This window comes from Sminthopsis crassicaudata, chromosome 3, assembly GCF_048593235.1.
Source record: "Sminthopsis crassicaudata isolate SCR6 chromosome 3, ASM4859323v1, whole genome shotgun sequence".
NCBI classification, from domain to species: domain Eukaryota; kingdom Metazoa; phylum Chordata; class Mammalia; order Dasyuromorphia; family Dasyuridae; genus Sminthopsis; species Sminthopsis crassicaudata.
The window spans coordinates 36518182-36762896 of NC_133619.1; the positions used below are offsets into that span (position 1 = coordinate 36518182).

A 244715-nucleotide genomic window follows, 5' to 3' on the forward strand; every position below is an offset into this window, starting at 1 on the left:
TTCGTAAAAGCTTATTAAGTGGTTAAAAAAAGGAACTGAGGAGCTAGCTATTGGCCCTTAACAATTAGATGAACATAGCTGGTGAGGGCTCAAGATGATGGCAATGGAGAAGAGATACCTCAAACCCTTCAGGTTTGAGCCCTGAAAGACAAATGAAGTTTATTTGGTTCTGCAAAAGTGAACCAGTATTCTCACTACACATGAATATCCAACAATAGTAAGAATCACGCTATAATTATACAGTGCAACAAAAAGTCAGGAACACCTGAATTCAAATCTGACCTCAGACATTAGCTGTGTGACCTTGGACAAGTCACGTAACCCTGTTTGCCTCAGTTTCCTCATCTGTAAAGTGAACTGGAAAAGGAAATGGCAAACCACTTCGGTACCTTAGCCAAAAAATACCCTAAATAGGGTCATGAAGAGTCAGACATAACTGAAAGGATGGAACCACAATTCATAGAATCCTAGGTAAGTCATCTCTGGGCTAAACTCTGGGGGTATGACAAAACAAAAATAGTCCTTGCTCCCAGAAAACTTATATTCTACTGGAGTGAGGAGGGAGATTAATGGAAAGAAGAATACATCATATACACATACAAGTAAATACAAAGTCATTTCAAGAAGGAGAGACTAAAAACCAGGGGCATTAATCAAATAAATCACTTTTGCCTGATGTGTGTTATTGTTGAATGAAAACTTACATTGGTTTATGGAAATTTCAAAAGCATATTTACTTTTAAATCATCATTTCTTTGGTGCAGTTTGTCCCCATACTATTTGGATTCTAATCTTTCTTTTTTTCTTTTTTTTTTTTTCCTTGAAGCTGGGGTTAAGTGACTTGCCCAGGGTCACGCAGCTAGGAAGTGTTAGATTCTAATCTCTTTCCCAGTTTTATCCCTTGCAAAATCACAGTGTAGATTATAAATTAATTTATTTTAAATGAAATTAAAAATAAAACATACAGTGTTAAAACTCTAGGAAGGAGGGCAACCCTCTGCTCCTAATGTTAAATAAAAACATGAGGCCTTCACCATGTCTTCCATGCCTGATGTCTCAGACCATATTGGGAGAGCGGGTGACCCCTAATATTTTCAAACTCAAAAGTCAAAGAAAATTGAAATTCTTGGACTGCCACATAAAACCTCCCACTGTCTCAAGTTATTTCTACACTCACTTATAATTACTAATTTTTGTCAAGTATTATCATGATCTAGTCACTTGCCTCTCTAAGATTTGATTCCTTCATCTGTAAGATCCTAGGATCATAGATCCGGAACCTCAGAGGCCATGTACTCCAACCCCTTCATTTTACAGATGAGGAAACTGAGACAGAGTTTTGTTAAAGAGAGTTGTTAAGTAACTTGCTAAAGTCACATAGGGAATGAGCATCGATGCAGATTTGAACCCAGATCCTCTAACTTTAGCATGGGGGCACTTTCCATGGTGGTACCCCACTTCCTCCTGACACTGAAGGGCCTTTAACAGTGAATGATATGGCCAGTCTCAGCAATACAATAATCCAAGACAGTTCCACAGAATTTATGATGAAAAATGCTATCCACCTCCAGAGAAACAGCTGGCAGTCTGAATGAAGATTGAAGCAAACTATTTTCACTTTCTTTTTCTTGCTTTTTTTTTTCTTTTCCTTTCTTTCTTTCCATTTTTTTTTCAGCATGACTAATATGGAACTGTTTTGCATGACTGAGCATGTGTAATCTCTACCAAATTATTTGTTTACTCAGGGAAGGATGAAATGAGTGAGGGAATTTAGAACTCAAAAATTTATTTCAAAAATGAATTTTAATGAGATTATTCAGGCCAGTTCCAATGATTTGGTGGTGGTGGTGAAGAGAGCCATCTATACCCAGAAAGAGGACTGTGGGAACTGAGTGTGGCTCACAACATAGCATTTTCACTTTTTTGGTTGTTTGCTTGCATTTTGTTTTCTTTCTCTTTTTTTTTTCCCCTTTCCATGTGATTTTTTTGTGTGTATACATGATAATTGTATAAATGTGTATACATATGTCAGATTTAATTATATTTTACCACATTTAACATTTACTGAATTACTTGCCGTCTAGGGGAGGGAGGAAGGGAAGGAAAATTTTGGAACATAAGGTTTTGCAAGGATCAATGTTGAAAAATTATCCATGCATATGTTTTGAAAATAAAAAACTGTAATAAAAAAGAATGTTAAAATTATTTTTATAGGTATTTGAGAAATTAAAGCATTCTTTTTTGTTGTTTTTGAGGCAATTGGAGTTAAGTGACTTGCCCAAGGTCACACAGCTAGGACGTGTTAAATGTCTGAGGCCAGATTTGAACTCAGGTCTTCCTGATTTCAGGGCTGGTGCTCAAAACTCTGTGCTATCTAGCTGCCTCCAATTAAAACATTCTTTAAAAAAACAACAACAACAATGGTATGAATTTCTTAAGTCTCCTGGCCAACTGGGTAAGGAAAGAGGAAGTAAATCACAGGGGAGGAAAAAATCCTCAAAGGATCTGGGGAGGAAGAAATCCCTGTTACAGGGGATTTTTGACAATCAATAAACACTTATTAAGCACCTACTATGTCCCAGGCACTATGCTAAGAGCTGGAGAAAAAAAAAAAAAGGTGAAAGACAGAACTGGATCTCTAGGAGTTCATAATATTTGGAGGAGAATCAATTGAGTGAACCTAAAGACTTAGTGGCTAGAGGGGCATCTTGATAATGCAGTGGAGAGCACCTGCCCTGCAGTCAGGCAATCCTGAGTTCCAATTCCATCTCAGATACTTAGCTCTTGCTAGCTGTGGGACCCTGCTCAAGTCACAGCATTTCTTTCTACCTCAGTTTCTTCAATTATTATATGGGGATGTTGACAGCACTTAGTTTAAAGAGCTACTGTAAGACTCAAATGAGATGTGGGTAAATGCTTAGCATGTGCCTGGCACATAGGAAGAGCTTAGTGAATGTTATTTCCCTTCTCCCTTCCCCTTACGTGACTCATTGCAAGATTAGTACTCTTTTTCTGAAATTACTTTGTATATACACCCTCCTTACTCAGATGCCCATTGTATTCCCCACCCATCCTAAGCTGTAAGCTTTATGCCTCTGTATACTTACACTTACCTATTAAGGGAGTTGGGTGTTGCCATAGTGCATGAGGGAAGCTGCTAAAGTCAAGAAGACTTATCTTCATGAGTTCAAATCTGGCCTCAGACACCTCCTAGCCATGTGACCTTGTTTACCTCAGTTTCCTCATTTGTAAAATGAGCTGGAGAAGGAAATGACAAACCACTACAGGATCTTTGCCAAGAAAACCCCAAATGGGGTCACAAAGAGTCGGACGTGATGGAAATTACTGAACAACAAACAGTCCCAATACCGAATGATTAGGGGAAGAGGGATTTCACTGGTATAAGGAACTTTCTGAAGAGGAAATTCTCTTTAAAAAGTCAAAGGATCACATAGTGTAAGAGTAACACTAAGAAGTTAAGATACTTGTCTAGGGGAACACAGCCAATTGCTGGAACTCTGTCTTCCCAGAAATCAGCCGGAGTCAGGCTAATCAAAAGTCTTTATTCTTGGTCTTTAGAGGTCCCAGTCAGGGGATTAGATCTAGTAATCTCCACACCACCTTCCTCTCTCTCCACCGCCAGGAGAATGCCTCAATTTCCTCCTCCTACTCCACCCACACACGTCACTTCCCCTTCTTTGTCCCACCAATCGAGCCAGCACAGAATAGTTGGGGAAGGTCATCCTTCAAACATGTATAATAGAGAACCGTCCAATTAGCAATTAGTTTTACGTGCTCTATTATCCAAGTGCGTTTGCTCAGTTCTAGCCCTTTACAGCCAGTATCTGTCCAGAAGCCTAATCCGTAGTAGAAGCAAAATCTGTGTTTTAAGTAACTCCTTAGGAGAAAACTCCATCCACTCATGCAGATTGGTACTTACTCTGTAATTCATAGTGTTAGAATTTCTGGGGCACTGAGCAATTAAAATGCCTTGCCCAACGTTACATGGCAGTATATATCAGAATCATCCTGATTCCAAGGCCAGTTCTCTATCTCAATACCATGTTGCCTCTGCTAATTTATCTCTTAATCTCATCTTTTCTCCCCTTTTTTAAAATTAAAGCTTTTTATTTTCAAAGCATATGCATGGATAATTTTTCAATATTGACTCTTGCAAAACCAAATTTTCCCCTCCTTCCCCCCATCTCCTCCCCTAGAGGGCAAGTAATCCAAAATGTTTTAAAGATGTTACAAATATATATTAAATCCAATAAATATATACATATTTATACAATTATCTTGCTGCACAAAAAAGTCACATCAAAACAGGAAAAAAAATAATTAAAAAAGCAAGCAAACAACAAAAAGAGTGAGAATGCTGTGTTGTGATCCACACTCAGTTCCCACAGTCCTCTCTCATGCAGATGGCTCTCTCCAATGACCATAAGGTCATTGGAACTGGCCTGAATCATCTCACGTCCATCAGAATTGATCATTGCATAATCTTGTTGCTATTTAACCCCCATCTTTACCCCAATTTTCACATGTGCGAAATTAGGTGAGTGCAATTTAAGTTTTGGGGATATGGACAAGGTTAATCAGTGCCTAATTGTGCTCTGAGATCTCTCTACAAAAAGTGTTTTGGTTACAAAGCATTATGATCAGATGTTCTGTTCTCCCAAATTTCCAGGACTCAGCAAGCATGTTCATCTGTGTCTGCAGGTGGTTCTTCCCAAAGGAAGTAAAAGCCCTCTCCCTCCATCTCTCTGGGATCAAAGACCACATGCTCCTCCTTCTTCTTTCAATCCCAACTGCTTGTGACGTACAAGTGTGCAAGAATGAACCGGTTGTGAAATCCCTTAGTGTTCCTGAGTGCCAGCTCTTCTCAGAGTGGCTTTCCAGACTGACAGCTGAGTAATTTCAAAGCACTTACTTTAAAAGGCTGAAAATTCCTGGAGAGAGGGAGGGGGCGTTGGTTGTGCAGTAGAGTAAGAGAAGAGCTAACTGCTCAATCATCCTAGCACATACTCTAAATTGGGCCCATCTGCTTTTACTTCAGCAAACAACAATTGAAGCTGTCACACAGTGTATCCTGATCATGATACAGGTAAAAGATGAACAAGCAACAAAGGAATATATTCTCTGTGCCACAAACCTACGGATTCCTCAAATCACGTTCTTCTCGTTTTTTCTTCACTGGGGGAAATGGAAGAAAAGGAAACAAGCATTTGTGAAGTATTTGCTACTTCGTGTTGGGCTCTGTGCTAAGTGCTCTACAAAATATGTCATTTGTTTTTTTTTGTTTGTTTGTTTTTTGCTGAGGCAATTGGGCTTAAGTGACTTGCCTAGGGTCACACAGCTAAGTGTTAAATGTCTGAGACTAGATTTGAACCCAGGTCCTCCTGACTTCAAGGCTGGTGATCTATCCACTGCGCCACCTAGCTGCCCCAAATATGTCATTTGATAAGAACAACCACCTTGGGAGATAAATAGAATATGATCCCCATTTTACAGTCAAGTAAACTGAGGCAGAGATTAAGTGACTTGTCCAGGGTCACATAACTAGTAAGTAACTGAGGCTAGATTTCAACTCAAGTGTTGCTGAATTCAAACTCAGCACTCTCACCTGCCATCTAGCGTCTGTTATTCTAACTTACATGCCTAGAAATCTGGCTTTCTGATGAAGTTCCCTGATGCCTAAGCTAATAGGATCATTGTGGAGTTCAGAGTTTTTCCTTCTTTCAAGATGAAATAAAGGTACTGTTTTTGCACAACTGCTGGAGAGTTGAGGTAGGAAGTCTACTTTGGGACCAATCTCAATGCCCTATCATCTATACACCATGAAAAAGATGGAAATCATTACTTTAGTCAATAATTTAAATCTAATTAAAATTTTAAAATAAATTTCAATAATAATCAATAAATCAATGGTCCATAGACCCTCAAGAGAGGGGCATTAGAGTAGCCATTTAGAGCCTGAAAGAAAGAGGGGATAAAAAACTGGCCACAATTAAAACTGGTCAAAAGAAGTCTCTTAGCTACCTTGGGAAGTAATGAATTCCCCATTACGGAGTGTCTTAAAGCTGAAATTGGATGACCAGCTAGAAATGTTGTAGAGGAAAATCTCCTTCAGTTTGAGGTGGGCTAAGTGGCTTTTGAGATACCACTCACATTCAATAATTTTGCATGAATTTCTCCTCTCCCTGCTGGATTGATTATAAACTCCAGAAGAGCTGAGGGCATATCCCCACTAAACATTTGGTTTCTCTTAAAGAATAATAATGAGATCATAAGGAAAAGGTGGTTAATGACCAGGGAATCAAAGAGTACTTCCTGGAGGATTCGGTATTTGAGCTGGGTTACAAACTTCACAGGTTATAAAGCAATTTACTCACAATATTCTCCCTCACTTCAATCCAATTCACTTGCAAGTCATGGTCTCACCTCCCAGTTATTGTGATCATCCCCAAGAACAAATGACAAACAACAACAAATCACCATACCAAATCAAGGAGGCAGTTATTGGGGGGTCTTATTACCTTTTTTTTTCAGATGAAATAATGGAGATTGAGAAGAGAAAATGAATTGCTCAAAGTCAATCAAAAGGTAAAAGGCAAAGCTGAGAAGAGATAAGAAAATGGACCTCCCTTCTTCAGAAGTGGTGAAAGAGTGTGCATATGGAACATGGCATCAAATTTTGATTTAGTTTTGCTGAAGTGACTTTTCCCCCTATTCTTAAAAATATATATATATATATATATATATATATATATATTTGTTACTATGGGTTGATTCAGGCCAGTTCCAAATAAGCTTGTGATGGAGAGAGCCATCTGCATCCAGAAAGAGACTGTAGGAGCTGAATGTGGATCATAACATAACATTTTTAACCTTTTTTTTGTTGTTATTTTCATGCTTTTTATTTTCTTTCTCTTTTTTCCTTTTGATCTGATTTTTTTTTTTTTTTTGTGCAATATGATAATTGTGGAAACACGTACACAAGAATTGCACATATTTAACATATATTAGATATAGGGGAGGGAGTTTGGGGAAGGGAAGGAGAAAAAAAATTGGAACACAAGGTTTTGTAAGGGTGAATGCTGAAAATTATCTTTGCATATGTTTTGAAAATAAAAAGCTAGGGCCAGCTAGGTGGTAATGGAGAGCACCAGTCTGAAATCAGAAGGACCTGAGTTCAAATGTGATCTCACACACTTAACACTTCCTAGCTGTGTGACTCTGGGCAAGTCACAATTAACATTGGCTCAAAAAAGAAAATAAGAATCTTATTATTTAAAAAGAAATCTTTGTTACTTAGGAGGGAAGTACTTTATTACTTAGGAGGGAATACTTTCTAATACTTTAATAGGCATTCAAATTCGGATCTCTCCAGACTTTGGGCCTAGAGCTATTTTCACTACGATATGGAAATTAGGAAGCTGCTATCTTTCCAAAGAGTAAAAAACTCTGATAAATCTTTTTAATACCTAATGCATTCAGGTCAAAATAAAACTGGAGGAAACCCTGGACTTGATAAGTTGATAAGAGAGTATGGACTAAAGAACAAGAAGCATAGATGTGAGCTATCATCCTATATTATTTCAGAAGGGCAAGATGGTATAATGGAAAGAACACTGAATTCACATAGAAAAGTATTGAGTTTGTCTCTGTTTTGCCTCTTAGCAAGTTGTATTATTTAATTGTCTTGGGAAAATAATTTTACTTCTTTGAGAATTTGACTTCTTTGAGATTTCATCTCCTCTTTCCTAAAAAGGTAAATAAATAATTCTAGCTAAAGAAGCTGTTGGGAGAACCAGATAAGATAAAATATGGGAAATCACATTGTCAACATGAAGCATTGCACAGATGTGGGCCATTGTTGTCATTAATAATCCCCAAAATGTATTTGTACTTAGATAGGGATGTTTTGTTGGTTTCTTTTTAATTAAAATTTTTTTCCCAATGCTCCTCATGTATTCCTAGGAGATCCTAGAGTGTAAACATTATTTGTTAGAAGCAATTTAATCTCGGGAAGCTCCTAATATGGAAGAGTTGTGCATAAAACTTTTCAAGAAAACTGAATAATTCAGATTTATGCTTGGAATTTTCTGTTTGTCACCCAAAAGAAACACTCTGACTCTTGAACCAATGGGAGATTCAAGAAAGATTCAATGGGATCACTAAACCTTCATCATGGACCTCAGTTTAACCTGTACAGGGATAACAATCCCCTAGGGAATAAATTACCATATGTAAAGAGTTGTGTACTTCCATTTAAATACTTCATTATCATTATTACGCATTTGATAATTAGTTGCTTAGTCTCAGCTTAAAGACCTCCAGAGAAGGAGAACCCATCACCTGCTGAGGCAACCCCTTCTCCTTTGGGATAACTCTAGTTGTCAGGAAGCATTTTTTTCTGACAAAAAGCCTCAATTTACCTTTTTTGCAGCTTTTGCCCAATTCTGCTAGTTTTGGTCTCTGGGACCACACAGTCTAATTCTCTCACATGATGACTTTCCAGACACCTAAAACAGATTTAACACTCAATCTCTCCTTCATGTTATAAATATCCCCAAGGCCTTCAACTAATTGTGATATGGTCAAGGATCAAAGACCTTCAACATCTTAGGGATGTTGCCTTCTTTCCAAATTACCAACAATCTTCCTAGGAATGGATGTCTAGAAGTGAGCACAATACCCCAAATGTGATCTGACTAGGGCTGATTAACTAATCAAGAAAAATCAGTGCTGACCCATTTCAGAAAATCACAGAATCTGAGCTTGAAGAGGTCCTAAAAGTCATTTAGCTCAACTCATACTTGAATAGGAATACTGTCCACGTCAAGGTATCAAGAACTATTTCCACTGTTTGTGCTATGATTTCTCTTTGAATTTTTCTTCATTTTTCTTCTGTGTTCATGAGTCTTTCAGTTACTTTGTATACCTTTTATTATCTACTATACTATATGTATATATTATACATGCTATATATTATATAATTTTATATACTTTTCTATTGGAAGACTTTTTCTTGGATTGGTTTGATTTTTTGACTTTCAATGTATTTTCTTGTGTAGTGAGGGATTAGCCAATAAGTCATCTTTATGAACCCAAGGAGTACATTGGTGTGCCAGACTGATAAAGTTGCTCAGATGAAACCGTTTAGGAGCTTGCTTCCAGGAGAATTATAATGACCTGAAGTAGGAATGCCATGGAGAGAGTGTGGTACATGTACAGACATTCTGTGACTGGATCTGATCCATTAACCATGTGATGGACCTTTTCCATTGGTTATAGTTCTAAAACAAGAACATGCCTTCAAACAGGCCGTTCATCAGCCCTAGTCTCTCTCTGTACTTGGTTGGACCTTTGCTCTTATTTCACTCCTTCCCTCAAAAGCAATGCTACAATAGAGACTCCATCCCTCTGAAGCAATACGTGGCTCCACGAATATGAGCTCAGTTTTTTGTCTACCTCAATGTTTATTCTTTCATTTAAGTGAATAAGATTAATCTGGAAGCCTCTATCCTGGGATTTCAAGAAAGGAACCCTATAGAGGAATGGAAAATCCAAAAGGCAAATGCATGATGGGTGTTGAAACCAGCTCAGCCATGACACTTTGAGGAATGAGGAGCTATCTCCTAGACTAGCCCGGTAACAGCTGAGAATAGAATTCTTTCAGCATTGATGCTGCATTTGTGTGTAAAATCCAATGCTATGGAGAAATTGCGCTAAGTCTGAGCCCACTCTACCTAGAAGAAAGAACTGGTCCCAGCCAGGTTTACTTTCCTTAAGTCGTTAAAGTTTTAGACTTTCCACTGGAGGATTCTATACCATCCCGTCTTTCAATATTACTTCTCTTCACCTGTTTCCAGGACCAGATAAAATCAATGAAAATCAAAAGTCTATCTCCAGAAGGCTGAAGGGAATACTCAAACTGAATCGCTACTGCCCGAATAGTGGACAAAGATCTCCCCTCCATAGATGGCCTTGGAAGTTCAAGACCAAAGGATCATTTTCATTGGCCATATCCAAAGCCTAAGCTGGGGTAGGGCTTGGAGCACTGAAGAGAAACTCAGAACATCAACTGTGGTTTAGTAAGACTTTTATTTTTTGCAATGTTGCTGGGTTTTGGATTTGGCTGTCTTCACAAATCGTGCATATTTCCTCTTTTTTCAGATTCTTGGTTGAAGTGTTTTGCAGAACACAACTATTTTGCCCTCTTACTGATCATATGACCCCTATTTTCATTTCCCAGAGAACCATAACTTATCCATAGTCACGTGGTTAGAAACTGTCAGAGTTAAGATTTATATTCTGATCCCCTAGACCCAAGTCCAACTGTTTTTTCCATTATATCACACTGCCTCTTATAACTGTACTTCCTCAAGATGAGTCAGAAGCCTTTCTCTAGTTAGAAACTTATTATTAGTGATTCAGCTTTCCTAAGAGTCAAGTAGTGACCTCAGCTGTGGTTAGAGAAAAACTAAGAGTTGCTAAGCAACAGGGGAGCTGACAACAGTAAAATCTGATTTATTATATATAGATGTGTATCCGCATCCATATCTATATATAATCTCCCAAAAGAGAATAAAAGGTTTCTTCTGGAAAATGTGAATTCATGAATGAAAGGATGACTAAGAAAATGAGATAAAAAGTGAGTTTGGATACACACACCTCCCATCGTGGCAAATGAATAACTGTGATAAATATGAATTTTCTAAAAACTCTGGTTATTACGTATAATGTCCACACTCCCCCACATTGTCTATATTGTGCCTGAGCAAGTCTTGTCTTTAACAATAGCCTTTAAAAAGTTATATTTGATAATGGCTTTGAAGCTAAATAGATATAGTATTTAAAAGATTTCTTTATAAGCTCAGGGATCTTTACAAAAATGGATTGATTGTATTTTCTGGCTATAGAAAGATGGTTGACCTTAGGTATAGAATGTTATATTATCTGATATCTGATCCAGGGTCTGACATTTTGTTTGGCTTTTTCTTTTTTTATGTCATCTTATAGGATGGCAGATGGTATTGGGAAGTGATAGTTTTAAATATATATATGTGTGTGTATGCATGTATAATTGTGTTGCATTTTTACCTATTATATATATAAATATAAATATAATATATATTTATAAATATATATATATTGAAATAGACTTCAAATGCTTTGAAGCGATTCCTGCTTTGAATACAGATTGAACTAGATAACCTTGAAGTCTTGTAGATATGATGGTTGATGAGCAAATTTCATCTCATCTCAAGAATCAAATCAAATAATTTCATCTGGCAAACCTTTCCATTTTAGGATTTACCTGTTGGAAGAATTATAGTCATTTTTTTTTGCTATATTTTATGTCTGAATGTTTCCTGTGGTGCTATTACAGATAATCCTCAGTGTTAGTAAGGTTTCTCATCATCTACAAGATTTCTAACATAAGAACTCAAAGTTCTTCAGAACTGACACCAGTGTAACTCCCTAATAGGGAAAGAAGGACCCAGGCACTGTTCTCTAGGACTTCAGTTCCTGGCCTTGTAACAGGCAGAGATTATCAGTCAGTTTTATTTGAATTTGATTAACATTTCATCAACTCCCTATGGTGTCCAGAATACTGTGCAAAGGACTATGGGTAGATTAAATAAACTGTGGTGCATCAATATACTGGAATATGACTGAATCATAAGGAATGACAAAGAATTCAGAGAAACATGGGAGGGCTTATATGAACAGATGAGTTATGAAGAAAGCACAACCAATAGAACAATGATAATAACAATGTAAATCTAATATTGAGGATCCAGTGGTGGACTCATGGGGACTAGGATATGTTTCCACTCCATTTTATCTTTGCTGGTGGGTCCACCTGCCTCAGTTTCTCTCCCCACTCCAATCCATGCTCTATCAATCATTAAAGTGATTTTCCAAAAGATCTGGTCATGTCTTACTCAATAAACTCCAGAAGCTTCCTCTCATCTTCAGAATCAAAAAAAAAAATTTAAAGCTCTTCAATTTGCTGCTTTCCTTCACCTGAAATGTTCCAAGACTGCCCATTTTTTCCTCCTTTAAATCTATTCAAAGTCAATACTAAGGATTTTTTCAGCAATAGATCAATTAGGCTTAGAGAACTGACCCCACTGAAGCAATAGACAAGTGGAGTTTGCTTCTATAGTGGTGTTGTAAATAATTATATTTAAATATATTCCTCTCTCCCCTTCCCCCTAAGTTATTTGACAGTGTAGATGATTTTCACTGTTGTCTTTCTATCTCCAGTGCCTAGCCCAATACCTGCACATAGTAGGTGTTTTATTAAATACTCGTTGACTGGGTGATTGAGATTTATTTACTAGAAATTAGGAAGCACGTGAATTTGAGGAGAGAATTTTTGGTTCAATAGTGTACTATATATATATATATTTTTCATAAACTGAGATTATTCTTATCAGTAATCCTAAAAATCATATGATCAAACAGGTAAAGTTGGAGATCTTGGAGGTTGGGGGAGAAAGAAAAAGAAATGTAGAAAAGTTTTATCTACATCCTACTCTGCCGGCCAGAAAATCATTGCCACCATCTGCTGCTCCTCCATCCAGGAAGGATCTGGAGAAGACACATTGAGTGTGAGAAGAGAGATCTCTCGGAAGAACTGTGTATCTTTAAGCCCACCCACAACTTCTAGTCTAGTTAATGCTTTTTTAGTGAAGTCTCCATGTCTGTTCCTGAACTCCACGGGGGTTAGTAACATCTTCCAAATTCTCTGGGCCAGTGAAGTGATTACAGCTTTTCAAGGAACAAGTCAGTTCTTAATCAAGTAGGTCCTTCCCCATTAACCATAGAAAGGTACCATCTTAATCTAGTCGCATGACTCATTGGAGTCTGCTTTCCTAAGATCTATTGCTCCACTGGGATTTGAGTGGGTGAATTGTTATGTCTTCCCCACTTTAAAAAGAAGGGGAAGGAGAGGAGACAGAGGGGGGGAAAGAGGAAAGAAAAAGGGGAGGGAGAGAAGAGGGGGAGGGGGAGAATGGAGAGAAAGGGAGGAGGGGAGGAAAAAGGAGAAGGGGAGGGAAAGGGAAAAGGAGAAAGTAGTGAGAGAAGGGAAGGATGGGGGAAGAAAGGGGAGGGAGGAAGAGAAAGAGAGAGAAAGGGAGGAAAGGAGGGAGAGAAGGGGAGAGGGAAGGAGAGGGAAGGAGAGAGAGAAAAGAGAGAGGGTAGGGAGGGAAGGATGAAAGGAAGGAAAAAGAGAAAAAGAGAGAGAGAAAGAGAAAAATAGCAGTAAATAATTATATCCACAGATGAGTAAGGAAGCTCATTTCCAGTAATAAGAGTAAGAAGTACCAATTCCAAATGGCAATTTGTGGGATTTGTGATATAAAAAGAATCCTAATTCTCCAATTTTCTTTATTGAAAAGCATCAGTGGAAAAAATGGAGAGATGAATAAATCTTTTCCTTTTGTTTTTCTCAGAACTCTTGAAGGGTTTCTGTCACTTTCTTGGCCAACGAGTATCTTAAGATCATAGAGCAATATCTGGAAGGGACCTCAGAAATGGCCCCTATCATTTTACAGATAAGGAAACTGAGGCCCCGATATGAAATGACTTGTCCAATGCTTCACATCAGGTAAGTAGGAGAGCCAGGATTTAAATGTAGGTTCTCAAAGCCCTAATCGGTGCCCTTTTCATTGCACCATGCTGGCCCCTCTGCCTCTCAATGATCAGAAAGGAGATGGAATGAGATGTGGGGATGATCAGTTAGAGATGGGAAGAAAAGGTGGTCTGAAAACTTTATTATCCACATTTGTAGGCAAGTCTACCCACAAGTATGGTTGTACCAGAGTTAGGCAGTTAACCCCTAATTAACCCAGAAACCACTAAGTGGGATGGATATAGATGTATAGATATGTTGCTATAATAACTATTTTAGTTTCTCCTTTGATTCTGAAGAGGACTATGACATCATAGGACTATGTTTTGACTCATGCTTGATTTGGATTTAAGTAAGGCAGAGTTGTGCAAAGTCATCAGCTTCATTCTTTTTTCCAGCGTCATCCACATCCAGGGGCAAGAAGAGTCAGAATTCCCATAGACTTAGGATGGAAAAAGCCAGCTGCATCCAGAGTGAGACCTTTGGAGACTGAATGGGGATCAAAGCATAGTTTTCCACCTTTTTGTTTGTTTGCTTTTTCTTTCTCATGTATTTTTCCCCTTTTCTGGTCGGATTTTTCTCACACAACAAGACAAATATGGAATATGTTTAAAGGGATTGCACATCTTTGACCTGTATCAGATTCCTGCTGTCTCGGGGAGGGGGAAGAGATGAAAGAGGAAGGGAGAAAAATTTGGAACACAAAATCTCACAAAAATGAATGTTGGAAATTATCTTTATATATTTGAACAAATAAAATACTGTAGAGAGGGGAAAAAGATAATTCAGAATGACTGGTGATGGCTGGAAAGCAGTGGTATCACTGGGTAAATCTGGGTATCACTGATGGCTGACCAAACTCCAAGGCCTTACATAGAACTGCTTCAGCTGCCTCTGTGGTTATCAGAACAAATTGTTTTCATCCACCCATTCTGCTGAGGGAAGTCTTCACATGCTTAGGGTAGACTCGTCCCTAACTCACCAACAAGGGTTTGAGACCCATCAATTACCCTCAGCCCTCTAAGTATTCTCTCACCCTATTAGAATGTAAGCTTCTTAAGAGCTGGGACTATATTTTCTATTTGTACTCTATGTTTAGCACAGTGCTTTGTACACAGTAAACATTTAACAAATCCTTTTAAATTCATCATATTTGCTGTATGGTGGTGTTCAATCATGTCCCCCTCTTTATGACCCCATTTGGGGTTTCTTGACAAACATACAGGAATAAGTGTATACACACATATGTGCATGTATATGTATAAATATGTTCCTGTGTGTGTGCATATACATATTTATAAATATAGCTTTATAAATACGTGTGTATATGTTAGAACTTGAACTAAACAATTTCTGAAATCCTTTGTATCTCTGGTTCTAAGATCCTAAAAGACTCATTGGCCAAGACTGTGACAGTCTGTCATTTAACCTCTGCCTACCTCAGTTTTCTTATCTGTGAAATGGGGATAAGAGTAGTACCCCCCTCCAGGAATTGTTGTTGAAATGAGACCACTTTTGGAAAGCTTTTGCATTTGTATATAACACTTTAAGATTTGTTTGCAAAACACTTTACATGGAGAGATATCTTAGAACTTACTTGGATGAAATTCCATCTCTAGTTAATGGAGATGGACTAAAATGAATATAACCTGAGCTGTGCAGTCTCTTCCAATCAGGTAATAGGACCCTGAAGGTCAGGCTTGAGGAGTCATTTTCACCATTTCAGCCACAACCAAAGGCAGGACTCACAATGCCAGATAAATGTTGACCAAGATCATCTTGCAGATGGCCCCAGATCCTTCTTAAGAGATCTGGAAAGAACTAGCAAAGTCTGAGTCAGATGAATACATGAATGATTTTAAAACTGGAAAGGATTATGGATGACAGCTTTGGAGGTGGAAGAGGTCTTCAACGTTATGTGGTCCAAGGGATTTTTTCATAATATATTTTAAAGCATCCTTCATTTTACAAATGTGGAAACTGAGAGTTTTCCCGTTTTGGCCAAGGTAACTCAATAGAGAATTGATTAAATTCAGATCCCTGACTTCACATCCAAGATTCTTTTCACCATATTCACAGTCCTTTGTTCTGATGAAGTTCATCTCAGTTTGTTTGTTTTTTTAATGGCTTTTTATTTACCAGATATGTGCATGGGTAATTTTATAGCATTGACAATTGCTAAACCTTTTGTTCCAATTTTTCCCCTCCTTCCCCCACCCCCTCCCCCAGATGGCAGGTCGACCAATACATGTTAAATATGTTAGAGTATAAGTTAAACACAATATATGTATACATGTCCAAACAGTCGTTTTGCAGTCCAAAAAGAATCGGACTTTGAAATAGTGTACCATTAGCCTGTGAAGGAAATAAAAAATGCAGGCAGACAAAAATAGAGGGATTGGGAATTCTATGTAGTGGTTCATAGCCATCTCCCAGAGTTCTTTCGCTGGGTGTAGCTGGTTCAGTTCATTACTGCTCTCTTGGAACTGATTTGGTTCATCTCATTGTTGAAGAGGGCCACATCCATCAGAATTGATCATCACACAGTATTGTTGTTGAAATATATCATCTCAGTTCTTAAAGAGCTATCAAATCTCCTTGAGCTCCTGAAAGAAGATCCCCACAGTGACTTCTGCCATCTGTGAGATTAGGAGTAGCCCAATGGGCAGTTTTACTTCCACAGGTGGGACGTGACAACAGCCACTTAGCTGCATCCAAACAAGAATGGGAAATAATTTATGCTGATTCAGGAATCCAGGGAGGTGGGCAGGAGTTTTAGGCAGACCATATCCCATTAGTAATCTGGGAAGCAATACCAACTGCTTTCTGGAGTTTCAAATTTACCAGTCAACACAGCGCTTAAAGCCAACATCCAGAAAACATTGTTCTGGAGTCTCTGGAGCCCCTTCCTGGGGATCTTGCAGCAAAACAGATGGCTTGGCTAGTTGGCCACCTGAAGAGTGTTTGGCCAAGGATGCCAGTGAAGAAGTTCTTAGGGTGCTGGGAGCAAGAAGTTAGGATTTAACTTGGGACCCAGGGAATATAGAGATAAGGTCTGGGCAAGTTAGGAATCTGAGATCCATTGGAGCAAAGAAACCCAAGGGGTCAGGCAGGATGCAGCTGCAATCAGGCAGCCCCTTTATGGAGCATCTGCAGGAGAATCCAATAGGATCCTACTTCTTCCTCCTTCCATATAGTTAGATTGTGAACTATTTGAGGTCTGGGATGGCCTTCTTTTTATATTTGTACCCCCAGTCTTAATCCAATGATTGGCACATGGTAAATGCTTAATGAATGTTTTTCATTCATCCAGTAGCCTCCTAATTGTTCTTCCTATTTTAACATCTCCTCCCTCCAATCCAGCCTCCACACAGCTACCAAATTGATACACAGAAAGTAAGGGTCTGACCACATTGCTTCCCAAGAAGTTTCCATAATTTTCTGTTGTTCTTTCTAGGATAAAATCTGAACTGCTCTGTGTGGCATTGAATGCCCTGAACACCTAGGATCCAATTAATCTTTCCAAATTCACACTGTTGCCCTCGCACATTATCTATTCCCATCAAACTCACCTGCTTGTAATATTTTATCCCTTCCATTTCCAACACCTTTGCTCAGGAGACCAATTAAACTTCGAAGACCTTCTCTTCCTAAACTCTACCCCTGGACTCCCTAGCTCTCTTCAAGGCTCAGTCCAAGGGCTACCTCCTACTAAATGAAACTCATCCTTACAAATGGAATTTTTCTTGAAGTGATAAGCAGTATCTATCTAAAACCATCAGCAAACATTATATGTAATGGGGATAAGCTTCAAACCTTCCCAATAAGATCAGGGGTGAAGTAACGATTCCTATTATCATTAATATTCAATATAGTACTAGAAATGTAAGCCTTAGTAATAAGAGCAGAAAAAGAAATTGAAGAAATTAGAATAGGCAATAAGGAAACAAAACTATCACTCTTTGCAGATGCTATAATGGTATACTTAGAGAATCCTAGAGAATTAACTAAAAATCCATTTGAAATAATTAACAGCTTTAGCACAACTCATTAGTATTTCTACAGCAAAGCCCAGTGGCAAGAGATAGAAAGAGAAATTCCACTAAATATAACTGTAGATAATATAAAATATTTAGCAGTTTGTCTGCCAAGACAAGTTCAAGAACTATATGAATGCAATTTAAAAACTTTTTGCACAAATAAAGTCAGATCTAAATAATTGGGATGATATCAATTACTCATGGATAGGCTGGGTTAATATAATAAAAAAATGACAATTCTTCCTAAATTAATTTACTTATTCAATGCCATAACAATCAAACTACCAAAAAATTGTTTTAGAAAGCTAGAAAAAATAATAGCAAAATTCACCTGGAAGAACAAAAGGTCAAGAATATCAAAGGAAGTAATAAAAAATGCAAAGGAAGGTGGCCTAGTCATACCAGATCAAAAATTATTTTATAAAGTGGCAATCATCAAAATCATTTGGTACTGCCTAAGAAACAGTGGTGGATCAGGGGGATAAGCTAAGTACACAAGATGCAGTAGTCAATGACTATAGTAATCTACTGTTTGATAAACTCAAAGACTGTAGGTTTTGGGATAAGAACTCACTTTTTGACCAAAAAATAGCATGGCAGAAATTAGGCATAGAACAGCATCTCAAAGCCTACACCAACATAAAGTCAAAGGAACATGATTTTATAAATATCACTTTTTAAATAAATTTTTTATAAATAAAGGGTGATACCATAAGCAAATTAGGAGTGCAAATCTATGAAATAGGAAAGAATTTATGACAAAACAGGAGATAGAGAACAATATGAAATGAAAAATGGATAATTTTATTACATTAAATTTTAAAAGGTTATATACAAACAAAGCCAATGCAACCAAAGTTAAAAAGAAAGCAAAAAAGCTGGGAAACAATTTTTATAGACAGTGTTTCTGATAAAGGCTTCTTTTCTCAATTACATAGAGAATATAGAGAGTTAATTACAAGAATATAAGTCATTTTTATTGACATATGGTCAAAGGATATGAAGAGGGAGTTCTCATAGTAAGAAATTAAAACTATAGTCATTTTAAAGTACACTAACTCACCAATGATTAGAGAAATGCAAATTAAAACAACTCTAAAGTGCCACCTCACATCTATCAGATTGACTGATATAATAGAAAAGGAAAATGATAAATGTTCAGAGGATGTGGGAAAATTATTAGTGGAGTTGTAAAAATGATCCAATTATACTGGAGAACAACTAGCAATTATGCCCAAAGGGCTATAAAACTGTGCATAACCTTTGATCCAGCAATACCATTATGAGGTCTGTATTCCAAAGAGATCATAAAAAAGGAAAAGGACAAAATTGTTTATAGTAGCTCTTTTTATGGTGGCAAGAATTGGAAATTGAGGGGATGCTCATCACTTGGGGAATGACTGGACAAAATGTGGTATATGAATGAATACTATTGTTCTTTAAGAAAAGATGACCAGGCAGATTCCAGAAAAACCTGGAAAAATACTTGTATGAACTGATGCAGTGTGAAAGGAACAGAACCAGGAAAACATTGTACACATTAACAACAACATTGTACAATAATCACTAGACTTAGCTCTTCCCAGCAATACATTTTTCTGAATTCCCAAAGACTCATCATGGAATATGCTATCCACATCCAAAGAAAGAACTATGGAGTATGAATGCAGATAAAAGTATACTGTTTTTACTTTTTGTTGTTGTTGTTGTTCTGATTCTTCTTTCACAATATGAGTAATGTCTAAATATGCTTAATATGATCAAACATGTATAACCTATATCAGATTGTTTGCCATCTTGAGGAGGGGGGAGAGCAAGTAGGGAAAGGAGAAAAAAATTGGAAATCAAAATCTAATAAAAGTGAATGTTGATGTATAAGACTGCCTGCCATCTAGGGAGAGGGTGGAAGGAGAGAAGGGGAAAGTTAGAACAGAAGTGAGTGCAAGGACAATGTTGTAAAAATTACCCATGCATATGTTCTGTCAATAAAAAGCTATAATTTTTTTAAAAGTGAATGTTGAAAACTCTTTTTACACATACTTGAAAAAAATACTATTAAGTGGAATAAAATAAAATAAAAACAAAGTTTAAAAAACCACCTGTATCCTTTAACTATCCATAAATAATATCTAAAGGTATGCTGCATTGAATTTAACAGCAAGATTCTAAGATTTCATGAGAGTAAGATTAGAAAAGAGAGCAGTGTGGGCAGAGAAAAGGATAACTCAGGATTTTGCTTCAGTCACTTGTTCCTATGTCACATGGGCAAAAAGAAGGGAACTTTTGAGAAGGCATCTTCATCACAATCACGGAAGCTGGGGCTGGAAGAGATTTTAAATTCCATCTAGCCCAATTCCCTCACTTTACAGATGAGGAAACTAAAGCCCAAGGAGAGAAAGTGATTTGCTTAAAATCACACAACCAGTCAATATTTGAAGGGAGATCCCTGGTTCCTGTGCCTTTCCCATTATACCACACAGTTCTCCTTTCAAGCATTGAAGACTCCACCCTAGAAAATGTGTCACAGTGAAAAAGAACAGTGCTCATAAGCTCCTATCACAACAACCCCAATGACTCAGGAAAGAATCCAAAATCAAATTTGCCCCTGGGTCAATTATCAATCATCATTTCAGACCCCCTTCCAATTCATGGGATGTTTGATCATCTCCCCTCCATTAACAGTCACTTCCTGAACACAGGAAAACAATCCTCCCTTTGCACCTATCATGTGTCCTGTTTATTTATGGAGTGCACATCACTGGCCCCCAAAGGATCCGCAGAAAGTCAGCAGGCCCCATAGAGCTGGCAGCCTCATTAGCTACCCATCTGACTCATCAGAGCCAAAAGGGCTAGCTAAGACATATCACCTTACCAGGTTAAAGAAGGGGAGCCCAAAACAAGCTCCCCGAAGTCTCCAGAGAGCCCCGTCTCTAGGTGCCAGAGGCAAAGATCCATTACTCAGCCCTAGGAGAAAAAAAAAAAAAAAAAAAACATGCTGGGTTTCCTAATCCTGCCAACCCTCTTCAAAATCAGAGTCCCAGGCTCTGACTGAATGTCTTTAAAGCTCTTTGGGGGAATTGGCAGTAGGATAACTCCTCTCCCTCAAAAAAAATTTGAATTTTTCCTTTCTATATCTTTTTAACTTCTGGAAACTGTGCTCCACTGACACATGACTTCAAGTACAAAAAAAGTAACTGATTTAAGAGTATGACCTTCCACCCTTCTTTTCTAAATTATGGGACTTAGCCAATGGGAGGGCCAGCCTCAGAGCCTCCATGAGCTCTTCCTGCTGACAGTCCATGGGAAAGCAGCTGAGGAGCTTACTTCCAGAAAGCTGTGATGATATATGCTAGAAAATGAAGAAATTGAGGAGATTAGGACAGCAAGTGGGTACATGTGGGAATTGAGTGAACCACACTGATTCCATCCTGTTGACTCAATTCTGGAGTAGCTTAATTTCTATTCAATTATGGGTTTAGCTCAAATTCTGTCCTGTGAGAAAACTTATTTAATTGTGGGAACTGAGAGAAAACCTTATAGTACTGTTTGAATCTACCCCTCTGTGTCTGGGAAGCCGAACCCCCTCTCTCTGCTGCTTAGAGACACTTAACTGAGGACTGAGGCTATGCTGACCAGACCAAAGGTTGATGCAAGGAGTTTTCTCACCATCATATATCTCAAGCAACCCATATGTGCTGTCTGAAAACTGGCCCCATACTGATCAGTCAGTTATTGTTCCCATGTTCCTTTGTTCACAGACACTTGCAGGGAAAGAATTATTTTCTTAATTCAGGTTATTGCACCTGCTCACTCTTCTATTCTCCACACTTCCTCCTGGAAATTCCCTTATTTTTCTTCTAATTAGAAATCAAATTATCTAATGTATTGTTTCCCTTTAATTAATTGACTTTATTTGATTGATTGTTTTTAATATATAAAAATGTCTCCTTTTGTAACCCTAAACTGAGGAAGGGGCCTAATCCTGATTTCTTAGGCAACTGGCATGTACTGCTTAATAAATTGATGGATTTGTAAGATCAACCTTTGATTCCACAGTTTCTCCCACCACAAAAGGCTCTTCTACGAGATTTGGAGTGAGTACAAGTATCCTGATTGTTTCCAGGCCTCTTTTACCACATGAAAAAAAAAGCAGTCTTTGGGTTGCTGGTCCATCCAAAAGGTGTAAACAAGCCGTATATTTTCTCTTTCCTGGCTGCCTACATTCAAGCCTTAAAATGGGGACAGTGGTTACTACCACATGGCCCACAAATGTGCAACTTTGATGTTACTTCTCACTCTATTGTGTCACTCCTTCTTGTTCATGGGAGTAGGGGAATGGAGGCGACTCCAATCTTGGTGAACTTGGAACGTCCAAGAAGAAAAAATGCCAGAAATCTGGTAGTTGGAGTCTTGCCCAAATCTGCCAAAAGTTTAGCACAGTTGAGAAAACAGCAGAGGCCCTGAAAAGTGATTCTTCTTGGCTTTCTTCGATCCACTAGTGGCTGAAGCTCCGTATGTACCTAATAGCTATTTGGAAGTGAACTTGATTGCTTTGTAAAAACTGTTTTAAGTTTGAGCCCATTCTCCCTATTGCCTGAGATAATATAAAGGAGAGCATTGTTTCTACTTTCATATTTGTTGTATCTTCTCAGTAGTTCTCATTTTGTACAAACTAATTGATATTAATTGGTTAAATTATATAGGAGCACTAATAACTGTAGAATTTTGATGATTCAAGGGAGAATAGTATCACTGGCAATCAGTGTTGAGTAGACATACTGAAATGGGGGCTTGGCAAGACAGCTTTAGAGAATTGTGCCCAATCCCCTCACAGGTACCCCTCAAAGCCTGAGACTTGGCTCATCAGTGTACGTGAAAAAGACTATATTTTCATGCTTTAATAGGTTCGTGATGCCATTGATAAAAGTCAATTCCAACAGAATTGATTCCAGTCTGTGTTTTTATAGCTCTTGTCTACATCTTCCCATAAATCTCCCATAAGGGGAGCACCCAGTATTCTAGGGGCTTTCTTTATATTTCTTGATATCATACAGACTAACTGTTGTTTGTTCCTAGCCCTTTCCCAGGACTCTCCATCTTTATTTTCTGATCAGACTTTTTCTGACAACCTCCTTTATTTACGCCGATTGTCTTCTCCAATTGCTCATGTGTAATGTGTTTGCCATCTGCTCACACCCACCATGTCCCTCTGTGCTGCCCTTTGGCCGGTCCTCTGTCTCATGGTGTCATAGACAATCGTGTTCCATGACTCAGAACTACACTGAATCATTAGAAAAAATATGGAAATGGAAAAATGAGTGTTTTGGAGAGAAGCCTAGGGTCATTAAAAGAATTGAATCAATTCCTAATGGCAAGAAATAGAAAATATGGACTCTTCCTTTAATGTCCTGTGCTGGATTTCCACCAGAACAAGACCTCATGTCACTGAATTAGAGACCCAAGCACCTAGAACAGATTGTTGTCTCACCATCATCTGCCCCAGATCAGCTGTGTGACCAAGGGCAAGTCCCCTAACACCTCTGATTTTTCTTTTCCTCATTTGTAAAATGAGAGGGATGGATGGACTCAATGTCCTTTAAAGTCCCTTCTCGTTCTAGATCTACAATTCTATGAGCCTGAGTGATTCATTCCTCATCTGTGGGTCTCAGTTTCCTTATCCTTAAAATGAAGAAGTTGGTCTTTAAGATCTCTTAAAGCTCTGAATCTATTGTAAAAGATTGCCATCCCAGGACTCCTGATTTATCTCCAGGGAATAATATCTATCCTGTTACAGTGGAATGAGCGCTGGTTCTAGTTTAGAGGACCTGGGTTCAAATCTTGCCTCTGACACTAAGAAGAAAGCAAGATTGTCACCTTGGACAAGATACTTAAATTCTCCAACCTCAGTTTCCTCCTCTATAAAATGAGGAGAGTGGGAAAGATGGCATGTGTGGGGACTTCTAATCCCGTGGTAGGTTTGTGATGCTATGATCTGTCAAAAAGGCTCTTCCTAGCAGCTGTGGAAGCAGCAGGCTGAGGGTTATTTTAAACTGAGAAACCTTATTTCCTTAGCAACATGGGCCCCATTTGTAGCCGCATCTACAAGGTTGAAAATAAAGCTGGCAGGTGCACTGAAGGGCTCTCCAGCCTCTGAGGCTTCAATTAAATGGGCCAGAACTGAAGAGTCAGCACTCTGTTCCTGGCTGGCTCTAGCAGCAGGCAGCCCACAAACTGCCTATTTCAGCCTCTGTGAATCCTCCCATATGCCTCTATTGGTCAGGCTTGTCTGAGCTTGTTTCTCATGAAAGCCTGACTTTCTGGCCAAGAAGAGTTGGTTTACACTGCTCAAAATCAGAAATCTATTCCAATGGAAGCATCCTTTTTAGTCAACTTTAAGCCTGGAGGTAAGAAGATCTGTATTTAAATGTAACTTTAAGGTTTTGCAAGGGTCAGTGTTGAAAAACTACCCATGCCTCTGTTTTGTAAATAAAAAAGCTCTAATAATAATAATAAATAAATGTAACTTTAGTCACTGGTTAGCTGTGTGACCCTGAACAAGCACCTAACCTCTGTCTGCCTTAGTTTCTGCAACTGTAAAATGGGGATCACAATAGCAACTACCTCTCAGGACTGCTATGAAGATCGAATGAGATGGATGCATAAAGTGCCTCTTAGTACAGTGCCTAGCACTTAGTAGACATTTAAATATTTCTTCCCAGGGGGGCAGTGGATAGAGCATCATCTCTGAAGTCAGGACAGCCTAAGTTCAAATCCAGCTTCAGACACTTAACATGTACTAGCTGTGTGACTCTGGCAAATCAACCCCAACTGCCTCACACAGAAAAACAAAAAAACAAATAAATAGATAGATGTTTGTTCCCTTCATTTCAATATCAAGTTTATAGAACAGGGATAACTGGCAGAGAGAGGAATCACAAGTCTTGGGGATAATGGTCCTGATTCACATGACTGAAAGAAATGATGAAACCCAAATTTCCCTTTTTTAAACCCACTGGTCACAAGTTCAGAATTCCTGGCTATTATGGATCTCATTCCTTTATCTCAAGAAGACTGCTTAGAAAAAAGCTGATACAAAATCAAAAGAAACTTCTTGGAGAATATTGTACATAGCAACAAGGTTACGTGATGATCCACTGTGATGGACTTGGCTCTTTTCAATTCCAATAGACTTGGAATGGAAAGTGCCATATACATCCAGAGAGAGAACTATGGATACTGAATGTGGATAGAAGTGAAGTTTTTTCTTTTTGTTTGTTTATTTTGTTTTGTTTTGTTTTTTGCTGAGCTATTAGAGTTAAATGACTTGCCCAGAGTCACACGGCTAGTGTCTTGAGGTCAAATTTGAACTCAGGCCCTCCTGACTTCAGAGCTGGTGCTCTATGCACTGCGCTTTCTAACTGTCCCTGAAGCAAAGTATTTTTACCTTGTTTGTTTATTTGCTTGCTTGCTTTTTCTTTCTCATGATTTTTCTTCCCTTTTGGCCTGATTTTTCCTGTATAAAATTGCGAATATGGAAATATGTTTAAAAGGATTATACCTACATCAGACTCTTGCTGCCTTGGGGAGGGAGAGGTAAGGGAGAAAGGAAGAAAAATTTGGAACATAAAGTCTTACAAAAACGAATGTTGAAAACTATCCTTACATATATTTGGAAAACTAAAATACTATTGGGGGTGGGGGGAGAAGTTTCCCAGGACCAGTGTCTTCTAAAGTGCTTGCCAGTCAGGCAATTGTCCAGCAGATGCCACTGTTGACCTCAGAGGCCTTCTCAGCAAAGAATGATCAGAAGATGAAGGGATTACAAATTTAGAGCGTCTGGGGACTTCAGATGCCATCTAGTGATGAAGAATAGATGAGGAAGCAGTGGCCTGGAATGATTAAACAACTCGCCCAAAAGTTATACTGTTGACAGAGAATCGGAAGGAGATATAGAGAAAAAAATGCAACAGATATTTTTAAAGCATTTAATAACCAGATATTGATAAAAAAGCAAGATAGTACCTACCCTCAAGGAACTTACAGGCTAATGGGGAAAGATAATACTTATTAGGGTTCAGAAAAATAGAAGAGGCACAGAGAGAAGAGGTATTTGCTATTACTGCACCAGATATATTTGCAAAACATATCTCAGGCCCTTTATAAAAGGTTCAGGGAAAGAATTTACCCATGAAAAGAAGAAGGTCCAGGACAGAGGATTCCCAGCATGTCAATTCAACTGGAGAAAGGATGGAAGTGGAATCCCAGGAGAATCCAATTAAAAGAGACAAGATTTAAACCCCTATCTTCTGATCCCCAATTAGCATCCTTCCCACATGCTATACTGACTCCCTTGTTCCTGATACTGAATCATTTGCGAATTTAGAAGATTTCATTATTTCACAATATCTATTTTTTGATTTAGGATGCTGAAAATGTTCCTAATGAAAATGTTTCTAATATTAAAATGTCAGTTGCAAAAAGGGAATTGGGGCTTATATTAACTTGTGCCTGAGACTTGTCCCTGTTGCTCCAGTTATGGAGGCTAAGTCCCAAAATACTGCAAAGGAACTGGTGGGATACACCAAGCATTCTTGCTTTATCTACACTAGCCTGCTGGAATTCTGGAATAAGCTACAGTACCCCTGAGCTGAGAAAATAACAAGAATTAGAGGTTACTCAGAGATTTTCCTTTCTGATTTGTTTTATTATGATTTAGCTCAACTGTGGAAACAAAGGTGGAACTGTAGTACTAAAAGCCATAAAAGGGTAAATTTAACATTCTGACAGAGGTGTAAATAAGGTGTGGTGACTGGATCATTTTCCCAGAACACAATGATAACACTTGCTATTTTTCAGTAGCATAGAAACACCAACAAAGCCATAAAAAGGTAAATCTGATATTCTGACAGAGGTATAAATAAAGCCTGGTGATTGAATCTTTTTCTCAGGACCCAATGATAACACTTGTTATTTTTCAGCAGCATAGAAACAACCAAGCTTGCCCCTTTAGCTAGCATGAATGATTACTTAAATTAGGAAGCTACTAGATGGCAGATCTAGATGAACACCTTTGAAAGCTGTTCTTCAACTCATGTTCAACAGTTTTGCGTCAATGACCCAGGATCTTTTTCTTGCCTTTGTGTAGAGGGTTTCACATCTCTTACTCCTGGATTCCCCAACCCCGCTCATCACAACCTCCTCCACCCACTCCAACCCCAACCCCTCCATATGCATACCCTTCACTATCACGTAACTGAAGATACATTTCAAGATGTTAGCCTTAAGCATCATTTGTGATACTTGCCCCACCCACATAAATACATGTATTCCAGAGAAGCAGGGAGGTATATGAATTAATTGATTGATAAATTAATTGTTGAATTAGTCACTTGGTTGGCATTTATTAAGTACTCAGTGCTAGGTTGATTGCTCTTGGTTCTCAAAGAGAATCAAAATGACATTACTATGTTAGAGTCAAGTTAGTGTATCTGACTGTAGCTGATCAGACCAATAGAAACTCAGAATGCCGTCCCAGATCAGACACAAAAGTCCCCATGAACATTTGGGGTAAATTCTTTAATTTTGCACATTTCATGTTTCTTCTTCTTCAATTCTGCTTTGCTGGTAGAGCACAGGAGCTTCTCTGATGAGGGCATGCTATGCTGGACAGTCTTGTACCAGGTACTTAACCTCCATCTACCTCAGTTTCTGCGACTGTAAAATGAGGATCATAATAACAATTAGCTCTCAGGGCTTCTGTAAAGTTTGAATGAGACAGAATTTATAAAGTGTCTCTCAGGACTATGCTGAAGATAACAAGACAAAATTGAGACAATCCCTGCCCTCAAAGAGCTTGTAGTCTAAGAAGCCTCAAGGTGGCACTCCAGAAGTAGGCAAAATGCCACCTTGCAGAAAATTTCAAAGAAATGAGAGGCAAAGAAGTGAAAGCATCAAGATCTTTTCAGAGTTTAGCTAAGAAAAGAGAGTTCTTGGATGATTGCTAGCTGTGGTTGTAGAATGCAGGGAGGGCTGTATGGTTTTGTTTGTTTATTTAGGTTGGTAAAATACTCAAGTATGTGTACAAACAATTGTAGATAGGGAGAGTTTCAGGATTAACAAGAAAGTGGAGATCATGAAGGAAGTACCTCATTGTTCAACTGAACTTCTCTCTCCAAAGTTATCAAAGATCTCAAAATGCCAATGGTTTGGTTTTCCACCCACATGATGAGTCTGCAACACTGGATACTGCTAACCTTCCTGCACATTCTCTTCTCTCCCGGCTTTCAGGATCCTCCAATCTCTTAGTTACCCTTTTACCTCTCGGTTTCCTTTTCTAGATCTGTATCCAGGTTGTACCTATTAATTATCAGTGTCTGCCAGAGTTCTTTACCGGGACTTCATCCTTTTTCTCTCTATACTCTCTCACTTGGCTATCTAGTCAGATCCCATAAACTCAATCTGATGTTGATTATACTCCAAATCTATATCTTAGACCCTCTGGCCCATGGGCCAGATGCGACCTGCTGAGGATGTTTATGCGGCCTGTGGATTTATGGCAAATGGGCTGAGGGGAGGAGACAGAGTGTAAGCTTTTGTTTTTATTCTAGTCCGGCCCTCCCACAGTCAGAAGGACAGTGAAATGGCCCCCTCTCTTAGACTCTTAGACCTTAATTTCTCTCTTGTCCTCCAGATATCACTAACTGCCTTTTTTAATATTTTACCTAGATATGTCATAGTTGCCTCAAATGCTGAAGTTCTTTGGCAATGGACAAGTGACAAAGCAACAGATGTGGAGACATTGAGAGCTATCGTCATAACAGATATATATGGTCCAGGCCATAGGGTTTTTTCTCACTACAATGAAGCAGCAGTGGGATTTGGCATTCCTGGATGTCTAAGAAGCTTTTTTGAAGGACCATACTGCTCATCTCCTGGCAGGAAGGAGCCAGAAAAGGTGCCCTAAAAATTGTCTTCTTCACCTAACCTTTGCCTGCTTAGCGTGGCAGGCAGGGATACCACTCTTAAGTCAAAACATACCAAAAAAAAACTTTTGTGAAGATGATTGCAGTCACCATTGGAACATGCACACACTTATGGGCAACATGAAATTCAGTAGTTCTGAAAGATGAACAACTCTTGTTGTAAGAGAACTCAGCAATTATCACATCCAAATAGCAGACCTGAGTAAAACAAGGCTGGCAAATGAAAACCAGCTCACCAAAATCAGAAATGTATACACATTCTTCTAAGAGTGGCCTCTGGGATGAGGAGCATTATGAAACTGGCATGGGTTTTGCAATCAAATTCAATTTAGTCAAAAAGTTCATATGCATCCTAAAAGGTGTGAAAGATAGGCTCATGACAATGGCACTTGGAGGAAAATATCATACCATCAACATCAGTGCATATGCTCCTACTATGATATACCCTGATAAGGTAAAAGAAAAAGTTTTTGAAGGCCTGGAGACCCTCATCATCAATGTACCAAAAGAGGACAAACTTGTAATTCTGTGTGACTTTTACACCAAAATAGGAACAGACCTGTCAGGAGTCCTTGGGAGAAATGGAGTTGGAAACAGTATTAGTAGTGGTCATTTACTATGGAAGACTTGTGTGTCTCGAGACTTTCTCATCATCACCACTGTTATCCATTTCAATAAATGCAATAAAAACTCCATGAATGCATTCTCACAGCAAACATTGACATTTAATAGACTAAGAGACAAGAAAGATGTGAGAGTGACCAAGGCAACATGTGGCACAAAGTACTGGACCGATTATAGACTTATCCTCTCCAAGCTAAACATAAAGCAGCAGCTCCAAGGCAAGACAACTATTAGAAGAATCAACATCAACAGATAAGAGCACTTCTCCATGCATGAACAATTTGTTGATAACTTGGAGGGAAACATACAATTAGCAACAGTGGAGCAGGAAGGAGTTGGCAGCTTTCGGAGATTTGGTATATGGCACTGTATTTTCACTCATCTGGGCCAGAATATTTACAAACATCAGGACTGGTTTGATACAAGTGATAGGAAAATTCAGAAGCTACTAAGTGGAAAAACAAGAACTCCACAGTTTACCAGCAGGATAGATCATCCATCTCTGAGAAGGTAGAGTTTAACTCCATCAAAAGTAAAGTGGAAGCAAAGCTTAAAGAGGTGCAGGATTATTGGCTCAGTAAGAAGGCGGGTGAGATTCAGTTTTACACTCATAGTAACAATCCAAAGTGCTTCTACAATGCTATAAAGGCTATTTATAATTTAAAATCTTTGGTGTATCTCAGCTGCTCGATGCTAATAGAGCCCCACTGATCAGTGATAAGAGCATGATCCTGGAGAAATGAAATACTTCCTTAGTGTTCTTTATATACCATTATCAATCAATACTGAAGCCTCAGGTAGAAGACAATCCCTCTCTAACCAAACTTCCAATTAAAAAAGAAGTTTTAAATGTCATTAGATTCCTCTTACATAGCAAAGCATTTGGTTTTGATTTCATTCAAGCATAAATCTAGAAGACAAAATGTCCATTGTTTATATAAAAACTAGCTGAAATATTCTGGGTTATATGGAAAGACAAGGTTATCTCTGATAAAGCAGGCTTCCATTGATCATTTGTACAAAGAAAAAAGAAATAAGTTGTCCTGTGTCAAATACAGGGAATACTCTCTTAGTTTTTGCCAGCAAGATTTTTGCCACAATTCTCCTTAATTAGCTGATCCTTCACCTGAAAGATGGTCATCTACCTAAGAGTCAGTATAGTTTCAGAAAGTCCTGAAGAATAGTCGACATGTGCTACTGGGTTTGTATCCCAAAGAGATCTTAAAGAAGGGAAAGGGACCAGTATGTGCATGAATGTTTGTGGCAGCCCTCTTTGTGGTGGCCAGAAACTGGAAACTACTGGATGCCCATCAATTGGAGAATGGCTGAACAAGTATTGGTATATGAATGTTATGGAATATTATTGTTCTGTAAGAAATGACCAACATTGACCTGCCATCTGGGGCAGGGGGGAAGGAGAGGAAAAATTGGAACAAATGGTTTGGCAGTTGTCAATGTTGTAAAATTACCCATGCAAATATCTGGTAAATAAAAACTATTAAATAAAAAAAAAAAAAAAAAGGAAAGGAAAGACCAACAGGATGATTTCAGAAAGGCCTGGAGAGACTTACATGAATTGATGCTGAATGAAATGAGCAGGACCAGGAAATCCTTGCATACTTCAACAACAATACTATATGAGGATCAATTCTGATGGATGTGGCCATTTTCAACAACGAGATGAACCAAATCAGTTCCAATAGAGCAGTAATGAACTGAACCAGCTACTCCCAGTGAAAGAACTCTGGGAGATGATTATGAATCACTACATAGAATTCCTAATCCCTCTAATTTTGTCCACTTGCATTTCTGATTTCCTTCACAGGCTAATTGTACACTATTTCAAAGTCCGATTCTTTTTGTACAGCAAAACAACTGTTTGGACATGTATACATATATTGTATTTAATTTATACTCTTAACATTTAACATGTATTGATCAACCTGCCATCTGGGGGCGGGGGGGGGGGAGTGTAACATGCCCTCTTGGCAGTTACAGTTACCAGTCTGTCCTAGGCCCAACAGAGTACCTTTGACCACTGACCTTTGCAGTATCAACTCTACCAGGCTCACCTCCTCTGAGGCCTTCAAAGGTCTCTGGCCACAATCTCTTGAATCTATAATTTAATAACCGGTAACGCACTCAAGAACAGCCACGTGTAATCTTAAAAATCTTTATTATACCTACTCACATAATGCCCTGACTTGATGCCCTGACTTGTTAGTTCCCTAGTGAACACCTGGTCAGAAGACCCACGTATTCACTACCAAACTCCTTACCTCTTTCAGCTATCCATCTGCTTGGCTTGGCTCAGCTACCCCAGGTTAGGGAGCCAGGTTAAAGAGCACCAGGTTAAAGAGAGTGACTGCTGTCTGTCGTGGGCTTATAAAGGGCCTGTGAGGTCACACACACAGTCAATCAGCGAAAGAGTCGTCACCCTTTATGAAGCTATCTCAATATGGTCAGGATCCCACCCACAGGGCAGTCCTAATATCCACAGAGATTACTTCTGGGCCACTCAGTCTCCTATTGCTCTGTGGTACTGCCCATTTAAAGGGCCCTTACAATTCTCTTCTCTTGTTTTGCGGGAACTGCATCCTTACAAGGGAGGAAAGGAGGGGGAAAATTAGAACAAAAGGTTTGGCAATTGTCAATGTTGTAAAATTACCCATGCATATATCTGGTAAATAAAAACTATTAAAATTTTAAAAAATTAAAAAAAAAAAAAAAAAGAATAGTCAACATGGAGTTTGTTGCCCAATAACTCCAGGAGATATGTACAGAACAGAACAAAGGTCTGTTCCCAATGTTCATCAATCTGACCAAGACCAAGTCACGGGTGTTTGTGAAAGATCATAGTGAAATTTGGTTGCCTGAAGAAGACCACAGTATTCTCCATCAGTTTCATGATGCCATGCTTACATGGGTTCTGGATAATGAATGATGCTCTTAAGCTTTCCCAATCACCAATCAAATCAAGCAGAGCTTTGTTCTTGCTCCTGTGTTTTTTGACGTTTTTCAATGATGTTGTCTAACACCTTCAACAAGGATGAAAACAAGGTCAACTCCCACAAAATGGTAAATTATTTAATTTTAAAAGGCTATAAGCATCCAGAAAGAGGTGTGTGGGGACTGAATGTAAATCACAACACAGCATTTTCACCTTTTTTCATTGTTTACTTGCATTTCATTTTCTTTCTCATTTTTTTCTTTTTTGATCTGATAATTGTGGAAATATGTATAAAAGAATTATAAAATTTTAACATATATTGGATTACTTGCTATCCAGAGGAAAGGGTGGAGAGAAAGGAGAGAAAAAATTTGGAACACAAGGTTTTGCAAGAGTCAATGTTGAAAACTATGCATATATTTTGAAAAGAAAAAGCTAAAAGCTAAATTAAAAAAAGAACAGACACATAAAAAAGGCTATAAAATAACACTAAAGTAGGAGGAGAGATGATGTGTGACTTTTTGTTCATAGTTGATTGTTCACTGAGTCTGAGATGCAAGAATGGATCAATTCTCTGCCACTAATTTTAGTGTGCTAATTTTAGCCTGCCAATTAACACCAAGAAAACACCACCAGACAGCACCATTTATATGTGGAACCAGTGGTTACAACAAATGGAGAAATATTAAACACTATACATAAGTTCACTTACCTTGCAATATACTTTTCAGGGATGTACACATAGATTATAAGGTTGATATATGCACTGTCAGAGCTAGTTCAGTGCTTGGGAGGCTTCAAAGAAAAGTATAGGAGAGGACAAGTATTAGACTAACTATCAAACTGAAAGTTTCAGGGATATTATCATTCTTATTTTATAGTTAAAGAAACTGAGGCAAACAGAAAGCTAAGGGACTTATCCAGGGTCATACAGCTAGGATGGCCATTTGTCAGGTAGATGGTAGTGGGAGCTCATTTTCAGGTATGGATTAGGTTAGATAGTCACTGACTTCCTCACTTCATTGAAATTCTGTAATCCTAACTCATATATGGATTTGATTAGATAAGTTCTAAGAATCCTTCTAGCTCAGAGATTCTGTGACCGGCAGAAAGGAGAGAGAAGAAGTGAATATGGGTATAGTTTTTACAGAATCTATATGCTTCATTTATTTTGAAATTTCTTTCCATGGACAGTATAACAGAAAAATTTCTGGATTTTTTGTCAGGAACTTTGCACATTCCTTCTCTTCTCATGGAGTCCCTCAACCCCATTAAGTCACTATTGTTAACCCACTTTTGTTAGGTAGGAAATTAAGCTGCTAAAAAGTCAGGGCTCGGTTCAAGATCATATCCCAAATCCAAAACAAACTTCAGCTGGAGAAGACTCAAGATCTTTGTCAGTTGCCTGGATCTCTTAGTCACAGTGCCAGTCTTGATTAACCTACATGTTCCAAGCAAGAGATGAGATCTGAATTTCAACTAGAGTACCAATGTTAACAGACTGATCAGCACCACTTGACTAGAATAAATCTAACATTTTATTTCATTGAATGCCAAAGGAAAATGAATGCTTTCCAAGGCAAGGCAATGCTTCTGTTAAGACTGACGTGACCCACTAATAATCCCAAGGTGACCCAACCAACCAGACAGTCACTGCAAAGGCAAGTTTTAACTTACTTTCCAGGAAGAACTCAACAGGACAGTGGGGTATTGGACAACACCAAAATCAATTGGATCTCATCTATAGAGACAAAGACAGAGTTATCCATCAATTTTGCCTGGTTCTAGTCATTGAATCCTAAGTGAATTTAAAACAGATCCACAATGATCCCAGCTCTCTGCTATTCCTCAGAGAATTGATGGGATGGATCTAAGGGGAAAGGTTAAATGTAAGTATTCTGGAATACCTAGAAACTGTCCCCCTCAGAGGATTATGAGATCCCAGAGCAACAGTTTAGCCTCAGTTTCCTTTTCCATAAAATGAGGATAATAATAGCACTTATCTCAAGGAATTATTGTGAAACACAATACTGTTTATGTAGCAGGGGCCATTTTTCTGCCTCTATCCTCCCATAGAACATGCTCAGAATTGCTCTTACTAGTTCTTTGTACTATGTGAATATCAATCTTAAATCCACAGGAGAATGTAATTCAAAAAGGACAGGAACTGATTAGAGATGTTCTGCAAAAAGTGGTAAACTTGGAAGAAAGTAGAGGAGGAGGAGTGAAGCAGAAGATCTGAGTTCAAATCCGAGTTCTGTGACTTACTCCCTATGTGATCTGTGGAACTCAGTTTCCTCATCTAAAAAAGGAAGGAATTAGACTAATAGCCTCTAAATGAGTAAAGAAAGCCTGATTCTCAGGTACACTATCTGATACATATTGACAAGTGCTTAACAAATGCTTAATCAATTCAATCAATAAAAAAGAAAATCATAGCATGCCAGAGATTAGAAAGGCTACTTATACAGGGTACAGAGTACAAAGATCATTGATTTGGAGGTGAAGGCCCCAAGTTCAAATTTTGATTTTGTGAGATCTTGAGCAGATCTTGTCTCATCCGGGCTGAAGTTTCCTCATCTATAAAATTAGAAAATTGGGAGATCAGCCAAAATAGTGCAATAGTCATGGGAACTCAAGCCAGCTTGCTCTGTCCCAAAGACCAAAATTCCTTAATCCATTCTGAGATCATTTCTCCAAATCTTTCCCGACATTGTCCTTCAAGTATTTTTCCAGCTCTTCCCTGACTTTGTCCTTATCTCCAACTCCTCCTTGATCTTATTCTTCAAGCAGTCTTTTCTACTCCTCCCTAATCTTATCCTTCAAGCACATCTCCCCAACTGTTTTTCAAAACATCCCTTATTTCCTCAACTTCCTGGTTTTTCCCTTTCCTTCTATTTATAAAAATCACCCCTTCCCAAAGTATGGCATAATCATATGTGGATTTTGTCCAAAACCTTTATTCATTAATAATAATTCATTGTGATTCTTCACAATCTTTGTGCCTCATCTTTTCTCTCCCAAATCTTGTTACATGGCCACATCAATAGGAAAAAACAGCACAGCTCAATTCCCTTGACAATGACATTGCTAAGTATAACAAAAGTCAGATGATTATATCAATTGGTATTTATTTTAATAATATAATATATGCTTGATCTAATGTTGGTTCTGAAGGAAACTGTCAGGCAATATCCTGCCTACTAGCTCTGACACTAATACCAAAGAAGATCTCAAGTGAAATCCAGATGAGTAGTAACCAGAAATCCAAAGATGAACCACAAAGGGTCAAATTTTCAGCCCAAGATCATAAATTCAAGCCACATTTGGACAGGAATTAGGATGGTCCAGACTTGAGGATTTGGGCCCCAGGAGAAGAAAAGAACAGTGGTTCCAGTGTTCTAAATCAAAAGAGGGGATGTTCCAGAAAGGAGCAACAGAGGAAGGCTGTATTTTTGCTCTGACCCAATAGCAGGACTCCAGATAAGACAGGTCAGGATCATATAATGCCACAGAAATCTCACCAAAAATGCACAGAAACTAGTCCTAACTCAATGTTTCAATCTGGGAAGAAAGGTTGAAATCCAGAAAGAGTAAACCACAACAAAATAGCAGTAACAAAAAAAGACAAAGAGCAGTTATGGTGCCAGGGATGACCAAAACAGAATCTCAGAAGAAGAGAAAGACTCCAAAGTATCTACAAGCAAAGAAAGGAAAGAGGGAGGAATAGAATATGGGGAAAGGAGAGTCTTCATCCAAAGTGGTCAAAGGAGGATTAAAATACACTTAATGATATATATATATATGTTAATTGATGCTGAAAAAGTCTTTTGCAAAAATAAAACACTTATTTCTCTTTCTAGAAAACAAGAATAATTGGAGGCAGCTAGGTGGCGCAGTGGATAGAGCACCAGCCTTGAATTCAGGAGGACCCGAGTTCAAATTTGATCTCAGACACTTAACACTTCCTAGCTGTGTGAGCCTGGGCAAATCACTTAACCCCAGCCTCAGGAAAAAAAAAAAAAGAAAGAAAGAAAGAAAAAAAAAAAGAATAATTGGACCTTTCTTTAACATGGTGTAACTGAGCTTTGCATATGCTCAGATCACCTAAGATAGAGGTACCCATGTGGGAGATGGCAGGGACTTGCTTCTTGGGGGTGGAGGGAAGAGGAACATTTTGCATTCCCTTACCACCTGGGTAGGAATAGCTTCTTGATCCCAGGCTAGATGTAGTAGTTAGCCCAGCAGGGAAGACTTAGAAATTAGGGTGCCAGAACAAAAGCCAGGGAATTTTGGCCTGGAACTTAAGGGACTATGCTATATAGAAACAAAATTAAATTGTGAACCTATTCTCCTTCTCTTTTCAAACATTGAATACCTTTCTCCTGTGGTATTGTGGGTAATATTTGTAAATTCCTGTTATATTTTGAAGAAAATATTTCTTTGTAAAACTTGATCTGATTATTCACTGGATTGCAGGGTAATCCTAAAGCTGAAAGAACATCATCAGTGGAATCTTAATCCAAAGTCAAAAACTAGATGTCTTTAAACCCCTTAAAGGAACTGGAGAACCTTGGATAGAGTTAAAAAGTAACAAATCTGACTCTCAGGCAGTGAGCATCAGGGTAACTGGTTTTAACAGTGGTAAGTAATATATGACTAAACCAAGAGCTTGCTTTATAAATAGTGATAAATTAGAGACCTTTCCGATAGCATCAGGGGAAAAAAACAGGATGTCCATTATCATCACTATTATTTGAGGTAATGCTATCTATATTAGCTTTAGAAAGAAAACAAGAAAAAGAAATTGAAAGAACAAGCATAGACAAAGAAGAAAGGAAATCATCTATCTCCTTTTTTCCCCAGATGATATTGTAATGTAGAGATCCCCAGAGAGCCAACTAAAAAATAATTGAAACAATAACTTCGGCAACATTGTAAGACACTAAAAAAAAATGCACACAAATCATCAGCTTTTCTGAATATTACCAATAAAACTCAGCAGGAGTAAATTGAAAGAGAAATTCCAAATAAAATAACTACAGAATATATAACATATTTAGGAATTGATCTGCCAAGAAACTATGTGAATACATTACAAAATACCATTTACATAAATAAAAACAAACTCAAAATAATTGGAGAAATATTAAATGCTCCTGAATAAGATGAGCCAATATAATTAAAATTACAATATTACCTAAATTAACTAACTTATTTAGTGTCATGCCAATCAAACTACCAAAGGATTACTTTATAGAATTAGAAGTATATATATATATATATATGTATGTATATATACCTAAAGGAAGAAAAAGTCAAGGGAAACAATGGACTTAAAAAGTATGAAAGCAGGAGGTCTGGTAATACCAAATTTCAAATGATATTATGAAGCAGTAATCATTAAACAATTTGTGACTGGTTCAGAAATGAAAAGGTTTATCAGTGGAACAGATTCAGCACATAACATATTTAAGCAAATAAACCTGGGGTTAAAACTCACTATTTGACAAAACTGCTGATTAAACTGGACAACAGTCTGGCAGAAATTAGATTTAAACCAATACCTCACACCATCGGTGTGATGTTTCATTTTTTTAATTAAAGCTTTTTATTTTCAAAACACATGCATGAAAATACTCAACATTCATCCCTACACAACCTGTGCTCCAAATTTCTTTCCTCCCCTCCTCTAGTTGGCAAATAATTCTATATATGTTAATCATGTACAATTCCTCCATACAAATTTCCACATTTATCATATTGCACAAGAAAAATCAGATCAAAGAAAGAAAATGAGAAAATGAGAAAAAAAACAAAATGCAAAAAAAAAAAAAAAAAAAAAAAAAGTGAAAATACTATGTTGTGGTCCACACTCATTTCCCACAATCCTCTCTCTGGGTGCAAATGGTTCTCTTCATAATAACATCATTGGAACTGGCCTGCGTCATCTCCCTGTTGAGAAGAGCCACGTCCATCAGAATTGATCATCGCATAATCTTATTGCCATGTACAATGATCTCCTGGCTCTGCTCATTTCATTTAGCATCAGTTCATGTGAGTCTCTCCAGTCCTCTCTGAAATCATCCTGCTGGTCATTTCTTACAGAATAATAGTATTCCAAAGCATTCATATACCATAGCTTATTCAGCCATTCTCCAACGATGGGTATCCATTCAATTTCCAGTTTCTTGCCACTGCAAAACTGGCTGCCATAAACATTTTTGAACATGTGGGTCTTTTCCCTCCTTTAAGATCTTTTTAGGATACAAGCCCAGTAGAAACACTGCTAGATCAAAGGGTATGCACAGTTTGATAGCCTCTTGGGCATAACTCTAAATAACTCACCAAAATGATTGGGTCTGTTCATAGCTCCACCAACAATGTACCAGTGTCCCAGTTTTCCCATATCTCCTCCAACATTCATCATTATCTTAGCCAATCCAAGAGGTATGTAGTGGTACCTCAAAATTGTCTTAATTTGCATTTCTTTGATCAATAGTGATTTATAGCACATTAGATAAATTTCAAATGAACACATGATCTAAATATAAGTAAAAGGAAAAATTAATGGGTCCTATATAAATAGAAAGTGCCCAGATGGAGAGAGAGGCCCCATGTGTGGCAAGGGTTCTTACTGTTTGACTTGGAGGGAGGCAGAACAGATATTTCTGGCCTCTTCTTCCTCCTACCCTTTTCCTAAGGAGACATTCATTTCTGTCAGGAAAGGAAGCAGGAGGTTGGGGCCAGAGGCCACTCTGCTCTTCTCAGAGAAAGAGAGTACTGAGTTAGCATCATATTGACCTTCTCTCTTAAGTGGTTTGTCTAAAGGAAATGAATGAATTTGGGTTCATTTCTGATCATTCTGTTATTTTTAGAGGTAGCAAGGACCTTAGGCTCTATATCCAAAATTTGACCCCTCTTTACTAAATATCAATTCCATAAATACTTAGATTAGTAAAGAAACTGGTTTCTCCAAATGAGGAGCAAGACAGAAATCAGAAAAGTTATACACAAGAGAATATATAGCAGAAAATACAGAGTGAAAGAGCTCCCCCTTTGGGAGCAAGGCAATTCAGCTCAACCAAGACAAAGTTTCCTGAATTTCACTCAGGAGTAGCTCCCTAAAGTCTCTTATATAGCAAGCTAGAAATAGGAATATGATGGTATCTGCTGGTTCATCTCATGTTTCCTGAGAGTCTTTTCCTTCAGCAACATGAAGTAGGGCTGACCTTTCTATCTTCTCTCTTGAAGTTGAAAGCCATAAGTACCTGAAGTAACTCAAGACTTGAAAAGTCGACAAGGAAACTCAGAACTTGATATGTTCCAAAAGAGAGACTGACAAAGCTGGAGCTCTCTCATCTCTTACCAGCAATGGTCTGCCCCTCCTGCAGAGCAGGGCTTTCATCTCCACCAAGAAGACAATCCCATCCCAATGGGTTTTGACGCAGGGATTACAAAAGAGATCAGATCGCAAGCAAAACAGATGAGCAAGGCAGAAATTATCTTTCAGATCTATGCATAAGTAAGGAGCTCAGAGCCAAATTGGGAAAAGAGAGGACCCTAGAAGATAAATTAGACAAATGTGATTGAATACCAAAAGAGGAAAAGAAGAAAAATATATCCAATATAGCTAAGATTAGCAAGAAAAGTGGAGATGGGGTGAGGGGAGTGGATTTTGCAGCCAAGATTATCTGATAAAGACTTTTGTTCCAAGATACATAAGGAAGCAATTCGATTTTATAATAAGAGCCATTCCCTAACCGATAAATAATAAAAGTATGAACAGATAGTTCTGAAGGGAAGAAATTCAAGCTCTTTATAATCATATAAAAATACTTCATATCATTAATAATTAGAGAAATACAAAAAAATAATAATAATAATTAGAGAAATACAAACTAAAGAAAATTTAAGGTTCTGCCTCTGTAGGTCAGTAAAGCTGATGAAAATAGAAAATGACAAACGCCAGAGGAACTATGAGAAAATAAGTATACTGATTCACTGTTAGTGGACTTTGAATTAGTATAGCCATTCCCTTTTCTTTCAGGCAAGCAGGGTTAAGGGACTTGCCTAAGGTCACACAGTATCTGAGGCTAAATTTGCATTCAGGTCTTCCTGACTCCAGGGTCAGTGTTCTAACTTCTCTATCCATTTCAACACCTAGCCACCCCAAAATAACTATTCTTTTTAAAATAAAATAAATTACATGTTTGTATTTTGTTTTTCTCAGTTACATGTAAAGGCAATTTTTAGTATTTATTTTTGGAACTTTGACTTCCAAATTCTCTCCTTCCTTCTCCCCTACCAACCCAATTCAATATAGGAGTATAGCCATTCTTTTTTTTTTTTTTTTTTTTAATAAATATCTTTTTTTTTTTTTCTCAATAGTCCTTTATTTTTCCAAATACAAATATAGCCATTCTTAAAAACAATTTTGGAACTTTTCTCTGACCCTATGAAACCCCAACTAAGCTACATACCAATGTATACACCAATAGGCCTGTGTATAGAATAGAACCCTATGGAGAGAGAAATGATACATAGAATTTGAATTATCAGCAACTGTAATAAAGTAAACCCGCCTACACTTTCAAAGAAACTTTTGAGACAAGTAGAAAAGCTATTTACATTGTTACATTGTTTTATCATAGTTGCCATTAAAATTCTGTATTTAGTCTCCCCTTCTTATCTTTATTTTATTGGATAGGAACATAGACTCCCATCATCCAAGGGATTATTTTTGAGAATCTCTTTCCCATTTGCCTTCTTGCTGGCTAATTATTGGTTTTCAAACAAGCTAATGTGTGTAATGGGAATTCAAGTTCATTAAAGTACTGACTTAAAGAATATTCACCAGCTTATGGAGCTGATAATGTCATACTAAACTTTCTGTTTCTAGGCCGTAACTAACTACTCAGAAACTGTGCCTTATAAGGAAACACAAGACTTTGGCATTTCTTGAGAGTCTCTCGAAAATGATCAAATGCTCTTAATTTTTTTGTAACTTCCTATCATCTATCTGGCTCTTTGTTAAACAAGGCTTACCCAGAGCCACCTGCAGAACCATGTGGAGATTTGTATGAACTGATGCAAAAGTTAAAAACAGAACCAAAACAACTGACTACAATAGCCCACCACTGAGGAGTATAAGAGTGTGCAATTTGGAGTCAGTGATCTTAGACTCCACTAAGAAGGATCAGTGTGACTTTGCACAAGTAACGTTAATGTCTGTTTTATAACCATTTTATGTTTCCTCATCTATAAAATGAAGCAGTTGCACTAGACAGCCTCCAAGTTCCCTTACAATTCTGAATCTGTGATCCTATTTCCTAAAATAAATTTTGAAATAACACAAAAACCCTGCCAAACATTGATTAATTTCAATGATTAATCTTGGCCCCAGAAAACAGGAAGATTTTGAACAGAAAAGTGGTAGATTATGGGCATGGAATACTGTGTACAACTTTCAGACAATGAATAAGCATTACTAAGCACCTAATATGTGCCCGGCACCATGCTAGGTCCTATCCCATATAGTCACTGTGTCTGTTAGTTTTAACTGGTTTTCTTTGTTACAGATTTTAGTTCAATTTGCAGGTGAAGTGATGGCCACAGAAATAATTGTGGAGTAAAAACAAAAGACATCAGCAAATCATTTGGGGGGGGGGGGGAGAATTGCTAGTTACTTGCCTCAGATTTATAGCAGAGCTCTTGGGTACACCTACGCAGAGGGTTTAGGACATGAATGATGATCTGGCAAAGGAGACAGCAGGAGTGATAAGGCAAGTCACAAGAGATCCAGGAGAAAGCAATGTCATGAAAACCCAGGGAAGAGATTAATCATCTGGAAATGCTCGTTTTATTTGTTGAGGACGCATGTGGTATTTTTTTCTAAAGAGTTAAGGTTAGCTGGTTAAAAAGCCTAGTAAATTCACACTTCTTAATGTGCATTACATTCATTTCCCCTTCAGAGGAAAGAAAAGTCCCAGAGCTCTAGTCTCCAGGCTGTCCATCACTACTTTTCATTATCTTTGAAGACAGGTCACATAAAAACAAAATACCACCACTGTGTCGGTGATGTGGTCAGGGTAAAAATACTGAATCAAATGATTCAGACCAGTTCCAATGGTCTTGTGATGAAAAGAGCCAGAGAGAGGACTATGGGAACTAAGTGTGGGTCACAACTCAATATTTTCACTCTTTTTGTTATTGTTTGCTTGTATTTTGTTTTCTTTCTCTCTCTTTTTTTTTTTTCTTTTTGGTCTGATTTTTCTAGCACAGCACTGTAATTATAGAAATATATATAGAATTGAACATGTTTAACATATATTAGATTACTTACCATCTAAAGGAGGGAGTGGAGGGAAGGAAAGGAGAAAAGAAATTGGAACACAAGATTTTATCAGGGTGAATGTTGAAAAATAGCCATATATATGTTATGAAAATAAAAAAATAATAAAAAATAAAGTAACTTTCTTTTTAAAATTCAAAAAGAAAATACTTAGCTCAAAATAAACATGTGACAAATTCACAATGGTCATTTTCTTGGGCAAAAAGTAGATTGTATCTAGAAGAAGAAGTTACAGACAAAATGAAGGTGTCTATTGTATATATGGTAAATATGAAATAGAGTTAGCCAGAGTAAAGAGAAAGACACTTATAGAGGGGCAGCAAGGTGGCACAATGGGTAGAGCACCAGCCCTGAAGTCAGGAGGACCCCAGTTCAAATATGACCTCAGACACTTAATATTTCCTAGCTGTGTGACCCTAGGCAAGTCACTTAAGCCCAATTGCCTCAGAAAAAAGACACCATTAGAGGAAGGCATTATGCTTAGTCCTGAAAAGAACTTAGCAAAGATCTTCAACATATGCAGATCCTTTATAGGGGAAATATAGACTTGGGGATTCCTTAGGTGCAAAGGCCCAACCTCAAAAGGGAGGGTCAGAGAATTAAGTGAAATGCCCCTAGCAGATCAGGTCCCTGACTTGTCTAAAGACATGCCAGTCAAGATATTCTGGGAAAGCTAACTTCCTCTTTGTATGCAATTATGGTTGATAGAATTTATATTATGACTGTCTTACCTTATGGTGATAAGACAGTCTGGGAAAGCTAAGTTCTATCTAGGTTATCTCAAAGATGGTAGTGAATGTCTTTAAAGCTGCCAACTAGATTGGAGACAGGATAAATGAATTAATAATAGAGTCTGACTTCACATTATTTTGTATGAACTGGATTGGGGTTTCTTGACAGAAGATAGTTCATATCAAAAGGTTCTCATTTTGAGCCTCTCAGACCCTTACAATCTGCTTCCAGACTCATCATTCATCTGAAACTGCTCCTTCCAAGGTTACCATTGGTTTCTTAATTGCCAAAGCTGATGACTTTTTCAAAGCCCGAATCTTCTTGACCTCTCTGCTGACTGCCCTGCTTGGCCATTCTCTCATCTCAGACCTTCCTTCTTCATTGGGCTTTCATGGCTTCCATCTCTCTTTCCTTTGCCATCATCCTTGATTCCTCATTCTCACAAACCCTACGTAGACAACCAGCTGCCAGGTTTGGGTGCTTTTAACTTTACGATTTGTCTTGGATTCATTCCCTCTCTCCTCCCACATAACTTCTACTATAATTTAGGTTTCTTTTATACCTGGCTTTTACTAGTGGAAGAGACACCTAATTGCTCTTCCTGCCTCGAGCTTTTCCTGTTTCCAAACCATCCTCTGAAAAACTCCCAAATTGAAATCTCTAAAACATAGTATGACCATGTCACTCTTCTGCTCAGATCCGATTGTTTCTCATCACCCACCAAATTACCTTGTATTTTCTTATAGAAATATCTCTGAGCAATGACTCCCCCAAACCACACAGGCACCCCTGACTCTCACAGATTGGGTCCCTCTAGAGAATGACTACATCAGATTCAAGGCATTCTCCCTAAAATATAAACCCTCAATAACAGATTCACCTTCAAGAGTGAATCTGAATCAGCTGTGATTGAGTTGACTTGACTCTTCAACAATGAGGTGAACCAAGATTTGTGATAGAAAGTGTCAAACGCATCCAGAGAAAAATTATGGAGACTGAATATGGATCAAAGCAGCGCATTTTTACCTTGGTTATTTGTTGTTTGTTTTTTCTTTTTCATGTTTTTTTCCCTTTTGATCTGATTTTTCTTGTTCAGCATGATGAACATGGAAATATGTTTAGAAGAATTGGAAAGCTTTACCCTATATTGCATGGCTTTCTGTATTAGGGAAGTGGAGAAGAAGAAAAAATTGGAGCACAAGGTTTTGAAAGATGAATGTTGAAAATTATTTTTACATCTATTTGGAAAAACAAAATACTAATAAAAAAAAAAGAGTGGATCTGATGACAAAACTCAAAACTAAAATACTTAACTAAAATGGCATAATAAGAACAGGAGTTACAAAACATTTCCCCTATAAACCTGGGCCATTTTCTCCCATAAATACACAACCATACCTTGGAGTTTACTAGCAAGATTTTTTTCTTTAAGGACCATATCTTAAACAAAAACCAGTCTAACTAATAGATCTTAGGCCAAGTACCATTTGGTCATTGTTTGGGTCCTGATAGACTCAGATTGAATGTAATATGAATCATTTCTGCTTCAGTCAGAAACCCTGAGGGTCTTCCCCTCCCACATTCATTTATATATTTATTTAGATTTAGGTGGGGGGACGAGGTGAAAGAGGAGATTCTTTGCCTTAGTTACTATCTAGCCTTAACCATTGATAATGGGTGCTACTTCAGTCAAACTGAGACCTGTTGAAGACCTTAGCTTAAAAAGCCAAGGTCCCCCATTGCATCCAGGACCATCTCCAATAATCTTGATTTTTATCTTTCTACTAAACCCAGATGGCTCTGGAGGGGAAAGTCTGGCAGATGATTTTGCACAGCCCTCTCTCACTTAAATCCAATTCACTTGCATGTCCTAGCATCACCTTCCTGATGTCAAGATCCTTTGCAAGAACAAAGGACAAACGTAGAAATTCATGCTTTTATGTTGAATCTTCTCGGCTCTCTCTGTCTCTCTGTCTCTCTGTCTCTCTGTCTCTCTCTCTCTCTCTCTCTCTCTCACTGTCGCGGCGAGAGCGAGAGAGCGCGTCTCCTCTCGCTCTAATCTCTCGAGGAGCGGGGCTTTCTCTCTTTTCCCCTTTCTGAGGCAATTGGGGTTAAGTGACTTGCCTAGGATCACACAGCTAGTAGTATTAAGTGTCCGAGGTCAAATTTGAACTCAGGTCCTCCTGACTTCAAGGGCTGGTGCTCTATCCACTGAATCTTCTCTTTATGTTATGCTGGATGCATGAAAATTTTCCTATTTTTGTATTTAAGTTAAAAATGAATAAAAATTTTTAAAATAAAAAAACCAACAACAACAGTGTACACTAGTGGAGAAGTACTTATGGTGGGAATATTTAGGGCTCAGGCTATTCACATCTCAGGTACTATAGGACCCCAAGATTTTTTTTCACTGTTCCTTCATCATGCTCTCCACTAAGATGGCCTATCTGCTGAGAAAGTTGCTTCACTAAGTACTGTGTATCTACATCTCCTCAGAGCTTAACTCTGAATAAATTGCTATGATGCAAAAAATAAAAGCCAGGCTCTACTTCCATTGCTGCCTTTCTTAACTGCCAGTGGTGATGTTCTTCCCAGAGTTAGCCCATGCTTTCAAAAGCCCCCAAAGGTTTATACTTCAGACAGCCAATGACTGGGTATTTCCTAATTTCATCAAATTGATTAATAGTATGAACACTTTCTTTCCAACTATTTGAAATCTTCAAAATGTTCATTGAATTTGAAATTCTTTCAAATATGAGTTGGTTTAGACCCTTAGGAAATTTGTCCTCATGGCAAGACTAATAATAGTAGTAATAAAGAAATAGTAATAATAGTTAGTAAAATAAATAGTAAGGGGGGGCAGCTAGATAGCACAGTAGATGGAGCACCAGCCCTGGAGTTAGGATGACCTGAGTTCAAATCTAGCTTCAAACACTTAACACTTAGCTGTGTGGCCCTGGGCAAGTCACTTAACCCCAATTACCTCTAAAAATAAATAAATAATAGTAATAGCTAGCATTCGTGGACTACCTAATGGTTTTCAAAGCACTCTATATGAGTTATATCTTTTGATCCTCACAAAAATGCAATTTTCCCCATTTTACAGATAAAGAAACTGAATCACAGAACATTTGTGACTTGACTAGCCAGACATTGTGTGAGGCAGGATTTGCATTCAGATCTTCTTGATTCCCAGTCTTACTCTTTTTCTACTACATCACCTGGCTATTTAAATTTGAGGCTTGACTTCTCTCAATTCCTGTTCCTTGTTAAGACCTCTGTCGCCAAGGAGAAGATGGCTAATTCATGTTCCACATGACTCAACTTCTTCCATTATTCCTTCTCTCACACCATGCTGGCTCTGCCTTGCTTTTCTCCTTGAGGGTCTTCAGCACTAGAATTGTGAACACTTGCTCCTGTATGGCCAGGATGTGATTAAAAGTTCAGATATGTCTGGCCCCTCTTTTTTAGGCTCTAACATTCTAGAGAAGAGCATTCAAATGGAGCAAGTGTACAATTAATCCAGTGGCCTCCTTGAAGAATCAGTTTTCATTCTTTTCAATGTCACAGGCCACTTTGGAAACTCCTCCTGCTCCCAGCATGCTGTCTGCTTGCTTTCTTTGACTTGAACTCCCCATAAATAACATCAAAGGAGGTTCCTGGACTGAGTCATCAGCCCCCTGATAAAGCTGGCTTCTGGTAAAATCTTGCTTCTCAGTTCTTGCTAACATAGTACTTAAACATCCCCACCATCACTCTATCTCTGTGCTGCCAGATTCTGCTCTATGCCCGTTTGATGACAAGTATTCTCTGCCCCTCTATCTGTCACAGCTTTCAGTCTTTACTAGGATAGTACAGCTAGATACCATGAGAGCTTAGAAATAGAGCTGGAAAAGACTTCAGGAATCTTCTTTATTTTCCTTTATTTTACAAATGAGGAAATTGAGTCCCCTTAAATCATGAAGATAGAAGAACCAGAATTTGACCTTATAACATTTGACTCCAAATCTAGTCTTCTTTCCACTATACCATGTTGCCTTCTGTTGTGAATATATGTTAGGGTAAGGAAAGGAGGGGAAGAAGTAGAAAATTTTGTAATGATTTTTTTCTTTTCTAATTTATTTTTTAATTAAAGCTTTTTATTTTCAAAATATATACATAGATAATTTTCAACATTCATCCTCACAAAATGTTATGTTCTAATTTTTTCCTTCCCTTCCCCCATCCCCTCCCTAGTGATCCAATATTTATTAAATATGTGCAATTCTTCTATATATATTTCCACAAATATCAAGCTGCACAAGAAAAATCAGGTCAAAAAGGAAAAGACAAAGAAAACAAAAAAGCAAGCAAATAACAAAAAGAGTGAAAATACTATGTTGTGATCCACACTCAGTCCCCACAGTGCTTCTCTGGTTGCAGATGGCTCTCTCCATCACAAGATCATTAGAAGTAGCCTGAATCATCTCAAGGTTGACAAGAGCCATGTCCATCAGAATTGATCATCATATAATCTTGCTGTTGCTATGTATAAGGATCTCCTAGTTCTGCTCATGTAATTTGTTTTAAATGCAAAAATTTTGGATTGTTCCTGGAATGATGAATAACATACTCAAGAAAAGGCTACATGTATTTCTCCTCATTCTTGATGCCTCATCTTCACTCCCAAAACAATTTACAAAAATTCTATAATCAGAAGCTTTAGAGTGATTGTGGTTTGAAAGGAAACTGGATTTGGGATTAAGGACCTGATTTTGAATCACAACTCTTCTATTTCATATCTTCATAATTGTGGATAAGTCTGTTTGATGAGCCTGAGGTTTAGACACCAAATGTTGGGGTTCAATCATATGAAGAATTCACAATGGTCTTTCTCTTTGGCAAAAGATGGGTTTATTTATGAGAAGTAACAGACAAAATGAAGAGGTAAAATAGACACCAGGAATAGTAAATATGAAATAGATTTGCATATAGTTAGCAAGGAAAGGGGTTTTAACAATTAATAATAGAAAGGCAAATTCCCTAGTAGAAATCACAATTAACATGGAGAAAGACAATATTCTATGAGGTGAGAGTACATCATTAACTGCAGGCTAACTTCACAGAGAAATTTAGCACCCTCAAAGAGTTAGGTAACTATAGAAGAAGAAAGAAACCATCAGGTATGGCAGAGAGGAGTGGGGTAAGGAGAAAGACACCATGAGGCATGGGGAAAGTGGAGGGAAAGAAAGATATTACCAGGCAGGTGGGCTAACCCAAAAGAGATTCAGCAAAGATAGCATGGACCATGGACAGATTTATAGGGAAAATTTAGTTTCGGGGGTTTGATATAATTTGGCTTTATGACTGATAAATTAAGATGGGGTTACCTAAGACCTCCATGACTCTATCAGTGCCCTTTCCTTCTTGCCTTTGGATGTAATCTTATCAGTACTTCAGGCTTTCTCTGCCACCCCCACCTAGTGACCCAGGATCCTTACCTTCTGGGACCTTAGTTTTCTTCTCTCCAAGGTTCTAAGTCTATGGTGCTATAATTTTTGTGCAAAAACTATATGTGTATATGTCTATATATGTGCATATGTGCATATATGTGTGTGTTTAACCTTATATACTGAGAATAAAATATCTAGATAAAATGGAAGTGAAGAAATATGATGGGCAACAAGGTAGTAGAGAGATCACACATCTCCAAATCCCAACTCTATTCCCACTTAAGTCCTTTCCAAATCTAGAGTCTAAGCTTATCCAGGATAAACAATTTATAAGTAACAAAACTCAGATTCTGTTAGAAGCAGACTCTGTCTTGGGTCTTCAACTATTTTCTCTCTATATTTCCTCCATGGATTTAATTATCATCTCTATGAAGATGACTCCCACATCTAAATATCCAGACCCAGTCTCTCCCTGAGATCTGGAAATTCATCTCTATATTCCAAGTTGACATTTCAAGCTGCATGTCTCATAGACATCTCAAACTCAGATGTCCCAAATTGAATTAATTATTTTTCACTTGAAACCCACATTTCCTCACTTCAGAAGCTCCCTATTTTTGCTGAGGAAATCACTTTGCTTCTAGTTGATTGATTATTCATTCAGCAAACATTCATTTAGCAGCGCTTCTTAAATTTTTTCCACTTGTGACCTCTTTTTGCCCAAGAAATTTTTATCCAACTCAGGATATATAGGTATATAAAATAGGTATACAAATCAAACATTTACTGGTAATAAATCACAAAGAAATTTCTTTTAAAACAATTTTTTGGTATAAATATAAATTTACCATTTATTAAAGATTGAAAGCAAATTTGCATACTAATTTGATGGATATGTTTATTTATTTTTACATAAAGAATTAAATCTTGGCAGAACAATTGATAACTTTTACTCTTGCCAAATTTTTAGCAACTCCCACATTTAGTCACTCAATATCCATATTGAGCCCCATACAGTTTAAGAAGCTTTGTATTAAGCTGTGCCCCAGGCACTGCACTAGGCCCAGAGGCCACAAAAATCAACAAATAGTCCTTGCTTTTGAGGAGTTTATATTCTACCATCGAGACAAATACATACGGAAATATATAAATATGTATATATATCATACAGGTATATGTGTATGTATAATTGGGGAGTTACATAGGAATATAACCATATATGAAAAAGATCTACAAGGTTGTTTTTGAGGAGAACTGGATTAGAGTTGGGGAAAGAGATGAGAAAAGGCCTCAAACAGAAGTTGGCACTTTAGTCTTAAAGGAAATTAACAATTCCAAGAAATGGAGGTGAAGACCCAATACATTCCAAGCATCCAATACAAAGCCATGAAGATGAGAGATAGATAGATTGTTTTACACTAAAAAAACACTAAGGAAGTCAATAAAATTGATCCATAGAGTTCACAAGGAGAAGTCGTATGTAATAAAGCTGGAAAGGTAAATGGAATTTCTATTTGATCCTAGAGGTAATAAGGAGAGTGCCAGTGAGGGGGGAGATAAATAGGGCACCAAGTCTGGAGTGAGGAAGACCTGAGTTCAAATGTGACCTGAGACACTTATTAGTTGTGTAAAGCTAGACAAGTCACTTAACTCTTTGCTTTAGTTTTCATCTGTAAAATGGGTTGGAGAAGGAATTTTCTGAGCAGGATAATGATGTGGTCAGTTCTATACTGTAGGAAAAACCATTTTGGCAAGATGTGAAAGATGGATTAGTTTGGGAAGACGAGATAGACTATAAAATCTCTATTTAAGGAGGGAGCTTGTAGAGGGCTGGAACTTTGGAGAAGTATACTTGAAATAAGGATATTTACAACTCTCGATGAGATGATGGTTCTTTAGTGTATATATATACATATATATACTTAGTACTTAGCATGGTGATGTAATGGTTCTCTAGTATCTAGTAATCAGTATGCTGTAATAATGTAATTGTAATAGGGTATTTAAGGGCTGAGGACTGGAAATGAGACATTCCATTTTTTCACCATCCTGCTCTCCAGCCTCCTGCACTCCTCCCTAACCCAAACATTACAGGAGCCCAACACAGTCTTTTCCCCAATTCACACTACTCTGCTTTTGGACTTCTTCAGACTTTTCTGATGTGGTACAGCCACTGGCAGTAATGATGTGAATTCTAAAGGAGTATATCCTGTTCTCATTGATAATCTTATCACAGATACAGAGGAGTTCATTGGACTTTAATCTTGTCATCATAATCAAGGCTGGCTCAACTTGAAGGATCCTGCAAATAAAGGCCCTTCCTCCCCTGAGCACTAGAGACATTCTTGTCCTACAAATAACCTGTGTAGGATGGTAGTGACCATAAAAACAGAGACTCTTGAGGTAAGAAAAAGCAAAAAAGGGTTTGTTATTCCCAAGAAAGGGCAATTCCCAACAGACAAGGTACCAGTATAGGAATGCAAGGCACAAACTTCAAAACAAAGATTTTATTCACCAGAAGGCCCCCCACCTTTGACCATATTTTTTTAATTTTATAAAAATTTCTTTTTAATTAAAGCTTTTTATTTTCAAAACATAGTCCTTCCTTCCTTCCTTCCTTTCTCTCTCTCTCTCCCTCTTTCTTTCTTTCTTTCTTTCTTTCTTTCTTTCTTTCTTTCTTTCTTTCTTTCTTTCTTTCTTTCTTTCTTTCTTTCTTTCTTTCTTTCTTTCTTTCTTTCTTTCTTTCTTTCTTTCTTTCTTTCTTTCTTTCTTCCTTCCTTCCTCCCTCCCTCCCTCCCTCCCTCCCTCCCTCCCTTTCTCTCTCTCTCTGTCTCTCTCTTTCTCTCTCTCTTTCCTTCTTTCTTTTTTCTGAGGCAATTGGGGTTAAGTGACTTGGCAGGGTTACACAGCTATGAAGTGTTAAGTGTCTGAGGCCAGATTTGAACTCAGGTCCTTCTGACTTCAGGGCTGGGGCTCTATCCACTGCACCACCTAGCTACCCCTGATCAGTTCTTATAGAACAATAATATTCCATAATATTCTGATGTAAACTGTGTCCCCTTGATCTTTGGGGGGAGTAGACCTGGATTAGAGAAACCCAAAAATCTCAACCCTTCCTGACTTTTGGGAGGGGTCCCACCCTCCTGTCATAGGGGAAACTCCCAGATGGTAATCTCTACTTACAGTTCAATTGGAGATCTTGGCCTGGGGCATAATCACCACCTTTTATTGAATTGAAAATTAGTCCCTCAAACTCATCTGGAGATGGTTCCCTAGCTTCGGGCTTACAAAAACCCAATGTAATCAAAGACTGAACTCCAAAACATTGCTAAAAATCCTAACAGTATTTGGCCTACTGAGAAATGGGCCATCTTTGGCTAATTCCTCATCAGGGAGGCTCACTGAGGGAGTTATTTCCTCAGTGTAATAAACCCATTTTTGCCACAAACCTTACCTACATTTGGAATTGTGAATTCTTTCGCAAAAAATCCATGGCACCAACCAGGAGATCTCTCAACCCTCATTTCTCACATCTCAACAATTCATATATCATAACTTATTCAGCCATTATCCAACTGATGGGCATCCACCCAGTTTCCAGTTTCTTCTGGATTGCACTCTTTTCCCCCCCTTTATCAAAACATTTTATTTTTCAAAACATATGCATGGACAGTTATTCCATATTAGTCCTTGCAAAACACTGTGTTCCAATTTTTCCTCCCCTTCCCTCACTGCCTCCCCTAGATAACAAGTAGTCCAATAAATGTTAAACATGGTAGAAAAAAATATGTTAAATCCAATATATGCATACATATTTACAATTATCTTGCTACACAAAAAATAAGTCAAATCAAACCAGAAGAAAAAAAGATGAGAAACAAAATAAAATGCAAGCAAACAACAACAAAAAGAATGAAAATGCTATGTTGTGAACCAAACTCAGTTCCCACAATCCCCTGTCTGGGTATAGATGGCTTTCTTCATCACTAAACAATTGGAACTGGTCTGAATCATCTCATTATTGAAGACAGCAATGTCCATCAGAACTGATGTTTTTATGATTTTGTTCTGGCTTACATTCTAAACAGGAAATCTATCCCAATAACAAAAGAATAAATTGCTTTTAAAAGAAGTATTTAAATGCAAATTAAGAGAGATGGGAGACATTCAAACATCTGCAACATTTTAGCTATAGCTCAACTTGTTATTTCGAAATCTCAAGTCACAATTAGGGCAGAAGTTGAAGCCACATCCTTATGAGAGATCTTCACTCAGTTTAATCCCATACTTTGTGGCCAAAACACTTTCATCCAGTATTAGCACAGCCCACTTCCTGATATCCCATCATGCCTGTAGATACAATGCACACAGTAGTTTTTTAATAGGATCCTTCTAATTCCTCTCTAACTCTTTAGACCCTCCCTTACTCTTTATCTCTGATCTTTCAATGGCCCCCTTCACTCACTGTGTATTGTTTAATCACTTTGATAAGCCCATGGGTGTATCTTTCTATGACCATAAAGAGCTACATAATTTTGTGAATTTTTCACATCCTGAATGCTCTTTCAGAACCTGATGCTTCATCATTTTCTATCATGCCTTCATGTCTCAGGAAACTCACCATTTCTTTTTCTGAAAGATTAAAACAACCTTAGAATTCACATCTATCTTTCTGATTGAATTCTTTGATTAGAGGACAACCATGTGTCCTCAAATCTCCACTTTAAGAGGAATCCCAGCACAGTCTTCTTCCCATTTATGACCACCTGCATTGCTTTTAGATATATTAGTCTCCATTATGTTCCCTCAGTGGATACCTTCTTCCTCTCTTTCCCTCTCCCTCTCACTTTTCAGCTACTTTTTGTATGTCTTTTCCTATTAGCTCCTTGGGCACAGGGACTATCTTTCTTTTAATTATATTTGTATTCCTAGTGCTTAGTATAGACCTGGCACACAGGTACTGAATATTTATTAACTAACTATTTAGGATATCATTACAATATTCCAAATGAGGCCCTTAACTAAGGGAGGCAAGGAACTGTAATATGTGTAGAGAGAAGGAGATTGAGACAAGGAGCCTTGTGGAGGTAGAAAGAGCAAGATCTGGGAAATTGATGCGGGTCTAGTAGTAGAGAATTACAGTGTGAGAATCTCCTCTGGTCGGTGCAGGTACAATGTGAAATAATTCACAAACCCAAAATCTGAATGTGGCAAGAAAAGGTATTTTTATTGGCACTGAGAAGCCAGCTTTGCTAGAAAGACATGACTCCTCAGTGGCAAGGTCCTGTCAGAGAAATAACAGAAGGTTATTACTGAGAAGAGGGTATCTTCATAGCAGGCAGGAGCCCTAGCAGGCAACTGTGCCAGGAAAGGAGGTCCCTTGACAAAGCATAATCCTGTTTCGGACTTCTGCAGAGATTTGGAGTACAGAATTGTCTTTTATTAACAGTCTGAGGCTAGAACTTCCATTCAAAATTGAATGAGAATCCCCCAATATTGACAATGTCCCAAGCCTAGATTTCTAGTTGAAAAGAGAGTACTTGTCTTGGAGTTTCAAGCCACTCATTGGGAATATCAGGTAGAGATCTCCAATTGAATGAGTCCACTTAAGTTTCAGAGTGGTCCTGGGCTAATTTTCAACTCAATAGAGTGTTCCACTACTCAATAGAGAGTGCAGCTAGTCCCCTGCCAAGATTTCCAACAGAATGAAACCACTTAACTGCCCTTGAAGGGTGAGTTTCTGTCAGAGGAGAGTTTCAGAGTACACTCCTATTGCTTCCCCAAGGGGAACAGTTTCAGGGTTTACCCCCGTCAAAATGATCAGCTTTGTGAAGTGAATAAGATGAGCAGACAAGACTATTACCAAGATTTTGCACTGGATGATTGAGAGGGCAATGGTACCCTCAAAAGTAATAAAGAAGCTCCAGCTTCAAGGTCCTTCATAACCTAGTCCCCTCCTACCTTCCCAGTCTTATACTTCACTCCCAACACATGTGTCTGTTATGGACCAGAATTTGAAACAAGGTTCTAAGTAAGTGGAATTGAGGAGACAGTGATTAAATCTAGTTTAGCATGGATTTAACCCTACAACAAATACTGGTTTCCTAGTGATATAATGATTGGTTATACTCAGTGTGGGGCATATAAGGAGGAGCTGTCAGGCCAGAAAGGAGAAGCCCACTAGAAGCTCTCAGAGCCTAAGCCAGGTTTCAATCGAAGAGATTCAGAAGCTAGGGAAGGCAGCTTAAGCTCTCAGAACCAGGACTACAATAGTCCTCTAAGAAAGCTAACCCGGCCCCAGGAAGGAGACAACACTTTGAAGGAGACAATAAAGGATTTCGACTTTAGCCCCTGGCTGCATTTGTGGTGATTACACTGAAGTGAAATGAAGGCTGAAACCTTCCCCCAGAAACCTGCTCCCAGAGAACATTATATTTTAGAGAAGAATATTACATGTGTCTATTTGATCCCATCTACTGATTGTTCCACAAATAAGACACACCATCTCAAGATTGTTCCACATCCTCAAGGCTGGAATGCTCTCCCTCCTCCATTTTGACTACTCATCTTCCCTGGCTTCTTATAAGTCCCAACTAAAACTCCAATTTCTACAAGAAGCATTCTCTAACCCTTTGTAATTCCAGTGATCTCCTTCTCTTACTTATTTCCCATTTATCCTATATAGAACTTACTTTGTATATATTTGTCTATTACCTAACCCTCTCCCCATTAGATTGTAAGCTTCCTGAGGACAGAGACTGTCCTCTTTTTTGCTTGGTCCCTTGGTACATAGTAGGTATTTAATACATGTTTATTGACTAGGGATTCTAAACTCTTTCCACTACATTCTGAATCAAAAATACAAGTTCAAGAAATATTTTTGCCAGGAGTAGGAAAGTAAAAGATTAGGGTATGCGGAAAGGGACGTTGCCATTTTCCTCAGAAAGAAGGCTTCATCTTCTGCTTTACTTGTTGGGGGGTTTTGCCTTTTATTCTAGAGGCAGAGGGATATATTCTGATCCTTTTGACTATGTGTAGGGCAGAACTTAGCAATGGATGGAAGCTGCAGAAAGATTTCAGTTGAATGAAAGGGCAATGACCAGTAAGCTCGAATGGCCTCCTTCCTTCCCTTTTTTTGTTTTGGATGAAACAAAGGAAGTAGCACAAAGGAGAAGGCCTGAACTAGGGAACAGAAAGAGACAGTTATTAAATACTATATTCCAGGCATTATGCACTTTACAAATATAATCTCATGGATTGAATTGACTGTTGGAACATCATTTGTCCCTTAAAACCCACCTATATGCCATACTTTCCTATCACTGTATGTTCAAGGGCAGGCAGTTAGATGGCAAAATGGATGGAGTATTATGTCTGGACGAAGAAAATTTCATCTTTCTGAGTTCAAATCTGATCTCAGACATACACTGTGGGCTTCTTGGAAACTCATTTAACCCTGTTTGCTTCAGTTACCTCATCTCTAGAATCAGAAAAGAAATAGCAAATTAATCCTGTATCTTTGTCAAGAAATCTCCACATGAGATCACAAAGAATCAGACATGAACGAATAATAATTTCTTCTAATTCTCTTTTCTTCCCCATGAGATTTTAAGGTCTTTAAAAGGAGGAGTTTTTCTTTTATTTTTTTGTATCCCCGGCACTGTAGAACAGTGCCTAACATCTAGTAGATGCCTAATAAATGTTTGTTGACTGAATGAATGAATGAGTGAATGAATGAAGAACTTCTCTGCTCTCTAAGGCACTAGCACCACCTCCACCTGTTGGATCAATCTCCTGCAAAATGTTCGAGGTTTGACTAGAAATCCAAGTTTCAAAACTGTTGTAATAGAAAGCTTGTTGTTGTTGCTGTTGTTTTAAAGAAAAAGTGTCATGTTCTTTCTGGATCCTAGCAGTACCTTTGCATACAGTGTATTATTTATTTGTTCCTTGAATTATCAAGTAATAAACATGTATTTGAGAGAGCATGGGGTAGCATAAAAATCAAAGATGAAGGGATTAGTGTGGCAGAGGGGCCCAAGGTAGAGGATTGAGGTGGATATGTTTTTTACTGTACCATGAGTTATATAGAATCTGTAGATTCCAAAGAGAAGATGGCAGGATTCTGTGGCAACAGTGAGATCTCTCCTCTTGGGGGAATCCTGGGAGACTGACGTAAAGCAATATTTAAATTTGGAATACTGTATAAGTATGGTGAAGGCCCACTGGAGAGAACAGACGAAGAAGAGTTGTCTTGACACTTTATAAACTCAGAAGCAAGTTCTTTGTGATTTTTCCTGGTATAAGATAGTGCTATACTCCCAAGGCATATTTGTACTGGGTGTGATATCTTGTTACCCTGGATGCTTACAAGGGAACTTAGAGCTTTTTACTTTTATAGAGGAGACTGGAAATGTTGATGTTCTAGGGGAAAAAAATACACAAGTAATTATTATATCTTATTAGAAAAAATTTAAGATTTATTCCCAGCCCCAGTCTCAGCCCCATTCATATAAGCCTACAGCTGTGATTCTGGGTCTGCTTTTTCTAAAGTTACAACATTGGAATTTAAGGGGGAAAAAAAGAGAGAAAGAAAGAAAAGAAAAGAAAAGAAAAAAACTAGCACCAGTTTACATAACATTGAGTAGTTTCTAATTTAGGGATATTATATGGGGCAGTTAAACTTTTGTGATTTTTCCTTTTTATTGAAAAGGATCTTTCATTTAGCAGAATGATGTTTAAATAAATTTCTACACATTATAAAATAGTTTAAAATGCATCTCTATCCAACAGAGTATACAGAAAGCTTCATTTAAATATTTATCCAGAAGCAAAAACATGATGCAGCAGTCCCATTCCACCCCCTTGTGGTCGCTAGGTTGGAAGTGAACACTTTTTTTTTTTTCCCTCTAGAAGAGATCCTTTACTTGCTTTAGTACTTTGGGAGCTATGAAATAGAAATCCAAAGCCAGACTTGATGGAGAATGTTCCAAAGTCAAACTATCTTCTGACATTAATCAATCAGGTAAGTTTGTCTGGATCAGTTTACTGAATGTTCCTTCTTCAACATAAATAGGGAGAATAACTTCAGAGAGCTGTTGAGGAACTCAAACAAGATGATAAATACCAGAGTTTTGACACCATTAAAACCCCACAAAAATGTCTGTCCTTTTTGTCAGTTTTAGAAGATGTTGATTAATAATCCGATTAATAATTATTAATAATAATTGATTAATATCTGAAGACCTCATTGACATTGAATTGTTCCTATGTGTAAAAAACAAAGCCACAGCATCGTTAATATTAGAAGGGGCCTTTGACATCATCAAATCCAAATTTATCTATTCACAGATAAGGAAATAGGGTCGAAGGCAACACACAAATTGATTTTCCTAAAGTCATATAGGATCTCCTGGACTACCCAATAGTTTTCAGTAGTCTAGAACAGTCATGAATTTTATTATTTTTTATTTTAATTACATGTAAAGATGGTTTTCAACATTTATTTTTGTAATTTTTGAGCTCCAATTGTCTTTTTTCCGCCCTTCATTACCTCCCCTCTCCCCAAGCTGACTAGCAAGCTGACATGGGTTATATGTGTACATTCATTTTCAACATATTTCCTTATGAATCACATTGGAAAAGAAAAATCAAAACAAAAGGGGAAAAAAACTGAAAAAGAAAATAAAGGTGAAAATTGTATGCTTCAATTTGCATTTGATCTCCATAATTCTTTCTTTGAATGCAAATAATGTTTCCCATCCAATGTTTATTGGAATTTCCTTGGATTGCTGTGTTGCTGAGAAGAGCTAAGTAACAGTCTTTTGAGAGCTACAAAGGAGATGATTTGATCTGAGATCCAGAGCTATAAAGAACCTCTGAAATCATTTAGTCTAGCCTGTCATTATACAATAAGAACCTGAAACCTAAAGAATTTTAGTGATTTGTTCATGTTTCTTTTAAATCCAAAGGTGATCCTTTTTCAAGCTGCTTAAATCAGATCTGTTCATGGTTATGGAGTATCTTATATCCCAATCTTTATGCATGTCATTGATATGCTGAGCAGTAGGAGTGCTTTTTGACTCCTCTGGAGGCAGCCCGGGATTATGGAAGCAGGGCTAACATTAATGAAACATATGACACTCAAGTCATCTTGCTCATTTGCCCTGGCCTGCTAAAGCCCTTAGAGATTTCACAAGCTCAAAGTAAAGAGGCTGGGCCAAATCTGGACAAGAATATTCTTGCCTTACTTTGATATGAACTAGTCCTCTCCAAGGTGCTTTCTTCAATATATATTTGAATAAAAACTATTGCTCTTCCCCCCACCCCCAATCTTTATTTCTGAGGAATAAAAATGTGAAGAGTGTGACAGGAAATAAGAGGGGAAAGTTTTTAGTGGAAAGGGTACTGAAATTGGTCAGAATTCCAAGGATTTGCATCCCAAATTGTGATTTATTGCCCATCCTTAAGCAATAGTTTCTCCCTCTTAATCTCATTTCTGTAAAGTGAGGTGAATTCTGAAATTACTTCCAATTTTTTAATCTCATAATCCTGTGCAGAAGAAAAAGCTAATGAGATATGATATTTCATAAAAGATCTACTTTCCAGAAAGGGACACTGTCTGATAGACCACATTCAAATGTTGTTTATTAGGGTTCACATTTTTTTTTTTTAGAATTTTTTTTCCACAGTATATATGCATGAGTAATTTTTTAAAATAATATTATCCCTTGTATTCATTTTTTCCAAATTATCCCCCCTCCCTCTACTCCCTCCCCTTGATGACAGGCAATCCCATATATTTTACATGTGTTACAATATAACCTAGATATAATATATGTGTGTAAATACCATTTTCTTGTTGCACATTAAGTATTAGATTCCAAAGGTGTAAGTAAGTAAGTAGATAGACAGTAGTGCTAACAATTTACATTCACTTCCCAGTGTTCCTTCTCTGGGTGTAGTTATTTCTGTCCATCATTGATCAACTGTAAGTGATTCGGATCTTCTTTATGTTGAAGATATCCACTTCCATCAGAATACATCCTCATACAACATTGAAGTGTACAGCGATCTTCTGGTTCTGCTCATTTCACTCAGCAACAGTTGATGTAAGTCTCTCCAAGCCTCTCTGTATTCCTCCTGCTGGTCATTTCTTACAGAGCAATAATATTCCATAACCTTCATACACCATAATTTACTCAACCATTCTCCAATTGATGGACATCCATTCATCTTCCAGTTTCTAGCTACTACAAAAAGAGTTGCCACAAACATTTTGGCACATACAGGTCCCTTTCCGCTCTTTAGTATTTCTTTGGGATATAAGCCCAATAGCAGCAATGCTGGGTCAAAGGGTATGCACAGTTTGATAACTTTTTGGGCAAGGGGTCACATTTGTAAAGGACATTGACAACTTTTTAGGCACCAGAATAATGATTAGAGGCCAGACTTACAAGTCAGAAAAACCTGATTTGAAGTCTTTCCTTTAATGAATGAAGGTTGTGTTATCTTGGGTAAGTCACTTAACTTTGTAATACTCTAACCAACTGCAAAACTATAAATTAGAGAGCAAATGATTTCCTTTGGTTGAGGGCATGTTGCTAAACCACAGTAGACTCTTCCTATACCAATGAGATTATAGGTTCTCCAATTTAAAAAAAAAAAAAAAAAAAAAGGAAGAAAAGAAAGAAAGGCTGGCAGCTTGCATTTGTCCAGAGGAGAGCAGCTAGAATGTGAAGTAGATTAGAAATCATGTCATAGGAGGAGGATAATAGAAGGAAGAAATTAGATGATTAGTCTGGAGAAGGATAGATTGCATCAGGAGATCAGCTTTCAAATATTTGAAAGGGGCTCATGTAGAACTACAATAGAAATTATAGGTTCTACTCTAGAAGAAATCTTTAAAAATGTATTTAGTTTAGAAATCAAAATATAAAGTTACTTCAAACTCATAAATATATGTTTATATAAAAATGCATATATATGTAGTATACAGTTATTTACATTCTCTTATCAGAATGTAAGTTCCTTGAGGGATGTTTTGGTCTTTCCTTATTTCCCCTACTCTAGCACAATGAGTGGCAAATAATAGGCACTTAATAAATTCTTGTTGATTCATTGATTAAAGTTCTAGAGGCTGTAATGTTCTCTTCTTTAAATTATAATTGTTCTCTGGGAGCAGGTTTCTTGGGGAGCTTCTGGAGGCAGCCTTAGTTTCAATTCAGTTCAATAATCCCAAATGCAGCCAGGAGTTAAAGTCCTTTACTGTCTCTTTCCAAATCTCTCCTTCACTTGGGGCTCGGCTAGTTTTCTGGAGGCCTTCCGGATCTTGGTTTCAGTGTTCTCCACAGGACAGCAGGCCACCACTTCTCTGTTTTCCTTCATTCTGCCCAATTTATGAATCTCCTCGATTGAATCCTGACTCTCAATCTCCGGAAGTCCCCCTGAAGTCCCCTTTGGCCCTGACAGCTCCTCCTTATATGCCCCACACTGAGTATAACCAATCATTATATCACTAGGAAACCATTATTTGTGGTAGGATTAAATCAATGCTAAACTAGATTTAACCGTTGTCTCCTCAATTCCACTCAGTACCTTGTTTCAATTCTGGCCCATAACATCTCCTTGTAGGGTCAGATCAATCACACCGAACCACCGTGCTAAATTAGATAATTCTTGTCTCTATCCATTCCACTGACTTAGCACCTGGTAAGAATTCCAACAAGAGGCAAATTCAGCTTGAATCCAGAAAAAATCCTTAAAGATTAACACTGAAAATAATAAACATAAATAAATAGATTAACACAGCCCAAATGCCATTTACAGGGGAGAGGGTGAGTTCCCCTTTACTGCACAGCTTCAAGAAAAAGCTGGATGGCCAGTTCTCCAGGAAGTCATAGGAGATCCTCCTTCAAGCATGAACTGGGCTAGAGGAGGCAGCTGTGTAATGCAGTGGCTAATGAATCAGCGAGTCAATCTCAGAAGTAGATAGTACTAATATTAAGTACTAAGATAGTATTGATATTAAGTATTAAGCTCATGTTTCTGTAGCGTTTTCACTGCAAAGCACTCTATTCAGGAGGCAGCCTCCATTAGGAGTCAGAAAGATTTGTTTCTCCGTAGCTAGTTGTTATGTGCCGAGCACTTTACAAATTACTTATTTGATACATACAGTAAACCAGAGATACTATTGTAATCTCCATATTACAAATTGGCAAACAGGCAGAGACTGAGTGACTTGCTCAAGGCCACAATGTCTCGCCCGACTTGCAGTCTTCAAGCCCCTCTTCTTACGCATTGGGCCACAGTAGCTACTGGGAAATTCTGTTACTTTCCACGCCTAGGAGAAGTCACTTATAATGATAATAGCAAGTATTCAGAATTACAAAAAGCTTTTCATGGATGATCCTCACTGTTACCTAGAAAAGTGGGTAACTCCTTTTGCAGAGGAGGAAACCGAGACCCAGCGGAGTTAAGTGACTTGCCTAAAGTCCCAGTGCTAGGAAGAAGCTGGGTGCTTAGTACTCAGCTTTCCTGACTCCGAGCCCCGCATTCTATTCCCTGCATCACACAGCCCTCCTCCAACCCAATCCCTACTTGACCGAGGATCTCCTATAACATCCATCTTTTTTGAGGATCCGTCCCTCCGTCTGCCCACCAGGACCAGTTTGTCCAAATTCCGAGGGTCTTAGACTCCGCCTCCAAAGGCAGGTAGTGGGTTCAAACCGTGGGGGCGGGGCTCGGCCTCTGGGCGCGGGCGCCCGCAAGCGGGTGGAGGGGGAGGTGTCCGGCCGGGTGCGGTCCCACGTGGCTGGGGGCCGGCGCGCGGGAGGGCTGCTGGGCCCCTCCCCCGTCGGAGGCGGAGCGCGGGCGGTGCGGCTGCGCGGCGGGACCGGTAGGGGGCGCGCGGCGGCCGCCGCCTGCGCCGGGGCTGGAGGCTGGTGGTCGCTCCCTGGCCGGGTGTGCGTGCGACCGCCGCGCGCCCCCCTCGCGCCCCGCCGCCCCTCCCCCGCTCCGTCTCCGGAGGCGCACGGCGCAGGCGCGGAGCCAGGCGGTGAGTGCGGGCCGCGGCGGGGTCGGGCGGGGGAGGACGGGGGAGGACGGGGGAGGACGCGGGGGCCGGGGCGGGCCGGGGCCTGTGCGGGCAGCGCCCGGGCGAGGGCCGGGGCGGGCCGGGGCCTGCGGGGCGGGCGGACGGCGTGGCGTGACGCCCTCCCCGCGGCCGGCGGGCGGGCTCGGCGCGTGGCCTCCTCCCGGCGTGTCCGGGAGAGGGCGGGCAGAGCCTTTCTGCGCCACGCCACTCCACGCGAGCCCTCCCTGTGGGGCCTCAATGGCCCCATCCGCGGAGTGGGCGTGCAGAACCCCCGCGCCCATTGTACAGATGGGCAAACCTAGCCCCTTGGAGGCGGCAGTGAGTGGCTGAGAGCGTCGGGCCTGAATCCAAGTCCAGCTCAGCTTTTCAGTAGCCCCCAATCAGGCTCCGAATCGCCCTGTGCCTGGCTTCCCTCGCCAGTAAAATGGGGGGGGGGGACACTTAACACTTGCCTCCGACACTCTAGCAGTGTGATCTTGGGCAAGTCAGTCACGCGCCCCCAGCTTCAGTTTCCTTAACTGTAGCACGGGCACGATAATGCCCACACCTCTTCCCCTGGATGGTCGTGGCGCCGAGGTTAAGGTCCCTGCAAAGCGCTGCAAGCTGCGGGCTGTGCATTCCCGGGGTAACAGATCGGAGGATCCCCCCGCCCACCAGGCTTTCGAGGCGCCTCTGCTTCCCTAGAGCGCTGGCACACCTGGAGACCTCGTGTTAATGTGGCCTGACGTCCGTTCTTAATGCCATCACCATCCTCATCCGCGGCCTCCCCATCATTCCCTCCAGGTGGGAATTACTCGGGCTGAGCCCCAGGCCTGGCTCTGGCTCTGCCCCTCTCCGGTGGGAGGGGGGAAGCGTGGGACTAGCAGATTGTTTGGAAGCCGTTCCGACGGAGCTTGGCTCCATTGCCTAGGAGCCCAGGGTCGGAGATGCCGAGAAGCCCAGGCCTTGCCTTAAGGAACCTGAGCCTCAATGGGGCCATGGTTCGCTACTAAGTTACATAGAATAAGTAACTTACATAGAGATACAGTGTAACCGCAAAACGATCGTGAGGGAAGCGGTGCCGGGAGAGCAGGCGCCAAAGGCCTCTGCTCTGAGCTGCCTGGCAGCTGTCTGAGGGAGGCTCGAGGAGGTGAAGGAAAAGGAGGGCGATCCTGGCATGAGGAGCTGCTGCTGCAAAGGCGTGGTGGCAGGAGATGTTCCTAGGCCAGGCTCTCTGGATCTCAGAATGTGGCCAGGGTCACTTAGGATTTTAAATGCCAAACAGAAGAAAGTTCATATTTTTTCCTGGAAGTACTAGGGAGCCATCAGAGGTTAACAGTTTGATTTTATGGAATGTACCTTAGGAAGATCACTTTGACAGCTAAATGGAAGATGGATTAGAGTGAGGAGAGGTAAGACCAGGAGGCTCTTCAGAAGGCCATTGTAAGTAGCTCCCCATCCTGGGCCTCCCAAGGATACAATACCACTTACTAATATGTGGAACTTTGGGCAGAGTCCCTTTCCTTCAGACACCAACTGTCTGCCTCAGTTTCCTCAACTGTAAAATAAGAGTTAACATTAATAGCATATACCTGTCAGGGTAACCACCCTGAGGATCAAATAAGAAATGGCCTGGCACATAGGAGGTATGTAATAAATGCATGTTTCCTTCCCCTTCTTGGGCATATCACCAAGAAGAGAAGGTTAGCAAAAATCCTGGGAAATTTGGGGTTCCTAAAAGCAAACTCTTGAGCTAGAAGAGAGGATATGATGATAACTCTGTGAGACCTGACATCGCTTAGGCTATAGGGTGGGAGAGTTGGAGTAGTCAAGGTTGTCATCCTGGGTGCTGTGAGAGTGTTATTCCCTTCAACAGAAATAGCGAAGTTTTGAGAAAGGTAATGATTTTTGAGGAAGGTAATGATTCTTGTCTGGAAGATTTTCACTTTAAGAAACTTATAGGATATTGTAAATGCCCAGCACACAGTTATCGATGCCAATTTGGGGTTAAGTAACTAGAAAGGGCAAGCTACTTATACTTAGCCTTTCTGAGCCTTCGTGTACTCATTTGCAATAAGAGCTGTTTGTCCTAAATGATCTTCATGAAGCCTTCTGCATGTAGGATTTAGGATCTTGGTTGATCGGAGCTTCTGTCCTACTTCCTCCTGTTTGCCTTGGCTTCTGGTTGCTTCATTGATTTGTCCTCTAGTACAAAGGGACAGATCTAGAAAGAAAACTTGCCTCTGACCTAATTCTTGGTGATCGGGTTGCCTCTTAATCCAGTCCTTTCTCCTTTCTCCTTCCTCCTTGTTCCACTCTGTATGGGATCCATTCAGATACTGTCACACTGACTTAAGTGGGCATTGTTTTACATTGCTTATTCTGACAGGCCATCACTCCCTCAGCCAGCGGAAATAAAAATACCTGTCAGGAAAATGTTACCTTCAGTCTCTGCCAGGAAAGACCCTTCTTTTTTGAGGTGTATTGGAGGCAGATATACTCCCCACCAACTGGGCTAGAGCAGGACGTTTCTTAGGCTGAGAGGCTGGCCTCTACTCTTGGATGCTCCTTACCATAGTGGTACAACAAGAGTTAATATTTATGAATATCGATCATATTGTTGGAAATATGTAATAAATGACCAAGGAGAAGGAATCAATGAATGAAAAAGTATCAAGCACTTGCATTATGGATACAAATAGGAAAAAAAGAAAGAGCTCTGCTAAGAAGACAACAGCACCTGGAGGAACATTCAGAGAGCAAGTCTAGTGGTCTCCTTGGTAGAGAATGGAGCTTGGCTGGAAGGGTTACAGCCAGCAATTACAGGTTTTGAGATCAGCTCTTTATTGACAGTTAATTGGGATGCCATCAGGCGTCCTCCTGGCACGAAACACCGAGTTTCACTTTTTAAAAAATAATCTTGGGAAAGAGTAAATATACAATATATTTTTTTTTAATCCACATCTATAATACTTTAAGGTTTAGGGGGCTGTTTCTTTGCAATACCTTATGGGTACAAATGCCATTATCCACATCTTAAAGAGAAAGTCTTAGTACTCGCAGGTTGTAACTTGCCCCCATTATATAATGTTATTACTGAGATTTATTCCCAGCTTCCCTGAATCCGAATCTCTTCTGTGACTTTGGCATTTTGCCCTCCTACATGAAGCCAGAAAGGGCCTCCCTGTCCTTGGAGATCAAGGAAATTGTGTCCTCCTAAGGTGTTATTTGCCTGAGGTAATGACTAACTCAGGGCTTGGACTCCAAATTGAAGCACAAAGCACCTTTGTGCCAAGCACTGTATTTAAGTAAAAAAAGGTAAATAACAGTGAGTGTTATATACTGTTATCCCTTCATGTGAAGACTGATATATCATGGGTTGACATAAGAAATTAAATGGGAATTTTTAAGGGACTTGATGGAAGCTGCAGATGACACACAAAAAGTTTAGAAACTCAGAAGTGCATAAAATATGTTCATAGTATTACTATATTTTATCTTTTTAATACCATAATAGTTCAGATTTCTTTTCTCATATGGAGAGAAGGCCAAAATTTTTCATGGAAGATTTTCTAGATCGGGAGAGGGGTGTTTGTCATTCCTCTAACTGCTTTGATGTGGAAGGAATAACTGTAAATGATGTTGTTATACCAAGACAAAAACAAGTTTGACCACTAGAAGCCTAAATTCATTCAATTGATGAGCCAACATTGATGTACATATAAAATGTACGCAAAGAAAATCTGAGGTAATGTGGGAACACTAGTAAAGCATGTAGCCTGAGCAGTCAGGGTGGAGAGAAACTAGGAATTATAAGGGTGAGGAAAAAATGTATTGTAGGGATAGAGAGAAGTCTGGGCAAAAGCTTAGAGATGGTTCCTGTGCAACAAGAAAATGTTTAATTTGGCTGAACCAAAGAATATTCAAAGACAGATTGTTAGGTTCTTACTAGATGCTAAGTCCGAACTTAACAATTCTCTATCTTAGGGTTCACACCTTTAAAAGGAATTTACACCTTTATTTTTAATTTTTTTAATTTTTTCTGAGGCCGGGGTTAAGTGACTTGCCCAGGGTCACACAGCTAAGAGTCTACACCTTTAAAAGGAGCTAGTTCATTGGTTGTAGGAGTTCCCACAAGTCCATTCTCTGGGAAGATAAAAGGAGGCAACATTGAGTCTGGAGAGCAGTCAGGATTGGATTAAGGACTAGGCTTCCCAGAACTTCAGGGAAGCTGGAGGAGATTCAGAGCCAGGATTCAGGAAGAAGGGGATTTGAGATTCTACCTTAATGCTAACTAGAGGCTTTGGATTCAGAGGGAGCTAGAGACTGAAGCTGGCTGGAGAGATTCTGACAGGAAAAGATTCAAGACTTTGAAAGACAATATAGAACTAAAGCCAAGGCTACCTCCCCAGAAGCTCCCTAAGAGACTCCTCCCAGAGAATGATCACAAATCTAGAGACAACAGAACATTACAACAGATAATAAGTAATAATGCTAGAAAGGTTAAAGGAGGGGTTGTAAAAAAAGCTTAAAATGCCAAAAAGTTTAGATTTAGTCTTAGAAGCAATAGAGAGTTGTTAGAGCTTATTGAGCTGGAGAAATGCCATGGATGGAGTGGTATGATAGTGATATGTTACTTTGACAGCTTCATGAAGCTTGTGCCTGAAATGTGCGGGCCCCTTATAGAAGAGTATCTTTGTAGCAAGTGCTCATACTTTAGTTGGAAGAAGCAGACAAGTTAAATAGCTATAAAATATCCAAATAGTTTGACAGTAGGAGTCCTGGGGCTTTCACATAGTATAATAAATATTGCTTGTCTTAGAATTAAGTTAGATGAGTCAGAGGTCACATAATGTGGGTAAGAGTTTGATCTGGAAAGCCCTAATCATGGATGGTAAGATTATGCTATATTAAAGGAACAGTTAGGTGGCACAATGTATGGAGAGTGCCCTGAGGTTAGAGTCAGAAAGACCTGAGTTCAAATCCAGCCTTAGACATTTCCTAGCTGTGGGTCATTGGACAACTCACTTAACTCTCAGTTTCCTCTTCTGTCAAATGAGCCAGAGAAAGAAATGGCAAAGCACTCCATTATTTCTGCCAGGAAAATCCCAATGGGGTCAGCAGGAGTCAGATGTGAATGACAACTAAACAAAAAGAGTAAGTGGGATCTTGGTTCAAGTTTTTGGTCACTAGGAATGAATACACTAGTAAGCATTGTGATAAGAGTCTGTGTGTCTTTCTCACTTTTGCTCTTTTGCCCCATTTTTCTCTATCTCCTTACCCCTCTTCTCTTTCCCTCTCCCTATTTCTTTTCCTCATCAATTCCACTTCTAACGTGTCTTATGAGCAGCCTGTGGATTTGTCATACCCCCACTTCCATTCTTTTAAAATCTGTCATTCATACATAATTCTCCTAAGAATCTACATTGGTTCTTTGTTGATTTTCCAAACTAATTATTTCAAATTCATTCCTATAAGTCCTTTCTGCTTTTCTCCCCAAACTCAATATTCCCTTCCCTCCTTTGCCTTTTTACAGGCTCTCCTTGAACACTTAGAATGCCATCTTCCCTCACTTCTGCCTTTTAGAATACATTCATTCCTTAGAATCCTTAGTTTCCTTCATGGTTCTAGGGTTTGATTCAGATGTTATCTTCCTAGTGAAATCTTCCCTGATTGCCTTCCTCAAATCACGTTTGTTTGCTTTTTCAGTTTAAATGTTTTAGTCTTTCTCATTCAGTAAAATGTAAACTCTTTGAGGGAGGGACTATTTTAAATCTTTGTTTTTATATCCCCAATTCCTCATATATTGTAGGGGTTTGACAAAGGTTTTTTTGATTCGGTTTAAATATTTGTATTACTATGCACATGTATTTCAGTCCTAAATAGAAAACCTTTTTTATAAGAATGGTCACATGGTCTATTCACTCAGTTGAATAAACATATATTATGTGCTTGCAGGCACTTAAGGGCTGCTGAGTGAATCAGGAGATTCAAAAGTGATGTGAAAAATCATCCCTAACTTCAAAATCATATGAGGAAATATGTAGTTTAAGTTATAGGTAATGTAATTGATCATTTTAAACCACAAAAGAAAATGCCTGCTTGTCTTGTGCAGTACAACAGGAATAAAATATGGATTTAGTCCAGTCCAAAAATGAGAAGCCTGGTTTCTTGCTCTGAGAGATTGTGAGTGATAATCCATTTCACCAAAATTTAAGGTTATTTCCTAGATGTAGTCAAATTCTGTCTCTGATTCAGAGGTCACTCCAGTGATGGTTAGATAAACAATCTCTAGTGGAATGAGCTTTGATTTCAGAAGGATGGTGATCCCTCTGCCTTTTGTTTCTTCTTCTGATGTTTCTTACGTATATATGGCCTAAACTCTATCCCTTTACAGAGTCTCAAGAGGTTTGGTATTGAAAGAGAGTTGAGGAGTTCATTGGAAAGCAACAAAAGGTAAATGAGAGCAAATAGAAGTCTGATTCTGATCACACTGGAAGGGACCTTGGAGGTCATTTAGTTTGATAACTCCCTCCCTTTACAGATGAGGAACTTGAGACCTGGAGAAGTCATGTGACTTGCCTAGCTTGGCTCACACCTGTAGTAAAGGTCTGAAGCATGGCTCAAAGCCAGGTGTCCCTGACTCCTAGGGTCAGCACACTCTACATCACACACTATGCTGCTCACAAGTCTAGACAGTATCTACTAAATTTTCAAGTAAAAATTTGACTGATTTGACTTTCCTTTCAGTCCTTTTGGTGTTTTAGGGTGCTTATTTTGGAATTGTGGAGGTATTCTTACGCCTTAGAAACTTCTCTTTGTTTTTGCTACAAATTATCTGGCCATCTTTGGGAGTCTTTTGATTGCCTGACCTTTTTGTTGTTGTGTTTTATTTACAGGTATTTTCCCTACTTGTGGAAGTATTGTAATATAGCATTCCTTTGTTGTTCTTCCAGATTCCATTATTAAGAATTACACCAAGTAAGTTAGTTGGAAAGGGATTTTTCATCATATTTACAGCGGTTTTGGGGAATGTGACGCTTTCATGTTGGTAGTCCCAGCTTTGAGTGGTTTTCACTTGGACTGCCTGGATCACCAGTAGAATGTTGAATATGACTTCATAGTTGAGCAAAGGAATTTTCTCTAGAACAACTTTGTATTCCCTGGGAACCAGGAATGATTGCAGATTGGCTCTAGTCATTTTGAGAGAAATGTTTGGAGTCTGTAGTAAAAATTCCAGATTGTAGAACTGTATCTGTGGAATTCTCTGTATAGTAACTAATGTCACATCATAGACTTCGTTGGTTTTTTTTAGTGTTTATAAGTTTTGAATACAAGGGTTTTAATGAATTAAAAGCAGTCTTTATAATAGAAAAACAGCTTGATATAATAATTTGTAGTTGTCAGAAGTAGTTTTAACGTATTATATATAGAGAGAGGAAGGGAGGCTGAGGGTTTCCAACCAAAACTAAGAAATAAAACTGCAACCGATACCTTAATTTAATACTTAAAAAATAAATACAAAATATAAGTAGAAACAATTTAATGTACTTCTTTTATGAAGTAGGTTATCAGTTGGCCCACATTTTCTAATTTTCTTGTTTCCTTTTTTTTTTTTTTTTTTTTTTTTTTTATTGCATGATAGCAAAGATTCTTGGTTTCAATATTAGCTTTTTTCCACAAAATTCCCTGTTTTAAATAAATTATTTTCATTTATTTTTAGATTGAAAAGATATGAATGAACATCCTAAAAAAAGGAAAAGGAAGACTCTTCACCCTTCTCGTTATTCAGGTCAATATGTAATTTCTTTATTTTAAATTTATGGATTAATACAGTTTTTCTGTGTAATCCTGGTCTCTGTCAAAAAGAACATCAGATAAAGGTTGAAATGCAAAGGTGATGACATTATTTCTTCTGAATGTTTATAGTCTAATATCAACAATATATTGTTCACCTATTTCATGTATGTACCTGTATATGTTATAATGTGTGTATATTTTTTGCAGATAGATCAGTGTTTCTTTTCCCCATCAGTAGAAGATATTTTACAAGCCAAATACTTTTATTGCATTCTAAGTGTTAACACACTCCTTTGTCAGTTATTTTAAAAAGCTAAACTCTTTGTTGATTGTGTAATTTTGGCCTGTGGTTTAATTTGGTCCTGTACTGCATAAGCAAAGAGTGATATAATGACCAGGGTGACTTGGTCTCATTGGTATGGAGGTGTCATACCTCCATTCTTCACATTTGGTATTTGTGATAGGCTCAGACTTATTGGTTGGACCATAAACCCCTGGATTCTTTATTCCTGGAACAATGCCTGTCCTCCTGTTGTTTCCACACCATCTAAGTACTAAGGCCAGAATTGAGAGACCTCAAAGAGCCTTCCATCCCCAGGGGCTGATCCTTAGTCTGACCTTTACCCGTGTAAGTGGAAGACTTAAGGAAGCTCTGAAGGACTTGGGTCTTCTTTGTGGTGAATTCATATTAATTTTTTAAATTCTAACCCTGTGGGCAGAACTTTGATTGAAAATGTGGTGAGCTGAACAAATATCTAAGGAAAACTAATGCCTTTTAAAGTACAAATTACTTGGCATGAATGTAACATGGATATATCATCTTTGTTTGTATTCAGATTCTACTGGAATAACCAAAATTGCAGATGGATTCAATGGAATTTTCTCTGATCATTGTTACAGTGTCTGTTCTATAAGACAGCCAGATTTAAAATATTTTGAGAACAGAGGTAAATATTTGAAGTGTATTTTAATTGAAATATATTTATTTTAAAGTCCATGTTTTCCTCTCTTACTCTTCTTGAAAATGTGAATGAGATTATTGATTGAAATCATTCAAATGAATTGAAATTTTTTAAATTGTTTTTAAATATGTACATAAAAATCTCACCTGGTCCCTTGATCGACTGTCGCCCCATGACTGAGTGGCAAAGGCACAGAGAGTAACCGTGGGTCTTGGTGAATTACTCACCCTCCTCTTATTCTCATTCACCCACCCCTCTCATTTCTTGCTTCTCATATAGTTAGTTTGAAGGAGCAATAAGAATAAAAAGCACAGAGCCCTCTCAGAGTCACAGAGTATTGGTGGTCTTAAGTTGTACCTTTTGACTTGTTCCTACATCTGAGAACTTTAGATGAGGAAGGAAATTTAGAGATCTAGTCCATCCCACTCCTATTTTACACATGAGGAAATTGAAGGTCACTGAGATTGAGGGATTTGATTCTGTCACAGAACCCAGAGAGGAAATTCACTCCACTTATACAAGTTTGCCACTTTATTGTGGTGTGGAATTGTGGAGAGCTTGCTGGGAGCTCTGAAAGGTTCATCAATTTGCTTGAAGCCACACAACCAGAGAGTGTTGAAGCAGGTTTTCCTCACCCTGCCTGCTTCACATTCATTATGTCCTGCTGCCCTAATCTGGATAGCTCTAACTTATTCCAGCCTCAAAATGTGGGGGGCTAGAGAGCAAATATATGCCCCAAACTCCTGGATTGGATGCAGCATTCCTGTACACTGTATATTTTAAATAGTGAGGATCAAAGCCTATTCTTTGAAGGGAGTAGGGGAGAGAGGAATAAAGAAGGAGAAAATAGGAATCTCCATTCATGTCCATAGGTGTTCATAATGTGTCTGCTTTAATCCTGTAAATCCTTTGTAAGAAAATTAATCCTTGAACATTATAATGATATAAATTCCATTTCCTCTGTCCAGATGAAGATTCTGATCCAGAGACATCAAATGACTTGCCTCAATTCACCGAAGGTATTAAAGCAAGGAACAGAAATCCAACCCACCTGGTTCCCAGTCCTGTGCTCAGGATTCTAGATCATGCTGCCTTTTCTGCAGGTTGGGAAAAGTCAGCGTTTTTTGTATTTTCCAGGTAGTTCGATATGTTTTTCTCACTGTTTTGTCTTTTTCTTTTAGAGAAATCTGCTGATATTGAAATTTGTGAGGAATGTGACTCCCCAGAGTCGATTCGCCAGCAGCCTCATGAGGAGAGCCCCATCGAGGTGCGCACTGCTGAAGACGTGCCCATTGCTGCCGAGGTGCATGCCATCTCCGAGGATTATGATGTTGAGACCGAAAACCTGTCTTCCGAGAGCCTCCAGGACCAAGTTGAAGAGGAGCCCCCCGCTAAGCTGTGTAAAATGCTGGATAAGAGCCAGGCTTTGAATGTCACTGCTCAGCAGAAGTGGCCCTTACTGAGAGCAAACAGCAGCGGCCTCTACAAGTGTGAGCTGTGCGAGTTCAACAGCAAGTACTTCTCTGACTTAAAGCAGCACGTGGTCCTCAAGCACAAGCGCGCTGACGCCGCCAATGTCTGCAGAGTCTGCAAAGAATCCTTCTCGACCAACATGCTCCTGCTCGAGCACTCCAAACTGCATGAGGAGGACCCCTACCTGTGCAAATACTGTGATTACAGAACAGTGCTCCTGGAGAGCCTGAGCCAGCACATTGCTGATGCCCACTTCAGCGACCACCTGTACTGGTGCGAGCAGTGTGACCTGCAGTTCTCCTCCAGCAGCGAGCTCTATCTGCACTTCCAGGAGCACAGCTGTGACGAGCAGTACCTATGCCAGTTCTGCGAGCATGAGACCAATGATCCCGAGGATCTGCACAGCCATGTCGTCAATGAGCACGCCTGCCGACTGATGGAGCTGAGCGACAAGGAGAGTGGCGCTGGTGAGCACGGCCACTACAGCCTGCTCGGCAGGATCACCTTTGACAAGTGCAAGAACTTCTTCGTCTGTCAGGTGTGTGGTTTTCGAAGTAGACTGCACACAAATGTAAACAGGCACGTGGCCATTGAGCACACAAAAATTTTCCCCCATGTTTGTGATGACTGTGGGAAGGGCTTCTCGAGCATGTTAGAATACTGCAAACATTTAAATTCACATTTGTCTGAGGGGATTTATTTATGCCAGTACTGTGAATATTCCACAGGACAGATTGAAGATCTTAAAACTCACCTAGATTTCAGGCATGCAGCTGACTTACCTCATAAATGTAATGACTGCTTAATGAGGTTTAGGAATGAGAGGGAACTTCTAAGTCACCTTACAATCCATGAGACAGCTTGATTGTTTTTACCTTAATCTACAGAGTGTGGTGTAAAATAATAAATTCATCTTTTATTAGAGATTATAAAATTGATGGTTTTAATAATGATACTGCTGAGGGTTATAGCAGATTTATTTATTTATTTATTTATTTTGGTGGAGGGTTTTTTCGGTTAGTGTGGAGATTTTTCAGCATGAGGACATCTTAAATGTGCTGCTGTTGGTTTTGTCCTACTAGATTTTGGGCAGCCTGCCAGTTGGCCTGTGCTCTTAGGTATCAAGATGAGAGAGGCAGAAGCTTGGAGGCTTGGGGTGGAAAGATTATAAATAGACTATTATCTTTTAGTAACTTTAACTGCCTCACCCTTTTTGAAGATACAAAAGTAAAAATAATTCTTCACTTATCTGGCATTTCTATTGGAAGAAGTCATCCAAGTACTTAAGTACAGCAGGGATAGGGCAGGTTAGAGGCAGAGAGAGAGTGAGTGTGTGTGTGTGTGTGTGTGTGTGTGTGTGTGTGTGTGTGTGTGTGTACAAACCTGTATATATAATTAAACTATTTCTAAGATGAGGACCCAGATCTTCTACTTATTCTCCCTTCCAGTCTTCATTCCCAAGGCATTAAGATAGCCCTTCCATCTCAATCTACAATTATATAAATGCTCTTAGTTGTGGTGATAAATTATTCTCTTGGTAGTTTCTCTTAAAAAATAAAAACTACCCTTCTGTCCCATTCCCCCCTTGCTAAATTCATTTACTCCTCCATTAAGAGGAGTGTAAGATTAAGATTTGGTTTGGTTTGGGTTTTTTTTGGTTGTTGGTTTGTTGTTTGTTAGTGTGGAAAACTCTCCACAGTACAAATTCACAACTTGTTTGTGACTCTTTAGGCAATACCAAGAGCTACACTAAAACCCTACCATTGTGTTAAGTGTAACAATACCCGATGATGAAATGAAGAATGTTTCCTAAAAGAGATTGCAAAAGTACTTAATTGAAGCTCTTAAATCTTTGAGTGAGCAATGGTAAACCAAACAAATTACTTCATAGTCTTTTAGTTCAACATTGTTGCCACTCCCACAGCCCCTAGTTTTGCCAAACCACAGTTGGCTTTTGGATGTCAGTCTTTCACAAACCAATTCCATTTCTTGTGTATTGGTGTCACTGTATATGGTGCATCTACTTATCCACCTTCAGTTGCAAAATCTCAGCATCCAGTGGTGTCTTAGAATCAGGGACTTGGCATTTCAGTGTTACAATTAAATCCCAACTTTAGTAAAGTCATTTACCCAAAGTCACAAGGCAACTAAATGGCAAAATCTGACCCAGATTTCTTGCTGTGCTTTCTCATGCCCATCCCACCTAACTTTTCATCACTTTTGGTACCCTGGCTTCATCCATGCCCATGCTTGTCCAATAGTGAAACTGACTTGTAGGGAACAGCATGTTAAAAGTGGTCACGTTAGTACTTCATATTTTTGTGAACTGCTTTTTGGTCACAAATTATGACTTTCTTGGTGATCAGGTACTTGACACTGAATAAGTGAGGTTTAAGTAGAAGAGCCCATTGGAAAAGGCTTTAAAAGTATAATTATGTTACAGTTTATAACATGATGAGCCTAGAACTGAGGTCCTCACCGTCAGTGTCAGAAGGGGCACTCTTTGGGTACTTTTGACATTGTCCTAATTTTCAGTCAAACAGTCAAATTTTATTTGACAATAAGCTGCTGACAGCCTAAGATGCACCAGTTGCTTTCAGGTCCGTAGTTTTCACTTAGTGGAATTATTTGGAAAACCATGCTTTTATTTTTCCTCTGAATGCAGACCTAATTTTTACTGTGCTTACTTTCTTCTTGGCCACATTTCTATTCCAGGGACACATGGGTAATCATGCTTTATAGAAGTCAATACAAAAGAATTCTAACTGGAATCTTGGCAGCAGAGGCGAGCAGTGTGATGTGCTTACCTAAAAAGATCTTGGCTTAGCATGTTCTGTTTCTCTCTGTGTCTCTCTCTCCACGATGAAAGTTTTTGTTTTTCAAAGAGACATTAGTTTTTAAATTAAAGGAACTTCTGCACTCTGTGAGTTTAGGAAAAGCTCTTCTCACAATTTTTAAGTTGGCCAGTTAAGTTAGGTCTCAATTTTGGCTTTAGTTGATGTTTGATTCACTAAATCCTGGTGAGTTTCTTCACCACATGCTTCAATAATCTAGGTAGTAGATTATAGCTATATCAAAATACTTTTGTTTTTAAGCATCATACAAAAATATAGTAGGAAAAACTATAAAACCTTACATTCATCATCTCAGCATTCTATCAGTCAAATAATAAAATATGATAAAGGACGTGATCTGTCAGTTTTTAAATCAGCCTTTTTATAAGATTCTCTTTTGGTTACTGAAGAGTTTGAAAGGAATGTTTCCCATTTGGCTACCACAGTAGCTTCTGACTACTTTTCAACCTAAACTGCTGCAATTAACAAGAAGTTAAAAGCACTGGTGATATGTAAATTATATATAGCTTTTATAAAAAAGCAATCAAAATCAAAGAACTTAAGAAATCAAAATGAGATTCTAGACAAAGGAAAGGTTGATCATGGTCTTATTTTTTGATTTTTGCCAAGGTTAAATGATCTGAGAGTATTTGCTGTGTCATTGTTTACCTCTTGGTTATACATTCCCTCTCCCACCATTAAATGTCCATGTCCATCCCCAATAATTGTCTGAATTGTAGAAATGAAACTAGACTTAAAAGGATTTAAATTTTCTCACCTTTAATTCTTAATTTCAGTTCCAGTGAATGAATCTTGAGAATTTACACGTGTGAAACTTTAATATTTTTAAAATTCTGCCTCATCTTTACTTACATTTCATGTAAAATTTTTATGCTGCCATAGTTTTCTCTTTGAACAACTCTTAACCCAAAAATAAGAGAACTAGAGAAAGAGCATCATGGTAATTAAAGAGGGGAAATGGCAGCTTTTCTATATGTGTTGAATGTATTTATTAAACAACAAGAAATTTTTATATAAATCCATATTTAAAGTATTTATGCTGTGATATTGTCTTGTTAATATAAAGTTACAAAATGAACATATGCTCATAATACTTAATGTTTTTTAAAAGTTGATTTTAATCTTTTATTTGTTGAGTTTGAGGGTATGATTTTCTCTATATCAAAACCATTGTGTATTAAAGAGAATTTTTTGAACAGTGAATTCTAACGTGGAAGTACCATGAACTATTTTTGGTGATGCATCTTCTTAGAGGTATTCTTACAAGTACTTTTCATATACAACTACTGGAAGTTTGAGAATGGAAACAACAATACTTGTGTTTTTTTTAATTTACAGTATAAAAATAGGAATTATAAAAAACAAATATGAAAATGCTAGTTGTAGATTTTACATTGCAGCTTTAATTGTTGATTAGAAACTTTGCTAGTTTGTCTCAGCATACTAAGATTGTATAATTTTCAAATAAAATAGCCTTGCATCCAAATACATCACAATCCAAAGCAACCATGGGCAATTAGGAACATAAATCTTTTGAACTATGATTGTTAAGTAAATGTATCATAATATAATCATTTCATTTCTATAATTTGAAAATTAAGCACCAATGATTTCTAAAGGGAATTTTCAACATAATAAGCTGTTACAACGTAATTTAAAGAAGCAAATAATTTCAAGCTATCATCGTATGAGCAGAGCAATTAATTTGGAGCCAAAGGACTTGAGATCCTGGCTATTATTTGCTCCAGTGTGATTTAAAGGAGCCTCAGGTTTACGAGATTGGATGATCTGTAAGGCTCCTGCAGCTTTCCTCTTCCTATGACCTAATAGTGACTCAGAATTTCAGAAGAAACAAGACTAACCTCATATCATGAGGAAGTATAATATCAAGATTTATTGTCTATTTGGGTCAGTCAGGATCTAGAGACTCCTAATCTTCATCACTCTAGCCAGTAGGCGTCAACCCGTCAAAACAATTTCTGTAAAATATTTGATTCATTTGTTCATATTATTGGATTTAGAACATTGATGAATAGAGTAGTTGGAATTACTAACCAACTTTGACTTTGTGACTGGTCATTTTAGCCCACAGACTTTACAAAGCCCTTCCGTCTAGCAATTGTTCCAGGCCTGCTTAGACTTCTTGTCTAAGACTCTTTCCATCACTGCCCCATGTCCTTTGTTCAGTTGTATTTAGTTGCTACACTTTTCTTTCCCTCTCCTTGTTTTACCAGATTAGAACCTACTTAAATCTTCCTGATTTCAACCTTAAATTCTTCCCAGCCATCTTTTAAAAATTTCAGAAATTCTCCAGAAACCTATTTCCTAATGATTAGTTATCCTTTTTGTTCTGAAATTTTTAAAAGCTCTTCCCTCGCTCCATTTTCTAAACCTCATTCGCTTTGTACCCTATACCATGCCAAAGACACTCGACTTGTATATTATTATGTAAATGCATACAGTATTACAAACGTGTTTATATAAATATATGTCTGTACAGTTTTGCCCTGCCATGTTTGGATATGTCAAATGTGTTTCATTTTAGTTTGTGAGTAGTGAGTTAATTTGTTAAGTATACAAAAGAATACGATACAAGTCTTAATAAATACTTTTAAATGGTAAAATGCAGTGATTAAATTACTTCTGATTAAAAATCAAAGCTTTTTTGACATACAATTGGTATCTTTATGCATATAATTCCCAGAGCTTTATATTTCTTAGTTTTCATGACTGACTCTTCTTTCACATTCTCTGTTGCTGGATCTTCAACTAGGTTAAGCTGTTAACTAAAGCATCCCTCCAAGACTCTCTTCTTCTTCTATACTATTTTACTTGGCAACGTCACTAGCACTGGGATTGAATTATCGTCTTTATGCAGATAATTTTCAGTTGTGTGTACCCCATCCTAATTTCTCTAGCTTTTTAGTATCTTCAATTTTCTTTTGGTGATAAAAATTTATAAGAGAGGAGCCATTCCCCTATGGAAACAAACTCTAAGGATATGAATGGCATTTCTCAAGAGAAGAAATCCAGATCTACCTATAGCCACATAGAAATGCAAATTAAAACAATTCTGAGATTGCACCTAACCCCATCCGATTGACAAAGATGAACCAAAAAAAAGGAAAATGGCAAATTTTGTAGAGTGTGTGAAAAAAACAAGCATATTGATGCACAGGTAGGCCTATAAATAGATATAACTATTCCGGCAAACAATTTAGAATTAGTCAATAGCATTTATTAGAAACTGTTTATTAAGCACCTATTATAAATTAGGCCCTATTGTGAAAAACTAGGGATACAAAGAAAGGCAAAAGACTGCCCTTGAGTTCACAATTTAATTAGAAAGACAACATGCAAAAAAATATGTACAAGACAAATAGGAAATAGTCAATAGAGGAAAGGCAATAGAATAAAGAGGAATTGGGAAAGGAATTATATAGTTACTAAACAGTGATGGTCCTTCACCCAGCTCTACCACTGCTAGGCATATATCCAAAGAGAAAAAGGTCCTATGTGTACAACAATATTTATAAATGTTCTTTTTGTGTGGCAATCCTCCCCCCTCTTCTGCCCCCCCAAAAAATACCAACCTGGAAACAGGAATTGCCTATTGGTTAGAAAATGACTGAACAAATTATATATGAATGTGGAAGAATATGATTGTGCTCTAAAAAAAGAGGACATGATTTCAAAGAGATATGAAAATACATCTGTGAATTGATTCTGAGTGTAGTGAGCAGAACTAGAAGAACAATTAGGCAAAAATAACACCACCATAAACTTTGAAAAATATCAGAACTCTGATCAATGGTATGACCATCCACATTTCCAGAGGTCTAATGATAAAACATACTCTCTACCCTCAGACAAAAAAGTGATGTATTCAGAGTCCAGAGGGAAGTTTTGTTTTTGTTTTTGGAATATGACCAATGAAGGTAATTTATTTTGTTTGAGCATGCATAAAATTGATATAGGGAATTTGTTGTTTTCCTTTTTTTTTTTCCAATGGAGTGGGCTGTGGAAGGAAAGAAAATAGATTTCTAGCAATTAAAAATGTATAACTAATTTTAAAAATGTGCTGTGGGCATCTCAAATTCATTATGTGCAAAAACAAAACAAAAATAAATTAGTAGATTTCTCCCCAAACCTTTTCATATTTCTAAATGCCCTACTCATATTAAGGGTACCATCATCCTTCCAGTCTCTCACACTTGCAACCTTTGGTATCAGCCCCAACTCTTCAGGTTTACATACCCCACATATCCTGGGTATTACCAAATTTTGTTTCTTCTTTCATAATATCTTTCATATATGTCTTATTTTCTCTATTCACACTATCACTATACCTGTTTGGTGTTTCATTATTTTGGACTATTCAAATTTCCTTGGAGTTGGTCTTCCTAACTCCAGTCTATCCCCTAATGTTCTCAAAACTCAGGTTTCGCCATATCCCATATTACTTTCTACTCCCAACACATACTATCAACTCCGGTGGCTCCCTACTATATCTAGGATTCAATATAAAATCCTCGATATTCCATTTAAGGCCCTTTTCAGACACCTTATTTCCCTTCATGTTCTTCTATGAACCAACAACACTGGTTATCTACTGTTCCCATATGCCTTTTCACTGGAAATACTCTCTTTCTCACCGCCTTCCTTCACGGTTCAACTCAAATTCCACCTTTCAAAGGAGACGATTCTGAGGTCTTCCTTTTGGCTAGTTCCTTCCTCTGACAACCTTCCATTTAATCTGTATATAGCTCATATTCCCTCCTTATTTACATGTTATCTCTGCCATTAGAATGGAAATACTTTGAGAGAAGAAACTTTGTTTTTGCCTTTGTGTCCCCAGAAATTAGTACAATGCCTGGCATGTAGTAAGTGCTTAATAAATGTTTGGTGACTGACCTTAACATGCAAGAACAATGGACAATATATCACTTTATGTAATAATAAAAGAAGTTAATTCCCCAAAATGGGAGCTTACTGGAAAATCAACTGTGAAAAATGTATTTTATAATAAAGAAGGTTGGTTACTGTGAGAGGCAGAATGATATAAAAGAAGGGATGTTCAATTGGGAGAATTTGAATTTTCGTTCCACCACTCTTTGGTCTTGTGACCATAAGGTACTCCCTTGACCTCTATTAGTCTACTCCTTCCATCTGTGAGCTATGGAGACATAATTTTGGGGTAATTTATCATTTTGTTAATTATGGCAAATGGGTAATTAATAAAAGGATGGTCATTTATCCATCTTTCATAAATCAAAGGTGACACATAATAGGCCTCTCAATGCTTGCCTATATATCTTTGGAAGAGTAGGTGTTCTGCACAGGCTTCAGTCAACTCTGATTGGTAAACAATGAGAGAATAAATATAATGAGAGGTGCACTGATTCAATTGAGAGACTGGAGGACTTAAGTCTGATCACTCTGTCTTGGACAAAGAGATATATCTCTTCCCAGACTACCCCAGTCTAGAATCCACTTCTACTCAGACCTGTCTGACTAAAACACAATGAGCCAGAATTCACTTGGACTAGAATATCTTTACTTTTTGATCAGATCTAAGTTCTCTGAGTTTTGCCCAAGATTTTATCTTATCATCAGCCCTGTACTTTTTTTTCATTTAAATAATGTTTTTTTTTTCCCTTAGGTTGGGGTTAAGTGACTTGCCCAGGGTCACACAACCAGGAAGTGTTAAGTGTCTGAAACCAGATTTGAACTTGGGTACTTCTGAATTCAAGGCTGGTGCTCTATCCACTGCGCCACCTAGCCCTGTACTTTAAAGGCTGACTGAATAACCAATGCGTAGATTTCTGAATGAAAAAAATAGAAAGGGGGAAAACTTTAATCCTAATTCAATAATTTGTAATTAATGTAAGAGAAAAATAATAATTTTTCTCATCACAGATAGAAATAACCAAAATAGAGATGTTACTTGCCCTTTTCTCATAGAACTGATCTAGGGAAGAAGAGGCAATAGGCCTAGAAGCAAAAAAGCTGGGTTCTTTGTCTGACTACAGTAGGCAATTTAATCTCTTTCCTTCAGTTTCTCACTTGAAAAATGGAGGGGCAGCTAGATGGCACAGTGGATAGGGCACTCAAGAGAACCTGAGTTCAAATCAAGACTCAGACACTTAACACTTCCTAGCTGTGTGACCCTGGGCAAGTCACTTAACCCCAATTTCCTCACCAAACAGAAAGAAAGAAAAACAGAGATGATAACAATAGTACTTCCTACTTCATATGGAAACACTTTGAACTAGAATTATCTAAAACTTAGTGCTCTCTTCTTTTTAAGCTGTACTCTTAATGGACTGACCTTTTAGATACTTCTGATTTTCATGAGAGGAGGACTTGAGCAGAATGAGACTGACTAAAAATGGAAGAGGAAAAGAATCTGGCAAGACTAGAAGTACAAAGTGAAGAACCCGAGGAGGAGGACTTTAGTCCCACAAGGAAGAAATAAAATAAGAGATGGATGCTGCAAAGAAGCAAATTTAGTTTTGAGTCAAGAAAGAGAAGAAATTTCCTAGTAATTGGAGCTATCCAAAAATGGAATGGGTTGCCATGGGAGGTCATGTATTATTTCAGTGAAAGTTTTCAAGTAAAAGAGAGTTGATCCCTTTAGGAACAGTTTGTAATAGGGACTCTTTTTCATATATGGTTTGGATTAGAAGGATTAGAAGGAGTGAAGGAAGGAAAGAAGAAAGAGGACACATTTAAAGTGAACTTCAAAGTTTGCAAAACACTTTACAAATATCATTTCCTTTGATACGCACAACAACCTTGAAGATAGGTGCTATTATTATCACCATTTTACAAATGGGGAAACTGAGGAACAAGACGGTTAAGTTTATTTATTCGAGGTCACATCTGTAGTATGTGAGACAGGGTGCTAGGCCCCCCCAACCCTTACCCATTTTAGGAGTAAGGCATGAAGATACCTGAAGAGGTACCGAGAGAAAACATTTATTCAGTCCTTATGATATAAACTGAGATCTTTTGGGGGGAAGGGTTGGAAAGGCCCTGATGTAAACTATTTCCCCTTTGAGAGTCAGGAGCACCCTTCCCCTTAAAGGGGACACAGTTTACATTAGGGCCTTTTCAACCCTTCCCCAAAAAACATCAGTTTATATCACAAGAAGTCCAAGCACACCAATTGGACAAAGTTCAGGATGGTATATGGCACATGGGGGAAAACAGGGAGTGAATTATATAGCAAAAAAGGGACTTTGGGTGCAGCTTGGTGGTGCAATGGATAGAGCACCAGCCCTGAAGTCAGGAGGACCTGAGGTTCAAGGCTGTATGATAGCCTCAGACACTTAACACTTCTAGCAGTGTGACCCTTTGCATGTCACTTAACCCCAATTGCCTCAGCAAAAAAAAAGGGGTGGGGGAAGGACTTGGATTCTACCCCCACTTTCTGTTAATTTTTAAATTCATTGGATGGACTGAAAAGGAAGTAACTATTGATCAATAGTCAGCAATGCTGTCTACTTGCTGGGACAACATGACTTTCTCAAGCTTAGACTTAGGGTCTTACCTTTTCTACTCTACAGCCCTCTGAAAATAGGGATCACCTGACTTCCTGAAACTTAGGCCTAAGGTCCTATAACCTGAGAAATCTTCTCCTGGTCCCATTCATTAAGAAATGTCAAGCTGGATAGGTATTCCTGACTATAGGTTCTTTGAAGTGATGTGACTTAAGCTAAAGAAAAGTGGAATATAGATATAATAATAGGACAAAGAGAAGGAAAAAGAAGTTAGCTAGCCTGCCTGTCAAGATGTTAAAAGAAGTGAGGAGAATGAAAGCTCCAGCTTGGAAGACCAGCACAAGCAGTTTGCCATAGCAATGCTCTAGAACCTGGCTACCTAATTTGTGGGTGGTAACCCTATATGGGATCTTGTAACTGAATATGGAGATCATGAAACTATGATTTATCATTAGTAAATGTCTGATTTGTATGCTTATTTTATATACCTCTATACCTGGGGTCATGCAAAAATTTCTCTAGCAAAAAAGGATTTGCAAGTGAAAAAAAAAATTTTAAAGCCCTGCTCTAGCAGGTATACAGGTCAGAACCATCAACTCTGTGAGTATATCATTAGTCAAGAAAGTAGGACATGCAGGGAGAATATTCCAATGGTTTATAGAATGAATGAATGAAAAGCATTTATTAAGTGGGTGCAGGCCTAGGGGGTTCAAAGACAAAAATGAGACAGTTTTGTTCTTCTAGGACCTTACTTTAATTGGAGATATAAAATATAGGGGGAGTATTGGTCAGGGAAGGCAGTGGTAGTAAAGAAAGAGAGTGGTAGGCTATGGAACAATAGTGTAGTTAATTGACAAACCCTTTCCAGGGGCTAGATAATACTGATTGGCTGTCATTGCAAGAGAAGGAAAGGAAGATGACGGAAAACTGGTTGGAAATTAGGAGCGATGGTCCCAGGAACAGCAGACTTCCAGTGGCTTATGGTCTATGACAGTTTGATTTGCATAATGTGAAATGCTTGACCTTCTGCCAAGGAAGACCAATCAACCACTTCAAAGTACTAGCTGGTCTCCTTCCTAGAATAAAAGATAAATGGAGAGAAAAGTCAATAAACTTTCTAAATTTGGGGTTAAGAAAATGAAATATTCCCATAAAAATAAGATAGGAGGATGTCAACATGATCTGATTAAAAGATCAGATCAGAAGAGGCAGAGGGAAATTCTGGATTGTGACAGGAGGTTGAAGGGTAGAAGGACATAATAGAAAACTTCCCATCCTTGTCAAAGCAGATTACCACTCAATTTCTGGTTATTTATATAGGTACAAATTATACTCTTCAAAGAAATCATTGTCAAAAATTATAAAATCGGGGTAGCTAGGTGGCATAGTGGATAGAGCACCAGCCCAGAAATCGGGATCACCTGAGTTCAAATCTGGTCTCAGACACTTACTACTTCCTAGCTGTGTGACTCTGGGCAAGTCACTTAACCCCAATTACTTCAAGGAAAAAAAATTTTTTTAAATTGTAAAATCTTGGGTAAGAAGTTGAAGACTTAAAAAACACAAGATAGCATTTTTAGCATTGCTGCCTACAAAAGTAAAGCATTCAGGTGAGTCAAGCTAATTTGGAGAATAATTGTCTGATTTACCAGATAACCACCTAATAACAATAAAAGGATTGTTGTCACCTTGAGGCATAAAACTAAGATGTGGTGGAGAACCTCTTGGGAATTAAGAGACTAAATAACCACTATCCACTTTAGGTGACTCATATGGGCATAACTGATACTAACAATTAATGCAAAGTCTTGGGGAAAGAAAGTCAGTCCATAAACAAACATTAAGTGCTTAATACTACATCCTGTGCCAAATGCTAGGGGTATAAAGGCAAAAAGTTCTATTCCTCAAGGAATTTATTTCTCGGTGAGGGAGATAACATGTAAATAACTATGTACACATTATTTATGCATGCAGAAAGAATGAAAGTCTAAAAGGGCTAGGAACTAGAGATCTGGGAAAGGTCTTTTGGGTAGGAATTGGAATATTTTGAAGATGGCCAGGATAACTAAAAAAAAGGTTTTTTGGTTTTTTTTAGTAAAGACTTTGGGGACACCAGAATTTTTTACATTTCTGCTGTCCATCAAAGGCAAGGGATTCAGAAGAGAGCCAGAAGTGAGATATGAACAATTAAGATGATCTTTCAGAAAGGGATTAGGGGGCCACACCTAAGGAAGGCTTGACTCCTTCCCAAGAATGGAGCACATCTAAGGAGGATTGTTGAGATTATATTTGGTTGGATCTAACTAATCCCATTTTTCAGTCTTAATCATAGGATCTTGGGCCTAGAGCTGAACATAGTGAAGGTGGAGGCAGTAGTTGCTGTGCAAAGAGTTTGAATTCCAGTAAGGGAGGAAACCTATACACAAATAAAACAATACAATCAAAACCAACAAACCTTATCTCTAGTCCTTGTCAACTCCCTTTGTATGTTGTCTTCCTAATCAAATATAATCTCCCTGAGGTCAGGACAACATTTCTAGATGTGTGGGCAAGTGACAAATATATTTGCCTCAGTGTTCTCATCTATAAAATGAGCTGAAGAAAATGGCAAACCATTGTAGTATTTTCTGCTAGAAAAACCCCAAATAGGATCACAAAGAGCATGACACAAGGGGTAAACCACCACCACAACAAGGCCTTGGAGGAGACAAAGGGGAGAGAGAGCATTTCAGGCATGAGAGATAGTTTGTGTGAGAGCTGGAAATCAGGGGCTAATATGTCTTATTTGGAGAATTCAAGCAGACCCTCTCAAATGGAAGGCAGAGTTTGTATTAAAGGAATAATATACAATAATAACTCCACTGGTAACTACAGCCAAATTATGAATAGTTTAAAATGCTAGAGTTTAAATTTTAACTTGGAGGAAATAGGAAACCACTCAAGTGAGTTAGAAAGATGAACTTGAAATTCTAATGCAAGGAGGCAAGCTTTCCCCTTAAAAACTATTGAGACTTGAAGGAATTGTTAAGATTAAGGGACTATCCCCATATAGGGACACCAAAATCTTGAAGTTACAAATGTAATCTTCCCATAGCATATCAAGAGAATTACAGGATAAGGCTGATCCCTCCCAAAAAATATTAGGGTTATTGGCTGATTCACAAATTGTCCCAAAATAATTTATAGGCATAGATCTCCAAATCAAAGGGTAAAGATTTTATTACACTGCTAATAACAGATTTTTAACAATTAACAAGGAGAGAGTCAAGCTCCTTATTGGAACTCATAATTAGCCAGGAAGAATATGCCATTAAAGGAAAGATACATGGAGGTGGGAAGTATGCCATTGTTTGGTGGGCTAAATTCATAGAGAAGAAATCAAAGATCTACAGTATGAGCAGATTTTTTTATAGGGGAAATATAATCTGGTATTTGACCAGATAACTTGGCTTTCTGATTGGATAAATAAAGGCGGGGTTTCTAGAGACTCCACCTGAGTAAACCAGAGCACAGGCCAGAAGAGTAATAAACATCTCCCCCTGGAAGAAATGAAAGCCAATAAACTCCAATAACCTGCTCTGAAAACAGCTGTACAAAATTCCTGAAATTTGGAAGGTGCTCTCTTCACCCTGGGAAAACTCAAATTTAATATAAACTTTAAAATCAAGAAATAGACTGGGAAATATGAGCAAATGATAAAGATCTTGACCATAGAAAGTTACTAGGTTCAGATAGATTTATATATTTTAAAAAATTTTTAGCATACCTTTTTATTGGCAAAATACACGCATGGGTAATTTTTAACATTGACCCTTGCAAAAACTTTTGTTCCAACTTTTCCCCTCCTTCCTTCCACCCCCTCCTCTAGATGATAAGTAGTATGTTAAAATATATGTTAAATACAATATATGTACACATATTTATATAGTTGTCTTGCTACACAAGAAAAATTGGATTTAGAAAGAAGGTAAAAAATAACCTAGGAAGAAAAATAAAAATGCAAGGAAAAAATAACAAAAAGAGTGGAAATGCTATGTTGTGGTCCACACTCATTTTCCAGTGTTCTTTCACTAGGTGTAGCTGATTCTGTTCATTACTGATCAATTGGAACTGATTTGGATCCTCTTATTGTTAGAGAACCACATCCACCAGAATTGATCCTCATATAGTATTGTTGTTGAAGTGTTCTGCTCATTTCACTCAGCATCAGTTCATGTAAGTCTCTCCACGCCTCTCTGTATTCATCCTGCTTACAGAATACTGTTCTTACAGTATATTACAGAATATTGTTCTTACAGAACAATAAAATTCCATAACATTCATATACCACAATTTACTCAGCCATTCTCCAATTAATGGACATCCATTCAATTTCCATTTTCTAGCCATTACAAAAGGGCTGCCAGAAACATTTTTGCCCATGTGGGTCCCTTTCCCTTCTTTAATCTCTCTTTGGGATAGAAGCCCAGTAGTAACACTGCCGGATCAAAGGGTATGTACACTTTGACAACTTTTTGAGTATAGTTCCAAATTGCTCTACAAAATGGTTGGATCTGTTCACAACTCCACCAACAATGCATAAGTGTCCCAGTTTCCCCACATCCCCTTCAACATTCATCATTATCTTTTCCTGTCATTTTAGCCAATCTGAGAGATGTGTAGTGTTTACCAAACATTTAAAGAACAATTCCAATACTATGCAAACTATTTGAAAAAATAAGGAAAAGAGTCCTATCAAATTCCTTTTATGACACAGATATGGTGCTGATACCTAAACCAGGAAAACAGAGAAAGAAAATTATAGACCAATTTCCCTAATGAATATTGATACTAAAAATCTTAACTAAAATATTAGCAAAGAGAGGACAGAAAGTCATCCCCAGGATAATATACCCTGACCAAGTAGGATTTATACCAGGAATGCAGGGCTGCTTCAATATTAGGAAATCTATTAGCCTAATTGACTATATGAATAACCAAACTAACAAAAATAATATGATTATCTCAATAGATGCATTTGATAAAATCCAACATCCATTCTTATTAAAAACTTTTTAGAGCATCAGAATAAATGGAGTTTTCCTTATAATGATCAGTAGCATCTATTTAAAACCATCAACAAGCATCATATATAAGGTGGACAAACTAGAACCCTTCTTAATAAGATCAGAGGTGAAACAAGGTTGTCCCCTATCACCATTTCTATTCAATATTGTAATAGAAATGTTACTTTTGGCAAAAGAGAATAGATAATGAGGAAACCAAATTATCACTCTTGGCAGATTTGATGCTATACTTAGAGAACCCTAAAGAATCAACTAAAATCAACTAAAAAACTAAAAAAAAAAAAAAAAGAAAAAGAAAAAAGAAACAATTCACAACGTCAGCATAATTGCAGGATACAAAATAAATCCACATAAATCAGCATTTTTATTTATTACCAACCAACTCCAGCAGCAAGAGACACAAAAAGAAATTCCATTTAAAATAATTGTCAATAATATGAAATATTTGGGAGTCTATCTGCCAAGGAAAAGTCATGAAGTATATGAACACAACTACAAAATACTTTTCACACAAATAAAGTCAAATCTAATCAACTGGAAAAATATCGAGTGCTCATGGGTAGGCTGAACTAATATAAGAAAAATGAAATTATTATCTAAATTAATCTACTTGTTTAGTGCCATATAAAACTCCCAATAAAATATTTTACAAATCTAGAAAAAATAATAAAGTTCATCTGGACAATTTTCAGATGAAGAAATTGAAACCATTTCTAGTCATGTGAAAAAGTGCTCTAAATATAATATAAATGTAGATAAATGCAAATTAAGACAATTCTGAGATACTACTATATCCTTCTCAGATTGGCTAGATTGGAGTTGTGAACAAATCTAACCAGTCTGGAGAGCAACTAGGAATTATGCTCAAAGGGTTATCAAAGTATGCATACCTTGTGATCCAGCAATGTTTCTACTGGGTTTATATCCCAAAAAGATCTTAAAGAAGGGAAAGGAGCCCACATGTGCAAAAATGTTTGTGGCAACCCTTTTGTAATGCGCAACTAGAAACTGAGTGGATGCCCATCAGTTAGAGAATGACTGAATAAATTATAGTATATGAATGTTATGGAATATTATAAGAAAAGATCAGCAGGATGATTTCAGAGAGACCTGGAGAGACTTACATGGACTGATGCATGAAATGAGCCCTTCATGGTATACTGTTTTAGGGTGTTTCTTTTCCCCTCCTCCATTACCTCATGGTGTTGTTCTCCCATTATAGCTAATTCTTTTAGAGTGCTAAATCCCTTTTTAAGGTTAGCCCACCAGCAAAAGATATAACCTCATTCCTCTACTAATCCCTTTTAGAGGTTAGTCTGCTATATTCCTATGGATTTAGCCTGTCAATCAATTGTATAGTCCCACCTCATGGTGTATTCCCTTTAGTGGTGTCTGGTTAATTTCTGTAAAGGGCTGAAACTCTGAGTTGATGTACTGAGGTTGGACAACTGAGCAATTAAGGCTAATTACTGATTGGACAATACTCTATTAGCATATGCTTGGAAAATTGCCCTTCCCACTATTCCTTGCTGGTTCAATCTTTTGGTGTATACAGATAATTGTGGGAAGGATTAGGGGGTGGAATAAGACAAGCTAGACTCACTTTGGTGGTAGAGGAGGAAAAGGAAGGTCACAGAGATCCTGTGTCCATTCCCTTTACTTCTACCCCTAAAGACCAAGAATAAAGACCAAGGACTTTTGCTTATCCTGACTCTGGCTGATTCTACCGTGTTTCCCAGAGAATAAGACCCATCCTGAAAATAAGCCCTCCCCTTACTATGTAAGATTCCTCTAAAATAAGCCCTCCCCCAAAAATAAGCCCTGTTGAGATTGCTACTGCAGTGAAGGTGATCCCCTGCACTACATGCTACATTACAGTACCCTCTGCATGCACCGTCCCCCACCCTCACTCCCAAGCCCACGCCTCGCTCCAAGCTGCAGCAGTGATATTGCTGGACATGACAGATTGGGTCCACTTCTTCTGAAGGAAATGGAGGCACAAGACATCCAGGACAGAATTCAGGGTATGGACACTTATGACAATGTTAAAGAAGATGACATGATCATTATTGAATAAAGGTACATTTTTTTTGTTCACATTTACCTGTTTATTAAAATTGCTGTCAATGTTCATTAAAATAAGCCCTCCCCTGAAAATAAGCCCTCTGGTGTTTTTCTGTCCAAAATAAATAAATAAATAAATAAATAAGACAGTGTCTTATTATTGGGGAAACACGGTAAGGTATCCAGGGGCTAACTTCACAAATTCGAGTTCCATTAGAGAATTTGTATTTCCCCTTGTTGATAAAACCTGTTTCTTCAATAACTCCTGCGTGTTAATTCACCTAATAAAGAGCATTCTTTTATAAGCTGTGATAGATATTTCATCATGGTTGCTCCATGTCATGAACTGAATCTCTATGATGCTATTTTTATAAAATCTTTTTACCATCAATTTTCTCCTGCATGTTGGACGAGATGAGGTGAGATTTTTCAAGACAGTTGTGAAAATCAAATAAGGCTTTATCTACTTCAGAGTTTGAGTAGGCCTGAAGGTCTTTGAGCATTGACTCAAGGGCATACTTAAATCCCCTTCCTTTCTCCCCATTTCTATCAAGTATGGGCAACTATGTATTCATTGGTCAATTTCTTGGGTAGTGCCCTCATTTAGAATTTAAGACCCTCAGCCAATGGGGATGATGGTCAGTGGTGGGAGGGGTATTTGTGTAAGGGACTATTTAAAGTGTAAAACCTGTCCCAAAAGTCCTCTCTTCCATTGCATGCTTGTTGGGAGGGACTCCCGATTCTCGCAAGAATGTACAATAAACTTTTGCTTTGCTCCTAGAGATCTCTCCAGTTTTTTCTTACATGGTGACTCCTCACCATTCTGAGCCACACAATATATTACGTCTATTTATTACTCCTGGTGCCTATTTTATCCCATCAACATCATTCTATACAAGGACCTGAATTTGCTTGGCCTGAAGATAGCTTAAGAAGGACAAAATAATTAGTTTTTACATCACTAAAGGGTTTTTAGGTGGAAGACTTGTTCTGCTTGGCCCCAGAGATTAGAAGTAGAAGCCATGAGTGGAAACTTCAAAGAAATAAATTTTGGTTTTGTGTCAGGTTAAACTTGGTAAAGATTAAAATTCTCCCAAAGTAGACAAGTGTATTTTAGGAGCCAGAGGGTTTCTTCATCATGCGAACTCTTCAAGGAAAAGCAGGAAGACCATTTGTTGGGTACCTATTGAGGTACCTTTGAAGACCTAAGTATCCGATCTCCTTTTCAACTCTGGAGATTCTCGATTGTTAAAAATGAAAATTATTTCCACTCTGATGATGGGTCTCGATATCCATGAAGTTTGATAAAGCAGGGCTACCCTTTAACTAATAAGGGTGGATTGCAGCCTCCCAAACAGGTTTTGCTAATTCCTGCCTTGATAATTTTCAAAATTGTCATTTTTTTCTCCCATCTCAACCCCATGGTTGAAATTCACCAATCCAAATTCTACACCTTTTTATAACTCATGTCTTTACTTCCCCCATAATCTTTTTCATTGTTGTGAGAAATGGATGCGTATTTGGGGTTTTCATAGTTATGAAAATTAAATTGGAGAAATGAAACAAATTCGAAAGCTGAAACTTGGACATCAAGGAATAATCAAGGGTGGAATTTATCTTCTCCCAAAAGAATGTAAACTCCTTGGGGGCTGGGACTGACTTTTGTAATCAGAAGTAGTGGCCAGAGATTTGAAAAGAATCTTTTGTTCTTTGTCCCTAATCCGGCACTGCTAACTTCACCTTTCTACAAGGTAATCTTATCCTTAAAGGCAGCCACTGGCTATGTGAGGAGAGGTCCAGATTCACGCTGAATAACTTTTGATCATAATCAATTAATGGGGAATCCGAGGAGGGACTTGTGATTCCGAATAGGGCATAATAAAATGCTGCCTTTGGAGTTTCAAAGACGTTGATGAGAGTTAGGGAAGGGGAACCCCCTTTTCGGTCGCCGCAAAGACAGTCGCGTGACGGCACTGAGTCCCCTGTAAATGCCAAGGCAATGCTACTCACCAAGCATCCGTTCTTTCGAGAATGTAAAATAAATCTTTCCTGAATTCATCAGTCATGTGGTTCTTAAGATATTTTGTTTCTTACAATAGCAATATTTAAAATCTGAGGATTTCTAAAAGTATTTGTCTCACAATCTAGAACTTAAGTTTCTTTTCAATTAGATTGTCAGCTCCTTGGGGCAAGAATATCTACATTTTTATGCCACACAGCACCCACTTTCTTCGTGGCTTAAAGATGGGATATTATTAATGTGATTACAATTCTCTTTACAATGAACTTTGGAATGGTCAATTTCTTCGTTTGAATAAAAGGAATTATGTAATGATTTATCCATTTCTAGCACGCTGGAGACTGAACATGAAAGTCTCTCAGGCGCTAGATGGTTGAAAGGGAAAGTTAAAAAGTGCTTTGAATTCTTTAAGGGAAAAGGGGACGATTCACCTTTTTCTTCCCAGTTTGCTTGGTACGTAAATTTAAAATTTGCATTTAAGATTTTGAGTGAGATTTTTCAAAGGTTAAGATATTTAAGGTGGAAAAGAGTTTAAAATATGAACTCAAGACTGTCAAAAGTTCAAGTGCTTTCCTGACGAGTAGTAGTCCTGATTGATGGGGAAAAAAACTTGCTACACTCATTTCCTGTTTTCCTCTTCTCTCCCGGGTCACCAGAACGGACTTGGTTCGGAGCCATTCCTAAGATATTTAAAAATGAAGAAATTCTATTGTTTTCGGCGGAACGAACTTTCCCGATGTTATTCAGCTTCAGAAGGTCCTTTTTAAAAGACTGGCTTTTCTAAGTGAGAAACTAACAGAATGGACCAAGAGAATCGGGCAGTTCTTTCATTCACTGGTAAATGGAATTTTCCTCATAACATTTTTGGATGAAATCCTAAATGCAAAATGTATTTCTGGAAAGGGGAGTGGCGTGCGACACTCCTCACGCCTTACCCAGTCATTTGGACGTCCGTCTGGGAACGATATAAAACTGCCAGTCAAAGTGGGATAGACCAGCCTTAGTTTAGTTGGGAATCCCGGGACCTCCCTGCAGGGCTCCGCTCAGAGCTCCCCTTCCAATCCCGACTTTCCGTACCCCCTCCCCCTCTCCTAGGAGATTTGGGGCGGCCCAGAGCATTTTTCCCTCCCTCCCCCAGGAGAAGTTTCTGAAGGGCTGGGATGGTTTCCAAAATCACAGGTTTAGGGCTGGAACGGACCCAAGAGGTCCAGCCCCTTCCTGTTACAGAGAAGGAAACTGCGAGCTTCAGCGAGCAGCTCAAGGTTAGCCTCCCGGCGGGGGGGCCTCAAGGTCGAGCCCCCGTCCGGGGCCTAGCTTTATTGGAAGGGCGGTCACAAGCCGGAGGCGTTAGGCTTGATCAGGGAGATTCGGGGAAACTGCAGTCACCCCAAACTTCACAATAAATAGAAGAGCGGGTGCTTCTGTAAATTCCTCAACTCTGGAGGCTTCCAGCCGGGTGGGATAAAGACGTTGGGTTTGGTTGGGTCGGGAAGCTCTGGGAGTGACCACCGAGTTTCCCCCAAACTCCGCCCCCGAGTCTTCCTGTGACTTAGTCCTTGCGCTCGCTCGGTCATTAGTCTAGAGCGAGCGTGACGTCAGAGACGCCCATGCTTAGAAACACCTGGCAGTGAATTCCCGGTCAATTGCCAGAGCGGCGACGCTGCCCTTTCTCCGCCCTTAACAAACATGGCGCCCCAAAGGCCGCGCACTTCCGCCGCTCGGGCCACCTATAACCCAGACCGGGGCGGTGGGGCCCGGAAGCTGCCCTGCCCCTTCCGGTCTTCGCCACGCCCTTCCCCGACCGAGGACTCCTCCCCAGCCCCGCCCCCTGGTCCGGCCTCGACTTCTCCCGGCACGGGACGATGAGACTCATCGGGGCCCTGGGAGCAACTCCGCGGCTGGTATCGGCTTACGACTAGGACGGGAGAGTCGTCGCAGGTCAGGCCCCACTCCCGTCCCCGACTCCCCGTCCCGAGCGCCGGCGCTCGGCGACAAGGCCCCTGGGCGGGCGGTCCCCCGCTGCGGTCTTTGGAGGGGGGAGGCGGAGTGGGAGGGAAGAGGTGGACTTCTCGAGCGCCGCCTTTAGGGGCTGGCCCCAGAAAGGGGAGGGCAGGGGGCCCAGGCCGGCAGTTGAGGCCTGGGCCGGCTTCCCGGGCCCGGCCGCGCCGCCTCGGCCGGGGTTTGATCCTCTCGATGAACCCCTGCCGGGGGCATAGGGCAAAGCTGTGGGATCCTCGAGGCAGAGGCCTTGGTGCTCCTGGGAGGCTTTGTGAAGGCACACAGTAGGTGCTCCATAAATGCTCCTTCCCGGCTACCGCCTCAGAATGGGGGGGGGGTCTTCAGAAAGGTTTAATGCTGATTCTGGGTGGGGTCTCTTTCCGAAAGACTACGGAGTACTTCGGGTGGCCCAGAGGGTCCCGGGTCCGAGGCTAGATTTGAACTCAGGTTCTCTAAACCCGGAGCCACGTTCTGCCGAGCCGCCTCCCGACTGGAGGCACTTGTCATGCTTTCTCGTAAATACCTTTACGGGTTGTCTCCCACCCTGGAAAACCCCCTGGGAGCCGCTGCTATTATTACCCTCCCGTTACAGGGAAAGACCAGAACCTCGTTTAGACTTCTGACTTAGTTTTTTCCACTTAAGTGTTTGTTGGTTGATTGAAATGGTTGCTCTAAAGCTTAACCCTAAGGGGCTCATTGTAGGTTCAGCTCTTGAGCTCCCTCCCTGGGAAGCCTTTCCCTGCCCCCGGGGGTTAGTGATACTCTGTCCTTAAATAAACTGGGATACACTCGTCTGTTTACATGGTTTCCTCTTCCTCCATTCCCCGGAAAAAGCGAAGTTTCTAGACTGCTGTTCCCTTTGAGCTCCTTGCTTCTCCAGGGGCCTAACGAAAAACGCTTGTTCATTGGGCTTTCTCAGTGCCAGCTTCAGTCACAGGGAATGGGAAGGACTGGCCCGCTCCAACTTTGTCTGTCTCTGTGGCTGGTGCTTTCACACCCGGGCTCAGCTGCCCAAAATTAGACTGAGTGGTAGCGATTTGCCCTTGGTGATTTTTAATGGGAAGAAGCCAAGAGTCTTTTTCCGTTCCCCGAAGCAGTTAATGGCCTGGCTCTAACCTCAGTCCACTTTTTGCCCCGACTGTCCTTGGTGGTTTGTAGCAAAAATGATTGCCGTTTGCCTGGTGCTGTTTCCAGGCCTTAGGAGGTGGTCCAGACTTTCAGGCAGGCCCGGCCTCTTCTCAGAAACTTGGCGATTTAGGTTATTGTCCACTAACTTGTTTTTCCCTTGTCCAGTGACCTGGATGAGTTATCTTGTGTAGTGACAACATAATTAAAATGGATTATCGCCTTTAAAGGGCTAGAGTAGAAAGCTTAATGTAAGAATTAGAGCCAGCTGGACTTAAAGAACCCCCAGCTTTCTCAAACTTCTCATTTAAAAACAAATTGTTCTCTTTTAACAAAGACGTGGACAACTCCCCCCCCCCCCCATTAGTTTTACTAGGAGAGAAATCAATAGCATTGGGAGATGATTATTAGATTCTGTTAACAAAAAACGAGAGGACTTTTTGTCTGTTGTAATGTCAGTTAAATTCTTGTAAATCTTGACTCCCAATTTCCTGATATCCTGAAAAAAATGTTCTCTTGAAATCTCTGTAATTCAAGAAAGGAATAGAATTGTAGCGCCAGAAAGAGACTAACTGTTGTCTGATCTAGTTGGCACCTGCCTAAAGTTACTACTTGTTAAACCTGTAAACCAGACTCCTTTTTCCTTGTCTGATGGCGGCTTTCCTTTTCTTTTCTTTTCCTATACAAAAGTTTCTTAAGAACCCCCTGAGTTGGAAATTTCCGTTGTTTTACTAGTTTACAGTCTAGTTTGATCCCGTCGGAGCCAAAGATGGTAAGAGGGAGAAATGGCAGGTGACTCGCCCAGCGTGGCAAGCTTGAGCAAAGCCAGCCTGGGAGACCAGCTCCGCTTCCTCCTACACACTTCACCATGGTGTTTTCATTGAAATGAAACTGGGCCTTTTTGGTTCAGTTCTCTTCTAGGACCTGATTTTGTAGGGCTCAAAGAACTTTATAGTCAGAATACCTGGGTTCAAATTACTTCTGTATGATCATGGACATGTCATTTAACTTGCTTGTAGCCAGTTTTCCCATTTTTAAAAGGAGAGGGGTTGAACTAGCAGGTCTTCAAGGTTTTAACTACTCCCAAATATAGACCCCTGCCCAGCCATACTGTAGCATGACTTCTGTGTTCTCAGAGGTTAACCCAGCAGATTGGAAGCTGCTACACTTCTATTGTCCAAGGTGGAAAGGTTACAGATGGATTGCAGGTTGAGCCAAGTTGGCAGAGGCTTGTCACTGCAAGGCCTTTATAATCTAGACTGCCCACCCACTCACCCTGATGAAATCCCAGGCCTGTGGAAGGCCAGAACCTGCAGGCACTGGAGCATCAGAGTATACAAGGGCTCTTGGCGACCAGCCCCAGATGGAGTCTATGGACATGTTCTTTCATAGTTGTTAAGACTTTAGCTTAAAAAGGCCAGGGTCTTCCATTGCATCTAGGGCCATCTCCACTCATCCTGATCGCTGTCTTGCCACTGGACCCAGATGGCTTTGGAGGCTGGTAACCTTGCACAATCCTCCTTTATTTAAATCCAATTCACTTGCATGTTATTCCTCCCAGATGTCATGGTCCTCTTCAGAATAAAGGACAAACAACAAGAGCGTGTACCTGAAATGAAACCTTCAATACTTTAGACAAATCTGTTCTTTTACAGTTCACTTTTTTACTAAAATTAATTGGAAATTCAGTAAATTCCAGTGATTCCCTAATCCCTAGGATCGGGCAAGCAAACAGAAAGCATTTATTAATCACTTACCATGTGCAAAAAATTGTATTAAGCCCTTGAGAATCAAATATAAGTAAAAGACAGCCCCTTCCAATCTAGTGGGGAAAGGGATGAAAAGGAATGGCAGAAAGGCACGGAGACAGGGGCATGCTCGCTAAAGCTAGAGTTGAAAACGCAACCAGAAGGGTCCGAAAAGCAACTGGCTGGGGCTCTTCCAAATGAGGCCAGAGAAGCAACTTGCCAGTGGGAGAAAGAAGCTGACTTGGGGAGGGATGTCCCAGGGTTAGAAGGCATCTTGGTCATGGTGGCAAAGACCATAGTTAGAAGCCCGGGAAGGGAGGAGGTCAAACACCAAGTCCCTCTTGATATTTAAGGCTTTTCCTAGCCTGACCCCATCTAGCCTGCAGCTCCCATCTTGTACCATTTGTACCCATCTGTATCCCATGCCCAGAATGCTCTCCAATCTCTTGGATTTCTTCCTTAACGCCCTTCAGTCTGACTTTTGACTCCATTCAGTAAACATTCTTTAAGCATCTGCTATGAGCCAAGTACCATGTTAAATGATGGAGATAGAAATAAAGTTAACAGTTCCCTGCTCAAGGAACTTACAGTCCAATGGGGGGAACAACATGCAAATTAGCTGTGTGCAAACAAGCTGTATTCAGGATGTATTGGAAATAACCAAGAAAAGGCACTAGCAGCAATGCAGAATATCTGCTGGTAAGAATATTGGAAAAGCACTAAAGATTGTGAAGCACTTTGAATGTCAAAGAGAATTTTATATTTGGTCCTGAAGATGATAAGGGTTTGGGTTTATTGAGTTGCAGGGGAGGGGAGTGATGTACTCAGATTTGCATTTTAGGCTCCTCTGACAGCTGAATGCAGAATGGATTGCAGTGGGAAGAGACTTGTGGTTGTTGAAGGCTTGGTTTGGCTTGGCTTGATGAGGTCTTGTACCAGGCTGGTGGTAGTGTCAGAAAAGGGAAGGGGATAGATGTGAGATATGTTATCAAGATAAAATTGACAGCCCTTGGATATGGGGAGGAGAGAGAAAGGGTGATTCATCAGTTTGAGCTTGTGTATCTTGGACATTTAGAGTTTTGGACATGTTTAAGATGTCTCTGAGATAGCTATAAAGTTCAATATGTCTAATAGGCAGTTGGAAATGAGACTGTTGGTCAGGAATGAGTTTGGGGTTGGATAGATAGACTTGAGAATCAGTATAGATGGTAAATGAATCTATGGCAGTTTGTGAGGTGGGCACAGGAAACAGTATAAAGGGTGAAGGCCCAGGACAGAAAGGTTCTTCATTCCTTCTCAATGGTTTTCCTCCATTCCTCTTGTTTCTCCCTCCTACTTCTGTCCCCAAGCTATCTTACCTCTTTCAGGTCAAAGCTAAACTCTTCCTAGGAAGCTTTTCTGATTTGTCCTTCCCTCTGAGTTTTATATTTTTCATATATATCTTGTTTGCATATTTAGTTATTTGCTGTGAGCTACTTTAGAACAGGAATTCTTTGTCTTTGTATCCCTAACTGTTAATACATGGTTTGATTGGCTAATGGCCATGCTTTGGAATCAAAACTCAAATTACGTTTTATAAAAGAAGCCTTTCCTGCCTCAACCTGCCTCCCTTGGTGCCTTCTTCCTCAAGATTATCCCTCTAAAGATATCTTGGTGATTTAGGGTAGGACCCTGCCCTTAAACCATTCTGGTTCTCATTGATTGACCAGCAATAGGTCCCAAGCTCCACTTGATCCTTGTTTGATCTCTTTTTGGCAGAGTGTTAAAGTAAATAGCAATTATTTCTGTTTTAATTAGAAACTTGAGGGTCAAAAATTTAAAGAAATAAATTAAAGGATGACAATTAGGGCAGTTAGGTGGTGAAGTGGGTAGAGCACCAGTCCTGAAATCAGGAGAACCTGAGTTCAAATCTGTTCTCAGATACTTAACACTTCCTAGCTGTGTGACCCTGGGCAAGTCACTTAACCCCAATTGTCCCAGCCAAAAAAATTAAATAACTAAAGAAACTCTGAGGGTTTCAAGATGATGTATATATTTTGGATTTTTTTTTTTCCCTTTGGGTGTGAGGTAATCAGGGTTAAGTAAATAAGTGTTCAGTATCTGAGACTGAGTTTGAACTTAGGTCTTCCCAAGATTCCAAGACCAGTGTTCTATCCACAGTGCCATCTAGCTGCCCATAATATATATATTTTGGCTAGGTAAAAGAGACCATTCTTTGCTTGTTTTCTTATCTAGCTTTGCTCAACTGATTGGGTGTTGCCTCAGTCAAACTGACACCTGTTAAAATGACATTATTTTAAAAAGACCAGGTACCCCATTGCATTCGGGGCCTTCTCCAATCCTCCTGATCTATATCTTACCACTGAACCCGAATGGCTCTGGAGGGGAGTGAGGCTGACCTTCCCCAGCTCTCCCTCATTTAAATCCAGTTCACTGGCATGCCATGGCATCACCTAACTGAAATCACAGTCTTTTTCAAGAACTAAAGACCAATGACAATCACCACCTTTTTATCTGTTTGATATGCAACTATAGATGTTTCCTTGATTAGAATGGGACCAGTTTGTTTTTGTTTGTTTTTGACTTTGTATCCATAGTGGCTAGCAGTATGGCTGGTACATAGTAGGTACTTATTTCCACACCAGTTAAAATAAAGGATTTTGTGTGAATTAGCTTCATTAAGCACACTGAAATCTTTGTGCTTGCATTTCCCTTAGCCAAGTTGATGTTTGTCATTTTCACAGTTAAAAATGGCAGAAACAACCACTTCTCCACTGAAGCATTTTGTGTTGGCTAAAAAGACGATTACTGCCATCTTTGACCAGTTATTGGAGTACGTGACTGAAGGCACAAGTTTTGTTGAAGGTTAGTGGTTATAAAGTTGATCATGTAGCAGTGTTTCAGAAGCTTTTATATGAAGACCTTCATGTATGTGAATTAAGTTTCCAAACTTCCAGAAAATTTTGTTATTACATTATAAATCTAAATACAAAACATACTTTTGTTTTCCAAGTTTGTCATTTTAAGGTATATTTGAGGGAGTGAATGTGTTTTGCTAAAAAAGTTAGAGGATTTTATTTTTGAAGCAAAAAAAAACTTGGACTCATTGAACCATTCTGGGCTTCAGTTTCATTATCTGAAATGGAGGATAATGTGGCCTTTAAAGGTCTCCTCTAACTTTAATCTTTTAATTTAGATCTCACTAAGGTTGTGACTCACATGATCCAGTTCTGCAGATGGTGAAATTTAGGCTCTGAGAAGCCAAAGAACTTTTCTAAGGTTATACAAATATTCATTGTTGAACTCAAAATTCAGAAGTAAGTTTCTGAATTCCCAAGAAAAGTGTTTTGGATGAGAGCAGAGGGAACCATTCAAAAGGGCCCCATTCCTTCAAGGTTTGATTATGAAATTGATGTGAAAGTGAAATGTACTGTGTGACCCTGGGCAAGTCACTTAACCCCAATTGCCTCAGCCCAAAAAAAAAAAATGAAATGAACAACAGGTTCACTATAGTTGGTCTTCTGCCTCACCTCAGAATTAACAATATGTTCATATGCATATAGATATAGAATAATTTGCATATCATTCTAAATACTACAGTGAAAAGAAATCAGAACTAACACTTTTCTTCAATAAATCATGTATTTTTGGCTTAATGGTTTAAAAGGCAAAATGAGCTTGGTTTCTATTTGGATAAATATTTCTAGCTCACTAATTACTTTTTAAATGAAATTTGAAGGGGATGGGGGAGTTAAGAGTTTTTTGTTTAATTGTTGTATTAAAAATTAAGGAAGTCAAGGTTGCAAAATAAAATGGCAAAAATATGACACCCAGTTGTACATCTTTGATTCCTAAAAAATGAAGAGTCTTACCAAGACAGTTAATTCTTTTAACAGTGGTGGGATTCTTCAAAAACATCAAGTAGATTTTTTTTTGGATAGCAGAGACATCTTAATTGCATCTTACCCAGGGCGGGGGACAGGACCTTTTAGCCTATTGATGGTATCAGGAATCCCTACAGTGATAAAGGATTTCTAGTGGTGTTGGCGTTAGAAATCAATTATTTACAGTTTGGAAAAAATTTTGACTGCTAGCACCTATTTTTTTCTTGTTAAAGAGGTAAGTGTGAGGATAACGAGAAAATGGAGCAAAAAAAAATTGTGAATTTGGTAATGTTAAAAGAATGGTAAATGGTAAAATTTATGGTAATGGTAAATGGTCTAATGGTAATTGTAATGGTAAAAAGAAATATGGAAATAAGTGGAAAGAATCATCCACAATAAACCCAGCTGGTTTTTTACCTTGAAATTATTGCATAACTTAGTAGAACATGGTAAGCTCTCCCCATATCTGGAATTAAATAAACACCCAATTGTCTAGTATATATCATGGGAAAAGTAAGAACCTATCTTGTCTTTCAATCCACTTGGATTAAAAGGGTAATAGTAATGCTGACATTAATTTATTAGATAGCAAATTGCCTTCGACTTAAGGCAAAGATTTACAAACCAGACTTTTTTCCAATAGTATTTTATTTTTTCAGATACATGTAAAAGTAGTTTTCAATATTCATTTTTGTAAAAAATTGTGTTCTAAATTTTTCATCCTCTTTTATCTTCCCCTTCTCCAAGACAGCAAGCAATCTAATGTAGATTAAATATGTGTAGTCTTATTAAACATTTCCATATTATGTTGTATAAGAAAAATCAGACTAAAAGGAGGAAGGAGGGAAAGCAGGGGAAAGAAAAAACAAACAAAAGGTGAAAATACTATGCTTCCATCCACATTCAATCTTCACAGTTCTCTCTGGATGCGGATTCGAAGTCTGTTGGAATTGCCTTGAATCACCTCATCATTGAGAAGAGCCACGTCTATCACAGTTGATCATCACACAATCATGAACAAACTAAATTATTTTGATGCCTTTATCAATTTGCTAGGAACACTTTGAAGTATACTTGAACATGATCCATTTGACTATTAACAAATACATTCCATTCCCTAGATGGTCAGATTTCCATATATTAAGAGCTTAGCATATTCTAAATACTAAATAAGTATAGGGCAGATAGTTGGTGCCATAATCACTTAACTCTATTTGTTCAGTTTCCTCATCTGTAAAATGAGCAAGAGAAAGAAATGGCAAACCATTTCAGTATCTTTGCCAAGAAAACCCTAAATGGGTTCATGAAGACTTGCTCATAGCTAAAAATTCAACAATGAAAAATGTACAATCACATTTTTAGGAATCTAAAATAAGTTTTTGTTGATGTATTTTTTTTTTAATATCATAGTTTCCCTTGATATTTGTCCTCCCCTCCTCAGAGAGCCATCCCATATAACACATGGTATTTTTTTATAAAGGAAAAGAACAAGAGGAGGAAATGTCAGCATAATTAATACATAAAGAGTGTGACAAGATGTCAAGGTAAAACCGCCCTCCACCCGGCTATCAGTGGCCCACCGAGGCTCCTTGACACTGTGGTATCGTCACGCTTAGGGGGGATTCTGACTTAGAAGCATTCAGTCATAATCCCACAGATGGTAGCTTCGCCCCATTGGTTCCTCAGCCAAGCACATACACCAAATGTTTGAACCTGCAGTTCCTCTCGTACTGAGCAGGATTACTATGGCAACAACCCCTCATCAGTACGGTAAAACTAACCTGTCTTACGACCATCTCTGCAGAAGAGAGGGATAGTGCTGTGTCTCATAGCTCCTCTGTGAAACTTATGTACTGTAGAATTTTGCCACATTCATTTTTGATTTTGTGTGTGTGTTTTATGTCATTGTGTATATTGTTTTGTAAGCTTATTTCATGTTGATTTTTTTCAAATTGGTCAGTATTGATTGCATTCATCATTTTGTACAGTACAATAATGTTCCATTGCATTCATGTGCCATGGGTTATTTTTGTTTTTATTTTTAGCTATTTGCCAATTCATGGGCATCAGCTTTTTTCCAGGTCTGTCCTATAATGAAAGGCTCTGCTATAAACATTTTTAGGTATAAATTGGACCTTTATTTTTTTAATCAAAGACCTCTTTACGATATAAACTTTGGATCAAAGAGTAGGGACATTTTAGTTATTTTATTTGCCTAATTCCAAATTGCTTTTCAGAATGGTTGTATTGATTCATAGTTCCAACAGCAATACACTAGTCTGCCTCTCCAACATTGACTCTTAATCTTTTGTCAGTTTGCCAGAGTATGAGGTACAGGGTGTGAAGTGAGATACCAGAGCTATAATTGCTATGTACCCCCATTGTATCACGTCTTATTCTTTGTACTAATTAATACCTTCTTAATTTCATAGCAACATATAAGAATCCAGAACTTGAACAGATAGCTACCGAGGATGATCTGGAAGAAATACAGGGCTATAAGAATAAACTATCAGTCATTGGTGAGGTGCTGGCCCGGAGGCACATGAAAGTGGCATTTTTTGGCAGGTAATTATTTTTTTCTATTTAAGTGTCATGTACTAGTTAAAATAAACAAGAATCCATTTCCTTTATTGAAATTTTCATCTTTGGAAAGTCAAACTTTGTTCAGTTTTTTTTTCTGAAAAAAATGAATTCTTTTCAGAACACAAGCATATAACAGATAATTTGGATTATAATATTATGTCTTTTTAAAATTACATCTACTGTTTTGTTTAATTAGTTTTATTTTTAAAAATTTACTTTAATATTTTTCCTCAGTGACATTTAAAATAATTTTTTTTTGGTTCTCTTTATCCCTACCTCTAGTCCTCATTAAGAAACCACATTCGAAATTATGCAAATCATTTCCATAAAAGTCATGTTGTGAAAGAAAGCTAAAAAACCCTTCAAGAAAGATAAAGGTTAAAAAAAAGAGAGAGAGAATGAGTCAAACTGTATTCAGACAATCGCTTTCTTCTCTAGGTATGGATAATCCTTCAGAGTAGTTATGGATCATTGTACTGCTGAGAATAGCAAAGTCATTTACAGTTGATCATTGGGATATCTTTCTATGAAAATGTAAACAATTATATTTCTCATGGCTAAGTTTTGTATAAGCAAAACTTGTTTGGCTAGAATAAGTGAGTGTATTTAGACTTAATTCTTCAATATGAAATCTATAGCAGATAATATACAAATATATGTGAAGTAGGATTATTATGTATTAAAGATATTATGGTAAAAATTGTTCTTAGCTTTGAAATGAAAAGAATATAAGAGTCATACTGTGAGTTTTTTTTCTTTTGAATTCATTAGGAAGTATTTGGCATAGTTTGATGCCAATATTTTATGGTATATTATCAGAGTGGAAAGTATGGGGGTGAGAGACTCAAAAGGCATCATGGCTTAGAGAAGGATGTTGATTAACTTAGGTGTATTCCATAACAAGGAGCACAGTATTCTTGCCTGAGATATGCCTACTGGAATGCCATATCCAGAATGTCAATGCTTCTCATTCATAAAGTGAATTCATATATTTTAGCATTTGACTCTTAGAACTGAGTTGGGCAGAACAGGAGTTTTCCTAGACCTGTTTTACTGATGAGAAAAATGTGCCTTAAGAAGATGATGGCTTATTTTGAGTCACGTAGCTGGGAAATGATAGAGGAAATCAGAGCTTTCATATTTTGATTTCTAGTGCACCACACTGTACTTCATAATGCCATGTTGAATACTTGGTGTGTTATGGGACCTAATGGGTCTGGTCTGTTTCACTCTCCCAGATCTTTTCCCTGCTCAAGCTTTCAGTCATGTCTGCATCTTCTTTTCAAGTTACTGAAGACTTTAATGTTCCCCCTACTTTGCAGAGTTCATTATTATCATACTTTCTCTTTTTTTTTTTCCAATGAGGAAGGGGTACTATTACTCCTTCTTAAAGCTAATCCCTCTTAATCCCATCATCTCTTATTTCTCCCCTGATCTCCTTATCTTCTTTCTACCTAAATGTATCCTCAGGCCTTTTTAAGTTTGTTTTTTTAGAAATGGAACCAAAGTAGTGGAGTTAAAACTGGAACTTGCCAGACCTCTCCCCCAAACTGCTCCAGTTCCTTTAAATAATGATTCTAAACAAATTTTAGTACATCAGAATAATCCCCAAAATGGAGTAGAACATTTTCTAGCTGAAGAGAACTTAGCAGGAAAGGTCTGTGGCATCAGAGTGGGAGTTCAGGATGCAGTCCTGGTGCAGGCTATGGCAGTGCAGTTCCCACCACACACCAGCAAAACAGGACCTCCAAATCTGGCAGCTTCGGGATCTCTTCAGCCCAGAGACACCAAAGATGATTTGGAAGGTCAGCAGGAAAGGTTTGTCAGTTGGGTGGGAGGGCCTTGGGAAACCAGGAGTGGGCGGTGATGGTGGTGGCAGCTTCTAGAAGCCTCTGCTCACAGCTATCTTTATTGTGGCTTTAGCACACTTGATCTTACAGCTATAGAGGGGCAGGGACACTGCTAAAAGTTCCAGGACAGAAAAGAATGCTTGTGGTCAGGTCCCTAGGAGCATCTCTGAAAAGAGTTGCACAAAAGCCCTGAAGCTTGGGACTTCCCCCCACCCTGGAAAAAGAGCTCTACTTTTACAAAGTGTTAAAAGTCAAGATATAGGCTAGGAAAATAAGTAGACAACAGAAAAAATTCTGACCATAGAAAACTACTATGGTGACAAGGAAGGGCAAAATACATTCTCAGAAAATGATAACAAAGTCAAAGCTCCTACACCTAAAGCCTCCAAGAAAAATAAGAATTTCTGTCAGGTCATGGAAGACCTCAAAAGGGATTTTGACAATGGAGAAAGAGAGAGAGGAAAAATAAGCAAGAGAATCGAGAATGGGGCAAAAGGAAATACAAAAACCGAATGAAGAGAAAGAATATCTTAAAAAGCAAAATTGGCCAAATGGGAAAAGAGGTACAAAAGCTCACTGAGGAAAATAATTCCTGAAAAATTTAAGTTGAACAAATGGAAGCTAATGACTTCAGAAGACATCAAGATACAATGAAGCAAAACAAAACAAAAACTGAAATCTCGTTAGAAAAAGAACTGACCTAGAAAATAGATCCAGCAGAGATAATTGAAAAAGTATTGGTTTACCTAAAAGTCATGATCAAAAAAAGAGCTTGGGCATCATCTTTCAAGAATTTATCAAAGAAAACTGTCGTGATATTCCAGAACTAAAGGGTAAAATAGAAATTTAGAGAATCCACTGATCACCTGGAAGAGATCATAAAACGAATATTCCCAGGAATATTATAGCCAAACTCCCAGGTCAAAGAGAAAATACTACAAGCATCCAGAAAAAAAAAACAAAACAAAACAATTCAAGCATAGTGGAGCCATAGTCAGGATTATACAAGATTTAGCAAATTTTACATTAAAGGACCAGAGAGCTTGAAGTATATTCCAGAGAGCATTGAAGCTAGGATTGCAACCAAGAATCACCTTCCCAGCAAAACTGAATATAATCCTTCCGGGGAAAAAGTGGAAATTCAGTGAAAAAAGAGGCAAGATTTTCAAGCATTTGTGATGAAAAGACCAGAGCTGAGTAGAAAATGTGTTTTTCACATACATGATTCAGGAGAAGCAAAAGAAAGTAATCAGGAAAATGATAATGGTAAGAGATTTAATAAGGTTTATATTGCTATGTGGGAGAATAAACTAGTTACTCATTAGAACTTTTTCATTATGGCAATTTGAAAGAGTATATAGACAGGGCACAGGGGTAAATTGAATATGAAGGGATAGTGGTTTTTTTTTTTTTTTTTTTTTTTTTTTTTTTTTGTGAGGCTACTGGGGTTAAGTGATTTGCTCAGGGTCACAGAGCTAGGAAGTGTTAAGTGTCTTGAGGTTCAATTTGAACTCAGGTGCTTCTGATTTCAAGGCCAATGTAGGGATAATATCTTTTTAAAAATGAAATTAAGGGGTGAGAGAAGAATATAATGAGAGAAAGGGAAAGGGAAAAGTGGAATAGTGCAAATTATTTGCCATAAAAGAGTCAAGAAAAAGTTTTTACAGTGGAGAGGAAAGGGGCAAGAAGAAGAAGACAAATCTGAAAAGTCCTCCATGAACTCAAGCAAAGTAAAATATACCGTGGGCAAAGTAAAAGCAATTTTCTGGGATGATCTGTGAATGATTTTGCTAAATCTCAGCAGTGCAATGATCCATGACTACTATGAAGGACTTCTGATGAAAAATTCTATCCATACCCAGAGAAAGAACTAATTTGTGTCTGAATACAGATTAAAATATTCTCTCTTTTTCTTTAATTTTTTTAAATAGCTTTTTTATTTTCAAAATACATGCAGAGATAGTTTTCAACATTCACTCTTGCAAAAATCTTGTGTTCTAAATTTTTCTTCCTCCCTTCCCCCCCTCTTCCTTCCCCTAAACAACAAGTAATCCAATATGGGTTAAACATGTGCAGTTCTTCTATATATATTTCCACATTTATCATGTTGCACAAGAAAATTCAGATTAAAAAAAGATAAAAATGAGGAAAAAAAGCAATTCTTGAGTTTTTTTTTTTTTTTAACTAGGGTAGGAAATCTATGTTTTTTTCACAATGAATTTTAAGCTAAATATAAGAATCCCTTCAGAGGAAAGGAGGAAAGGTAATTGGGAAAAGAAAAGAATTTCCAGTCAGGGAGCATTGGAGACTTGAGGAATGAAAAAGTGTAGAAGGACTGCTAAGGAATGTGGATAAGTGAATTTCTGTATCAGAGGACAGCCATGTTCTAACAGAACATGGGACAGATTTATGATTTGGTACTGCCAGCACAATTTCTTATTTTTTCCCCAGTTCCAATCATCAGGCAACTTCATGAAAGAAAAGTTCTCTGCCCCTTGTCTCCCAAACTTCCAAACTAAATATTTATAAATTTAAAGGGATAAGGATGAAATAAGGGGGGAAGAGAAGGGAAAAACTCTGATCATGGGCATGGCCATATGGTTTGACATTTTGAGTCCAAAAATCTCACAGGCCCCAGATAGTTTTGAAGAGGAAGAGTTTTTATTCTCAAAGAATTTGTCTCATTCTCATTTTCTTGTGTTCTCTTGCTTCAGGACAAGTAGTGGCAAGAGCTCTGTCATCAATGCAATGTTATGGGACAAAGTCCTTCCCAGTGGCATTGGTCACACGACAAACTGCTTCCTGAGTGTAGAAGGAACAGATGGGGATAAAGCCTATCTGATGACTGAAGGATCAGATGAGAAGAAAAGTGTCAAGGTGGGCTTTGTTAGTGAAGAACTTGGCTGGAAGTATTAACCTTTTCAAGACTTTGCTCTTTGGTTCTGTCTACTTTCTGCATAATTGACAAGGACTAAGATGTTTTCTATGGAAATGTAAATATCTTTGTAACCATGATTTTATTTTGAATTTTTCTCTCAAGTTAGTATTAGGAAACTTTGCTGAAATGCAACAACATATTTTAAGATAAACATCTATTTATACCTGTTTAAAATCCTTTTTTGGGGGGGGTAGAGAGGAGCTTTTTTTCTTTTGGTCTTAACTTTTATTTAGGAAAGGGTACAGACTTTGTTCTTAGTCTAAGAGTTTGGTGCCTGGGGCCTTGAGAAATGGTAAGGGTTGCTGATGCTTTCATAACTATCAGGTGACAGAAAGTGGAATTGAACTCCTGCTCTCTGATGCCAAGGATGGCCCACATACAGCTTAAAGTCATAATACTCAACACTTAATCTCAGGGAGGAAACTTAGAGGCAATCTTATCAATACAAAATATTTTTTCAGATATTGAAAATTTTATTGAATTCTCAAGGATGTATGCTGGTAGTAGGAAGATTACAGGTCACCTGATGCCAAAATAACTTGCATAGTCAGTAACTGTGATTCCCCCCCCCCCCCCCCACAATATCTAGTATTTTACATCTGGTTTAAATATTTTTCAGTCCTCACAATAGTAAAATTCAGTTATACACAAACTGTATTCTAGACATAGAAATAACCCTGGAAAATGAATAAAAAATAAATATGATAAAAGAACTTTTTTTTTTGAACTCAAAACTTCTTTACCTTTGTGGAAAATGTGTGTCCTACTTAGGCAGCATAGCACTGACTTTTTTGAGATGTTGCAGAAGGAATAGCTCACAAAAAATTTATATAACCTTTGAAGATCTGAAGAAGCTGTCTTATTTTCTTTTTTTTTAGACTGTAAACCAGCTCGCTCATGCTCTTCATATGGACAAAGACCTGAAAGCTGGTTGTCTTGTACATGTATTTTGGCCCAAGGCAAAGTGTGCATTATTGAGAGACGATTTGGTTTTAGTAGACAGGTAAGGCTGAGTTAAAATGTGTTGTTTTGTTGATATTATTGAAGAGTACCACTCAGTTTATCTTGGAGAAAAAGTTCATATGATTAGAAAGTGGAAAGGACAAAGTTGGGATTTTTGTTTTCTATTTATTTCAGGAGCTATGGTCCAACCCTTTCTCCCCCCCTTTTTTCCTTCCAATTACAGTATGTAGAGAAAATTTTTAACATTCGTTTAAAAAAATAATTCCACATTTTTTTCCTCCCTTGAGTCCATTCCTCAGTGAGTTGCAAATTGTTTCACTCTTTGGATTTTGTTGAAAATATTATATGGCTGCAATTGAATCTGATTCATCTTTCAACCAAAGAGATTAGCTAGAGTGGAGTTGCTCTTTGACCCAGTTTTCTCTGAATACCTGTAGCTGAAAAATTAATTATATGGTTTATCTTGATGTCTATTAATTGCTCCCTTTCATATTTCTCTCCCATGTTATTCTCCATCTGTATTGTTCAGTGTGTTTAAACTGGCCCAAATCAAATGGCTTTACCTTATACACTAGTGTAAATGATCTTAGCCATAAAAAAAATTAAGAACTATTCTGGGACGCACCAAAACTTATTGTTTCACATACAACTGTCTATGAACTATGGATATATTGCTTGGTTTCTCTATGTTAATAGGAATAATTTCAAGAAGTAATTTACAGAACTAACTTGGTTAGGACATCGCACCTAAAAGGCCCAGATTAGTCTTAGCTTTATTTTTTTTCATGTCCATAGTAATAGAAATGCTGTTATACTTCTATTAAATTTTCCCTTCAATTTCAAATGACCATGATGTTTTGGAAACCCCATGTTGAGCTGTCAGCAGTGGAGCCTGATGATAAGTAGAATAGACACTGCAGATTGCAAGCTTTCAGCTTCCTGTAATCTAGGAAATAAATTTCACTTTTATAGGTAAGACCTGATTTATTAGAAATCAGGTCTTTGTGGAAATTGTTTTGGATGACTTACTGTGTTGAGAGTACAGACTAACTATTTTACTTCGTATTTATGTCTTTCACTTGTAGTATAAGGGTTTTGAAAGATTAATTCTTTGAATTTCACTCAGATGTATTGTATAACCACATTTTTATCTTACTCTAATAGTCCAGGCACAGATGTCACTACAGAGTTGGATAGCTGGATCGATAAATTTTGTTTAGACGCTGATGTCTTCGTTTTGGTAGCAAATTCAGAATCAACATTAATGAACACGGTAGGACTTAAGCAGTTACTGTCTTTTAATATTGGGAAACATTTTGATTGTTAATTTTGAAAAATAGCAAAAATTGGGGGGAAAGACCACCCCAATGTTTTATTTTAGGGAGCTCTGTAGAAGTGAGTAGATCTCTGTACCACAGGGACTTGTCTGGGAGAATTTCCAAGGCTTTCGTTGACCTCCTCTGATTAGGGTGTACTGAGAGTGATAGAAGTCAAGTTTGGTCTTTGGCAAGCAGAGGTGATGAAGTGACTAGGACAATAAGGTCTTTAGTGAAGGTCCTCTGACCTTGGAGCAGTTCTGTACATTTTGGGCATGGTTGCTTTGCCATGTGAGATTTCCATTCCTTTGCCAAGTTCTTCAGTAGGCTAACACTGGATCCTCCTTCATTGAGACACAAATGTTATATTGAGTTAGGTTGGGGTGGGATTGAGAGATATTTACCATACCAAGTCTGATTAGGGATGAATAAAAATCCTAGGACTCTATCATCTTAGGTCTGTGTACCAAGTTAGAAAGGAGTTGAAGAGCAAGCTAAGGCAAGCTGGGAAGTCTGACGCTGAATTGTCCACAAATCCAATAGTCCTAGGACTGGTGGGATTTAGCATAAAGGCATTTAGAGTTGTTTCTCAAGTCTATCACTCATACAGGTGTAACTCTTCTGAAGGTCAGTTCTTAATTTCCCATTTATGAATTGATTTTATTTGAATATACATGTGAAATCATTTTTAGATTCTTTATAGTAGGTGATTTTTCAGAGATCCAAAATGTTTGTCATAGTAACTAAAATTTAGCTTTGAAATGTAATTTGAAAAAGTGAGGGTTTGTACTTTATTCATTCATTCATTTATTCATTTATGTATTTGTCTCTTTTAGGAAAAACACTTTTTTCATAAGGTCAATGAGCGACTTTCCAAGCCTAATATCTTTATCCTGAATAACCGTTGGGATGCCTCTGCCTCAGAACCAGAATATATGGAAGATGTGAGTTATGTTTCCTTAATTTCTGAAGTAATCACAGGAGCATTGAGTTGCCAGCTCAGAAAATCTATTTGCATTGTATAGTTAAATATTTTAAAATCTGGGTGTGCCTTTGGAATGTGAACACTGATTTAGAATAAAATAAAATGGATCTGAATATGAACCTTTTAAATTTACTACAGATTAGAATTTATTTTACCTTATGTGCCATACTTAAAACTACTTTCATCATAAAGGTTGAACTTATTTCCTATTTGTAGACCTGCCATGGAAGGAAAATTTCATAAATGAGTTTCCACTACTCACTGTCCAGTAGAATGTAGATTGTTGCATGTGGGACTCTGATGTGGGAGAACTGCCAAAATATGAATTCCCCTGATTGGCTGGCCTTGTGAAGGTCAGACATCATAGGGCTCTGAAGGCCATGATGGAAGTTGTATGTTTAAGCCTAAACATTCTTAACTTTTTTAGAGGAATGTTCATAGAACCGGCAGGGGAATGTTAGAATTCATGGAGCCAACACCAGCATCCTCCTTTTGCAATGACTATTGTTCTTTCTGCAAGGGCACGGCTTTTCAAAGCTCTCTCTCTGCAGGTACGGAGGCAGCACATGGAGCGATGCCTGAATTTCTTGGTGGAGGAGCTCAAAGTTGTGGATCCCTCTGAAGCACAGAATCGCATCTTCTTTGTTTCAGCAAAGGAAGTTCTCAGTGCTCGAAAGCAAAAGGCACAAGGAATGCCTGAGGGAGGTAGGTGACACTGACCAAAAAGAGTTTGATGGCATTGCCATTAATCATTGGGTGTTAGAGATAGCATGAACTTGACTTTAAGAAAAAAAATCTCATATTAGAATCTTTACCTAAATATTATAGGTGGGGCACTTGCTGAAGGATTTCAAACAAGATTCCAGGAATTTCAGAACTTTGAACAGATCTTTGAGGTAGGATTTATTTGGATTTCCAACTTCCTAGGTAGGTGGTAAAATAATACAAAACCCTTGCTGTTGTTTCCATCAATTCTAACAACACAGTTAGTCAGTCCTTGTGGATCACAAGAATGTCAGGAAGAAGCTGGGACCCAGTTAACTTTGCAAGCTTTGATTGGAGAGTACAAGGACAGTTTGTTTCTGTGTATTTTAGAGGGAATTTGTATTAGGTTTTATTCCTGATCTGTGGGGAAGAAAAAAACATGCATTGTACTCTGTTTTAAGGTCAGGTCTGCCCAATAGTCTTGTTAACATTATTCTGATGTCCAGGCATTTCTAGTTTCAAGAAGATAATGTCTAAACCAGCATTCTTCTGTGCTCTTGAACATATCTGTCTCCCCTAAAATGATTTGAGGTAACATCCCATTGATTAGAAACTTGAACAAAGAAAATGTCAAAATGTTAAAAATCCAGTTTGAGGTTGACACTGTTTTTCCATATAGAACAGTAATTACTTAATGATTATTCTTTTCACTGCCATATCTCCTTCCTCCTAGGAAGGAGAAGGCACTTCCTTTTGAATTGGAAAGGTCATAGGTCAGTTTTTTTATGCTGAGAAGAAGCAGTGATTATTATCAAGACTAAAGATATTCCTATTTGTAGACCTGCCATGGAAGGAAAATTTCATGAACGAGTTTCCACTACTCACTGTCCAGTATGTAGATTGTTGCATGTGGGACTCTGATGTGGGAGAACTATTCTAGTTTTGTTCTAGTTTTGCTCTTCATCTATCACCCTGAGAAAGGTTTTTATATATTTTTAAAAATATGGAAGGGTTATTTAGGCTAGAAAAAGGATTATTTTTGCAAATTGTAAGAAGCTGAAAAAGATTTTTTAATATTCTTCCTACATGTGCTAGCAGACTACTTTAAATATTCCATTCACCTTTTTTTTTTTTTTCTTCTAAGAACATGTAAATCTCGGCTCTGCCCAGTAGTTTTTAGTAGGTTAGACTACAAAGGCAGGGGAAGGTCAAATGAGAGAATCACCCTTATATCCTTTTTTATAATTAGAACTAGTAGAGGGATAGAGTGAGCACAAGAAGATATATAGTAAAGCAAGGTAAAATTTCCTATACTTTATTGGAACATGACATTTTGGCCTATAGAAATGTATTTTAAAGAAGATTTTAAAATTCCAGAATTGAAAGCCCTCTCCAGTATCTTTATGTACCTCTCCTCTTTGTACTCTGGCTGCTTAGGGATTATAATATAGGAGAAAGCCTAGCCTGGTCACTTCTTACATAACAGTAATATTCCATAACATTCATATGCCATAATTTATTCAGCCATTCTCCAATTGATGGGCATCCATTAATTTTCTAGTTTCTAGCCACTACAAAAAGGGCTTCCCAAAAATTTTTGCACATGTGGGTCCCTTTCCCTCCTTTAAGATCTCTTTGGGATATAAGCCCAGTAGTAACAAAGCTGGGTTAAAGGGTATGCACAGTTTGATAACATTTTGAGCATAGTTCCAGAATGGATGGATTCATTTAATTTTTTTTCCATTATTTCCTCTTGAAATTTTAGAACATTGCCCAGAATAGTATTATAATATGTGCTCTTTGGGGACTAGTTAAGAATTTTGATGGTCTCTGTCTCAAGCATACCTGAAGAGCTGGTTGATTAAACTTTTCCTCTAATTGGCCTCTTGGCCAGAGGTTTCGTCTTTGCTTCATTTCTCCCTCAGACACAGGGATGTGATGGAGTAGGGACAAGACTGTAATCATGGAATTTGACTTCTCTCCATCTTATGTTGAGCATCTAAAACCCCGAGCTTTTGCTGTGTATGAAAGAGTTTTTCTCTCCATCTTTCAGTCACTGCATTTAGAAATAGGTAGTTTAGTATAGTGGATAAAAGAGCTGTCTTCAGTCAGAAAAAGTTGGAGTTCCAATATTATCTGAGGACCTTGGCAAGAAAACTAAGTTTCTTGGCTTCCCACATTTATGTTACAGAGAAGAGATTGATGACATCCATTGGGTTGTGGAAATCAAAAAGAAAATCATTTGTAAGCAAGGGAGACGTACAGGATGTATAGTGTATGATGCCAGATAAATTTTATTTTAATTTAATTTAAATTAGTTTATTAAGACTTCTTTTATACAGAAAAGCTATAAAATCAAATCCTCAGTTAGTACTGGCCACACTAATAAAATACAGGCATACATGAAGACAAAAACCATTGAAGAAACAGCCTTTAGAAGGTATAAAATAATATATAGTAAAGATTATTAACTGTAGCTAATGAGACCTTTTTATGAACAGGATATATGTGATATAAACAATTAACTGTGTCAAAAAATGTCTATTGGAAAAGGAATAAAAGGTACAAAATATTTCCTATTAAAAAGAATCAAATAGGGCCAACTGATTGAAACAACACAACAAACAAGAAGTAATCTGATTTCTAATTGGAGGAAAGATTAGGGACTTTCCTAGTAGAGAGGGCGGAGAGTGAACAAGTGCAATGCCCTGAATTCAGAAAGGTATTTTCCATTCCTCAAACATGGAACGTAATGTAGAAACAATAACTGACCAGGTTCAGGCCAGTTCAATCAAGACAACTGGGAGACAATTCCTTTTATCAATCTTATGGATGTGACTGGGTCAATGGTCATTATAACATAAGTCCTTTGTTAAGAGTCTCTAAGCATAAAAGAAAGATGGTCAGTCCAGTTTCCCAGCCACATAGGGCTGGATTCAAATAAGGCAATAAGAATAAGGTTTTCTCAAATTCTCACAACTGGGTTTTCTCAAAAGACAGAAAATGAATTAGACCCATCATTGAATAGAAAGGGAACTGAGCTGGCTCCAGAATTGAGTCACAAGATAAAGTCATTGTGGTTCACCCAATTTCCACAATTGCTATTCTAATCCCTTCTATTCCTAAAGCACATGTACCTAAGTACACTGCAGTACACTTATGATTATTCCCAAGTTACTTGGGGTTCATAATGAAGCTTCATTTCATTTGGTAGTAGGTTTTTCCTTATCAGAGAATTCCTCAAGCTAATGAAATCACAGCTCTAGGATCCATCCTCATTCAATATTTATGTCTTCCCAAGGACATTGCCCATAGGACAGTTAGGTAAATGGAAATAGACGATGGATAGATCAGTAGTTAGGCTATTTAAAATAACCTATTTTGGGAGCTTTTTGGTACTTTCATTTTGATTTTTTTAATCTTTAGGTAACCAATTTTCAAGAAAATTGTATGGCCTGAAAGCAATTTCAGCATTTAATTACACCCTTAACAATAACTCTTTTTATACTTTAGAGATGTTTGAAATTATTGCCAATAAAATATACTGCTCAAATAAATATACGCACCCACACACATACAAACACACACAGAGTGTGTGTATTAGTGTTATTTTGTTGTCTTTGCCATGGATTTATGTAAGAAGTACTGAAGATCTCTAATGGTCCATGAACATCTTTAAAAATAGCTAATCTAGAAAGAAATGAATTTTTAAAAATAGGATGATTGGTTTTTCTTAAGAATTAGGTTGGTCCTAAATGGAGTTGAGTTGAAGATTAGGAGGGGAAGAAATCCTTGCTATTACTCCATTCTGTTACCTTTCGAACTCAGTTCTGATTGGGGACTATTAATTATGTTTTTATTGGCAATTTCATAGTTATTTATAGTAGACATTTAGGGCAGATATTCATGATTTTAAATGCAGGTTTGAAATATGAATATTGTTCCTTTAGTTGCTTAAAACCAACTACATTGTGATTTATACTAACTCTTTTATTCAAGACTGTTTGGTGAACTGCTTTTCTCCCCAGTTACTTTTTTGGCTCTTTTTAGTCAAGTGAGCCTTAATTTAGTTTTTTCAACTTACATATCTTGTCTTACATAGAAATGATGTAATATTTGATCTTTGCCAATATGCCTTGGGAACTATGGAATTCCTAAAATAGGGTATTAATTTCTATGCTCTGGAAGCTGCACAGTGACTTGCCCATGTTGAGGCATCTAGAGGTGGATTTAGGTAGGTAGCTAAGTAAGCTTTGGACTTCACATAATTGGTCTACTTGTTCTTTTCTGAGACTCTTTCAAGTCCTAAGATTGCCTAAAGAGGATATATTTTAGGCCAAGAAGACAAATGTACCAATTCTGTGGATAATTTGCCATGTTGTTATTTTGGATTTTGTTTTCATGAATACATAAAGGGTGAATGCAAGGATTGTGTAGAAAAGCACACATATCAAACTCATTACTGAATAGCTCCCAAATGCAATTTTTGACAAATTTAGTAAAAGATTTTGTGTTTGAAGTGTGATAAATTTGTTTTTAAGTTCCCTTTTTTAAAAAATGACATCTTTATTATAGAGAAATGTGTCTTTTCCTATTGTTGGTGGTCCTTTATTTTTTTTGACTTAATCTGTCTATTTGTGTCACTAACTTTTGGAGCTCTTCTTTCCTACCCAGTCTAGCTCTTAAATTGCGCTGTTCTTTATAAAACTGAATCTTCATGGCTGAAACCTAGATCTACTTCATCGAGGAGCACTGCCTGCCTTTTAATCATTCTTTTTGTTTTTATTCTTTTCTCTTCTAAAATTTATCTTTTCTGCTTGCATCATATAATTTTTCGGTAATATAATTTGGGAGGTGTATCCATAATTGTCTCCAGGAGGTAGTTTATAACCCTTTAAAATAAGCTGTTTTCATTTTTAATGTTTAAATAAACTAATACTTGCTGCCAGTTTTTTAAAAAGGAAAAACATTCGGCTATTTGGGACAGAGGAATTAAACACATGGACATGGCCCACAAACTCCCCAGTGCAGCTTGATCTAGATTAAAATTAACTGAAAAATATTCAACAAAATTAGTAAAAATACAATAAAACATAGCTAATGTTAACATATTGTTTTTCTAAGTTACTATGTGGCTCTCAGGGAACCATAACAATGTTTAGTGGGCCATTTCAGTTTGATACCCCTGATATAGCATGCCTTGCTTGTATTAAAAATATGAATGCTTCTCTCCCATACTATACCACACCACCAAACTTCCAAGATACTGTGAGATTTTGATAACAAAGTAGAAATTGGAATTTCAGCTTTGTTTGAAGTGGATCGGGTATTTTATGGGGAAAATAACTAAACTCAGAGCTCATCAGAATTCAGGATCTAGTCACTAATCATCCTAGTTTGAAATTTTTAATTCAAAGAATCTTTCGATACCATATCTTCATGTGTTCCAGTTGAGTACTTCTTTCTGTATATCTCAGACAAGACAGATGGATATATGGAGAGAGAGCAAACTAAAGGGATTTAAGAATTATTCAATCTAAGAATCGTCAAAGTTTTAAAAATAATGAAGAATGACTAGGGATAAACTAAATACTAAATAAACTAAAAAACTTGCATAGTTTTTACCAGATTGACACCAAATCTAATCGGGTATAGTGTAAAACCATTTAGGGCACCATTTTTATCCAGCCAAAGATAGTATGTCGATGAATAGAGAGAGACCTGACCTCAAAACCCACAAGACCTTCATTTAGAGGTCCTGCCTCTGCCACATATTGGCTGTGACTGATCTTGGTCACTGAACTCTGTGTCCTAGACAGCTTTCTGAGCTGAGAGTTAAGACTTGGCTTTTTTTTTTTTTTTTTTTAAGTTGGACAAAAGGTGCTAGCCTTCATTGGTAGGCAGAGAGTCTTCAAGCCCTTTTCAAAAGGTCTTCATTTTCCCAGGAGTAAACTCATTTTAGCCTCTTGGGAAATGGTACAAGCTGAAAATCAGTATTGAAGAAGTTAATGTTAAGGAAAACGAAGGCTCTTTGGTATCTTCCCACCTTTTCCAAGCCAGTCTCAACAGAGGGCAAAACATATCTATATGTCAGACTGTTTGGTCCAGTGCATTGTTTCTTGAATTGCTTTGAACAATACAATTTTAGGTGTTAGATTAAAGTCATTAATATTAACCCCTACATTGATGAAACAATTGATTTTTGACCTTAGGCTCAGGAGAGGAAATCAGTGGAATCATATGACACTATACTTGTCTAAAAGCAGATAGATCTATTTTCATAGTTTTGAAAATTACGGGAATTTTGTGCAAGTTTTCAAAATCTGAGTTTGTTTTAAATCTGTGATTTTAGCCATTTTCACAAATAGCATATTTCAGTTTAAGTTTTTAAGGAATAGAATTGTTAACAAAATTTAAGGAAAACCCCCTAGGGAAAGATTTTACACTTCCTGTAGTCCTGCTAAAATTGGACTACATTAGGTTGAGATTAAGTAGGTTCATAGTAATAAGCAAATTACATAGCAGAAATTATGCTTCTTTATGTTGGAATTTTTAGCTCATTATGTCTTAGCCATTTTCTTTTTATAATCTTTATGTTATGCTATTTATTGATAATACACATTACTGTGAAAAGATAACACAAAGATATATATAGGCTTGCTGTTAAATATTTAAAAGTTTTGAGTTTACAAATTCTTGGTACTTCTATTTATTTAGGTTTTTGTTTTTGTTGTTTATTGCTTATTTTTTTGGAGGGGAGGAGTTTAATTTGATAACAGCAAGTTTTTGTGTTTTAAATTCCTGAACATGTTGGGATGGAATTACAGTAATGTGTTGTGGCTTGGGCCCTCGCAGGAGTGTATCTCGCAGTCAGCAGTGAAAACAAAGTTTGAACAGCACACTATCAGAGCTAAACAGATAATAGATACTGTGAAAAACATAATGGATGCAATAAACGTGGCAGCTGCAGAAAAAAGGTATGGATTCATTTTATTCCAATGAAAGAATGTTAATTTTTGGTAATTACACAAATTTCCATGATCAGAAATCTAGCTTGTTCAAAAGTATAATATCCCAAAACTGTTTTTGATTTATTAAGTATCTCCTTGTGCCCTTTTATGGACGATAATGTTGCAATATATTACAAAGGAGTCATGACTCAAATGTAAGTTTTGGGCACACAAAATCAATTGTCATTGAGAATCCTAATTTTTTTTTTTATTAAGGCAGAAAATATAACCAGAGTACAACCCACTTTAGCAAGATATTAGAGAAAGCCATGAAGGGAATCAGGCCTGGTAATAAGATGATCAAAATTTTCTTAGGAGTGGATCCCTTCCATAGAGAAAGATTTTATTAAACCAAAGAAATTTGAGCTCTGTTGTAACAATTTAAGAATAAGAATTATCATTTGGTCATCAATCAATAAATTAGTTTGCTTTACCCTTTGTGGATTTCCCAAACACTTCTTTGAAAACAAGATATGATTTATGCCAGAAATCTTGCTAATTTTCCCACATTGGAGTACCTCCGTGGCTCCTAGCATTGCAGAAGATCAGAAAGGAGAGTGATCCCAGCATCCATGGAGCTTATCTTTTTAGTAGTAGTAATGACTGAGTTAATTTTATTTTAGTCCTTCATATTTTTAACTAATTTATTCCTAACATAAATTGTTACTTGTTAGGGTTTTTTTTTTTTTTTTAATGCCTTAAATCATTAGATAGATTTTTTTGTGAGCAGATTTAGGCTAGCTTAGTTGCCTAAATTCTTTGTGTACATCCCTTAAATGTGTGTTGTTGTCTCTTAATGCTACTTTAGGATTTATTCCTTGGAGGAGAGGGAGGACCAGACTGACAGATTGGATTTTATTAGAAATCAGATGAACCTTTTAACACAAGATGTTAAGAAAAAAATCAAAGAGGTGACTGCAGAGGTAGAGAACAAGGTATTTAAGAATATTTTTGCAGGTCTTGTCTTGGGAATATGGTGTTTATGAATGTTCCCAAGTTGAACGACTCATTCTGTTGCTTTCAGGTTTCATGTGCTATGACAGATGAAATTTGTCGTCTTTCTCTTTTGGTCGATGAGTTTTGCTCTGACTTCCATCCTTCTCCAAGTGTGCTTAAAGTGTATAAAACTGTAAGTTAAATGGCTCCAGTTCTTTGGAGTGATGTTTCTTTGTTATTTTGTACAATTTGGATATATTCTTTGCTGTAAGGAGTCATAGGAAAGGCCAGTTGTCACATTTTAGCCTCCACATAACCTTTATTGATTGACTTTGTCTTTTTTTTTTTTTGGAAAAGCAAACATTTTATCAAAAAAGAATGGGGGATAAACCATTACAGGTTTTTATTTAAATTATTAATTTACTAAATTATTTAATAATTTTCCCCAGTTACATTCAAAACAATTTTTTGTTTTACATTGTTAAGATTTTCAAGTTGTAGGTTTTCTTCCTTATCCTTACCCACAATTAAGAAACCACATGTGAAGTTATACAAAATCTTTCCATGAAAGTCAAGTTGTGAAAGAAAATATAGATCTCCCATCCAAATGAATGTTAAGTTAAGAAGAAAGTGAGAAAAATAGAGAATACATCTATCTATATTCAGACTCAAATCAGTTCCTTCTCTGGGTATGGATAGAATTTTTCATCATGTATTTCAGAGTAGTTGTGGCTGATGGTAATACTGAGAATAGCAAAATCATTTATAGCTGGTCATCCCGGAATATTGCTATTACTTTGTATACTGCATATTTTACTTTTTTCTTGGAGGACTTTTCACTTTTTTCTTTTTAGCTTGAGAGAGTCCTGCTCATCATTTTCCAGAGGACAATAATATTTCCTCACAAAACACATCTGATAGTTTATTGAGCCATTCCCCAATTGACGGGCATCTCCTCAGTTCTTTTTTTCTTTTTTTGCCTTGAGAAAAGGACTGCTGGTTTGTTTGTTTGTTTTTTTAATAGAGATCCCTTTTTTTGTTTTTTTCCAAATCTCTTTTGGGATTCATGTTTATTAGAAGTGGTGTCAGGTCAAAGGATACTCACAGATTTATAGCCCTCTGGACAGTCTTTATTTCTATATATCAAGTATATGAGCTATTTATACTTATGTATGAGCTACTTATGTCTTGTAGAAAAGACATTAAAAAAATCCCTCCACCAGACTTACAATTGTACTTGTCATTGTCCTGATCAGTAGAATAGAGTTCATTAAGCCTACCTTACCATATGGTATCTAACTTGGCCTAAATATTATTCTGGATTTTTTGATATATTTGCAACTTTAGGATTGTCAGCATATCCAGTTGAACTCAATGTTCTACACATGGGTGCAGAATGTTTGCCTAATTTAATTGAAGTTAAGGTAGAAGTTAAATTAATTGAAGTTAAAGTAGAAGCTTTGCCCCTTAAAAAACATGGTAGTGAAATGATAGAGCTTGGTAGCAGGTGATTAAAAGTAGCAGAATTGTGTGAGAGAGAGAGAGTGTGTGTGTGTGTGTGTGTGTGTGTGTGTAAGGAAAATAAGGTTGGGCTATGAAATTATAGAGAAACTTAAATTTAAATAAAACATTTTGTTAGTTTTTCTTTTACAGTCTTGGGGGATTTACATTATGAAAAAGTTTAACATCTAGGATTTAACTGGTTATGAAAAATAATAATATTTAAATTTCAAAACAGGAATTAAATAAGCACATAGAAGATGGTATGGGAAGAAATTTGGCTGATCGCTGTTCCACTGAAGTCAATGCCTCAATGCACCAATCGCAACAGGAAATGATTGGTAATACCTTGGGTGTCCCTGAGATGTAGATTTTTTTTTTAAATTTGTAAGGTTTATTTTTTCATTTATTAAAAAGTTTGTGTTTGCCCTTGAGTATTATGTTAAATTTGGACCAACTATGAACTTTCTAGTTTGTAAGAGTTTATACATTTTAATAGTTTTTTTTTTTTTTTTTTTTTTTTTTTTTTTTTGCTTTCTCACATAATATTAAGAAGTTTTTTTTTAATATTTAAGAGATAAAACAAATATACTCTTACGGTATTTTAGACATTTCTTTTTAAATACACACAAAACCTGCTCATACTTGAAAGAAGTGATTTGTTTGGGGTTTTTTGTTTTTTTTTTTTTGCTTTCTAGAAAATTTGAAGCCATTGCTTCCTGCTGGCATACAAAATAAGCTCCATGTATTAATCCCTTGTAAGAAATTTGATCTCAGCTATGATCTGAATTGTCACAAGTTGTGTTCTGACTTTCAAGAAGATATTGTATTTCGTTTTTCCTTGGGTTGGTCATCTCTGGTTAGCCGGTTCCTGGGGCCTACGAATGCCCAGAGGGTACTCTTAGGATTATCAGAGCCCATCTTTCAGGTAAGATAAAACTTGTTAAAATTCTGCTAGAAACTAAAACTCTGATTTGTCATATCTTTAGCATACAGATCTGTTGCTTTCAATCTGGCTACTTGATTTGATTATCAGTGTATACTTGTCAACCATCTTTAAGAGAAAATAGGCCCCAGACCTTCTTTCTAGCACAATTAAAAGTTGGAGTCCTCAATCCTCTCAATCTCTGGCATGCATTTTAAGAGGAGGATGGGGCTAAGACTTGCAGAATGGGATAGTTGTGACTGGGCACTGACCTCTTCAATGGCCCTTGGGGTTTATTTGCCTGAATTCTTGAGGATCTTGTACCTTTGTAGCCATGGATGTATAAGATGCTGAAGGTATGGCCCTGTTTGGACACATACTCTCACAGAGAGACAACATATAGCAATGCCACAGAATGAAAGGTAGCCATTGATATCTTACCACCACTATGCCAGCAGTGTCTCCTGGGACCTGGTCCCTTCCTACTCCTGATTACTCACAGCTGCCAGTCATTCTTTCCATGCAGTAAGGCGACCTTTCCATATCTGTTTATCTGCGGGGATTGTAACTAATCTCCCCATTTAGAAGGAGGAGCCCTGGAGGGAGGCTGCCCTTCCGACTCTCCACTCATACACTTTAATGAAGTTGAAATGCAGGATGATTCCTTTCCAAATTATTCATTGTTGACACGGTAACAATTTAGTCTGTAGTCTGCTGCTTGTTCCACCAGGCTCAGCTCACTTCTCAAGTTTGGTGTGGAGGAGTGGGACTTGGGGAGAGGGAGGGACCTTTTCTTCCTGCACTGTTGTTAGTGCTTCCTTTTCCATTTTCCCCAGAAGAACTTCTTAATCTACTCAGAAAGGGGGACCATTTTTTTTTTCCTTCTAAAATAGAACAGATAAAGATGGTTTCTCTTCATCTCCAACTGGGCTGTCTTGAGAGAAGTAGAAGAGTGGCATTTTGTAAATGCCATAACCATTTTGTTCTGTTTGCTCTTCCATGTTTGCCAGGTGCCTCGATCTATCGCTTCTACTCCCACCGCTCCTCCTAATGCTGCAACCCCAGATCTGGCGTCTCAGGAAGAAGTGATGGTTACCTTAATAACAGGCTTAGCTTCTTTAACGTCAAGGACTTCTATGGGAATCATTGTCGTTGGAGGAGTGGCAAGTAACAGTATTCTGTCTTAACTACAGTTGATATTGTGATAGGACTGTTTTATAGGGTCAGGAAAAGGCAATTCTAGGCCTACCAATAATAATTTATAGGTTAAAAAATATGCAATTGTGATTAACATTCTATATAAGTCTTATCACAGATGAAAATGTTATGAAAAATGAATCAGACTGTATCAGATAGTCTTCAGTATCAAAAAACTTGTTTTAAAATTACATGGTTAGTAATATGAAAAGTATGAATATGAAATGAAACTTTAAAAATTTTTGCTTCAATGATCTTTTAAAATAAAATAATTCAGATAATTTTGTTTTTGTAGCTCTAGATTCCCCAATGATAGCCCCCAAAGAGTTGTAGTTCTTGGACACCTATCAGATTTTGAGATAAAGAAAATGAATTTACTTTTGGATTTAATTTTGTTTGAGAGATAGTGAAATTTGGAAGTTTGTGATTATCTCTAGCATCTAAGAAAATTTAATGCATCTCAACATAGTTGTGAAGAGTTCTTCTTTTCATAGAATCACAAAATTTCAAAGTTAGGAAGGACTTCAGTGGCCAAAATTCCATCGTGAAAGGAAAGGAATCTTCAACTCTGACTTATCTAACAAATATTTCTCCAGCCTTGGCTTGGAGGAAGACCTCCATGAAGAAGGGATTCCACTGGGAGGCAGCCCTTTCCTCTTGGGAAGGCTCATCTTTAGGAAACTTTTCTTTACTTCTGCCCACTAGGACCAAGCAGAACAGGCCTCATCCCTTCTCTGTGTGATGGCTCTTCAACCTTTCTAAATATCTCTTTTACCTCTCCTTCCCTTTTCCCCCACAATCTTCCATTCTTCCCAAGAATTAAGATTTTAATTTCTTTTAATTGATTGTTTTTATAGCATGGAATCTAGTCTTTTTACCACATTCTTCAGCTCATTGACTGACTTTTCATAAGTTCCTTAAAACTTAAACTGAACCCAGTACTTGAGATGTTCTGAAAATGGCAGAGTTCCCTGGAGCCGCCAGTTCCTTATTCCTTCCCTTACAGCTTCATCTTCTATATTATGTAATTGCCATATTATACTACTGACTTGTTGAACTTGGAACCTGTTAGCCCTCTTTTCCTCCTCATCTCCAATCGTTTTCTGAACAAAATGCTGCCCAACCATGCCTTCTTGCTCATCTTAAATTGGTAAAAATTCATTTATTTCTATATCCAAGTATTTTATCTCTACTGATTTCCATCTTCTTAGATTCAGCTCCCTAGTCTATCAAGATAGTTTTGGAATATGATATTGCCATAAGAGTGTTAACTTTCCCTGTGGGCTTCATGACATGCAGATTTGATGAGCATGCCTTCTATGTTTTTGTCAAATTCATTATTAAATATCCCAGGGCTAAGCTTGGATCCCTGGGGTACTCCACTGGAGACCTAACTGAACAGTTAACAGATGTTCTTTGAGACTAGTTGTCTAGTTAATTCTCAATCCGTATCTCTCCGTGTACTCTCTAAGAATTGTCTAATTGTACATATCAGTAGTGATCTACAACCGTTTACAGGAGCTTATAACCAACCATGCTATTTGCCTCCAAAAAGAAACCTGATGGGGCAGCTTGATGGTGCAGTGGATAGAGTATCAGCCCTCAAGTCAGAAGGACCTGAGTTCAAATGTGGGCTCAGACACTTCTTGGCTGTGTGACCCTGAGCAAGTCACTGAACTCCAATTGTCTCAGCCAAAAAAAAAAAAGAGAGAGAGAGAGAAAACTTGATGGACTCCAGTGTAGAATGAAGAGTATGTTTTCTACTTTGTTTTTCTTGCCACATGGCTAGAAATATGGAAATTTGTTTTACCATGGGTTTTTTTTTTTTTTTTAAATTTATAATATTTTCCCTTGTATTCATTTTTCCAAATTATCCCCCCCCCTCCACTCCCTCCCCCCGATGACAGGCAATCCCATACATTTTACATGTGTTACAATATAACCTAGATACAATATATGTGTGTAAATACCATTTTCTTGTTGCACATTAAGTATTAGATTCTGAAGGTATAAGTATCCTGGGTAGATAAACAGTAGTGCTAACAATTTACATTCACTTCCCAGTGTTCCTTCTCTGGGTGTAGTTATTTCTGTCCATCATTGATCAACTGGAAGTGAGTTGGATCTTCTTTATGTTGAAGATATCCACTTCCATCAGAATACATCCTCATACAGTATTGTTGTTGAAGTGTACAGCGATCTTCTGGTTCTATTCATTTCACTCAGCATCAGTTGATGTAAGTCTCTCCAGGCCTCTCTGTATTCATCCTGCTGGTCATTTCTTACAGAGCAATAATATTCCATAACCTTCATATACCATAATTTGCCCAACCATTCTCCAATTGATGGACATCCATTCATTTTCCAGTTTCTAGCTACAACAAAAAGAGCTGCCACAAACATTTTGGCACATACAGATCCCTTTCCGCTCTTTAGTATTTCCTTGGGATATAATCCCAATAGCAGCAATGCTTGGTCAAAGGGTATGCACAGTTTGATAACTTTTTGGGCATAATTCCAGATTGCTTTCCAGAATGGCTGGATTCTTTCACAACTCCACCAACAATGTATCAGTGTGCCAGTTTTCCCACATCCCCTCCAACATTCATCATTATTTGTTCCTGTCATCTTAGCCAATCTGACAGGTGTGTAGTGGTATCTCAGAGTGGTCTTAATTTGCATTTCTCTGATCAGTAGTGATTTGGAACACTCTTTCATATGAGTGGAAATAGTTTCAATTTCATCATCTGAGAATTGTCTGTTCATATCCTTTGACCATTTATCAATTGGAGAATGGTTTGATTTCTTATAAATTAGGGTCAGTTCTCTATATATTTTGGAAATGAGACCTTTGTCAGAACCTTTACTTTTAAAAATATTTTCCCAATTTGTTACTTCCCTTCTAATCTTGTTTGCATTAGTTTTGTTTGTACAGAAACTTTTTAGTTTGATGTAATCAAAATCCTCTATTTTGTGATCAATAATGATCTCTAGTTCTCCTCTGGTCATAAATTCCTTCCTCCTCCACAGGCCTGAGAGGTAGACTATTTCTGTTTCTCTAATCTATTTATTATCTCATTCTTTATGCCTAAATCATGGACCCATTTTGATCTTATCTTGGTATATGGTGTTAAGTGTGGATCCATATCTCATTTCTGCCATATTAATTTCCAGTTTTCCCAACAGTTTTTTCCAAATAATGAATTTTTGTCCCTAATGTTGGTATCTTTGGGTTTGTCAAAGATTAGATTGCTATAGATGTACTCTTTTTTTGTCCTTTGTATCTAATCTGTTCCACTGATCTACCGGTCTATTTCTTAGCCAATACCAAATGGTTTTGGTGACTGCTGCTATATATAGCTTTAAATCAGGTACACTTAGACCACCTTCCTCTGACTTTTTTTTATTAGTTCCCTTGCAATTCTCGACCTTTTATTCTTCCATATGAATTTTGTTAGTTATTTTTTCTAGGTCATTAAAATAGTTTCTTGGGAGTCTGATTGGTATAGCACTAAATAAATAGATTAGTTTGGGGAGTATTGTCATCTTTATTATATTCGCTCGGCCTATCCAAGAGCACTGAATGTTTTTCCAATTATTTAAATCTGACTTTATTTTTGTGGCAAGTGTTTCGTAATTTTTCTCATATAATTCCTTACTATTCTTTGGTAGATGGATTCCCAAATACTTTATACTCTCAACATTTGTTTGGAATGGAATTTCTCTTTGTATCTCTTGCTGTTGCATTTTGTTGGTGATATATAAAAATGCTGAGGATTTATGTGGATTTATTTTGTATCCTGCTACTTTGCTAAAATTCTGAATTATTTCTAATAGCTTTTTAGCAGAGTCTTTGGGGTTCTGTAAGTATACCATCATGTCATCTTACCATGAGTTTTTATGGAGAATGAGTATCATATTTCTTGTTTTCTCAGTGAGTGGGAAAGGGGGCTAGAGGGAGAGTGAATAAGGAACTAGAAATTTTAAAATATTGTGGGGGGCGGGAGATGATGCAGAACTGAGAGAAAGATTTTGTTTTTTATCCTGCCACATTACTTGTGGGGCTGAGGAAATCATTTAACCTTTTGGCCTCAGTACTGTCCTGTTAAAATGGTATAATAATTGTGACTGCTCATACTTATGTGGATCAGAGATAAGGCAGATAATTTATTTTAAAAATTGAGTTACCAAAAGCTTTGCTAAAATCTAGTAAAAGCTTATATGCTCAGCATTCTTATCTACTCTTCAAAAAAGGAATGAGGTTAATCGGACATGATTGGATCTTTAAGTCATGCTGCCTTTTATAGTTTGTTTCCCCTTTTAGATATTTGCCGATCATCTCATTATTGATTCTCAGGAAGCTGGAAGCCCAGTGGTGTGGTCCTGGACATAGTGTCAGAAAGACCTGGCGTAGTCACTTAGGAGCTGTATGTCCATGGACAAGTCACTTAATCTCAGTTTCCTCATTTGTCAAAAAAGGATATTACATTCAAGAGTTTCTAAAGCCATATTCTGTCTATAAGTGGGCCATTTGTACTTCTCTAGTGTTGTGTTACTTCTCTAAAATGATCTTAAAAACAAGTCTATTCTCTACATCCTGCATCTATCCCCTCTCTGTCCTTAAAGAGGTCATTCCCTTCCTCCTCATTAGTCCTCTAAAGTCATGATTGATTATTGTACTGGGCAAGAGTTTGTATACATTCATTAGATACTTGTTTCTTAATGTGTTACTATTTCTGTATCATTCTCTTGGTTCTGCTCATTTTACTTCATCAGTTCATCCAGATCTTTCCATGTTCCTTGAAACTGTCCCAATCATTATTTTCTATGTCACAATATCCCATTACATGCATATACCATCATCTACTCAGCCATTCCCTGGGTGATGGGTTCCCTCTTAGTTTTCATTCTTTGCTAGTACAAAAAGATCTGCTGTAAACATGCTGTCCACATAGGTTCTTTCTCTCTTAATCTCTTTGGTGTATGGGTGGTGAGATTGCGGGTTCCATATTGCTTACTTCATAGCTTCACTAGTCCCTTAATGTTCCTATTTTTTTGAAGGTGACTTGAATTTATCAAGCACAGCTAAGTGCTTTTAGTGCTCTTGATCTCATCTACCTATTAAAATCATTTTAGTTCTGTTCTGACGGTGTGACACTGGGCATCTTTTTGCCTCTTTAGCTTCCTCATATGTAAAATGAGAATCTTAATAGCACCACTTCCTCTAAATGTTAGTTATTACAACAGTGGTTTTCCTTAGTAGCCATAGGACCATCTCTTCTCCCTGTTAATGTTTACTATTATTCAGATTAAGGTTCTCTTCGTTATCTTTAGCTTTCCATTCCAGCCTTGGCTTTAGTATTCTTTATAGAGGTACTCTGTTGCCTGGTCTCCTTCCTACCTCCTTTACTTGTTTTGCAAATTTTATTTATTTGAGTTTCCTGTGTATCCACATTGATTTCTTTACACAAATGCCATTTTTCTTGGAATTGCTTTCTTTTGCCTCTTCAGAATTTCATTCTTTAGTATCTCTTGTGCTCCTGGGATACATGGATGGCATCAAAGTGATTGAATGTTATCTTAGTTGTTTCCTGAGATAATCAATGTTATAGTAATATCACAGTTGGATTTGGAGCTTGAAAGGATTTATCTAGCTGTATGTTTTACAGATGAACCCAATGCTCAAAAAAACAGCAGCAGGTGACATCCAGGAAGATTTTCTCTCCTTTAATTTAGTAATCATATATTCTCAATAAGGAAAAAGTCTATTTCTCTAGCTGCTATACAAGTTCCCAGTGATTCCAGAATTAGGAATGGGTAACCTGAGGAGGAGGAAGGGTACCAGTGAAATCTTTGTAGCCCTCTGATTTAGCAGTTAACTGACAGGTTAGAGATGAGAAGTTAGTTCTTTATGCACTGAGGAAAGTGACTTGGATAATCTAGTTTGTTTAATTTTTTGGAAGAAACCTTGGAATTTGAAACAAATAGAATCCATATAGTACCTCCATTTCTATTTGTTTGACAATAATAATTGTTTTCTTTGCAGATCTGGAAAACAGTGGGCTGGAAACTTATAACAATTTCCCTGAGTATGTATGGAGCATTGTATCTTTACGAACGGCTGACTTGGACCACTCGAGCAAAGGAGAAAGCCTTCAAGCAGCAGTTTGTAAACTATGCAACTGAAAAACTGCAGATGATTGTTAGCTTCACAAGTGCTAATTGCAGCCATCAAGTACAGCAGTAAGTCACAAAATATCTGTTCTAGGATCTGGACCCCATAGAAACCTGTTCCAGTTCTGTCTCCGAATTTCTCAAATGAGCAAACTGCTCAAGTTGAGTGTTATGTCCGAGGTCACTGAGGACAGAAAGAACCAGAATTTAAATCCAGGGCCTGAACTCTGAAACAGCATGCTCTGCTCTTCTCAGGATTAGATCTGAACCGAAATAGCTCCTACATGAAAACTCTTACTCTCTTCAGATTTTCCTAAATCATGTTGTCACTATCTCATCTTTGGCCTGTTTATAGCATCTGTGAGCAAGAAATTTAGGAAGCATCTGATCAGTGGAAACCAATGAAAGATCGTCCAATTGAAATTTTCTGGTGTGCACTTTGATTACAGAAACAGGTTTCTGCAGCATTGTTCACTGGTAGAGAAGGAGTATTTGTTAACCTTGGGTCGTATCTCCTGGCTTCACATTTTAATGTTGATGGATGAGTATTACTTGTCTATACTATAAAAATTGGGTTTAGACAACCAGTCTCTGCATTGGATTGTAAGCTGCTTGAGGACAGGGACTGTCTTTTTGTATTTCCAGCACTTAGCAGGATTCCCGCCTGCACAGTCAACCCAGTCAACATGTAAAGGTCTTGTATTCCAAGATAAATCAGCCTTTTTAAGAACAGGCAAGAAAATGAAGTGCTTATAATCCAGAAAGCTCAGGAAAAATGTAGAGCTATCAAAAAGGGAAGACTGATGAGAAACTCAATTTGACTATCATTAACCTTTTCCCCAAGAGATGAGGATGGAAAATGTTCTTTAATTTAATGGATTAATTGCATGTAGCAGTGGATTCAGGAAGCCTCTCCTGGCCCAAGGCCCCTAGGTGTGGGAGTAAGGAGGGTAATTAGGTATGAGAGATATATTCAGGCAGTCTACCTGGTGTGTAACCAGAGTTGCCAGAACTTTGCTGAGTCGGAGCATTGACTGCTCATACTTCAATGTTGCAGTGAGAAGAGAGTTGGCTCACAGCTTCCTTTCTTTCTCTGGGGAAATATAAAATAATAAATAAATGTCACTTAGCAAATTAATGAATAAATTTCATGAAACAAAACTAGAGGGCATCAGTGTGAGAGTGGCTCTTTTCTCTGAAAGGAGGTAAAGTCATCAGCAGACAGTGCTGGTGGGGAAACAGGAGTCAGCTTCAGATCTGCAAGCCAAGAATGTGAGCTGCTTATTTCTGGGCATCAGAATTTAACTGAGCAGTTTCTCAGGACCAGGGCTGGTGAGCAGGCCAAGTTGCCTCCCAGCCACAATTTGCTAGGTCAAAAATCTGATCTTAACAACAATGGCTTTTGAATGGCAATGGGGGAGAAGTAACTCAAATTATAGCAATATTTTAAGGTCCCCCAAACCCTTCAGATAGTGCACATGTATCATCACCTCCATTTTATGTGTAAGTCCGCTAACATTCCGATGTATTTCCTTTCCCAAATAGCTAGCAAGCATCTGAACAGAGGCATAGGAAGGATCCCACTTGATTCAGGGTCAGTGAGTGCTCTTTGCTCTTGGCGGTTCTAGGATTCTATTCTTCATATTTGTGGTGAACAAAATTGTTCTGCAAAGTTGCATCTAGGTTTTGTATATTAAAAACTATTTTAAAAAATTTTAGTATTTCCCAGTTTCATGTAAAAAACAACTTTGACATTGATTTTAGAAACTTTTGAGTTCCTTTCAATAAAAGCTGTAACATGTGTAGTCATGCAAAATATTTCCACATTAAACATTATTTAAAAAAAAAAAACTAAACAACATAGATCTTTCTCCTTCCAACCAGAAAAATGCTCAAGAGAAAAAAATTTTTTAAAGTATGTTTTAATTGGTATTCTGTTCTTTCTCTGGGAATGGATAGCATTTTTCATCATAAGTCTTTCAGAGTTATTTTGGATCATTGTTTTTCCAAGAATAGCTAAATCATTCACATAGTTGATCACCTTATAATATTGCTTTTATTTTGTGCACAGTACATTTCACTTTGCATCAGCTCTTTCTGAGAGCATCTTACTCATCATTTAATAGTATTTCATCATAATCACATATCACATTTTGTTCAGCCATTCCCCAGTTGATGAGCTTTATCTCAATTTCCAATTCTTTGCTCCTAGAAAAGAGCAAGTTGGATTTGGTTTCAAACTTTGTCTCCTTTGATAGAGGACTGCTGCTCCATCTTGTGGCATTTAAGAATATTAGTTAAAAACCAGTGTTGTTTCAATGGCCTTGGTATCTGCAAGCAAAGTGAAAATAAACCAAGAGCGATGTGTTTGATTGGGGGACTCAAGGTTTGATTCATCTTATTTAGCTGTGTGGTTTTTATCTCATAATTTTCCCATGATTGGCTGTCTTTAATATAAATAACTTTATTTTTTTACTTTATATCTTTAAACTTTAAATCCCATCTTGGTGCTTTACTGTAAGTAAAAAGAAGGCTGATCTAAATTCATTTTCTCTAATCTTTCTTCCTTGAAAAGGGAAATGGCTACGACTTTTGCTCGTCTGTGTCAGCAAGTTGATGTTACCCAGAAACAGTTGGAAGATGAAATTTCTAGACTGTCCAAAGAAATAGACCAGTTGGAAAAAATACAAAACAATTCAAAACTTTTAAGGTATGAGTCATAGGAAAAAGTATTTCATAACAATTTTTTATTCCAATTGCTTTTAATGGAAAAAGTTCTTAGTAGTTTTAGTAAAAGGGTTGTGCTGACATTTACTAGCTAATTGGTGCAGTACTTTGTTTTCTGTGCTATCTGAGTTGGGGTGAGATAAACTATTTTGATAATAGGAAAGTGTTAGTGATATTTTCAATATCTAGAGTAAAGTTTTGTTATTAACTCAATATTTTGCATTAGGCAATTAAAAGCAATTTAAACGAGGTTTTTTTTTTTTTTTTTTTTTTTTTTTTTCATTCAAAATGGCAAGTTCACTTCTGTGGGCTTCTTTAGCCCAGGCTGATAAAGATGATCTTTTCTTAGGTTTGTGGCAAGCTTTAAACATCACATTGAAATCTAATGACGAGGGGGGGCAGCTAGGTGGCACAGAGGATAGAGCCCCAGCCTTGAATTCAGGAGGACCCGAGTTCAAATCTGGTCTCAAGACACTTAACACTTCCTAGCTGTGTGACCCTGGGCAAGTCACTTAACCCACTTAACCCCAGCCTCAGGGGGAAAAAAAAATCTAATGATGAACAAAGCCCACCCTCACTTTGTAATTCAGCTGTTTTTGTGTACCTGATATACCCGTGATACACCCATGTGTACATTTAGCAGCATATGGTTTATAAGGACAAATTGTTATGGTTGTGTGCACTGTTTTCTAATGGAGATTGTACTGACACTACATCTTTTTTTTTCTTTTTTTTTTTTTTTTTTAATTTTTTATTAGTTTTTATTTACCAGATATTTGCATGGGTAATTTTACAACATTGACAATTGCCAAACTATTTGTTCCAATTTTTCCCCTCCTTCCCCTCCTTCCTTCCCTCCCCCCCAAATGGCTGGTTGACCAATTTATCTTAAATATGTTAGAATATAAATTAAATACAATATATGTATACATGACAGTTGTTTTGCTGTACAAAAAGAATCGGACTTTGAAATAGCATACAGTTAGCCTGTGAAGGAAATCCAAAATGCAGGCGGACAAAATCAGAGGGATTGGGAATTCTGTGTAGTGGTTCACACTCTTCTCCCAGAGTTCTTTCGCTGGGTGTACCTGGTTCAGTTCATTACTGCTCTATTGGAACTGATTTGGTTCATCTCATTGTTGGAGAGGGCCACGTCCATCAGAATTGATCATCTTACAGTATTGTTGTTTAAGTATATAATGATCTCCTGGACAGACACTACATCTTGATACTTTTACTTACACAAATGATTTTTCTAGATAGGCAGAAACAAAATGGCATTTTGTATGATAGTGAAGGGTAAAGCAGTTAATTGAATGCCAAGTCATATTTATCTCTTTGAATCCATTGGAGAAATTCCACAATTAGAATTGTTATTGGTTGCACACTGAATTAGGCTGTCCTTTGAATAGCTTTGTATGCAACTTGCCATACTTCATTCCGATGGCGGTGATTAAGTAGCCAGAAATGTATTTTGCTAATTATCGCCCAAGTCGATGAGGACTTTGTATTTTAGCTACCTGCAGAGCAGCATTTACATATATGATAGTGGTAGACTGGAACACTCTGAAAGGGTTTACTAATAACTTTTTTTTAAAATAACTTTTCATTTACAAGATATGCATGGGTAATTAATTTTTCAGCATTGACAATTGCAAAACCTTTTGTTCCAATTTTTCCCCTCCTTTCCTCTACCCCCTTCCCCAGATTGCAGGTAGACCGATACATGCTAAATATGTTAAAGTATATGTTAAATACAATATACGTATACATGTCCATACAGTTATTTTTGCTAATAACTCTTGATTCTCAAGTACTCTCGTAGGAGCATTTGTTTTTTTCCTAAATTATTGGATGAATCCATGTACTAATTTTTGGTAATCTTTTGTTTAAAAACAGAAATAAAGCAATTCGACTTGAAAATGACCTGGAGAATTTTACGAAGCAATTTCTCCATCCAAGCAAATAGAAGAATCTTAGCACATGGTTCTGGTGGCACCGGAAGAAAAATTACTCTAAATATGAATTATATTGACTGTGCTTGTTGAAAATTGCAAATCTGGGTTTAGATTCTGGAAGTGAACTATCTCAAGGTGTTTGCGTTTCTTAACAATGGTTCCGTGGTATGTTCATATGCTTAGTTGTAATGGGGGTGAGGGTGGGTGGGCAAAGAACCAAATCTTTTGCTGATTTGAAATAATGAATTTGTGAAAGGAAGCACAACTAACTGAGAGGCTGGGGAATGGGCTTTTGAGCTCCTCAATAGGGTTTTGTTTGGTTCTGAAAAACCCCGCTTCCTGGCATCCAGGAATTAGAAAGGCCACTTTAGTCCCATTCTTTCCCCTCTTCCTCCCCCCCCCCCCCAATAATTTTCAGTGCCCTCTTTTATTGAGAGTAACCAGTCTTTTATTTTTTAAATACCCATTTATTAACCAAGAAGAGGAGGATTTCTTAAAGTGTTATTTATGCAGATAACAAAGTTTTTTTTCACATCAATAACTTTTTCACTGTTGCCTGTTACAGCTGCCTAATCCCAAGTCTTGTCTTCAAGTTGTCATTCACTTGTGGGTTTTTTGGGTATTTTGCCTCTGCTTGGTAAAGGAACACCATCAACAAAACTCCTGAAATGAAGTTAAAAGTGTCAGGGCCATAGAGAGCAGTTAGAATCCAGTGTTCAGGGAGCTATACCAGGAGACTTGGATGTAAAAAAATGAGGAGTGCTTGCCTGTGTAGACTTGGATTTCATGTGGAGCGGTGTTTAAGTAGGATTGTCCGATACCCTTTAATTTGGCCCCAAGTGAATTTGCTAGTTTGGACAGAAGTTGAAGTGGTTTGAATTCATCTTACCAAGGTTTTCATGTGCTTAGTAGATGGTGACTCGTCCAGTTTGCTTTAATATGCACAATGGAGTTGACAGTTAAATATAGGAATGAAGAAAAATTCTGTTGCTCTCTGGGGGTTACTGTACTGACTAGGTTTGACATTTTATTGGGGCAAGAAGAGAATTTCCCACTCCCTTATTTTAGGTACCAGAGCTGAGCTCTTTCCCTGGGCTGCCTGAGCAGTTTTCTGTTGAAAACATTTTACTGTAAATAGGGATATTTTGGGGGGGATTATTCATTCTCTGCTTCCCTTTTTGTGCCTTTAAGGCTCTGAATGCTATTTATTATTCGACCTCCAGGCAGGTGTGCCTGTATTTTTAAAGAATAAATAGCATTGTTTTTTGGCCATTTAAAAGTCTTTCAAATTATTTATATATTTTTATGCAAATTGAATGTTTAACAGAATAAAATATTCAGGTCCAGAATTGAATGAAAAGTTATTAAATTGTACAGATTGCTGATAACTCTTAACAGGGCCCAACTGAAGAATGGGAAAAGTGGCAACAAGTCTTGGATTAGCGTTCACACTCACCTTGGGCCACAGGTTGGCCCCAAGTATGAGCCGGCTCTCCTGTATGCATGTGGACAGTGTAGTGGCTTGGTTGCCACTTGGTTGATTAGTATAGCGGTCATTCGTTTCCTTCAGTACTTTGAAATAAAGAATTGCCACCTGATTGTTTGGACATCTGTTGTATGCATGTTGGAAATAGGAAAAGTTGGCTTAAGAAACCAAAACTAACCTTTCCCCCCCAATCCTAAAGCCTATAACTTGCACAGAAATTATGTGATTTTAGTACTAATGTGGTTCAGACTTTTGCCAGATACTTGATGTTTATTTTTTATGTATGTTTGCAAGATCATTTATAAACTTTGTATAATCCTAAACTTTTTACAGTTATTTTATAGCTGTTCAGACTTCCAAGGGAAAAATAAAAGCTATACCCATTGTTTGCCTGAATCTAGAAAACATTTGTAATGGCACCAAATTTGTAAGAGGTACAAGCTTCTTGGGAATAGCTTCTATCTTGAAGAGACTGCGTTCACCTTGTTCTCTTGCATGGTTTTGCTTTCCCCATGGTGATCTTGGCAAGGACTCTGGCATATGGCAGAGCTAACTCACCTCTCTGGCAGTTGAGCCTGATTGATAAATAATCAGACTTGCTGAGTAGTAATTTAACTGAACATATGTTACATGTGAGCCTTCAGGGAAAGAGCTACCCTGCATTCTGACTGGAGCATTTGCTAATTTAGGGGATGGTGGTAGAATATTCTTACAACAAATACATTCTCATAACTACTTCACCATGAATGAAAGGGCCTCCTGAAAACGTTCACTGCCTGGAAAGAATATGGGTGTCCCATCTCTTGGAAAGTTTAAATGTCTCCTTATTCACTGACAGTCGTGAGGTATTGACTTCTCTAAAATCATATAAACTAGCTTGGAATTCTGGTGGAAGGAAAAAACTTCTTATTACAAAGAATCTGGTTAAAAGCACTTGTTTATTGGTTACAATATCAACTCATGGCAACATGTTTCACTGAGCCACTGTACAAATACAAAGATCAAATCCATTGGAAAAAGCTATAAACAGAAGTTCATAGCAAGTGACTATTTTCACAGGGAAGTCATTGATGCAAAAGCACTATTGGAGAATGCACGGCACAAATCCCTGGTTTTTATTAATTGGCTTAAATTAAAGCTGTTAAGACTTTATCTGGATACGGACACACTCCAAAGGCAGTGTGGAATCAATTCGTCTTTTGTTATATTTACTGACTTATCTGGTCCAAGTCAGCACAGAGTGTGTAAAACAAATGTTCTAAGATGAGAAGAAATATATTAGAAATTTGACCATTATACAGTGACTGCAAAACAAAAGTTTTTAAAAACCAATTACATTTGGACTCCTTTGGATGTAATATATGTATTACAAGTGTTCGAATGCCTCTTTGAAAGGAGAAAAAACACGGAATAGAGCACCATTGTGTAAGTAAAAACAAAGGCTGGAAATATCTAAAGACTATTCCACTGAAGTCCATATTAGTCAAAAACCTAACATACTGTGTGTGGCACAAGATTTTGTCAGGCACATTTAAATCTGTTATCAGTTATAGCAATTAATTAGTAACACTTGACACATTTTTACCATTACAACACTGCATTAACATTCTGCATGGATTTTATATAACCAGCAACTGGATATAAAGGCCTGTGGTGTCTCCAAAGAGTAGGAAGAAATTGTACCAGCATGCATGCCAGATTACTGAATACAAGGTGCACCACCAGCCCATGCTTGCTTAATTTATACATGAAATGCGAATCTTAAAACCAGTCACTCTGCTTTAGAACACAGCAGAGAAAGCATTTGTTTTCACTAATTCATACCTATTCTAACCAGTATTTTAAAGTAGAGCACTAAAATCTAGTGGCATTGACTGTCCTTTGACAGGGAGAAAAATAATGGAATGTTTTTCATGCTCTCATAAACATAAAATGTGATGTCACAATGGGACAAGTGGTACATTTATTGAACTTCAAAGGTTATAATGTACTGTAGGATCTGTTCATTCAGCATCACTAATCCAAACTGACAGAAGGCTCTTAATGGGATGTTGTAAATAATCAAGTTTGAACACATCACTCTTGTACCATTCATGCTTATTTTCGGTCTTTTGAAACATCTGTTGGGAAAATTCTAGAAAGAAACCCTTCATAGTCACTAGAACTAGGCTTCCACCATCACTTGTTTTAGTCCCATTTGGGGGATGACTCCATCCATTCCTTTTCGATTCATATAAAAATGAATTCCGAGTGCACAGAATGTTTTAAACTTCAACCAAAGTTGAAGTTTCTCCTTTAAACCATGAGGCCAAAGCAGAAAGGGTCCCCTTCATCAAAGAAACAAAGATTACGTTACTATGGCCCCATGTTCCGTGACTACCGATAATGAGAGAGACACCATCTTAAGTTCCTCCTGTCATGGTGGATGGAGCAGACTCTGGAGGCAGCAGGTGTTGCAGGCTGCTCGTCATAACCCAACAGTTCTGAATCTGCAGACAAATTTATCTTCACGTGACAAACTAGGCCCTTGGCTAACCAGCTCCAGTGAAATCTCGGAGATGAATAAGCAAAGGCAACTAATATAAAAAGATTTGTAGGAACCCCATTATGCCAGAAGTATTATAAAGTGCATTAGGCTCAAATGTCAATCATTGATAGGGTATAAGAAGAAACAGTTGATTAAACTTTAGGATTAGGGAAACAGGCATGAGAAAATTGCTAATATTTTTGATACCAAATGTAAATGGGGTTTGAATGGCATTATTTTGATTCTGACAGATTTTCCATGTGTGTACCTTCCGGCTGATTTTAGGAATACTAACAATAACAAAAGAAGTGGTGTGGACTCCCAATCTGCGGATAAATTCAGCAACTGGCAAGTTATGCCATTAATTTTTAAAAACAAGGGAACTGTCAGGATGGCGATTTTAGATTTACCAAAACACAGCCTCAGACACAACTGGCAGTCATTCGACACAGCACTAAGGACTTTTTGACAGATTATATGTATAAATTTATCAAATATTTGTTAATCACTCAAGTCATCAGAGTAATTTTAAACTGGTCTATTCAATATTTAAACAGGAAAAAAAAATCTGTTAAAATGACTTTATAACACTTATGGCTTAGCCAAGTGCCAAAGACAATTATGGCTACTGGCATGCAGCTTTGAAACTGCTGGAGAGCACTTCTCATTTATTTGTAAGGATGTTTTCCCTTGTTAGAAGAAATGCTTTTTAGTGGTTTTTTCATGATGTTGAACCAAATGACATTATTCTGCCTAACCTCAAAGAGCTTTTATAAAGATACATAAACATTACATAATTAGTACAGCACACCAATCATAAGTCATCACACAGAAAAATGAAAATGTAGGAATTTTATATAGCATAGAATAATTTTGGTCCTATACTTCCTTAATTGACCCTAATTTTTTTCTCTTTGTAGCATATGATTGAGAACTGATACTGCATTCATTGTGGTTGGCACGCTTTAACTATCTGTAAACAAAGACTTACAGGCACAGTTTGGAAATGCTGACGTTAGGAGTGACAAGTGATCAGAATTTTATACTGGTCTCAGCAATAATCTGTGGTTTCTAATACGTTTATAGAATCTTGGGCCCATTTCACAAAAATGACTCCAGGGGATTTCCCCACACTCAATGTAACATCACCAATTAAATGACTTTAAGGGAATCCAAGGTGGATAGCACATTTTTCTGAAAGATCACTGTCCTTATAGTCTAGTTTTTGTGGCACATCCAATGCTAGTAATATAAATTTACTGGTAAGGAAATTTAGCAACTGTATGAGCATACTCTGCTTAGATTGGTTCCCCTGTCTTAACGTATGCTATTTTACTAGCAAAATAGCTTAAGAAATGTACACTTGGCACTAGAGGGAATATTTAGACAAAATAAGTAATGTTTCAATTTAATTGACCACTGGTATCTACTAAAATGTGAAGGCACAGGCCATTTTCACCAAGCTAAATTTTAAATTAAGAGGTCATAAAATTTGTAAAAACATGGTTTACACTTAAGGTTTTAAAAATAAGGTTCCTGACCTACAGACATGGATAATGTTCTTCATTCAAAATGTAGTGCTATCTTACTACATTATACATAAAACAGGCATATGTACTCAGGTGAAATACTGGGAAATATCCTCAGGTTTACAGGAAAAACATCTCATTCTTAATCTCTGAGGCAAAGAACAACAAAAAATTCCAAAATGCAATTTTCCAAATATCCTAAAACTCAGGTATAATGAAATTCAATTGGTTAAGTTCACAGTGGGACATGTCACTCATAGTGTCATTGTATTATAATTAGCCTTGAAGAACGAATGTGCAAAGAATGTTGGCCATTTATCTACTACATACTCTTTGAAAATGGTCAATTCTAAAATTCCCTGTATAGTCTTAGAAAAGAAAATTGTTATTTGGCAAGTGTAGAGAGCACTTCTAGGATTCTACACAGTTCATCTGTCCCAAATGAATGTGGGCACTTAAATCTGGGGAGTAATGTCCATGGTGTTAAAGGATGCACCAGAAACCACAAGGTGAAATATATCCTCAATTTTCAAGAGGAAGGTGCTAAAGAAGTAAGGCTCTAGGTAACAGAATGGAATCACTGGGGCCCATTTTACAAGATAAAAAAAGAAGGTCATCCTTCTGTGGTGTCCACACATGGGAACAATCACATATCAAAGACATGGCATCACTTCCCACCTGGAGCAATTTCACAAAGACCCTAGCTTCTTCAAAAAGAGCATTTGATTCATCCTCCAAAAACTCAGAAAAATGACAATTCAGAAAGATGCAAAGCTATAAATGTAGTTAAAAAAAAAACAACAACAACATATTTTACAGACACATGTTACAGGAGAGGCTGCAATAGTGTGTGCATTCTGTTCCATACCAGGAAATAGAGAATTAGCAGACTTTGAGCACAAGCAGAAATTCCTCAGATCAAGCTAACCAAATTTTCCAAAACAAAACAGTCTGTATTTACTTTCCTGTCACTATGATTTTATACACTGGTCCCCTCCCCCCATTCACTTTATTTTCTTCTAGTTTACAGAAAGCCTGTGTGTGAGAGAGAAACAGATTTTGTGTGTGTGTATGTGTGTGTGTGTGTGTGTGTGTGTGTGTGTGTGTGTGTGTGTGCATGTATATGTGTAATAGTGAATAGGAAAAAAAAAACTTCACCTGCAAATACAAGGTAGAAATGTTATTTCACAGCTACAGGCTGCAGCATTGATCTCTCCAGATCTCAATGGAGAATTTTGTAAATCATAGTACAACCCAGTTAATTCCAGATTCTAAGAAAACTGTCCCAAGATCCTGTTGCTACAGCCATGCCATCATCAGTAACACCTAAACAGCTGACACGGTTATCATGGCCAGCAAGAACACCTAAAAGAATAAGGAAGGAAAAGAAAAAGAGTTAGAACTTATACCCATTTGAAACATTTCAAAATATTGACATCATACATACAAACATATACATACATTAAAAATAAGGTAAGAGCCCTTTGAATTCATAGAATAATATTTACCACCTTGTGAATAAAAACAAAATTCTAAGTAGAAAAAGTCCTTCACTTCTGCTATGAATGATCCAACACTGATGAGAGCATCCTGGACCCCAGACACCAAAGGTGCTAGGGACTTCCTTCCCTCTTTCATGTCTTTCTTAGATGCTGTGGCTACTGAGCCTCCTCCTATATCCTGGCAAACACCATGTAACACCTCCATCCCAGGATACTAATTAGAACCCCTGAACAACATAATTCATTACGTTTGGCATTTATCTTGGTTCTGTTTCAGCTCCTGCTTTATGTAATGTTTTTCTCCCAGTAAAATGAAAAGTCTGCTTTTGCTTGTATTTTTATCCCCAGCAATTAGCAGTGTCTGAATCTACAGTAAGAACTTAATGAATAAATTCTGTTCCTCCATCCTCCCACCCTTAACAGATTCCTATATTGTTTCTCTCAAACTGGGAATCTCCCCCCGGCAGAAGCTCCCATCCTGATCCTTTTGCCAACATGGTCATCTTTTGGGGCTCTCCCATCTTGGCCCGCCCTTTCTCATGTCCCCTTCTGTGTCCTGAAAGTCATTTCCTCTTGTACTTGTGGTTTGAAAGAGGTCGAGTAAGGGGCTCTGGATGGCTTCCCACAGGCACTGAAGGACAGCACCCTCCCCTCCCTGGAAGTCCATGCCTGTGCTCTGACACCCAGTAGACCCCGCCTTGGCCCAGGGAAACCTTATGGAGGCAGGATAAGCTGAGACCTCAAGGGAATCAGGAGAGAAAGGTCTTGGAGGGAGTCAGGAGATGGAGCACCATGGCCAAGAAACGAAGCAGAGCAGCAGAGCGGGGCTGTGGAGTATGGGAAGGGAAGGCAAGTGTGGAAGGAGCCGGGCAGGAGAGTTCTCTGAATGGCAAAGGAGGAGCCAGGCTTAGGAAAACTGGCACAAGACAAGATGGGGTAGTAGGAGAAAGCTGAGGCAAGGTTAGTATAGGAGAGCCTGGATTAGAACGGTGTCTCTGACAACACAGGGACACGGGGAGTGAGCATGAGGCTGGTACCAAGGGGGAAGAAGGGGTATCCCCAAATATAATTGCAAAGTTGGGGAAGAGGGAAGGATTGGAGGTAAGGTATGAAATCAGTTCTGGGCATGTTGAATTTAAGATATCTACAGGAAGAGCTGTTTAAAATATCTACCAGGCAAGTGGGGACATGGGATTTCCAACTCAGAAGATCAGGGCTGGGTACAGAGATGGTAGAAGCCCCTGCCCAGAGATAATTGAGCCCAGGAAGGCTGATACAATCACACAGGGAAGAAGGAGTGCTGGCAGTGGGACACCCATGGGCATGACCCAAATGACAATCTAGCAGGGGAGACCCAGAAGTCCAACAAGCATGGAAAAAGCATTTATTGAGCACCTACTCCGTGCCAGGCACAGTGCCAAGTTCACAAATATTTATTCCTCCTAACAATTCAGTGAGAAGTGTTATTGTTAGCCCCATTTTACACAAGAGGAAACTGAGGCAGACTTGACTAGGGTCACATGGTGTGTGTCTAAGGTCACACTTAACTCAGGTCTGAAAGAAATGGAGCACTGACAACTCTGGCGAGAGCAGCATCCCCCGCAAAAGTCAGGAGCCAGTCCAGGGAGCAAAACAAGTGCAGACAAGTGCAGCAAGCTGCTAGGCAGTGATTGGTCAGGTGAGGAGGGAAGAGACATGCAACCTCCCAGAAGGTCCAGAAAGACTGAAGCCAAGAGTGGGGAGGAAGGGAATGCAGACTGGGGGAAGTGATGGGGCCGGCCTCAAGGGGACGTCGCAGCCGCCAGCAAGGTCTCCCTCCCTCCCCAGGTCAGGGCCACATGCGCTCGGTCCGCTTTGCCACTCCCCGAGGGCACTGCGGCTGGACAAAGTGTGGAGGACAAAAAGATCTCCGGATATTCCCTTAAAGTTGAAGGAATGTGAGTGGTCCATGGACCTCATCCAACCCACTTGTCCCCAGAGAAGGAAAATCCTGTTCTGAAATTATTTACCAACCTGCTCGTTCTCCTTTCAAAGTGTCCCATACATTGCAGTTAAAGTCGTCATAACCAGCCAGCAAGAGGCGCCCGCTCTTGGAGAAGGCGACAGAAGTGATTCCACAGATGATGTTATCATGGGAGTACATCATCAACTCTTGGTCTGCCCGGAGGTCAAAGAGGCGGCAAGTGGCGTCATCCGAGCCCGTGGCAAAGGCGTGTCCGTTAGGGAAGAACTGAAGAAGATTCAGAAATGATTATTAGCCATAAGGAGAAATCTTCCATTAAATTCAGAGACCTAAATAAAGGCCCAAGGGAGGGATCAAAAAAAGTCAGAAAAGTTCTAACCAAAACAAGAGCAAAATGCTGCCCTTAGGGCAGATGACAAAGGTGTCCACATTAACAGCTGCTCCCTAAGGGAGAATATTGGTCCCAGATTCAAAAATATTCAATAGTATTTCTTTTACTTCCAGGTGAAAATCTACAACTCTTCTATTACTATACATTAGTAATAATAATAAAAAGCTTGAAGTGTTTGTCAGATTTAGCATTTAGATAAAAATTTAGACATTAAAACAACTCTCACATCTGATGCCTGCCTATAATAGATTATTTATAAGCAGCAGACTAAATTTATTCACCTGTGAATGTAATTCCAACAAACAGAAAGCAAAAAATAAAGGTGGGGCTTTCTAACTGAACTGGAAAGGAAGATACCTTGGGTTTTCTCCTCAGGACAAAGTTTTTTATGAGCCTATAATGATTAGTATATTAGGTTACTTACTTCTAAGAGTCATAAGCAGACCTGGATATGAAAGCAGAGCTTAGTTTAAGAATATATTTGAGAATTTGCTGTTTCATATTAAGAATACACATAGTCTAATAAAAGTTGCCTACCTGCTAGGGATAATGCTAAAAACAAGTTCAAGATTAAATTTTTTGAAACAGAAATGAATGTTTGGTTTAAAGCAAAATACTTTAGATGCTTTTTAGGTGCCAAGAAGACAGGTTAGCTACTATTTTTTAGAAAAACATTTTTTTAATTAAAACATTATCTTTAATTTAAAAAAAAAAAAAAAGGTAATTCTCTTTCTCTCCATCCTCTACTCCTAAAGGAAACAAAGTAGGAGATAAAAATAATATGCAGAGGCAAGCAAAAGAACTTTCTACATAGCACATGGCCAAAAATAACAATTTCTGCACCATGAGTCCATCACCTCATTTGGAAACGGACTGATTTTTGTGGAATTTCAGTTAGTAACTACAATGATCAGGATTCTTAAAGAGCTTTCAAAGAAGTCTGCTGCTACAATATTGTGGTTATTGTGTAAATTATCCTGGTTTTGCTCACTTCATTCTACATCAATTCTTCTCAAGGATTCTCTGAAAATGTCCCTTTAATCATTTCTTTTGACTAGATAGAACTTCCTCCACATTTATAAAAATATGAATTTTCTTGATAGTAAAAACAGTCTTAAAAGATAGCATGCCTTCTCTTATCGTCACCCTATTATTGTTGCAAGATCGACAATATTATCTCAACTACTGGATGGTTTATTGACTTTAACAAACACTTTTTAAAGATTTTCTTTTCATTGCATATTTCCATTGGGCTGGAACCAGTTACTATATTTTACACACACAACTCTGAATAGTGTGTCTTCAGATACATATGAGCACTTCATAGGATTCATGATTGAGACTAATCAGGACCTAGCTGTAGCTGTGATCAGGCAGGAACTGTTGATCAGAAAACAGTAAAAGACATGTCTGTTACTTCTCAAAGACCTAAAAGAGAATCTTCCATTTGTCAAAATAGATGATTATCATCCACTTCTGGTCATTCATATTGGTACCAATGACAAGTATTTAAAGGAGAGAAAGGAGTGCATTCTAGGCACAGAGTGGCAGGTTGGTCCATCTGTCTAGACTATAGAGTGCAGGAAGTGAAATGATGTATAATGAAGATAGGTAAATTGTGTAGAGTTATAAAAGCCACATAGAGGAGTTAATAGGAAGTTATTAGTGTATATTAACTGAGGACACAAGAGTCAGATCTAAATCTACTTTGTCTTCTATGTGGAGAATGACTTGGGGTGGATAGAAACTGAAGGCAGGGAAACCAATTTGGAGGGCATTGTCATACTCCAAGCAAGAGATGATGACAGTGGGACTAAGGTGGCAGCTGTAGTAGTAAGGAAGGCTCAGAGGTGAAGGTGCTTCTAGTGAAGAAATAGGAAGATATGGCAAATGACCAATACCTGGGACAAAGGAAAAAATAACTGATTAGAGAGAATACTAGCAAAATTTGGAAGTGGGCTGAGATTTTGAGGAAAAGACAATGAATTCTGTTTTGTACATGCAGAGTTTGAAATATCTACTAGGAAATGAGTGATGCAGGATGATGGCTCAAGATAATGTAAAATCTATCCTAGATCTGATTTGTGTCAAGGACAAATGGATTGATGTGTTAGAACTGACAGAAACTAAAGGCAAGTAAATACTCTCTACTCTAGTTTGTATATTATTATTATTTGCATCTTGTCTCTTCCATTAGAATGTGAATTTCTTGAAAGCAGATGCTTTGTTTTTGCTTTTTTTTTTTAATATCCCTAATACTTAGTACAGTAATTAGCAAACAATAAATGCTAAATATCTGCTGACTTACTACTGTAGTCTATGAAAACCTATTTCCATATTACAAAAAAAAAAAAAAAAAAATTAAATAAAAATAAATAAAAAAAACCTCCCCACCAAAACACAACACAAAACCCAGCAATAACAATAAAGAGCAAGATACAAAGTTGTGGTTTTGTTTTTTTATAAGTATGCTTCAATCTGTACTCAGGGTTCATCAGTTCTCTGTCTGGGGTCGAACAGCCTTTTTCATCATGGATCCTTGAGAAACTGTCTTGGATCCCTGTTTTGATCAGAGTAGCTAAGTCTTTCACAGATCATCAACATTGCTGTTATTGTGGACAATGTTCTCCTGGATTTGATCACTTAATTCTGCAATAATTTGTATAAGTTTTCCAAGGTTTTAATGAAACCATCCTACCCATCTTTTCTTAAAGCACAATAGTATTCTATCACAACCATATACTACAAATTGTAAAGAGGAGAAGGAAAGAAGAGATGAGAAGAGAAGGAAAGCTAGATGCAAATGGGCATAAACTCAAGATCTGGTTATGAACAGATTTCAAATGGTTCAGAGAACAGAGAAGTAGACTTCCAAAGAGTACAGTTTTATAAGGGAAGTCTACTCAAGGAAGAGAGCTAGATCTCAAGATGAAATAAATCTTGAAAGTATAAAAGAAATAACAGATGATTAAAAAAAAAAAAAAAAAAAAAAAAAAAAAAGCTATGGCGTATCTGAAGAAACTGATTGTGAACGTATAGCACCCTTACCCATCAACTTAGATTCAAAATATAAAAAGGATGGGAATAAGGACAATGGACACATATAAGAATGTGGAATAAGCAGCAGAGCTAAAGTTTATAATGAGCTAGTGTTGGGAGGAAAGCTAAGGGCAATTTTTTCAGGAGTCCTTATAGAACAAAGAACCCTTCTTCTCTACAATTCACACACTCTTGGGTTTACTGAATATAGCACTTCCTGCATTCGATTATTTTCTCTTAGTTTTTTTTTTTTTTTTCCTATACTCTTCAATTGATCTGCTCTTTTTTTAAAGCTAAAACCAGAGTTTGAGGTCTAAAAGTGATGTGCTTTCCTTCATTCCTACTTCTGGTCATTATTTCTCTTGAGATTCCTTTCCTCTCCTTTTTATTCCTCCAGAGGAACGGTGTTATTATTTTGTTCACATCTGTAAAATAATCACTCATTGGTCTGATTGCAAGGAATCATATCCACTGATTAATTTAATCTTAGTTATAAAGATAATTCTGTTTCCTCTTTATAAAGATAATTCTGTTTCCTCTTTACTCATGTTCATATCTTTTAATTTGTTTTATTGATGTCAGAATTTCTAAAACTATATAAATAATAGTGGGGAAGATGGACATTCTTGTTTCTATATTTACTGAGAAAATTTCTAATATTTTCCACTAAAAATCACGCTAGTGGAATAATAGGCAAAGAAAGAATCATACCAAACTTCTTTTACAAAATGAATATGGTGGCGCAGTGGTTAGAGCACCAGCCCAGAAGTCAGGAGGACCTGACTTCAAATTTGACCTCAGACACTTAACACTTCCTAGCTGTGTGACCCTGGGCAAGTCACTTAACCTCAATTGCTCAACAAAATTGCTCATTCCTAAACTAGGAAAAGTGTTTTAAAACAGAAAAATAAAACTATAGATCAATTTCACTAATGAATATGAATGCAAAAATTCTAAATAAAATATTATGGAAGACTACAGAAATTATATATGAGAACCTAAAAGTAAAAATGGTTTAACATGAGAAAAACTATTAATGCATTTGTTGATTATATCAATAAAAGTAATAAAAATTATGATTAGATCAATAGATACAGAAAAAGCTTTTGACAAAATATAACACTCAGTCTTATTAAAAATATTTGAAAGCATAGATTTAAATTAATTTTTCCTCAAAATGATAAGAAGCACCTACCTAATGCCATTGGCAGGCATTATTTGTGATAGGAATAAGTTGAAGCCTTCCTAATAAATTCAAACATGAAAAAAAGGATGCCCATTATCAAAAAATATTTTTCAATACCGCATTAGAAATGCTAGTAATAACAGTAACAGAAGAAAAATAAATCGAAGTAATCAGAATGAACAATGAGATAATAAAACTGTCTTTGCAGATGAGTTGGAATGTAAAATAGACAATTTCAATTACATCAAGCTAAAAAGGTTTTGTAAATAAAACCAATACAGCCAAGATTAGAAGGAAGTAGAAAAATGGGGAAAACTTTTTACAGTTTCTCAGATATATAGAGAATTGTGTCAATTATAAATGATTGAGTTAGGCCTAGTAGTACCAGATTTAAAAACATATTATAAAGTGTCAGTCATAAAAAACATTGATACTGGCTAAGAAATTGGATCAGTGGAATAGGTTAGGTACACAAAACATAGTAATTAAGGACTATAGTGATCTACTGTTTGATAAACCCAATGACCCCAGCTTCTGGAATAAGAACTTACTATCTGGCAAAACTTGTTGGGAAAACAATATGGAAGAAACTAAAAGTCAAAATGGGTTCATGATTTAGACATAAAGAGTGATACCAAAAACAAATTAGGAGAGCAAGGTTTAATTTATCTGTCAGATATGTGGAGAAGGAAGGAATTTGGGGCAAAAGAAGAACTAAAGAATATTATGAAGTACAATATAGATAATTTTGATTACATTAAATTAAGTTTTTACATAAACAAAACCAATGTAGTCAAAATAAAAAGGGAAGCAGAAAGCTGGGAAATAATTTTTTTATAATCCATCTTTCTGATAAAGGCCTCATTAGTAAGATTTATAGAGAACTAAGTCAAGTTTATAAGAATACAAGTCATTCCCAATTGATAAATGGTTAAAGGATATGAACAGACAATTTTTAGATGAAGAAATTAAAGCCATCTATAGTTAGGAAAAAATGCTCTAAATCATTATTGGTTGAAGAAATACAAATTAAAATAACTCTGAGGTACCACCTCACACCTATCAGACTGACTAAGATGACAGAAAAAGATAATGGAGAATATTGGAGATGTGGAAGAACTGGAACATTAATGCATTGTTAGTGGAGTTATGAACTGACTAGCAATTCTGGAAGAACAATGTGGAACTATTCCTAAAAGCTATAAAACTGTGCATACCCTTTGATCCAGCAGTGATACTGCTGGATCTGTATCCCAAAGAATTCATAAAAGAGGGGAAAGGCCTTAAATGTGCAAAAATATTTGTAGCAGCTCTTTTTGTGGTGGAATTCAAAGCTAATGGATGCCCTTTAATTAGAGAAAGGCTGAATAAGTTATGGTATATGACTGTTATGGAATATTACTATTCCATTGGAAATGATAAACAATCTGACTTCAGAAAAGCCTAAAAATCTTTCTTACATGAGCTGATGGTAAGTGAAGTGAGCAGAATATTGTACACAGTAACAGCAAGATCATGTGATGCTCAATTAAGATAGACTCGGTTTTTCTTTGCAATACATTGATCCAAAACAATTCAAATAGACTTGGGATGGATAATGGTATCTGCCTTCAGAGAGAGAACTACAGAGAGTGAATGCAGATCAAAACATACTATTTTCTCTTCTTTTCTTTTTTTTTTTTTTTTGTTGAGGCAATTGGGCTTTGCTCAGGGTCACACAGCTAGGAAGTGTTAAGTGTCTGAGACCAGATTTGAACTCAGGTCCTCCCAATTTCAGGGCTAGTGCTCTATCCACTGTACCACTGCCTCCAAAATATACTATTTTCACCTTTTTTGGTTTGTTTCTTCTTTCTTGTGATTTTTCCCTTTTGTTGTGATTTTTCTTCCATAAAATAAGTAATAAGGAAATATGTTTAAAACAATATGAGCAAAATAACTGTATGGACATGTATATATACATTGTATTTAACTTATACTTTAACATATTTAACATGTATTAGTCTACCTGCCATCAGGGGAGAGGGGTGGATGGGAAGGAGGGGAAAAAATAGAACAAAAGGTTTTGTAATTGTCAATGCTGGAAAATTACCCATGCACATATCTTGTAAATAAAAAGCTATAATAAAAAAATTTTAAAAATAAAATGATGGTACATGTATAATCTTTATCAGATTGCTTGCTTTCTTGGGGAAGGAAGGAAAGAGAAAGATAGAAAAACAATTGGAATTAAAAATCTTACAAAAATGAATGTTGAATACTATCTTTACATGTAATTAGAAAAATAAGATATTATTGAATTAAAAAGATAAAAGATAGTAAAAAAAAAAAAAATCATTCCCCAGTTGAAAATGTTCAAAAGATATGAATAGGCAGTTTTTTTGATGAAGAAATCAAAACTACATATGGTTATATAAAAATACTCTAAATCATTATTAATTAGAGAAATGCAAATTAAAATAACTGAGATATTATCTCATACCTATCAGATTGGATAAAATAATAGAAGGGGGAAATGATAAATGTTGGAGGGGATGTGGAAAAACTGGGCCACTAATAAACTGTTGATGGAATTGCGAACTAATCCAAATTTTTAAGGAAGTAAATTTTCAATGTGAAAAAACACTATCAAACAAAAACTTTCTAACAGTTGATAGACTACCTTTTTAGCTTGATTAAATGGCCATCCAGGTAATTTCTAACTGTAAAATTTTGTGATTCCTTGAAAATGTTCCATTTAAATAGTCAAATTAATTGAATGATTCTGAGTCCTAGTCAAAGAAATAACAGATGTCTAGGCAATCCTGGTAGATTAAGATAATTAGGGATTTTTCTCTTGATCCAGCTAATGTTTTTCCTATGTGAATTTTGGTTGGCCTGTTTATTTCTCAAACTTCAAAAACAGTATTGATTCTTCTCATATAATAATGATGTGCAATGGATAGAGTACCAACTCTGGAGTCAGGAGGATTTGAGTTCAAATTTAGTCCAAGACACTTAACGATTATTAGATGTGTGTTCCTGGGCAAGTCATTTAATCCCAAATTGCCTCAAAAATAAACAAATAAATAATGTAGATGAAAGAACAACTCAAAGGACTATTTGTTTTTCTAAACTGATATGTTCCTGTAGATTGCTTAAGATAAAAAAACATATGGTTTATCTGCATAAAAGTCTGTATCTATGGTAATGAAATATGGTTCAACCATGAGGACTTTGACCTTAATAACACTTTATAAATGTGTGTATATATGTAAATAACATTTTATAAATATAATTTAAAGCAGGTGACTTTGAAAATTAGAATGCAAGACTATTTACGTACAGTATGGTAAATTCTCTGTAGTGATACCATTCACTTACACAGACAGCATTAATATCTGACACATGCCCAATGAAAGACTGCCTACACATTCCGTCTCGAATATCCCAGAGTTTAGAAGAGGCATCACAAGCACCAGAAACGAAAGTTTTCATGTCAGGACTTAAAGAGAGACTCATCACATCTCCAGTATGTCCAGTGAATGTGGTGGTCTGTTGGCCAGTTTCAATGTCCCATAAAGCACTGTGGAAAAATAAATGAAAAAAAAAAAAAAAAAAAAGTAGTAACACTTTCCCATTTTTAAGGATACATTTTTTTCTTCTCTAATGAGTTTTCTTCTCACATAGACTTACCAGGTTGTATCTCCTGAACTTGTAACAATTTGGTTGTCATCTAAGAAACGGCAGCAGGACAAGTAGCCTGCAATATACAAAGTAGAAAATGTTAGCATTCATTCAGAAACTGCATACACATACAGTGGTAACAAATACAAAAGAGTTTTAGCTTGTTAAAATGGTAAACTAATTCTTTTAATATCTAAGTATCTGGAAAATCTATACTGTTTGCATCTGAATGAAGATGGCTAAAAATATCTAGTAAATAAACTGCTAACAAAAAATTATTTATAGCCCTTACGTTACAGTATTCATATTGAAATTCAGAATTAAGGAAATAAGGATTTATCTCATTACAAAGAATTCTTAATTTGAATAGCCACTTTGAATTTTGGATTTAATAACTATACAAGTTTCTAATAGCCTGAAAGTGCCATATGACAGCTGAATGTTCAGAAATAAAATTTGACCAAAGATCCTATTTTTGCAATTATCAGAAAGTTAAAGGTTCCCATAGTTCAAAATTTTTGTTCTCTCATCTAGTTAGTACTAGTGCTGCAGCCAGCGAAGCCCAAATTTTGCTTTTATCTGTGTTCACTATAGCAGAGATCACTATAGGCCATTGCTGCTGTCATTTAGTCATTTTTAGTTGTATACAAATCTTTATGACACCATTTGGGGTTTTCTTGGCAAAGAGATTGGAGCGGCTTGACATTTCCTTTTCCAACTGCTTCTACAGATGAGGAACTGAGGCAAACAGCTAGTTAAATGTCTGTTGAACTCAAAAAGAGTTCTAATTTCAGACTCAATATTCTATCTACTGGGTCAATTAACTGCTAACTATAGGTCAGCTCACAATAAGCAATAAAAGAATAGGCCCAGAACAGGGAAAAGGGTCAGAGTAGATAAACATAGGTATAATGAATGCAGCTCACCTGTATGGCCTGGTAACTCCCGGCTTACTCTCACATTGCCTTCCCTTGTTTTTAGGTTGTAGATGGAACAAATGTTGTCCAAACCACCACAAGCAACGTAATTACCAGAAGGAGCATAAGCACAGGTCATCACCCAGGAAGATCTCAAAGGAATGGCATGCATCTTAAGAACAAATAAAATATATCAAGAAACTGATAAACCTTCATTAAAAAAAAAAAAAAAAAAAAAAAAAAAGCAATCATTGTTTTCAGATCTGCCTGACTTAAGCAAAAATTAAATATAACTCATAAGACAGAAACTGCTAAAGTGAAAATATTCTGGGGAAAGAATGAACAAAAAAGGAGAGAAAAGAAGCCAAAATAAATTATTTTCTCATGATCAGAACTTTTCTGAAACAAGGCTCCCTCAAAATTATTTTTTTGCTCTATTCAGAGGACCTACACCTTCCAAAGACTGCAAAGTGTGCTAAAACAAAATAAAAACAGATTACTAATGTCACTTAAAAATGCAATAAAATACAGCTTTTTCCCTAGGAAAATCATGATGTGTGTGTAGATATTGCAGTATTCCAGTGGTGGTATTTTAGAAATAGCAAGTTAAATTTTGATTTGTTCTTTAAGAATTAGAAGTTAAAACAAAACTAGATCATTTAAAGAATAAAGCATGTATAGGGCCTTAAATGGAAGAAATGTTTTATTACTGAGATTATTCCCTCAGCTAGAATATTAGGCAATAGAAAAAGTAAATATTCAATAAATATTAGTTTTAAATAATTTAAATAATAAACCTTTAATATAAAAAAAAAAAAATGATGCTACTTCTCCCTAGCCATGGTGACAGATTTCTGTTAGTCCATCCACATGACTATTTGATCTCCTTGTGCCCAAACATGAAGTAACATGCAAAACAGCAGACTGGCATTGAAACAATGTGAACCTAACTGAGCCACAAGGGGTTCAAGTCCATGAATCTTATGTTATGCTCTTATATAAGCTACAATTACTTGTAGCTTAATTACTATTACATAATTATCACAATATCTATATTGTGACGCTGAGAATCAGTTTGCAAATTACCACACAAATGCAAGTCACTTCCTTGTGAAGTGGGAGTGAAACCACGGAGGGGTCATTTGCCTCTCCAGGGATATCCAGAATTAAACTCATTTTCTAGAATTTCAGGCCTGTGTATTTCCCAAAGTCAATCTACAAAGACATCTACAAAGAGCTCTGGCATAACATGGTATCTTGAGAGCTATTTTCAAAGACTACAAGTTCATATTTTTAAGAAATCAGTGTCTTCCACATCAATTTTAAATTCTCAAACTTAGAGATCTCAAAATATACCTACAAATTTATTTGTAAAATAAAATCCAAATAAAACAAAATCAAGAAAACTGGATTGTCAGACTATTGGAAGGACCTTTTAAATTTTAGATTTTATATTAAATAGTCTATTCCTAAGTTTAAATTTGAAATTTGAACATCACTACAAAAGTACTCATGTTGAAATAGATTTCCATGATTACAGAAGAGAAGGTAAAACATTTATAAATTTAAGCCAAGTTTTAAGGAGATAATTAACATTCTAAATTGCTCTTAGAAACAAACAGCAAATTAAAACCATGTTTAAAGCAGCAAAAAACCAACGGACAAAACAAAAGGACCTGAATAAGCAACTCTACCTTGTTTGTTGTATAGCTATCCCAAATAATTAGTTTTCCATCTTGGGAAGCACTGACTAGTAACCTAAAGGAAAACAATACATACAATTCAAACATTTAGGGAAAAGTTTCACATTAATCACATGGCATATGTTAATATAAAGAACTACTCAGAAAACAGGCTATTCTTTTTTTTTTTCCTAGTGAAAAATAAATTTGATCCAAATTGTACCATAAGTAGGTGAAATGGCAAGCCAGAAAATCTTACATATACAACACAAAATTAAAAACGATATCTAATTAATATCTTGTTTTATTCTCATTTAACTTTATAGTAATGATAGCTATGACCTTTTGAAAACAAAAAAACCCCAGCCAGTGCACAGATATAATTAAAATAATATAATTTGTTGAGAATTAAGTTTACTAAATTAACTAATGCTTTTCAAAACATCAAATAAGATTTGCAGGGAAGAGGAAATTAATTTGTACACTATATGTATTCTCTTCCATAACAACACTAATATATTTAAACTTTTTATTATTAAAAAGAAATGAGAATAAAGGTTCTTAACTTCATTCTGTAGGTATATTGAAAATTTCAGGTGACCAACCTTGAATCATATCCCCAGTGCATGGCATAAATCTTAGCTAAGTGACCCCGAAGTGTACGTCTTGTTCGCATCTGAATTCTTCCTACAGAATCCAGGCTTGTTGTCATCTTTAGAAAGAAAAAAAAAAGATAATTATTATTTATTTTAAAACTAATTATAAGTGCTAACAAACTTTTCCAAATATATTCCTCTTTTCTTCCTACCCAGCAAGCTGTTCCTTATAACAAAGATTTTAAAAGGATAGCTCAAATTCAAACTAAACCAGGAATATTTAAACACTGCTATCTTGCAACTGTGTGGATAGACTATATGAGAAATTATTCCTCAGATAGTATCCAAAGAAAGATCACCAAACTTTTTTAAAGCTGAAATTGACTCTGAGATCATCTGGTCCAGATGATTCATTTTACAAATGAAGCAGAATCACTTAACTAAAGTCACAGAGCAAATTATTGGCAGAATTAATAATGACAAATACAATGTTTAGTCCATTATACTACACTGCTTCTACTCAGAAATTTGATAAACTCATTGATTCAAATTATTTTGTAAAATGTTAGCCTAAATTAATACTCACAAATCTTAATTTTGAATCATTTAACAAAAATTTAGTAGTGGTTGATCAGAAGATAAAAACCAGGTTTCATTTGGAATCATAGTCCACAATATAATGTTAGTGCTATAAATCTTTATAAACAGTCAATTATTTTTTTCCCCATTAAACTGAGTGGCAGAAAATGGTTGTGGTTTTTTTTTTTTTGTTTTGTTTTGTTTGTTTGTTTGTTTGTTTTTCCTTCAAGACCAGTGGTTTGCCCAGGGTCACACAAGTTAATAAATGTTAAGTGAATGAGGCTGAATTTTAACTCAGATCCTCCTGACTCCAGGGCCAGAGCTCTATCAACTTGTACTATTTACCTGCCTCTGACAGAAAATGTCTTCAAAGATATTTTGTTGTCTTCTCAAGAAAATATTTTAATATTAACAAAATAATAGAGCCTTGGATGAGAAAGATCCTTAAACGTTTATCATTTTATCTCTCCTCATCATTTTACAGATGAGCATCTGTTAAAGCTTTAATAGTTTATGTACATGTAACCAAAGATCTTACACACCAGATCTCTAAAATGAATGCAGAACTACTTGACGAGAGATCTACAGAATCATATCCTACACTAACATTACTATATAAAATTTAATTTCACAATGCCACCATTAATAAATCATCATCAAACCTTACTGTAATAACTTAGGCCCTGCTCTGAAGCCATCAGCCTGATCAAAAAGATGTAAACTGAATGACAGGACTCGATCGTATTGTTGGAGCTTTAAGAAACCTAAAAGAAAGCTCATCTAGGGGTTAACTGCTTTTGTGTCATAGATTTTTCTAGCAAACTAGCTTTTGGTGCTCTCCACAAAACTGTCTTTTGTTTATCTGAATTCATAAATTGAAAGATACTGGATTTCAGTTAGAGGTTAGTGAAAAGTTGTAACCTCAGCCCTGCAGCCAAATTCATGACTCCCTTGAAATTTACTCACAGATTCCTTAGGGGTGTGATTAACAAGTCAATTCTAGTCTAATCTAACTACCTCATTTTATGTAGTGCCTTTAAGAAGGCCCAGAGAAATGAAGTTACTTCCGAGCAGCTCTGTTAGAAGAGACAACTTGAGCACTCAGGCCTTCTGACTTCACTACACTATCCTGCCTTGCCCTTCAGAGACTCATTTCATGCTCAGCAGAAGCATCAATCACCCCTTATAATATAATTCCTTTTACATCTTATTTTAGGAATAAATAAGTATGTTAGGCAGAGTATACTTTTACTTAGCATCTATTAGTCCTTTAACAAGGATGCAATTTGACTTTTTATGTACTGTTTCAACTGAGGATGATTTTTTCTCTCAATGCAAAGTTGTCACACAGAATGAAATATTAAAAAATAATATTTTACCTGACTGAGTGTTGTGTCACCACATGCTTTCCTAGCATCCTAAAGGAAAGAGAAAAACACATATTTAAAATAAATTTAGATAATGTTTTGAATTGTTTTGAAAAAGGTCAATTTTACCAAAAAGCATTAAGATTTATGATACCAGAGAAGTACATAGTATTCTAAATGTAAACTTCAATGTAAATTTACTATATTGAGATCTCATCTATTTGTTTCATTCTAGAAGCAGCTAAGATTGTGAGCAATTTAAACATCAAACAAAAAGGTTCTCATAAATTTCCTTTTATAAAAATCAAGGTAATTTTATAAGTCAGGAAAAAAACTTCATGCTTCCATACTCTGTAAAATCCTCAATTCCATACCGTTATGTCACAAAGCCTCAGAGTGGTCAGGAACCTTCAACATGGGGGTCTTGGAAGGAGAAATTACATGCTACTACGGCACTTGGACAAAGAGTCCCTAGGCCCAGTGGCTCCAAGATTCAGACAGAGCCCCAAAGATTTAGTTCGCTGAACTTCAAAGATCCAAAGGCACCTAAACCTAGTAAATAGAAGTCAGCACAGGATTCTGGGGCAGAAACGCTCATAGCCCAAAGTGCAGCAGTATACAAAAACTGCCCTAACACAAATTCTCAATTCAGCACAAAAGCTGAAGAGATGAATAAGTAAAGAAAATGCCAAATGAGATTAAAAAAAAAAAAAAAAAAAAAAAAAAAAAAAGACTGTACTCTAATTCCATATTAGGGAAGGCTCTTATTTCTTATACATTTAAGTCAGTTTCTTATATATCTTGAAATTTATGCCTTTACGAGAAAAACTTGCTAAAAGTCCCCCTCACCTCACCCCAGTTAAGTGTTTTCTTTCTAATGTTATACTGGATTTGTTTGTGCAAAACAAAAACTGTTGTTGTTGTTGTTTTTTAATTATAGCTTTTTATTTACAAGATATATGCATGGGTAATTTTTCAGCACTGAAAATTGCAAAATCTTTTGTTCCAAGTTTTCCTCTCTTTCCCCCCATACTTTCCCCAGATAGCAGGTAGACCAATATATGTTAAATATGTTAAAGTATAAATTAAATACAATATATGTATACTTGTCCATATAGTTATTTTGCTGTACAAAAACAATCAGTCTTTGAAATAGTGTACAACTAGCCTGTGAAGGAAATCAGAAATGAAGGCAGGCAAAAATAGAGGGATTGGGAATTCTACGTAGTGGTTCATATTCATCTCCCAGAGTTCTTTTGCTGGGTGTAGCTGGCTCAGTTCATTACTGCTCTATTGGAACTAATTTGGTTCATCTCATTGTTGAAAAGGGCCTTGTCCATCAGAATTGATCATCATATAGTATTGTTGTTGAAGTATTTAATGATCTCCTGGTCCTGCTCATTTCACTCAGCATTTTATGTTAAGTCTCTCCAGGCCTTTCTGAAATCATCCTGCTGAAAAACTGTTTTGTTTTCCCTAGCCTCTGGTCATCAACTATTTCTCCATGGACAGCACACAAGGGTAATTCCTTTCTTCTTCTACCAAAACTTTTTTATCTAGGACATGTGTCCATTTTGAGCTGGTCTTAGTATAATCCTAATTCTGCCAGACTGTGGCCAGTATGTCCTGCAGGTTTTGTCCCCTACAGTAAAAGCTTGCCTTGGTAGTGGGTCTTCATGTATAGGCCACCACTTGGCTTATGTCCTTCAGCATGTCTATTCTGCTCCACTGATTAACCTCTATACTTTAAACAGAAATTGATGTTGTACTTTGCCAAAATCCTTTTCTGTGTTTACTGAAATAATCATATGAATACTGTTGTTTTTGGTATTAATGTCCATGTTTAAAGATTTTCTAATTTTATACAACTAGGTAGTAAGAGTTAGATACAACTGAGCAACATTTTACACCAACTCTGGTATAAATCCTTTTCCCTCTACTTAATAGTATTTTATTTTTTCCAAATACATGTAAAGATAGCTTTCAGCATTCATTTTTGTAAGATTTTGAGTTCCAAATTTTTTTCTCCCTTTCTTTCCTTCCTTCTTTCCTCCCTCTTCAAGATAGCAATCGATCTGATATTAGGTTATACACGTACAATGATTTAAAACATTTTTCCATATTACTTACTCATGCTGTGAAAGAAAAATCTGACAAAAGGTAAAAACCACAAGGGGCAGCTAGGTGGCGCAGTAGATAGAGCACCAGCCTTGAATTCAGGAGGACCTGAGTTCAAACCTGAACTCAGACACTTAACACTTCCTAGCTGTGTGACCCTGGGCAAGTCACTTAATCCCAGTCTCAGGGAAAAAAAAAAAAAAAAAACACAAGAAAAAAAATAAACAAAAAAGGGAAAACAAACAGTATGGTTCTGCATTCAGTCTCCATATTCTTTCTCTGGATGCAGATAGCATTTTTTATTTTTGGTTTAAATCCCATCTGACCATAGTTTAAATGTTGTGATATATTGCTGTAGTTACCTTGATAATATTTTATTTAAATTTTTTGTATCAATGTTTATTGAAGAAATTGGTCTATAGTTTTCTTTCTCTGATTTGCTACTCTTTCTTTTAGATATCAAAATCCTATTTGCAAACCATTTGTGAAATACTAGAATTAATTTTTCTTTGAACATTTAAAGAACTCATCTGTAATTGCAAGTGGACGTACAGATTTTTCCTTTGGCAGTTTATTTAAAATTTTTCCGACAATGTGGCTATTTAAATTCCTTATTTCTTGTTCAGTGAACCAGGCTATTTTATATTTTTGTAAACATTCATTCTTTTCCTTTAAGTGTCAATTTTTTCAGTATATAAAGTAAAATAGCTTCTAATATACTTTATTTCTTTATTTGTTATAAAATACCTTTTCCCATACTTGTTTTTAAAAATCAAGTAATGGTTTATCTATTTTGTTGGTTATTTAAAAAAAAACAAAAACTTCCAAATATCTGACGATAACTTATATTCTCCATATTAATCACCACTCATTTCTTCAATTATTCCTCATTATATACTTCTAAGTCATACTTTTTTTATCATGCTTAGCATCCAATATCAAAAACATGAATTTGCTAATTTTTTTTTTTTTTTGTGAGGCAATCGGGGTTAAGTGACTTGCCTAGAGTCACACAGTTAGTAAGTGTTAAGTATCTGAGTCCAGATTTGAAGTCAGGTCTTCCTGACTCCAAGGCCAGTATTCTATCCACTGCATCACATAACTGTCCCTAATGTTCTTAAAATGCAGGACCCAAAGTGTCAAACATTACTAAGTATCTACTGTGTTCAAAGTGAGGAGCCAAGTATGGCACAGTGGACAGCCATCCAGCCTCAGTCAGGAAGACCTGAGTTCAAGTCCCCTCTCTGACCCATCCTGGTCTCTGGACCATGGCAGTCACATAACAGTTTAGTGCTCCAGGTAGCTCTCAAAGACAATGAGTGACAGAGTGGCTGCATTGGAAACTCCCTAAGTCAATGAAATCACATTATTCCCCACTAAAATGTGAGCCATTGGTGATACAAAAATAAAATAAAAACAGTCTGACCCAAGGAGCTAAACTCAACCAGGAGAAAAAACATATCAATAAAATAAACATAAAACAATTTGGGGGGAGAAATACTAATGGCTGAAGAGATTCAGAAAGGCCTCCTGCAGCTAAATTTTGAAGGCAACTAGGGACTGCAAGAGGCAAAGATAAGGAAATGTATGTCAAGCATGGGACTGCCTAAAGGCACAGAAATAGGAGACAAAAAATCCTGTGTTGTAGTAGGGGAAGGCCAAACTGCCTGGAATACAGAGTGCATGAAGTAAAATACTGAAAACAGCCTGCAGCCAGTTTGTGAAGGGCTTTAAAAGTTATACAGTGGTCTCAGAATTGAAGAAGAATAGTGTGATCAGTATTCAAGACATAATGTTACTAAGTAAAAGATGATACTGCTTCTCTGGAAGTCAAAGCAAAATGTTGACTATGGAAAATTTATAAGCAACTAAAATGCCAAAGTCTCTTTCATTACTCTACAGTACTCAATACTAAATTAGCAGAAAAGCCAGTCAAGAGCTTTCTGAACTTGACTTCTGATAGATACCTGACTTTGTGTAAAGAAGCACTATCCAAAGTCGTTAAAGAAGGCACTTTAAATGAATGTTTTTCCCCCATGGCATCTTTTTCCCTCAATTGAAATGAACAATGTCAGGCATACCATTTCAAAAAGGAATAGAACAGTATGTCAGAAGCATTTTTGATGGCCAAGGGAATTCTGCCAGCTTCTAGTGAGCGCCGTAGCCAGGATTTCACTATGTATATTTTGAATTAATGTAATGAACCTCTCCATCTAACACAGTCATGGAATGGTAGTCCAAGCTCCCAGCAGTAAGCAGAGAAGAAGACTCTCTGTTCTTCTAGTACAGGAAGGTGTGCAGCATTTTACAGGATGGAAGGAGAATGGCATTCAGTGTTCTTTTGTATACATCTAAGACTTCCAAAGGTGTTATAGCAATCTCAATTAATAGGAGTATATTTCTTTCTCAGGTGAAAGCTGATAAAATAACTTTGGATGATGACCAGTTTTCTCCAAGATCATTCCTTAACTCTTAACAATCACTTGCATGTTTACTTGAAAGTGTCCTTTGAGCCTTGGCCACTGGCAGGGAGCAATATCTGGATGTCTCAGACATTTGATGAGGATTATAGTAAGCCAATGAATGTGAAAAAGTTTCTTACAGAATCAAAATTACACTTTAACAGGTTTGTTTTGGGTTTTTTTATTGGGCCTCAAGCCCACAGTAATTATCCAGTCAACAAGCCTTTATTAAAATTATGATGTATTTAAATGGAATATGTATTGTTCTAAATGATAGGCTGATTTTAGAAAATCCTGTTAAGATGTATATGAATTGATGCTGAATGAAGCAAACAAAAAATCAAGAAAATCATTATACATAGCAACAACGCAATTGTGTGATGAACAACTATGTCGACAGACTTGGCTGTTCTCAGCAATTCAGTGATGCAAGACAATTCCAATAAACTTTGGGTGGAAAATACCATCTACATCCAAAGAAACAACTATGGAAATTAAATGCAGATTGAAGGATACTATTTTCATTTCTCTCCTCCTTCCCCAATTTTTTTCTTTTCTTTCTCTCATGGTTTTCTTTTTGTTCAGATTTTTCTCTCCTCACATGATTCATATGGATATATAAAAAAAGAATGTATATGTATAACCTTAAAAAATATTTTAAAAAATACTTATTAAGCCACTACGTACACCAAGAACTGTGCTAAGTGTTACTGATTCAAATAAAGGCAAAAAAAAATTCCTGCCTTCAAGCAGTTTATATCCTAATGGGAGAGCGATGATGGAAATATCAATGTATCTATATAACAGGGCTACCATGACACTCATTTTATAAATGAGAAAATCAGGGCAGATAGGTTAAATGACTTGCTTTTAGTCACACAGCTTGAAAGTCTTTGAGGTAGATTTTGACTCTGTTATATCTGCTATCCTGTGGCACTACCTAGAAAGCTGCCTACTCTGCTCTGAGAACTGTTCTAAATGAATTTAATTGGTTCAATTGCTGTAGAATGATTTGCACTATGCTCTTTTTTTTAACAAAAAAGTGTTAAGCAGAGCTAAAGCATCAAGTCTTACCTTGATCTGACCCCGAAGCTGCTCCGCTTCCTGTCGTAATTGCTCCAGCTCACTCATCTTTTCACGCCTGTATTCGTCTCACGCTCAGTGACAAACAATATTGCTGAAGACAACTGTCAAAAAAAGAGGTTTATTTTCCCATATAAATATTAGTCTCTTTAAATGTGCATATGCAATTCTTTGCATTCATTAGAAAATTTAACTAAGCTAGCTACTACTGCAACACAACTATCTATTTAAAAAAGGTATGCTATCAAAATGAAAAGTGAGGAGAAAAAAAACTCAGCCTAAGTATTCAGCACTGATGACAGGAATAGTGCTGCTAGAAGGGAGTCAGAAATAAATTAAATCACCTTGAAGTCAAGAAGAGGATTAGTGACTTGATTTTAGGAGCAAAAAGAGTAAGAATAATTTAAAAAACAGCTAATTTTAATAATAATGAAAATCTTAATTGTAAATCATTTATGAAATAAATATGAAAAACATAAAGGAAAAGCCAGAATTTAACTCTAAAGTTTAAACTGACAAATATCTCCAATATCAAGTTATAATTGACAAGTTAATTAACAAGCAATTATTTTGTGTTCTCCTAAATACTGGAAATCACTGGGAACAAAAATTGGCTAGCCATTCAGATGCTTCTATTAAAGAAGTATCCCCTGGTGCCACAGAGCACCTCATAGTCAATTAGTTAACCAAGCTTTTGTTAAGTCCCTCCTACATGCTAAGCACTGTACACAGTGCTAGGAATAAAAAGAAAGACAAAAAATAGTATCTGGCTTTCAGTCCAGTTGGGGATTCAACATTCAAATAACTATGAACAAACAAGTTATATACAGGATAAACTGCATAAATTGGAAATAATCAAAAGAGGAATGTTATTCCCATTAAAAGGGATGAGAACAGACTTATTACAGAAAGCAGGACTTTAGATTGAAGGAAACCAGGGAAACCAGAAGGCAGAGATGAGAAGGCAGAACTCCAGACCCATATGATAGATAGCTAGAAACAGTTAATCCCAGAGTTCATGAGGGTAGTGTAAGATTCAAAATGCATTTTTAGGAAGGGAGGGGTGATGATCTGCAGGGCTTTAAAAGCTAAACAAAGGATGTGATGTTTGATCATAGATGCAACACAGAGCCAATACAGTTCACTGAGCAGAGAATAAGTGTGTTTTGGGAAGATCAATTTGACAGCTGGGTGAAATATGGACTCGAGTGGAAGAAGATGAAGAAGGAAGATTGACCCACCAACTACTGTACTAGTCTAGGTCTGAAGCGATGTAAGTGCACACCAGAATGGTAGCAGTGTCAGAGGGGTGAAATGGATGTGTCTAAGAACTGCACAAACTAAAGGGCTTGAGAATTGATTATCAATAGGCAATGGAGGAAGAGAGGAGTTGACATGAAGCCTGGAAGCTGGAAACCAAGGGGACTGAGGGCACTCTCTACAGCAATGGTCCTCAAACTTTTTAAATAGGGGGCTAGTTCCCTCAGACTATTGGAGGGCCCGACTATAGTAAAAACAAAAACTCACACTTTCTCTCCACCCCTCAGCCCATTTGTCATAACCTGGTGGGCCGCATAAACGTCCTCAGAGGGCTGCATCTGGCCTGCGGACTCTAGTTTGAGAATCCCTGATCTACGGTAATAGAGTCATTAGGAAAAAAAAAAAAAAAGACTTAAAATCAGTGAGAGGGGAAATCTGCTGGAGAGGATGAGATCACACTATTCATGTAGAAAAGTTTGCCTTGTCAAAGAGAAGTCATCACTTCATTATCAGAGAAAAGGATGAAAGAAAAAATAGTGAAAAGCACATGGAGTAACATGAGATGATACCTTGACCCCCTCGGCTAAGGGAATGGGATGGAGAGCCATTGGAAATGGCAATGGGGATCAATAAGTATTCTAAATCTCCCACCAACCAGTGAGTGTCATGGGGATAAAGTCCGGCCAGAGCTGAAGATATCAGGAGGGAACCAGGTTTTAGTGAGTACAAGGTGAAAGGAGTTGAAAAGAAAAAAGATTAGTACAATGAAAACTTATATGTTAACAATAAAGCACAAGCTTTAAAAAGAGGGTCTTGAAGGAAGAGTTGGGTTGAGGGGGACAGGAAAAGGAAGTTGTCAGTTGGGAACCAAAAACAAGGTTTGAACAATAGCAGCAAAGAGATCACAATTACTAGGAGGAAACGAAACTTTTGTGTCTGTCACCAGTCCACTCTAGTACCTAAAAACACTGCTCAACTAGGTGAATTCATTAAATTTTCATTCATCATAAATGGAACATTTGAAAAGTCATTCTCAGTTTTCTTTTGAACATGGAGCATCCCAATATAGTAATACTCTTCTGAACTGGATCTGAGAAGATTTTGGTATCAATAACATCTGGAGAAACAGCAGCCACCAACACTGCTTTGGAAATAAAATTAAGGGAAACAGTATCTGTATCAATCCTTCCTATACATTTTGTTCACTGCTAATCTCCTCTCAGACTGAGTTTCTCTAGAATAGACTGTTTGCATGCTGCATAATTTAATGTTTTAAAGTTCACAAAGCATTTCCTTTACAACAAATCTATATGGCAGACAGTACAAATACTAAAGTTCTCATTTTAAGCTTGAGTAAGCGATTTATGGTCACAATCAGTCAATAGCATTTAAGTGCCTACTATGTATCAATCAAGGAAAATAGATTGATCAGCAGAGGAGTGCTGGGCTTAAGGTCAGCCAGACCTGAGCTCAAATCTAGCCTCGGACACTAGCTCTATAACTCTGGATAAGTCATTTAACTTCTTTTTGCCTTCATCTACTAAAGAAGAAATTGGCAAAAACTCCTCTAGTATCTTTGCCAAGAAAACCTCATGGGCAGTGTCAGCATGATCTGGTCCTTGGAGTCACAAAGAGTTGGAAGCAACTGAGTAACTCAGCAACAACCTCAGGTAACTGTAGTAAGCCCTGTGCATACAAAGAAAGGCAAAAATAAAAATAAAAATAAAATCCCCTGCTCTCAAAAAGCTCACAATCTAATGATGGAGACAACATGCAAACAGCCATGTACAAACAAAATTGTAGGTCTGCTGTCTCCAAGTCCATAATCAAGTCTCCCTGCCTCCTATCTACTAGGGTACCATTTTATCAAGGAAGAAAACACATAAGCTTATGTAAAATAGACAAAAACCTATCTACATCTGTTATACATATATCTATTTTTAATTTAAAAGACTACTTTGACAGGTCATAGAGCGTGTGGAGGGGAGTAATGTAAAATAAGCTTGGATAGGTAGGTTGGAATTAGATGGAAAGATTTTAGTACTAAAGAGGAGTTTTTGTGTGATTCTTGAGAAAATAGGGAGTCAGTAGAGTTTATTAAACAGGGGAGGGATATGTTTAGATCAATACTTCAAGAATTTCACTTTGGAAGTTGTTAAAACAGTCTGAGAGGTGATGAGTACTGAAAAAGTGGTAGGCATGTGAATGCAAAGAAGAGGGTGGCTGCAGGAGATATGGATAGGGAAAGACTTAGTAACTGAATGAGCATAGAAAGGTGAGACAAGATAAGCAGTGAACCCAGGTGACTAGGATGATAGTGTTTGCAAAATAAGTTCACTGGAGAGGTCACTAAGCTAATGAGGTCACTGAGAGAAATGTAGAATAAGAAAGGATAAGGACAGATTAGGTATATAGGTACCATAGGCACAGCAATAATTAGAGAGCCTGCAGGTTTCCTGCTCCCTGCAAACTGCTAGTAACTTTCCTTCCATGGTTAACTTGTGTTTTGCATATAAATATATGTATATACCTATATACATGTGTTTGTATATACATACATGTCATCTCTATTAAAATATATTCAGGGATAGTTTCACTTTTGCCTTGTTTCCCAGCATCAGGAACACAGCAAACACTCAATAAATGCTTGCTGATTCATACAAATTATGATCACTTCAATCAGTCAACAAAGGTTATAAAGTTCTTACTATTTGTGAGGCACTATGCTGGGCATAAAATGTATTAATACAATGAGTGAAACTACCACAATTTTCAGGAAATATGTAATTTTCTAATTGCTTGACTTTTAAAATTTTGCATTTTAAATATGCATAATTTTAAATTAATTAATATAGACGTAAATGCAATTTATCCTCTTCATGAGTTCTTTGGCTTTATTCAACCAGGATGACCATAGCAATGCTATCATAACAGATGTCTCAGAGTTGAGTTTAAAATTTCTGAAATTATTTGCTTTGACTTTGGTGCCACATGTCAAGCAATGATAGTTCTAATGGACAATTCTAATTATTACCAGCTAAAAAACAATCATTACAATGTTTAATGGGATCAGATTGAAAATTAGAGTCTAAAAACTGTCTTTTAAAAAATCTAACAAGTGCTTTTAAAAATAAAATCACAATAAAATCAATCTCTCATGTTTGGTTAGGTCCTTGACAATATGGAGAGAGGTTGATTTAATTTTCAAAACAAGCCATTTTCTGCTTCTGGGATTTAATATAAAAAAAAGGCAAATGTTAGGTAATAGCACTATTACTGTTATTATTCATTGCTAATAACAATAATTAATAACTATAAGCATATATATATATATTTGTTATGGGAGAAACACAATAAACACCATAATTTCTTGCCTGGATCAGGGAAAATGGCATGTGAAAAAGCATTGCTTGAAGGTTTGGACCATCATAGCAACCTGGATATCCAAATTTTATGTTACTATTGACTAGGGGATTTTTTAGGGGAGAAGCTATGTGAAAGGAGAGAGACTATATTGAGGAGGAAGGAGAAAAAATTATTTTGGATGAATATGTAAATATCAGGATTAATTTTATTTCAAGTAGAATGCATGCACATTTATTTGGCAGTCATTTAATTTACATAGAGAATGTTTTTTTTTTGCCTATTTTCTTCAATGTCACTATCCTTTTGTCACTTTATTTTTACTTATCTCTGGGATATTTGTTCACTTCAAAAGAAACAACTTGCTTTCTCCCCTCCCCATCCAAAATAACCATCATTAACTGACAGCATAATATGTAAATTTAGTGCAATTACTATATTGCTTAGAAATCTGATCATATATTCATACCCTTTGAAGCTCAAAGGGATGGGAGAGAGCCTACACTGGGTAGTCTCATCCTTAGAACACAAAGAATTGTCCTAAAAATCTGCAAGTACAATCAACTGGTCTTTTTTAAAAAAGAGAGCAGTTCAATTCTAAATATGTGATTCAACACATTAAAGTTACTTTATTAATATTATAAAACATCAAGCAATAGTAAACACTAATGAACAGAAGTTAGAGTCAAAAGCTTGAGATTTCTCTTTCCATTCTAACAAAAGAAACTATCAACACTTCTTTTGTACAAAGAATTTCTGAAAATCAGCAGAATTGGCCATAAGAGTTACAGGTTAGAACAAAGTTCACTTCCCATACAGGTCCTTTCATTTGTGAAGTCATTCTTTGATTTGTGGCCTTAAGAAAAAGAGAAGGTACCACAGAAATGAAGAACAAATGTCATTCCAACTCCCCTCTGCAAGAAAAAAACAAAAAACAAAAAACATAACAGCAAAGAATTGGGAAGAAAGCAATTTACAAAAGTGGGTCCAAATTAATTTACTTCTTGGCAAAATTCTAGCATTCTTAAAAGAATAATTTGGTAAACATCTACAAAAAGAAGCCACAATCTCAAAGACTCTGGATAGTGTCAGAAAACTTCTGAGTTGCCTCAAGGCATGGTGGGCTCCTTTCTGTTCCACTTTTGGACAATTCTAACAGGAAGTTTTATTGATATCAGGCCTAAATTTGTTGTTTTGCCATTTCCACATAATCTAACCCCTCTTCCATATGACAGCCCTTCATATAATTGAAAAACAGCTATCATATTCCCATTAAATCTTTTCTTTTTTCTTTTCTCCAATTATTACTCCAAAGATATGGACTTAGGGCTCTTCATTCTAGGTGTCTCCCTGGGAACCTCTCTAGCTTATCCATATCATTCTTAAACTGAGCTACAGTACTGAGTTATCAGTACTGTAAATATACATAAAAAATTTCCTTATCCAAGATAGTTCCTAAAAATACTAAATTTAAAATACTTGAATAATTTTATAAGTCAGTATAATATTTAATTACATTAAAATTATAGAATCCATTAAATAAATTCACTAACACTCATACATTCAAAGAGTATGCCAGGATTATAGGATTTTATAATTAGAAGACAAAATTCACAATTGTAAAAAACAATAATAATAACAGTAGCAAATAACAGGTTTCCTAAAAGAAAGATGATGAAAATTATGGCAAATGTTTTCAACCCAACAGCAAACAGAGTTCACTGCATTCATCAACTGTTAAAATTCAAAAATTTAAATACAAATTCTTAAAGACACTAAGTACTAATTTCCTCTTGACTAATAAAGTTTAAGTTTTTCTTTTACATAGAAAAATTTCCAATAAGTATTGTATTTTATGCACTTTAAATAACATCATGTAGTTAGACCATTACAAAGTTGGGAAGAAAGCAGTAAATCCAGACATTTTATAAAAACAGCTGAGCCGTACCAGTTACGATAATTTGAATGATACCAATGAACCATTGTATCCAAGCCAATTTGTTAAATGAATTTTAAAAACACATACACACACGCACAGATGTGTAATTCAGATGGTTTTCCTTTGCGCTCTCTCTTAAAATTCTCACAAAACTAGTAGTAAATGAAACATTTTATGGCATGTACAATTAAGCAATTGTATCAGTCAGTATATATAGCTAGCTATAATGGTTACCAAAGCTAAAGCAAGTAATTCTCCAAATCCCTATTTTAAGTTGTCTAGACATCTGAAGCATACACATGTCTTTTTGCTTCTTAAAAGGTGAAATCTATAAGACAGAAGTAAAAGGTTTACTGAAAGGAGAATTATTTCAAATTTGTGATTATCAGAAAAATTTTTAAAGTTCACATATATTCTACTAGTCCATTTGATTTTTACTTTAGCGCAGACCGTACTTTCACTGATAGGGTGAGGAAATCTCTTTACCAATAGGGCTAAACTAAGATGATACTTGTATAACTAGACAGAAGGGTTCTGGTGCAGCTAGGTGGCACAGTGGATACAGCATCAACCCTGAATCAGGAGGACCTAAGTTCAAATCTGGTCTCAAATATTTAACACCTCCTAGCAGTATGACCTGGGCAAGTCTCTTAACCCCAATTGCCTCACTCCCCCCCAAAAAAAAAAGAAAAGAAAAAAAGAAAGAAGGGTTCTAATGTGAGACATGGAGGAGGTTAAGAGTGCTAACTGACTGGATAATGAAGTGAAGGAGAGAAAATAAGTCCAGGATAATGTTAAAATTACAAACCCTAGACACTGGACTAATGGTGGGGCACATGATAAAAACTGGAACATCTAGAAGAACAGAGCATTTAGGGGAAAAACTGATGAATTCATTTTTATATATGTTGAATTTTTAGATGTCTCTAGGATATCTACTGGATATAAAATGGCCAATAGGCAATTGGTGAAACTCAAGTCAAAGACAAAAAGAAAGTCTCCATATATACCAAAATATTCATAGCATTATATGTGATAATAACAAAGAACAGGAAAAAAATGTCCATCAATTAAGAAATGACTAAACAAATCATGGTTTACTCATGAACCTAGTGGAATGTTACCATACTTAAAGAAATGATGAATATGAATTAAGAAATATGAGAAATATATGAACTTATACCAAATGGGCACTGCCAAAATATTACAAGAACATCTTTGGATTAGAAAAATAATCTGTGAAACTTTAATGGAAAAAGAAAGGACACACAGTTTGATAAAGTGCCGGGATGATTTTGTTCCACCAAAGCATCCTTCCTGAATTTTATTCTGGTCTATTTGGCTCAAACATACAATGAGGTGTTACTTTCAGGGAAATCTGAGATTCCTAGTGTGCTTCTTGGTACTCTACAATTGATACTTCAGAAACTACATATTGAATACAGTTTAGTTTATTTTCCTGACATGACACTTACCTGTCATTTTTATGGCACTAATATGGAATAAGAGTCAGTTTGGCATGTTATGATTTGGGAAAACATAAAAACAACTGTATATTTCTTTCCCTTTCCCCCCCTATTATATGCTATTGAAACTACCAGGAAACTTTTTTTTTTTTTAATTAATTTTTATAATTATATCTTTTTTGACAGCATATATGCATGAGTAATTTGTTTTACATAACATTATCCCTTGTATTCATTTTTCCAGATTTCCCCCTTCCTCCCTCTACTCCCTCCCCTAGATGACAGGCAATCCCATATATTTTACATGTGTTACAATATAACCTAGATATAATATATGTGTGTAAATCCAATTTTCTTGTTGCACGTTAAGTATTGGATTCCGAAGGTATAAGTAACCTGGGTAGATAGACAGTAGTGCTAACAGTTTACATTCACTTCCCAGTGTTCCTTCTCTGGGTGTAGTTGTTTCTGTCCATCATTGATCAACTGGGAGTGAGTTGGATCTTCTTTATGTTGAAGATATCTACTTCCATCAGAATATGTCTCATACAGTATTGTTGTTGAAGTGTATAGTGATCTTCTGGTTCTGCTCATTTCACTCAGCAACAGTTGATGTAAGTCTCTCCAGGCCTCTCTGTATTCCTCCTGCTGGTCATTTCTTACAGAGCAGTAATATTCCATAACCTTCATATACCATAATTTACCCAACCATTCTCCAATGGATGGACATCCATTCATCTTCCAGTTTCTAGCCACTATGAAAAGAGCTGCCACAAACATTTTGGCACATACAGGTCCCTTTCCCCTCCTCAGTATTTCTTTGGGATATAAGCCCAATAGCAGCACTGCTGGATCAAAGTGTATGCACAGTTTGATAACTTTTTGGGCATAATTCCAGATTGTTCTCCAGAATGGCCGGATTCTTTCACAGCTCCATCAACAATGTATTAGTGTCCCAGTTTTCCCACATCCCCTCCAACATTCATCATTATTTGTTCCTGTCATCTTAGCCAATCTGACAGGTGTGTAGTGGTATCTCAGAGTTGTCTTAATTTGCATTTCTCTGATCAGTAGTGATTTGGAACACTCTTTCATATGAGTGGAAATAATTTCAATTTCATCATCTGAGAATTGTCTGTTCATATCCTTTGACCATTTATCAATTGGAGAATGGAAACCTTCTTACTAAGATTTGTCCATCTATTTATTCATCTCTATTCTCTTTAATTCATCTATAAACTACCGATAACTTCTTTTTTTAAAAGAAACGGAAAAGGATCTTGGAGGTCATGAAGTCCAAAACCCTTGATTTTACAGATAAGGAAACTGAAGGTAGTGAGAATAGACTCGCTTAAAATCATACAATTAGTTCCAGAAATAGAGTATTTCTGACTACATCCACCATCCTATCCATTATGCCACCAAGGCCTGGCTTTTTCCCATGACTTTCACATGCTTTGAGAAATGATCTTTTTCCTAGTCTTGCTGTTGCACAGAATGAAGTTAATAAATTCTATGAAATACTCAATTAATTTATTCCAAATTAAATCAACATAGACTTTGATACTTGAGACTTCTATGAAAAGGAGAAACTAGATAAGGCAAAAAAAAAAAAAAAAAAAAAAAGTTGAAAAACATGGTGGTATTATATTAAAGGATGAAACGTCAAAGGAGGCTCCTGAAGCAATGTGACTATGCATTATAAATACCTTCTTCAAGAAAAGAATTGGTTTGGGGCAGCTAGGTGGCGCAGTAGATAGAGTACCAGCCCTGAAGTCAGGAGTACCTGAGTTCAAATGTGGTTTCAGACACATAATACTTCCTAGCTGTGTGACCCTGGGCAAGTCACTTAACCGCAATTGCCTCAGCAAAAGAAAAGAATTGGCTTGCATTGGGTATGAGAAGCAACAAGAACAAAAAATGAAATTGATATTCTACCAGATAGGAAATCACTTGTAATTGATATGTCTGAATACAGATCAGCAACTTGTTGGAATTAAGATCAAGATCTGTACAAAATTAAAGAACAAAATGGAGGGAGGAAGGGAGCATGATATTCCAACTTGAATTATTTAAACAAGTTACTGATGCAAAAAAAAAAGGGGGGGGGGAGAAGAAAATAAATGGTGGTAAGACATTCACCAATTACAGCAATTTCATATAGAACTTTAGCCAATGAAATGGAACCAAGAGCAAAAAAAAAAAAATCTTGATTAACACACACTTGGATCTCCTTGCCAAATAAAGAGACACAGAAGCCAAGGGCCACACAAGTACAGAAAGAATATCCTCATTCATATTCAGAGTAAAATGATGTCAGAAGACGATGAGCAGGATAGCTTCATAAAATGGCAAAAAACATAAGGAAAAAAGTTTCAAGAAATAATAAGGGAGAGACTGAACCAAACAAAAGATATTAAGAATAAAACCGTAAGGAAGACAAGAGACCAAAGACAGAAAATATATGCAAGGATAGGAGATACTTTTCAGCCTCAAGGACTAAGGAGGCATTGCATTTGGGTGTGCTTCCACAAGAGAATAGTAAAATTTCATTGAATACAGGGAATATTCATTTGTATCTTTAAAATTTTTAGTACCCAGCTGTAACCTGTATGCCTGGCACACAGGAAGCATTTAGTAAATGTTTCCTGAATTAAACTAAACTGAAGTGAAAATGGCACTAAAAAGAGAACAACGATGGGAAAAAGTAGTTTGATTACACTAATGGCAGCCAGATGAGATCAAGAGTACACAAAAGAGATCCATGTGCTGGCAGCAAGACTAGTAAAAAGACCATTTCTCAAAGTATGTGAAAGTCATGGGAAAAAGCCAGGCCTTATTATTACCTATAAAAGGCAACTGAGAGACTGTCAATAACTAGAAACCCATATGTCTGTTTTCCCAGCTATAAAAAATGTTTTCAAAGAATAATGCATGCACACATAAGGCAACATCGATGAAGGTATCCTGAAGGGAACTGGCAAGGCTTTCTTCAAATGATATTTTACAGCAGATCACATCTTTATCATCACAACTGCCTGGAAGATGTGGAGAATTGAAGCTCCCACTGTGCTAATTCTTTGCTGAATATAAAAAAGTATTTAATTCAGCTAATCAAAACTTTTAAAAAAATTTTAATACTATTTTATTTTTTCAAATACATGAAAAGATAAGTTTTCAATATTCACTTTTGCAATTTTTTTTGGGGGGGAGACTGGGGTTAAGTGACTTGCCCAGGGTCACACAGCTAGGAAGTGTTAAGTGTCTGAGACCAGATTTGAACTTGGGTCCTCCTGAATTCAAGGCTGGTGCTCTATCTACTGCGCCACCTAGCTGCCGCCCCCCCCACGCAAAATCTTGTGTTCCAAATTTTTTCTCCTTCCCCCTCCCCAAGACAGCAAGCAATACAATATAGGTTTAAAATGTGCAATTTTTGTAAACATAATTCCATATTTATTATGCTGCACACACACAAAAATCAGAACAAAAGGGGAAAAAACGAGAAAAAAATACAAACCAAAAAAACAACAAAAGATGAAAATATTATGCTTTGATCCACATTCAGTCTCCATAGTTCTCTCTCTGGATGTGAATGGCACTTTCTATCATAAGTCTATTTAAGAACTGCTTTGAATCACCTCATTATTGAAAAGAACCAAGTCTATCACAGTTGATCCTCACATATTCTTTTTGTTGTTGTGTACAATATTCTCTTGGTTCTGCTCACTTCACTTAGCATCTGTTCATGTAATTCTTTTCAGGCCTTTCTGAAATCACCCTGCTCATCATTTCTTATAGAATAATAATATTCCTTACATTCAGATACCACAACTTATTCAGCCATTCCCCAACTGATGGCCATCCATTCAGTTTCTAATTCCTTGCCATTACAAAAAGGACTGCTACAAACATTTTTGCATGTGGAACCTTTTCCCTCTTTAATGATCTCTTTGGCTTACAGACCCAGTAGTGAGAGTGCTGGATTATACAAAGAGCAAAATACTATTTTTAAAACACTCTCCAACAACAAGGTGTAGTTCACGCCAATGTCAAAATGATACCAGGCTCTTTGAAAGATGTAACAGAAATAATTTTGTTTGATCATTCTCTGGTCACCACTTATGTATGGTGGTGAGTATTCCATATGCTCTTCTGTTTATGGATGATCCTGTGCTGAGTATATCAAGCTCAGGAACATCCTACAGTCTCCTGAATATTTCCAATGGTTGCTCAAAAAACTTAACCAAATGCATAGAGAAAAAATGAAGTGGATGAGGATTCATCAACAGATATTTATGAAATACTATGTGCCACGAGTATATGTAAACATTTGGATGGACAATCTAGAAAGTTAATCTATCATCTTCTTAGTTATCATTTAGATAGTGTCTACTATGTATCAGACACAGTGGCAAGATTGTCTCATTTGATTCTCATAACAACCCTGGGTGGGAGGCATTATTACTCTCTACTTTACAGATGAGGAAACTGAGGCAAGCAGAAGTGAAATGACTTGCGCAGAGCTCCTAGGCACTACATTTCTGAGTCCTGGCTCTAAGACAGTCACCTAAGAGGCACTGGTGAAGCAAAAGAACTCTGGGAAATGAGTGTAAACCACTACATAGCATTTCCAATCCCTCTGTTTTTGTCCGCTTGCATTTTTGATTTCCTTCTCAGGTTAATTTTACATTATTTCAAAGTCCAATTCTTCTTGTGCAGCAAAATAACTGTTTGCATATGTATACATATATTGTATTTAAAATGTATTGGTCTACCTGCCATCTGGGGGAAGGGGTGGGGAGGAGGGAAAAAATTGGAACAGAAGGTTTTGCAAGGGTCAATGGTGAAAAATTACCCATGCATATATCTTGTAAATAAAAAGCTATTAAAAAAAAAAAGAGGCAGTGGTGAGGTGCAGTATGGGTATTAGCAGGATGACAAACAAGGAATTAGGAAGAAGTGGGGAAAGGATGTTATTATAGAAGTATAAGAATGGAGGTGGTGAATACGGGGGATGATAACCAATGATAGTCTCTGTGTTCACTGGTTTTGGTGACAGTCAGAGATAATGAATGAGGCCACTAAGACCAACCAGCAGGAGGACACATCCAAGATTCAGCTAGGTGGTATAGTGGACAGAGCATCAAGCTGGGAGTCAGGAAAACCGGAGCTCTGATCTTGCTTCAGTTTCCTTTTCTCTAAAATGGGGATAAATAAGAGCACCTACCACTGTCAGGTTGTGAGAAAAAGGTGAGATACTTTATACAAAGATGTAGCAATGATAGCTGTGATTTATTCCCACAGGAGGGGCAAGCATCTGTGATGGTGGGGGAATACCCCTATAAATGAAGGCACGGACCTGAGTATCTCCATTTTCTACCACAAGCTCTGCTTGGCTTCAATTCCCCCAAACAGTGTACCCCTTGGTCCCTGCCCCACTTTTCAGGGTCACTGCCCCAACTTTTCAGTTTCCCTTTGTATGCTGTCTTCACCCATTTCTTCACCTATGTCTTTTTCTTATATCCCCAGAACTTAGCACAGTGCCTAGCACATAGTAGGTTTTAACTAAATATTACTGAATTGAGTGGAATTGAGTAGTATCATATTACATTTTCATCTAAGAATTCTAGAACATCTTACAAGATTTCTAAAATTTTTTTTGCCTACCACAAGTGAACATGCCACAAACACATGAAAACATATGCATTTTTAGGGAATTACAAAATTAAAGAATTGGAGGAATTTTTAGTACTGAAATTGTATTAACTAATTATATAAGTGACCTCACCTATACAGATCTTGGTTAAACTTTCTCATTGAAATTAAAGGGTTTGGACCACAATTGTTTTCAGCTCTAAAAAGAATTTAAAAACTCATGATTGTCAAATCATTTCCCACATTACAGAAATTAAAGAGTCCCTCATGAAGTCCTAATATTTAATCTATCAGTCTACTTGATACTTTTTGAAAAAAAGTATCCCCATTAAAATCAAATTATCAAAGAAAAGTTCAGTGACACATGGGTGTCTGCAGCTAAAAATCAGAAAAGACACTAAACACTAATGTAGTAGGGAAGCACAGTCTTTGAGACTGAATGGTCACAGTACTTGACTATAATAAATTTATTAAAACTTGCCAGCTTTTAAAAACTAATCACTAAAACGATCAAAATATTGCTTACTGTGGTACTATCCCAAAATGAAGCAAAGTGTCTGAAGCATCTGGAGAAGTCTGCGCTAAATTTCCATCAACAAATCAAATTCATCAATGAACTTTTATTAAGCACCTAGTTTGTGTCAGGTGATGTACTCAATGTGCTAAGTACCGGGGATACAAAAGGAGACAAAAGGTAGTCCAGTTCCTTAAGGAGCTTGGAATTTAATGAGGGAAACAACATGCAAGCCAATATATAAAGAGGAAATAACAGAGGGAAGGCACTAGCATTGAGAGGTTGGGAAAGAATTCCTGAAAAATATGGGATTTTAGTTGGGACTTAAAGGAAGCCAGAAAAGTCGGCAAGTAGAATTGAGGAGGGAGAGCATTCTAGCCATTGGAGACAGCCCCACAAAATGCCCAGAATTAGAGATGACATGTCTTATAGGAACAGCCTAATTACAATCAGTGTCACTGGACTGAAGAGTACAAGAAAGAGAATAAGGTAGAAGACTAGAAAGATAAGAGAAGGCTAGGTTATAAAGGACTTTGAAGGCCAAACACAGGATTTTTGTATTTGATCCTGAGGCAAAAGAGAGCCATTGGAATTTATTAACGAGGGTTCAGACCTATACTTTTAAGAAAATCAGGAGCAGCTAGATAGCATAGTAAATAGAGTAGCAGCCCTAGAATCATTAGGACCTGAGCTCAAACTGGGTCTCAGACACTTAATATCTGTTAGCTGTGTGACTAAGTCACTTAACCCTAATTATCTTAGGGGAATAAAAAGAAAATCACTTTGATGTCCAAATGAAGAACAGACTGGGATGGGGAGAGACTCGAGGCAGGTGATTTACCAGCAGGCTACTGTAATAGTCTGAACTGAAGGAATGTGAATGTCACAGAAGAGGAGGGAGCTTATTGGGGACCTTGCAAAGATGAAATAAGCAGGCCCTGACTAAAGCTAGGATACAAGGTAAAACAGTGAGGAATCCAGGATGACTCCCAGTGAAAGACTACAGGGACAGTGCTGCTTTGTCCAGTAGGAAAGAAGATTGAAGCCAGGGGGAGGATGGGGGGAGAAAAAATTAGGAAGTGGGTAAAATATTGTTTTGGACACATTTGATTTAAATGTTTCCTGAACATCTGGAGGTGAGCAGCAGAGCTAGGGAAAGATAGATTTGAGAATCAGCACAGAGATGGTATGAAATGGGAGAGAAGAGGGCACAGGACAGAACCCTGAGGGGCTTCTATGGTTATAGAGGGCCCCATCTGGGTGAGGATCCAGCAAAGGAGTCCAAGAGCAGCGGGAAAGGAAGAACAGGAAAGAAGGAGCTTCCCCCCAAAAAAGGGCAAGGGAAAGGGCAAGCAACAGTGTTAAAGGCCACAGACAGATTAAACAGAATGAGGATAGGGAATGAGTGCTTTGAAAGAGATCTGACAACTACAAAAGAGAATCTTTACAAGCAGTGACCCTAACTGTAGAATTATAGAGCCAGAAAGAACCCAAAGATTCAATAAAAACAAATTTCTAAGATATATAATGACCACATTCAAATAAAATATGGGAAAGGAAGAAATACAAGAATATACTTCAAATTCTTTATTAAAATAACTTAATATTTCCTATTTCAAAATAGATGTAACCCTCTCTTAATTTTAGGTATCTTGAAAGAAAATTACTTTTACAGAAGTAAACTAGAAGTACTGGTATGGAGAAAAATCTAATTTATTGGTTAGTCTATGTGATGTTAGGCTCTTATAATATGTAATTGTGTTCCAGAAGACAGGTTTTGTCATGTGAAAAACTAACCATGCTAATAATAAGGTGTTACTGTATTCTACAATATTATTTGGAATATTATTTGTTCTCAAAGGAGACTCTTGACTGAATGATAAAACACCCCATATTAAAGGCAGATTTAAATGGCAATTACTACATTAAGTTAGAATACTTTGTGAGGCTAAATTTACTTTTTTTTTTTTTTTTTTTTTTTTAAATAATGGAGGCCTATATTCCAAATCTTCCTTTTTCCTTTCTTCTTTACACTATGATTAATTTTGAAGTGTTGTCTGAAACAGTGAATTAGTCAATTCTTGGACCACATCATGTGTTCAGTACCCTATCTTGCTTCTTATTTTTATTCCATTTTTCTCTTTTCCCCAATTTAATTATTGTGTTGCTTGTTATTATCTCCACTAGAGGGCAGGCAAATGGAATAAGAAGCTAGAAAACTTAAAGTTAACTTCCTGAGAAGTTTTAACAGTATTCCCCTCATATTCTGCATTAAATGGTGGGTTAGACAGAATCCTCTGGAACCATTCTACTGGAACTATAGCAAATGTACAATAATACAGCCATATCAGCCTTATGAATGGGCATAATATTAAGTCAATCACCTAGGAAACGTAACTGGAGAGGACTAAAATATTCTCCCAAAATATTTCCTCATTTATTTACCATGATGCCAGATTCCCAGAATGACTGTCCCTTGCTTTAGGATTTTTGGTCACTAAACTACTTTAAACCCTATTATCATTTCGGAGATGGAGCACTATTAATCCATTATGCTCTATTAATATCTTCTTAAATTTTTAATTAATATTTGTAAATGAATTAGCTTTCTCTGATAAACTAAAGTCATCACCAACTAAGATCCTAACACCAAAGAAACACAGGTACATTTTGATGAGGGGAAGAAGAAAAGAAATTTCAGGATATATATCTTGGAAGGAGCTCTGAGATATGAAGATTTAACAAGTGAATATTTGTGCCTTTGTAAATATATCGTACAGAGAAAATGGAACTCTTGTTAAAGACAAACTTCGCCATTTTGCTTAGGCCTAACTGAATACAGCTGCTCAGAAATGGACAACTAGCTACTGTAAACATAGTAAAATAGGGTCAGACAAAAGAGAAACAACTTCAGAGAATTTTATGAATACCCGTAAACATCAGCAGACAACAAGACTGTAATAAAAAATAGATTAAATGTTTACATTCATTAAGCAGTAAGACAAAGAGGGGAATCCTCAAACAACAAGGAATAAAGCATCAATGGAGCAGTTTTCATCATACATACACTACAGGAGGGACTGTTGGCCTTTTCAGTGACCAGTGCAGATAATACTAAGCAGAAGCAGTATTACTGTTAGCAATTTTTGGATGACTAATAATGGCAGTGAGATTTTTATACTATTCGTGCTTTCCCCCCCCCCCCAACATAGCTTCCTTCCCTTTGAAACGGTAGAAGTAATAGAGTCTTATATACAAGGTGAGGCAACATAAAGGACAGAACTGGAAGCTCCAGGTCCAACAACTGGGTTCTGGTGCCAACTTTCTGAACCTCACTGGACCTCAGTGTTTCCATCTATAAATGAAAGAACTGGATTAGATAGCCTCTAAGTATCTTTTTGGCTCTAAACTTTGATGAGAGTCCAATATCATTAAGAAATCAAACAGTTCATGAACCTAAACAACATTTTGTCTATGATGGCTGTTCTTAGATTAGTTACCATCCACTGCTCCTGACCAGAGAGAGTTAGATTCTACATATAATTTGGCCTCTTGGTCCGAGCAAGAGCTTTTCTTTTAAGTAGCTCTATCAAGCTATATGCAGTATTTATGATGTTCGGTGTAATGATGTTAATTGTATTATTTTTTTCAAACAAACTTGACCATGGAACACTTTGAGATTTGAATGAAGGTTCTATATGCTGACTGAGGGGAGAAAGGAACAGGGTTCTAGGAATATGTAATACTCTCCAAAATAATAAAGGATAAAAGAGTTGGGAAATTCTGACATAAGAAAAGGCAAACTAGGGGCAGCTAGGTGGTGCAGTGGATAGAGCACCAGCCCTGAATTCAGGAAGTCCAGAGTTCAAATCTGGTCTCAGACACTTAACACATCCTAGCTGTGTGACCCTGGGCAAGTCACTTAACCCTAGCCTCAGGGAAAAAAAAAAAAAAAGAAAGAAAGAAAAGGCAAACTAAATCCTTTCCTAACAATAAGAAATTGACCCAAGACATTTAACACTTCCTAGCTGTGTGACCCTAGACAAGTCACTTAACCCCAATTGTCTCAGAAAAAGGCACTGCACACAGAAAATTCCAAAATTAGTCTTCGCAAAGATTCTCCACTGTCATTTATGTTATCCCCCAAAACAGAATACCACAAAATATCTTTACTGTGCTGGGACACCATGTAAATAACTTGTTTGCTTTCATAATAAATTCATGTGTTTCCTCAGTCTTCTTTGCCCACTTGATCAGGATGAATGTGATGGGACCCATTAAGGCAAGGGGAGGGAGCCTACTAATTAATTAACCAATAAGTATGAAGAAACAGAATGCAAATCAGGTGCCCACCTTATTTGCAAGTAAAGGTTCCCTTATAAGGGTGCTTGCTTCTTACTCTGATGAAATCACAAGTTCCAATCAAAAAAAGCAATGAGAGAAGAAGGCACTGTGCTAGCTACTGTGGATACAAAGATGAAAACATAAGAGTCCTTGTCCTCAAGAAACTTACATTCTATACAGGTACATAATACATACCCAAAGAAAAAATATTCATTTACTACAAGTCTCCAGTATCAACGCAACTGATGAACAAAGCTATGGTAAAGTAATACAATAAGAAAATTCATTCTAGGATCAACAGCAAAAGATTCTTACAGAAACATTTCATTATCACAATTCAATTTGCAACTATCCAGAAACAATGTAGCTAATACTTAGTCCTAAGTATTACTTAGATAGTACTAAGTTTACTATCTCTCTCTCTCTCTCTCTTTTTTTTTTTTTTTTTTTTTTTGAGGCTGGGGTTAAGTGACTTGCCTAGGGTCACACAGCTAGGAAGTGTTAAGTGTCTGAGTTCAGATTTGAATTCGGCTTCTCCTGAGTTCAAGGCTGGTGCTCTATCCACTGTGCCACCAGCTGCCCCAATTTACTATCTTTTCAATTGGTTCAAATACTTATGTAAAAAAGAGAAAATTCTGATGTACCTTATATTTAAACTACACCCCCCTGGAAAGACAATAAATTTCACAGATTTAAAAGAAAAAAGTTATCAAATGTGTCTATTAGTAGTGGTCATAGGCATAAACATTATCAACTTTTGGGTCTAAGAACCTAAGCTCATCATAAAGAACTTTACAAATGTATATATAATTTTTTAAAAGGTAACTCATGTAGGACATTAAAACACAAATACTATTTTATCATGATGGCTAAGCTTATGCTTATTCTGAGCATTAGGCACTAATAAAGTTTCTTATTCTTTAAATTGATCTCAAAATGAACTGCACTAGGAGAAAACAAGTGCTTATGGAAAACAATGGTTTTTGGTCTACGTCTGCACAAGATTCAGCTAATGAATGAAAAATAAAATTTCAATAATCTTGGAGTAGTGAAAAGGAAAAAGTGTCATCTAAAAACTATATGTCAATTATGAAAGACAGAATTTCTCCACTTTAGTTGAAATGAACAAAGCTGAACTCCCACACAGAAGACTTACTTTTCTTTTTTTCTTTTCTCTCTCTCTCTCTCTCTCTCTCTCTCTTTTTTTTTTTTTTTTTTTTTTTGCTGAGACAATTAGGGTTAAGTGATTTGCCCAGGGTCATACAGCTAGGAAGTGCAGAAGTGTTAAGTGTTTGATGCCAAATTTGAACTCAGGTCTTCCTGACTTCAGGGCTGGAGCTCTATCCATTGCACCACCTAGCTGCCCCCAAAAGACTTATTTTTAAAAACAAAATTTGAAAATATGTCGAAGGGTCTAAAAGCACAGGGATTACATTTTAGAATTGTACATAATTTTATGTATAAGGAAAGCAGCTCCCAAAAGATTAAGTACCTATCTCAAACTTACTTCACAAGACAGGGAAGATAGAGTTCCGAACTTAATTAATAAAAGAAATCATGTACCAAAGATCAATTGGGGCCTAAATTATTTCCAAAACCAAAGTCATTTCAGCAGACTTAAGAGGGTGAGAGGTCAGAGGGAGGAGAAACCATTCAAACTCTAATTTACTTAAAAAAAAAAAAAAAAAAAAAAAAAAAAAGTGATCCACTGGCAACACAAGTAAAAACCTGTTTGCTTTCATTGTTAATCCACGTGTCTCTCAATCCATGAATAGTAAAGTTTTAAGGCAGGGATGTATTTATCAGGGAAGTGGAAAAATCTTAGAAAAAGGACTCTTTTCCTCAAGATACAGTTTCTCTATTTACAAACAACTTTTTTTTTTCCCCAGTAACATTTCCACAGAATTGTATTAATTTTATTTCTCTTGATCAGGGATCCTTAAATTTGTGTCACAGATTCCTTCAGATATCTGGTAAAGTCTATGGAACCTTTTTCAAAATACTAATTTAAATGCATAAAATCAAGTGTATGAAATTACAAAGGAAAATTTTGATTATATCAAAACAATCATCAAAATATTATTTTTAAAAGTGAGTCCATGGATCCCAAGCTAATAACCCAATATTGTTAAGGACACAATGTAACACTTGGGAATTGCCATTTAATAAATATTCTGATATCACTGGCATCATTAATAATCATCTATATGGAATATTTTGGTTTGATTTGTAGATGAGGTAGGTCTTTTATGTGCCTCATTTATTTCCCTTCTCCCAACTTTTAAAGTTTTTTTCCCTCCAATAAATTTTTATTGTTCAGTCATTTCAGTTATGTCTGAGTCTTCATTGTTTCATCCTGGAATTTTCTTGACAAAGATATGTAAGTAGTTTGCCGTTTCCTTCTCCAGCTCTCATTACAGATAAGGAAACTGAGGCAAATAGGATAAGGTGACTTCCCCAGGCTCACACAGCTAGTTAAATATCTGAGGCCAGATTTGAACTCATGAAAACCAATCTTTCTGATGCCAAGGCCATTGCTCCATCTACTGCACCACCCAGTTGCCCTTTAAACAAAATTAAATAACCATTAATCTGAAAGATTCCAGTACAATCTAATTTTAATTAAAGGATACTTGGGCTAGGTTGCTCTCTAAAAAAGATGAGTAATCTTGGCTGGACCTGAAGCAAGTAAAATAGCACTCAAATCTAAGGACTGCTTTACCACATATATACACAAAGACTCTCTCATTCACTCTCGCTGTCTCTCTTATATCTCTTTCTCTGTCTCTTGTCTCTGTCTTTTTTTCATTCTCCAGGAGTATGTGACCATTTGCAAGGCCAAAGCCCAAACTTCCAGATAAATCCTCAGAGCAATAAGCTAAAGATACAACTGGGGGAGGGGAGGAGAGGATGGGGGAATGAAAAGAGAGCACGGCATAATTGAAAAACTAAAACTTTAGTGTCAGAAAATTTGGGTTTCAATACTAGCTTTGCTACTACGAGAGTTGGACTTCTCTGATCTTGTTTCTATATCTGTAAGAAAATACGTAGACTAGATTATTTCTGAACTCTAAATCTGTCATCCTTTTCTCACATTAGGATAGCAGAAGACAGGAAATAATGCAAAAAAGAAAAGAAAAGAAAAGAAAAAAGTCCTCATCTCAAAAAGATGCAAGTTGACTCTAGTACCCATACAAGAAGGAAATCAACAGAGGAAAGAAGAAGGAAAGTCAGAATCACAGATGAAGTAACTGAGACCCAGTGAGCAAAGATAACTTGTCCAAAGTGAATTGGAGACCAAGTTAGGAACAGAATCCACTTTCTACTCCACTCTATTCAAATGCAGACTCACAGAATCATCACCTTGTCCTCTTCATACATGAAGAGACTACAGGGATGCAGACCTTGCAGGAGGGCAAGTATAACTCTCCTCCCTCCAGCTCCTCAGATGTTAGAAAGGAAGGGCCACAAGGGCATCCCCTGGAAAAAGAGGAAGGCCAGCACTCCGGGAGAAGGGGAAAGGCACCGGAAAAGACTTTAGTACAAAGCAAACTCCATTGATAACATGACAGTGGGGGGACAATCTTAAAGCAACCTTAGGCTTGATATGACTGGGGAGGTGATGATGCTCCTACTGAGCGCCGACAAACCACATTTTCAGTTCTGAACGTCTCGTTTTGGGAGAACCTTGGATAGGTTGTAATGTCCAGAGGAGGGGGGTCTGGAGATCTCTGCTGCATAAACTGGTAAGGGTTACTTAGAGAAGAGAACTCGGGAGGAGCTGCTTGGATAAGAATATTCCATTAAGGAGACGATGGGAAAGAGGAGTGACGGGGTCAGGAGGAGAAGTGAGAGGTGGGAGCAGAGAAGCAGAAAGGCATTTATGGGTGGTCTGGGTCCCGAGAGCCCGGCACGGCGCTAAGTGAGGGGATTAACAGGAAAGGCACAAATGGTGTGCGCGTGCTCGGACCTTATCCTAGCGCCGGGGACCACACAGACAGAGGGAGGCTTAGAAATGCCAGAAGGAAAGAACACCTGGCTTCCTCGGCTTATCCCAAAGACGGAACAGACTGAATGAAGAGACCGCCCCTCCCCAGAGGTCACAAAGCCCGAGTACCCCTCGGGGGCGGGGGAGACCACGAGAAGTCTCCACAGGTGGGCTGGCCTCCCCGGCCCCCGCCTCTCCGGGGGGCTCAGGATCGGGCGGGAGGGAAGCGGAGAAGCCTTCCTCTCACGCCCTTGTTTTACAGATGGAGGAACCCGAGCCGACCATGGGCCCGGGGCTCTCCCCAGCGCCAGCCATGCTGCGGGCGGCCCCCAAGGAAGGGGAGCTCCCGCTCTGTGCTGAGTGCTCTGCCATTAGTCACTCACCACCACTCCAGTGCTATCCTCAGTTTACAGCTGAGGAAACTGAGGCAGGAGGCGGCCGGAGTCCGCGGTCCCACCGCCGCTAAGCCCCCTCCGGTCCCCTTCCTCCCGCCCTCTCCCCACCGGCTCCCGGAGGTCCGGACCCATGAGCAGGCCTCCAAGGGAGCTTCCCTGCTCAGAACTGGGAAAGCTGCAGGTGGAGAAGAAGGGAGGGGAGAAAAGAGGAAAGGGGGGGGAAAGAAAAAGGGACAAGGGAGGAAGGGGAGGAGGAAGAGTTAAGAAGGGAGGAAGGGGAAAGGGAAGGAGAGGAGGGGGAGAGGGGGGAAGAGGCAGGGCAGGAGAAGCGGGACCGGCCCGGGGCTCACCTGCGGGGCCGCCTGCCCGCCGCGCGGTCTTAGCTGAGGCTCGGGCTCAGGGGGCTCGCGTGCTCGCGGCTCATAGCCCCGGGGCCGGAGGCCCGGACAGCCCGGCCACACCCAGCGCGGCGCCGCCGCCTCAGCCGCCGGGAGCCCGCTCCCCGCCTCAGCCGAAGGTCCGGAGCCCTCCGGGTGCGCCGCGTCCGGTCCTCTCCCTGCTCCGCCGCCGCGCCTCCTCCTCAGCCGCCGCCGCCGAGCCCCGCACCGCTACCGTCGGGCTCCCGCAACCGAGCAGCCTGCGAGCAGCTAGCGGAGGAGGGAGTGCCCGACGCCGCCGCGGGGGGCCGCGCAGGCACCGCCCTCTCCCCCCGCCCCCGCGCCGCAATGGTACGGCTCCCCAGCCAGGCCTCCGGCGGACCGACCCACTTCGACCAGAAAAGGGGGGAGGAAGGGGAAGAAGCACGGCGCATGCGCCAGAGGCGGCCGCAGCCCGGCCGGCTTCCTATTTTCCCACAGGGGGCCAGAAGGGTGGAGAAGGGGGAGGGTCGTTCCCGGCCCCCTTCGGTTTTCTCTGCAGCTGCAGCAGAGTGGGACTCCAGGAGCTGGGGGCTGGGAGCACCAAAGGCCCCACTAAGGGCGCACGTGTCGGCTCGGTGACCATCGAGGAAAGGGAGAGCGTAAGCTCCTGGAGGGCAGGCCCGGAATCCTCAGAGCCCAGTGCGAGCTCCAGTGACCCGTCCCGGCTTTCCTCTGACCCGCCCTCGTGGGGTCTGCCTGCCTCCAGGCTCTTCCCGCTGGAATCCCCACTTAGCCGCTAGTGGATTTCCCAGCACGCCGACCTCACTCTTCATCCCGGGAACTCGGGAAACTCCAACGGTTCCCCATCGTCCCCAGGCGCGCTGACCAAACTCTCGTGCGGCGTTCAAAGCCCCCATTTTCCGCGAGCCCGGCCCGACTCGATCCCCGCCTACTCTTTCAGCCTTCTCACTCCCGGCTCCCCTACGGGAATGATCCACCCAGTGACCCTGACCCGGGGCTGTCCTTGCGTTTCGTGGTGCTCCCTCCATACCGGAAAAGAGCTCTCCCTCCTCCCCTCCGGCTCAGGACTTCCCTAGTTTTCTTTAAATCCCAACCAAACTCCCCGTCTACATAAGCTCCTGCCCTCTCAATTACGGTGCTTCCTCTCTGTTGTTTCCTTTTACTCTGTCTTTAGTTGGCCTGGTATATATTTGTTAGCTTCAGGTCCCCTCGGTTGGACAGTAAGCCCCTTGAGGGCAGGGCCTGGCTTTTGCCTCTGTCTCTCTGAAGCACTGCCCAGGGCCTGGCGCCAAGCTGATGAGTGACGGATCCGAGGAGGCCTCTGAGATCCTTCCGTCCAGACCCTGAGCTAATTCCTAACGAATAAATCTGTCAGCAATCACATTAATCACCTACTATGTGCCGGGCTGCATTATCATCAAGAAAATAAAAGGCAAAAAATAAAGACAAGATATATTCAAGATAAGTTGGAGATAATCAGTAGAAAGAATCAGCATTGGGGAGCAATACGAAGAAAAAGGGGAAAAAAGCAATGGAGGCCATTGGAGTTGTGATTTACCTAGAGCAGTGGTCCTCAAACTTGTTAAATAGGGGCCAGGTCACTGTCCCTCAGACTGTTGGAGGCCCGACTATGGTAAAAGCAACAACTCACACTCTGTCTCCGCCCCTCAGCCCATTTGCCATAACCTGGCGGGCGCAACGTCCTCAAATGTGGCCCACGGGCCAGGCCATAGTTTGAGAACCCCTGGTCTAGAGTCACATGGTGAGCAGCTCAGGCTGGATGTGAACTCAAGACCTCCTGACTGGGGCATTGTTCTATCCACAGTATCACAGAGCTAACCCTGAGTTTATGATCTTTTTTTATTTTTTTGGCAACTATCATTTATTTTATCAACAATAATTTCACTGTAAATTTATGCAGTTTGGGTGATAATACTAGACATATTAAATCTATATCTACCAATTTTTCCTTTTATTTGGCACTATTTAGATCCAGTCTTAAAGGTCTGATGCAACAATAATAACCGCTTTCTCAGACGTGTTCTCTCCCATATTTCTCAACAGTGTTTACATAGCCTGGACACTGGCGATTTCTGAAGAGCTCATTCTTACTGAGTTTATAATCTCTAGAGGAAAATGGTCTGCCTGTAAGGACAGGGACCAGACTTGTGGTTTCATTGATAGAAGGAAGTCCTTGGTGAGGAGCTTCCCATATATCACTTCATATTGGTACCTTCTCTATAGTTTATACTCAGGAGAGCTGCCTAAAATAGGAAGAGGTTAATATAGCTACTGGGTAGCTCACCCCCCCCCCCCCCCAAGCAGAACTTGAACCCAGCATCTCTGGCTCTTTTTTCATTGTTACCCTTCTCTCTTGTATGCCGATAGTTATATTTTTAAAAAATCTTTGTAGACTATAAACTGCAGGAAAGACCAGATCTCCATGTGCTAGGGGTAGCTTCTCATAGGAAACTCCCTACATGCTGTTGAAATCACAGGATCAGTAAAAATATATATTCATAGTAAGTACATAATAAATGTGTGTAAGGTAGGGCTTCTCAAACTGCCTTGTCACTGTACTTGATATGAAGCATGGCAAATAGTAGGTACTTAATAAATGTCAATTAATTGATTGAGAAAGTCACTTCTCTTTCTGGTCTTTGATTTCACCATCTATAAAATGGGGCTAATACTTCTGTGTCCTTCAACTCTGTAATAGCCCTTAAGTAAGCTAGAACTCCGTTTGTTCTTCTCAGTTTCTGATCTAATATGTTGTAGTTTCCTTAAGCTTCTCCCCAGCTTACCACTTAGTTCTGCCCTACAGCTTCTAGAGCATAGCTTCAAGCACCGTACAGAAAAACAAAAACAAAACAACAAAAAACATATGCCTATTGTCCAAGAAGGGCTGCAAATGCTTGCCTCCTCCTTTGCTAGCTATCTGGTATTTTACATTTGTATACCCAACTAAAACAACAAATGCAGCCATTGCATTGGCTCCCTCTGAAATCTATGCAGCAGAAAAGAGCACTTTTTCCCCTTTTCCCCCTTCTCCTTTCCTCCCTCCTCCTTTTCTTGGGGGCTAATTCGATATGATGGACGGTTGCTATAGCATTAGATCTCTGACGTTAAACAGTTTTAAAGAAACAACACTGAATTGTGAAAGCTGCTGAGGAGTTAGTGTACTGAAGCCTCTTTGTTGGGGAAAAAAAAGAAAGAGAGAGAGAGATTTGAATAATATCATTTCAAAGCTGGAATACTCCCACAGCGTTCCAGGCTGTCATTCTTAGATAGACACTTTCACCTGCAAGAAATTAAAAAAGACTTTGAAAAAGATGTTAGTTCTTATACTTTCCTGGGAGACAGAAAAGAGAAAGAAAGAGAGAAAGGAAAAGAGGAAGAGGAAGAAGAGAATGGAAAAGGATGAATAGGAGGGGACACTTTGGGCGATAAGACTAGAGAGGCTAGATTAGGAGAATTTAATGGTCTTGAACAAATTGGACCCACTCCCCCATTAGATTGCATAGATTTTATAGATTGGTTTTTTGTTTTTCTTTTTACCATTAATGCTTACCAAAGTTGAAATGCATGTTTACCAGAAAATGCTTGATAGAATGTAAACTTCTTGAGGCCAGAGAATGTTTAATTTTTATTTTGTCTTTGTATGCGTATGATATACATTCATGCCTATATGTGTGTGTGTCTATACACATACACATACGTCTCCTCAGTCTTATTTACACCAGAGAGACCCTCAGATAATGCTATAGATTTAGTTAGGATAAGGTTATCATGTGTTTGAGAAAGCTCCTGGAAAATCAAATAGAAATTCCCTTTCTATCAATCAGAGATCAGTAGTTCCTGATATAAGATGGAACTGGGGGAGAGGGAGAGGAGTGGGTTAGAGTTTGCAAGATTATTACCTAGCTTTCCTCATTTAATCCTATCCTGTTAAAACAGATTGCATTTAAAGGCATTACCAACCTAAAAGCATAAAAAAGGATTTTGCTGCTACTGCTTCAAATCTTTAGAATAAATATAAAGCAAACACTTCTATATCTCTTTGACTAATAAATGATCTGGGCAGAGAAACTGCTGAATGGATAAAATCCAAGTACCAAAGGGGGTGAATTTTAATTATCACCACAACGATTCCTCTTCCAAGAACATCATTCATTATATTGGTGTTTTGCTTCATCTGCTGCCATATCATTCTGCAGCCAATGCTGGTTAAAGCATAAAGTCATACTGCAAATCTTAAAGTGGAATTGATGAACAGAATTTCATTACCAGAAACCATTTGCTAAGCACTCAAGATTGCATCTAAGCCATCTAGCAATTATGATTTGTGCTAAAACACAACAGAAATTTAAAAAGAGAGGAAAAACACAAAGCAAAAATTAAAAAAAAAAAAAACTGTAAACCTCCTATACTTTGGAGTTGGTAATTGTAAGATATTTTTATTCCATTAGTTAGAATTTTCTTTGTATTCCCAGCACTTAGTACAGAGCCTAACACATAATAGGCACTTAATAAATGCTTATTGTCTGATTGCTTTTCCCTTCTACACTAAATATTTTTTTCTCTGAATGTAGTGTATTAATGCAATATCCCAACATTCTTCACATCCCACAAACAATTATGGGTAGTAAGGGTGAATGCTTGATGTTAGAAATGGCAAGAATCAACAAAACCTCCAACTCTTTTTCAGATTTAGAGTATCAGGAATAGGGTCCTGCTTAGATCTTCTGAGATATGACTGTTCAAACCACCCCCTTTCATCTTTCCTACAATGTGCCTCTAATGCATATTATCATCTTCATTACAATAAGCTATGAAAATTAAAAATGAAAGTTCTTAACAGTATCAGGGTTTTATTGCTACCCAGTGATGTGGTGGCTCAGGTATTTTTAGGAATCTGGAGGAAGTAGCCACTTAATCTATCCCCATAAGAAGTGTTTATTGGTCTTTGTTTAATTCTCAGAAGACAGACACATCCTCAGCACACAACAGTGATCTGGAATCTATCCCCTTGCCCATTTATACACAATGTACTATTTTTGTCATATCCTCTTACTGCTCAGATTTCTGAAGCTTCCCTGTATTTTCAAGGTCTAAAATCCTATAATCCTAGACTTTCATAATCCACAGCATTGTTAATATTTTGCAGTCTGGACAGCTCTTTCCCTTGCACTCCTTTTCTCATATAGCTCTAGGCTCTATGCATATCAAGATAATGGAAAGTCATGGCCCAGGGTTCATCCATATATAGAACAGTCTTATTCTCTGACCATAAGATGGTGGAAATAATGAAAACTCTACTTTTATCTAGTCAAATAATGGCCTAAACATTTCCCCATAAACTCTCTGACATTGTTTCATCATGTTTATTTAGGTACATTTCAACTGATCTTACCCATATTAAAGTCCTGCCTGAATCTATCCTTCTACCATAGAGGTGACCCAAAGTTCTCAAAGGCTATTCTAGGAGAGCATAGTTTCTGGCCTGTGGTCCTATGGATCTAGTCAATGCTTCAAGTCAAATCAACAAGCATTTGTCAGGCATTTTCTATGTGTTGAGCAATGCACCAAGTGCTTAAAATAAAATGCAAACAAAAAGAAAAGACAATTCCTGGGGGAAGCTTATATTCCAAGAAGGAAGATGACACATAAAAGAGTGTGGGGAAGGGAAGAGAAGGTACCAATATCAGGACATTGTGGTGAAGCTAGGAGTCAGGAAAGAGCTGGGAAAGGTATAAAGGATGGACAACCTAGGTAATTCCTCAAAACAGAGATTCTCAAAAGAACTCAATATTGGAAAGAGAGATTTTCAGAGGCAGAGAAATCTTCCAGGGAGAGTCTGACTATCTGTATTTCTTTTGTGTGAAGATCAATCTAAATAAATTCTGAAAAGTTTACAACCAGATTAGTTGGCTACAGAATCTCTCAAGAGATTATCGTAGATGGCAGAAGGTATGTCCATACCAGCAAAATCATATATCTTAGAAATATTAAATATTGGGTTTTCAGAAAAAGTTTTTCTCGACATTTTGAACTAAACACAACAAAATAAAGTTACATAGATTTAGAGATGATATAATCTAATGCCTTACTCTAATCCAATCCTCTTATTTTATAGTTGAGAAAACGGAGGCGAGGAGAGATAAATTTCTGCCTATGAAAAATCAAACCTTGCTCCAGACCCATCACTGTACCTTAGATTGAAGGTCCCTTTGGGAAAGGGACTGACTATGTCTCCCTCTACTGAGTGGACATTTGTATTAGCTGTCTCCCGTGCCACAGCTTGTCTACCTAGCTGCACCAACTGGTCCATAATAAGTACTTGATTTTACTGACATCTGAAGATAAGATCAGTTATAAAGAGTGTCAGAGATAGTGGCCTAGTCAGGAGAATTTAGGGATGGCAGTGATCAGTGGAGAAGAGGCCTTGTCTTCCTTATTGTCCTTTCTTTTGGCTTCCTTCAAGTCTCAGCTAAAATTCTACCTGTTGCAAGATACCTTTCCCAGGTCCCCTTAATGCCAGTGTCCTTCCTCTGAGGTTACTGCCTACAGTTAATTTGTATATAGTTTTTGATGCGGGGGCATAGCCCCTTTAAGATTCCTTGTCTGATCTACAACTTCCTTTGGGACTGACCTTTGATTTCAAGATCTGGTCAAAACCACCCTTTTGTATTCCAAGGGGAAAGATCTGGATCTGAGCCAGTTTGGGCTGTATCCAGCCCCCATTCTAATGATCTGCTCAGATAGCCCAACCCCTACCTAGTGGGTTCTGGACCTGGAGGAATCAACCTGGGCTCCACCCATATGCCCTTTCAAGCAAATAAAAGAGCCAAGGTGGAATCATCCCTTGGTGGACAATTGAAAGATGCCAGCAATATGCCTTGCATCACAGACTCTCTAGCCCACCGCTTTGGTATATTTCTTCCTCTATCTAATACCTTTTTAACCAGACTTTAACCTTACTCCCAAACCCTACAATAAACCTCTTTTTATCAATCTAGTTTTTCGGGCCTGTAAATTCATTTACAGAGGACTCTCACAACCACTAGAACTCGTTTAACTTTGTATCCTTGCGCCAAATCCAAAGGGGTGCAAGGGAGCACCATGTGACTTCCTATACTCCAATCCTGCCAGTAGACCTCAATTAATCCTAATTTTATTGAGGTATAAACCTCATCATTAGGTATATACCTCATCAGTTTTTCCATATCTTTTCCTCCATTAGACTAAAAGCTCCTTGAGAGTAGTAATCATATTTTTATCTTTCTTTGTATTCTCTGCACATTTTGAGTTTTTTTTCAATTATGTCCCACTCTTCATGACCTTATTTGTGGTTTTCTTGACAAAGATACTGGAGTAGTTTCTTATTTCTTTCTCCAGTTCATTTTACAGGTGAGGAAATTGAGGCAAACAGGGTGAGGTAGCTTGTCCAAGGATACACAGATAGTGAACATCTGAGGCCTGATTTTAACTTAAAAGAAGAGTCTTTCTGACTCCACGCTGGGCAGTCTAGCCACTTTGTCACCTAGCTGCCCTGAGACAGAAGTGCTTGATTTAACTCCTGACATCGGAAGATAAGATCAGTTATAAAGAGTGTCAGAGATACAGGCCTGGCCAAGAAAATTTGGGGGGGGGTGGTGATCAGTGGAGAAGAGATCTAAATATTTTGATAGAAAATTAATTTCTGTAGGAACACTAAGCTAATTCTAATTGCTTTATACACTGTTATTACTGTGAGCAGAGTGATGGCTCTGGAGTCAAGCACTCAGAAACCATCAGGGATACTTAGTAGCTATGTACCACACCCTTCACTTCCCTGGGCTTGGATTTCCTGTCTGTAAAATGAAAGAGTTGGACCAGATGGCCTTTGGGATTCCTTCTGACTTAAGATCTTTGATCCCAGGATCTGTTCACCACAAGGTGCATTTCCATGTCAATGAACTCACTATTCTTCATTCATTCATTGAAAAAGAATCTTGCTGGAGAAAAAATGACAAAAAACAAAAACAATTTCTTCCAAAGCTCACAGGTTTGGGAAAGGAACAATAGACATAAAATGCAGTAAATGGAAAATACTTAACAAAGTCATTACAAAGCAATATCCACTTGAGTCTGGGTGGGAGAAAGAAGGCAGAATTAGGAAAGGCCTTGCATGGAAGGCAATTGTGGTTGTTATTTGTTCTTTGTTTTGGAGGAGGACCATGATATCAGGGAGCTGATGTCATGTTATGCAAGTAAATAGGATTTGAGACTAGGGGAGCTGTGCAAAGTCACCAGCCTCATTTTCTTCCCCGGAGCCATCTGGACCCAGTGGCCAGATATGGATCAAGATGATTGGAGATGGCCCTCATGATAGGCAGCATGAGTACTGAAGGAAGCTAGGGATTCTAAGAGGGCAGAGGTGAAGAGGAGTACATTTCAAGCATGGGAAATGGACTGGACAAAAGCATGGAGAAGGGAGATGAGATTTTGTGTATGAACAACAGCTAATAGACATCTCTTCCAAAGGAGCTTTGTTAAGCGTTACTTTTTCTATCTTCTCATGAAATGATCTTAGCCTGTACATTTCATTTTATTTTATTATTGAAGACCTTACCTTAAGTCTAGGTTTAATTCCTCATTAGTTATGTCACCTTTGGCAAATCATGAAAAGTTACCTTTTTTTCATTATCACCCTAAAGACCTAGAATCCTTTGCCATATTACCTCTACCTCCTAGAGTTCTTGGAGTCTTTCAAGACGCATCTCAAACCCCATTTAGCAAAGTGATATTGAGGGGCAGTTAAGTGGAGCAGTGGATAGAGCACCAGCCCAGAAGTCAGGAGGACCTGAGTTCAAATCTAGTCTCAGACACTAAATTCTTCCTATTTGTGTGATCCTGGACAAGTCACTTAACCCCAATTGCCTCAGGAAAAAAAAAAAAAAAGTAATAATAAAAAGACTTGTCTCTGTAAGTACCACTAAACAAGGCTGTTCTCCATTAATGGTATTGTTTAGTGCTCAGATCAACATACAGAAAATATCAATATATCCCCAAAAGGAAAAGCACAATCAACCAATTAAATTATTGCTAATTGTCCCATTTTACATATGGAGAAACTGTAATAAGCAAAAAAAGAAATCATTTTATCTGGGCAATGCAAAGAAGTTCATGACATAGCCAGTTCAGTAGCATTTGCATTTAGACTTTTAAGAAGCTATTCAAAGACCACACTATTTTGTACTCAATAGGTACATAATAAATGTTTTCTAACAATTGTCAATCTAAGAAACTGCTTTTTTTCACCACTACCACCTCCCCTCCCCCCCTGCACTGGGTCAGATTTGTATATGTTGAAGATGGATATAATATGACCAAAACTCAGTCTTAAAAAAGCAACAAATCAAAACTCCTTCACTAGATTCTCAAACCAAAACTTCTTCACTAAATTCTCCCAACCTTATGAATTGTCATCCTAAATCTCTTCCATTTCCCCACTAGCTGCACCATCTGGATTTTATCATGTTCTCCTCCATCTCATCATCCTGTAAAATCTCACAACCCTGACCTCATCCTCACAGCAATTCAGTACCTCCTGACCCTGGGCCCCTTCCCTCTCTCTAGAGAGGATGGACTGTGGACATTGGAGAGCCAGTTCCTCCATTTAAGGAGGATGGCCCAGACCTCTTATCACTTCCCATCCAGCTATACTTTTCTGGAATTTATTCTACACTCCCCACCCTTCTTATTCCACCCACTTTTCTTTTCTTTCTATATATATATATATATTGATTTCTTTCATTATATTGTATGCTCTTTGAGGACAGGGAACAGTTGCTTTTCTTTGCCTTTCTTTGAATCCACAGTCCAGTTTCTTCAATTTCCTTCCCTCTCATTCATTCCTTGAACTCTTTTCAATCAGGTTTCCAAACTCATCAATTCAGATTTCTTTCTCTGACCTTACCAACAATCTTTCGATTGCCAAATCTAATAATCTTTTCTTAGTCTTCATCCTTCTCAACCTATCATTCAAGTCTATTGATCATCCTCTCCTGGATACACTTTTTTGGGATTTTAATGACACTACAATTCTCCCAGTTATTCTATCTCTCTGACCCCTTCTTCTCAGGCTCCTTTGATGGCTCGTCATATATTTCTCAGTTCCCCTAATGAGGGATGTTCCCCAAAGTCTGTACTAGGCTCTCAGTTCTTCTCTCTCTACACACTATTTTGGCCAAGTCATCAGTTCCCATGGGTTTAACTCTAATAATCTCTAATTTGACTCCCAGATTATCAATATTAGTAAGCATTTATTAAGTGTATTGGGTTGGGAGAATCTAGTGAAGGGTTTTGGTTTATTGCTTTTTTAAGACTGGGAGAGTTTTGGTCATATTATATCCATCTTCAACATATTTGCCTATTGCGTTAAGTAGTGGGGATAAAAAGACAAGCAAGAGATAGTCCCTATCCTCAAAAAGCTCATCTAGACAACATAACACACACACATATACAACTATATATACACACACAGAGGATGTAGATAGAATAAGTAGGAAATGAACTCAGAGGTAAGGTTCTAGAAGCTGAGAGACCAGAAAAACCTCCTAGAAAAAGTAGGATTGAACTAAAGGAAGGCAGGGAACTGAGATAAGGAGGGAAAGCGTTTCAGTGAGAAGGTATGGGTTAAGAGATGGATTGTAATGTTCTAGGAACAGCAAAAAGATAACAATATATCATCATTTTAAAATTGGGCAAAATGGCATAAAGGATGTCATTGTAGAGATGTGAACTGATAAAATAGATGAGAGTGAGAAAAAGAGAAACTTAATGCTTCACTGTTCTCCATAAAATGACAAGAGTCCTAGAATATGGCCACCCATCATATTCAGTAAGCCCTCTCTAGAGGACTGATAATAGTTCAACCAGCTGAAAAGGATGAGATCATAAGAATGAGTTGTTACCTGAACCAGCTGATGTGGTACTTATATCAGAGTATCAAAGGTTTAGGAAGGGGAAGAGAGAGTTTTATTTTGTTGAACATGTGCCTTTTGGAGAGAAAGGGGAGTGAAAATCATAATGAGTTCAATTTTTGACATAATGACTTTAAGGTTTATTCTTATTTAAAATGCCCAATAAAATTGCTCAGGGGGAGATATGGGCTAGATCTGTTTGCTTTTTTCATTTTTGTCTTTGCATCTTCAGTGCTTAATACAATGCCTGCCACATAGTAGGTGCTTAATTAAACAGCTGTGTCTTCCCCTCTAAACTTTCATTATACCCATCATTTCCTCCCAAATTCTACAATCTAACAAAATGCCTTTTTATTCCTTACACATCCCACACCCACATCTACCACTCAATCTCCTTTTTCTGCAACCCATGATTGGAATGCATTTTTTCTTTATCTCTTCCTCATTAAATCCCTCTCTGCTTTCAAAATGCAGCTCAAGCACCTTATTCCACAAGAAACCTTTCCTGATACCTTCAAATGCTGATGTCCTCTGTCTTTCCTACCTTATATGCAACTATCTTAAATTGATTAAACCTTAAACTTATTTTTAATTATTAATTTTATTTTAATTTTTGGACTTATATAAGTAGTCTGCATATTAATATATTTATGTATGCTTATTACTCTACCCCTTTCTCCTTTGAATAAATTCTTTGCCAAAAGAAATTGTTTTATTCATGTATTTGCATCATAGGCAGCTAGCAAAGTGTCTGAATTATAGAAGTCAATCACTAATTTCTTCAATTATTAGGATTCTTTTCCATTTGAAATTACTTTTGTAAATTCTTTGTATTTCCTTATCTGTCAACATGTTGTATTCTTACCACCTTCCACATACATCACCTTGTACTCAGTATAGGTATCCAGGCACTTAGGTGCATAGTAGGTGTTTAAAAATTGTTTATGCCTTTCACTTCAAGATTATCTTGCATCTACTTTATGTGTTTTGTGTATTTCTGCACCAATAGTTTATATATACCTATATGTATATGTGTATGTGTAAATATATAGAGATATACACATACACATCTACACACATGCATTGTCTCTCTTAGAAATCTATAGGATTCTTGAGGCAGGAACTTTGTATTCCCTGGATTTAGTACATCGATGGGTATATAGTGTATTCTTAGCAACTGCCAAATGCATTCTCCTCCAAGATTTCTTTTATGTGCTTAATTGTCTGCTTTATATGTGTTTTGTCTCTACCTACACATGTGCATGCTATCTCCATTATCAGTGGAGACATGAACTCTTTTCATATATCTTTGACATGAACTCTTTGTGAACAGGGTTTGTTTGGTTTTTGTTTTTGTTTTTCTAGAACCTAGGACATACTTGGGACATATTAACAACTTATAGATGCTTTCTAACTCAGTTGCCCCTTGTGCGGCAGACTGTTCTAGTTTTTAATCTTTTTAATCTCAGAATCTTTAAAAAAAATTTTTTTATATTCTTTTTTTAATTAAAGCTTTTAATTTTCAAAATATATACATGGATAATTCTTAACATTCACTCTTACAAAACCTTATGTTCTGATTTTTTTTCTCCTTTCCTGCTACCCCCATCCCTACTTGGCAAGTAATCCAATATCTATTAAACATGTGCAATTCTTCTATACATATTTCCACAAATATCATGCTGCACAAGAAAAATCAAACAAAAAAATGAGAAAGAAAACAAAATGCAAGCAGATAACAACAAAATTAGTGAAAATATTATGTTGTGATCCACACTCAGTTCCCACAGTCCTCTCTCTGGATGCATATGGCTCTCTTCATCACAAGACCATTGGAATTGGCCTGAATCATCATCTCATTGTTAACGAGAGTCACATCCATCAGAATTGATCATCATATAATCTTGCTGTTGTTGTGTACAATGTTCTTTTGGTTCTACTCACTTCACTTAGCATCAGTTCATGTAAGTCTCTCCAGGCCTTTCTGAAATCATCCTCCTGGTCATTTCTTATAGAACAATAATATTCCATAACATTCATGTACCATAACTTATTCAGCCATTCTCCAACTGATGGGCAGCCACTCAATTTCTTGTCACTACAAAAAGGCTGCTGCACAAACATTTTTGCACTTGTGTGTTCCTGTCTTACACATGGTAGGTGCTTAATAAATGTTTGTTTAATTGGATTGAATTTAAATTTTACCTGCATCACAGCATTGTTAACTTTGTTAAGTGGATAGCACTGTAGAGTAGAAATAACTTCTTTGGGGTTTTTTTTTTGGCAGAGATACTAGAGTCGTTTGCCATTTCCTTCTCCAAGCTCATTTTACAGATGGAGAAACTGAGGCAAACAGAGTTAAGTAATTTACCCAGGGACAGACAGCTAGTAAATGTCTAAAGCCAGATTTGAACTGAGAATGATAAGTCTTCTTGACTTCAGGCCCAGCCCTTTATTCACTGTGCCACATATCTGCTCTTGAAGTCAGCCCTGGATTTAAATCCTATTCTTCTAGTTATTACCAATATGACTTTAGGCAAAGCACTCAGTCTTACTGAGTGTTCTGGGCCAGGTCTAACCAAACTGGTCCTTTGGTTTTGGTTCACTATAGGGACAAAATGACATTTAACAAAAAGAGATTTACTTCACAATAGTGTTGAAAGGCTTTCCAGCAAGGATATAAGTTCGGCATGACTCCAACAAGTCCACATTTCTCATGGAAGTGCCTAGTGGGTAGGGTATGTGTGTGTTTGAACCCTAATAAACAACTGACTCCTTATGCACTGGTTATTTGTACATAGTTGACCACTAGGAAGTCCCATTAAAGGTGAAAGCCTCAGGCCTTTGGATTATTTGGGTTTCAAGGATGGTTTCATTACTTTGTAGGAAAAAAAATTAGTTTCACCTACAAGGCAAGTACTTTGGTATATACTGGACCTACTACAAGGACACGTGTTGTCATTTATAAAATGAGGAGTTGGGCTTGAAGAACTCTGTGGTCCTTTCTAGATCTACAATCCTATGAGCATTAAATAATTGTCTATATAAATGTGAATTTTCCTGTTCCTCCTTCTCCTCCCCCTCCCCCTCTTCTCTTCCTCTCCTCTCTTTTCCCCCTCCCCCCTCCTCCTTCTCCCCCTCTTCTCCTCCTCCTCCTCCCCCTCTTTCTCCTCCTCCTTTTCCTCCTCCTCCTCCTCTTCCTCCTTCTTTTCTTCTTCTTTTCTCCGTCTCTTCTTTCTCTTCCTCCGTTCTTGTTCTGATTCTTCCTCTTGACAAGGGAGAAAGAGCTGAAGTCCAAGTCTAATGATTCTCTGAGCCAGACTAATTTTGGAGAACCACAGCAATTCTTGAAGGTCCCCACCAACCATCCTTGGTCACTGAATCTAGAGCTAGAAGGGATTCAAGAGGCCATCTAGTCCTGGCCTCATAGAGCTGGAACTAGAAAGAATGCTCAGAGGGTATTGTGTCTGAACCCTTCATTTTTCAGTTGAGAAAAATCAAGATGGAGAGAGATATATTGCTTTGTCACACAGGTCACACAGGTGGGCAAGATCAGAGGTAGAATTTGAACCTTAGTTAGCTGAAGAGTTCTGACCTGAATAAAGGAATACTTGAAATGGAAAGATCACCAGTTCTAGAAGTATAAGAGTGACAGCAACAATAATAATATAGATCTCTGTAGTTTCTCTATACCTTCTCACCACCTAGATGAATTGGGATGTTAATAAAGAATCAATTCCCTTGTTCTAGTGATAGGTTTCACTCTGAAGCTTTAATGGCTCATTCTATCATTTTATTTTAGGAAAAGCTGCAACAAGAGTTCAAGGCAAGAATGAACACACATGTATCTAATAGTAGTACAGGATAAGGGTTCCCTGGTCCGCAAAGATATTAGCATAATTACTCTATCCAGGAGGATAGCATGGGGAGAGCAAATGCGTGTTCTATATGCTTCTCCAAGGAATAGAAACAGTTTCAAGCAACTGAATTTGGAACATGACTATACGAAACATCTTTGCTAGAGTAGATCCAATTCAATTCTAAAACTTTCATTAAGTACCTATTAGGGACAAGGCACTGTGCCAGATGTTAAGAACATAAAGACAAAATGAAAAACAGCCCTTTAGGTTAAAAAAAAAAAATCTTAGATTTTTTTTTTTTTTTTTTTTTTTTTTTTTTTTTGCATTCTACATAAAACATTTACATAGATAACTAAATGGTAGTGCTGGAAGGAGAAAGCTTTATACCACATATGGAGATCAGGAAGGGCTTCTTTCCCCTAAGGCAGTGATTCTCAAACTTTTGTTCTCAATAGCTTTAGACTATTAAAAATTGTTGAGGATCTGTTTATGTAGGTTATATTTATAGATATTTACTATATTAGAAATTTAAAAAATGTATTTGTAGAGCTACCGAAAGGATTTCAGAGACTTTCAGGATTCTTTGGACCACACCCTAAGAACCACTGCCCTAGGAAATAGCATCAGAGTGGAACCTTTTAAAAAATTTTAATAGTACTTTATTTTTCTGAGTACATGCAAAGATAATTTTCAACATCCACTTATGTAAAACCTTGTGTCTTAAAATTTTCTCCCTCCCATCCTCTCAAGACAGCAAGCAATCCAATATAGATTAAAAATGTGAAATTCTTCTAAACATATTTCCATATTCATCATGCTGTGCAAGAAAAATCAGATTAAAAGGAAAAAAGAACACAAAAGAGAAATTGAAAACAAGCAAGCAAACAACAAGAAAATGCTTTGATCCACACTGAGCTTCCATAGTTCTCCCTGGTTGGAGATGGTACTTTCTCATCACACATCTATTAGAATTGCCTTGAATCACATCATTATTGAAAAAAAACAATTTCATCACAGTTGATCATCACCTAATCTTGTTACTATGTACAATATTCTCTTGGTTCTGCCTATTTTACTCAACATCAGTTCATATAAGTCTCTCCAGGCTTTTTTGAAATCAGCCTACTCATCATTTCTTATAGAACAATAATATTCCATTACATTCATATAACTTATTCAGTCATTCCCCAACTGATGGGCCTACATTAAGTGGAACCTTAAAGAAAGCTAAGGATTTTGTGAGATAGAGGCAAGGAGGGAGTGTGTTTCAGGGTCTTAAGATCATAGCTTTAGAGGTGGAGGCTGTTGAATCAAACGCTAATTTTCAGTTCCAACTTCATTGATTAGAGTGTAGTTTAGGCAGCTGTATGGAGGATTAATTGGTGAGGGCAGAAATTGGGAGCAAGGAGACCAATTAGGAGGTTATTGCAATGATCTTGGTAAATTGAATTGGGATTAGAAATGGAATGTGTGAGTTGAGGAAAGAATAGATGAAATTATTTTCTGGAGATACACTTGATAACGCTGGGAACTGATGAGATTTAGAGGTCAGAGGAAAATGAGGAATCATGAATAACTGAAAATGGAAATGTGGATGCCTAGAAGGCTGATAAAATCCTTAACAGAAATAGGAAAGTTTGGAGAGTTATGGGCTTAGTGGGGAAGATATTGAGCTCCATTTGAGACCTTTTGACTTTGAGATACCCATGACACACTCAAGCAGAAATGTCTAAGTTCTTCTTGTGGATCTAATTTGTGCTACTGTTGGGGAAAAGATGGGGAGAAGTTGGAAAAGAGCCAAATTTAAAGGCCATGAGATTCATTTGACTTTTCTGACTAGAAACTGCCAAAAGGATTTTCCTTAAATATAGATTTGATCATACCCTTTTCTTACTCTCTAAACTTCAATGGCTATCTATTGACTTTAGGACTTTAAGAGCAAATACAAAACTCATCTATTTAGCTTTTTGAAACCCCATACAATGTGGTCAAGATCTCCCTTTCCAACCTCCCTGTAGGCTACTTTCCCTTCTGTACTCTGTAATCTAAGCAATCTGGCCTCACATACAATATCTCTCACACATAATACTCTATCTCCCACAATGCCTTTGGACTGGCATTCTAGAGAATCCTTCTTTTCCTTCAAGGTTCAGCTCCAGCACACCTTCTCTATGAGGCTATTCTCAATCTTCCCAATTTATCCTCTACATGTTTATTCTCTATATATAGTACTTACATAACACTTTACAAACATCATCTCACTTTTTTTCCCCCAACAACCTTGGCAAGGGAGGTGTTATTGTTATCCTCATTTTGTAGATGAGGAAGCTGAAACACAGAAAGGTTAAGTAAGTATGATCCTCCCTACCTCCTAGCTGCCCGATACTTTTTTTTTTTTTAACTGATTGATCTCAGTGATTGCAATTAACTAGCTTTTTTGAGAAAATTTTTGCTTCAATAGAACAAAGAGAAACAATATACATGATGATCACAAAAATGCAAAGGAATACAATCCCCCAAATATTAGAAATCACATCAATACAATGACCCATTTTGATCCCTTATACAGATTATGAAACCTATTTCCTCACTCTTTTCAATAGGAGATTGGTGGGTTCCAGAAGCAAAATTAGGCATGTGTTAACATGGTCAATATGTCTATTTTACTTAACTGCATTTAATGGGAAAGGACAGTGATGTAAAAAAACAAATTCCAATAAAGCTTAAAAAAAAAAAAATCTGACTATCTATGGAGGAGAAGTGAAAGTTGGCTAACAGGCACTAGTTACCTTCTATTCTCAAAACCATTTCTGGCACTGACTTCTGCTCCTTCTTTACCTATGTTTGAGTGTCTCCAATTCAGCCTGAGCTTTTGAACTTCATCTCAAGGAAAAATAATGGATTAGTACAATAAATAGTGTTTAAACAGAAACTACTTTTCAGTTTCTCCAAGAGCTGAAAGAATGTTTCAACCTGAAGAATTTAGTGATAAGCACTTGGAAGCACTTGGAATAAGTACATCTTCTCTCACAGTAAGAGCCACCTGATATTTATACTTGCTGTATATTCAGCAGCAACTCCGTCAACAACTTCTTAGAATGTCTTTACTAAGTCAAAGTAAGGTTGGTAGAGGGAGTTTCCTCATAGATTAGAACCCTAACCTCAGTTAATCACTCAAAACGATCTCTTTTGGAATCTGTGGAATCAATAAACACTAAGGACTCTTTAAATTCCATCAGATTCCTTTGTATTTCATGATTTTCACTTTGGGAATACCAATTTCAACACACAATCCCTAACTCCCCTTTCCTTCTTTCCTTCCTTGCCTTTTTCCTTGCTTCCTTGCTTCCTTGCTTCCTTCTTTCCTTCCTTTCATCCTTCCTTCTTTCTTTCTCCTTCCTCCCATTATCCATCCTTTCTTCCTTTTTTTCTTCCATCTTTCCTTTCTTCCCTCTTGCCTTCCTTCTTTCCTTTCTTCCTTCCTCCTTCCTTCCTTCTTTCTTTCCTTCCTTCTCTCTTTCCTTGCTTTTTCCTTCATTCCTTCCTTGCTTCCCTCCCTCTTTCCTTGCTTCCTTCTTTACTTCCCTCTTTCTTTGCTTCCTTCCTTCTTCCTTCCCTCTTTCCTTCCTTCCTTTCTTTTTTCTTTTTGAAATTCATTTTGTTTTTAATTTATATAATAAACAAACATTTCCACAACATAGTATAACAAAAAGATGATTGCATATGAAACTGCAAATCTATTAGGTACAACTTGATATTAAAATAGAAGTATCTTTCACACTCTTCCTTCTAACCCTAAAGAGCTAGCTGTTGTTCTTTTCTAGTTTTGTTCTGAGATCAACTAATATTTGTTGTTGTTCTCATTGATTTGTTTGATGAAATTTTTATGGTTTCCTAATTTGAAGTTTCTACTACTTCCATATTTTCTGGATGTCACACCACTGGTGATTACAACTACTTACTCAATTCAGCTTACTTTTTGAGAGTTTTCCTGAGCTTATCATTGAAACCATGTTGCTTCTTTGGATTTTCACAAATCAGAGAATGTAAGTAAGAGATGTAAGAGATCTCAGTGGACATGTCTCACCTATTTGTGGAAAGGATCTTTCTCTATAACATATTCAATCAAAGGTTATCCAGTCTTTGAGTGAAATCCTCCAGAAAGGAAGAACCCTCTGCTTCTGGATACATCCCATTCCACCTTTAGACAGCTGTCATTGTTAAGAAGTTTTCCCTTGACATTAAGCCTACATCTGCCTCTTTGCAACTTCCACCCATTTCATATTAGTCATTCTCCCAGTGGCAAGACTGCAGTACTTTGTGGGAAAAATATAGACACACACACACACACACACACACACACACACACACACACACACTGCTTTTAAAAAAATTATATATTGGATTTAACATATATTTCTACCATATTTAACATATATTGAACTACTTGCCATCTAGGAGAGAGTGTGGAGGAAGGTGGGGGGAAATTGGAACACAGGGTTTTGCAAGGGCTAATGATGAAGAATTGTTCACATATATGTTTTGAAAAATAAAAAGCTTTAATAAAAAATTTATATGCTAGTCTATGATTTTTTTGGTCTGAAATGTTGCTTTATTTACAAAGAAAGAATTAGATTACATTTGTGCTCACTGGAATCAAGAAAAATATGTTTTCTTTAGAGATTGATCACTAAAACAATCATTGCTCAAATCTTTGCAAGGAGGGTGCTTCCTCTTCTTTGGTGACAGTGAGTCAAATTTATATTGACTCAGAACTGAGATGAAGAGAGGAAAAAAAACCCTTGACAGCTAGTGAATGGTTTTCTTTCCTCCTTGTTTGGTAGATACTGCAGAAGCTCTAAAAATAAAATTACCTGGGAGGTTTTTTTCCTTTTAAATTTCAAAATCAAATTCTTTTCTTTGATTTATTGCATTATTGTGCTTCTTTTTCTTATGAAAAGTTAAAGAAATTAGTTTTGCATTACCAAAACACTTCATATTTGGTTTCAACATAATTGCAGTGGCCAGTTCAAATCTCAAGCAGCATCTTCCTTCTGGAGATTATGTTACATGCCCTATATATAATTTCCTCCCCTTCCAATATATAATTTTCCATATGTGCTCTTGCCAGGCATTTACAGTTCCAATAGATTTCATTGTTTCAGCATGGTACAGTGGTACCATGGGGAAGAATTCGATAGATAGGGAGTCAGAAGACAAAAAGGTCAAAAATCTTGGTTCTGCAACTTAATAGTTATTCATGGACAAGCTGCTTCACATTCTGAGTCTTCTTTTACTTACATATAGAACAAAGGAGTTGAGTTAAATAATACCTTGCTGTTCTAGATCCAATGTCCTGTGATAATATTTTTGTTGTTGTTGTTGTTGTTGTTTAGGATATACATGGATGAACAATATATTTTAGATAAGTTCACTAAAGGAAGTTTTGAAGTTGACTTTTTTACTTATTTAGAAAGATGGAAGAACATAAATCTTTCCAGAGTTGGTAGTTAGCAGTAGACAGAGAAATGGATCTGGTGTCAATAAAACCTGTTTCACCTGTAATTCCAGGTGTTTACCTCTTTCATCCTAGACAAGTCATTTACTCTTTCGGTCTCAACATTTTCATCTGTAAAATGTGTCTACCTTACAGGGATGTTACAAGAATAAAATGAGATGATATTTGTAAAGCCTTTTGCAAACTTAAAGCATTCTAGAAATGTTATTATTCTAATTGCCCCAGTAGGAGTGAAAAAGAAATCTAAGAGCTTTACATAACGATAAAGCTTAGGTGGTTACTTGGTCAGTTCCAAATTCCTGAGGAAGTCTGCTAGCAAAGTTATATGTCCCTTTGTCTCAGTGGCTTTGCTGGGTCAATGTAGTCAGAGACCAAACCTGAATATTAATGCATATCTGAAAAGATAAGTGGTGCTGAAAGTAGAGCAATTATTTGGAGACTTTATGGACAATTAATAAGCAAAGGGTCCAACCAGACAGAACTGGAATAATGTTAAATCCAGTTTTGTGATCTTAGAGTAACTAATTATTGTCTAATGAGTGCTATCTTCTTCATTTACTTTCCTACTAGTGAGTAGTGAAAAGTGATTAATTGTATATAATCTGAGGTGAATAAAAAGTAACCCATTATCACATTAAATTGGGATTTCAAAGAAGTTAAATTGTTCTTTATCATCATAATCTTTTGTGATCTAACCCTGAGTCAAATAATTTATTAAGCACTTGCCATGTACTAGGTACTGTCAGGCCCTGAAAATATTATGAGCAAAAATAAAGAGAACTCTTGCCCTCAAGAAGTTTACAAATAAATGATAAGAAGATTTCCATATGGGAAAAAGGATTCTGTATCAAAACCAATATATCATCACTAGCTCAAATAAGCCAATGGATCTGTGATTTCATTGATTTCAATGTTCTTTCTAGTGATGCAAAATGCAATCCATTTATACCTGTACATCCTATATGATTCTTGTTCACATCTTCCTATTGGTTCATCACAAGGGGTCCCTCCATTTGATTCATCATAAAGGGTCTACCTTCCCCTTACAATGTGAGGATACCACTTGAGAACAGAAGATGCCATTTGTTATCTCTTTTGTCATGTGACCAACTCATCTCCTTTTTCTATATTTCCTTGAAATGGTTTCTTTTCTTTGACTTGGAAGTTGTGGGTTTTGGCTCTGACATTTCTAGGAATCTTCATTTTGAGATTTTTTTTTTCCCCAGAAGGATGTGACTAATGAACTCTTTATATTTGCACCCTATTTCTGGTTCTATTAAAACTAAGCAGTTATTCTTTATTATTTCTTGAAATATAACGTCTAGGCTCTTTCAGATATTCCAATAAGTGATTGTGGTTTTTAAAATGATTCTTGTATTTTATCTTCTTGATCTATTCTCCAGGTTCATTGTTTCTGCTATGAAATACCATACTTTTTCATCTTTTTTTGTCTTTTGATTTTATGTTAATATTTATTGCTATTTTGTGGAGTCATTAACAAAAGTTAATGTTTGATCCATTTTAGTTTTAAAGCAGTCTGTTCCTTAACATCCTACATTTTGCTGAAAACATCAATTCAGAGTTCCTCATTTGTCATATGTTTGTAGCCTGTTGACACCCTCTGTGGCCTCTGCATTACTCTCTGAGTATTTTCATTTTCAGTTCTTCAAAGACTGTCATGTATTTTCTCTCAAAGTCATACAACCCTGGTTAAAAAGTTAGTTTTAAAAAGATAGATTTTCATTTCTTGGAGAAGTCGGGAGTCGTTAAAAGGCCTCTACAATATGCCAAAGGCTTCTCCTATCTACCACTTCATCCCTTCTGCCACTGAATAAATTGATGATGATGATAAAGAGGTAATATAGTGGGTAAAGAGCCAGCCTTGAGACTAGCATGATCAGAGTTCAAGTCCCCCATTTGTAGGGGCTAACTCTGGGCTTCAGAGTGTACTTAACCTCAGTGCTCTAGAAAACTCTCTAAGATGCTCTCTTGTAGATAAGGTACTAGTCTGAATTGGTAAAGAATTTTATTATCTGGAAGTTCTTTGTACTGAAAAAATCACAGGTTCCATGGCTATCTTTGTCCCTCCCTAATAGTAATAGCTAGTTGAATGTCCCTACACTAACCTCTCACCTTCTGATTGACAGTACAGTACTTTGCCCATACTTGATATGATTGATTGATTGATATTCCAGTAAAGTGCATAGAGCTTGGGATAGGTCTTCTCTTGAACAAAGATGATGGGAAAGGGCAGACATGCATACATATATACATATATATATATATATATATATATAAAGAGAGAGAGAGAGAGAGAGAGAGAGAGAGAGAGAGAGAGAGAGAGAGAGAGAGAGAGAGAGCTTCCCCTCTTCTCCTCTTTAGAGTAGGAACACATATCTTCTGTTTCCTATCCAAAAGAATGACTTGATTTCAAACTAAATGATGAAAAGTCTTTTAATGAGTTCCTTAACCAGAATTCTATGGACATGTTAATGGTATCGTCCATCCTCAGCTTGAAAGTACAAGGAAGACTTTCTGGAATGGGGACTGGGCTACTCCCAATAAGCCTCAAAATATAAATTCATAGTTTCTTGGTCAAGCCTGTGTCTGTGATTGGGCTGCCTCCCATTTGTATCTCTTTCCTTTGATATGGAGCCCAGAGAAATTTCATCAGACAGTCAACATCTTGCCTTTCTCAGCTATGAAAGGAGCATGGTAGGACCTACTAGAGCAGAAGAGGTGGCCACAAAAGGGGAGGAAGGGAGACCAAAAGGGAGGATTGTTCACAGTTTGGAAGATCACTAGAAAAAGTCCACTTGGCACTGATCAAGTCATATTCATTGGAGGTAAAGCTTACAGCCACTAATTAGCAGTCTTTATAAAGAAACTGCAAATATCTCAAGAAAATTTGATTACTAAACTTTCACCTGACTCTACTAATACTGATAAATTACTGGATTCTCTTCTAATCATTTTATAATTCTTCATGGCTTAGCATTCCCTTTTTTTGTGTGTATGGGTGAGTCAAATTACCTGTTCAACACCTGATTCCTGTTTATATTTGGTATTCTTTATTTTCTCTCCTTTTTCTAGGGAGAATTCATAAGCTAGAGCCCAAAATAGAATTGTTCCTATCAGGAATATGAGGTGGGATTGAAATGGAAGCACTGGGGAGCCTAATTTTTTGAGAAGACAGGAACCCAGATCACTGAGCCCAGGGCAAACCACCAGGACAGTAAATGGACAGAGATTGTGGCTGTAGTAACCAGCCCCTGTGGCCTCAGCCTGGCAGTACCTGAGTAGTCATTGTGATGACTAGCATTTACATAGTGTGTTATTTGCAAAGCACTTTAAACATGTGATCTCAACTTGTGAGATAGATGCTCACATTATTCCCATTTTACAGATGAGGAGCTTGAGGTTTAGAGAGGTTAAACAACTTTCCCTATGAAACACAGACACCAAATATAATCTGTCTCAATTTTCCACCAAAGCCATCTTTCCTGTTTCAGTGCCTTCATTATTATATTTTTTCAATGGCTTGTCCAGATCCTAACACATTTCAGAGTTATGACATCATAACTATTTTCTTGACCTTCTCTACACAATAACATTTCAGTGTAACTCAACATTTTCAGAAGTTCCAAGGTATCCATTTTATTAGTAGTATGATTTTGGGATCCACTTCTTGTAACCTCAGTTTTCCCCTTCTATAAAAGGAAGTGATTGAAATGGCTAATTTTTAAGGTCCATCCTAGCTCCAAAATGCTTTACTAAGTTATTTACCCCTGTGGTAAACCTCCCCTTCTCCCTAGCCCTAGTCATTAGGATCAGATTGGAAAGACTCAATAGCCCTCAGAAATAGTAGAATGAATTGGAAAAGTGCTTGGAAATTCTGAATCAAAATGCAATTAATTTATAAATTTAGGAGGGATCTGCAATATTGAAGTGTTCTTTTTTCTAGTTTAACTCTTCTTCTATACTTGGAACTGGTCATGGCCCTTATTTAGTTGAGACCCCACATATCTTGCTATAAGCAAATGGAATAAAGGATTCACATTGAGGGAGCAAAAAGGAATTTTCAGTGCTTTACAAACAAACAAACAAATCTTTTTTCATTGTTGAAGTATATCTAACCATAACTCTGTGGTTGGTTTGAGGGTGTTACCTTGATTGTGGGTGGGTTCTCAATTGATTGCTATTTACTCCTAATCCCAGAATTGGAGATAAGTGGCACTTTGGGAATGCTAAATAGGCTTGTTGAACAAGGGAAAATTTTTGCTTTTTGCTATTTTGTTTTTCTGAGAAAAAGATGAAACACAAGCCCTGACTGTTTTTTAAAATAGTTTCCAACATTCACCCTTGCAAAACGTTGTGTTCCAATTTTTTTTTCTCTCCCTTCTCTCTACCACCTCCCCTATATAATCCAATATATGTTAAATATGTTCAATTCTTCTATAAGCATTTCCATCTGACTCCTAGAGCTAAGATCAGAATGCAGCCCATCATCCATCGTTGAAAACACCACTTTACTAAATGTGTACTTTCAAGCTTTGATGACATTTGAGTTGTTACTTCCAAAGAAGGGTGTTCACTTGGGGAAAGGCTGATGCTCCAAGAAAAACCTAACAGCAACAGAATGTATGCTCTTCACAGACTGGGATCTGGGTGACTGGTTTTCAAATAGGGGAAGAAATGTCACCAGAAGCTCATGATATTTCAGTCTAGTGTGGTACGATGGGAAAAAGCCACAGGAATAGTAAAATGGAAAGAGTACTGGATTTAAAAATCAGAAAATGGGTTCAACTTTCAGTTCTGCCATCTGTTTGACTTTGAGCTATTAAATAATCAATAGACATTTAAAATATTTATTTGATAGATTGTTTTTCTCAATTACATGTAAAAATATTTTTTAACATTTGTTTTTTAAAATTATGAGTTCCATGGAAACTGAGTGACTGCCCATCAATTGGAGAATGGCTGCATAAATTGTGGTATATGAATATTATGGAATAATATTGTTCTGTAAGAAATGACCAGCAGGATGATTTCAGAAAGGCCTGGAGAAGCTTACATGAACTGATGCTGAGTGAAATGAGCAGGACCAGGAGATCATTATATACTTCAACAACAATACTATATGATGATCAATTCTGATGGACGAGGCCCTCCTCAACAATGAGATGAACCAAATCAGCTCCAATAGAGCAGTAATGAACTGATCCAGCTCCACCCAGGGAAAGAACTCTGGGAGATGACTATGAACCACTACATAGAATTCCTAATCCCGCTATTTTTGTCCATCTGCATTTTTTATTTCCTTCACAGGCTAATTGTACACTATTTAAAAGTCTGATTCTTTTTGTACAGCAAAAAAAAAAAAAAAACTGTATGGACATGTATACATATATTGTATTTAATTTATACTTTAACATATTTAACATGTATTGGTCAACCTGCCATCTGGGAGTGGGGAAAGGAGGGGAAAAGTTGGAACAAAAGGTTTGGCAACTGTCAATGCTGAAAAATTACCCATGCATATGTCTGGTAAATAAAAAGTCATAACAACAACAACAACAACAAAAAACCAAACCATTATGAGTTCCAAATTTTTTCCTTCCATCTGGGAAAACAATTTGATATAGGTTATATATGTTTGACACTCTTGATCAACAAACATTTATTAAATACCTATTGTGTGCCAGGCACTGTGCTAGGTGCTGGGAATATAAATATAGAAAAAAAAATCTTTACATTCTACTCGGAGGACACAATGTATACCTCTGTAAATATATGTTTTTAAAAAACATGATTGTAAGATAATTGAGTAGAAGGTAGTAAGGATCAGGGAAAACTTCACAGAGGAGACACAATCAGAACTGTGAAGGAAATTTGAGATTCGAAGAAGTCAAGGAAAAGAAGGAATACATTATAGGCAGGATGCAGCTTCTCTCTCTCTTCTCTGTTTCTCTCTTGTCTCTGTCTTTTTCCATCTGTTTCTCATTATCTCTGTCTAACTCTCTGTCTCTGTATCTCTTTCTACCTCTGTCTGTCTCACTCTCCCAGTTTTTTCAGCTGTAAAATGCAGAGATTAGAGTAGATTATCTTTACTATCTTTTTCAGTTCTAAGTTCTATGAACGTCTTTGTTCATATAGTCTGAGGTCAGACTCAGGAGTCAGTTTCAGTTCTGATTTGATTACTTTCTGGGCCTGAATGTAAATCAAGTTACCAGCTCTGTTTCCCCATTTTGAAAACAAGGAAACAACTTTTTCCCCCCTCCTGAACTTGCCTTAGATATAACTTGTTGGTACTGTGTTAGAATATAAATACATTACTAATACATAGCCTCTCTTAAAGAATGATTGGTATTTTGGTTTGGAGGAAAATGTCTAGCTTGGGATATGGATCATCTCACAGTGATAAATGACCAGGTAGAGGCAATTCCTGCCTTAGGCTTGGGTGACTTATGAACTGAGAAGCAGGAGTGGTGTTGGGATCAATCTTACCAACAGTTTCCCTTGAGGATTGGATCCACATCCATTGAAAAGATTAAGGATAAAGACAGTCTTAAATTAGCTTGATGGTTGAATTAAAACAAACAAAATCATCTGACTCCTTTTTCTTATAAATTGGTTATAATGTAAAGTTCAATACTTCAGTACAGAAGAAAACTTTTTTTTTTTTTTTTTCATCTCTCTGTAAGTGTCGAAACAAGATTTGTACTAGCTAGAGACATCTGGAAAACCAGTTATATACTGAGGTTATTCTCAAGATAACAACTACTTTGACTTCATAATTACTCCATCTAGCACCTAGTGCCAGAAACATATAGATGCTTGTTGACTGAGTCTATAGAATTCTTGGGGATATTGGGCTTAGTCCTACTTTCAATTCTTCTCCCTGGGAATGCAACTCATCGTTTTTTATTTTTCACACTTGGGGAAAGTTGTTCTGCAGGAATTGTATGATCACATTGTGTGGAAAACAAAAACAAATTGAGAGCAAATGCTATGACAACATTAGCTTGTCTAAAGAAATGGTGGTGAAAAGACTTAAGGAAATATAGGACGCACACATACATGTGCACACTCAAAAACACACATATATACATACACACACACACACACACACACACACACACACACACACACACACATATATATATATACTAAAACTACAACAGTACTAGGCTGTCTGACCCCATTGCTGATCTGCATGGGAGCTTTGACCCTACTCCATTTCTAGCCTGGGCTGGTTCTTCCCTCCTTAGGTTGTCCAGTGACCCCTCACTCTGGAGAGCTCACCACATTAGTGCCAGACTTATTAAGAGCAATATAGCTTATTAGATTGCTGCTCCGAACTCCTGAGCTCAAGAGATCCACCCACCTCATCCTCTTTAGTAGCAAGGATTTTTGCTATGTACCACCACACCCAGCAGAAGTGTAAAAATATTCAGTTCCTTGTACCAGAGAAAGAATATGGGTGGATAATGCTAATCTTTCTGTAAGTGACAAATCTCAGTTTCTAGAACCCTTGGACTTTTCTGCAATATTGGCCTTCACATGGGAATTTTGCACATCATGGCATTTGGTGGGGAGTGGGGGGTGGGGGGAGAGGAACTAGAGGGTAACATGGTAGAGGGGAAAGAATACTGTACCCAGAAATAGAAAACTTAAGTTCCAGGGTCAGCTCCAGCATTCACCAGCATTTTGATTATAAGTGAGTTGTCTAACTTATCTACTTATTCTTCTAATAATTTCCTTGTCATAAAATGGTAATAGTTGCAATGGCTGTATCCAGAGCTTGGAATACACCCTTCCCCTTTACAGTCTCTTAGAATCTTTAGTTTTCTTTTCTTCTCATCTCAAGGATCATCTTCTACATGAGGAGTATTCTGATTCTACAGACTGCTAGAGCATTTCTTCTTCCCTCCAAATAAGTAGACATAGACAAATCGATAGATAGATAGATGGATAATTTGATAAGCATTTTAGGTGCCAGGTACTGAACTGAGGATATACATAAAAGCAAACTAAATAGTCTTTACTCTCAAGCAGACTAAATAGTCTTTACTCTCAAGAAAACTAAATAGTCTTTACACTCAAGCTTACATTGTAACAGAAGAAATAGGAGAAGGAGGAGAGATGTCAAGGGAAGGTAGCTCATGGAGAGATGAGGCATTCCAAAAAATGAGTTGAGCTGGAAGTGAAGGAACTGGCTGGGATTCCTTCAAGAAATGGCAATTCGAGACACAGATTCACCAATTCTAAATTGGAGGCTTCAGGGAGGAGTCATTCTACAATGATTAATGGGTAGGTCTCCTACTCATTAGCTTATGAGATCCTTAAGAGCAGGAACTATCTTTTGTCTTTCTCTGTATCCCCAATGCTTGATCTGTGAATAGATGCTAAATAAAAATTTATAGATTGACTGGAACAGACTGGGGAGTTGAGTGGTAGTCAAATACTTTGTATATATATATATATGTATTTCTCCTGATGGGATTTAAACTTTGAGGCTAAGAGATATTTCACTTTTATCTTTGTCCCTTTAACAAAATTTTTGCCTGGCACATAGTAGGTGTTTACTAAATGCTTGTAGATTGATTGCTCTTGAAGAGTCACAAATTCTATAGCGTGTTACAATTTTATATTGACTATTATGGTATTGTGTTGAAATCAGTTTCTATTTCTCTGTTAAGACTTTGGGTCCTATTAACTTTCCTTAAAGAGAACTATAGCCTAATATTTTTGTCTTTGTAATTTCCAAATAATTTCAGAAGACAACTTTGTATCTAATTCATCTAGATGTAACAGCTGGTAAAGATAGTAAATTAAGAACAACAAAAGAAACTATTTTAAAAGGCATAGAGTGAAAAGAAGATTAAAATGTTATCTTCTGTTTGGAAAAAAAGACATTTGAAAAACATTGTATGACAAAGTGTACACATTAAAGACATGGGTAAGTTAGAATCTTAGGGAAGGATGGAGAACTGAGATGAGATAATGAATTCATTGAAGTATTGATTGATATATATTATTGTATGTATATATGTATGTATATATACACAAAGTATTTGAAAAGATAATGATGAATGTTGGAGGGGATGTGGGAAAACAGGGACACTGACGCATTGTTGGTGGAATTGTGAATACATCCAGCCATTCTGGAGAGCAATTTGGAACTATGCTCAAAAAGTTAGCATACCCTTTGATCCAGTTACTACTGGGCTTATATCCCAAAGAGATCTTAAAGAAAGGAAAGGGACCCACATGTGAAGAAAGGTTTGTGGCAGCCCTCTTCGTAGTGGCTAGAAACTGGAAAATGAATGGATGCCCATCAATTGGAGAATGGTTGGGTAAATTATGGTATATGAAGGTTATGGAATATTATTGCTCTGTAAGAAATGAGTAGCAGGATGAATACAGAGAGGCCTGGAGAGACTTACAGGAACTGATACTGAGTGAAATGAGCAGGACCAGGAGATCATTATACACTTCAACAACAATACTGTATGATGATCAATTCTTTAATGACGTGGCCCTCTTCAACAATGAGATGAACCAAATCAGTTCCATTTGTTCAATAATGTATAGAACCAGCTACACCCAGCGAAAGAACAATGGAAAATGAGCGTGAACCACTACATAGCATTTTCAATCCCGCTGTTTTTGTTCACTTGCGTTTTTTATTTCCTTCTCAGGTTATTTTTATCTTATTTCTAACTCCGAATTTTCTTGTGCAGCAAAATAACTTTATAGATATGTATACATATATTATATTTAACATATACTTTAACATATTTAACATGTATTGGTCTACCTACCATCTAGGAGAGGGGGTGGGAGGAAGGAGGAAAAAGGTTGGAACAGAAGGTTTTGCAAGGGTTCAATGCTGAAAAATTACCCATGGATATGTTTTGTCTATAAAAAGCTATAATAAAAAAGAAAGTCAAACAACAACAAAAACTTTTAAAAAAGGAGTTACAATTAAAAAAAAAAACACTAGTATGGCTTCATCAAGAATAAGTCATATGATCAGTTCCACTTCTGCAGTGATGAAGAGAACCATCTACATCCAAGAGAGAATCATGGGAACAGAGGGTAGAATACAGAATAGCATTCTCACTCTCTCTGTTATTATTTGCTTGCATTTTGGTTCTTTTTGCTCAGTTTTTCTTTTTATTCCTTCTTGATCTCATTATTCTTGTGCAACCGGATGGCTTTTTTGAATATGTATACACATATTGGATCTGGCATGTATTGGACCTATTGGGTGGGGGAAGAGATGGGAAGAAGGGGAAAATTTATTGGCAGGGGGTTATGCAGGGATCAATGTTGGAAAAATGCTTTGTGAATAAAAAGCTTTAATAAAAAAAGAATAAATCAGATGAAACTAACTTTTTCTTTTTTTAAATAGGGCTTCTGGACTACTAGATCAGAGAAATGTTGTAATTATGTTTTTATTCAAATTTTTAGTAAAGCATGTAATAAAATATTTCATGTTATTCTTGCAGACAAGATTCAGAAGTACACTTAATTGAATTCTGAAGTGATTGAATAGTGGGACCTATTAAACGGTTATAAATAATTCTAAGTCAACTTGGAAAGACATCTCTGGTGGAGTGTCCCATTTCAACAGTATTCCTTAGGTGTTTTAGGATAACCACCTTATATTAAATGACATCTCTTTTAAGGAGGATGCACCATTGATTAGGGAATGGATAAATTAATTGGGGTATCTGAATACAAAAGTATATTACTGCATCACAAGAAATGAATATGAAGAAATTAGAGAAGTATGGCAAGACTTCAATGAACTGATGCAGAGGAAGGTAAGTAGAACCAGGAGAACAATAGACAAAATGGCTACAATATTTGAGGTGACTTGGTGCCATAGTGGTTAGACTGCTGGACATAGAATCAGGAAAACTTTTCTAAACCTCTTCTGATGCTTATTAACTATGTGATTCTGGGCAAACCACTTAATGTCTCAGCTTCCAATTCCTCTCCTGCAAAATCAGGACAATAATAGCATGCCTACTGCACAGGGTTTGTGTGAACATCAAATGAGATTATCTATATAGACACATATATGTGTATCTCTGTTTCTCTATATCTGTAGATCTTTTTGCAAGCCTTAAAGTGTTACATAAATGCTTCTTATTATCATTATGATCACAATAGTTTTCACAGAAAGAACAACAACCACCAAGAGAAATTTTGGAGGGTAATTATGATGACCAAGCTTGGCTCCAGAGCAGAGTTAAGAAACTACATTTCTCTCCTCTTTTTGTATGGGTAGGGATGTACACTATTCCATATGGCCAAACTTGGTTGCTCCACTCTTTTATCTCCCCTCTTTCAGTTTTAATCTTTGTTAGAAGGAATGGTTTGCTGGGAAGGGGACATTTTCGGAAATAAATGCGATAGCAAAAGTAAGATACTACTAAAATTAAGTTTTTAAAAAGTAGATACACTATGGAAATTTTAGTTTAAGAATGGAAAACTCTAGCCCTAACTATAAGAACCTTGTGACCTTGATACTGTCAAAAAACTAAGCCTTCACAATTCCTGAAAACACTGTCCTCTCTGAAATAACTTCCTTTGCCAGGAAATGATTACCAAGCCTCCAAGAAAGGCTATAAAACACTTAGAATGACCATTTATCCTAACGCCACAGGATGCAGTGGATAACAAAAGATGCCAGAATGAAAAATGGTGGATCAGATAGGGGGTGGGCATCTTAATGACTAAATTGTATCAATGCCAGGTTAGTTAGTTCAGTTATGGACATATCCATTGCTGTGCTTGCCAAAAATTAAGATCTAAATTAAAAAAAAAAAGTCTGATTTCATGGGTAAGGACCCAGTCATATTCTGGGTCCTTATTAACCTAGTTCTGACTTTGGGCGTTTTCTCAGATGCAGACCAATCACATGCATCATTAACAGAATCTGATTATAGCATTGCAGCTGACTATTCTCAAAAGGCATCAGCTAGGTCTGGATTCTGGACCAGTACCTCAACTGAACATAGGTTGAGAAGATATCCTTTAAAGAATCATATATCCACTTACTCTATCAACCTCATTTTACAGATGAAGAAATTGAGATAAAGGAAGCCTTCGTAGCATCGATAAATTACAGAACTGAAAGGGACCCTAAATTAAATCCATCTAGTTCAGGGATTCTTAACTTCAGATCTTAAGGGAGCTATGGATAGATTTTAGAGGTTCTGCATACTTTATTTTTTATGGCCTCTAGCTAAAATTTAGCATTTTCTTCCATTAATGCAAAAATGTTGTTCTGAGAACATTGTCTTCAGCCTATCATAAGGTTCCATGTCATAAAAGAGATTAAGAACCCCCAATTTACTCAAACCCAACTACCCATCCAAATCCTCATTACAGCAGTGGTCACCTTCTTCTGTCCAGTGAAGGGTGGTCTTTGAGCACTCAGAAAATAGTGGTGGTTTTCTGCAGTCCATTCTTCTTGGAACAGCTCTAATTGTGTGGAAAGTTTTTCTTATGCTGAGTCAAAATCACTCTTTGTAACTTTTGCCCAATATTCCTAGTTACAGGAGCATCAAATCTTAGAGTTAGAAAGGACCTTGGTAATTATCTAGTGCAATCCATGCCTGATAATAATCTCATAATAATAACAATATCTGACATGTTTAATGATCTCATTCCAGCCTCTCTTCCTTCAGTCAGCTGCTGCAGATATTATTATTATTGCCTTTTTTCCAGTGAGAAAACTGAGGCCCACAGAGCTATTCAGAGTGAAATGATATGCTCAGGGTCCCACCATTAGGAAGCATCAGAGAAGGAATCTGAATTCGGCTTTCACCTTACTCAGAATTTCAAAGTTAGAAGGGCATTCACTTACGCCAACCTATACTTGAACACAAATCCTTTCTGAATACATCTCATCAATGGTCCTCCAGCCTATGCTTGAAATCAACCAGTCTCAGAGGGAGAATTTGTGGCTCTCCCAGAGTCAGAGATATGTCAGAGAAAGGACTTACACTCAAAACTTCCCATTTCTCTAGCCCCAATAATGTATCGGGCTCCTTTTTCATTTAAATAATTAACTAATAATAATTAACTCTTTCCTCTCTTTGAGATAACTTGTGCCATTCTCTGTTCTCCAAGTGAAGCATGCTCAAATTAAGTGAGTTTCCCCAAATCATCCTGAATTGCTTCTTTTGTGAGATTATGTGCAAGGTACAAATTCTTTAAACTTCCCAGTTTCCATAGCTATAAGATGGGAATAATAATACCTGTAGTGCCTCCCCTTCAGGAATATTGGATAGCTCAAAGATATGCAAAGAGCTTTGTCAACTTTAAGGGGTTACCGAATCAAGAAGACTTGGGTTCAAATTTTGCCTCTAACACATACAGCCTTATAAACATGGGCAAATCCAGAGTTTAGGTGATGCTCTAAGAATATAAGTTGAAGCAAAGGTGATGGCCTGTATTAGTAGAGGGTATTTCCTCACTTGGAAATTCCCTGTCTCCAAAAAAAATACCAAGTGAGTCTCTATCTTTAGTACAATGAAGATTCTACAAGTAAAAGGGAATTTAGTCCAATCATTTAGGCCAATCTCTTCATGTACAGATGAGTAAATTGAGATCTAGAAATGTTAAAGGTCTTGTGTACAGGAATCTAAACTCGGGTTTGCTGATTTCTTGTCAATCAACTAAGTTAACATCTTACTGGATGAATTGTGTCTTGTCAAAAGTGACACTGTGGCTATCAAAAACCCTAGAGGTTGAAAAAGGTAGCAAAGTGGAGGGATATCTTACAGATTCTCCTTGGGAAGAAAATAAAAAAGCTGGTGGAATTGGTTTCATTGTGGCTCCTAAAGCAACAAGAAATATCACTGTTTGAGACACTTTCCCATTTTGCATTGTAGGCATCCTGAAAAGTGTTTGCAAAGAGGTCCCTGTGAAGGACAGTGAACTTGTGGGCTAATATTTGCTGAAGAGGAGGGAGAAGTAGGAAAGGTCTACAAAGACCTTTCAAGAAAAATTAAAATATTTTTTAAAATTTACTAACTTTAGTGGGAAAGGTGAACATAAAAGATTGCTTTATATATATGTATATATATATATATATATATATTGGAAAATAGAGCTCTTAAGCAAGAAAGGAAAAAGATTAGATATTCATAGGCTACCCAAAAGCCCTATATTTGATCATTCATTCATTCATTCATTCTGCAAGCATTTATTAAGCACTTACTGTATGCTAGAAGATACTAAGAATAACAAGAACAATCACTGCCCTCAAGGAATGAATAGGGGAGACAACATATAAAAAACTAGGCACATTCAAGATCATAAAGAGTATTTGTCGAGAATTTTCTCTGAAAGAGTTAAAAAGCATTGGATGTGATAAGCACTAAATGACTTCATAAAGAGTGAAATGAATAGCATTTATTAATCAGAAAACTATTAGCTACTATTGTGGGAGTCATTCATAATAATAGCTAATATTTAAATAGTACCTACTATGTGCCAGGCATTATACTAAATGCTTTACAATTATTATCTCACAGCAACCGTGGCGGGGTAAATGTTATTATTATCCCCATTTTACAGATTAGGAAAATGAAGTGCAGACTTGCCCAGGGTCACACAACTAGCAAGAGTTTGAGGCTGACTTGAACTCAGGTTCTTCAAGAATTCAGAATCCTAACCACTGTACCTACCACTTAGCTAGATCATTTCTGAATTGTCTGTGTAAAAAATACAACAAGTATTGGCTTGTTAGAGCAAAGAGGCAACAAATCAGCCAATATTTCTTGAAGGATTCAGAGAAAAAATGCATGAAGCTATAGGGAGTTTATTGGATAAATAGACAAGGCGTCAATGGCATCTGAGTGTTGAGACAGAATACAAGTTGAAGAGAGCAGTAAGTAATCCAAGACAAAGCAGATCAACATTGGATGGGCAATGAAATAAAGGATACCTTGACTAACTTGTATCCAGCAGCCCCATCCGATGGCATATGCAGCAAACAATAGGGCATGCCTGCTAGTTATCCCCCCAACCCCCACATCATTCCCCTGACCGGCTGAAAATGGTGGAATTCACTTCTCGGTTTTCCTCTGAAAGGGACTTTTGACCAGTGACTGATCCCTCCTGAGAAATGTTTGGAATAATAAGTCTGCATGTAGAAATAAAACTTCAAGATGTGACCTGACATCATTTGCCATCATTCTAAATGTAAAATTTCATAACTAGTCCTTCAGTTTTTATAGGCAAAAAGATGACTCAGTTCCTACATTGCATCTTTAGAGAAAGGAAGCAGAGAGGAAGGAAGGCAAATATCCCTCAGTTAACAATAGAAAGCCTCTTTTCCTGCCTGGGCCCTGATAGGATTCTAACTACTGGGCAGACAGACCATGCTCTGGCTGTGGTCATGTGCAAGTTCTGCTATATCCTTGAACACAGAGTCATTCATGTTCTAAGCACTAATTTTTGTTTGAGTGCTTATTGTTGCTTTGTTTTTATTAGAATGTAAGCTCCTTGAGAGCAGAGATTGTCTTGTTTGTTTATATTTGCATCACTAATGTTTAACACATAGTAAACACTTCATAAAACCTCTCTCTCCCTTTCCTCTTCTCTTACTTTCTCTTTCTCCTTCCTTCCTCCTTCTCTGTTCCTCCCTCCCTTTCTCTTTCTCTTCCCATCTCTCTCTGTCTACATCTATCGTTATCTATCTCTGCATCCATCCATCCATCCATCCCTTCCTCCCTCCTTCCTTACCTTCCTTTCCCTTCTTTCTCTCTCTCTTTCTCCATCCCTCTCTCTAGTCTCTGTCTCTTTCTTTTTCTCTCTTTCACCATCTATCTTTGGAACCATGATTCTATGAAGTAATGAAAGAAAAATAATAAAATAGCACTCTCACAATACACATACTCCAATTTTATTAGTTTATTTATTTCTGTATTTAGTCATTTAGTCTTCTATTCATCTTTTGTTCTCATTTAAAAGGTAAACTAGATGCTCTCACATGGGGGAAAAAAAAAAACAACAAAAAACTCAGCATCTATATTCCGTGGACAATCATAGATCTCGTTATATGTTGCTTTGTAGTTTACAAAGCACTTTCCTAACAACCTTAAGAGGTAAATAATATTACCTAATAAGTAAATAATATCCCTATTTTATGGAAGAGGAAACTGAGGCTTCAGGCCGTGCTTAAAGTCACTGAAGAAGCTTCAAAATGGTGGAAGCTAGACTTGAAGCTATGACCCTTAACTAGTCCAGTTCCTTTTCTTTTGCACCCACATGATTTCTTAGGGAGAAAACATGCACACAGATGGTTATCTTCACAATAATATGAAGGTGATTATAGGAGCTTAGCAAACCAGCTAGAAGACTAGTAGAGCTTCCAGTTGGGAGATAAGTAGACCTTAGAACAGAATAGTGTCAGACGGGATGAATAACAAACAGGCATTTTTATGGATAACCATAATCGGTGAAATAAAGGATGAAGCTTCAGAGGTAACATATTGCTTCCCTACTTCCATTGATGCCCAAGGAAGAGATCTTGTTTTTAGTAGGTAGAGGAAGATGATGTGGTTTGGAACACCTTGAGTATGGGGGGCTCATGGGATAGCAAGATGGAAATGCAGAGAGGCATTATGGTATTGTAGATTAAGAGATGATTTCAAACTGAGGAAAACTTCACTTCAAGTCCCTCTTCTGACACATTCTGGTTGCTTGATTATTTCTCAGTTAACAACTCTCTAAGGTGGATTTAGAATTTAGTTGCAGTGTACTTGCTGGCCTGTTTTGGTACAGGGAATTTTCTTATCTGGGATTTCCTTATGGTGATGTAATCATGAATTACATGAGTTCTTATCTCTTAAGAAATAGATAATCAAGATTCCTTTATAGAGATTCTTAACCTAGGTTCTATAAATATGTTTTTCAAAAATATTTTAATAGCTGCATGTCACTGTAATTGGTGTTCTTTGTAGTCCTATGTATTTTTAAAAAAATATGTTAAAAAAAAAAAACCCAAACATTCTAAGCAGGGGTCCAATGCTTTCACCAGAATACCAAAGGGGATCATGATCAGAAAAACATTGAATTTCAACTCTAATATAAGGTACAGATGGAGAAGTGAAAGCTGAAACTGAAAGAATGAATGAGTTCTCTCTGCAGTAGTAAAGAGAGAGAGAGAGAGAGAGAGAGAGAGAGAGAGAGAGAGAGAGAGAGAGAGAGAGAGAGAGAGAAGAAAATTTCTGAATTCATAGTTGCAAGACCAACAATCCAGTTGCTTTTCAAGCTCTAGAAAAAAAAAAAATCTATGACAAATTTCAAAGACTGCAAACAGACCCAGGTTAGCATTTTTGTTTTGGTGCATGAACTCCTTAAGCATCATTGTGGACCAAAAAGCATACTACAAATGGTCATCTCAGGCAAAGAGAATGGAAAATAAAGAGGATAATGGACAGCCAACTTACCAGATAGAATGTGAATGGAGCAACAACTAATTATTTTGATGATCCTCATTTGGGGCAAGCACACAAAAGAGGGTCTCAAATCAGCTTTGCAATCTATGATAGAAAAATCAAGCTAGTACTTGATTCAGGAGAAATCTAAGACAAATCCTTCCCCTTAGTAGAGAGGAAGAGGGTTCATAGATGCACTTGGAATGTAAGATGAAATTCAGATTTTTCCTTTTTTTTTTTTTTTTTCGGTTGCTTTTATTGATTTCATTAATTGCTTTCATTACAAGGTGGTGTTCATTTGGATTGGGGAGCATATTAGGATATGACAGTGATGTAAAAAAGACATCAGTATAAATGGAGAGGGGAAAAAAGTATGGGCATCTTAGGGATGGGTTTCATCCACAACATGTGCCTACTGATAGCTTCTTATTTTAACTAGTATTTTTGGCTAACTAGATCCTACATTCAGATGTTTCTCTTATAGGAACGTCTGTTAAATGTTTGTATTCTCTAAATTGCTGAGACCTGCAATAAAATCACAATCACCTTGTTTTAGCTACATCTATGTCATCAGATAGTAAATTGCCAAGCATGGTACTTTCTCCAAATTCAAGAATACAGTTTTTCATTTATAGAGATTCATAGTGTCAGAGCTTGAAGGCACCTTAAAGGCAATGGATCCTACCCTTTCATTTGTCACATGAGGAAACTGAGGCACAGAGAGGTTAAGTGACTTTCCTAGTCATCCCACAGATAGCAAATGTCTGAGGTGAGGTTCAAAGACAGATATACTGGCTCCAAGTCCAGACTTCAGGCTATCCACTATTCTATATTGATCTTGTTGGTAGTGGGAGTAGTTGTACCTTTTTAAGGCAGCTAGGTGGTTTAGTGGTTAGAGCACTGGACTCAAGTCTAAACACTGTCTCAGATATTTACTGAATTATCCTTGAAAATCACTTAACCACTGTCTACCTCAGTTTCTTCACCTTTAAAATGAGAACAATAATATTCTCTATCTCCCAATGTTGTCCAGTGAGGTCCAGTGAGATAATATTTGAAAGTGTTTTGCAAACCTTAAAGCGCTATGTAAATGCTAGCCATTATTATTTTGTGATACTATTAAAAGTGAGGTTAGATCATTTTTCTTGTTTATTTCCAAGTCTACAAGCATAAGTTTGCCCTAAGTACTGAACTATAGTTTTTGGAGTGAAGAACTAGATAGATTCCTTAAAGTTCAGAACATTTAAGGGTAAAAGCTTTTGGGGGACTCCAGACTATCTCTTGGATTCTGACAGTCTCGCCTACTCTGCTAAGATGAAAAAGAGAGACTGAACTCAAATATAGCCTTCTAAACATCTTCTTGATCTCTCTCTGAGAACATCTTTATGCCAAGACAGAAATATATAGCTTATGTGTGGGGAAAGAATAAATTTGGATTCTTCTTGAATTTCAAAGTTGTTTTGCAATTTCTCAACTTACATAGTTTCAGATGTTGGCAAAGCTTCTTCTAAGGCTGCATTTATAAGAATTTCATATTCAAAAAGTGGCGACCTCTCATTCATAGTCTATGGAATGAATCTGATCAAGGCATTTCCACTGATTACTAATGAAAATTTTGGCTTGGAGCAATTGGGGATATGGACCCAGAGAAATCTAGCTGTCAGGTTATATAAGGAACGTTATATAAATAGCCTTCCCAAAGGTTATTTGATTTCTGAAACCATATCCATTCAAGAGTGACTCTCAAATCATTTCTCAAATCTCAAATCATCATTAAAATGATTTCTATTCTTTTAAATTTTTTTATTATAGCTTTTTATTTATAAAACATATGCAGAGTAATTTTTCAACATTGACCCTTGCAAAACCTTCTGTTCCAACTTTTCCCCTCCTTCCCCCCACCCCCTCCCCTAGATGGAAGGTAGTCCAATACATTAAATGTTAAAATATGTCAAATCCAATATATGCATACATATTTATACAGTTATCTTGCTGCACAGGAAAAAAATGGCTCTAGAAAGAAAGAGAAGGAAAGCAAAAATGCAAGCAAACAATAACAGAAAGAATGAAAATGCTATGTTGTGGTCCACACTCATTTTCCAAAGTTCTCTCTCTGGGTATAGCTGACTCTCTTCATTACTGAACAACTGGGTCTGGTTTGAATCATCTCATTATTGAAGAGAGTCACGTCCATCAGAATTGATCATTGTATGTGATTTCTATTCTTGTTCAAGGTGCATGAAATGGTGATGATATATAACAGAGAATAAGAAGAACCACACCACATTTAAGTTTCCTATTTTCTTTGTACTGGAAAGGACACAATCAAAAGGACGAATGTGGTATTGATGGTACCCAAGATAATTGTGGCAATAGTAAAAAAAAAAAAAAGCACCTAGATGCTCATAGTGAATTTCAGTCATGAGCCCCAGATGAACTACATCTTTGGGAAAATTTCTGGCAGCTGTGACTATTGAGCCACTTTTCTTTGAAAGATCGTGGAGAATGCAAAGGATGTCACAGAACTGAAGAAGAACAACTATTGTGCTAGTTTTGTCGGGGGACAGGGGGAGGGAAGAATGAGAATGGGGCCTGCAAATTATAGGTTGTTGGACTTGATTTTAATTTCTCAGAAAATTCTAGAATACATCATTAAAAATATGGTTAGATGGACATTTTATATTATAGGATTGTTCTGAGGGTTGAGATTATGTATAAATGTTTTATAACCATGAAGTATCATTCATTTAGATACTATTATTATTTGTTTGATAAAGAATAGTCAGTTTAATTGCTATTAAAATTATTCTTCCCTATAAGATTTAACTAGAGCAAGAGTTTCCAAATCATGATCTAAGATCACTGTTGCTTGGTCTGCAGCTGTTCTCCAGCTGGCCCCAGAATTGGTGTTTCATGGCATCTACATTTATAATATTACTTGCATATATTTTAAACTGTTCTTTATTTGGTTCATGTTCAAAATAAAACCTTTTCCTTAGGGCATTTAATAAAAATCAAGCATTACTCCATTGGTGTCCTAGCAACATTTTCAAGTAATGTGAAAATAATGATAATGCTAATAGCTAATATGTATGCAGTTCTTTCTGTAAGGTGCTTTATCTACATACATTACCTCATTTGTGTACTACTTCTCAGCCCTAAGATGTATTATAAAGTTAAATGACTTTATTTATCTCTGAGAGCTTCTTACCCTTTGTGTGTGTTTATTCATGGACTCCTTTAAAAAAAAAATTATATATTTTTTAATTTAATAGTTTTTATTTACCAGATATATGCATGGGTAATTTTACAACATTGACAATTGCCAAACCTTCTGTTCCAATTTTTCCCCTCCTTCCCCCCACCCCTTCCCTCCAGATGGCAGGTTGACCAATAAATGTTACATATATTAATGGACTCCTTTTTAAAGTCTGCTGAATCCTATAGAATGTTGCCTATATTCATAAATGAAGGAAATGTTAAATTTCAATTAGAAATGGGTTTGTAAAAATCAAGGTGTACTTTCCCTTCTCCTTACATTCAAATGAACAGATCAGAAATCTATTCATGAATCCCTGAGCGGGGTCTGTGGACTCAAGATTAAGACTCCTCATACTAGAAGAAGGGGATTACTTGATTCTTGTATTTTGGAGTACTTTTCTTTCATCAAGGACGAAACTTCAACATTAATACTATTAAACCTAGACTTTGTACAGGTCCCTTGAGGAGATAGAAGTCAATTTATGGTGAAGGCTAGTTACTAATCAAGTTTCACTTGTCTTCAGTGTGTATTTAGCCTGAGAGTTTGCTTGGAAATTAAGGGTTGTTAGAAAAAAAGTCAAATATAAAATCTCTAAGATTGAACTTTGTTCCCATCAAGTCAGAACTTTCATTCTGATCCAGGTTACAACTTGGTATTTAGGGGTATTTTACCCATTATGCTGACCTATGCTGAAGATATTTGTGGGCCACTAAATTATAGTGTACTATGTTGTTGAAATAGACATGTATATACCCAGGCAAACATAGTTGGAAAGAAAAAACAAACCGTACATGAAAACTCATTGTCTTTTACCAGCTGGACAACCTCTTAACATAGCTCTGGCTTCAGTAACTGGTTAAAACTATTGACTTTCCTATTAAAGAGACATTCCACTGAACTCAATCCTTGGCCAGCCCATCTGCAAGCTGATGGAGCATTATGAAGACATTTGCTTTACTTTTCTGGGCTTTTTCTCTTACTATTTTTAGCCCCTCATAATTAACATTGTAGGGAGCATGACGCCATCCTACCTTGTATTATGTAGCTCTGGCATCCTGGACTAGACATGGGCAGCTGTCTTCATCGTGGGGTGGCTCATTATCAGAAATGTGAGGGTACTGTTCTACTATGGTTGAGTTCAAAAGATTAAATTAAAGGGTAGTGGCTTTAAATGACTAAGTAGGGAACAAACCAAACTTGTTCAATCTGTTATTCATGGCAGCCAAGATCTAAAAGATTATTGCTGAGTCTCTAAATTTCTCTTCACTGTTGTACAAATGAAGCGAAATCTAGCCAAAATGTAGAATAGTACTAAGTTCTAGATTTCTATATCCTTTCTTTAAAAAAAATTTAGGGATTTTTCTTTAAATTGTCACTTCTCATCAACTCCCCTCTTCCTCCAACCCCATCTTTGCATACCATCAGATTCCATCTTGTTAAAATGAAGCAAATCAAACTAATACATTAACCATACTTAGTAATTTGTGTCTCCTTCTATACCTACAGGGTACTTTCACCAAATGGAAGCAATACCATTCATCTGGAGTCAAAATCGGCCATAACACTGATCCAGATTTCTCAAGTCTTTTAAGATTGTTTTCTTTTGTTACTGGGATCATAGTGTAAATTGTTTTCTTCATTTATTCTGTATTAGTATGTACAAGTTTCCCCAGATTTCTAAGAATTCTCCATATTTTTCATTGTTTATAGTTCATTGTTGTAGTCTGTTATATTAGGATATCACAATTTGTTCAATCATTCCCAGTTGATGATCATTAACTGTGCTTTAAGTTTGTCTTTTTTTTTCTACCACAAAAATGTTGCTTACATAAAAAAAAAATAATAATATATACATAAAACTGGAACTAAGACTTTTAGGACACTCTGTGCCTAGGACCTTCCTCTCTGATTCTCTTCTTTCTGGTGGATATTGGGATTGTCAAAGTCAAATAGAAATGGATTTCTACAGAGTGCATGTTTACTCAGAAAATCACAAATTTATAATAATATCTATGTTGTACTCTATTTTTATTTATTTTGTTAAATATTTTCCAATTCCATTTTATTCTGGTCTCCTCCCCTTTAATTTGCTTGTCCTCAAAGACATTTTCTAGGCTTCTTGTTACCTGCAGAAAATGAATTTGACATCTCTGGCATATATATGACTAGTAATGATTTGACAGGTCAAAGGTTTAACGACTTTTTTAGTTCCTTTAGCCTTCTAATAATAAGATTCTTTAAAATAGTCACACAGAGAGATTCAAGATGGACAGGCTTGACAGGATGTCATTAGTATATTTTTTAAAACATAAGATTCCAGATAAGGTGTAGCATTATATATGCTTTCATGCCCTTGGTACTATTAAGTGGGGCAAGAAAGATCTTTTGAGTCCTCTTTGGGATATCTTAGGGTGCTAAAATCAGGAACTGGATAATATAATGATAATAAAAATTTTAAACTCAACATGACAAAAAATTTAAAATTAAAGGAAGTTGAGTTGCCATATACCTCAACTTCCTATCATGAGCTCTGATATTAATCAGTTTATTGTAGTTAGTGACTAAAGTGTTAGAGACAGCCTATATCTGTTTATGAAATAGAACACTATATATACAATTTAAAATTTTTAAAGTTTGTGGGGAATCTAGGAGTTGATCTAGTTGAAGATTTCATTTTATAAAGAAACTGAGGCACAAAAGCTACTTATTCAAAGAATTAGAACCCAAGGCTTCTGATTACCAGGTAAGTGCTTTTTCCCCCCATTATATGTGCCTAATGATACCAAATCCTGCAATTACTGATATCACCATAGTTAGTAGATGAATTAAGAAAGAGAAAAGTTATTGATAAAATATATTTCATATTTTATAATGTTATAAGGTAAATTTTAATTTGGCATTTTGGGGGGCAGAAGTTGCTGTTGTAATCATTGGAAGCACTTAATAAATAAATCTAAAAGAATATTGTAAATAACCTATTAAATTACTAGAAGAGTTAAAATACATTTGTTGTTTATATAAGTTCACAGAACAAAAAATGTTGGAGACCACTGATGAAGATCAGATGGTTAATCTTAACTTTAGTCAAAACATAAATATAAATGTTATCATTCAGTTTTGCTTTTGACTAGCCAAATATTATAAGCAAGAAGAACATTAACTCTTTTATTATTTTTTAAGTCAATATTACCCCTGTTTCCATTTAGGGAATTTCACCTGACATCTTTATGGCTCTATTCACCATCCCTGTGACTTTCCAGCCCAAAACACTCTTTCCCAGACACTGTTCCTCTATATGCACCTTACTTCCTATGGGGGGGGGAAAACAAAACAAAACAAAAAAAAACCTCCTTGATGTCTTGCTTTTGTATTTGTATCTTCAACATTTAGCATAGTGGGTGGTACATAATAAGACCCTAATAAATGCTTTTTATTCATTGATTCATTTTGTGAATGGCATTTCTATGAGAGTCTGATGGCTAAAATGTCCTATCCACTGGCACACAGTAAATGCTTAATAACAACAACAACATGTGTGTTCCACACTTCATATATTGCTTTTTCTATTTGTTGGGTAGTTTTACTCAACTAATTTTTATTCTTTGATATGAAGGATAGGTTTTCTGGGAGAAGTGGAGGAGGGCCATACTGGAAAACATAGGTAATATAAAAACAAATGATTATCAATCAATCAATTACCAATGTTTTGTTTATGATTTCCACTTTATAGTGAGGAAGAAGCCTGTTGAGCCTATGAATACAGGAGAGAAAATGGATACGATAGTCTTGTCTTCATTGTATCTCAAGTAGGACTGGGAAATTACTTGTGACCAAAGACTTTGATTCAAGATTTGCCTATTGTATATTTAGCTTTGTATATTTAGCAGGAATTCCCATTCCTGCTGGCATCTTGTTAACTTTTAAATACTATCACCATTTTACTATTATTAGTTCCTTACTTTTTAATCAAGGAAGATGTAAGCATGAATCAGGCACCATGGGGAATAGTGGATTTTTAATTAATGACTTTGAATGACAGGAAAGATCTGATTTATGGACAATACTATCACTAGGTAGAGGTATATAAATAATTGTAGCTGACTGTGAAGTGCGTGACCAAATTATTCTTATATTAGATAACAATTTATATTTAATTGAATTAAAAAAGCAAGCCAACTAGTGTCTGTCTTTACAGAGCTTACATTCCACAGGGGAAAATATCGCCTCTTTTTGCCCACTCTGTTATCCATAAAATTTATCCTCTTCCACCAGAGTGGAAGTGTTGAGAATCACGTTAGTATTTCAGAGCTGTAAATTGTCTACTATCCCAGTCAACCTTCAAATGAAATTATTTCTTTCAACTATAAATATGATTCTTATGAATTCCTGTTAGAGCTAGGCTTCTTCGCCCCATCTTTTTGAGGGATTTGCTTTTAACCTTATTTTAAAAAAAAAAGTTATTTGAGAAGCTATTTTAGGAAAAGTTATGTCAAATTAAAGCAACAATTATTCCCTAAAGACGAGCTAACAACAAAGAGTTTGGTCTTTAAAAATAAAATTGATGCCTTTTATTTATACATTGCAATTATTTCTGGGAAAAAGACCCAACATCAAACACATTGTTTGTCAGGTAGCAGGTACTCAATATATGGTTGTTGAATCAGAAACATTAGAAAGAAATGTAGTAACCATTCTGGGCAATGGCCCCAACTCAACACTGTAGATTGCAGGTTGTGATTACTACAGGTTCAAGGAATTTTATAGGTTCTAAAACCCACATGGAATCTCATGAGCCCCCACCCAGTTGCTTATCTTTAATAAATGGTAGACATATTTATCTCAAAGCTAAGACATTTATAAGATGGAAGAGTAAGAACAGAAGTCATCCAAAGAGCTATCAAATTGTGCATACCCTTTGAGCTAATAGTGTCTCTACTGGGTCTGTAATCTAAAGAGACAATAAAAAAGGGAAAAGGTCCTATGTGTGTAAAAATGTTTGTAGCAGCCCTCTTTGTGGTGGCAATGAACTGGAAACTGAGTGGATACTCATTGGTTAGGGATTGAATGAATAAGTTATGGTATATGAACGTTATGGAATAATATTGTTCTATAAGAAACGACTAGCAGGATGATTTCAGAGAGGCCTGAAATCAGAGAGATTTACATGAACTGATGCAAAGTAGTGAGCAGAACTAAGAGAACATTGTACATAGCAACAGCAAGATTATATGATGATCAATTCTGATGGACATGGCTCTTTTCAACTGTGAGGTGATTCAGGCCAGTTCCAATGATCTTGTGATAGAGAGAACCATCTGCACCCAAAGAGAGGGCTGTGGTTATGGAGTGTGGATCACAACATAGCATTTTCATCTTTTTTGTTGTTGTTTGCTTATATTTTGTTTTCTTTCTCATTTTTTCCTTTTTGATCTGATTTTTCTTTGTACAGCACAATAATTGTGGAAATATGTATGAAAGAATTGCACATATTTAAAATATATTGGATTACTTACTGTTTAAGGGAGGAGATAGAGGGAAGGGAAGGAGAAAAAAAATTGTAACACAAAGTTTTGCCAAGGTAAATGTTGAAAGCAATACAAATGTTTTGAAAATAAAAAGCTTAAAAAAAGAACAAAAACTATAAAACATTCCCTTCTTCTCCACTCCCAAATCTGAGTTTGATTTCCCATAAATATATTCAGGAAGAGAAGTCACATGCACAGCACACATTAGTAATGAAGCACACATGAAGAGAACACACAAACTCAATTCAACTCCCAGTCTGCAGGTCCCTCAGTATCTTTTCTTCTCTTGCAATCTTCGTGTCACTCTTCTTTGAATACAGTATCTCTACTATGCAGCATTGAATTATATTTTAATCATAATGGGCTGTTATTATTTACTTGTTTTAGTTGTGCTTGATTCTTCATGACTACATTTTGGGGTTTTCTTGGCAAAGATACTGGAAGTGTTTGCCATTTCCTTCTCCAGGTCATTTTACAGATCAGGAAACTGAGGCACACAGGGTTAAATGACTTGTCCAGGGTCACACAGCTGGTAAATGTCTGAGACCAGATTTGAACTCAGAGGGAGTTAGTCTTTCTAACTCCATTGCCTGCAATATATCCACTACATCACCTAGTTGCCCTTCACAACATAAGTTATTTAAAATTGAATTTATGGATGTAATCCCAAGCCATGATCTCAGAGGACCTACAGGCTATTCATCTCTTAGCTAGAGAGAAAACAACTATGAAATATAAGACAACATGACTCATAATTGGGTTTCTTTTTCATGACATATTTAACAGAAAGGGGGATTTTTGTTTGCTTTGTTTTTTAAATAAATCAGCCTTCTTTTGATATATACTGGCTATGTGACCCTTGGCAAGACATTCATCCTCTCAGTGCCTTACTACTAAGCAGCATCTATATAGAACATTGAGGTTTGCAAAGCTCTTTACACATGATCTTCCAAGGTACCCTGTGAGGTAGGGCTATTATTATCCCCATTTTGTGGATGAGGAAACAGAGTCAGGCAGTGGTTAAGCAACTTGCCCAGGATTACCCAGCTGATAGCATTTGAACCCAGCAATAGTAGTAGTTGGTTTTGGTACTGTTATTGTAATAGTTGGAGTAGTAGTAGTAGTTCACATGAATACAACGTAGCACTTACTATATGCCAGGCAGTGTGCCAAATGCTTTATACATATTATCTTATTTGATCTTCACAACAATCCTGGAAGGTAGATGTTATTAATATCCCCATTTTACAGTTGAGGAAACTGAGGCAGGCAGTCATTAAGCAACTTGCCCAAGATTGCCCAGCTGGTAAGTGTCCAAGATGGCATTTGAACTCAAGTTTTTCTGACTTTGGGACCAGAATTCTCTTCTTCCGACCACAATAGTGCTTCCCATTGCCTGGGCAGCTGACTGTAAGTGGCAAAGAAAGAGCCAATCTGCACTGGTGGAGGGTTTTTCTTCACGTGGAAATTGCTTATATAAATGAAGTCACAGGTCCAATTTCTTTCCCTCTCCTTTTCTTTTTTTTTTTTTTAATTCTGGGAAGAGATTTGGTGGGAAAACAGGGAGTGGAGTAATAGTGATGAATCATTAAAAACACACACAAAAGAGAACAGAGGAAGACTCAGAGGGGAGCACAAGCAGAGCAGTGTTGAAACTAACATGCTGAATTTATTATATGCTTTAAAAATAAAGAGAGAAGCTGTTTGTAGTAGAGATTTCTGGCTTCGTATGCGATTCCCTTTTTTTTTTTCTGTTCTTTGTATGTGAAAATGCTTATATTAATTAGTGCTTGTTAAGAATAGAATAGCAAAAAATAAAACATTGTCTAAAAATAAATTGAATTTATTGAGCAAAGGATTTTTCATTTTTCAAGAACACCCAAGCCCATCATTTTTCATCCTCATTTTATAATTGTAAACCTGGTCCCCTGAAACAAGAATTTAATTCATCCTTGACTCTATCTTTTCACCCAATATATTCAATCAATCCAAATCTTGTAATTTTGATTTCTACAACACTTCTCATATATGACCCCTAATCTCTGTTCAAACGACCCCCACCCTAGCTCAGACCTTTATCACCTCTCACTCAGACTGTTACAAGAGCATCCTTCCTACCCGGTCTATCTTCCTCTTTGCCTTACTCCACCTCATTCTCCACACTGCTGCCAAAGTAATTTTTCCTAAAGCAAAGTGCTGACCTCATCCTTGCATCCTTAGTATTATTGCATTACTTGCATCCTCAGTAAACTCTAGTGCTTCCTTATGGCCTCCAAGATCAAATAGAAAGCCCTGTCTGATATTTATAGTCTTTTATAAGCTGGTTCCTTTCTTTTTTTTTTTTTTTTTTTTTTTTTTTTTTTTAATTTTTTTTATTATATATATATATATATATTTTATAATATTATCCCTTGTATTCATTTTTCCAAATTACCCCCCCTCCCTTATTCCCTCCCCCCGACGACAGGCAATACCATACATTTTACATGTGTTACAATATAGTCTAAGTACAATACATGTGTGTGAATATCATCTTCTTGTTGCACAATAAACATTAGAATCCGAAGGTACATGCAACCTGGGCAGACAGATATTAGAAGCTGGTTCCTTTCTATTGCAGTGCATTTTCCAGGTCTACTCCCCAAATTCTACTCATACTTGAATCCTGGGTCCCCAAGGATAATTCAAAGGTATAGGGGTTGCTCTGAGGAGTTAAGGACTTTCTTTGCCATTTCTAAGACTCATTAGCTTCCACCATTGTACCTTCTTCACTGATTACCAGTACACATAAATTACTTGCTAAGATTAATTAGCTTTTGAGAATGGGTATGATTAAGCATTAAGTTGGTATAAAACATTCCCCCAAAGTCTACAACATATTTCTTCAACGCATACAGACTTTAGGGGAACATTGATTTAAGCTTAGAAAGCACACGTGGCTCTGGAGTCAGGAAGACTTGGCTTCAGACAATAATTGTGTGACCATGGTCAAGTCACTTAACCCCAATTGCCTCCATAAAAAGAAAGAAAAAGTACAATTATGGAAATACTTCTTTTATTCCATAAATTAAAAAAATATATATATCATTTAACAAAGGAAAGAAAGTACAATTATAGCTCCAGAAAGTTTTTTTGCTAGAATACTCAAGTTTTTCCATTTAGGGAATAGCTGTCTGTTGGGTTCTTGAATCTGCTTTTCCTCAATGAGTCTACTTTCTCTTCAGCTCATGCTGCCCATTATAGTTCTTCTGGGACATTATTAGGGTATTGTTGATCAGTTCACATCCTTATACTCCTGAATTTCATAAGATCATAATCAAGGGTCAAGATGGGAGAAAGAGACATAGACTGTCTCTGCCCAATCCTGCAATCAAATCCTTTTCAAGAGTGACTCTGAGTACTCTGTCCTCAGCTTTCAAGCATTCAAATGTGGTTTCCTATTTTGTGCAAAGCCCATAAGGCGAGACCAAATTTCCTCACCCAAACCAATAAACCTACTGTGCAACTATCAAAACTTTTTTTTTTTTTTTTTTCCTGAGTCTGGGGTTAAGTGACTTGCCCAGGGTCACACAGCCAGGAAGTGTTAAGTGTCTGAGACCAGATTTGAACTTGGGTCCTCCTGAATTCAGGGCTGGTGCTCTATCCACTGAGCCACCTAGCTGCCCCAATTTTGTTCTTTTCTAATTAGTTAATACAATTGTTCACCTCTAGTTGTATGCCTTTAATGTTCATACCTCTCACTATAGTCAAGGAAACCCTCACTCCTCCACTATTCAATTCTTCTTACACATTATTCTCTTCCATGTACTCCCTAGTCCAGTCATACCGGTCTGTTTGCTTCCCCTCACATATACTCCATTTCCAAATTCCAGACCTTTGCATCAGCCATCCCTATGCCAAGAGTGCTCTCATTCTTTACCTTTGACTTTTGGAATCTCTGGTTTTCTTCAAAGTGTTAATACCACTATTTTTCTGCAAGAGGCCTCAAATACCACTATTTTTCTGCAAGAGGCCTCAAATACCACTATTTTTCTGTAAGAGGCCTCAAATACCACTATTTTTCTGCAAGAGGCCTTTCCTAGTTCTTCCAGCTAGTAGGGCCTTCCCCTTTAAGAATCTCTCTCTCTCTCTCTCTCTCTCTCTCTCTCTCTCTCTCTCTCTCTCTCTCTCTCTCTCTCTCTCTCGATATAGTTATAGCTACAGATAGATAGATAGATATTTACCTATATCTGTCTATGTATATATGCATATCTTATTCATAGCTGTTTATATGCATGTTGTTATTATTCTCCATGCCTTTCCCCCACATTAGAAAGTAAGCACTATGTGGACACATGCTGTTTTTGCTTTTTCTTTCTATCCCCAGCACCTAGCACAGAGTTTGAAATATAGTAAGTACTTAATAAATGCTTGTTGATTGATTGATTGATTGCTGAGGATGGAGAAGGAGTCCAAACCTGTAATTTTATTGTGTGGGGAAATTCCAATGTCAAAACTATCACCACCAAGATAGATCAGCCACTCATCTGTAATTTATAGTCTCAGAGAGTTGCCTGGGGCAACCATTATGAGCTGTAACATAGCATTCCTCTTTTGTCTTTCTTGGCTGCTAAGGCAATTTAAAATAAATGATTTCAAAATTTTCAAAGAAGTCTGCTGATTTCTCATTTCTTTTCTTACTTTTAATGTTTTCATTAGAATGTAGACAAATAAGATGTTTTTTTCCCCCCTTGTGGATGAAAGATGGGGAGGAAGCATATATTTGTAAATAGATGTGGAGATTAGCCTGAAGCTCAATCCATAGCTTTGCTAAAGTATGGCCAAAAGAGAGTCATGATAATGGAGAGAGGAATGATGCATTCTACTCCCAGGGGTACAGAGTATGTGCTTAAGTCCTGAGTTTCAGTGTGTTTTTTGAGGCCAAAAAACCTTTTAAGTATAAAGAGTGAAACATCCCCTGGTGTACTATCCTATTCCCCATTCCCACACCGATCTACCATGTGGACCCTCAGCTCCAGCCTGGATCCCCAGGCAATGAGAAATTGACTATCAGTCCTGTAGCATGTGATGGTCAATGATGGCTTTATTGGTCTATACTCTAGGGTGAAATATGATCACGAATGTCACCTTTCTTTGCAAAGGGCCATAACCAAAACCAAAAATAATTCCACTCTGAGATAGGGAGCTCAATTAATATCACCCCTGCCCCCATCTTACCCCCTGTCCAACTAGCTTTCAATCCTGGATTCTTACTCATTCCCTTACCAATGGAGAATGCAGCTTTTCTTATCCTCCCTTTCTCATGTATGTATGTCACTGTCATTAAAAAAAATTCCAATCCAAGAGAAAACAGGACCTTAACTGCTCCATTTCTAAATTAAGCTACAGCTTGAGCTAAAAATAGCTTTCTAGTCTTGAGAAGCTATGCAGCCTGAATTTCAATGGCCTATTTCTCCCCAGACAGATAAGTCTAGTATTCTCTATATTGCGGCAGCATTGAGCTAGGTGAGAGCTCTCTGACTTTTCTTCTACATTCATTTCTCCTTTAGGGTCAAGGCAGAATTTAAAAAGTCCAACCATAGTTTTAGCTCTAATATTTATGCAGTTTTTTCTTGGCCCAAGGAAAAGTTCTATGTCTTTTTCTTCTTGTTTAAAAAAAAAAAGTGCTTTATTGATGCCTCTTGTTTTATATCAGCCATTTTAGGATATACTGGGCTGTGAGCCCTCCTTCAGAATGAGGAAAGGCAGATAAGAGAATCAACAGATACTGTAAATCTTCTTGAAAGTATGTTATATAAATACATGTATGTACAAACACACACATGTATATATACATGCATATAAATGTGTATTTGTTGTTCAGTTGCATTCATATCCAACTCTTTGTGACCCCATTTGTAAAGATATTGGAGTGGTTTCCCATTTCCTTCTCCAGTTTTAATTGACAGATGAGGAAACTGAGGCAAACAGGATTAAGTGACTTGACCAGGGTCATATGGCTAGTATCTAAGGTTGAATTCAAGTGATTCTCCTGACTTCAGTCCCACCACTCTATCTACTGAGCCATCTAACTACATATATGTATGTGTGTGTATATCTATATACACACATGTCTAATACATCACATATATGCACATGTATCCATGTGTTTAATATATGTTGCATATAATTTATATACACATATACAGATTCACACACATATATGCATAAAACACATGGATGCATACATGTATATTTTCTTTTTCTGTTATAAGAAATAGCTGACAGATAGACAGAAGGAAAAGGGATATACTGGGAAATATAAGTGATATAGAAATGTGTGTATACATTATGTGTACATATCTCTCCTGATAATGTCATTTCCTTGAAAATATGGACCTTTTGTTTTTATCTTTGTTTTATCTTTATCTTAGCATAGTGTCTAGCACATAGTAGTCAATTAATAAATGTTAGTTGATTGATTAGCAATCCTGAGTGGGAGGTAGTGGGAGGTACACTTATCATAAGAGTCAAAGGCCCTGTGTTCAAATCCCAGCTCTGCTATATTATCTATGTGACATCAAACCATTAAACCCCTCTGATTTCCATTTTCCACAAGTATAAAATTGGAGGGTTGAAAAAGAATCAAAAACTGGAGATGATAAAATTATAATAACCAAAGAAGATTCCAAAAGGGGAAGTTGAAAACATATTTCCCTTTCTTCTTTGCAGTTAAAGAGGACCATGGATGCAATACTGCATAGAATATCCAACTTAATTGATGTGTTGGTTAGTTTTCTTTTCTTTTGTGCTTTTATTTTTGTTTGCTTTTTTGTTATAAGAGATGGATAACTGAAGGCAGAAGGAAGAGGCATATGTTGGGAAATGCAGGTAGTATAAAAAAATAATAATTGAATCTAATAAATAAATAATTATAATAACAGTTAAATAATAATCAAATTAAATAATAATAAAATACAGAATTTGAGATAGGGCAGAGAGAAGAAGAGAAGGGAGAGAGAGAAACAATGGAGACGGAAAGGCAGACACAGGACAAAAAGACAGAAACAGAGACAGACAGACACACACACACACACACACACGCAGAGGGAGAAAGACAGAGAAACAGAGACAGAAGGACTTTTAGAGAGTGACAGAGACAGAGAGACAGAAACAAAGTTGAGGATGGAGAGAGGAGGTTCTCCAAACCATCCATCATAGAGAAGAAGCCCCCTCCAAGGCCACTCTCTATCCAGTGTCATGGGAAGGAGAGCAGATGGCCTGCACCCTCACCCTTGTTCCCTCCATGACCCCCAACCCTACCTCTACCCAGCCCCACCTTCTCCTCTGTTTTATAACACACAGATATTATTGTTGCCTGTGTTTTCCCATGGCAGGGATGTTAATTGTTCTTTGTTTAAGTATTTTCTGCTCTTGTCCAGCCGTCTGGCCTTGTAAATATTCCCATCTCTCTAATCAGTTATAAAGCTTCTTATTCACAATTCTCTTGCAACTGGCTATTTTATAAATTGCAAGAGTCTCTTTAGCCTTGAAGAACCTGCAAGGGCAGGGGTAGGCCCTCTGCCAGATCGAGGCTTGCCAGGAGTTTATTCATCTTGGGTCATTTTGCTCTGGCTAATTTTGTGAAGAGTTTTTGATTCTTGCCAGGGTTGGGTCCTAGAACTGTACTTTGTAGACTAGACCAGGCCTTCTTAAACTTTTCCCACCCCATGATCCCCTTTCATCCAGGAAATTTTTACTCAACCCTAAATATATAAGTATATAAAATAGGTATACAAATCAAACATTTACTGATAATAAATTTCTCTTTTATAGACAAAAAAATCTGGGCTGAAGGAGTTATGTGACTAGACTATATATAGCTAGTGTCTGAGGCAGGATTTAAAATCAGATATTCCTAACCCCAAGCCTGGTACTCCATCCTCTATGTCACCTAACTATCTATGAGAGCATTGTGTGCTGAAATTAGTTCAGACCTAGCTCATGAGTTGATTGTTAAATTTTCAATGTGACTATTTCCATCTCAAAAAGCAATAAATTTACAATTGATTGACTGTTTTGCTGGTTTTCTAGACTTGAGAAAATGTTAATAGCACAGATTAAATTTAAAAGTGTGGTGAATATATCTCCCATCCCTCCCAGAGCCAGCTGTTAAATGTGACAAAGCATACTGCTACATATGGATTTAGTTAAATGTATAGCAAGGTACCAGTGAAAATAGAAATTACTTTGGTCATCCAGTCTTAGAGTTGAAGGGATTTTTCCGTAACCTGCTTTTCTTGAAATCTCTCCTTTATCCCTTCCCTTTCTTCTTCATCCCTAATGGGGACCCTATGTTGCAACCATGATCCTTAGACTTGGTTTCTTCCTCCTCCTAGGCATTCTGGTCAGGCAAAAACTTAGGAGAAACAGCAAGAGAAGGCATACAAGGGGTCTAGGCCTCTTTGGTTTTCACTTTCCTCAGGCCTAAAATAGTGGTATTGGACAAAATAATCTCTAAGATCTTTCCTAGCTGTAAGTCCAGAATCATACCCATTAATCAGCAAACATGTATTCATGTTTTGGCTTACTATGGGCCAGGCATTGTGCTAAATGCTGAGAATATAAAAAGAAACATATAGAATCATATGATCCTACTACTTGAATAAAGATTATTTGCCCAACACTATAATTTTATGTGTGAAGAAAGTGCCCTGGAAGAGCAAAAAACTCAGTCTGGAGATTATGGGTAATTGGAACCAGAGTAATTTCTTCCTATTTTCATTGGAGCTACCATTCACTGGATTAAAAAGATTATAATTCTCAAGAATGGAAAAAAAGACTGGGAAAATTTTTAACAAGAAAGCTGGTAAAGCCATAAAGGGCATAGATAAGCCAAACATGGATTTTTTTTTTCCACCCAATTTCAGACAAGTAGAACAAGAGCCACCATCTTATCTCCCTGCTTGAAGCTCGTATGAGGGCAATCGTGGGACAACAAAGAACATGAAACCACATAGTTGGTAGCAAGGTCATGGAAACTTTTCCTTTCACCCAAGAGATGGCAATCTGAAAATAGAAATAGTTTCCCGAAAGGGTTAGAGAAATCCAGGCACGACTGATCTGTGATGAGTTATAAAAGGATGTTTTGGGAGCATATACCTGACCTTTGGCTCCTGATGTCATCAAGGGCAACTGTGCCCCAGTACAAGATGTCCCTTGGTGCATTTCTTAAATAAAATGAATTTTCAATATGTTCTTTCTGGGCAGATTTTCCCTAAAACATTAATTCTCATCTTTGATGTAAGAAGAGGGAGGAAAAACCAAAACAAAACTAGTTTTAGTGTTTGAAAAACATGGTGACCTAAAAAGATATTAGTACTTAGTGGCAAACAGAAACTATACCACTTAACCACATTAGCAGCCAAGAAATAGGCAAGTTGACCTAATTCTTTATTCATATATTTGCTTTATTTTAAGAAAGCCTCTATAAATGGGATGGGATCTTCCCCCTCTCTCTGATACTGCTCAGACTTACCTCCTGTTCTCCTCATTCAGTGTATAGAATATAGAAAGTTTGGTTGACTCCTAGCTTCAACCCTTTTTAGCAGCGTCACTTTGGACAAACACTTTCTTTTCTTGTTTTTTTTTTTTTTTTTTCTCTTCTGCAAAGAAGGGAGTTAGACTGGCTAATCTCTGTGGTTCTTTCAAGCTTTAAAAAATTCTCTTAATCAAATGACAACTTATGCTTTTATTGATATAATACTTAGGAATAACCATAAGTTGACCAACTTAGCAGCAACTGTGTAGGTCATAGGCTGACCCAAACATCCTTTGCTGTCTGCTTTGGGGATTTAGAAATATTGGTACACAGATAAGAATGGCCCTTAATATTATAAGCAGGAGACCTATATTGGGCACATTTTAACCTCACACAAGGGAAGGTTTATGATTCAAGGGGACATCCAAAGCTGAGAACACAGAAGGGAAGGCAGAGGTAATAAAGGGAAGATTTGACTAGAGCAGTCATCAGATTTCTTTGATCCATTTCAGAAGGAGAAAAGGATTTGAATGTTGTTGAATCAATCAATAAACATTTATTATTTTTTTTATTTACAAGACATATGCGTGGGTAATTTTTCAGATTGAACCTTGCAAAACCTTCTGTCCCAACTTTTCCCCTCCTTCCTCCTCTCCCCTAGATGGCAGGTAGACCAATACATGTTAAATATGTTAAAGAATATGTTAAAAACAATATATGTACACATGTCCAAACAGTTATTTTGCTGTATAAGAAATCAGACTTAGAAAGAAGGTAAAAATAACCTGAAAAGGAAATAAAAAATGCAAGTGAACAAAAACAGAGGGAGTGGAAATACTATTGTGGTTCACACTTACACTCATTTGCCATAGTTCTTTCATTGGGTGTAGCTATTTATCTTTATTATTGAACAAATGGAACTGATTTGGTTCATATCATTGTTGAAGAGAACCACGTCCATCAGAACTGATCATCATACAGTATTGTTGTTGAAGTGCATAATGATCTCCTGGTCCTGCTCATTTCACTCAGCATCAGTTCATGTAAGTCTCTCCAGGCCTTTCTGAAATCTTCCTGCTGGTCATTTCTTACAGAACAATAATATTCCATAATATTCATATACCATAACTTATTCAGCTATTCTCTAATTGATGAGTATCCATTTCATTTCCATTTTCTAACCACTACAAAAGGGCTGCCACAAACATTTTTGCACATATGGGTCCCTTTCCCTTTAAAATCTCTTTGGGAGAAAAGCCCAGTAGTGCAGGATCAAAGGGTATGTACAATGTGATAACTTTTTGAGCATAGTTCCAAATTGCTCTCCAGAATGGTTGTCTGCTCAATAAGCATTTATTAAGCTCCTACTTTATGCCAAGATGACAAAGATGAGAATGAAGTAGTTCTTATCCTGAAGTAACTCATATTTTAATGGGATTTAGGAATGACATGAACAGAGATAATAAATAGGTAGAGAATATAGTAGAAAAAGTAAATGTGAAGTAATGTCTGAGGGAGGCTACTCCCAATTTGGTGGGAGGGGGAAGAGTCAGGAATAGGTCTTGAGTAAGAGGTAGAGCTTGTTTGTTGGTTTATGGAGGTAGTGGTTGTTGCCTTTCATTTTTTTTTTTTTTTTTTTTTTTACCTGAGGCAATCGGGATTAAGTGACTTGCCCAGGATCACACAACTAGGAAGTGCTAAGTGTCTGAGGCCAGAGTTGAACTCAGATCCTCCTGACTTCAAGGCTGGTGCTCTATCCAATGCACCACCTAGCTGCCCCTTGCCCTTCATTCTTGAAGAGGATCAATGTTAGAGTCAAGATGTGATGTGTCTAACTGTGGTTGAACAGATCAATATAAGCTCGAATGGCAATGCCACAGGTTGGGCACAAATAGTCTATATGAAGTTAGGCTGAGCCTTAAAGTTACCGGAGAGTCTATAAGGCGAAAGTGGGGAGTGAGAGCATTCCAGACAAGGAGAGACTGCCAGCAAAAGGATAGAAAATGAAATAACAGATATAAAGAAAATAAGATAGCACAGCTTGGTGAAGATGTGAAAAGTGTGACTGTGTTTAATATTCAACACT

The 244715-nt window shown here is 37.4% G+C and overlaps 3 protein-coding genes across 13 annotated transcripts; 2 read left to right on the forward strand and 1 right to left on the reverse strand.

The window, feature by feature from the left end:
* The first annotated feature begins 62688 nt into the window (after window positions 1–62688).
* ZNF639 (zinc finger protein 639) lies at window positions 62689–78553 on the forward strand. 9 transcript variants are annotated; one of them, XM_074298244.1, is made up of 7 exons: window positions 62696–62821; window positions 69237–69295; window positions 69739–69820; window positions 70563–70631; window positions 71476–71586; window positions 72570–72704; window positions 72783–78553. In XM_074298244.1, exons 4-7 carry the CDS (start codon window positions 70574–70576, stop codon window positions 73937–73939), a joined length of 1461 nt encoding a protein of 486 aa, XP_074154345.1. In that variant the 5' UTR covers window positions 62696–62821; window positions 69237–69295; window positions 69739–69820; window positions 70563–70573; the 3' UTR covers window positions 73940–78553. The 9 variants fall into 9 exon arrangements, with proteins under 9 accessions (XP_074154342.1, XP_074154348.1, XP_074154350.1 ...); XM_074298242.1 differs by lacking the exon at window positions 62696–62821 and adding an exon at window positions 63019–67996; XM_074298243.1 differs by lacking the exon at window positions 62696–62821 and adding an exon at window positions 63019–63643.
* A 15832-nt stretch (window positions 78554–94385) lies between these two features.
* Window positions 94386–137000, forward strand: MFN1 (mitofusin 1). Of its 2 annotated transcripts, none has more exons than XM_074298250.1 (18): window positions 94386–94522; window positions 100200–100320; window positions 103772–103907; window positions 108490–108652; window positions 109592–109716; window positions 110841–110949; window positions 111829–111936; window positions 112529–112682; window positions 112806–112873; window positions 119538–119659; window positions 120501–120627; window positions 120717–120821; window positions 122367–122469; window positions 122827–123056; window positions 124064–124216; window positions 130297–130493; window positions 133000–133134; window positions 135051–137000. In XM_074298250.1, exons 2-18 carry the CDS (start codon window positions 100206–100208, stop codon window positions 135118–135120), a joined length of 2220 nt encoding a protein of 739 aa, XP_074154351.1. In that variant the 5' UTR covers window positions 94386–94522; window positions 100200–100205; the 3' UTR covers window positions 135121–137000. The 2 variants fall into 2 exon arrangements, with proteins under 2 accessions (XP_074154351.1, XP_074154353.1); XM_074298252.1 differs by lacking the exon at window positions 94386–94522 and adding an exon at window positions 94669–94866.
* Window positions 137001–137514: 514 nt separating this feature from the next.
* Window positions 137515–214980, reverse strand: GNB4 (G protein subunit beta 4). 2 transcript variants are annotated; one of them, XM_074298254.1, is made up of 10 exons: window positions 214961–214980; window positions 163191–163303; window positions 157549–157587; window positions 155600–155706; window positions 155007–155070; window positions 153322–153484; window positions 152405–152471; window positions 152093–152294; window positions 144167–144383; window positions 137515–142016 (listed from the first exon to the last, which is right to left on the reverse strand). In XM_074298254.1, exons 2-10 carry the CDS (start codon window positions 163245–163247, stop codon window positions 141910–141912), a joined length of 1023 nt encoding a protein of 340 aa, XP_074154355.1. In that variant the 5' UTR covers window positions 163248–163303; window positions 214961–214980; the 3' UTR covers window positions 137515–141909. The 2 variants fall into 2 exon arrangements, with proteins under 2 accessions (XP_074154355.1, XP_074154354.1); XM_074298253.1 differs by lacking the exon at window positions 214961–214980 and adding an exon at window positions 186474–186612.
* Between the last annotated feature and the right edge of the window lie 29735 nt (window positions 214981–244715).

Coding starts and splice junctions, on each gene's coding strand:
- ZNF639 (XM_074298241.1), top strand. CDS start 70,574: ATGAATGAACATCCTAAAAAAAGGAAAAGGAAGACTCTTCACCCTTCT. Junction 70,632..71,475: donor TCACCCTTCTCGTTATTCAG/GTCAATATGTAA, acceptor GTTTGTATTCAG/ATTCTACTGGAATAACCAAA. Junction 71,587..72,569: donor AAAATATTTTGAGAACAGAG/GTAAATATTTGA, acceptor TCCTCTGTCCAG/ATGAAGATTCTGATCCAGAG.
- MFN1 (XM_074298250.1), top strand. CDS start 100,206: ATGGCAGAAACAACCACTTCTCCACTGAAGCATTTTGTGTTGGCTAAA. Junction 108,653..109,591: donor ATGAGAAGAAAAGTGTCAAG/GTGGGCTTTGTT, acceptor CTTTTTTTTTAG/ACTGTAAACCAGCTCGCTCA. Junction 133,135..135,050: donor AACAATTCAAAACTTTTAAG/GTATGAGTCATA, acceptor GTTTAAAAACAG/AAATAAAGCAATTCGACTTG.
- GNB4 (XM_074298254.1), bottom strand. CDS start 163,247: ATGAGTGAGCTGGAGCAATTACGACAGGAAGCGGAGCAGCTTCGGGGT. Junction 155,707..157,548: donor GTGACACAACACTCAGTCAG/GTAAAATATTAT, acceptor TTCTTTCTAAAG/ATGACAACAAGCCTGGATTC. Junction 153,485..155,006: donor ATAGCTATACAACAAACAAG/GTAGAGTTGCTT, acceptor TTTGTTCTTAAG/ATGCATGCCATTCCTTTGAG.